The following is a 288358-nucleotide window of genomic DNA, read 5'->3' as shown; positions in this document are numbered from 1 at the left end:
TTATTACTTTAAATACTTTTCTGTATTTAATAAAATTTACTGTATAACATTGTTGCAGTTTTACTAATTTGACTTTGAAATGTTTGCATGGCATTAGTACTATTTGCTCTTTAAAAGTTTGATAGAGTTCTACCATCAGATTTTTTTTTCTGCCAATAGCTTTACGATTACCTCTGTTTCCTCTTCTGACATGGTGTTATTTAAGATACCTGAACTTCTGTTAGTTTGCACATCCTATATTTTTGAAAGTATTCCTCATATTTCTTTTGTATTCTCAATGTTGTTAGCATATAACTTTGCATAACTGGTTCTAGATATCCTTGTTATTTTTTCAAGTTATATTGTGGTGTCATATATATATGTATATGTATATGTGTAATTTTTCTGCCCTCTTCTTGTTAATCAAATGGGATAAAGGTTTAACAACTATGTAGTCCTTTCAAAGAAGCAACTTTTAGTTTTACTTTTTTTTAGATTTCTTCTATTTCTCTAATTTTTAATATATCAAATTTTGTGCTTAATATAGATTTGCTTATTTGTTGACTTTCTAGTATTTTTAAATGTATATTTAGTTCATTAATCATCTCTTTTTCTATTTTATTAATACATTTTCCTAGAGATATGTTTCCCCAGAAGACTATTCTAGATGCATGCCCAAAATTTTATTACATGACTTTATCATTATCATTTTCTTTCACATAATAATCAATATTAATAATAATAATGATAATAATGATAATAATAATAACATAATAGCTGGCATTTACATAGTATCTGCTATGAGTCAGGAACTATGCTAAGGACTTTACAAATATTATCTCATTTGACTCTCACAATAACCCTCGGTTGTAGGTACTGTTATCATGTCTATTTTACAACTGAGGAAACTGAGGCAGACTGGAGTTAAGTGACTTGCCTGTCCAAGGTCACATGACTAGTAAGCATCTGAGGCTATATTTGAATTCCAGTCTTCCTGATGCCAGGCTCAACACTATAGCCACTAATCTTTTACTCTTGTACCCTCTTATTATTTAGGATTTCATTTTAAAGTTTCAAATTGGATCTTTATCATTTATTTGAAGGGCAGGTAGGTGGTACAGTATATAGAATGCTGGGCCTGGAGTCAGGAAGACTCATCTTTCTTAGTTCAAATATGACCTCAGACATTTACTAGCTGTGTGACCATGGGCAAGTCAATTAACCCTGTTTGCGTCAGTCTCCTCCTCTGTAAAATGAGCTGGAAAAAGAAATGGCAAACCACTCAAGCATCTGCCAAGAAAACCCTAAACGGGGTAATGAAGAGTTGGACGTGACTGAAAAATGGCTGAACAATTATTTTAAATGGCTTCCAACTGATCACTATTTTTATTGTGTTATGGCCTATAAAGGATATGTTTACTCTTTATGCCATTTTACATGTCTTTGCAATATTTCTATGACCCAAGACATAGTTCATTTTTTTCCTAAAATTTCCCTGTAACACTGGAAATATACATATATGTGTGTGTGTGTGTGTGTGTGTATGTATATATATGTATATATATATATGTATGTATATATCTTTTTTTAGTAGTCCCATGTAAAAGGCTCTCAAACTATTTTACTCTAGATTTTTCCAGCAATTCTGTTCAGTTCTATACTTTTCACTTTTGTTTATCTTTCTCAAATTTTTTTTAAAACAGAGAGGCACATTGAAATCTCCTGCCATTTTTGTGTTACTGTCTATGTCTTCTTATAGCTCAGGTAATTTTTCCTTTATCTGACTTCATCATGCCCCAGGAGTCTCTTTATCTTGCAAAATCACATCAGCTCTGTAACTCATACCTCATTAGTACCTTTTACCCCTGGGCAGCAGGAGGCCTCTCCTTTACTCTGATTGGGGTGTGGAGAACAAAGAGCTTCTCCCAGAATCTCCATTTAAGGAGGGCATCCATCTCTTCATTTCCCATTAGGATGCACTCCTCTGGACTTTATTATGTCCCTTTGATGGTACCTGCCTCCTCCTAATTTTTACCTCTCATAATTAAAAATTGTTCTGGTATTACTTAAAAATCATTTATTATCAAACTGTCTTTGATGCAAGATTAGGATGCATGGAAATACTTGTTATTATTATTATTATTAATGTGTTATTCCCTACCAGACTGTAAACTCCTTAAGGGCAGGTACTACCGTTCTGCCTTTCTTTTTATCCTTAGTGTCTGGTAATAAGGGTTTATTGTGCTTAATAATGGTTTATTGACTGACTTTACGAATTTAGATAACAATGGTTTTCAGAGCATATAAATTTAATAGTAGCTTGCTGTCTGTGATTTCTTTTAGCATAAGATAGCTTTGTTAATCTCTCTCTTTTATGTATTGAATATTTGTTTTTTTCTCTGATAGTAAGATTATGTGATGTATATTAAATATTTCTCCTAACACTTCCTTTTTATTCTATTTATATCTTTGTGTTGTTGTTGCTGTTGTTTTTAATGGTTTCTTGTGGGTTTTTTCTTATCCAATGATTTTACTCATTTTTGGTTTATTGGATTGCATAATCCATTCACATTTAAAGTCATGAGAACTAGGTTTATATTTTCCTTCATATTTCCCTAATATTGTGGGAAGTTTTCCAAGTTAGGATTTTTTCTCTCTTCTGTAAATAAAGTACTGTGTCTCTTCAGTTATTTAAACTTAATGTGTTTTAAGGCAACCTTATTTCCACTTGCTCTTTTCTCCTTGCCTTCCAACCTTCCCCTCCCCTCTTTTTGTTGCCATTTTCCTAGTTGTGTAGTTTTGCTTTATAAGTTCCTTTTTCTTTCCAGATTTTATCTAGTTATTTAATTCTTCCTCTCTTTTTTCCTCTTAGTTAAGTAGTAAAGTAAAACATTCCTTCCTTTCCTTACTTTCAACATGTTTAGTGCATTTAATTTTTTTTTTTAGTTTCTGTATCTTTTTCTAAAAAAAGATTTTTTTCCTCCTCATCCTTATTTATCTTCCCACTATGTCTATTTAAATTCTCATTGCTTGGTTTGTGGACATTATATGTATTTAGCAGTCTAGTCTCTCTATTCCTCATGGAATTAAAGTTTCTAGGGTGCAATTTTAAGTTACTTTTTTTCTAAACAGTTTCTATATTGATGTCTTACAGCTCGTGCCTCCTGGCTCCCCCCCTTTTTTTTTTTGTGTTCCATTCTTAGAAATACTGTTCCTACGGGTGGTCGAAAGGATATTGCCCATTGGTAGAAATTTACTATGTCCCTGATGGTGTACTTCATTAGTGATCTTTTCCCTCCTAAGATCATTTTCCCTTATTGACCCTGAAATCTCCTTCCTGGCTTTATGTCCCCCCCGCTGCTCTGGGTGTCACTGCTAAGAGCTCTGATTCCCCTTATCTTGATGAGCCTGTGGTGTCTCTAAGCATCAAATCTTTGTGGCTATTCCCCACTATAAATTCCTCATGTCTCTTAATTCCTCATCTCTTTTCTCTTCATTGTTAGCCTTTAACTTATTAAGGAATAGCAACTATTCCCCTCTATATTCTTTCTTCACAACCCCCTTTATATTCTCTCCAATTCTATAATATAGTCCCACAAAAAAACCCCACAAAAACAAACGAAACAAAACAAAACATTGACTTACATGTTGAAAGGGTGTTGGGAGGTTTAGTCCATGATGTTTCAGGTCTGTTTCTTTGACCCCCCCTTCTATTTTCACTTTCTTCTCCTTGTATAAATCTTATGCATAAATCTCTTTATAGTATCTCTAGTTTTGTGGTTGCTGTTCTTGGTTTTGTATAGCTTTACCTGTCTTTTATCTGTTGTTTGAAGTATTTGAAAAAAACAAATTCTTCAGGTCCAGTTTTCTTTCTAGGGATGTTTTTAATGTATCTTTTTATTCAATGTCCATCTTTATTCACTAATGCTTAGTCTCAAATTTGCAAAGTATATCATGTTGGGTTGCATCCTGAGCTCCTTTGCAATTTGGAACACATTATTCCCTTCCCTTTTGTGGTTTCTGGTGGGTACAGAATAATATATGGATATTTAAGTTTCCTATTATATTTGAAGGTTATTGTCATTTGTCACTGGAAACTCCAGACTCTGCCTATCCCACCTACCATCTTTTTCCTGAAAGAACTTTTCTTTTTTGTTTTTGCTTTATGACCACCTAAAATATTGATTTACTATTGAAGGAATCTCTTTCAGTTCAAGAAATATTTATTCAATTCCTCTCCTACCCCATCTCCTGCTTTTTTTGAAGCTCCACCCCATGAAGATTTGTTCACAGATATTATCTTTGGTTTTTCTGATGACCCTTAATGAGTAGAGATGAATTAAAACTCAAGCCTTGTCTAAACCAAGAATCATGGCTTAATTTTTTCTTAACTGAATTTGCAATTTTCTTGTGTTTTATTTTATTTTTGTTTTGTTTGGCAATGGGGTTAAGTGACTTGTCCAGGATCACCCAATGTCTGAGGCCGGATTTGAACTCAGTTCCCCCTTACTCCAGGGCCAGTGCTTTATCCACTGTGCCACCTAGCTGCCCTTGTTGTGTTTTATTTGTTTGATGAGTTAGGATACTGTGTTTCACTGCATCATCATTGTAGATTTTATGTCCAATTTTTTTTGCAAAAAAGATGTTGTGACCATTATGTGAAGCTTAAAAATTGTTCTGGTATCACTTAAAAATCATTTATTATTTAACTGTCCTTGGTGGCAAGATTAGGATGTATGGAATACTTGTGAATATACTTTAAAATTGAATACTGACAATGTACATAGATGGAGAATTCTAGGGTCTTGGCTCACAATGCATGAGAGATAAATGCACATCCCTATCCACTGGTAAATACACCACTGCTCTATATACCTTTAAGCAGTGTGACAAACAGAATTATACCATGTGACAATTATGTGATGAAAGATTATAAAGCATGTTTTTTTAGGCAATTGGGATTAAGTGACTTGCCCCGGGTCATACAGCTAGTAAATGTCAAGTGTTTGGTCTAAGGCTGGAATTGAACTCAAGTCCTCCTGACTTCAGGGCCAGTGCACTATCCATTGTGCCACCTAGCTGCCCAATTTTTGGACTAAAAAAAACCAGGGTGTGACAATTATGCAGTGAAATGTAATATTAAATGACATAGTTTCACTTTTTTTGGAAAAAAATTCAATACCTCTTTTGTAGAAACTCATTTTCATTCACGATTAAACTCTCAACTTTACAGAATATTTGAAGTGAAACTGCTTTTTGTAGAAAATAATATTTTGCTATTTCCTTTGGTTTGTCTGAAAATTTCTTCAAAGTCAAGAAAGGGAGCAGCATGTTCCAATTAAAAAAATAAAACCTGGTGGAAATGGAAACGGTTTGAATCCTGCTCCTGCCAGTTATTGCCCATGTTACTTTCAGCGAGTAGAGTCATCTTTTAATGCCTCAATTTCCTTACTAATAAAATGAAATTACTAGAATAGATGGTATCTAATGTTTCATTTACCTCTAAGTCTATGGTTCTAGAAGCCTATGATCCTAAGACCAGAATGTAAATTTCTGACCCTTACTAGTTGTATGGTCGTGGATCACTTGACGTCTCCAATCAGTTTTCTCACAAGCAAAATTTAGACACTAATTGTTACCTACCTAACAGAACTGATGTGAGGCTCAAATTAGATAATCTATTAAAAGTTCTTAGCAAAGTTTAAAAAGCTATATATATGTCACTTGTCATTGTTACTTTCAGTAGTGATAATGATGATGATGATGATGATGCAGATGATGATAAATAAAAAGGTATACTAAAAAAGTTAATGGATCTAAAGGTTATCCCCCAAAGGTCTGATAGATATAAAAAGTAACATCAATCCAGCAATGATCAAACAACCCATCTGAAAGCATTATATCATCTATACCACCTTTTATAATCAATAAAAAGCTTTTGATTCAGTTCAATAACCATCACTTATTCATGTACTGAAAATACATAAAACAGACCTAAGTAGAATTAAAATGTTAGAGCATTTTATGTACACTTGAAAAACTGTTCTCTGGTTGAAACAGTCCTTCAACACATGAATTTGTAGGATTATTGATATGTGAATTTTTCAGTCTATTTAAGCACATTATGGTTCTTCTACCCTTAAACTTATTATCATCTCTCCTAAATGGAACTATGTAAGGTTTCCAAATAAAAGGGGAATCTAACCAAAATAACTCATTAATCACTTGATACATTGATGCTGTTTGGATACACCAAAAAATCCTTAACTAACAGATTTTTATCTTATGAAATCTTTCTCCAATGTTATTAAAATGTGATTTGAACAGAAGTATAAAGTTTTTAACTTATGTCAAGGAAAGAGAGACTCAAGGATTTGAATTTAAATTCAGAGGTCACATTGAACCAATTTAATTTGTTGTTAAGCAGGTTTTCATTCCTGGTCAATTCTCTGTGACCCCATTTGGGGTTTTCTTGACAGAGATACTGGAGTGGTTTGCCATTTCCTTCTACAGCCTCATTTTACATATGAGGAATTAAGTCAAACAGGGTCAAGTGACTTGTCCAGGGTCACACAGGTAGTAAGTATCTGACAACATATTTGAACTCACAGAGATAAGTCTTCCTGACTTCAGCTCCAGCAATATCTACTGTACAACCTAAGTGATGGCAATACCTAAAAATACTTTGACTCCTCCAGGCAGGATATCATAAGCATAAAGCTATTAAACAGAAAACTATTGGTGTGTTATATTGAGACCTATTTGCATCCTAAAATAAAACTTAAAGAAAAGAACACATAAAAAAATGAAAATATATCCACTATCAGTATAAATATATTGTTTACAAATTACAAAATGCACCACAACTCATCTAAGAAAACACTTGTTCAACATCAGTGAAACAGAGGGCCCCTTGCCCTAAGGCAGCTATAGAAACATTAATATTTTAATCACCAAGAAGGAGAAAGAAGATTGTGAGATATTATCATAACATATTACTTATTAATCAAAAATGTATAGAACTACTTTTGTAACAAGCAGAAATCACTACAGAAACCAATGCGAACAGATTATAAATTATATAAACCTTTGAATCTTCTAAACATACTCAAAAGATGTTACCTCTCAGTAAACAATATGAAATGGCTCAGATTCATGAATGGAATGAAAAATTCCTACATGGAGAACATCCACATGGACTCAGTCAACAATATGTTGAAAGACAAACATGGAATCCCTTCTATTTCCAATTCTTTGCCACCACAAAAAGAGCTACTATAAATACTTTAGTACAAAAGGTCATTTTCTCTTTTCTTTGACCTCTTTGGAGTTCTTTATTTTATTAAACATATTTTCACATTAGTGATGTTTTAAGTAAGATTTAGAACCAATAGGAGGAGCTACTAGAAAGAGGAAACAAAACAAAACAGAAGAAAAAAAAAAGCGAATAGAATGCTTCAATCTGCATTCAAACTCCATAGTTCTTTCTTGTATGTGGATAGAATTTTCCATCATGAGACCTCTGGAGATGTCTTAAATCCTTGCATTGCTGAGAAGGGCTAAGTCTCACAACATTAGTCATCGAACAACATGGCTGTTACTGTGTGCAATGTTCTTCCGGTTCTGCTCACTTTACTCAGGATCAGACCATACAAGCCTTTCCAGGTTTTTCTGAAGTCCATCTGCTCATCAGTTCTTATAGCACAATAGTATTCCATTACATTCATATACCACTACTTATTCAGCCATTCCCCAACTGATGGGCATCACCTCAGTTTCCAATTCTTTGCCACCACAAAAAGAGCTGCTACAAATATTTTTGTGCATGTGGGTCCTTTTACTGTTTTTATGATGTCTTTGGGATACAAACCTAGCAATGGTATTTCTGTGTCAAATGGTATGTATTTTTATAGCCCTTTGGGCATAGTTCCAAATTGCTCTCCAAAATGGTTGGATCATTTCACAACTCCACCAACAATGCATTAGTGTTCCAATTTTCCCACATCTTCTCCAACATTTATCATTTTCCTGTTTTGTCATGTTGGCCATTCTGATAGGTGTGATGTGGTAACTCAGAGTTGTTTTGATTTGCATTTCTCTAATCAATAGTGATTTAATGTATTTTTTCATATGACTATAGATGGCTTTAATTTCTTCATCTGAGAACTGCCTATTCATATCCTTTGACCATTTATCAATTGGGGAATGGCTTGTATTCTTATAAATTTTCTTAATTCTCTACATATTTGAGAAATATGGCCTTTATCAGAGACACTGGTTGTAAAAATTCTTTCCCAATTTTTACTTCCTTCTAATCTTAGTTGCATTGGCTTTGCTTGTGCAAAACTTTTCAATTTAATGTAATCAAAATTATCCATTTTGCATTTCATAACGTTTTCTGCCTACTTTTTGGTCATGAATTCTTCTGTTTTCCATAAATCTGATAGGTAAACAATTCCTTGCTCTCCCAGTTTGCTTATATATCAGCCTTTATATCTAAATCATGAACCCATTTTGACTTTATTTTGGTATATGGTGTGAGATTTGGTCTATGCCTAGTTTCTGCCATACTCTTTTCCAGTTTTCCAGCAGTTTTTTTTCAAAGTGGTTCTTATCCCAGAAGCTGGGGTCTTTGGGTTTATCAAATAGATTACTATAGTCATTGACTACTGTGTCTTGCATATTTAACCTATTCCACTGATCCACCTTATTTCTTAGCCAGTACCAAGTTTTGATGATTGCTGCTTTATAATACAATTTAAGATCTGGAATTGCTAGGCCACCTTCCCTGCATTTCTTTTCATTAGTTCCTTTGATATTCTGGACCTTTTGTTTTCCAAATGAATCTTGTTATTTTTTTCTAACTCTATAAATAATTTTTGGTAGTTTGATTGGTATGGCACTGAATAAGAAATAGCTAATTAGCTTAGGTAGGATTGTCATTTTTATTGTATTAGCTTATCATAACCATCAGCAACTAATGCTTTTCCAATTATTTAGATCTGATTTTATTTGTGTCAAAAGTGTTTTGTAATTGTGTTCATATAGTTCCTGGGTTTGTTTCAGAAGGTAGATTCCTAAATATTTTATAATGTCTACAGTAACTTTAAATGGGATTTCTCTTTCTATCTCTTGCTTGGGCTTTGTTGGTAATATATAGAAATGTTGATGATTTATGTGGGTTTATTTTGTAGCCTGAGCTTTGCCAAAGTTGTTTATAATTTCAAGTAGTTTTTTTTTACTTGATTCTCTAGGATTCTCTAAGTATATCATCATATCATCTGCAAAGAATGATAGATTTGTTTCTTCTTTGCCTATTCTAATACCTTCAATTTCTTTTTCTTCTCTTATTGTTAATGCTAATGCTTCCAGTATGATATTGAACAACAGTAGTGATAATGCACAACCTTGTTTCACCCCTGATCTTATTGGAAAAGCTTCTATCTTGTCCCCATTACGTATGATGCTATCTGAATGTTTTAGGTAGATGCTAATTAATACTTTAAGGAAGACTCCATTTATTGCTATGCCCTGTAATGTTTTCAATAGGAATGGGTGCTGTATTTTGTCAAAAGCTTTTTCTGCATCTATTGAGATGATCATGTGGCTTTCTATTAGTTTTGTTGTTAATATGATCAATTATGCTGATAGTTTTCCTAATATTGAACCAGCCCTGCATTCCTGGTATAAATCCTAACTGGTCATAGTGTATTATTCTTGTGATAAGTTGCTATAATGTATTTGCTAATATTTTATTCAAAATTTTTACATCTATATTCATTAGGGAAATTGATCTATAATTTTCTTTCTCTGTTTTGACTCTTCCCAGTTTAGATATCAGCCTATATTTGTATCATTAAAAAGAATTTGGTAAGATTCCTTCTTCACCTACTTTCCCAAATAGTCTATGTAGTATTCGAATTAATTAGTCTTTAAATGTTTGTAAATCCATCTGGCCCTGGAGATTTTCTCCTAAGGAGTTGATCAATGGCTTATTCAATTTCTTTTTCTGAGATGAGGTTATTTAAGTATTTTACTTCCTTATCTGTTAATCTGGGCAATTTATATTTTTGTAAATATGTGTCCATTTCACTAAGATTGTCAAATTTATTGGCACAGAGTTGGGCAAAATACTTCCTAATTATTATTTTAATTTCCTCTTACTTGGTGGTGGATTCACCCTTTCATTTTTGATACTGGTAATTTGGTTGTCTTCTTTCTTTTAATTAAATTAACCAAAGGTTTATATATTTTATTGGTTTTTTTTTTCATAAAACCAGCTGTTAGTTCAATAGTTTTCTTAATTTCAATTTTCTTAATTTCTCCTTTGGTTTTCAGTATTTCTAATTTGGTGTTTAACTGAGTATTTTTAATTTGTTCTTTTTCTAGCTTTTTTAGTTGTATGCCCAATTCATTCATCTCCTCTTTTTCTATTTTATTTATGTAAGCATTTACCCCATTCTACCTCTCCCTTTCTTCTTCTTCTACTATAATTCTCTCTTACCCCTTAATTTTATTTTCCAGATATCACCCTTTCATCTTCAACTCACCCTGCACCCTCTATCTATCCATCCATATCTATCTATCTATCTATCTATCTATCTATCTATCTATCTATCCATACATTAATATATATTTTTTTCTCTCCAATTACCCTAATACTGACAAAGGTCTCATGAGTTACAAATGTCATATTTCCATCTAGGAATGTAAACAGTTCAATCTTAATATGTCTCTTATGATTTCTCTTTCCTGTTTACCTCTTCATGTTCCACTTGAGTCTTGTATTTGAAAGTCAAATTTTCTATTCAGCTCTGTTCTTTTCATCAAGAATGCTTGAAAGTCATTTCACTGAATGACCATTTTTTCCCCCAAGTATTATGCTCAGTTTTGTTGGGTAGGTGATTCTTGGTTGTAATCCTATCTCCTTTGCCCTCCAGAATATTATGTTCTAAGCCCTGTGGTCCCTTAACGTAGAAGTTGCTAAATCTTGATTATCCTGATTGTGTTTCCACAGTACTTGAATTGTTTCTTTCTGACTTCTTGTAATATTTTCTCCTTGACCTGGGAACTCCTGAATTTGGCTACAATACTCCTAAGAGTTTTCCTTTGGGAATCTCTTTCAGGAGGTGATTGGTGGATTCTTTCAATTTATATTTTGCCCTCTGGTTCTAAAACATCAGGGCAGTTTTCCTTGATAATTTCTTGAAAGATGATGTCTAGGCTTTTTTTTTTTATTTTTTTGATCATAGATTTCAGATAGTCCAAAATTCTCTCTCCTGGATGCATTTTTCATGTCAGTTATTTTTCCAATGAGATATTTCACATCGTTTTCTATTTTTTCATTCTTTTGAATTTGTATTTAGTGTCTTGATTTCTCATATAGTCACTAGCTTCCATTTGCTCCATTCTAATTTTTAAGGAAGTGTTTTCTGCAGTAAGCTTTTGGGCTTCCTTTTCCATCTTGCCAATTCTGCTTTTTAGGGCACTCCTCCTCATTGGCTTTTTGGACCTCTTTTGCCATTTGGGTTAGGCTATTTTTTTAAGGTTTTATTTTCTTCTGTATCTTTTCGGGTCTCCTTTAACCAGCTGTTAACTTGTTTTTCGTTATTTTCTTGTCTCACTCTCAGGTTTTCCTCTACTTCTCTTACTTGCTTCTCAAAATCTTTTTTGAGCTGTTCCATGGCCTGGGACCAATTCATATTTTTCTTGGAAACTTTAGATGTAGGAGCTTTGACTTTGTTGTCTTCCTCTGGTTGTATGTTTTTATCTTCTTTGTCATCAAAGTAAGATTCTATGGTCTGACTCTTTTTGTGCTGCTTGCTCATGATCTCAGCCAATTAATTGAGTTATAAATTCTTTGTTAAGGCAAGGGTCTGCTTCCAGTTTGGAGAATGTACTGTCCCAACATTCAGGGGTTTTGTGCAGCTGTTTTCAGAGATACTTCTAGGGATATGAAAATTTTTAGTTCTTCCAAGGTGCTATGATCAAGGGTGAGGTGTTTACTCCTTTCTTGGCCAGTACTCAGGTCTATGAGTGACCACAAGCACTCTTTTCTGTCTTGGAACTGTGAGGAAGATTCTCTCCTGACAGCCACTACAAGCTCCACTGTGCCAGTGCTCCTCCTTGCCCCAGGACCACCACCTAGAACTGTGACCCAGATCCAAGCACAGGCAAAACAAGAAAGCCTTCTATCAGCAAAGAGATCCCTGCAATTCTGCTCTGATCAGCCACTCAATTCCCCCTTAGTCTGTGGGCCAGAAGCTCAGGAGGCAGCTGCTGCCCCAGGATTATGTTCAGGGACTTGTTCTGGGACCTGTTCTGCTCTCTCTCACCACAGACACATACTTTTCCTACTGATCTTTTAAGCTGTCTTTGGTGTTCATGGGTTGAGAAGTCTGGAAACTGCCACAGATGTCCATGATTCAGTCCTCTGAGTGCTGCTCTAGGTTTACTGAGGCCTATTTTGCCCACATGCCCATGTTGAACTGCATTCCTCTCCCTGCCTGGTGCTATAGACCTTTCTGATCAAACTTCCAGGTTGTCTTGGGATGGAAATTTGTTTCACTCTGTCTTTTTGTGGGTTCTGATGCTTTAGAATTTGTTTAAAGCCATTTCTTTATAGGTATTTGAAGGGGTCTGGGGGAAAGCTCAAGCAATTAACTACTTTTACTCTGCCATCTTGACTCCACCCCACCAGTGTTTTGCTTTTGACCTCTGACTCCCTTCATCCCACCTCCCTTCTATTAGCCCCCTCTCTTTTCTTCCCTCTTACCCTTACTACTTCTTCCCTCCCTTCTCTCCCCCATCCCTTTTCCCCCCCTTTTCCCTCCTACTGCCTATAGAGCAAGTTAGATTTATATACCTGATTATGTTATTCCCTCCTTGAGCCAAATCTGATGAGAATAAGGTTCAAACAATGTTCATCTTCCTCCCTTCTTTTCCTCTACTGTAATAAGTGTTTGTGCTTTAACATGAGGGTAATAATAATACAGTTCTCAAGAGTTACAAATGTTATCTTCCCTTGTAGGGATGTAAATAGTTTGCCTTTATTAATAACATGTTTTGTTATTTTTTTCTGTCCTGTTTTCCTTTTTATGTCTCTCTTGAGTCTTGTATTTGGAGATCAAATTTTCTGTTGAGCTCTAGTCTTTTTATCAGGAAGGTTTGGAAGTCCCCTATTTTGTTGAATATCCATCTCCTCCCCTGAAAGATCATGCTCATTTTTGCTGTGTAGTTGATCCTTCGTTGTGATCCAAGCTTCTTTGCCTTACAGAATATCATATTCTATGCCCTATGGTCTTTTAATATAGAAGCTGCAAGGTCCTATGTAGTCCTGATTGTGGTTCCATGATGTTTAAATTGTTTCTTTCTGGCTGCTTGCAGTATTTTTCTCTTTCACCTGGTAATTTTCAAATTTGGCTATAACGTTTTCAATTTGGGATCTCTTTGAGGAGGTGATTGGTAGATTCTTTGTATGGCTATTTTACCCACTGGTTCTAGGACTTCAGGACAGTTTTCCCTAATGATTTACTGAAAGATGCTGTCCAGGCACTTTTCTCCATCGTGATTCTCAGGTAGATCAATATTTTTAAATTGTCTCTCCTGGATCTATTTTCCAGGTCAGTTGTTTTACCAATGAACAATTTTACATTTTCATCTGTTTTTTCATTCTTTTGTTTCTGTTTCACTGATTCTCAATCTTTCATAGAGTCATTAGCTTCTATTTGCCCAATTCTAATTTTTAACAAATTATTTTCTTCTATTAGATTTTGTACCTCCTTCTCCACTTGGCCAATTGTATGTTTTAGGGACTTGTTTTCTTCAGTGTACTTTTTTTCCAGTTGGCCAACTGTATTTTTTAAGGACTTGTTTCCTACAGTTAATTTTTGTCCTTCTTTTTCCAAGCTATTGACTCTCTCTTGCATACCTCTCATGTCTTTTCCCATTTTTTTCTTCTACCTCTCTTATTCAACTTTTAAAATCCTTCTGGAGCTCTTCCAAGATGACTTTTTGGGCTTCAGACTAATTCATATTCCCTTTTGAGGTTGCAGATTTCGGTTTGTTGACAATATTGTCCTCTTCTGAATTTCTACCTTGATCTTCACTGTTCTCATAATAAGACTCTGTATCATATTTCTTTTTGCTCATTCTGTTTGCTTATTTCCTGCACTTTAAAAGATTGAGCTTTCCTGCTGGGGAGCAGAGGGCACTGACCCAAGCTTCTTGTGTTGGGAGCCTAGGGCCTGGTCACTGGCTGTGTGCTGGGGCCTCCAGTGTTGGCAGTTGGAGGCTGTAGGGTTCTGTCAGCTTACCTGGTATTGGACTAAAATCAGAAACACTGGAACTCTAACGATAGGATTGGGTAGTGTGGCCCCTGGAGGTTGCCTGCTCACCCGGGCCTTTCCTTCCTTTTGCTTTCTTCAGCTTCTTTCAAATGGGTGTTACAGGATGTTTCTCCACCTGGTGCCCCTTGGAGTGCTTCCCAGAGTTTTGCTTAGGCACTGGGAGACTTGTTTGCTGTAGAATGCCAAGGCTCATGGTAGTTTTTTGAGCTGGTTTCCACTGGTTCCCTGGCCCTTACTGAGACACTTGGGGGTCCTGGTGTTGGTGTTTGCCTGCTCTACCATCTGGGTTTCAGGATCTCCCCCTGGTATGCTGAGGCAGGGCTTTCTGCTAGCTTGCTGGAATACCTCCTGTTCTGTACTGCTACCTCCAGAGATTTTCCTGAGGCAATATTTTCTGGGCTTTCAGAGGTTAATAAGGGATGGTAAAAGCAGCTTACTTCTTACTCTACCGCTTGGCTCCCAGAACTTTTTGACCTTTTTGGGATACAAACCTAGCAGTGACATGGCTGGGTCAAAGGTTATGGCACAGTTTTATAGCCCTTTGAGCATAGTTCCAAATTGTTCTCCAGAATGTTTGGATGAATTCACAGTTCCACCGACAATGCATTAATGTCTCAATTTTTCCAAATTCCCTCCACTATTTGTCATTTTCTTTTTCTCTCATGTTAGAGAATCTGATAGGTGTGAAGTGGCATCTCAGAATTATTTAAATATGCATTTATCTAATCAAAGCATTTTTTCATTTAACTATTGATAGCTCTGATTTCTTCTTTGGAAACCTACCTCTTCATATCTTTTGACCATTTATGCCTTAGAGAACTGTTCTTATTTTTATAAATTGTCTCATTTCCATATATATTTGAAAAATAAGGTCTTTATCATAGAAACTTGCAGTAAAATTTTCTCCCAGTTTCCTGTTTTTCTTCTAATTTTGGTTGCATTCATTATGTTTGTTTTAATTGCATGCAATCAAAATTATCTGTTACTTCCAATCATTTTCTCCATCTTCTCTTTTCAGTTACTTTTCCATGGTCCCATAATTTACTTATGATATTACCATTTGTGTCTAAATCATTTTTTTATCCATTTTTACCTTATCTTGGTATATGATGTGGGGTGTTGGTCTATGCCTAGGTTATATGTAACTGCTTTCCAGTTTTCCCAGCAAGTTTTTGGTCAAATATTGTCAAATAGTAAGTTCTTGTCCCTGAACTTGAATCTTTGAGTTTATCAAACACAAGATTACTATGGTAACTTACTACAGTATATTGTGTTCTTAATCTATTCTGCTGATCCATGACTATTAGCCAGTATGAGATTGTTTTGATGATTACCACTCTGTAATATGCTTTAAAATTTGGAACTGCTAGACAGCCTTACTTCACATTTTTCTTTTTCATTGATTCTCTTGATATTCTTCACCTTTTGTTCTTCCAGATGAATTTTGTTACTATTTTTCTAGCTCTATAAAATAATTCTTTGGTACTTCGATTGGCATGGTTACCAAAAAGGTAAATTGACTTAGGTAAGATTTTCTTGATCTTCTTGGGAAGGCTTCATTACATATAATGCTTACTGATTTTTTTTTTTTAGAAAGATGCTACCTATAATTTGGGCAACTAGGTGGCACAGTGGCTAGGACAACAGGCCTGGAGTCAGGAAGACCTGAGTTCAAATCTGGCCTCAGACATACAACACTTAATAGCTGTGTGATCTTGGGCAAGTCACTTAACCCCATTGCCTAGCAACAACAACAATAAAGAAAACAAAAACAAAAACAAAGTTGCCTTTGCCCTCTTTTATTATTTATTTATTTTTTAATTAACAACTTTCTACCTGTTTTTGGATTTGGCTGGGGGGCATATGTGTATAACAAATGTTTCCCTCATATTCTTGATATCCCAATAGTGCCATAATAGACGTAGTGTGATTGGGGCCCTCCTCAATCCATATCGCTCTTTCTTTCCTATCCATGCCATAGAAGTTGATTGAATTCATGACTCTGCCCACTAAGAGACTAAGAAATCTGGCTGGATCACTGAAGAGGGGAGGATCTGAGAGGTAATAACAGATGTCAATATAGCAATAGAGATCCCAGGTCTCAGAATTTAGCCAGTTGTGAGGACAATTATTGGAGCACTTTGTGTAAGTGGGAGCTACTGGTTAGTTGATTAAGCATCCTTCTCTTGTTTCTCGCTGGGAAACACCTCATTATAAATTATTTCCTTTCTCCATTTGTTACTATTACTTCATCATTTGGCGCCTTTCATGCTATTTTGAGGTGGTGAAGTTTAGATGACAGACATCTTGCTCCAAGTCTTGTAACATTAGTGCCTGTCAGAGCTTCCACCTTCTTTTGATTGATTGATAAGGAATAATGTTCTCTTGATTTGTCAAGCTTTATCAAAAATACGAGTTGCAGACTAAGGTAAATGATGTGATTTAGTTATTGCTAGGTAAAAAGCTAATGTAGAATTAAAGTGAAAAAGATCAATAAGCATAATTTTCCACAAATCAACAAGTGTATCAATTTCAGTAATAGAGATATGACAGTGTTGCTAAACAAAACATAACACATGCTCAAATTCTTCTTGTGGATTTCCTAATATAAAACACCACTGTGATACGAATTTACTTTATGTGTTTTACAGTTTGGTGTATTTTACTCTTTTTTCAATTATGCATTTTGATATGCCTATAACTGTGACCACATAGCACTGGTAATTCCCATAAAAATATTTTCTAGAAGAAATATTCTTAAGCCAACCTAGTAATTACTAAAAACAAAACAAAAACCTGCCAACCCACACTTTTTATTAGCCTCTCCTGTGTTAGATAGTTAAATACTGGAAATAAAGTCCTTTATCTTCATCTTCATTTTGCATAAAGGTAGTGGGTGCTCAATGGATATTCATTGATCAATTTTTAATCCTTGATGCTTATCTTTGATATATCTCCTACCAGAATTTTGATTTCCAACCCTGGGACTCTGGTTTCTGATGGGTGAGCTTTCAGAATTAGGCCACAACACCACCACTCAGCCATTTTTTACACCATGTCATCCGTACACCAGACTTCTCATTGGAATGCAGGCTCTCACTCCTGGGACTTTGTTTGACGGGTAGGCTTTCATCTTTTCTCTCATAGAACCAGACTCCCCAATATATTTCCTGACTATATTCAAACTCTGAGCTTAATAAATGCTTGTGCATCTGTTAATAAGTAGCCATTTACAAAATTGATAATCAGTTTTACACCCATCCTTTTGGAGAGATTAATTCAAATTTCAATCTATATTTTTGAGGCAGCTGGTGGCACAGTAGATAGAGCGGTGGGCCTGGAATCAAGAACACATGATTTTAAACTCAGCCTCAGACACCTCCTGGCTCTGCGATCTTGGGCAAGTTACTTAATCTCTGTCTGCCTCAGTTTCCAATAGCACTTACCTCCCAGAGTTGTTAAGACAAACACGAGAACATATTTGTAAATACTTTGCAAATCTAAAAGCTTAAATGATAGCTACTGTTGTTGTTGTTGTTTATTTTTGCTATAACCTTCACTTAGTGCAAGGCTGCAACATTTAAATTATATAGTTTTTGCATGATTATTGCAAATTGTATAAATAATAACAAAGAAAGGGTTGATAAGCTGAGTAGCTCAGGTCTACTTGGGATTACTAGAATGGCCCCTTCCCCCTCCCCCCCACTAGTCATTCAACAACTATTTCTTAAGATCGTCTTACATTCAAAGCAGCATGATAATCAGGAGATGCAAAAATAATTAAGACATTATTTCTTCCCTCAAGCTACTGACCATTTGATTCTATCAAATAAACTTAATTAAAACAACTTTCCTGAATTTGCAATCATTAAGAAAACTACTAAATTAACTCTTTTGACAATGGGTTGACCAGCTCTTAGCTATGTGCATTGATAGCGAACACTGTTGCATCTATACGCCATGTTAACCTGTTGAAAGACCCCTCTGCTTGTTCTTCCTACATAGGAAAGCTAGGAGTGATTGGAAATGTACCGTTTTGCCAGTAGATGCATTTTGGGGGTAACTTCTAGGTGACTACCCCACAAAGCACTATGCAAACATAAAGTGCCAAATAAATTTTAAACATAATACTGATTGTCCTCATTATATCCAGACCAACTTTGGAAACTCCTCAGTTTGGAGATTCTCCTCCTGACCTTCTCTTAGATTCCCATTTCCTTTGATGGAAGTTCACGTGTCATAGAACATGGTGCTGCCTCACCAGCTTTGGCTGACTCCATGTGCTACTATTACTTACCTTTTGGTCACCCTGGGATGATGAAGCCTGATTGCTTCTGGCTGGTCTTGTATCACTCAGAGCTGAAGGACTTGGATGCATCGGGAATGGCGAAACATTCCTCTTATTGGCCACTGAGCAGGAAGTGTCATTAACTCAGTGTGCCTTTGAAAAAAAAGAGCAACCTTCCAAAATTTGCCACTTCTCTTCCTGGCTACAGATTGTGTTAGTTCTAGTCAAGTCTATTATTCTCATAAGGGTGTTGGTGAGAGAGTAAGAGAGAAGGAAGCTTCCTTTCCTTTTACTCCAGAAGAAATGGCAACGTCTGCCAAGTGAAAGCTAGAGCAGGCATACTCAGATAGTTGAGGTTGGATCTGTGCCTCTGGAACTCTCTTCTGCTCTATATTTCTTTGTTCAATCTTAGGTGAACAAAGAATGATCTTGAGATGGACATGTACAGTCCTAGAGGCAACACGTGAATAAGAGGTTGGAGATACTGAGTCCATCGGCTGAAACTGACTGGCAGCAAAAATAGTTTCAGAGAATGAATCTGAGTCCTGGCCTGGTTTGCCACAGACTGGAACTTTGCTAAGCTGAAATGTAATAATGCTGATTCAGCAGTCCCCCAAATCACTTCATGTTCTGATTTTTAAGTTTCAAAGTCCTGGGAGAGTATTACAGTTGTTATTGCTTGTGGCTTAAGTTTCTGTCAATGCATACCTATAAGACCCTTTTGTGTTTAGTACTTCTTTTATGTAGAGGAAATAAATACCTGTCCCATACCTGATTTATATCATGCTTTGAGTACTTTTATACTTTCTCCTTTGGAAGGATCTTAGGTAAACTTAAGCCAAACTTAAAACTTTAAGGAAATTTCTTCTGAGGGAATTAATGATCCAAAGAGTATGAAAAAAGAAATTAGTCCCTTTCATTACAGTCCAGTCTCCCCTCAGAGCTAAACCCGGTCAAAAAATGTATAGATCCAGAGCTGAGACTTATTGGAAGGTCAGTCAGTCAATAAACATTTATTAAGACCCTCCTATGTGCCAGACATTATGATAAGTGTTGGGGCAAAAGAAAGCTACTGCCATCAAGAAGCTTACAGCACAGTGGAGGAAAAAACCTATAAACAACTATGTATAAACAGAATATGTGTGTATGTGTGTGTGTGTGTGTGTGTGTGTGTGTGTGTGTATTTATCTATATCTATATATACGATAATCAACAGAGGCAAGCAACTAAAAGTAAAGATTGATAAAGGCTTCCCGTAGAAATTGAGATTTTAACTATGATTTGAAGAAGTGAGGAAAGTCAGGAAGCAAAGATGATTAGGCACAGTGCTCCATCCCCTTGTGGCCTACAGTGGTTCTAATTGTTAGGCACATACAAATTTAAAATGTACTAAATGTTTAAAAAAAACCCAAATATACAAAGTATCATGCAGAGAAGGAAATGTGGCACTATTTTGCACCTCAGCAAATCTCTCAACGTGAAACCAGAGGCCATACCCAAAACATATTCCTCTCATTTATTTTTGTTTCCCTTTTTACTTCCTCTCTGTTAAACATGTCACCCATGGCACCCATGGCACTCTTCTGATCTACATGCATTGCTCACTTTGCAGGTTGCCCATGTGTTTGGTAACTCTTGTCCTTGTCATTTTCTATGTAGTCACAAAGAACTCACAGAGACCTCAGGATCTTACAGCTTTGTAAGTTATCTATTTTCCTGAGGATTCAAAAGCCACTTCAGAAGGCTCATCAATTGTTTCATTGCTCTCCAAATCACTTACCTTTGAAAACTGCAACAAACATATGCTTTAACCTCTGAAGACATGACATAGCAAAGAGGCAAAATTAGCCACTTGTGGTATAGGTCTAGCGAATACATTATTACTTGAATTTACATTTTATTTTGGATCTTCAGAAAAACTGTAAAAGTTTTAAAAATGGTGAGATTTCAAAGTCTTATTTTCCTTGTGATTATTTTCTCAGAACTTCTATCTATTCATTTAATTGATTCATCCCTGTAAAGCCTTTTATCAAAATCTGTCCCCCAAAATAAGTGGGTTTTTCTTGTTGATGTTGTTTTTCATGGTTTAGTGCATTGAACAGTAGTTGAATAATTTAACAAACATTTTGATTTTTCCTCAAGTTCTGCCATGTCTTATTTCTTGTGACCCAGTATCATTTTTTAGGAAAATGATTACTTTACTTTAAAAGGTTACTTGTATACTTGGTCTTTTCTTAAGATGGAGAATTATATAAACATAGCATGTTTAGTTATTTCTTTTTCTCCACCACTAGTGTCACATTAGTAACTATGGAAGACAATGCAAACTCGGTTGTATGAATCACACCTTACATATATGGAGACTGTTCCAGGAACACACCAGTATAAAATAATGACAGATAAATCACCATTACTATTACCCACAACACTGTTCAATTTTACCACTATATAAACACCTTCTTGGCTACAGATGGTTCCTCTACTCATTGAGCATGTTGTGCTATGTTTATTTTTGGCCACAAGTGCTCTCCAATTGCATGTGATGAGTTGGGGGTGTCATTTTTATTATTCCATTGAAGATATGCAGTAGTAGGTTGCTTTCAGGACCCTGGTACATCACCTGCTGTGTACTTACATGAAATACTGAGGCTTATAGGGAAAAATCTAGGCTTCAGCAGTGGTTCAGGTCAACATGCATAACAGAAGACATCAAACAGAAGGCAGTAAAGTCCCGGTTGAGGAAGAGTTATAAACAAGGATCTATCAGATGACTCATAAGATGATTTCCTAGAATTGTAAAATGTTGGTCATGAGGGGAACAAATAGGGGTTGACATTATGTTTCTACTGAATTAGGAAACTGAATTGACTGAGGTGACTAAGATGACAGATTACACAGAGTGGTGAACAGCAACTGTCATCTGTATACCAGCTCAGGAATCATTACCAGAGATGGAGCCAAGGCAAGGGGTGTTGGGTTGTGGTTGGGAGGAGTAATGAACTCAAAAAGATGGGGTTTTATGGAAAGTCAAGGAGTCCAGGTCAAAAGTTAGAGTGACATTGGAAAAAGCAGGCTGGGGCCAGAGCAACTGTGAAATGTGGGTAGTGGGAAATCATGCTGGACTCAGAGCTAGGAAGATCTAGGTTGGGAGTTTCAAACACATTGATTTTATTAGTTTGGGCATGTTTCTCACTTTAGTCTCAATATCACAGGCAAATTTCCACAAGATCATTTTGTGAGTGGGATAGATTTCAGGGGGGGCCTGTAAACCTATATATCTGTACAGATAGAGAGATGGATAGAACTTTAAATATAACTAGCTTAATTTATAACCCTATGCATTTTATTTTATACATTTAAAAAGTTGCAGAATGGTTGGTAATCTAAATTTGTGGAGGGAATTGTCTCCTAAGAAATGTACTGAACCCATGAAATCACAGGGTTCAACAAAAAGGAAAAGAGAAAATTGTTGTCTGATAGGATTCTAGGGAGGAACCAATGACATAATGAATGTACCATGAACTAAATCTTGAAAGCTATGTATAAATGTGAACTTTAATATTAATGTTATCATTTTTATTATTGAAACAAAATGCCCCCAGTTGGGGTTTTCTGATCACTCAGTACTTTTAACCTGTTCCTCTCCATGTTTGAAAGAGTTGGTAAAGTAAGCCCAGACACCCAAAAACACATTGACTTTCACAAAAGGATGATAGTCTGAATGTTATTCTACACTGGATAGTTAGACCTTTGTGAATTATAGACCTTGTGACAATTTATAAAATAAATACAAATACAAAATAAATATAATACAATATTTTGAAGGAATGATCCTATGATTTCAATTATACAAATACTTATCAGGATAAAGAACTCTTGGCATAAAGCATATCTTCCAACATTACAGGTTATATTATGTCCAAAGTTTAGGAAGTTGCCAGAAACTCTTGATTTTAAGTGACCTATTCGTGGTCATTCAACTACAAAATATAAGAGGAAGCATAGGACTCTAATTTTTCTTGATTCCAACCCCAACATCCTATCCATTGTACCATGCTCCTCTATCATGTTAATGGGTGTAGAAGGGGAAAGGGAGAGGGGAATATAATCAGAACTGGTAGAGAACTTAGAATAAAAATAGCTCAGATTCAGAAAAATAGCTTGAATATGTTACTGGATACTTTTTAAAAATCCCCTGAAGTCAATAAATCTGAGAGCAGCACATACAATTGGCAGCTCCAAGAGCCTTAAGATCAGTTGTATAAGATTCATAAAATACAAGAGGGGAAAAAGTCATCATTCCTTCAATCTCAGAATATTTCTGCAAAGGACATCGAGCCATGATTTTATGAAATTAAAGAGTTCTATGTAATTGTGCACAAGGGCTTGGAGAATTGAAGGTAAACAGTGACAGGTCCTAGCTCCTATACTTGTTGATGATTATTAAATTCACAATAAAAAAATGAAATTTAATTTTTTTAAAAGAAAAACTATTGCAAGTTCATTCCATTTTGCTGCTGCATCTAAGAAGATAGTGTATAGTGTTTTGGCATTCTCTTTGTCTTGTTCATCTTTATATCCAAAAGTTACTAGTTATTATCAATTCAACTGATCCCTCCTCTCCATCTCCATGGCCACCAGCTTCATACAGACTTTTATACCCACTCCTGCTGCTGTCGTACTCTTAGCAGGTTCTTAGTCACACACTCCCCACTTTCCATTCATCCTTGACACTCCTACCAAACTTGCATTGCATATGCATGGACCTAGTCACAGGATTTCTGCTCAAAACCTTAAAGTGGCTCCATATTATCTTCTGATTCATGTTCAAACTTCTTTTCCTTTCTCTCGTGGTCCTCCATAATCTGTCATCATCCTAGTTTTCTACCCCTCTTTTAAAGGATTATTAGGTCACAAGTTTAGAGCTGGAAGGGACCTTAAGTTCTATTCAATCCAACCTCAACATCTTATAAATGAGGAAGATGAGTCCAAGAAAGAATAAATCACTTGCCCAAGGTTACGTAGATAGTAAGTGTCTGAGGAAGGATTTCAGGTCTCCCTGACTCCATGCTTAGGATTTTCTCCCTTTTGCCTCCTACTCAGCTCCCTATACTCTATACTCCATCTAGACTGAAGTACTTCTCCCATACTTCACCCACTCTTTCTGATTCTATGCTTTTTAAAAATGGTATTCCTAATCCTGACCCTGTTGCACTTCTATTCATTTTTTTTTTTTGGCTAGGCAATGGGGTGAAGTGACTGGGCTAGCGTCACACAGCTAATAAATGTCAAGTGTCTGAGGTTGGATTTGAACTCAGGTCCTTCTGACTCCAGGGTCAGTACTCTATCCACTGTGCCACCTAGCTGCCTGTCTGTTCATTCTTTTGGATAATCTGGGGAGTCTATGGTTCCACCTTGTTAGGGCTATATCCTATTACACAATTCATATGCTTAAGGTTTACACTGTGTCCACAACAGACATTGAAATGGAAGGTGAAATCCCTTTCAGATATAAAGAAAATACTTCATAATTAAGAAATGGTCAGATTCTTGAATAACTCAGTTGCTTATGAAAATGTCAGAAGAGGGTTTGAACTTACCCTGAGGGAACTGGGTGCCTTGGTCCCCAGACACTCATCTGCATAAAACCCCATAAGGAATCTGCCAAGTGTAATTGGCTGATTGCCATAAGAAAAATTAAATTCCCTCATTGAAGGAACTTGCTCTGAATCAGAAGGAATTATTGAATAGGTGAGGCATGATCTTTAACCTCCTACTTGAAGATGACAAATCTCAGAACTGAAATCTTGAATGAATAAAAGAAGAGGCTTCTACAAACCCTAGGCTAAGGGCTATTTCCCTTATTTAAAGTGTTCAGTAGAATTCTGCTGAAGAAACAGTAATACCCAGCTGAGTCAGGCTGAAGGTAGGGAAGACAGCAGCTCCCCATCTAATAGCAGGTCCAGGGAATGCAGTACATCAACTCATCTACCAGAGATGCCATAACCTATGAAGAGATTAGTGACCTAGCAATTAGCTTGGCCTATCTCAAGCAACCACAAGCCCAGTAACTAAGTGACCTGTCAGCCTAATCTGGCAGCAGCTGTTCAAGCATACAATGATCTGCTCATTCCAGCATGGCTACAGACCAGGAGCTAAACAAGTTGTGTGGAACAGCCAACAATAGCCATGGCCAGCAGCTAGCAACTTGTCCTGTCCATCCCAGTGGTACTCAAGCCCAGAAAGTAACCAACTCTGCATCTGAGTGACCGGGTTGATCCAGCTTTCTTGTTCAGTTGTTTTCAGTCATGTCTGACTCTTTGTGATCCCACTTAGGGTTTTCTTGGCAAAGATGCTGCATTCGTTTGTCATTTCCTTCTCTGGTTCATTTTATAGATGAGAAAACTGAGGCAAACAGGGTTAAGTGACTTGTCCAGGGTTACACAGCTAGGAAGTGTCTGAAGCCAGATTCGAACTCATGAAGATGAGTCTTCCTGACTCCAGGCCTAGCACTCTATCCATTATACCAGCTCATATCATATCTAGCCGGTCAGATGACATGCTCTGCTAAATGCAACCACATAGCAGAGTATCTTTCCCATCACTGATACCACGCTTTGCAGTGAATCTCTTAAGGAAAAGAAAATTAAGCCCCATAGCTTCAGAGCAGTGAGATTCTTTGGTCATGTATTCTCTATTTGTATACTTCAGCATCGTTCTTCTCCCCACAGATACTGTATTGGTGTGAGAGTGTATCCTGGGATTTTGGAAGGAAAGCTATAGAACTACTCTTCTTGCTATAGCATGTGAGTAAAAGCCTTTGGTAAAAACTTGACTGCCGGGGCAGCTAGGTGGTGCAGTGAATAGAGCACTGGCCCTGGATTCAGAGGATCTGAGTTCAAATGCGGCCTCAGACACACAATAACGCTTACTAGCTCTGTGACCCTGGGCAAGTCACTTAACCCCATTGCCTAACCAAAAAAAAACTTGATTGCAAGTTCAATGTTAAAGGCCCCAAAGTACAGTGGTAAGAAGACAGCATTACCCTTAAAAGCCAAATAGTAGTAGCAGCTGGGGACCCAAACTTCCAGTGCCATTAAGGGTTGGAGTGAGCCCAGAAGAGGTAATACAATATATCAGTTTGTTTTATTTTGGCCATTTTAATTTTTTTAAAAAAGTTGTCATTGTTGTAAGTCAGGATATTCCTTCTGAGACTACTCCTTCTATCAACACATATCAAGGCCATGATCTGAAGTTTTAAGTGTTAGGAAACATCAAAGTCTATGGGCATTGAAAAGCTTAGTGATTTGCTCCAGGTCACATACTTGGTACGTTAGAGAAGGTACTTCAATTCAAGTCCACCTGACTCTAAGTCTGGCTTTCTATCAACCAGACTATTCAACAGTTTTTATTTCCTTTCAGTTTTTCAGTTGGTAACATTTCATACTAAAGGATAAACTCCCAGGGCAAAGTCTTTTTTCCTAAGCTCAGTGTGGCAGCACCCATTATCTAGTACTGCTCTGCACACACACCATAGGTACTTAATATATTTGTTGAAGAACTGAATTCAACTTGGTAATTTTAGCCAGACCAATGTATTCTTAGTATGAAAGAGATGAAAAGGCCTTCATATCTTTATCTACAAAATGAGTAGACAATGAATTATCACAATTACAGAAAAGATAAAACCTGTCCTCTAAATTACTACTGGATTTCTCCTCTACAAACAGAAATTAATAGTGAATTACTCCCTTCGAGAAGGAGAATTTTCTGCCTGTCTTGTTATTGTCAAGGCCATTTTCCTCTGCCACTTTAGAAGAGGCCCAGCAGCACTCAAGGAGTGTTTTAATGGTCACTGCAAGACTGGAGGAAGTCAATTCCATTCTATTCAATTAAAGGATGATTTATTGAGAGTCGCTTATAGGTTCAGCAGCGTGCTAGAGGCTGTGACTGTGGTGGTTGGGGCAGGTTTTTTTTTTAAGAGTTTAAAATATAATCCCTTCTTCAAGGGACTTCAAGGCACAGTTTCATTGTGGGTAGTTAAGGAATATATATAAAGTATATATACAGAAACACAAACAAAATTATACATATATGCACATGCATACACACATATAATATATATCCAGATATATGTGATTTATACAGGGTATGGATGTGAATATATGTGTATATCATACATATATATGTATGTATATACCCCATACATATAAAATATTTCCTTGCATACACATATCTTTTATATATATGTACTTTGTATATATACCTTATATTCCTTATGCATATATTACACATATATATTTGCATATGTATACACATGCACACATACAGGCAACTGGATGGCACAGTAGATAGAGTGCCAGGCCTCAAGTCAGGAAGACTCATCTTCATGAGTTCAAATCTGGCCTCAAACAATAAGTAGCTGTATAACCCTAGGCAACTCACATAGCCCAGTTGGCCTCAGTTTCCTCAACTGAAAAATGAACTGGAGAAGAAAATGACAAACCACTATAGCATCTTTGCTAAGAAAACCCAAAATGGGGTCATGATGTGTCAGACACAACTGAAATGACTTAACAACAGCAACATATATATACTTACATACACATACCATATTTATATCTTATATATATATATATATGTATTATATTATATATATATATAATATATATTATATTATATATGCATATTTTACATATCCATAAATATCTTATACCTAACACAGGTACATATATAGCCATGTATATATACCATATGTATCTTACATACACAAAATTCATATATTATATATATATATATATGTATATACACAGACATATACGTATACATATACTAAAAAGATGATAGATGATAAATGAATGGTGCCGCCAACAACAAATAGTATAAAAGTTAGGGAAAGAAAGGGTAATGTGTACTACAGTGGTTGAAGAAGGGTCAACAGAAGACATGAAATGTGATCTGGGCTTTGAAAACCTGATGAAGAACTCTCTGCCCCGCTTTTGCCTCCATCTGATTTTTAAATCAGTTTAAGGTTAGAGTAGACTCATGGCCCAACAATGGAAAAGATGTCCCATTCTTTACCCTTCTGATGAAGATGAGATCTAGACCCCTTGGACTCTCCCACATGGCCAAATCTCTGGTGTTTGCCTGAGGCTATAATCTCATCAACTGGCCTTTGTGGCTATACCCAATCTCCCAATTCTGTTACTCTTAACCTAGACTAGCCCTCCCTATGGCCCCTGGCCATTTCCCACACTTAACCCTAGCTAGACTCCATTGTCCAGGTCCCAGGAGTCCTGTTCACCCCAGCTTACTGGCCACTCCCATTCAGATCTTCCTTAGACCCCCTCCTCCAGTGACCCCAAACACTTTGGCCTCTCCTAGATCTCTCCCATAGTCTTTCTGTATATAAGGTTCATCTTATCTCCATTAAGATGCTTACATTCTTATAATCTAGCCACTGCTCAGATTCTTAGAATCTAGCTAATACTTGCAGACTCCTAGATTCCTCAAGGGTCTGACAATATGATGGATCTTTAATAAACCATGTTTTTGGCAGAAAGAAGGCTTGGTCAAATCCTTTCAGGCAGGACCTGTGTGTCATGATTTTGGGGTTTCAACACCCCCTAACCTCTAAACCTCATCACTTCCTCTTTCCTCCCCTACTGTCCTACCAAAATCCAAAGAAGGTTAAGAGTTTAAAATCTCTTTCTTGCTCATTTTAATTAATAGAGATAGAGGATATGGGCAGTCAAGTCAAGAGGTGGGTGAGTTTGGTTGAGCATGGAGCTAGAAGAGTATTGTTATTCTATGCTACAGATCTTATAATCCCATAGTTGCTAGGGAGCTAGCCTCAGAATGAGGAAGAACTGGATTTATATCCTACCTTTGACACATTCTGGCTGTGTGACCCAAGGCAAATAATTCCTCAGTGCTCAAGGTTAAATTATAATTCTGTGAATTACAGAGAAAATGTTAATTTGCATTGGCAGAAGGAATTTCTTCATCTAAGAGTTCCCTGTATCAGTGAACTCACAAATCTAGTCCTTATTCCCATGCTTACCCAAAGGACAATAATGAGATATCTAGGGAGTGTGCAGTTTATTCACCAACAAGGAGTCACCCATCAGAAGTGGACAAAAGATATTATCAAAGAAATGTGAGACTTGGAAAGAGAGGTGGTTCAGTCACGTAGTTAGAGCAAGGGACAACAAATGGCCAAGCTGCATTCTGCATTGTTACCCATGAAATTTAAATGACCTATCATTCTGTGTGGACCATATGGGAGGACTTATGGGAGAACACGGACAAGAATCATGCAAGATAAGATATGAAGGAGTCATTATCTGCACCACTGGAAGAAGAACCCACATCAGTGTGCAAAGATGCACTGGAGTAGGAAAATACAGCATCATGAGGTATAATAATAATAATAATAATAATAATAATAATAATAATAATAATAATAATAATGATAATAATAAAGTTAGCATTTGTTAAGTACATACTGAAGAGGCCTAGGACTTTGGGGTGCTGCTGGGGGACAACCCAAGGTCACAGTGCCAGGCCCTACTGAAAGAATTCAACTCAAATCTTCTTCAGCCAGAGGAAAAGTTTATTAGTGATAAAACACATAGGCCAGGTAATGCCTGTGAGGACAGGTGGGAATGAGAAAGTCTGAAGCCTTTTGGGCATGAGATTCTCAGCATCTCAATGGGGGCCAGGGTAGACCTTACATACTAAAGTGATTTTGTGTAGCCAAAGGAGGGGTCTGGGAAAAGGGACTGGGTGAGAATTCTGATTGGAGTGTCTAAGAGATTGAATAGACAATGGGAATAGATAATGAACTGAAAGACATCTGAATGAGATCAAAAAGGTGGGTCAATGGTTTTCAAAGGGAAATGAGGGGCTGGGGCCTGTAGACAAAGGGGAGCCAGATTCCCTTTGGGTCAAGACCTCTGCTTGGGCCACACCTCATCACATACTAGTGCCAGACACTGTGCTAAGTACTTTACATACAATGTTTCATTTTATCCTCACAACCATTCTGGGAGGTGTGCAGTGATTTCAGTCATATTAGACTCTATGATTCCTTTTAGGGTTTTCTTGGGAAAGATACTGGAGAGGTTTGCCATTTCCTTCTCCAGCTCATTTTACAGATGAGGAAACTGAGGCAAGCAGGGTTAAGTGACTTGACTGGGGGTCACATAGCTAGTAAGTATCTGAGGCCAGGTTTGAACTCAAAGCAGAAGTGTCTTCTTGATTCCAGGCCTAGCACTTTATCCACTGCACCATCTAGTTGCCCTGAGAGGTAGGTGCTATTATTATCCTTGTTATACATTTGAGAAAACTGAAGCAGAGAGAAGTTAAATGACTTGCTTAGGGTCACAAAGCTAGGAAATATCTAAGGCCAAGGAAGGAATGATTCAGATATTTATTATACACTTGTTTCAATGCAGACAGTACTTAGAAATGTGAATTCCTCATTCTAGCAGATTTTTTTTTTCCATTCACGCCTGTATTATCAGTTGGTTTAAAACAGACTAGCAAACATAATGGCAGACAAGTGAAGCATGCTATTCTTCATGTTGAACCCTGAGCACAGTAAGATGCTAGAACAGACTAGTCAAGTCTAGCAAATTCTTCATGAAATCATCTAGCTTACTGCTGTCATGCATGCTCTGTTCTGCCCAAGTACTTTAAACCCTGTGGTTCTGCAGTTTAAAACACACATACACATACACACAGGGTAATCAAAAGAAAATAGATTATTGTCAAGATATTCATTTAATTTTGAGGTTCCAAGTATTATTTTCCTCCTGACTTTCCTCCAAGAGATCGTGTCTCTCAAGTGAATATTTCTATTAAAGCTAAAATAGAAACAGCTTTAAAAAAAAAGTTTGCTGAAATAAGCAAAATGACCTTTTCTTTTCTTGAAATTAGGGTTTTTTTTCTTATTAGTCACTGTTGTGATTTACTAATGAATGAATTCTCCAAGTAACAGGCAAATAAAAAGAATATGGCTTAGACTAAGAATAATTATTGAATTGGATTCACTTTTGTTTTTCTAATTGAACCTGTACCCTTTATATGTTTTTAACAGAAAATGGGCTTTATGAATGTCAAGAAGACTAGTACCTCTAGTGTGAGAGCTACTGAGTCATTTTAGGGTTGCTTTTTACCTTTTGTGTCCACCTGCCACCCAACTCTCACCTGTGGCTACAAGAAGTTGTAGCACATGCATCAGTCACACCCCAGTAAACTGTTTTGGCAGAAAAGCCAAACTAGGTTGAAGGTAACCAATGGGTCTCAAAATCCAAGTGAGTTAGAGTATCAATACCAAGCACATGAAGACTTCTCCCAGTGGAATCGGCAGATGTGAACAATTTATTTTTTGCAACAGCCATGAAGATCTCTGAAGCAGGCGCTTGGAGCACTTAGAGATTGGTCAGACATCAAAGATGTCAAGGTCACCTACTGCATCCAGGGCCATTATCAGTCATCTTGACTTTTATCGTGTCACTAGACTTTGACTCTGGAAGACAGAGTGAGGCCAATGATTTTGTGTAACTCTGCCTCACTTAATCCAATGTATGCATCAGTCAAAAAACATCACCCTCCACTCCATATGGACTATTTGTGCTGACTTGTGATAAGAGCCTTCTGAACTTGTCTGGGTCTCATTGGCCACAGTCAGACACACTGTACCTTGACCCCAAAATAGTGATATAATTTTGGTCCTCTTTAAGCACAAAGAACAACCAACCATAATAGAAAGTAAGATGTTTTGTACATTATTTTTTTGCAGCAGAGATGGGCAAATCTGTGTAACGGGAAACAAAGAGTTTGGAATAGATTTGAATCAATCTGATATTCAGCTATGTACTTTTCCATTTCATTATGAAAGCTATTGTTAATTAGTGTGTTACCAAGTTAGGAGGAATGATTAACCCCAAGTTTATACTGGATTCGCCTAACTCATACTGGCTTTACCATCCATACCACATTCAACAAGAGAATCATGTAACAGAAAACACGAGATGGTGACATGGAAAAATGGAGGCAGTAAGGAATATAGCATGAATGAAAGGAAGGGAAAAAGAGGAGAGGGCTTGATATAAGAATTCATAGGCTCAAGAGCTGAAAGGAATCTCATAGATTATCTAAGTGAGATTAGGTGGACTCTGAGAACCTTTACAAATACAAATTCTGTGACTGTGACTAGGAGACAAAATGAATCTAGAAAATTTAGGGAAAATTCCTGAAGGAGATGGAGGCTCTGGAGCACAGAAGGAATCTATTATGTACTATGTCAGCAAATCCATTTGTAACACTGAATATAAAATGCCCTACATAGTAGAGTAGTTTGCAAGTGGTCCTACTTTTAGAAAATTATTGTTATACTTTTCTGCTCTAAGTATAGCATATTCAGTTCAGTATCATACATTAAGCGCTTATTTTCTGAAAGAGAATGGGGGTTGGGCATAGTAAAGACTGGGACTCAGACAGCAAGATCTAGGGTCAAGTCCTGTCTCTGACACACAGTGGCTGTGCAATTTTGTGCTCTAGGTCAGGGTTAACTTTCCACACGAATAATTCCAGCTCTTGATTAGAATGCAATTAGTCACTCATGAGTTACAAAATAAAATAAATGTACTTTAAAAACAAAGGATAAAGAGGATAAAACTAAATTAAAACAAATAGTAATTCAGATAAAATGACTACTTCCTCTGCCTCCATATTTATTCACCATGAAAACCAGCCATGCTAGATCAGAAAGGCTTTCTTGAAAGGGCAGTGGGAATTTGCTAAAACCTCTGAAATCTATTGGCTGGAGGCTGGTCTTTTATGCCTTATGTTTCAAGGAAGCCAAACCAATGATGAGCCCCAGAATGTGCCCCTTTACCCATCTCCTCAAAAAGATACCAGACTAGCCTACATAAAGCAGGTGCCATATCTACAACACCCTGTTTGAATCATTTAACTTGTCATTACCCTCGGATACTTGTGAAACTATAAATTTCAGAGCAAGTGTCAGTCTGCATTGGTAGATATCGTTCCCTCACTGAATGCCTATACCAATTAAATCTCTGGTCTAGTTCCCTTCCCCCAACTGAAAAAAAAAAAACAACAATGCACTATGCATTGGTATCTCTGAAAAAGATACAAAAACAAATAAAATGTGGCCTTGTCTTCAAGAACTTATGTTCTAATAGAAGTACATAAGAGACATTCAGGAATACAAATATTCCATTTCTATGTGCTATATCAAGAAAAGATAGGTGTATGTCTCAGTATGTGCTATATATGCCTGTCTGTCTATCTGTCTATGTCTATCTGTTTCTAATTACCTTAATGTATATTTATGTAGTGGGGAATATCAGGTGTTTAGTGTAGAAGGACCCAGCTCCTGTGAGCCAAGGAAATAAGCTAAATATGCTGAGAAAAGACAGACAAAAATAATAGTTGCTTCTTCGTGTGTATATTTGTGTGTTCCCAGATATATATATATGTATACATACACACATATATGTATGTATAGATGCACATATACACACATATATCATCTACCTATACCTATACATACACACAGACATTAACATATATACACACATAATTATACTTACTATTTTGTGTAAACCATGACATTCTCACATAAAATATAAGGGGATTCATGTTCTTTGAGTAATTTTATATTTAATGATCTGAATTAACAATAAATAGGCAAAAATAGAAGAGGAATCCATGCAATCTTTAACTGTTTGGGGAGGGGAGTTTTGAGACCGGGGAGAGCAAAACAATCCTGAATACTTGGACTCTGAGATGTTGGTGTTCTTAAGTGATCAACTTATTCTCTGGTATAGCATCTTACTTTGTCTGTTAGGAGCAATGTAGAATGTCACTGCTTTTTGTAAAAGCCTAGAGAACACATTATTTTCCTCAAATTGAGGCTCTTTGACCATAAGTATTAAACAGTGCTGTCAATCTTATTTTTGTGTATAGTTCTTACTAGAGCAAAGCCTTCCACTAGCATTCCTACCTCTGTGGAAGGTGAATACCATATGTCCCTATGTTCTTGTATTTTTCTAAGTAATTTGGATATCAGTATAGCCTTAATTTTATGCATGAGGATTTACATTCTGTTTCCATTAGCCTTAATGGGAAGTCATTAACTAACTGGCACCCATGACTGGTAATTTAGAATAATCTAAACTGAGCTAGAGCATTTAAAATTTGTAAATGGTAAAAAGTCCACCACTCCTCATTTATAAACTGAGCATGCAATATATTTCCTACCCCTATTCAAAAATAAGCCTCTATAGAGGCCAAAGTATTTATGTGTTAGAAAACCTAATTTTGCATTACTAAGTGAATCAAGGTTTTTCTGACAGTTAAAAGGTCTTAGCCAGAAAATAAGATAAGTTTAGCCCTGCAATACTCAACATTATTTTATATAGAATCTCTGCTAGTTGAAACTTTTTTTCCCTCAAACATATGCAAGATAACTCTTGCTTTTCATTGTGGACAAATTTCTTATATAAATTAAATTATCCCCTTGTCACCTACTAAAGGTTGAAGTGTACAGAAAATTGTGACCAATATACATTAAAGTTAACCATTTGCCTAGACCATGGATTTTTCTTTCATTGTGTTGGAGTATTTTTTTTAATTTCACATCTTTTACGTACACAAATATTTTAAGAAAGAAAAATAGCTATTCAAATATATCAAGATTATCATGCAGAAAGGCACTTACCTCTTTTTGGGCACCTGCCAACACATACTTTTCATTAAAACCGCAATAACTTTCACTCTAATGAGGGAAGACCATAAACCAAATAAAGCTGAAATGGCTGGGGTAGTAGGGAGTTGGGGGAATAGGCAGAGAATAATGTTCTGTGGAATGGAAACCAAATTGAGCTGCTGGTGGAAAGTGGAGAATTACCTGGAAAGTTCACTACCTTCTGAGCCCTTTATAAAGGAAGGCTTTAAGAAGAGTTTATTGCTCCATCCTCAAGCCCTCCAATCAAAGGAGAGGCACCTGAAGGAGTTGAGAAAGTGTTGAGTACTGAAGCAATCAGTGTGGTGATGAGCATCAAGTGACCAGTCTATGCTGACAGAGGTACAATATTCTGTGGAGTCCAACCAAGCAGAGCTAGCTGCTGATGGAAAATGGAGAGTATTGATTTAAAAGTTTCTCTTCAGGCTGTTCTCCTGACACAACTAATACTAAAGCTGGTTCACAAAGTCACTCTGACTTCATGGCAGAAATCAAGAGGGAAGTGGCAATCTGCTAAAAGATTCAGGAGCAAAAAAGTATTCACAATTCATTAGATGACAGAGCTGACCACAAATCTTAAAGAAAGGGCAAACTTTTCATTAAGAGTATGAGATAATTAAAACATAGTTTTCCATAGCAACTGTCAGGAGCTATTAAAGTCACTTCATTGAGTGACTAATTAAGTCTCTTAATCTCTGAACTTTATAAGTAACATGAGACGGGGGTGTGTTACATAACTTCTGAGGACTCTTATAACACTAAAACTTGCAGTAATCTATTATTTACTCTGAGTCCTTTATTTTACCACCATAGAAACTGAGACTAGAGATGTTACCATAGGCATCTCCCTTCAGCAGTAGGATAGATACATCCCTGTGCTGGTCATCAATCATAGTACTTAATCTTATTAACTGACTAGATGTTAATGGGTCAACTAGTGGGGAAAATTGAAGATGACTTTGTTAAGAGAAGACCCTTTGGACCCAAAAGAGACCCTTTGAAATGAGCCAGAGTCCAACCATAGGTTACAAACCATTTATTGTCTGAGAAGAGCTTTCAAGAAGAGCAGAGACAGAGTTTCAGCTGCTCAAGGGGAGTAGAAAATGGGTGAGGTATTTAGGCTTTTGTGCAGGGAGTGAGTGTTAAGGCAGAAGATCTTTATAGACACAGTAACCAGGAAGCAGGATGTTTGAAAAGTCCCAAATCTCCCATGACTGCTCAAGATTGTTTTTGAGCCAGTCAAGGCTGGCTCTGTGGTTTCTAGCAGCTGTGGGCATTTAAAAATTCAGCGATAGTTCACTTGTAAAGGATCACTGGTATGTCAAGCAGCTTTGAACCTCAGAAACATTTCTAATTGGCTGGTTGTTGTGTAAACCCATTGTCCTATTCCCCTGTAAAGAAAGTAACATATCCAGCAGTTTAGCATAGTTGTTACAAAGCCCATGTTCACAACTTCAAGGTAACAAAACTGAATTACAAGAAGAGTGATGCTTCTTTCAACAGAAATAGGGGAATTAGGAAGGGGGGAAAGTTGAGGGGGTGGCAAAAGATAATGAGTTCTTTTTTGGACATGCTGAGTTTGAGAGGCTTACATGAGATCCAGTTAGAGTTGTCCAATAAATAATTGGTTAAGCAGAAGTAAAAATTTAAAAAAAAAAAGATAGGCTAGATATTTCAATTTGGGAATTACCTGCAAAGAGACTGAATCATGGGATTTGAAGAATTTACCAAGAGAGCAAAGAAATAGTAGAGCCCAAGACAGAAGACCCACAATTAAAGGGCAGGACAAGAATGGTAATCCAGCAAAGGAGACTGAGTAAAAGTGATGAGACAAGAGGTGGAGAAGTAAGAGAGAGAAGTGTTACAAAAACCCAAAAAAGGAGAGTGTCTAGGAGAGTGGAGAGTTAGACATTTTTAAATGTTTCAGAGAAGTCAAGGATAAGGACTGGAAGATGGCCATCAGATATGGAAATTGAGAGATTGTTATGTAATGGGGAGAGGAGCCTACAAAGAGCACCTTTAATAGCAACTCCCCACATGGAGAGCTGAGGAATCTGCTTCCAGGAGAGTCATTATGACATGGAATGGAAGTGCCTTGGAGAGACTATGGAGCAAGTGCTGGTTCATTCTTTAACTGGTTTCAGTAGTCTAAATACTTAGTGAAAATGAGGCTCTTTAAATAGCTAAAAAGGCATTCAAAATATCTATAAATCTTGGCCAAGGCCTGTGTGTGTGTGTGTGTGTGTGTGTGTGTGTGTGTGTGATTTTATCATTCCATCAGAACTCTTAGGAGATCTTGGTGACTTCTCCGCTCATGACATCTGATAAAAGACAATGTTATTAAGGGAGAGGCCTCAGGGCCTTTTCCGTCTGTGGACCTGTGAAAAGGCCTTGGTCCCCCAGTCACTGTGTTTATTATCCTGTTTTAAGAGGAGAGTGGAGTCTCCCAACTTGGTGAGTTTCAAAAAAGCTGCAGGAATCTGGAAGCTGGAGTTCAGACTGGGTTTTGCAGTTAGTCTAGCCCTAATGCTGTGAGAAGTAAGGATTGACCTTTGGGAGCAAATTTCAAGACTCAGGCCAGTGAAAGATGAAAACAGGAGTCACCTCACAGTCAAGTCACATTTGTACATAATCTTGGTGAGACCAATGTTACGTAGAAAATGAGCTAAAAGTGTGCCCCTGAGATACTGAGAAGAAAAGTTTGTACATTTGTACTTCAAGTAAATATTCCTTTATGAAAGTTAATTGATGTTAAGTGGTTAAATGGAAAGGGTCAGGTCATTGACTCCCAAGAGTGAGAAAAACACAGCCAGTGAAGGCTTAAGCTAAAGGCAGCAATAGAGAGACCCATTCCCTCAACTCTCTAGGGAGCCCTAAAAACTCTGAAGGAAAGACATAGCAAGCCTTATTCTGGGAGAATGAGTCCAGAGCATACTCATTACAGTTAGTAACCTTGAAAAGAGAAGTTTCATTTGAATGGTGAGGTTTAAAATCAGATTTCAAGTGGTTGAGAAGTGAATGTGAAGTGAGAAAAAGTAGGCAATAAATAAAACTATTACCCCACTTCAAAGGAATTTAGCTATGAAATAGTGAAAAGATACTGGATGGTAGCTTAAGGGACTACTACTATTAAATAGAATTTTTAGAATTGAAGAGACCAGGAATGTTTGTCAGCAATAGGCAAGTTCCCAGCAGACAAAGAATGAAAATTAGGGAGAGAGAAGGAATTATCGAAGAAGCTACCTCATGGAGAGGAGGTATTATCAAGGGCATAATTAATGGATAGAAGGAGAACCACCTTTTCCTTTTGAGACAAAGGTAGAGAGAATGGAACATGGTGTGAGAAATATAGTGGAAAGGAAGAAGGAATCCATGATGGATGGCATCAGGGTTATTTAGCAAAATATTTGGCAAATTTCTTTGCTGACAGGGCGGGCAAGATTGGTGGTAAAGGTGAGTGCAGGAGAGGAGCATGGAACACACAGAGGGAAAGTAGGAGAGGGAATCAATCTAGACAGAGTAAAAGGATTGTCACATAACAGTGAGGGCCCAGGCGAGATTTCATAATATCAATTTGCCATAGGAGTTGTCTGTCATTGAGTTCATATGTGTCAAGTTTTACTCCCTTGCTAGTGTCATATTGACAGAGACAGGACCAAACTCTAGCTTTTCTGAATCATTTACTACATACCACTGTCTCCCATGTGTATCCATAGAAAAAGGAGAGCTAGGGCTCAGAAGCCATACTTGAGACTCCAGCTAGGATGCCTCCTTCAGATTTAGTATTAAAAATCAAAACTACTAATGCCTGAAGATGCCTGAAACTATTCTTCTAGTTTTTGGATAATATAATAAGTTTAAATTATATATTATATATTTTAAATATTTAAATATAAATATAAATTATATATTTTTGTTGTTCAGCAATTTCATTCTTGTCCGACTCTTCATGACCCTTTTTAAGGTTTTATTCATATAAATTTATTTATTTTTATTTTTCAACGTTTACTTCCACAAGATTTTGAGTTCCAAATTTTCACCCCATCTCACCCCTCCCCCCACCCCAAGATGGCATGCATTCTGAATACCCCTTCCCCTAGTCTGCCCTCCCTTCTATCTCTCCCCTGCTTCTCTTATCCCCTTCCCCTTCTATTTTCCTGTAGGGCAAGATAGACTTCTGTACCCCATTTCCTGTATTTCTTATTTCCCAGTTGCATGTGAAAACTTTTTTTTAAACATGTGTTTTTAAAACTTTGGGTTCCAAATTTTCTCCCTTTCTCCTTCCCCACCTACCCTCATTGAAAAGGCAAGCAACTCAGTATAGGTTATACATGTGCAGTTATGCAAAACACTTCCATAGTAGACATGTTGTGAAAAACTAACTCTATTTCCCTTAATCCTATCCTGCCCCCCATTTATTCTATTCTTTCTTTTGACCCTGTCCCTCCTCAGAAGTATTTGCTTCTGATTACCCCCTTTCCCAATCTCCCCCTCTCTATCATCCCCCTGCTCTCTTGTCCCCTTCTCCCCCTATTTTCCTGTAGGGTAAGACAGATTTCCATACCCAATTGAATGTGTATGTTATTCCCTCCTTAAGCCAAATCCTATGAGAATAAGATTCACTCATTCCCTCTCACCTTCCCCTTTCCCTCCACTGTAAGAGCTTTTCTTTTTTTTTTTTTTGTGAGATAATTTACCCCATTTCTTCTCCCTTTCTTCTTCTCCTAGTATAATCTCTCTCATCCCTTAATTTTATTCTCCAGATATGACCCCTTAATCTTCAACTCACCTGTGCCTCTATCTATCTATCTATCTATCTATCTATCTATCTATCTATCTATCTACATACATATAATTTTTCCCTCCAACTACCCTAATACTGACAAAGGTCTCATGAGTTATAAATATCATCTTTCCATGCAGGAATGTAAACAGTTCAACCTTAATAAGTCTCTTATGATTTCTCTTTCCTGTTTACCTCTTCATGTTCCACTTGAGTCTGTATTTGAAAGTCAAATTTTCTATTCAGCTCTGGTCTTTTCATCAAGAATGCTTGAAAGTCCTCTATTTCACTGAATGACCATTTTTCCCCTGAAGGATTATACTCAGTTTTGCTGGGTAGGTGATTCTTGGTTGTAATCCTATCTCCTTTGCCCTCCAGAATATTATATTCCATGCCCTGCTGTCCTTTAATGTAGAAGCTGCTAAATCTTGTGTTATCCTGATTGTGTTTCCAATACTTGAATTTTTTTTCTGGCAGCTTGTAATATTTTCTCCTTGACCTGGGAACTCTGGAATTTGGCTACAATATTCCTAGGAGTTTTCCTTTGGGGATCTCTTTCAGGAGGAGATCAGTGGATTCTTTCAATTTCTATTTTGCCCTCTGGTTCTAAAATATCAGGGCAGTTTTCCTTGATAATTTCTTGAAAGATGATGTCTAGGCTCTTTTTTGATCATGGCTTTCAGATAGTCCAATAATTTTTAAATTCTCTCTCCTGGATCTATTTTCCAGGTCAGTTGTTTTTCCAATGAGATATTTCACATTGTTTTCTAATTTTTCATTCTTTTGGATTTGTTTTACAGTGTCTTGATTTCTCATAAAGTCACTAGCTTCCAATTGCTCTATTCTAATTTTTAAGGAAGTATTTTCTTCAGTAATCTTTTGGACTTCCTTTTCCATTTGGCCAATTTTTCTTTTTAGGGCATTTTCTCCTCATTGGCTTTTTGGACTTCTTTTGCCATTTGGGTTAGGCTGTTTTTTAAGGTGTTATTTTCTTCAGTAGTTTTTTGGGTCTCCTTTAGCAAGCTGTTGACTTGTTTTTCATGATTTTCTTGCATCACTCTCATTTCTCTTCCCAGTTTTTCCTCTACTTCTCTTACTTGCTTCTCAAAATCCCTTTTGAGCTCTTCCAAAGTCTCAGCCTGATCCATATCTTTCTTGGAGGCTTTGGATGTAGGAGCTTTGACTTTGTTGTCTTCTTCTGGTTGTATGTTTTGATCTTCTTTGTCACCAAAATAAGATAATATAGTCTGACTCTTTTTGCGCTGCTTGCTCACGATCCCAGCCAATTAATTGAGTTTTAAACTCTCTGTTAAGGTAAAAGTCTGCTTCCAATGTGGAGAATATACTGTCCCAAGCTTCGGAGGTTTATACAGCTGTTTTCAGAGATACTTGTAGGGACCTGTACATTTTCAGTTCTTGCAAGGTGGTATGATAAGGGGCGAAGTGTTTACTCTTTTCCTGGCCTGTGCTCTGGTCTATTAGTTGCAACAAGCACTCCTTTCTGTCCTGGAACTGTAAAGAAGGTTTTATTTTCACTGCCACTACAAGCTCCACCACACCAGCACTCCTCCTCGCCACAGGACCGCTGCCCAGAACTGTGACCTACATCCAAGCATGGGCAAGGGAAGAGATTCCTGCCTTAGCACTGGCATATAGATCCCTGAAATCCCCCTCTGATCAGCCACTCAATTCCCCCTCAGTCTGTGGGCTGGAAGCTCAGAATGCAGCCACTGCCATGGTGCCCAAGCTCTACGCTCTGTGCTCTGGAGTTGGCTCTGACCTAGCTCCTCTCTCAGCACTGCAGAAACAGACTTTTCCCACTGACCTTGTAAGTTGCCTTTGGTGTTTGTGGGTTGAAAGGTCTGGAAACTGCTACAGCTGTCCAAGATTCAGTCCTCTGAGGCCTGCTCCAGGTTCACTGCAGCCTGCGCACCCATGCCACACTGTGCTCCTCTACCTGCCCAGTGTAATATACCTTTCTGGTCAACCACCCAGTTTGTCTTGGGCTGGAAATTTGCTTCACTCTGTCTTTTTGTGGGTTCTGCTGCTTTAGAATTTTTTTAGAGCCAGTTTTTATAGGTATTTGCAGGGTTTGGGGGGAGAGCTGAAGCAAGTCACTGCTTTCACTCGGCAATCTTGGCTCTGCCTCTATTTGGCGTTTTCTTGACAAAGATACTGGAATGGTTTTCCATGTCCTTTTCCAGAATATTATATATAGATTATCTGTATAATAAATTTAGGATTATGTAGAAAACCCACAATGGCAAATAGTGCATTTTATTTTAAAAGTGCTTAGTAGATGCAAAAAATATTATTTTATGGAAATGCTATAGATAAGGAAAACACTTAATGTTAGAAATGGTGATCTTAAGTTAATTTTGGCAAGATAGCATTAGAATATACTGACTTTTATTCCTCTGTTCCTGTGTAGCTAGAGAGTAGATGAAAGGGAAATGTAAGCTTTATAACCATCATTAAAGACATTCTTACAAGGGAGAATTACAGACACAAATTCACAAAAATACATGCACACATTATATCCCAAACAGGGTTATGAAGACTTGGACAAGACTGAAACAACTGAACAACAAAAAATCTAGATACATACTGTGAAAAGCCATCTTATAGACACTCCAGAACCTACCGAATGCTTGGTAACTTGTACTCCATTATTCAACCTCTTCCACACTTCCCCAGCATTTGGCAGGGTGCTAGTTATATTTAGTTGCTCAATAAACACTTATTGAATTAATTTGAGGCAGTTCAGCTTGCTACCTTGCTGCTGGCAATTCTCCTTTCCAGTTAAGGATAGTTTCAGGAGAGGGAAGATTTCCAGCTCATCAAGTACAAGAAAGAAAGAAAAAAAGAGTCCCAACATGCAGAGGAACGTTAGACCTGAGAATAATTACTCTGGTACTTCATAGTATCATTTGTTGTGTGTAGTGTTGCAATTTTTCATTTGGAAGTACTCTAGTTTGCCTCTTTTTTGGTATGACATCTCAATTCAATTGGCACCAAATTTTCATTTGAATCCAATCTTTTATAACTCTGTACATATTTCCCCTCGTAAATTCAGTCAACCATGCCAAATCATTGCAATAGTGCTTCCCTACAGTTATAGAGATTTTCTTTTGCATGCATAATGAAGTTAATTTCAGATTGGAGTGAGGTTACTGCTAGGTCTGCCAGCTTGCTTTAAGCTAGAATGAGAAAGCATAGATATTTGATTTGTATTGATGTAATCTGTAATTTGATTATGTTCCAAACTTTCCAAAGGCTTTCAGAATGTGTTATGGAATAGATGTGGATAATTATACATTGTCTTCTACTAATAATAGGTATAGGTTCAGCACATTTTAGATATCTGCATTCAAGTGTCAGTTGACAGTATGATATTGATGTTATCAAGAAAAATGCATTTCAGGGGAAAAAAGCAAACATGACTTAGATTTCCAAAAAGTAAGATAAATGGAAAGAAATCAAGCTTATGAATTGGTTCCTTCTTGGGGAAATTTCCGACTCAGCTTTTCATCATTTCCAAGAAAAACAGAAGGAAATAAATAGAGATAAACTGGAAGGATGTACTAAAATCATTGGATCACAGATTCTAGGATGTCGAAGGCCTCTTAGAGATCATTTAGTCCAATGCTTTCATTTTATAGAGGAGGAAACTGAGATCCAGAGGTAACATCACATGAATAATTAATGCAGAGTTGAGACTTGACCAGAATCTCAGAATCCTGATTTTTAATCCATCAGTCCTTCTGGACAGTCAGAATAACGATTGGCCAACGTGTTTATTAATGAGTATCTATGTAATATCTAAGGATATGTATTATCCTTTCACCAGCTGCATTCACATATTCACTCTTTTCAAGGAACACACAATTGATCCTAGGTAAAAATAATTCAGAGAATTTTACTTTTTATCACTGTTGGTTCATTTTTTTCTTTATATCTCTCTTGTGTATCTGAGCATAGTCTGTGGCACATAAATATTTAATAAATCATACAATTACACCCTTTAGAAGTTGGAAGAGACTTCTCTAGACATCAAGTTCAAACTTTTAAGTCTAATTTTGAAGGAATCTCCACTATAATATACACGAATGGTTATATAGGCTCTGCTTGAAGACCTCTAAGAAGGGGAAATCCATCACCCTGTGAGGGAGCCAATTGAATGTTTATATGGTTCTAAATACCAAGGAAGCTATGTGGCACAGTGGATAGAGCACTAGGCCTGGAGTCAGAAAGACTAAAGTTCAAATTTGACCTCGGACTCTTATTAGATGTGAGACCCCAGGTAAGTCACTTAACCTCTGAGTGCATAAAACTTGAAAGGAAAAAGGTAAAGCACTCCAGCATCTTTAGAAAGAAAACGCCCATGAATGAGGTCATGAAGAGCTGGACATGAATGAATGCCTCAATAACAAAAACAGTTCCTAGGAAACTTTTTCTGATTTCAAGGTTCAATTTGCCTTTTGATATTCTGCAAATTTTTCCTGGTTCTGCTCTCTGGAGCCAAACAACATCGTGTCTGTAAACTTCATAAGCATGCCATATATGGCTTTATTTGAGTCAATGACAGAAATGTTAAATAGCACAAAGCCAAGCAGAGGTAGTAGGGCACTAAGATCGAAACCTCTTGTTATGTTACTATTAAACCATTAGCAACTATGTTTTAAGTCCAACCATCCAACTCATTCCTAATCAAACAAACTGTGTTATCTTCTAGTCCACATTTTTCCATTTGCTGTACAATAACATTATAAGATATCTTAAGATGTGCTTTGCCCAAATCTAGCTAACCTATATTAATAGTATGCACTTCATCTGTCAGATTTAGTAATCCTGTCAAAAAGGAAATGAGTTTATGGTGTGACCGGTGCTTGATGAAGCTCTATGAAATTGCACCTTTTCTTTCTAAATGTTCATCACCATCTATTTAATGGTCTGACAATGACCCAGGACTCAAGATCAAAGTAATTGCCCAATGTTTTGGAGACTGTTCTCCCTCTTTTGAAAATCAAGACAACATTGTCCTCTAATTTGATGACACTTCTTTCATTTCTCACAATCATAAAAATATTATTGACAGTGACTCAGCGATCACATCCTTCCCCCTCCCCCACCCCACCCTAGTATTGGAGATGCAGTTCATTTGGAACAAAAACCTTTAGATCCATTGGCAGATCATCAACTTTATTAATCTGGTCCCCTTAATTGGGTCTTCCCTCTGTAGATAACATTCATATTTCAGGATGTTCTAGTCTGTATATTCTTCACTTCCTATTATATTTTTCTTATTTCTTGTTTCTATGTGTCTCTGCCATCTATTGATAGATGGAATATGTGTTCATGTGATCATAGCTATTAATAGTTCAATAGGACTCCTCTCCCAGAAGACACATTTACACTTTGAAAGTAGCCTTCTGGAAGTATTCTATGTTACCAACAACAGCCAAAACAGTAAGAATTTCAGGAATCATATGAGATGGGAAGACTTTAAATTAGATCCAAGTCATAATACATACTAGATCAGCCTTCTTGAAATATGTAATATTTTTTGTTATTGTTGTTTAGTCATTTTTCAGTCATGTCTGACTCTTCATGACCCCATTTGGGGTTTTCTTGGCAAAGATGCTGGAGTGATTTGTCATTTCCTTCTCTAGCTCATTTTTCAGATGAGGAAACTGAGACAAACACAATTTGCTCAGAGTCACACAGATAGTTAAGTATAAGAGGCCGGATTTGAATTCAGATGTTCCAGGCATCTCAGATGACTAAAAAGCACTGAGTTAACCTCAAAGTGCTCAGTGATAGCTCTATATATTCACAACTCTTGTCACATAGAAATCCATTTTCTCTATGCCACTAAGATACAAAATAGATAAATTCATTTTCTGAAAAAAGTTTGTTTTGTTTTGTTTTTAATCAGAGGGCTATTGATCAAGGTTATTTCTGTTGTTAAATATTCAAAGGCAAAGGATTCTCAATCTGTGGTTATATGAACCTGTTTTAAAAAGTATATATTTATAAAATTGTATTTGAAAACAATTGATTCGTTTTATGAAAAAGTAACCTGATAAGGTATCCAGAAGTTTCATCAGACTGTCAAAGAAGTTCATGATACAGAAAAAGTAAAGAACTTCTACTTTAAAGTATATTTATATCATTTAATAGGAATATTTCATAGCATATTCTGTACCACAGAAGTGGCTGATAATCTTTTGAGGTTTCTTAACACTTTTGTGCAGAAAATTTTATCTAGCTGTTAGAATGGAGCTCAGAAATCACCTTCTTGTTGATGCTTGTCAGCTCTTAAACCTTAACTTTTCCATACGGAATACTAAAATGTCATCATTAGAAAGAACATCGGAGATCATCTACTCCAATCACCTTATTCTTAGGAGTAGGAAACTGAGACTAGGGTACTTGTCCAAAACCACATGGCTAGTAAGTAGAAAAATATATATGCACATATAAGATGCGGAAAAATTCAATTTGCCACATATAAATGTAAGTTACATATGTGTGTATGTGTACCTATATATGCAGATGTGTATGTATACTTTACTTTTATATATAAAACTATACCACCTTTACTTGCCCACATACGTGTGGACATATGCATATATAGAAATGTATAAATGTGAAAAAAGTTAAGGTTTGAGAGCTGGCAAGCATCAGGAAGAGGTGAAATGGAGCTATATCCTGAATACTGGAGAAAAAGTTCTGCAGGCAAGTGTAAGAAACCCCAAAGACTATTATTGACTACTTCTGTACTATAAAACATGTTACTAGATACTCTATTAAATGATAAAAAGTATTCTTTAAATCAGAAACTCTTGACTGTTTTTGTGTCCTGAACCCTTTAGTCACTAATATTTTTAAAGGCATAAAATGCCCAGGATTACAAAGAAGCCCATTATTTTCAAATACAGTTATCTGGCCTCCAAGGCTGACTCTCCATCCACTGTGCCATGATAACTGTGTTACATAATTGTCATCAGCCTTACTCCACTACATGTGGTTTTATCTTTAAAGGAGAAAGTTTAGAAAACATGGAATTATATCACTGGTCAATCCCCCTGGTTCCAGTGACTAACTCCTTCCCTTTCCCATTTCACAATTTTCTTTCCTATCTTGACTCAGCTCCCTCTTTTCCAACATCACTTCCTTCTAAACATTATCTCCCTCCCTTCTAACATCTATCCATTGGTTTCTCTCACTTTGTTTCCTCATTCTGCTGGATGGTTAAGTACTTATTTCCTCAAATGAGGGGAGAGTAGGGGGAGGAATCAACACAGTGTTTATTAAATGAATGGATGAACAAGTTAATGAATGAATAAACTAATTTAGTTTTTGGAATAAATGAACAAGGATAAAACATCACAGACTAAGGTTAAATTTATTCCTGATACTTTTGTCATTTAAACAAGTGGAAAAGGGACTGACACCCGCTGGACTGATAAGAAAACGAGGAGAAAGCAGGAGTTGGTATAGAGATATGAGAGCAGAGACAAAGAAAGGGGGTTGGGTGAAAAGGATCAAGTGCTTATTAAGCATGTTCTATGCTCCATGCATCATGCTAAGTGCTTTTTACAAATATGTCATTTGGTCCTTACAACAGCACTATGAGGTAAGTGCTAGCATGATTCCCATTTTGCAGCTGATGAAACTTAGGCAGACAGAAGTTAAATGACTTGCCCAGGGCCACACAGCTAGTTCAGTATATGAGGTCAAATTTGAACTCAGCTCTTCCTGACTCCAGGCACAGCACTCTGTGCACTATGGAGCCACCTAGTCTCAGGGAACAGAACTGATGAATTGAGTAGAAATCAAAGATATCGGTGACTTTGTTGTTCAGGTGTTTTTCAATCGTGCCTGACTCTTTGTGACCCTGTTGGGAGTTTTCTTTGCAAAGATGCTAAAGTGGTTTTCATTTCCTTCTCCAGCCCATTTTACAGATGAGGAAATGGAGGTAAACAAGGTGAAGTGACTTGCCTAGCATCACATAGCTAGTAAGTGTCTGAGGCCAGATTTGAATGCAGGAACATGAGTCATCCTGACTTCAGGCTAGGCACTCTATCCATTTGTGCCACCTAGCTGCCCCTATATTGGTGACTACAAGAAATAAATCAAGGTGATGGAATGAAGATCACAATGGCATGGGGAGGAAGGGAAACTATAAATTTGGTGGCTATAAACATTTAGGCCACCATCCAAAATGCATCAGGCCTGCAATAAGAAGAAATAGAGAGGAGAAGAAGATGGAAAGGAGAAGACAGAATGGCCACTCTACAAGCTCCAATCAGCTATTTTTAAAATAAAAAAAAAAAATCACAACAACAAAAACCTACCACCATAGCTGATCCTCACAATTTAGACCCTGAAATGAAGTGCTTGTCAGTTCCAGTTTTATAATGAAGCAGAACATATCAGATGTGCTGTTTACTAGTATTCTGCTATATTTTAAATTTAAACCTGTATATAATATTTTTAATTTTAAATATGTAGTTTTTTTCTTCTTATATAATTTGAGGTAAAAATTATCTTTGTCAAGAAAACCCCAAATAGAGGCAGAGCCAAGATGGCAGAGTGAAAGCAGTGACTTGCTTGAGCTCTCCCCCAAACCCCTCCAAATACTCATAAAAAATGGCTCTAAACAAATTCTGAAGCAGCAGAACCCACAAAAAGACAGAGTGAAACAAATTTCCAGCCCAAGACAACCTGGATGATTGATCAGAAAGGTGTATCGGACTGGGATGGGAGTGCAGCACACCGCGGCATGGGCACACAGGCAGCAGTAATCCTGGAGCAGGCCTCAGAGGACTGCATCTCGGGCAGCTGTGGCAGTTTCCAGACTCCTCAATCCATGAATGCCAAAGACAAATTAGAAGGTCAGTGGGAAAAGTCTGTTTCTGCGCTGCTGAGAGAGGAAGGCGGGGTTTCAGCTCCATTCCCCAAGAGCACGGCCCTGGGGGCGGGGAGGGGATTCCTGCCCACAGACTGAGGGGGAATCCAGTGGTTGATCAGACAAGGATTGCAGGGATCTCTTTGCCAGTGCTGAGGCAGGAATCTCTTGCTTTGCCTGTGTTTGGATCTGGGTCACAGTTCTGGGCAGCAGTGCTGGGGTGAGGAGGAGTGCTGGCATGATGGAGCTTGTAGTGATTGTGGAGAGAAGCCCCTCCTCACAGTTACAGGACAGAAAGGAGTACTTGTGGTCACAGGCCAGGAAAGGAGTAAACACATCACCCCTTATCATACCACCTTGCAATTATCTCTGAAAACAGCTACACAAACCCCTGAAGCTTGGGACAGTACACTCTCCACATTGGAAGCAGACTCTTACCTTAACAGAGAGTATAAAACTCAAGTAATTGGCTGGGATCATGAGCAAGCAGTGCAAAAAGAGTCAGACTACATTATCTTACTTTGTTGACAAAGAAGATCAAAACATACAACCAGAAGACAACAAATTCAAAGCTCCTACATCCAAAGCCTCCAAGAAAAATATGAATCGGTCTCAGGCCTTGGAAGAACTCCAAAGGGATTTTGAGAAGCAAGTAAGGGGAGTAGAGGAAAAACTGGGAAGAGATATGAGAGTGATACAAGAAAATCATGAAAAACAAGTCAACAGCTTAGTAAAGGAGACCCAAAAAAATACTGAAGATAATAACACCTTAAAAAACAGCCTAACCCAAATGGCAGAAGAGGTCCAAAAAGCCAATGAGGAGAAAAATGACCTAAAAAGAAAAATTGGCCAAATGTAGAAGGAAGTCCAAAAGATTACTGAAGAAAATACTTCCTTAAAAATTAGGATAGAACAATTGGAAGCCAGTGACTTTATGAGAAATCAAGACACTATAAAAGAAATCCAAAAGAAAGAAAAATTAGAAAACAATGTGAAATATCTCATTGGAAAAACAACTGACCTGGAAAATAGATCCAGGAGAGATAATCTAAAAATTATTGGACTATCTGAAAGCCATGATCAAAAAAAAGAGCCTAGACATCATCTTTCAAGAAATTGTCAAGGAAAACTGCCCTGATATATTAGAACCAGAGGGCAAAATAGAAATGGAAAGAATCCACATTGGGGCAGCTAGGTGGCACAGTGGATAAAGCTCTCGCCATACAGTCAGGAGGACCTGAGTTCAAATCTGACCTCAGACACTTGACACTTACTAGCTGTGTTACCTTGGGCAAGTCACTTAACCCTGATTGCCTCAGCAAAAAGCAAAAAAAAAAAAAAAGGATCCACAGATCTCCTCCTGAAAGACATCCCCAAAGGAAAACTCCTAGGAATATTATAGCCAAATTCCAGAGTTCCCAGATCAAGGAGAAAATATTACAAGCTGCCAGAAGGAAACAATTCAAGTACTGTGGAAACACAATCAGGATAACACAAGATTTAGCAGCTTCTACATTAAAGGACCGCAGGGCATAGAATATAATATTCTGGAGGGCAAAGGAGATATGATTACAACCAAAAATCACCTACCCACAAAACTGAGTATAATCCTTCATGGGAAAAAATGGTCATTTAGTGAAATAGAGGACTTTCAAACATTCCTGATGAAAAGACCATGGCTGAATAGAAAATTTGACTTTCAAATACAGACTCAAGTGGAGCATGAAGAAGTAAACAGGAAAGAGAAATCATAAGAGACTCATTAAGATTGAACTGTTTACATTCCTGCATGGAAAGATGATATTTGTAACTCTTGAGACCTTTGGCAGTATTAGGGTAGTTGAAGCAAAGAAAATTATATGTATGTATATGGATAGATAGATAGATAGATAGATAGATAGATAGATAGATAGATAGATAGATAGATAGAAGGCACAGGGTGAGTTGAAGATTAAGGGGTTATATTTGGAGAATAAAATTAAGGGATGAGAGAGGATGATACTCAGAGAAGAAGAAAGGGATAAGTAGAATGGAGTAAATTATCTCACACACACACACACACACACAAAACAGAAGAGAAAAGTCTCTTACAGTGGAGGGGAAGCAGGGGAAGGTGAGAGGGAAGGAGTGAATCTTATTCTCATAGGATTTGGCTTAAGGAGGGAATAACATACACATTCAATTGGGTATGGAAATCTGTCTTACTCTACAGGAAAATAGGGGGAGAAGGGAACGAGAGAGCAGGGGGATGATAGAGAGGAGGGCAGACTGGGAAAGGGGGTAATCAGAAGTAAATACTTCTGAGGAGGAACAGAGTCAAAAGAAAGAATAGAATAAATGGGAGGGCAGAACAGGATTAAGGGAAATAGATTTAGTTTTTCACAATATGTCTGCTATGGAAGTGTTTTGCATAACTGCACATGTATAACATATATTGAGTTGTTTGCCTTTTCAATGAGGGTGGGTGGGGAGGGAGGAAGGGAGAAGATTTGAAACCTAAAGTTTTAAAAACATATGTTTAAAAAAAATGTTTTCACATGCTACTGGGAAATAAGAAATACAGGAGATGCGGTATAGAAGTTTATCTTGCCCTACAGGAAAATAGAAGGGGAAGGGGATAAGAGAAGGGGGTAGAGATAGAAGAGAGGACAGACTAGGAGAGGGGATATTCAGAATGCATGCCATCTTGGGGGGGAGGGGTGAGATGGGGCAAAAATTTGGAACTCAAAAACTTGTGGAAGTGAATGTTGAAAACTAAAAATAAATAAATTTATATTTAAAAAAAAGACATATGGGTGTATAGGGTACTCAAGGAGGACTCTTGTGCGAGGGCTTGCTTAGTCCTTTTCAGGGTTGCTCATCCACCTTTGGTGTCTACCTGTCACCCACCTCTCACCTGTGGCTCCAAGAAGCTGTATCATGCACAGAGGCCACATCCCAGTACACACACACACACACACACACACACAAATTTAACCTTCAACACTGACTAGTTGGGAAAGTCACTTAACTTTTATTTGTCTTCTCAGTTTCCTTAACTATAAAATGGGAATAATAATAGCATGTATTTCCAGGGGTGCTATGAGCCTCAAATGAGGTAATATCCATAAACAGTGCTTCATACTTGGCACATAGTAGGCACTACATGAATGCTTATTACCTTCTGTTCTGCCTAAATGAGGGCAGAATCCAAAATCGATATTTCGGTTAAGGGTACCATCATCCTTCCAGTCATTCAGGTTCACAACTTAGGGGTCATCCTTCTCTTTTCCCTCTTCCTCAGTCCCGCAGTTAACCAATTGCCAAGTCATTTTAATTCTGCCTAACTCCACAACTTTTGGATCTTTCTCCTTCTTATCACTCACACAGATACCAATACTGGCTCAGGCCTTCTTCACCTTTTATCTGGATGACCATAACAGCCTCCTAATTGGGCTCTCTGCCTCCAGGTTCTCCTTTTTTTCTCACCCATTCTTCAGATATCTGCAAAATTGATATCCCTAAGGCGTAGGTCTGACTGTATTGTTCCTGTACTTAATTAAGAACATTCCACTGGCTCTATATTGATTCTAGGATAAAAAAAAGCCAAACTCCTCTGTAGCATTTAAAACCTTTCACAGGCTGGCTCTAACCTATTTAGACCTTAATACAGGCTCTAACTTGTATATGATGATCTCATATCATTTAACTTTCTATCACATGTTCTCTGTTGCAGCCTAAATTGTTTCTTTCACTGTTCCAGTTAAATGATACGCTAATTCCCACCTCCATGGCTTTATACAGGCAACCTTCATGCCTTGAATGCCTTTCGCCTCATCAGTGCTTCCCAGAATCCCCTAGTTTCCTTCAAATCACAATGAGGGGCCAAGGCCTATAGGACACCTAGTCACCCCACTTATTAATTTTCCCCAAATTCCTTTTAATTTATTATGTGTGTATTTATTATTTACTTCTCTCTGTATATGATGCTCCTACACACACACACACACACACACACACACACACACACACACACACACACATATAAGTTCCTTAAGGGCAGGGACACTTTCGTTTTTAAGCTTTGTACCTATAAAACCTCCACAACAGTCAAAAAGTAAAACACTACAGTATCTTTGCCAAGAAAACCCCAAATGGACAAGACTAAAAGAAGACTGAACAACAAAATCTATGATACCTATTTCTCTCCAGGCTATACTCTTGACTCTCAGACTTTCTCTACCATGTTACAGAAACCTCTTCAAACTGAAAGTTCGATCCAGCCCTGGAGTTCTTATAATGGAAGTCCCCTTCACTTGATGGCTTCTTCCTCTGATTGGCTGGTTCTTCCCAAAAAGCTTTAAGACTTAAAGACCAGGACACTCAATGTCTAGACTTGCTCTACCATATTCCTCTGCATTGTCTTCTCTCCTAAACTTTTCCAGCTTTCTTTTATGTATTATTTCCCCCCATTAAAAAGTAAGTTCCTTGAGGGCAGGATCTGTCTTCCTTTCTGCTTGTATTTGTATTCCCATACTAACTCAGTGCCAGGCAAAAATGAGATCTTCCAATAAATGTTTGTTTAGTTGAACTGAATTAAAGTCTATATCAACATATCCTAAAGTGAAGTGTAGTTAGCTAGATTAAAAAAAAAAGACAAAAGAAAAATATTGCTTATTTTAAAAATATAATCACTTTTATGATATTTTTAATATCTCTTGCTGCCTTAGTAAATCTGTTGATATACCAACAAAGGAAGTTCTGGAGTATAGAGTAAATAATTTATAGCTAAATGGCATAATTACTGGCACCCCACAAGTATACCTCAGTTGAACCCTAGGGAGTAGAATGGCTGCTGGGTAAAATCAATCTTGGGATGAGCTGGTGGCCAGAATAGAGATATTAAAGAATGTTAGTATTTGTTTTTTTGTCAGTAGATGAGCAGCTGTGCTCTAAATGGAGTGAAATTGAGCCAAAAGGATCTCAGGCAACCAGGCAAAGAGAACGTTACAGAAGCCACAGTTTATGGTGAGGAAGCCATGAATTAGACCTTTCCATGTTCTGAGTATGAGCACTTTATCTTGTTTCTAGAAATAATCCTCTATAATAAAACAGGAATAGAAAAAAAAAGACAAAAGAATTAAAAAGCATATTGGCTTTTGATAAGAAAGCATACCCAAATTTTACATTCCTATTCTGGTATTAATTTAATAGTCCAAAAAGATGTTCTTTGACATGAGACACATTTAGGAAGTTAACACTGTACAGTGATGTTCTAGTTTTATCAGCTTTTAACTAAAGTGAATTTGGCTGCATCCAAATGCTTTTATCCATCAGTAAGAACCCAGATCAATCAACATTAGACCTGAATGGTAGAGAAATCTGGGCACCACCAGTCAAAACGTGAAGTCTAATCAAATGTCTCACTCAGTGGTAACACGCAAATTGCAGCCAGAAGATGGGGGGGATATGTATATGTATATATACACACAACACACACACACACACACACACACACACACACACACACATATCCTAATGACATCAGGCAACATCTGTTAGTCAGATAGGAGCTGAACCAGAGTGATATTTTAGGCAGCCAGGTTGGAAATTTCAGCCACAATCCCCTCTAGACGTGTAGAACAGTTGATTAATTCAAAGTAGCACTTAAGTCCATAGAACATTTGAGTTGAATTACCACCTCATTATGATATTATCAGTCCATCCTTGTCTACTTGATTTAAAAGGCCTGGTACCTGAGAAAACACAAGGCTGGGCATATTCTCTGAAATACTCACACATAAGATGCTTGGCTCTGCTTCCCATGTATTTTACTGTACAGACAATTCTTGATATCTAAGGTATCAGTATTGGGTGTTTTAGGATGATGCAGGCACACTGTTCACCTTTATTCTCCTACTGCTTGTCCTCTGTCCATGTCAGTTCTCAGTAGCACTTCTTACAACTCATTAAGACACTATTATGGGGAGGCAGCTAGGTGGCTCAGTGGGTAGAGTGCCAGCTCTACAGTCAGGAGGAACTGAGCTCAAATCTGGCCTTGGACACAGAACACTAACTAGCTGTGTGTCTCTGGGCAAGTCACTTAACCCCAATTGCCTCACCACCCTCATGCCCCTGAAAAAAAGAAACTATTGTGGGGGAAAGCACCAAAACAGTGGAGAAAAGGCAGAGACTTGATGAGATCTTCCAAATTCTCCTCCAAACAACTTTAAAATAACTCCTCAGAACTAATTCTGAAGTGGGAGAACCCACAAAAGGACAGGGTGGAACAATTTTACAGCCTGAGATAACTTAGCAGGTCGGGAGGAAAGGTTTGTTGCACTAGGGCGAGAGTGGAGCATAGTCTAGCCCAGGCAATGCCAGGGCAAGGCAGTAGCAGGCTTCACTTGGTCAAGCCAGCCGTAGACATTGGGGGCAACTGAATTAGCAGCAGTAGTTTCCATAGGTCTCAGCCTACAGACTGTAAGTGGGTTTGGACACCTGCTCAGAGGATGATTATAGGTGTTCCCTTGCAAGCACTGGGCACAGGGCACAGATCTGGGTCACAGTCCTGAATTGCAGTACCAGGGTGAGAAAAATCATTGGCACACCAGAACTTGTGGCCACAAGGGAGTGGGCAATTAAATGTAACACACTGCTTCTTAGCTCATGCCACCTTGGAAGAGCTGAAAACTTACAGACCCCCAGAACTAGTGCTGAAAATAGCTTCACAAAAACCCTGAAGTTTGGGACAGTATCCTCTCCACCTTTGGAACAGAGCCCAAATTTAATATAAAGTGGCCTAGCCTTACCAAATCTCAGACTGTATTATAAAGTGGTAATCATCAGAACAATCTGATACTGGCTAAGAAACAGAGTGGTAGAACAGTGAAATACATTAGGTACATAATATATTGTACTAAATAACCATAAGAATTTAATGTTTGATAAACCCAATGATCCAAGCTTTTGGGATAAGAACTCACTATTTGACAAAAACTTCTGGGAAAAATGGAAAACACTATGGCATAAACTAAATATAGACCAATATTTCCTACCATACACCAAGATAAGGTCAAAATAGGTATATGATTTAGATATAAAGGATAATATCCTAAGCAAATTAGGGAAACATGGAATAGTTCATCTGTCAGATCTATGGACAAGAGAAGAATGTAAAACCAAGCGCAGTATAGAGAGCATTACAAAATGTAAAATAGATAGTCTTAATTATATTAAATTAAAAATGTTTTGCATAAACAAAACAATGCAACCAAAATTAGAAAGAAAGCAAAAAAACTAGGGAAATTCTTAATAAGAAAAGCTCTAATAAGGGCCTCATTTTTCAAATATATAGTTAAGTGAATCAAATCTGTAAGACTACAAGTCATTCCCCAAATGATAAAATGGTCAAAGGACTTGAACAGGTAGTTTTCAGACAAAGAAATCAAAGCTACCTATAGTCATATGAAAAAAATGCTTAAAACCACTACTGATTGAAGTATTAATTAGACAAATGAAATCTAGAGTAACTCTGAGGTACTACCTCACAACTACCAGATTGGCTAATATGACAGAAAAGGAAAATGATAAATGTTTATAAAGATTTGGGAAAACTGGGACACCAGTGCACTACTGGTAGAGTTGTGAACTGATTCAACCTTTCAGGAGAACAATTTGGAACTATGACCATAGGCTATCAAACTGTGCATATCCTTTGATTTAGCATGTCACAGAGTGACGTGAGCAGAACCAGAACATTGCACACAGTAACAGCAATATTGCACAATGACCAACAGTGACTACTGTAGCTATTTTCAGCAATATAATGATACAAGACAATCCTAAATGAATCTTGATGAAAAATACTGCCTCCAGAGAAAGAACTGATGATATCTGAATACAGACTAAAGCATACTCTTCTTTCTCTCTCTCTTTCTTTCTTTCTTTCTTTCTTTCTTTCTTTCTTTCTTTCTTTCTTTCTTTCTTTCTTTCTTTCTCTCTTTCTTTCTTTCTTTCTTTCTTTCTTTCTTTTTCTTCTTTCTTTCATTTCTTTTTCCTTCTTTCTTTCCTTCCTTCCTTCCTTCCTTCCTCTTCCTTCCTTCCTTCCTTCCTTCCTTCCTTCCTTCCTTCCTTCCTTCCTTCCTTCCTTCCTTCCTTCCTTCCTTCCTTCCTTCCTTCCTTCCTTCCTTTCCTTTCTTTCTTTCTTTCTTTCTTTCTTTCTTTCTTTCTTTCTTTCTTTCTTTCTTTCTTTCTTTCTTTCTTTTTCTTTCTTTCTCTTATTCTTTCTTATTTTATTCTCCAAAATGACCAATATAAAAATACGTTTTAAATTGTTGAACATGTATAACACATATCAGATTGCTTACTGTCTCAGGGATGGGGGAGTAATAGGATTTTGAACTCAAAACTTTAAAAAAAACCCTAATGTTAAAGATTGTTTTTACATGTAAGTGGAGAAAAAAGTGAAATACATTTTTTTAAAGTCAAGAAATAGGCTGCAAAAACAAGCAATTGGACCAGGCCTGTACAACCTGTAGTCCATCAAAGGATTTCAGGCGGCCTGTTAAAAATGTAGAGCAAAACATCCTCTTCATTTTTCCCAGTCTGCTCAAAATACTTTGGTACCTACCAGACACAGTTTGGGCAGGCTTAAATTGGACCATGGAAAGTTACTATGACAATAAGGAAGATCAAAACAAAAGTTCAGAAGAAGACTACAAAATCAAAACTGCTAATCCAAGCCTCAAAGAAAAATGTGAATTGGTCTCAGGCCAATAAGAATTCCTGGAAGAAGGGAAGCTAGGTGGTGCAATGGTTAGAGCACTGGCCCTGGAGTCAAGAGGACCTGAGTTCAAATCCAGCCTCAAACATATAACACTTACTGTGTGACCCTGGGCAAATCACTTAACCCCACTGCCTAGCCAAAAAAAAAAAAAAAGAATTCCTGGAAGAGCTCAAAAAGGATTTTAAAATACCAAATAAGAGAGGTAGAGGAAAATTTTGTAAAACAAATGATAGTGATGCAAGAAAATCATGGGGAAAAAGTCAACAGCTTTGTAAAGAAGGCACAAAAAATACTGAATAAAATAATACTTTAAAAAGCAGAACAGGCCAAATGAGACACACAAAAATTCAATGAACAGAAGCACTCCCTAAAAACAATAATTGACTAAAGGGAAAGGGAGATACAAACACTCACTGAAGAAAATAATTCCTTAAAAATTAAAATTGAGCAAGTGGAAGATAATGACTCTAGGAGACATCTAAGAAGAATAAAATGAAAAAAAGAGAATGCAAAATATTAAAGAAAATGTGAAATATGTCATTGGAGAAACAACTGATCTGGAAAATAGAACCAAGAGAGATAATTTAAAAATTATTGGACTACCTAAAAGCCACAATTCCCCACCCCCAAAAAAATAGCCTGGACATCATCTTTCAAGAAATTACAAGGAAATCTTCCCTGATATCCTCTAACCAGAGAGTAAAATAGAAATTTATCACCTCCTGAAAGAGACCTCAAAATGAAAACTTATAGGAATATTATAGCCAAATTCCAGAGCTCCCAAATCAAGGAGAAGCTATTGTAGGCAGCAGGAAAGAAACAATTTAAGCACTGTGGAACCACAGTCAGGATAAAACAAGATTTAGCAGCTTCTTCATTAAAGAATCAGAGGGCTTCAAATATGATAATCCAGAGGATAAAGGAGCTAGGATTATAACCAAAAATCATCTACCTGCAAAACTGAATGTAATTCTTTAGGGGGGAAATGGGCATTCAATGAAATAAAGGACTTTCAAGCATTCCTGGTGAAAACACCAAAGCTGAATAAAAAATCTGACTTTCAAATACAAGAATCAAGGGAAGTATAAAAAGGTAAAAAAGAAAAAAAATCACAAAGATTCAATAAGATTAAACTGTTTACATTCCTACATGGGAAGATGATATTTGTAACTTCTAAGAACTTTATCATTATTAAAGCAGTTAGAAGGAGTATACATAGATAGAGGGCATAGGTGTGAGTTGATTATGATGGACTGATATCCAAAAAAAATTGAGAGATAAAAAAGATAAAAAACAGAAAGGAAAAGAAAAAGGACCTATAGGTACAAAAATATTTACAGCAGCTCTTTTAGTGGTGGGAAGAAATTTGAAATTGGAAGGATCCCCATCAATTGAGGAATGGCTGAACAACTTGTGGTATATGATTGTGATTCAATCACAATTTCTCATGTTATGAATGTGAGTAGAATTACGAGAATGTGGTAAACAGTAATAGCAATATTCTAAGGATGACTAACTCAAAGAACTGATCAAGACAGTGGTCTAAGACAAGCTTGAAGGACTTATGATGAAAAATGCTATCCAGAGAAAGAACTGGTGGCATCTGCATACAGATCAAAGCATACTTTTTCAAACTTTCTTTATTTGTCTATTTTTTCTTTTCTTTTCTTTCTCTTTCTTTCCTTTCTTTTATCTCTTTCTTTCTTTCTTTCTTTCTTTCTTTCTTTCTTTCTTTATCTCTTTCTTTCTTTCTTTCTTTCTTTCTTTCTTTCTTTCTTCCTTTTTCTTTCTTTCTTTCTTCTTTCTTTCTTTCTTTCTTTCTTTCTTTCTTCCTTCCTTCCTTCCTTCCTTTCTTCTTTCTTCTTTCTTTCTTCTTCCTTCCTTCCTTCCTTCCTTTCTTCCTTTCTTCCTTTCTTTCTTTTTCTTTCTTTCTTTCTTTCTTTCTTTCTTTATCTCTTTCTTTCTTTCTTTCTTCCTTCCTTCCTTCCTTCCTTCCTTTCTTCCTTTCTTCCTTCCTTCCTTCCTTTCTTTCTTTCTTTCTTTCTTTCTTTCTTTCTTTCTTTCTTTCTTTCTTTCTTTCTTTCTTTCTTTCTTTCTTTCTTTTCTTTCTTTCTTCCTTTCTTCCTTTCTTTTTTTGCTCTGTGTTTTCTTTCACAAAATGATTAATACAGAAATGAGTTTTGTGTGACTGCACATGTATCACCTATATCAAATTGCTTACCTTCCCAATGAAGGGAAAGGAAAGGAAGAAAGTATATTTGGGACTCAAAATTTAAAAAAAAGAACATTAAAATTGTTTTTACATGTAATTGGTAAAAATAAAATGTTAAATAAAATCATACTGTATTTTTGTCGTTTTAGACGTCTTCATGACAGTGATCTTGGAGACTGGAAGACCTGAGTTCAAATTCTACCTCAGACACTTATTAGCTGTATGTTGCTGGGTAAGTCACTTTTCTTCTTTCATCTTTGGTTTCCTCATACATGAAATGGGCATCTACCTCACAAGGCTGCTGTGGAGATCAAATGAGACAAGAGATAAACACTTTGCAAACTTGAAAGCACTATACAAAAGCAGTAATGATGATGAGTGATTTTTCTTCTTTCACTGACTTTCAGCTGGGTTTTTCAATTTGCTAAAGGATGCTGCAAAGTAAATTATACCCAAGTGCTTGCTAAGGTGTTTGATTGGTTCATTGGTTGTTGTTCTTCATTCTCAAAGAGGACCCAAATGACATCACTATGTTTGCGTCAAGGTACAGTATGTCCAACGGTGGCGAATCAAACCAATAAGAGCTCGGAAGGCTTTACCATAGGTCAGGCACAAATAGTCTGTGTGAACGTTTGGGGTGGATTCTCTAAATGTGCACATCTCACATTTCTTTTGAGCTGCTTCAATTATGTTTTGCTCATAGTGTGTAGCACGTTCTCTGATGAGGGCATGCCATGCTGGGTGGTGCTGTGCCAGTGTCTCCCATGCCTCACCCGAGTGTTTGCTAAGGAGTTTGAACAATAGATGGGAAGGAGTCAACTATCACTCTACCTGATGTTCTTCTATGAGCCTTTGAACAGAGGAATTTTCTGAACAGCCCTGCTTGTACTCTTAAGTGAAGATTTTGTTAGAAAGACCAAGAAAAGGAAAATATTTAATAAGCTCTATACTTGAACCCTGATGCCAGACACTGTTAATGAAGCATCAAATTAGTCAAAGCAAAAACTCTTTCCAACAAGGGAAATTTTTGATTAATCACAATTAAAACCCCTGGTAGAGTGAAACCCACTAGATGAAACACAATTTGTCTAGAGATAATTTATACAGAAATCTGAGCAACATATATCCACTAGTAATAGTTATAATTTATATAGTGCTTTAAGGTTTGCAAATTGCTTTATAAATATAATTTCATTTAATTCTCACACCAACCCTGTGAGTAGATATTATTATTATCATTATCATCATCATCATCATCATCATCATCATCATTCCCATCTAACAGAAGAAGGAACTGAGCCAGAGGTTAAGTGACTTGCCCGGGGTCACACACCTAATGAGTTTCTGGATTTGAACTCAGGTCTTCCTGATTCCAAGTCTAGTGGTCTATCAATTGCGCTGCTTAGCTACCTCTTCATAATTAAGTTTGGAAGCTATTTACAGAGGAAATAAAAGAGAAACACTTTAACTTTGCTTAAAATAATTTTTTTTAAATGCTGATAGAAAGTAGGTATTAACCTTGTGTCTCTGACTTTGTGGCTTTTCACTATTTGTCAAGAAGCAACAGTTAGAACCAAACATGGAATAACTGATTGGTTTAAGATTGGAAAAGGAGGATGAGAAGGCTGCATATTGTCATCTTATTTATTTAATCAATATTCAGACTACATTATGCAAAATAGAAGACTAGACAAATCAAAAGCTGAAATTAAAGTTAGGAGAAATATCAACAATCTCAGATATGCAGAGGATACCACTGTGATGGCAGAAAGTGAATAATTATTAAGCCTCTTGATGAGGGTGAAAGAGGAAAGTGTAAAAGCTGGCTTGAAGTTTAACAGAAAAACAAACAAGCAAACAAACAAACAACCTAAGATCATGGCAATTGGTCCCATTACTTCCTGGCAAATAGAGGGAGCAGAAATGAAAGTGGTGTTAGATTTTATATTCCCAGGCTTAAAGTTCACTGTAGATAGTAGCTGCAGCCATGAATGAAAAGACACTTGCTTCTTGAAAGGTGATATAATATATGGAAAATCTGGGCAGCATAATAAAAAAGCAGAGAAATGACCTTGTTGACTATGGTCCATATAGTAAAATCTGTGGATTTTCTAGTAGTAATGTGTGTCTGTGAGAGTTGGACTTATATGGAAACCTGAGCACCACAGAATCAACACTTTTGAATTGTGGTGCTGGAGGAGACTTTGGAGAGTCCAAGAAGATCAGGTGAGTCAATACTTAAAGAAATTAATTCAGGCTATTCACTGGAAGGTCAAGTACCGAAGAAGAAGCTTAAATATGTTGGCCACATAATGAGAAAATTGAACACTTTGGAAAAGACCCTGATGTTGATTGAAGGACAAAGGGGAAAAGGGAAGCGTGGATAGATAGTATCATGGAAACAAGAACTAAAAGAAATAAAACCAAAAGCCATTTCCCAACATATGTAGTCAAAAGATATTAATAAGCAATTCTCAAAAGCAGAATTGTAAACCATTGACAATCACATAAGAGAATGACAAAAATCTCTAATAATAAGAAAAAATGCAAATCAAAACAACCTTGAGGTTTGACCTTAACTCACACCCATCAAAGTGGCAAAGATGACCAAAGATGGAAATAGTCGATGTTGGAGGAGTTGTGGAAAGACAGGCATACTGATGTGTTGCAGGTGGAGTTGTGAGTTCATATAACCATCTTGGAAAGCCATTTAGAAATATGTAAATAAGGTTACTGAAGTGTCTATGTACTTTGAGTCTACTATACCACTGCTGGGCAAATACCCAAAGGAGGTCACTGACAAAAAGAAAGATTCCATAAACAACAAAATATTGAAAGAAATAGTGTGTGTGTGTGTGTGTGTGTGTGTGTGTGTGTTAGTAAAGAATTAGACACAAAGTAGATATTCATGGATTTTGGAGTGTCTTAATAAATTGTGGAATATGTTTACAATAGAATATTACTGTACTATGAAAATTTCTGATCATGATGAACAGAAGTATAAAAATAAATATGAGCTAAGGCAATTGAAGTAATCAAAATTAAGAACACAACATACTGACTACAAACATAAACAAAAAGAACAACAACAAAATTGAAATTGAACTTTGTGAAATTATATTGACCACATTTTGCCCCCCCAAAAAAGATATGAAGACATCATTCTCCCTAGCCCCTGAGCACACACACTTTTTTGCAGGTATGTGAATCCATAAGTGTAGAGTGCTACATATAATGTCAGACATTTTTGGTGTGTGACTTTTTTGTTTTAACTATATATAATATATAATTTTATATATTATATAGTATATATTATAATAACATAGAATTATATTTTAATAAATATAATTATTATAAGGGATGGATTTCAAAGTGATATGGGAAAAAATGTTGGTGATATAAAAACATATGATATCTATAAAAATACACATTTAAAAGTTGTGCCCACAGTGTCCATTATGTGTCTATATCTTAATTATGGAGTATTCTAATATATTCTTTGTTTGAATGCCTATTTAACTTCTTTCCTTTGTGTCTCGTAGATAGAATATATTATGAAATCGGGCACAAGCTGTTTAAGGGAATTCCATGTTGCAGATGAGGGAAAAATTTTCAGTTTGGACTTAGAGCAGTGTGAAAAAGATCCATTTAGCCAAAGGCTTTTTCATTTGATCCTTGCTATTAGACGAGAACTTGGCAAGTATGAGACATGATTGAACTCTCTAATTCATTAGATGAGATCTCTCCAAGAGATTTTACATAGGGGAAAAATCAATTTCTTCCTGCTCTTTCAGGAAGGATGTTACTTGGCTCAGTGCCTTCTAGTTTTCTTCTCTAGTTACATCCAAACCTTAATGGAAAACAAATTGTAAATATAAATTGCATTAATTTCGCTCACTGTGATCCTTCTCCCCCATCCTCCACAAATCCTTGAGTGATAGGAAGATTTTTTCATTTAAAAGAAAATTACTTTAAATTTGGTCATGCTATGTAAAATAAACTTACAACACGAAAGCCTAAACTAGGTATTGCAGTATGTAAAAATAATTAATAATTTGTTCAGTGTAGGGGAAATCAGGTGGCATTGAGCCAAATATCATCCAGTGATCTTTAATATGCAAAAATGTGTGAGTTTTGCCAGGCTGGAAGTTAGTGGAAAGAATATAAACTGTAGGGTAAGAATGTATTTCTGCCTTGGTGCCTAGAGGCATGTTTCCTTTTTTATGTGGCCAAAGGAGGTTTTCCTTCCTTCTTTTCTTCTCTTTCTTTCTCTTTCTTTCTTTGTTTCTTCCTTCCTTCCTTCCTTCTTTCCTTCCTTCCTTCTTTCTCTTCCTTCCTTCCTTCCTTCCTTCCTTCCTTCCTTCCTTCCTTCCTTCCTTCCTTCCTTCCTTCCTTCCTTCCTTTCTTTCTTTCTTTCTTTCTTTCTTTCTTTCTTTCTTTCTTTCTTTCTTTCTTTCTTTCTTTCTTTCTTTCTTTCTTTCTTTCTTTCTTTCTTTCTTTCTTCTTTCTCTTTCCTTTTTCTTTCCTTCCTTCCATTCATTCTTTTTTCCTTCTTTCTTCCTTCCCTTTTTACTTCTTTTTCACAAATACTGAGCATGATTTAACTGTTCTTACTTTTAATGTGAAATTTTTGTCCTTCAACGAGTGACACAATATGCTATTAAAAGAAGGGAATCACACCGATGTTTTACATTGACATTTTCATTATGAATGAAAACAGAACATAGTTGCAATCTAATGGAAGGGTAGCTCACATATTATCATCAAAGATTAATAAAGGCAGTCTTTGTTGTATCTGGTCCTTGTAGTCAAGGAGAATATAATTTCAGGGAATACATTATGATCTCACCTTTCAATAATCACTAAGATAACTATCACTACTACTACTACTACTACTACTACTACTACTACTACTACTACTACTACTACTACTACTACTGCTGCTGCTGCTGCTGCTGCTGCTACTGCTGCTACTGCTACTGCTACTACCAGCACCACTACAAACACTAACACCATCATCAACACTTATATAATGTTTTAAGGTTTATAACACATTTTACTGATAACTCATTTTATCCTCACAACAACCCTGGAAGGTAGGTTGTTATTATTATCACAATTTTACAGATAAGGAAACTGAGGCAGATTGTGTTAAATAAGCTCCCCAGGGTCACAACTAGTAAGTATCTAAGGCAAGATTTGAATGTAGGTCTTCCTGATTCCTATGCTCTACCCACTATATTATCTTTACAGGTGGTTGGCATATAATCATTACAGGTTATATGCTAACACCTGTTACACTGTCAGGCTAGTTGTGATTCAAGCTCAGGATTAGAATGCAGGGAGCTTAGCTTACCCATGCACAATTAATATTTCTCCAGTTATTTAGGTCTAATTTTATAAAAAATATTTTATAGATGTATTCATACAATTCCTCTGTGTATGTGAATACACCTTGCAAGTATACTCCTAAATATTTTATAGATTCTGTAGTTATTTTCATTGGAATTAATTTTCTATCTCTTCCTATTGGCCTTTGTGGGTTACACACAGAAATTTTGGTGATATCCTTAATGTGTCAGCTTTTTTTTCATTTGTTTATGAGGCTCATATGCATTGTCAATTTTTGTAAAGGTCTTATACACAACTGAGAAATATGTATATTCCTTTTATTCCTACTCAGTAACCACTAAATTTTGCAAAATTCCATTCATAATCTTTTTTCTTTTTGTTTTTGTTGTTTTTTAAAGGCTAAGTCTCCCCATTTTGCTCAGTATACATGTACAAGAGGTATTCACTAGGGGCTTTGATCTCCCTACCGATAAGCATAGGAGCTTTAACTTGTTACTTTTCCTTCCTGTATTAGTTCAGCCTTCCTTAGGCAATTTCATGAGTCCCTGCTTCTGGGGGTTCACCATAATGTTGCTGAACTTACTGCAAACACCTGATCAACATAGCCCACTGCAGCTCAGAAATCCCAAGCTCAAGAGATTCTCCTCAGTATCAGCTTCCTCAATAGCTGGGACTATAGGTGCATACACTCATATAAGGTCATCTTGGTTATTTTTTTTATTAGATTAGTATAGATCTGGAAGGGAATAAACTTAATTCCCTCAATATTGTTTTACCATTTTTCCCTAGAATTAATTTCTCCTTAATTCATTTCTTCTTTAAGCCTTCAGATGTTTTATATTATATATGTATATATGTATACATGTATATGTTTATATGAGTATATGTAGTATTTATATTGATTCATGTACCTTTAAGCATAATATATTTTCCCTACTTAAATCTTTTTATCATGCGTATTTTTACTGCAACCTTATCCAAAAGCATCTTTATGCTTCTCCTGACTCCCGTATTTTTATTTCAAAACTTTGAATCAGCATTGGTATTTTCTTCAGGAATATTTAGAATTTCTCTGTTTCACTGAAGATGTTTTTTTTTTCCCTCTACAGCAGGGCTTCTTAAACTTTTTGCACTCACAACCCCTTTTTGAGTTTGGGCAGCATTCATTGGCATTGTGTGGCGTGAGGGCATATGTAATACAAAGTGTGCATGTTTTTTGCTGAGAACTAAGGCTGCATCAAAGTTGTGTGATGCAAGCACTGCCAGAAACACCTTGGATTCATTATGTGTTTGATGTTTAATTAATTTTTGCTCATTGTGCATTCAGAAACTTTTTACTGTTGCCAAATTTGATCACAACTCACAGCTGCACTATATATTATAAAGGGCTGCATTATACCCAGTTTTGCTGAGTATCCTTGCTAGTAAGTTTGTAACTTTTGCCTTTTGAAATAAAGTATTCCAAATTTTCCATCACTTTAAGTGGTATTGGTGAAATTTTGTGCAATTTTGACTGCAGTTCCTTGGTATTTGAACTTTTCCTTTCTGTCCACTAGCAGTATTTTCTCTATAGCTGAAAGCTGGTGTTTGTTTGTTTGTTTGTTTTTATTTTGTTGTTGTTGTCCCTTTAACAATGATAATTTTAGGAATTTGTCTTTGGAGATTTCTTCCAGGAAGTGACTGCCCCTTACACTTGTGGGGAATAGAGGCTGTAGCCAATGACAGAGCACCTATTTTCACTTTGCCCTAATAGTTCTACAACATCTTGGAAGTTTTCTTTCACTATTTTTTTTAATATGCTATCCAGACTTTATTTTTGTCTTAAATTTTAGGTAACAGATTAGATTAGGCTAGGCTAGGTTAAATTAGATTAGATAAGCATTTGTTAAGTATTTATTCCTGCCAAGAACTGTGCTAAGTGCAAGGTGTACAAATGGCTTGGTTTTTTAATGCCTCAAGTCAGTCAAAGGAAGAATAATCCTGAGAATGGCTTTTCTGCTCCATTAAATGCAAATGAAATAAAATAGAAATAAAACATAAAACACATGCCACTCCTGCAACAAAGAGGAAAAAGAAGTACAGAAATGTGTTCTTTTCAAAGAAATGAGATGTTGTTGAGGAGTACAGCATCATCTATAAGATATTAACAGAACCAGAAGACCTCTAATAAATTGATTACATTCTCTATGACTTATTTGTGGATAGATATGAATGATAATTACACCAAAGATAAAGGCATGGATCTGAGCATTCTACACGAGTGAAGGAAGTTGTGGATCATGATGAGATCACATATCTTTCTAAACATGAAAGTAGACAAGCAGAATCCATATGTGTCTATTTCAACTTCTGTTAGATTCATCCCTCTTATTCCACCTAGCTTTTGAGGCCTTGGAATCTAAAAACATAGTCTTGCCATGTTCCATATGATTATAAATCACATTAAGGCATATTGGATATTCAAATGAGATTTTAAAAATATCTTACCCTCTTAGTTTATATGTCCTGGTGTAAGAAACATAGAAAGAAGAATCAAGAGAATCACAGGATTAGAGGTGTAAGGGCCTTTAGAAGTCATCATGTCCTACCCCCTACTTTCGCATATGAGAAAACTGAGGCCTAAAGAGGTTAAGTTACTGATTCAGCCAAGGTTAAACAACTAGTCTGAGGCAGGATTTGAGCACAGGTCTTCTTGATTCCAGGTCCAATACTCTATTACATCACACACTTCTCTGATCTGGGGTAAATTTACTAGGTTTTTCTTATATTCTAGGTGAATTATAATATTTTAATAATTAAGTATATAAATCATTACCAGAATATCCTATAGAAGTTCTATTATTCTGAAGGCCTTAAAATTTTGTATTACCAATTTAACACAGACCACCACAGGCCCTTCTGCCTGAAAGCCATGTAGGTTAGATTTCATTTTCCTAGGGCTCTCTGATCCTCTGAAGGGAATTGGAGTGGGGAGGGCTCCAGTCTCCAATCCCCACAAGTGTAAGGGGCAGTACCCTACACCCACTAATAGTTGGGTTAGCTTTTACACAGAAGTATTTATTTCAGACCACATAAACACAAATATAAAAATTCATACCCCTCTCCCCCTCACACACACACGTGGGAAATATAATCCCTCTCCTCTTTTAAACTTCTGTCCCTGGGGAAGAGAAGCAGATTAGGTTGATAGTTTAGCTTACTTCCTGTAAGGAGTAGTCCCAGTTCCAAGTAGTTTTGAAATCGTCACTACTAGAGAATGGAATAAGGAAGTAAATATAAAGATTCCTGAGCACTTAGGAGGGTTCATTTGAAGATAGATAGGATATATTTGTACTGAACATATTTCAGTGGTTTCAGAACTTTTTTCAAGCAATGCTTAGCAGGTTGAGAGCTGGAGAAATTAAAGGAGGAGCATTACTCAGGATCAGGGACAGGCATCTTTGGTATAGCAAATCAGAATTCACTATCTCTCCCCCACAGTACTGAGCTCCTTCACAAATCCCTTGTTTTGGTAAATTGCATGTCACATTTACTTAGGCTAAATCCTCACTCATCTTTAACTCCACATCCAGTCACATTCAACCAGTTTTATAGATTCTTCCTTCCAAATTCCTTTCTTTCATTCCTTCCTTTTCATTGCCTCTACTACCAGATCAGTTCAGCTCTCATTATCTCTTGACTGCAATACTGTAATTGATACCTACCTAATTGGTCTTCAAGACAGTAGTTTCTTTTTTTCTTTTAATTTGAATTACAAACTTCTGTCAGATTAGTTTTTTTTTCCTTTCTTTCCAAAATGGAGCTATGTTCAGGTCAATCTCTTGTTTAAATGTCTTCAGTAAAAACCATTCCCTAACACATAAAGCCCTATCTTCTTAGCTTTATGCTGAAGTCCCTTAATAAACTTTTGTTGTTGTTGTAGTTCAATCATTTTCAGTTGTGTCTGATGCTTTATGATCCCATTTGGAGTTTTCTTGGCCAAGAGACTGGAGTAGTTTGCCATTCCTTCTCCAGCTCATTTTACTAATGAGGAAACTGAGGAAAACAGGGTTAAGTGACTTGCCCTGGCTCACACAACTAGTAAGTATCTGAAGCCACATTTGAACTCGGGAAGACGGCTCTCCCTGACTCCAAGCCTGGCACTCTCTCCACTATGCCACCTAGCTGCCCTAGGTAAACTAGCCATAACCACTTATTCTGGTATATCTTGACACAATCTTACTAAACTTCATGAACTTTAAGCTCCAGCCAAAAGGAACTTTCATGCCATCGTATTCTTTCCCCTCAGACCAATCCCACAACCAGGAAGACCTTCAACATCAATTCTTCCTACGGAAATTCTATATCCGTCTTTCAATATCCAAATCAAATATCATTTTCTTCAAGAACCCTAAGTCAAAAATGCTCTCTCTCTGTCTGTCTGTCTCCATCTGTCTGTCTGTCTGTCTCTCTCAGTATTTGTCTATCTGTCTTCTTCATATGGGTACTTGTGTTATGTTGCTGTGTGTAATGTCCTTAACCAGATCATAAATCCCTTAAGGGTGAAGACTATTCCTTATTCATTTTTATATCTCCCATAGTGACTACAACAATCCCTTCAATAAGGTAGATGTTCAATAATTAATTGTTGAATTAGTGAATATTTCTATCCAGAATCAGAGCGATATAGCTGCAGTTGGTTATTAACTGTTATTTTCAAATCTGTCTCTAAGACCCCCTAAATATGTTCCTGTTGAAATAACCCTGTCTTTTCTACTCCTACCCCTGATTTTCTTTCTATGTATAATTCTCTTTCTTTGGAGCTTCTCTAATTTGTTTCTTATTATACTTTTACATTATCTGTTATTTAATGAAATCTTACAGCTCAAATATTTAGTTCAGAATATTTTCATATTCATTATAAAAACTAGAGCATACTTGATTGAGCCAAGAATTACCAAAGGCAGAGTTTTGTTGAAGCATTGGAAATATATCCCTTATTAGAAAGTCCAAGGTTGTACTTAAATTCATGCAATAAATGTATTCCAATTCATCATTTAAATCAGAAAGCTTTCTTTCAATGAAAATATGTGTGATATGTAACCAAAAATCCTTTTATAAAATAAGATGCAATGGTACTTAATCATAAATGTTTACAGAACAGTCATGGTATACTAGATTTTATAGAAATCCTTTAGATTATATTTTCATTTTTTTCTAATATCAAGCTTTTACTTATTCTCCCTCCTTTCTCTTCCCTCCCAAATGAAGAAAAAAATGGAAAGAAAAGAAAAAGAAAATCTTTGTAACAAATAAGCATAGTTAAATAAAATGATTTCCCATTTTGGCCGTGCAGAAAAATTGATGTCTCATTCTGTACATTAATCCATCTCCTATCCACCATGAGCTGAAAAGCATTCTTCTTTACATGTGCTCTGAAATCATGGCTGATCATAGTGTTTTTCAGAAAGTCTTCCAGAATTGTTCATTTTTATATTATTGATGTTGATCGATTTAAAACATTTTAACAGTTATTAGGGCTGACAAATGATATTAATGTAGAAAGCATAGAGAATGCTAAATGTGTATTAGTCAATGGGTAAAAATAATTAAATGGTCTGTTACTAGGGACTCAATGAAGTCCCTCATTGGGGACCCAGGTGACACAATTCTTATAAATTACAGAGCAGAAATTTGGTATTAGGTACTCAAATGATGTTTTCTACCATACCATTCTCATTTCACACCTAGGCTGCTCTACTTTGAGACTTCTTTGACTGACTTCTTCATGCTGCTCTGGAAAACTCATTATTGGAATTATCTCACTATCCTATAAGATCCCACCCGCCTTGATACTGCATCTTATCTTTACCCTTGGCCTTTCTGTTTGGAGGATGGGGCCCTAAATTACAAACTCCATGAATTCTACTCAAGGAGAAAACTCATCTCAGATATCTCTTTTCTCACCTGGTTGCACTATTTTAAGACTTCTCTGACTGATTTCTCTATGATGCCACCATGGGTGACTTCTCCTCTCCCTGCTCCCCATTTTTGCGTGTTGCCTTCCTCCATCAGATTATAAACTCCTTGAGGCCAAGGATTTCCTTTATTTTTTTTTTCCTATTTGTATTTCCAATGCTTAGCACAGTGCCTGGCACATGGTGGGAGCTTAATAAATATTTATTGATTGATTGTCAGTCTAATGAATTCTGAGAGCTCTGTGACTATAACCAGAGGCTGTAGCACTGGAAGACTATAAAGGGAATGCTATGCACATCTGTGCATAACTACAATTTTAGAAAAAGTAAATGCAAATATTTCCTCACTATTATGTTTAAAGAATCCAGAATTGATTTTATTTTTGGTTTCACTTCTCTATCAACTCAGAAATTAAAAGTAAACGTTTACTTTCAAAATAGCATATTAATCAGTATTGCACAATTAAAAGGTTCCCTTTTGACTTCTGCCATAAAAATGTACTATTGGAAGAACTGGTAAATTGAAAAGAAATTAATAAAGCCACTTGCAGGTTTGTCTCTATTCAAGTAGGTCAATTGATAGTGAAGAAAGAGAGAAAGAAAAAGGAAGGAAGGAAGGAAAGGAGAGAGGAAGGCAGAAAGAAGGAAAAATGGAAGGAAGAAAGGTAAGAAAGAAGGAAGGAGGGAAGGAAGGAAGGAAGGAAAGATGGGAGGAAGAAAGGAAGGAAGAGAAAGAATTTTTATGCTGCTGGATCCTACACAAGAAGAACAAAGCGCACTATTCCTACATTTTACCTACCTTTAGCTAGATTTTTAAAAAAGGTCTGTCAATTTATTTTCAAACCAGCAATAACATGGCATTTATCTAACGCCATCTGTTTTTCCCCTATTAATGGGACAAATTCCAGTCTTCTAAGACTGATATTTCAGGAAGAACCATCTGAGTTCAAATTTACCTTAGATGCTAGCTGTGTGATCCTGGTAAACTCACTTAAACTTCTGTCTGACTCAGTTTTCACATTTGTAAAATTAGGTGCTTAAACACCAACCCAACCCCTCCACCCCTGGGTTGATATGAAGATAAAATGAGATAATACTTGTAAAAGTTTCAAAAATCTTACAACAATATATATGCATATGTATATATATATATTGCTCTAAGGTATGTACATATGTATACACATATGTGTATCTGATTATATGTGTATATATATACATATACTTATATACAAGCTTTTTTTCTTTTTTTCACAGACCAAGCAACATTTTGAGCTGAGGTCCATATCATTTCCAAAATCTTAGAATTTAAATTTTGTTACATTCCCCAGATGTTGTTGACTCTCTTGATATCTGTCACCCTCCAAAGAACACTTATAAAGATGTCAAAGACATTACAAGAAAAGCTCCATAAATTGTAAGGTAAGCAATTCACTCACTGTAAATGTGAAAAAAAATTATATTGAAACATAGCTTCAAAGATTGTGCTAATGGGGGAAGGCGACTGAATAAATCTTTGTTTCAGTGTCATTTCTTGATAGAGACATTCTTTTCTAAATTATCTCCCACTCTTCAGTTATCCATCAAGCATGATCTATGGATTCATGCTTTTCTCAATGTAATACGACAGTTAATACAACACAGTGTGTGAGGTAGATGAAACCGGAAGTCCATCACTTTTTTTCTGCTCTTTTTTACAAGCTGCTGCTGTCTTTCTTGTCATGAGGACTCAGAATATTTGTTAAGCATTTCCCCAAACAATGCCACATTTTTATTCAGGCAGAAGTAGTTATATATCTCATGAAGCCAATCTCAATTTTCCTTCCATATAGGTCACAAAAATAAAATAAAATGAAATTGAAAGGTTATTAAATATTTCCTTAATACATGTATTTAGATGACTTTATTTAGCATGCATTAGTAATTAGACTATGAATGAATTGTGTTCATGGGTTCTTCTCTTGACCTTTGCTTTATTGTTAACATCAGCATGAAATTTACTCTTTTAAAATGCTTTAAGACAATACTAATGTCAAATTTAAAATGCTTTGATACAAAGGTCAAATGAATTTTAAGTACTTTATTTACTTTTTAAATAATTACATTGTACTATTATTATTTCTATGATCAAAAATATGTAACCTTTTGCAGACTATAATGATCATTCTCCAGCAATACTGTTAAGATATTAAATCGGACTCATTGCTACAGGCTTAGAGTTTATTTAGGGTGCACTCATCATATTTTTAATTCAATTCCATTCAATTCAAGACATATTTATGTAATGAGGGTTAGAAAACTTGTTACAGTTTCCACATCCAAGACTGGGACCTCCAGGTTTGCCTTTTCCTTCTAATGTTGCTAAGTCAGGCTCCAGAAAATTTGTACGGCCAGCTGCCTGCTGCCTGGGACTGGATGGAACCTGAAAGAACTATATTTCTGCTAACCCAAACAGATCTCAGGTAGTTACCATTCACAAATATTTAGTCTGAAAGACAGACTCGATGCAAGTTTTTGTTGTGCTGTCTGGGCTCAAGCTATGGACTTGATTCACAAAAGAGTTGAAAGTTCCTGAGGTTATAGACTGGCTCACAAATAGAGTCTTAAATGGGACCTTATGAATAAGAAGCCAGGAATAGCTGCAACTCTTTGGAAAAGGAACGCATGGCAACATAAGCTGAGCACATCATTTCAAATCCATGGGCCGTAGTAAGTGCTTCAGAGGCAGAAACGTAGACTAGCTTGGATGCAAGATTGGAAGCATGAATTATTGAAGTAACCAGTATTCCCTCACCAACTAGTGATTTAGTTTCTGTAGGAAAAATATTTACCTATGAGTCTGTGTGTGTGTGCGTGTGAGAGAGAGAGAGAAAGAGAGAGTAAGAGAGTTCTTAGTTATCATGAATTCTAAGCATCTTTCTGTTTCTTTACTATGTCCCATGTTTCAGTTATGACTCGGTTGAAGGGGAGTTCAGTGGAATGTGGGTTTAATTTGTGAGCCTGATGATGTTCCTTTGTTAGTTCAAGTTTGGTATTAAAAATGAGATACTTGTTGAAAGAAAATTCTTCATTTGATCTTTCAACCTGATTAACCAGGTAAAACTCAGGACAAAGAGAATTAAAAGAGTTTATTATAAATACTTTAAGGTAGCAACATATTGAGGGGTTGATCATTGGGGACCAGTGATGGCTTTTGTAATGAGATAAAGCCAATTCAAATAGGTCAACATTAGCAAAAGAAGTCAGGCCCTTGCACCTCAGTTCCTCCCCAAGGTAGCAAGGACATGACAATTTGCAGGTAGAGGTACATACATCATAGGTAGGGGTGCTGGACAAAGAGTAAGTAATGCAAAGGGCTACAGACTCTGGGTCTGCATCCCCAGCAAAGCCTACCCGAAAACTGACTGACAAGCATGGCTAGGAACAATGGATCACTGAGTCAATATAACTTTCAATACACTTACAGACTATTCTGCAGTTAACAAAAGGAGGATTCCTTAAGCATAGTATAGAAAGCATATTCAACAAGTTTTGTAGCACTTAGATTTTTTTTTTTGACTAAGTAAAAAAGGCCATTATCCGCCTCTGCCTAGCCTTAATCAGTAAATGGTCATTACCTCAGTCAAACTGAGACCTGTTAAAGACCTTAGCTTAAAAAAGCGGAGGTCTAACACTGCATCCAGGGCCATCTCCATTCATCCTAATCTATATGGACCCAGATGGCTGCAGAGGAGAAAATGAGACTGGGGATCTTGCACAGCCCTCCCTCACTTAAATCCAATTCACTCACATGTCATAGCATCACCTTATTGATGTCATGGTCCTCTTCAAGAATGAAGGATGAATGACAACAGCACTTACATGTGGTTCTCCTAATCTTTACATGGAAACTCCTGAATTCTTGGGACATCCTCCAAATCTATCAGGCCAAAGGCCAAGCTCCTTATGGTTGGGCCTTTGCATGGCTTTAGATTGCCAGGAAGCCACATCAATATGGTCAGAGGTCACCAGGAAGTTGAAACAAGGGAGGCGTACCTGGAGTTTTAGCATCCTGGGCCATCAAATCCCAGGGACAGCTTTGACATTTTCAGGGAAAACAACAATAACAACAAACCAAACAAACATAGCTAGCCAAATACATGGGAGTTAGGGGGAAGGATATTGTTAGACAGTGATCTTATCACAAGGGGCTTGTGAGCTCTAAAGTGGTATAGACATGTTTTTCTTCTGTGCCATGGACCTGGAAGTAGCTAACAGGATGCCATATAAGGTGAACCTTAGGTATTTCATTTGTAAAGTGCTGAAAATGTGTAAAACAGTACTACATATAGGGGTACAAAGATAAAAAAAAATCACAGAGTATCTGCACGCCAGAAGTTTATAATTGAATATTCTCCATATTATCCCCCTCAACTTAGATCCCCCTAAACCCCACATATCACTTCAGATATTCAGCATCATTCTCCCTTCAGTGCTCTTCTATGCTTCTCCTTAAAACAAACATCTAAAAAAAAACTTAGAAAAATCACAACTGCCAAAATGTGAAACTAACTGTTTTTAGCTTAACTTTTCCAATTTATCAACCTTAAAAAAAGAATATATACCCCCAAAATGACTAGTGATTAAAGCTGAATTAGAAATAACACACATCCTTATGGAACAACATTAGAGAACTGAAATACTTAAAACCTCCCAAGCATTGTCCTTGCTCCTTCTTTTCCTCCACACTTGGTATAGGGGCTTGTGTTTCAAAGTGGGTGTGGTGTTCTCTGCCTTGTTTCCTTACCACAATAACTCAAATTGAACCCCACCCCAACACACACAAACACATACACACACTCTAGAAAATACTGATTCTGGTCAGGTATGTGAAGGAAAACAAAAGCAACTAGGAGTGTGGTTGTGACAGAATACACACCCAGTCAAACCTGGCTAGAAGGAAAGGTCCTCTCATACCCCAAGAAAAGGAGCCTATAGGCTTTACTATAGCCAGTTCTTTCCTTCATGTAGTTTACACTTTATAGGAGCACAGCTGTACCTATGCAACCCCAACTCTTAAGTTGTATAGCTACTAAATTAAAACAAAACAATAAAAAAAAAACTGGGAGTAAAAATAAAAAGATAAATCCTATTTAAAATAGTTTCAATGCATAAAATACCTGGTTTAATCTACTAATACACATTCAAGATTTATAAATAAAATTACAAGATACTCCTAACAGAACTAAAAGAAGATGGATAATCAGAAGAATACTCATTGCTCATGGACAGTTAGTGCCATTATAATAAATGATGATTATCACCTAAATTAATTATAGATTAAGAGCTATGCCCACCAAACTCATCAAGGGATTACTTTATAGAACTAGACAAAATAACAAGAAAATCTTTGAAAGGAACTGTAACCTCAAGGGAAATAGTAAAAAACAATAAAAAAAAGTCAGAGGGAGTTGTGTTTCATTATCTCTTCTTCAAACCTTAAGTGGTTTTGAACTTAACTGAGCAACTTTTTTTTTTAGTGATAATTTCATAAATATCATAGTTGAGCATACTTTTTTTTTGACTCCACTTATTGCGCTCTGTATCACTTCATACAAAATTTCCCATTTTCTATGAATTCCTTATGGTCATCATTTGTCTACACAGGAATGTTTTATTATCGTCATATACCATAAGTTTTTCAGGCATTTCCTGATTAGTAAAGCAATCACTTCCCTCTTTGCTTTTATTGATCCTCTTTGCTACCACAAAGACTATATATATAAAATAAACATATATATATATATATATATAATATATAATAATACATGTGACATGATATATCAAATACATATATATATATATATATATATATATATATATATATATATATAATATATATATATATATATATGTATGTGTGTGTGTGTATGTATATCACCTTTATTTCTCTCTCTCATTTACCTAAAGAATATACACAGAAGATCGATAAGTGAACAATTAAGGATGGTTTAGTAACTGATTTGTCTCATCTCCTTCCACAGTACAAGTGTGTCTGTCTTCCCAAAGTCTCTCTCACTTTGAATGTCACCATTTATTATCATCTTTTACATTTTCTACCCTGTGTAATGAATCTCTAGAATTGTTTTAATTTCCATTCCTTCTATTATTAATGATTTAGGGACATATTTTAATATGAGCATTTATAATTTTCAATTTTTTTCTTACAACTTTTTTCTAATCTTTTTGTGACTTATTCATTGAGGAATAGCTTTTATTACATTTTCCCTCACTCTACAGTTTCTTTTCTAATTCTTGCTTCATTGATTTTATTTGTGCAAAAGCTTTTTAAATTTTTTGTGTAGTCAAAAATGTTTATTTTGTCTCTTATGATCTCTCTAATCACTTGTTTAGCAAGGAAATTTCCCTAGTCATAGCAGTAAATTATACCTGGTTTCATTCTCTGCTAATTTTTTTTCTAATGGAATGACATTTTATATTCAGGTTACATGCTCATTTTTCACACAGTTTAAGATCTTACTCTAAACCTAATTTCTAACAAACTGTTTTCCAGCTTTCTCATCAGTAGTTTTCAAAAAGCAGGTTCTTCTCCAAGTAATTTATGTTATTGGGTTTATCAGATTACGGACTACTATTTTAATGGTGTTTTTTTTAATTTTAATTGTTCTTACTAATCTATAATCTTTTACTTTCCTTTTTTTTAAAGCCATTGATGAAATAGTTTCAATGATTAATCAACAATCATTTATTAAGCACTTTCCATCTATTAAGTACTATGCTAAGCACCAGTAATACAAAGAAAAAGTAAAAAGAGTCCCCGCCCTCAAAGATTTTACATTCTAATGGTGAGACAGCATATGATATATACAAGATAAATACAGAGTAGATAGATGACCTTAGAAGGAAAGTTGAGGAAATGGGAAAAGCCTCCCTGAGAAGTTGGTGTTTGAGTTAAGTCTTAAAAGGAGCAAAGGATTCTGAGTTGGAGGTGATGTGGCAGAATATTCAAGGCATGGAGGACAGTCAGTGCAAAAATAGAAATGGGAGATGGAATGTCACACATGAGGAGCAACAAGTAGTCCAATATGACTGAACCATGAAATGGGATTATACAAAGAAGAGTATCCTATTAAAAGATAAGAAGGGTTCCAATGAGAAAGAACTAAAAATGCTAAGCACAGGTTATATGGTGTATGAAACACTGGGCTTGGAGTCAGGAAGGTCTAAGTTTAAATCCTATTTTTAACACCTGGGTAAGTAAATTAATTAGCTTCGCTAAGCTACAATTTTTTTCACCTGTAAAATTCTATTCAATTTAATAAATATTTGTTAATTAGCACATCTACTATGTGCTGGGCACTGTGTAAGTTCTAAGGATACAAACAAAAAAAGACAATTGCTGCCCTCAAGGAGCATACAATCTAATGAGGACCTTATAATCTAATGTAAAATGAGTGATTTAGACTTAATGGCCTAAAAGGTCTCTTTGAGCTCTAATTCTACGATGCTTGCACCTGAAATCTAATATCCACTGGAATTTATTGAGTATGGGAGTGACAGTCAGACATGCATATGAGAATGAACCTTGGAAGTTTTATGGAGGACGGATTGGAGTAGGAAGACACTTGAGGCTGGGAGTCAAATTACAATGCTACTGAAGTAGTCCAGGCCAGAGGTCATTAATTCAGGCTTCTTATCTGAATTAATAAGGACCTAAAAGAAGTAGAAAAGATGAAGAAGAGGTGGCAAGAACATACAGAAGAACTATACAAGAAAGATGTTAACTTCACTGATAACCATGATGGTATGGTTACTGATCTCAGAGGCAGACATCCTGAAAACTGAAGTCATGTGGGCCTTCAAAGCATTGCTAACAGCAAGACTAGCACAGGTGACAGAATTCCACCTGAACTATTTAAAATACTGAAAGATGAGCTGCTAAAGTGCTACACTCAATTTGCCAGCAAATTCAGAAAACTCAACAGTGGCTACTAGATTGGGAAAAGATCAGCTTATGCCCCAATCCTACAGAAGAGCAATGTCAAGGAATGTCCAAATTACCAAACAGTTGTGCTCATTTCACATGCTGGCAAGGTTATGCTCAAAATTCTGCAATTAGGTTTCAGCAATATGTGAACTGAGAAATATCAGAAGAGCAGGCTGGTTTTTGCAGAGGTAGAGGAACTAGAAACCAAATTGCCAACATTCACTGGATTATGGAGAAAGTAAATTTTTTTCCAGAAAAAATTCTACTTCTGCTTCATTGACATACACTAAAGCCTTTTGCTGTGTGGATTCCAACAAAATATGGCAAGTCTTCAAAGAGATGGGAGTACTAGATCATCTTACTTGTTTTCTGTGGATTCTGTATTCAGGTCAAGAAGCAATAGTTAAAACTGAACATGGAACAACCAAGTGGTTTAATATTGAGAAAGGAGTATGAACAAGTTGTATATTGTCACCTCATTTATTTAAATATCAACAGTCTCAAATACACAGACAATATTGCTATGACGACAGAAAGTGAAGAAGTATTAGAAAGCCACTTGATGAGGGTGAAAGGAAAGTATAAAAGCTGGCTTGAATATTAATATTTTAAAAATTTAAAAAAAAAACAAGATCATGGCAACTAGTCCCATTACTTCCTGGCAAATAGAGGAAGTATAAATGGAAGCAGTGTCAGATTTATATTTTATATTCTTGGGCTCAAAGATCACTGCAGATGTTGATTGTAGTCATGAAATTAAAAGATATTTGCTTCTTGGAAGGAAAGCTATGGAAAATCTAGACAGCATCCTAAAAAGCAAAGACATCACCTTTTTGACAAAGGTCCATATAGCTAAAGCAATGGTTTTCCCACTAGTAATGTAGGGCTGTAAGAGATGGATTATAAGGAAAGTATAGTACTGCAGAATTCCAGCTTTTAAATTATTGTGGTACTAGAAGAGTCTTTTGAGAGTCTCCTGGACAGCAAGGAGATCAAATCAATCAACACTTAAATAAATTCAGACTATTCATTGGAAGGACAAATTCTGAAGCTTAAATACTTTGGCCACATAATGAGAAGAAATTGGAAAAGACCCTGATGCTGGGAAAGTGTGAAGGCAAAAGGAGGAGACTGCAGATAATGAGATGGATCAATAGTGTCATGGAAGCAATGATCATGACCTTGGACAGGCTTTGGGAGATAGTGGAGGATAGAAGGGCCTGGTGAGCTATGGTCAAGGGGGTCACAAATATTTGGACGTGAGTGAACCACTGAACAACAACACTGGATTGTGAGGAGAAGATGCTTATCAGAGATGTAGTGAAAGAAATTACAAAATTATTGTTGTTTTTATTTGGCCTTTGATCTCAAAGTAAAACATACCATCTGGAAGGTGATATCATGACTTGCAAGTAAATTTAATTTAAGTGAGACAGGACTGTGCAAAGTCACCAGTCTCACTCACTCCTCAGGAACCATCTGGATCCAGTGGTAAGATATAGATCAAGACTACAAGAGATGACCCTGGATGCAGTGGGAAACCCCCAGTCTTTTTAAGCTAAGGTCTTTCCTGGGTCCCAATTTGTCTGAGGCAATGCCCATTCAGTGATTAAGGCAAGGTAAGAAATGAGGCAAAGAATGGTTTCTTTTACCTGGTCAAAAAAAAATCAGTCTGGGAGGGAAAGACCCTCAGGGTTTCTGGCTAGAACTGAAACAGCTTCTATTTACACTCACTCTGAACTATCAGAGCCCAAACAATGACCAAATGAGGCTTGGGCTGGGACCTATTGTCGGCCAATCAATGAGAGCTAGAGTGATTTGTGTTTAAGGCATGGTCCTTAAAAAAGAAATCTAGCTGCCAACCCAGTATATCTTGTGAGATTTCAGGGATGAAAATGTATATTCCTTTGGGCAGAGCACCCACAGTCATGTAAGTGACTAGAAGGATGAAAGAGGGTTGGTTTTGGGAGGAGAAAGATAATTGTTTCTGTACTGTGCACATTCAGTTTAAGATCCCTAGGGGACACATGCAGTTTAGATGTAGGATTTTTTGAGTATGCGAGAGATTTGGGCACATATGTAGTCAGCAGAGAAAGAACCAGTAAATGAGGAAGAATTGAACATCGACATCTATATAGGGCAATGAATGGTATGGCCCCTTCACTTATATTTTTTTTCTCATCATTTCCTTTAATATTCTGGACCTTTATTTGCATCTAGATTGTTATTATTTTTGTTTATTCATAAAGTAATTTCTACAAGCATAATACCTGCAACAGAGAGGCTACATGCAGAATGGCTAATGAGTCAGTTTTAATTAGAAAGATCTGGGTCCAAGTACTTCCTTTGGTACAAACTGAGCAAGTCTCTTAATATTTCAGTGTCCAGACAACTTCCCAACATTCTAATATACAGGCCTGTAGTGACAGAAGATCTTCTTATCCAGTGCATTTTCACTGTCTGTCTCCTATCCCCGGAATACTCTGCCTCCTCCCTTTTTTTCTTTTGGCTTCCCTGGCTTCCTTCTGGTCTGAGCTAAAATGCCACCTTCTACAAAAAACAAAAACAAAAGTTTTTCTTTGATCTCTTTTAATGCTAGTGCCTTCAATCAATCAAATATTTATTAAGCACCTAGGCCCTCTGTGGAGCCCTGGGTATAGAAAAAGATAGCCCCTGCCCTCAGGGAGCTTACAATCTAGTGGGGAAGACAACAGGCAAACAAATATATACAAAACAAACTATATATAGGATAGGTAAGAAATAATTAAAAAACAGAAGACACTAGAAAGTGCAAGGGGTTGGGAAAGTCTTCCTGCAAAGATAAGATTTTGTTGTTGCTTGTCCTTCATTTTCAAAGAGGACCAATAATATCATTGGATTAAAATAAGACAGATAGCACAAAGTCATTAACTTCACTCTCTCTTCTACGACCATCAAAGTCCAGTGACAAGACAAAAGTCAGGAGGACTGTCAATGGCCCAGGATATATTGGATGACTATGGCATCTTTGATGTCTGACCAAACTCTAAGCCCTCCACACTGCCTGTTTCATGACCATTGGAACAAATTATTCTAATCTGCCCATTCTATCTGGGGAGAAGTCTTCACATGCTTGCGGTTGACATCTTCCTAACTCACCAATGGGGTTGAGGCCTTTTAGTTACTCTCAACCTGGTTTAACTGATCTACCAACACAGTTTTACTGAGGTGTGGTGAGTGGGCATGCTATAGCTTCTTTGATCTACAGTGAGAGTTGGGGGATAAAGGTGGATGAGGAGCCCTGAAAAGCTCTCAGCAAGCCCTCATAACAGAGGTGCTAGTCCTGCCTTAACACTCCATAAACCCCAAATATAAGATTTTAATTAGATCTCAAAGGAAGATAGGGAATCCAGGAGGCAGAGATGAGGTGAGAAAGGCTTCCAGGCATTTGGGACAGCCAGAGAAAGTGCCCAGAACCCAGAGATGGGGTGTCTTGTTCGTGAAATAGCTAGGAGGTCAGTGTCATTGGATCAAAGATTGTTTTTCAGGGAGTAAGGTCTAAGACAACTAGAAAAGTAGGAAGTGTTTGAACGCCAAACAAACTACACTGCACATATCTTGCAAGTATATGATTATTTCCATTTTGTTTTTCCCATTAGAATGTGAACTCCTTGAGGGCAGACACTGCTTTTGCCTTTTTTCTTTGGCATCCTTAGTGCTTATTATTCCTGACATATAATAAATTCTTAATAAGTGCTTGTTAAGTGACTGACAGGGATTCCCAAGATCAATGAAATTATAGATCTAATCCAATGAAACAAAATCAAATAGTAAATACATGTGTTTTCAAAATAATCTCTAGCCCTTATACTTTTTGTTTAAATTTAAACTCTTGGCATATGTCAATAAAGCATTCAAATCTGAAGATTTAGACTGGAACCGAGCAATTGATGACAAGCTAATACTATTAACCATCCAAGCTAAAATATGGATACTAGAAAAATCTAAACTATTAAAATATAAACAAGGTGGGGAAAAGTATAAGGGAAAATATATTTTATAAACATGAATCTACTAAAAACTATGAAACCATGATGAATCTGAAAACCAATGACAATGAATAATTGATTAGGGTCAGAAAACTAGAAGGGGACATTTGAAAAATCTATTCAGAAATGATGCAATCTGTTAAGATGAATATTTGGGAAGGCGTTCATTATATACCTTCTCAGGGAGATAAAATAGAGAAACAGCTTTCAATATTCCTTCTGCAAGAAGATAGCTGAGAGGAAACTATCTATTGATCAGTCAGTCAACAAACACTTATTAAGCCAAGCAAAGTGCTGTATGTTGGGCATACAAACACAAAGAAAAAGGAAAACAATTCCTGCTCTCTATAAGCTCATATTCTAATGAGAGAAGTAAGCATATGCAAGAAAGCTCCAAAGGGAAGTTGGGGAAAGAAGGGCCTGATAATGGAAAGATCCATTTAATAAGAGAGACGGACCACAGAGGCAGTACGTACGCTCCATTGCTTGTTAGCAATGGGACAGTGGGTAAGCTATTTAACCAGTAAAATGAGGGTAATAATAACTATATTACCTACCTGAAAATGCTCTTTTGAGAAAAGTACTTTATAAACTATTCAATTCTGGGTTAATGTGAGCTATTAATATTAGTCTAGAAAATAAAATAGGGAATTATAATAATAAGAGTTAAAATTTATTTAATACTTTAATGTTTACAGAGTGCTTTCTTTACACTTAGGCATCTACCAAAGATTAATTGAATATGGATTCAATATCACTCATGGACTTGGGGGTAGCTTACTATGTTAATGGTCCTCTGAATTATAGATTTCATACGACATAATCCCATATCTGTAACCTTGATCCACATGACTTATTTGTATTTTTAAAAAAAGGTCTACATACAGAAGTGGGTCCATTTACAAATGGTTTGGTTTCTGCTTATGTGCTTTCATATGCATGTAAGTAAATTTATGAGCCAATAAAGGCACCTGAAAATTCAAAGTTAGTTGACCATTTTCTGATGGATGGAAAAGTACACAGGCAAGCATTATTTGGAGAGATATGACAATGTTTATCATAGCTCACGGTAGTGCTAATCTGTCAGCTGCTGCTGTCTCAAGCAAATTTAGAGAACTGTAGTTAACAAGGGCACATATATCCTCATGGAGCACAGCCCTGCTAAGAAAGATGGCCTATGTCCAACTCTGGGTAGTCCAAGTGAGTCATTAAAACAGTCAGGGAAGCAGGCACTGTGACCAGATGTATTGGTCTTATCATTTGTTATTGTAAATCTGTAACAAACTCTGAGAATAGGGGAAATTGTAACCATGGTTTATGTGTTAATGTCTTGCATACCTGTTTTCCTCTATCATTTCTCAGCAAATTAATCTCAATCAAAACAAGATCATGCAGAGATACATAGATTTAGCAGGGAAGACTGCTGGAGTCAAAGGACCTGGGTTCAATGCCCAGCTTCATCACATCAATTCCATCACTTCATCACCTGTGTGACCTTGGACAACTTACTTAACCTCTTCGGGTCTCAGTTTCTTCATCTCAATCAGTCAATAAACAATTATTAAGCACCTATTATGTGCCAGGCACTGTGCTAAGTGCTGGGGATGCAAAAAGAAGCAAAATATAGTCCTTGCTGTTTAGGAGTTTGCAGCCTAATAAGGGAGATAATATGCAAACATATTTAAAAAGCAAGCTACATACAGGATATATAGGAAATATTTAACAGAGGGCAGGTCCTGGAATTATGAGGAGTTGAAGAAATCTTTCTGTAGAAGGAGAGATTTTAGTTGGGACTTAAAAGAAAATAGGAAGATCACTAGCTGGAACAGAGGAAGGAGAATATTCTGAGAATGAGGGACAGCCTGAGAAAATGCTGGAGCTGAGAGATGGAGTATCATGTTCATGGTATGGACAGGTGGCCAGTGTTACTGGATTGAAAAGTGCTGTTAGGAATAAAGTATAAGAAGACTATAAAGGTAGGAGGGGGTTAGGTTCCTAAGGGCTTTGAATGCCAAACAAGACATTTTGTATTTGCTCCTCGAGGCAATAGGGAGTAGCTGGAGTTTCTTGAGAAGGGGAGTATGTGATTGGAGTTTCCCTTTAGAAAAATCACTTCAGTGGCAGAATGAAGGATGAGTGGTGAGAGACTTAAGGCAGGCACACCCACCAACAGGCTATTTGCAATAATCCAGAGGTGTGGGGGAAAGATATAGTGAGGAATCCAGGATGACTACTAGGTTGACGCCTAAGGAATTGGGAGGATAGTATTGCCCTCTACAGTGATAGAGAAGATGAGGGGGTATTAGGGAGAAAAATAATGAATTCTATTTTGGACATATTGGGTTTAAGATATGCATTAGACATCCAGTTTGAGATGGCTGAAAGGCAATTGGATATGCAAAATTGGAGGTCAGCAGAGAGATTGAAGCAGTATAGTTAAGTTTGACAGTAGTCAATATGGAGATGGTAATGAAAAGCATGGGAGCTGATGAGATCACCAAATGAAGTAATATAAAGGAAAATGAGAAAAGGGTCCAATATAAAACCTGGAAGAATACTTACAGTCAGAGGGTTTTATCTTAAGGAAGATCTAGCACTCAGGTAGGTGGAGAACCAGGAGACAGTGGTGTGCAGAACATTTAGAAAGAAGAGTGTCAAGGAAAAGAGAGTGATCAACAGTGTCAGAATCTTCAGAGCAGTCAAAGAGAATAAGACTTAAGAAAAGGCCATTGGACTCGGCAAATAAGAGATCATTGCTAACTTCTGAGAGAGGAGGTTCGATGGAATGATAAGGCCAGATCATAAAGGGTTAAGAAAAGAGTAAGAAGAGACAAAATGGAGGCACCTATTATAGATGTTCTTTTTGAAGAGTTTAACTACAAAGGATGGAAGAGATATAGGATGTTAGCAAGGATAGAAGGATCAAGTGAGGTTTTTATTTTTTTCAGGATAAGAGAGACATGGACATGTTTGCAGATAGTAGGGAATGAGCCAGTAGACAGGGAGAGACTGAAAATAAGTGGAGTGGGATGACAGAGGGGAGAAGTCTGTTGAAGGAGACAGGATGAAATCAGATCACTTGAACAAATAGAAGAGTTAGCCTTGGTAAAAAGTAAGGCCATTTCATCATGTAAGATAGGAGTGAAGGAAGAGACAATCACAGAAGTCATCTGAATAATAGAAGATAAGGAAAAGGGGAGCAGGAGTTCATAAAGAATGGCCGTAATTTTTTTCTGTAAAATATAAAGCAGGTTCTCATCTCATCTAAGACAGGGTGAATGGGGAGGAGCTATGGTAGGCTTAAGATGCAAAGGTTTGGAAAAGCCACTGTGACAGTGGGATAGTGAGTTAATAATAGTGGTATAGTAAGATTGCCTAGCAGCAGTGAGGGCCCAATTGATGTTATGTAACATAAATTTGTGGTGGAGTCCATCAGGAAGGTTGTATGATTCTATTTTTATTTGCAGCATGTGTATAAGAATGAAAGCAGTGAATGGTGGGAATGATCCAAGGCTGAGGTTTGGCTAGATGTAATTGATGATATGATATAGGAATAAGAGAAATAGGAATAGAAAATAGCCTGGAAAAGAATGGAGGGGTCAAAGGATTAGAAGTCATGCTGTGCATGAAGAATAGGGTTTTATAAGGGAAGGCAAAGGTAGAGGTAAAAAGTCAATAGATTATGACCAGATATGGGGATTTCTGAATTCTTGAACATGGAGGTGGTATATTTGTAAGTAATGGCAAGATCAAAGGTATGACCAACTTTGTAGTTGAGGTAGGGTGGAAGAGTAGCTCATGGAAGGTTGTTAGGCTGAGGAACTGAGGGGTTAGGGTATTTGATTGAGAATCAATATGTATATTAATGTCCCCTAATATGAGGGTAGGAGTTGGAGAGGAGAGAAAAATTATAAGCCAGGACACCAAATTCATTAAGAAAAGAAGTGATGTGGGGGTGGGGAGGAAAACGGGTCTATATACACAATAGCTGCCAGGATTTTGATTTGTTGTTCAGTCGTGTCTGATTCCCCCATAAACCATAGCATATCAATAATGTCCATAGAGTTTTCCTGGCAAAGATACTGGAATGGTTTGTGGTTTCATTTTCCAATAGATTAAGGCAAACAAAGGTTAAGTGACTTGCCCACGGACACACAGCTAGTAAGTATTTGAGGCTGGATTTGAATTCAGATCTTCCCAACTCCAGGCCCTGTGCTTTATCCACTAAGCTATCTGCCTCTAAAATTTTGGCAAGTGAATTGTTACACATGCTTTAGGGGATTACAACTTCCATGGCTACCATCTGATATGAATAGCATGAATCTCAAAGAGAGGTTAGTGAGTGATAGAGGAAAGGGGAGAACCTGGAGATGACAATGGGGAGCAAGAATGATTACCCTTACTTCAACCATCAAGCTGAGGAGATCCTACAAATTGGCCAAAAAAAAAAAAAGAAAAATGGCAACAGTTAATGTTGGAGGGTTTGGGAGAAGAGATAGAGATATAGATATAGATATAGATATAGATATAGATATAGATATAGATATAGATATAGATATAGATATAGATATAGATATAGATATAGATATAGATATAGATATAGATATAGATACAGATACAGATATAGATACAGATATAGATATAGATACAGATATAGATATAGATATAGATATAGATATAGATACAGATATAGATATAGATATAGATATAGATACAGATATAGATATAGATGATATAGATATAGATATAGATATAGATATAGATATAGATATAGATATAGATATAGATAGATATAGATACAGATATAGATATAGATACAGATATAGATATAGATACAGATACAGATATAGATAGATATAGATATAGATACAGATATAGACATAGATGATATAGACATAGATGATATAGACATAGATATAGATATAGATATAGATATAGATATAGATATAGATATAGATATAGATATAGATATAGATATAGATATAGATATAGATATAGATATAGATATAAATACTAGTACATTGTTGGTACCATGAAGTGACCTAATAATTTTGGAAAGCAATTTGGAAATTATGAAAACAAAGTGACTAAAATACCCATACCCTTCGAACCAGAGACTCCATTACTGGCTTTATACCCCCAAGGAATCCATCAATAAGGGAAAAAAAAATCCCCATATATTCCAAAAATATCTATAAACTCTGTGGTTGACCAATTCAAAAACAGTTTCAGCTACTCCTGAATTCCATTTCTTAAAACAAGAACTTGAAATTTGAAGACTTTGTGAGCCCCCAATACTATGCCAACATCTACCTTCTGCTGAAGTTACACAATCTTGTCAACTAAGTTCATTACACATTTATGTGGTATTATCTCAATGATACCCCCACTGGCATGAAACTACTTTGTTTTTCTTCTCAGATTCACAATCACTGTATTTAACATCAGTGGAAATATGAATCTCTACACAGGATCTAGGAGAAGAAAAGGAAATAAGATTTAATTATCATAGATGAATCAGTTATTAATTTGCCACTCAAAAGTGTGATGTTCTATAAATATTTAGAGCACTATACTTTTCTAAAATGCTTTCAAACATACTTAAGTGACTGTATAAAAATAATTTACTAATCAAAGAGGAAATCTATATTTTTTAATAAATAGACAACTGTAGAATCCTTCTTTCTGTAAGCCAGAATTTGCATACTGTTGTGAGGAAAGAACATATAGAGTTTAAAACTTTTCCTTTTTCTGTTGATTCTTTTTTGTTGGTTCATCATTTCAGTTGGATGATTTTATTGTTCTTTCATTTCAGATATATGAAAAAATCTAAAATGAGCCCTTTATCATTTTCCTATATATAAAAAATTAAATAGAATTTTGATACAGAAGAGTTATGGCTCTAATTTCCTTTTTCATGATTTAATATACTTTATAATGAATCATTTAGGAAGGTACTACACTCACAATATTCATACATGTACAAGGAGGTCTTTGACATCTAATAAACTGTATTTGTTTTAGAAAGAGTGTCATATTGGAACTATTGAAATTGAATTTGCACTCATATCTAACTTTAATTATGAATGGAAATCTAGTTTTTTTTATTGAGGCAAAGGAAACCATCCATCATTTTACAAATTATATTGGCTCATGGTTTTTATCAAACCAAACCATTTCCCAACTATATATCATAACAGTTTGAACCTAACAATTTTTTTTTAAATAAGAAGTTTAAATGTCTGCATGGATTCAGAATAGGTTTCTTCTTCTCCACAGTTTGAATTGAGATGGTAGACTCAGGATCCTGCATCTTAATGTAGATATTTATGCTTTTTTTTTCCTGAGATATAGGCTATAACAGTGGGATGCAGGCCTGGCAGTTCTTAAAATTTTGGAAAATTTTGAGTATTAGTATAGCTACAGTAATATGTCTTTCCTAGGAAAGCCAACTTAACACAATTTGGAGAGGGGTGCTATCAAAAAATTCAATGCCAGGTACAAATATTTTTTGTCCAAAGCACTTCGTGATGATAATCCACTTATCTGTTTAACACTTAGAGGGACTATAGTTTTCATGGGTGGAAATCAGGAAGGAGAAGCCTGAGTAAGTCATGAGTTACTTAAATGGGGCTACAGTAATTACTATTTCCAATGGAAGACAGTCCTAAAATATTATTCTGAGAAGCAATTCCTTTCTGATATCTTGGTTTTAAAATTTTGTACATAATTAAGCTTCTTTGTTTCAGTATAAACAATCCTTTATCTCTTGCAGGTACACACATCTAATAGTTACAGTTATAATATTCCATTTAAGTCATTGCTCAGCCAATACTGCACATATTTAGTTCTTCTAATCATTCTTTAATCAGTCCCTCTGGTCCCTTAAATATTCTATTCTTCTTCACAGAAGAGAATTCTCTTCAGTTTGCCAATATTGGTCTGGTTGCACAAGATCAAATATACTAATTAATGTGAAACTATTACTTATTTAAAAAAAAAACTTTCACTTATAAATTTTGTTTTGGCATTGCCTAAAAATTTCCTCTGCAAAAACTTCCCCAAGTTAATATAATTTATCTTTATATCACCTACATCTGCCCTGTCAAGAGACACTTCATATAACAAATCATTTTTAAATTAAAAAAAAATAAAGAGGAAAAAAGTCAGCAAAACATATCATTATATCCAAACCTCCTCCTAATATGAACAATTCATGTAATGTTCCACTTCTGTGGACTCCCACTCCTTCACCCTTAACCTTCCAAGAAGGAGTTGGGGTAGATATCTTCTCATATTTTTGCTGCTGAATTTTTTCTGTAATTTCACAACATACATTTTAAAAATTGTGATTTTTTTTTCATTTACACGGTTTTAATCATTGTACACATTGCTTTCTTAGCTCTGTGTATTTAACTTTATATCAGTTTATATAACTCTTTCCTTGCTTCTCTATATTCATAATATTTGTTATTTTTTACAGTATAAAGTTATTCCATTATATCCACATGCCAAAATTCTTTTAGCTGTTCCCAAACTGATATGCATTTACTTGTTTCCAGCTTTTTGTTACCACAAAAAGTGCTGCTATAATATTTTGGCATATATGGGACTATTTTTTTAAATCAATGACCTCCTTGGAGATATATGCAGACCAGTGGAAATCTCTGGGTTAGTGGGTGTGAATATTTTCATTTATTTGCATAATTCTAAATTCCTTTCTAGAATTGTTGCACTAATTTCCTCTCCATCAACAGAATGCCTATCCTTCCACAACCCCTCCAGCACTAGCTGTTCTCATCTTTTATTATCATTGACAATTTTCTGGGTATAAGGTACAATCTAGTGTTTCTTTTGATTTGCATTTCTCTTATTAGTGATTCGGTGAATTCTTTGATGTGGCTATTAATAGTTTGAAATTTTTCTTTTAACTCTTTGATTATAACCTTTGACCACTTGTATATTTGAGAATATTATTATTCTTAATATCAGTTGTTTATATGTCTTTATTACCCAACTCTTGTCTAAGAAAAGCAACACAATTGTTTTTCTCATTTAACTGCTTTCTTTTGTTTCATAGATGTATTGATTTTGTTTTGTCTATATCTCTTGTTTGTTTAAGAATACATCACCTACCCACAGCTGTGAAAACTGTATATGAGTTATGTCTCTTCTAATTTTTTTAATGGTTGATCTTTAATATTTAAGTCATAGATCTATTTCAAATGTATTGTGGGATATTGTTAGCTGTTGTTTAAAGCTTAATTTCTACTAGACTACTTTATTATTAAATCTTTTTTTTAAAAGGTTGATTTCTTTATTTTGATATCACTAATCACTCCCTTCCCCTTATCACCTTGGTATTCTTATAATAAAGAATAGAAAGAAAATAAAGAAAGAACGGAAGAAGGAAAGGAAAAGGGAGGAAGGAAGGAAGGAAGGAAGGAAGGAAGGAAGGAAGGAAGGAAGGAAGGAAGGAAGGAAGGAAGGAAGGAAAGGAAGGAAGGAAGGAAGGAAGGAAGGAAGTTCACCTAAACAACACATTTCCCATTTTGCTTTTGGCTCCTGAACTACCTCGTACTTATTAATTTATTATTGCTATTATATTAATTATTTTAGTATGTACTCATATAATAGGTTCCCTCTCTGCCCTAAAGTCCTCTGCCAGAACACTAGCAAACTGGGTCAATAGACCTTCACAGTTCCATAATACCCCTGAATGCTGTTGAGAGCTAAGATGCTGTGGAGCACATAGAATTTAACTGCTCTCAAGTGAATTGATCTGGCATACTCTTAAAGGCTTGGGCAAAAACAAGTTTATGAAGAGAGTTCTAAGATTCTAGGGAAGAGTTTCTAGGTCCCTAGGGAAATTCTTTACAGATTGATTTAAGAATCCCTTATCTGTTTTTCTCTTCTTGTGGACTGCTTTTACCTGGAAGTTTCAATTTTATTTTATTTTATTTCTTTTAATTAATAAAGTACTTGTAAATCTTAACCCTTAGTATCTAAACAATGTATTGCACCAGGAATGGAATCACAGCAGGGGCAAGAATGGGGCTTGAGACCAGTTAAGAATTGTTACTAGAGAGAGAGTGGCCCAGAAGGAAGATCATATGAATATAGGCTTAGAGCTAGAAGGAATCTTAGAATTCATTTAGTTCAATTCTTAATTGAGACTTAGAGAAGATGTGACTTGCTAAGATCCCTTTTAGCTTTTTGACTGGACAATGCCAGTGTAGAAGTAAAATGTCAACTGTCTAATAAGCAGTCTGGTAAACATTGTGTTCTAACTGGGCTTAAATATAAGACTCCCAACTGATTGCATCAGTAGTAATAAGTTACTGAAATCTGCTTTAATTATTCCGTGTTCCTTATGGGAATAATCTGTCTGTTCCATACCAGATTCACATTTGTACACTGGGAATGTTGAGTTTTTTTAATTTTGTTTTGTTGTTACATCTTCTCCTCATCCTATTTGCTAGGGAAAGTGAAAGCCCTAGATTTGCCACTCTAAACCATTTTTTAATTAGCAGCTCTGTCACTAGCAGTTTTCCCTCAATAGCCAGAGTGAAGGTAAAATGCCAATAAATATATGAATTAGGGAGCTTATTTCCCATATTGAGAAATCAGGCAACCCCAAAGCAATCAATGCAGGTAAAGGTAAAATGAATATCAGGTGAAGGACACATATTGGCACCAGTCATCAGCTAGCCACTCTTTTTTGACTCACAATTTATTTGCATGTTGTCTCCCCCACAGAATCTTGAGGGTGACAATTGTTTTTGTATCCTCATAATCTAGCACCAATGCCTGACATGCGTAGAACAGGCACTGTGTTGATACACACACACATACACATACACACATGCATGCATACATATGTGTATTTATGTCTGTAGTCAGTTCTTGTTTGTTTTTTTAGCTCTGAAGTTTCTATTTTTTCTATTTTTTTCATATCTCCCTCTAATCCTCTGTGATATTGATCAAGTTTAAAAAATACTGACTTTGACAATTTTGTTTAAGATAGGTAGAAAAAAAACATGGTAACAAAAATTCTCTGGCCTCATGTAACTGTTAAAGTCAAAACATTGCTTATCACCATAATTCTCTCTTTTGATCCAGGACTAATGTAAAAATTTATACTCATATTTCAATTTGGAAGTCAGGTACATTACTTATGATGCCATTTCTTAGCCCTCCCTGCATTCCAAAAAATGTCATGGTGAACTTAGTTTTAGCAAGAGAAATAACTAAAAATACCTTTGCAACTATTTCTGCCAATTTATTTCAATATGGTGTAGTGAATAGAAGGGTGACCTGAAAGCCAAGAAGACCTGGCTTCCAATTCTTTATACATACTGGCTTGTGATAGTGGGAAAGTCAAAACTTTTCAGTTCTCTGGGTAATTCTCTAAAACTTCAAGCCACAGAGAGGTGCTGATCTGAATTGGGAGGAGTTTCTTCACCTGGAAATTCTTTGTAGCAGTGAAATCACAGGTCCAATCACTCTCTTTCTCCTTACAACTATCTATATTCGAGTACTTGAATTTACACATATAAAATCCATAACAATTTATCAGATACTTCTTTGACTCTCTTAAATTTATTTTTGTCCATTCATCCCTGCATATTTATGAATATAATTACTTTTACATTACTCACAAGCTGCTCTGTTTTTCTGTTTCTGCTCCATCCACTATGTATTATTTCATGAAGATTTTAAAAAATTTCTTTTTAGTCATCATATTTTTCAATTATATATTTCCACAAGGAAGAGACTGATGTTGAAAAAACTGATTTGGAGTTAAGAAATCAGAAAGCTCAACCCCTTATAGACTACATAGAAGACTAAATTTATATGTTGTGAGTATTTTCTTCAATAAATGGGTTAGAACCCCCTAGACATGGCGAGCAAATAAAATGTGGGAGGGGAGTGCTGAGACTGAGAAAGAGAGACAGACAGACAGACAGACAGGCATACTATATCTTACCAAAAGAAAATGATTTGTTAATGATGGATAATAGTGGGAAGTTAGAGTACAACTTGTTAGTGAAATAGTCAAAATTAGCAAGAAATTAGTAGAAAAGGGATAAAGAAGTTAAAGAGACTAAGGTCAATTATAGAAGCTGCAGCCTGAATTTGCAGCTGTTTTGACTTCATTTTCTTCTTCTGAGTTTGTGTCTTTATCTTCCTTGTCTCCACAGTAGCTTTTTATTATCACATTCTTTTTTGTCGTTTGCTCATTCTTCCACCTTATTTCTTGATTCTGTATGTTAGTTTGGGGCTCTGTTCCCAGCATGGGTGAAGGTAGTGGTGGCAGTGTCTCAAGTTTTCTTTTACTACTGTTCTTTTTTGAGTTAGTTCTGGGGATTTCAAAGTTTTCCAAGGTGCTTCCAAGGTGTTGTGATCTGGCAAGAGGTGTGGTCAACTGCTCTTCTTGTTTGGGGTCTGGTCCTCACCCAGAAAGAGCCCCTGATACCCAGGGACCAGAAGTGATACTGTTCCCCAGGGCTCTCACTCTCTCTTGACAGGAAGTCCTCCTCTCTGCCCTTAACCTATGACCCAGCAATGAGTACAGGCAAGGTATTTGCCAAATAAATTTTGGTCCTGCATCCTGTATCCCTATAGTCTTCTTTGACCAGTTGTCAAGTCCCCTTACCACTGGCTTAAAAGCCCCCAAGCCTGCTTCTTGCTTCTGTCACCACCACCTAGTCCCACCACTGGTGGATCATCCATAAAAGCTCCAAACCAGCCTCTATCCCATGTCACAGATTTCTCTTTGTGACAACCTAAATTTTCTTGGGCTAGCAGAATAACTCACTTCGACCTTTTGTTGCCTCTGCCACTCCTGAATTCAATTTGAAGGATTATTTTAAAGGTGTTTGGAGGGGAATGTGTAGAGAGCTTGGCTGAGTGCTTTCTCTATTCCACTATCTTGACGTTGCCCCCAGAAGTAGAAAAATGCTTGATTTTCAGCCTTTTAGAGTCCTGTTTTGTCATTGCATTGATAAGTCTTACTAATTTGTTTTCCTTTAAATTACTGCAGTCATTATTTTTCAGGTTGTGCTAATTTCTCTTTGTATATGCATACATGCATATACTATCTAAATTACCTATGAGAATTCTTGGATGGTAAAACTCAGTTTGTTAGTTCAGTTTGGGACCATCTCAGCACCTTATAGTTTTAGAGAGCTGTCTAGAACACTGAGAAGTTAAATGATTTGCCCAGAGGCCCACAGCCTGTATGCATCAGGGACAGGATTTGAACCCTCTACAATACTTTGCTACCACTTATAAATCCCTTGTACATCTTACATATCAGGCATTTTTGAGAGAAATTTTCTGCAAAGCTATTTTCACATTTAACTATTCCCCTTATGTTTTGCTTTTGTTAGTGTAAAATCTTTATATAAACAAAATAGTACAGGGGTTTTTTATGATAAACTTTACCCATCGTTTACTGAAGAACTGTTCCCTTACATATGATTATGTAAGGTATTCTCTTCCCATCTCTTATAATGTATTTGTTATAGGACTTTTTCTGTCTGAATCATATCATTGGTATATTATTGTGGTATGTGATAAACCTAATGTCCATTTTCTTTTTTTTTCTCATATTGTGAATTTTTACCATACAAGTTGATGTTCTTCTGCTTACAGAACACCATGCTACTATATATATATTTTTTTTTGCTTCTGGGGATTGGGTACCTAATATGTCCATTGATCAAGTTTTCAAGTTTTTAAAAAGCACCAAATAATTTTGATATATTCCTGCTTTATGGTATACTTTGAGATCTGGTGCTAAGAATCTCCCTTCCTTCTCATTTCTTTTTATTATGTCCCTTAAGACTCTTGACCCTTTGTTCTCCCAGATGCATTTTGCTGTTATTCTGTCTGGTTCAATAAAGTAAACTTCGAGTAGTTTGGCATGTAACTGAATCTATAAACTAATTTAGATAGTAGTGTTATTTTTATTGACAGCTAGGTGGCACAGTGAGTAGAGTGCTGGGCCAGGAGTCAGAAAGCCATGAATTCAAATTTAGCCTCACAGACTTAACAGCTCTGTGACCTTGGGCAAGTCACTTAACCTCTGTTTGTCTGTTTCCTCTTATGTAAAATAGGGATAATAGTAGCAGCTATCTCCCAGGATTGTTGTGAGGACCAAATGAGAGAATAATAGAAAAGCATCATTGCTATCATCAGCATAAGCATCATCATCATCATCATCATCATATTTGCATGACACAACTATTAGCAATTAATATTTCTCTATTACGTTTTGTGGGTGTATTCATATCAATCCTGTGTCTTCATAATAGATAGACTCCAAGTCACTTTATACATTGTGCAGATTTTTTAAATGGAATTTCTTTTTTTTCAATCTATTCATGTTCCTTTGTTAAGATTCAGAAAGATTGATAATTTTGGTAGGTTTATCTTCTATCATGTTACTTTACCTGTTATTAATTATTTTAATACAATTGAAACTTTAATGTTCTCTAAGTAAGCCATCATATCAGCTACAAATGGTAACAATTTTATTTTTCCTTTGCTATGGTTACTCTTTTACTTTATTTTTCTTATCTTACTGCAATAGTTAGTATGTCTAGAATTATATCAAATAATAGTGGTGACGCCGAACATTCTTGTATTACCTTGATCTTTTTGAAAAGGCCTCTGGTATTACAGATAATGTCACCTCTTTATTTTAGATAGATGCTGTTTATTACATGTAGGAGATCAAGTGGGTCTCAAGCCTCCTTGTGTGAGCTGCCTGATTGGTGAACCAATATTGCCTCTAGCAACATCTCTAAGAGGAATGCTAGCTTCAGGCCTTTTAGAGGATTCCAGAAGTGCATACTCTGACCAAGCTATGTTCTTGAAAAGTGACCTTCAAGATGTAAGTTCTGTTCCCAGCTTGGCTCCACAGGCCTTGTTTAAAATACCTTTGCATTTTCCCAAAATCATGTTTTCATATAAATTATATGTGCTTTTTACCTGCTAAAATGCTACTTTTTCCATAATGCCTTCATAGATTCTCCTTAAGTAATCAATCTTTCTGTAATAAATCCAATTTTCCTGTCACACCTTGCCTTGATTTATCACATTTTATTTTATATTCTAATTTCTTGTTGTTCACATTATAATCCCTCTCTGCAGATTCTGGGTTTCAAAAGGTTAGAGATTTCCAATTAAAATATGTATGTGTATTATATATATATATATATATATATATATATATATATATATATATATATATGTGTGTGTGTGTGTGTGTGTGTATATATATGTATATATATGTATATATATATACATATATATGTATATATATATATATACATATATATATATGTATATATATATATATATATATATATATACATATATTTGTATCTCCCATAGCTCCTAGAACAGTATAATAATGTAGTAAAAGCTTTTAAAAAATTTATCAAGTGAATAATTTGAGTCCTGGAAGATTGCTAGATTAGGAAGTTGTACTTCCAAAAATAGTAGATATTTTAGAAAACAAACTGAAGATTAATTGATGTCATACTTTCAAGATCACCTTAGTGTTTTCAGTTCTTCAGCAAATTAAATTACACATAGAAGATTATCAACGTATAAGGGAGGGAACTGTCCCTGCTACCTCAAATTAACTTAATTACAGAAGGTCCAGAATGTAATGATAAAATATGAATTAGATGATAAGAAATTTCCCTATACCAATCAAATGTGTGAACAAGTCTCTAAACAATTTGACAGTATCATAAGGTCTTGGTCATTGGATGAAAGTAATACACACTACAAAGGAAACTTTTTTTGTTTGTTATTGGCTAGGAGAATCACTAATCACTTACGTTCTTTGGATATGTATAAATATACATATATACTTATACACATATATACATGTACACACATATAAATATACATATACATACATACATGTAGATGCACACACTCAAGCCATTTAGTAGTTGAGGATCAAGCTTGGAAACATGTATTGAAGAGAGAATCCTTCACTAATACCAGAGGGAAGTAAAAGGAGTGGGAGGATATTCAGCAAAGTTTCTCTACCTCCTATTCCTCCCTCTTCCCACTCCCATTATCCATGTAGTTGGAACTATTAGAACAATAGGAGATAAAGTTTCCAGCTGTACCAAACATGCATCCAGAAAAACTGAGGACAGATGGATTCAGAAAACAGATACTGAGGGAAAGAGGCAGGTCAGCTATGTTGTCAACTATGAACTGAAGAAACTAGCAGACCCAAGAATCCCAAATAAGAAGTCTATCCAAATAGACTCCCAGGAGGAGCTATGTGAGGACCCTATTAAGACAGAGAATTTCCAAGTTATATAGTTCCTAAAAACATGAGTTACCTTTCATCAAATGTGTACCCTACACATATGCATAAATATCATTGTTATACTCCAAGCTTGAGCATACTCTTCCTGTAGATACAGTGTATTTATGGGAGATTGTGACCTAGAATTTTGGGGGAATATTTTGTAACAACTATTCATAATCTACCATCACATTGTTATTGTTTGTTCTTCATATTCAGAGAGGACTAATGACATCATGGGATGATGTATGGACTTGGCGCTTGAATTGGATTCAAGTGAGGCAGAGTTGTGGAAAATCATCCCACTTTCTCTTCTGAGTCATTGAAGTTCAATGGCAGGACAAAAGTCAGGATAACTGGTGATGGCCTAGGATGTGGTGGATGATCTTGGCATCTTCAATATCTGACCAAGCTCTAGGCATTCCACAGAGCCTATGTTTGCTGCCTTCATGACTGTTGGAACAAATTGTTCTAATCTGCCCATTCCATGGGGGGATGTTTTCTCATGCTTGGGGTAGATATCCCTCTAACTCACTGACAGGACTGAGGTCTGCCAGTTACCCTCAACCTGGTTTCACCTGTCTACTGAGGCAATTTGTGTGGTGTGGCCACTGCACATATTTCGCAGTGCCACAGGTGAGAATTGGGTGAAGGAGGACACCAAATTTTGATGAGCAGCCCTGAAAAGAGCTCAGTAAGTCCTCATACCAGGGGTCCTAGAACTCCCTCAACATCCACACACCCTAACATCACATTATACACATTTCCTAAAAAACTAATGCTATCTACTGGCATATTGTTAGTAGTATGGGTTCATGAACTATAATATTAGGAGTAGCCAGCTACTCATAGAGATTACCTCTTGAACCCAAGGTGGCAAGTACCCTCTTGGAAACAAACTTGAGATTATAACGTGGGGGAGTAACCCAATGGGGGAGACTTAAAAAAATAAATATTGAATGAATGATTGAATGTTGCAGGGAATGGGATTGAATGACACATACTATGTTGCAGACAAAGATAAATTTATTTAGCAACTGTCCTAACGGATCAAACTTCTAGACAATTATTACAGTGTGCCTTGAACTCTGAATCATTCATTCATTTATTCAACTACTACACATTAAGCACCTACTGTATATATAGAACTAAGCTACACCAATAGTGATTCAAAAGAAGTAGAAGATATGGTCGTTTCTTTTAGAATTGTAACAATCTAAACTCAGATTTTTTTTTTTTGAGTTGCAGAGACTTTACAAATCATCTACTTCAACTTCTTCATTTTATAGGTCAAGGAAGTGAGGCTCATACAAATGGAGCAACTTGACCAATATGGCCAATCTTTGAATTTTTGAATCCCAGGATTTGAAAGGCCCTCAAAAGTCTGACCAGTTCAACTTCCCTGCAGCCCCCCTCAAAGAAAAATGATGAAGATCTAGTCTTTGCTTAAAGATCTCAAGTGACAGAAAGTTCCCTATTTTATGGGGTAGTTATTTATTGATAGCTATAAAATCTTCCCATAATCCCTCTTCAACTTGACAACTCCTCAAATATTAGACTATTGCTACTCAACCGACACGTCTTTTCTTCATATTTACATCCTTAATTCTTTTCACTGACTGTTGTATAGTATGGATTGAGTACCTCCATCATTTTGGTGGATGTCCCCCCTGTGGAGCTGCTTCAGCCTTTGCATGTTCTTCTAAAACTATAACAATTACTGATACCCAGTACCAAAATCCTTATCCATTGACTTTAGCACCATTGCTCATTCTACTATACAAGAATTTGGGGAAACTGGGGCAACCTACACACATAGACCATTTTTATAGTAGATAATAGAACATAAATTTAAGAAAGAAGTTAAAATAATTAATAATTTAAATGTTAAAATGAATAGAAGAGATTCTCTAGTATCTTTTTAACCTGTTTGAACTAGGAACATTGTCACACACACACACACACACACACACTTCTCTTAATCTGATTATTTTTGTTGAATTTATTGGGAAATGTTTACAATATAGCCTATTCTAAATTTCAGTAATACTAACCCAGATCTCTATCACTCCATATTAGGCATACACATCACACTTATCTATGGATTGTCATTTTAAAATACATGCATTGTCTGTGTTGGTGCCTTGTATTTTCAGGCTGTGAACCTAGAGAGGCTGAATGCCTCCTGAAGAAGGCCTGTGAATAAGAAAACTTTCATGTAATATTTGAGAAGTTGGAAACTTACACGTTCTAACAAACACTAGTACCTTCATTCTGGGTGTGGTCCTACTGTTCAGCTACTTTGCTAAATCACTTCCTAGTTTACTTTGGTCCTGAATTCCTCTATGTTCATAATATCATAATACCTTTTAATGAGATATAAATGAGAGTATTTCCTCTTTTTCCAGTAGCTGAGGTCTCTATTTTAGCTTTCACTACTTCCAGATCACAGGATGATTATTTGTTCCCTTTCTCCTACTATGAATTGCTTTATCTTTAGAAAGTCTCTCTCTCTCTCTCTCTCTCTCTCTCTCTCTCTCTCTCTCTCTCTCTCTCTCCTTCTCCCTCTCCCTCTCCCTCTCCCTCCCCATTTCATTGTGTATATATATGTACACATATATATATGTATACATGTATAAATATATGTATATATGTATATGTATACATATATGTATATATACATATATACACACACATACACACACACGCATATATATGTATATATAATACAGCTCCTGTTGGGGCTAGAAAATCATTTGTTTTTTGTTTTATTTCACAGCATGCAGAATTGGTAGGAGCTTCTTTTGCCCCTTGAAAGAGTCTCTTTTTTGCTCTTTCATCTGATAGGATATGTTGGCCACTTGAATGATATATTCTCATATTCTTAGCTGTCCAGTTGGGATCAGTCATAGCCCTCCTCTTTCTGCTAATCTTGTGAGTCTGGGGAATCTATCAGCAATGCTACAGGCAGATTACAGCATTCCCTAGAGAGTGTAAGACTAAGAGTGCTCTCCACCTTCTTCATTATGAGTGTAGCACACACCATAGAAGCATGTGTGTGTCAAGGGAAAAATACTTTATTTCAAGTAAAATCTTGATGTCTGTCTCATGCAGTTTTCTCCAGGGTGGCTCTTTACTTTTGCTTAGAGAACTGGCCAGATGATCTAAACCTCGAAAGGCTACTAAGCCACACCTTTTTGACACTGGTATCAGTGTTTTGAGTTTATTTATATTTAGAATCATAGGATCTCAGAGTTATGAAGTCAGCTTATCCAAGCTTCTATCAAATGCATAAATCCTCACTAAAACCTATGTCCTTGGAAATCTACTGGATAGTGAACTGCTTGAATATTTCTAGGATGGTTCCTATTACTGAATTTATTAACTTCCAACACAGGCAATTAACTTTTAGCAGATATCATAATACATGAGATTGAATTCATTAAGAAAGGGTAGGTGGGCAGATGTGGAGGAAGAAATGGAGGGAGAGAAATAAGTGTGTGTGTATGTGTTTGTGTGTGTGAGCAAGTGCTCAAAAGTTATTTGGAACAAGCCCTGTGTTTCAAAAATAATTGTGTTCAGGATAAAACAAACTGCATTATTTAATTTTTCATGTCTAAATACAGTGTGACCCTAATATATTCCTGCACAACCCACATTTGGGTGTTCTTATCTGAAATTCTTTAGAAAAGTTTTCCATACATGACTAATATGGAAATATGTTTTTGCATGACTGCACATGTATAACCTATATCAAATTGCTTGGTTTCTCAATGAGAAGGGAGGGGAAAGAGGGAAGGAAAGAATTTACAACTCAAAATTTTTAAAAAATGACAAATGTTTAAAAAAGTGTTATTACATGTAATTAGGGAAAATAAAATAGTATATCAATATTAAAAAGTTGGGAAAAAAAAGAAAAGCTTTCCATATCAATGCACAGATTTTGTGTTGTCTAATACAGATACCCGAGTACCAATTTTCAAAAGCCAGAATGGACATTTCATATTTGATTCTCAGGAAAAAATTGGGGAAGGAAAGAAAGAAAATCCAAAGTAAATAGTAAATGGAAGTAGCCAACTGTATCAGGAATATTGTTTCAATTTTCCCTTGGCATTTCTTCTCCTTCCATGTCTCATTTAGTTTCATTTTGATTTCCAATGTAACTAATTTCATGAGAGGCAGTCAGGGACCATGTACACCAACACTTCACTATAAATTAGCCTCTGCTTCTACTAAATGCTCATTGTTTCTGTCAAGCACTGTGTGCAAGCTACCTGGCTTGCACAGAGGGTCAGAAAACATTAAGCTGAAATCTGAATTTCGCACAAACACATCAAAATGTGGAATGACATAGCACCCAACAGAGTCAGCTGTGATTCCAAATAACTGAACTCCAAGGGCAAAGATATCAACATCCTGAAAATAAACCAGGTAAAATCACTTTATTTACTTTGAGTCAATCCTGACTAACAAGGAGAGTATGACTCATTCAATACCTTAAACAACGAAGTGAAACAGGCCACACTTAAATCTCTCACTCCAGGTTAGCTGCTGTATTTGTGCCAACCATAAGTGCTTGACTTTCAATCACATATACTGCCCTCCCTATTCCCTTATATATGGATAGAGATATAGATGATGATATAAATGAAGACATAGATATAGATCCATAGATCTATATACACACAAAAGTTGGGACCACACATATGTAAATACGTAACACATGTATGTAACCCATGTGTGTTTGTATATGTGCACGCACATAATAAGTTGAGGAAGTAACCCATATCCATTATAATTTGTATCTATATGTATATAATCGATCATCTAAATCTAAATATAGATGATATATAGATATACATAAATATATAATATATATTATATATATATATATATATATATATACACACTTATATATTTACTTACATTTCAGAAGGCCTAGAACCCTACGATGCTCCTTATCTCCATGGACTTCATTTTTGTACCAACACTCCACCTAAGATAGATTACTTCCTAACACACATTTCCTTGAACAAACAGCATGTATCATTCTATCTTTCATCTTAACACTGGTCTGGCAGAATAACTTCAATTTTGCTCCTCTTTCCTCTACCAAGGACTGTCATACTCATACCGAGAAAATGAAACCAAAAACTGATTAATAAATAACAGAAACCTTAGGTGAGTGAGAGACAGCACACAGATGCCTTCAATAAGATCACCAAGACTGGGTAAATTGCTGTCCAAGTTACTGAACAAGCTTGACTCTGAGACTGCTTTTTAGTGCTCTTTGAATAAGTGAATTTGAATCCAAGTGGAAAATGGAAAAGATGCTATCCGGACAAAGATACCGATTTTCATAAAAAGAAAGATGGTGGTGTTTTTGTTCCAGATGGGGCTGTTGAGTTTCATTGTAATCCCTGACAAAAGTCTAGTACAAATAATTAAAAGGCTGATCTGTGAGAATTTGTGGGAAAGGCATCAGTGATCAACACAAGCGTGTTTATTTCTCAAGGACAGCTCATGAAAGACTTTGTTTCTTTTTTGACAGTGCCACTAGAGTAGTGGATCAAAGGAATTCCATTGACATAATATGATAGATTCCAGCAAGGCATTTGACAAATATCTCAGAATATCCCTGCAGGACAAGATGGAGAGATAGGAGGTAAATTATAGTACAGTTGGATAGACTTGGAGGTTTTGGAATAATCAGATCCAAATAATATTAGTTAAAGTATCCAAGTCAGGCTGGAAGACCTTTTTAATGGAATGCCAAAGGACTTTGTCTTTAGCCACTTTTTTGTCCAATATTTTTAAAAATTCAGTTTCTTAGATGAAGAAATAAATCAAACCCTTATCAGATTTTGCAGGTGAAAGGAAGCTCATAGGGATATCTAACAAATAATTTGCAAGGAGAATCTGAAATATCTCAAAAGGCTTAAAGAATGGGAGAAATATAAAAGTCTATTATTCAGTAGCAACTTGCTTAGGGTCACACATCTAGTGTATGACAGAACCAAGACTTGAATTCATGTCCTCCTCACTTTGAGGCCAGTTTACTCCATGTTACCTCTTAGTAGAAGGATATAGATTAGAATAAGTGAGGCATTTATCATTCTGTACTCCTTTCTACTTGGACCATATCTACAATACTGTGTACTATTCTAGATCCCACATTTTGAAAGTTAGTAACAAACCATATTCAAATATTTAGTAATGTGACTAGGATGATAAAAGGACTTGTTCAAGAGCCATGATCTATGATCCTTTGTTCTTAATTACCAGTGTCGAGGACTGCTGCTTTAGTTTTGTAAATAGATTTTCTTGTCCCCAGCCACTCCTCTCCTTAATTTATCCTTTATTCCACTATGAGGCTATCTTCTTTATATATTGATCCAGTCATGTCACTCCTCTCAAAGATCTTCAATTATTTACCAAATAAAATTCAAATTCCATTAGCTAGCATTCATGTTACCACCTTTTCTTTACAGTCTATTGTCGCTACTTTTTTTTCCATATACTCATGTTGAAATCTATCTGTGCTTTCCCTCAAACATAGCCTGTCATTTTCCAATTCCAAATCTTTTTTACTGGAAATATCCTTCCTCACTATCATTCCTCATCATCTGAATTCTTATTCACCTCTTAGAACTAAAATGAATATTCCATCTCTTAAATGAAGTTGTTCCTGATTTTTTTTGCCAATAATTAATTTCCATCTTGGATATCATATAGTACTTTGTTTTTCACCTAATGAAGATAGCATGTAACATTTTCTCTTTTATCAGTGTGTGTCTCTCATGACCTGCTAGCCTAGAAATTACATAAAGTCAAGGACACTTATCTAAATTGTTTTTTTCTTCAGCATGCTATATTCTGCATAGCAGATGGTTAATATTAGTTTGTTGTTATGAGTTTAAATAATTGATTTTTGTTGTGGATGATTCAGTCATGCTTGTCTAAAGAATCATATAAGTAAATAGATGCAAAGATCTTAGAGATCATTTATCCCAACCTGCTCAAATTTTAGATTAATTAAACTGAGACAAAATATTTAAAGGTACAAAAATAGTTACTGAACTGGATGTAGAAATAAACTTATTTCAAATAGAGGAGTATTTCTGAGCTCTCTTAGTTTCCCATTTCTTCATGTTCCTACTTAAATGTACTAGTGTACATTAGTTCATACCTTTCCATGAATTATAAATGATTATTTACTAAAATGCATTATGGGGGTGGAGCTAAGATGGTGAAGAAAAGGCAGGGACTTGTATGCTGAGTGCTCCCAAAGTCCCTTACAATCAACTTAAAATAATGCCTCAAAACAAATTCTGGAGTGGCAGAACCCACAAAAAAAAAAAAGGAGTGAAACAATTTTCCAACTTACCACACTATGAAGGTCAGCAGGAAAAGTATGTTACACCTCAGGGAGAGTGGAGCATAGTCCAAAGGAGGCTGTACCAGTGCAGACCTTACCCTAGCAAACCAATAGCAGGACTTAAGGGCAACTGAATCAGCTGTGCCAATGGAGGTTTCCAGAACTCTCAGACTACAGAAGTTTAAGGGAGACAGAGAGCTGTGCAAAAGGCAATTTTAGGTGTCCTTTGGCTGATACTGGGTACAGGATTCTGTTGCATTGCCCATATACAGATCTAGGTCATAGTCTTGGGTTTCAGTGTTAGGTTGCCATTCCACAACAAGGAGCACTAGAACACCAGAGTTTGTGACTGCGTAGGAGCAGGTATTCTGAACACAGTTCTAGTGTGTAAAAGAGTAGTTATGGTTGCTCACAGACCATAGCACAGGCCAGGACAGAAGTAAACATACTGCTCCTTAGATCATATCACTTTGGAAGAATTGAAAAATTGCAGATGCCCAGAATTAACTCTAAAGACAGATGAATAGCACCCCCCCCACCTTGAGAGCAGAACACAGCTTTAACACAAAGTTAAAAATCTAGAAACAAACTGGAAAAAAATGATTAAATAACAATAACAGCAAAAGAACATGACCATAGAAAATTACTATGGTGACAGGGAAGATCAAAACACAAACTCAGAAGCAAAGTTAAAACTGTTACATATGATTTGGTCTGAGGCCCAAAAATAATTTCTAGAAGAGCTCAAAAGTGATTTTAAAAATCAAGTAAGAGAGATAGAAGATAAAATGGGAAAATAAAGAAGATTAATGCAAGAAAACCCTGTAAAAAAGAAAGTTAATACCTTAGTAAAGGAGGCACAAAAATTATACTGAAGAAAATAATACCTTAAAAACAGAATACACCAAATGGTAAATGAGGTAAAAAAAAAAACAATGAAGAAAAGAACATCTTAAATAACAGAATTGGCCAAACTGGGTGTGTGTGTGGGGGCGTTATACAAATTCACTGAAGAGAAGAACTTCTTAAAAAAGCAGAATCCACCCCGTGAAAAAAAGATATACAAAAAATATACATAGAAGAAAAGAACTCTTTAAAAAGTAGAATTGACCAAATGGAAAAGGAGGTAGAAATGCTCAGTGAAGAAAATAATTCCTTAAAAATTAGAATTGGACAAGTGGAAGCCTTGGAACACTATATTTCATAGAGCAAAAGATTTGTGGTTATGGCCATGGGTAATTTACCCAGCAAAGGTAAATGCAATACTGAATGAAGAAAAAGATGGATATTTAACAAATTGAAAGACTCAGGAACTTGTGACAAAAAAAAAAGAACAAAAAACAGAACTTAATGAGAAATTTGACACAGAAAATTATAACATCCAGGAGAAATATAAGGTAAATATCATAGACTAATTATAAAGGTCTCAATAATTTCAAACTATTTACTTCTTATTTTGAAAATGTTATCAGTACTCTTATCAGTAATCATTATTTGGGTACTTTGAAAGAAAGCCTTGGACTGAGCTGTGTATTATGGGGCAATTTAAAAAAACTGCATAAGGAGAGATAAAAAAGAATAATTATCTCATGCAAATGAGTCATGAAAGGAATAATCAATACAGAATAAGCAAATGGGGGTGGAGGGTTGCTATTGTTGGAGCTTTACTCTCATCAGAAATGTGTTAAAGAGGGAACAACATATTCATCTAGAAGGGTATAAAAGCCTTCTAAAATTAGTAAGAAATAAGGGGGCAAGGGGATAGGATAAGGGAGGGACTTTTGGAAGGGTGGATAGATTAGGAATTAAAATAAGGGAAAAGATAAGGGAGAAACTCTTAGAAAGGTAGATCAAGGTGGAAGGTGGGGAGAAAGGATAAGGGTCTCTTACAAGGATGGGTAGATTAAGGAATAGGAAGGCAAGGTAGTGGGCAGAATTAAATTAGACAAGTGAGGAGGTATAAGATAAATAGAGTGAGAAGGATAGTGAGGAAAAATAGGGTGGAGGGAAATACACAAGTAATTATAACTTTGAATATGAATAGATGAATTTACCCAATAAAACAGAAACAGAATGGATTAAAAATCTGAATTCAACAACATATTGCTTTTAGGAAACACAATAAAAATGAGAGATATAAACAGATTTGGGATATAGAACTGGAGTACAATTTATTATGTAAAAGAAGAAGGGGTGGTAATAATGATCCCAGGCAAGGTTAAAGTTAAAAAAGATTTAACTGGAGGAGAGAAATAGGGAAACTATACTATGCGTCACTAATGTTGTTCAATATTGATTTAGACCATTTAAGATGGCTAGACAGTTTAAAATACCTGAGAGGGTACCTGCTGAGGCAGACACAGAAATAACATGAACATAAATATAGAACACTCTTTGTAATAATAGAGTCAGATTCAAATAATTGGAGAAATATTCATTGTTCAAAGGAAATCAATCTTAATACAATAAAAAGGACAATTTACCTTACTAATCTATTTATACAGTGCCATCCCAACCAAATTACTAAAAATTATTTTACTGAGTTAGAAAAAAAGTAACAAAATTCATTTGGAAGAACAAAGGGTAAAGAATTTCAAAGTAACTGGGGAAAAATGTAAAAGAAGGAGATTCAGCAGTACCAGACCTTAAACAATAATAGAAAGAAGTAAATATCAAAACTATCTCATACTGGCTAAGAAATAGAAAAGAAGATTAGTGGAAGAGAGTACAAATATAACACACAGCAGTAAAGGACTATAGTAACTTTGTTTTTGAAAAATGTAAAGATTTAAGTTTTTAGGATAAGAATTAAATATTTGGTAAAAAAAATGTTGGAAAAGCTGGAAAGCAGTATGGCAGGAATTGTGCACAGATCAATATAGTGCTATCCACCTCCATAGAAAGAACTAACATATAAAAAAAATGCATAGCATGGTCTTACATATATCCATATATGAGTGTATGTGTGTATGTGTATGTATGTGTATATGTATATACATATGTGTTAATATGTGTGTAGATAAACATATATAGATACGAATATTTATTATAGCCTTCTCTAGGCTGGAGAGGAGGAGGGAGAAAATGAAAAGTGCATAGCAGAAAACAAAAGAAAACCTAGAAGGAAGCACAGAAAAGCTGGGCAGTTTAGAAAACAAGATATGGTATTTATTACATAAGTTTTCTTTTTTAAAAAATTTCATTTTATCTTATTTTTTCTACTTAATATTATTTTACTTTTTCCAATTACATGTAAAGATAGTTTTCAACATTCACTTTTATAAGATTTTGAGTTCCAAATTTTTCTCCCTCACTCACTCCTCTCACCTCCCCAAGACAGCATACCATCTGATATAGGTTATACATGTACAATCATGTTAAACATTTCCACATTAGTCATGTTGTGAAAGAAGAATCAGAACAAAAGGGAAAAACCATAAGAAAGAAAAAACAAAAAAGAGAGAAAATAGTATGTGTTGATCTGCATTCATGATAGTTCTTTCTCTGGATGTGGATAGCATTTTCCATCATGAGTCTTGGAATTTCTTAGATCCTTGTATTTCAGAGAAGAGACAAATTCATCAAAATTGGTCATTGAACATGGTTGCTGTTACTGTGTACAATGTTCTCCTGGTTCTGCTTATTTCACTCAGCATCAGTTCATGCAAGCCATAGGTTTTCTTAAAATGTAAATTTATTGTTTTATGTTGAATCCTCTCTTATGTTCTGTTGTGTACATGGATATGTTCATTTTTCTTTTCTTGTTTTATATTTAAGGTTAAAAGGAATATTTTTTTAAGGCAATTGGGGTTAAGTTACTTGCCTAGGGTCACACAGCTAATAAGTGTCAAGTGTCAAGTATTTGGTCTGAGGCCGAATTTGAACTCAGGTCCTCCTGACTTCAGGGCCAGTACTCTATGCAGTGTGACACCTAGCTGTCCCAGGAATAATTTTTTTTAAATAAAAAATCATCAAGGAAAACTGCTCCAGTATCCTAGAACCAGAGGGTAAAATGGAAATGGAAAGATATCCCAAAGTGAAAACTGCCAGGAATATTATAGCCAGAGCTATAGGTCAAGGAGAAAATACTACAAGCAGCCAGCAAGAAACAAGTCAGGTATTATGGAGCCACAGTCAGGAAACAGAAGATTTGTCAGCTTTTATATTAGAGAACTGGAGGACTCAGACCATGATATTCCAGAGGACAAAGGAGCTGGGTTACAACCAAGAATCACTTACCCAGCAAAACTAAGTATAATCTTTCAGAGGGAAAAATGGATATTAATGAAATAGAGAAGTTTCAAGCATTTCTGATGAAAAGACCAGAGCTGAATATAAAATTTGACTTTCAACTGCAAGACTCAAGAGAAGCATAGAAAGGTAAACAGGAAAAAAAAATCGTAAAGGACTCAATAAGGTTAAACTACTTAAATTATTACATGGGAAGATGGTACTTGTAACTCCCAAAACTTTTTCATTGTTAGGGTAGTTAGGAATAATCATAGATAGAAGGCTTGGGTATGAATTGAATATGATGAGATGATACTGAAAAAATTAAATTGAGGGGAGAGAAAGACGAATGCACTAAGAGAAGGAAGAAGGGAGAGGCAGAATGAGGTAACTCATCATGCATAAAAGAGACACAAAAGAGATCTCACAGTGGAGCTGAAGATGAGAGAGGTGAGGCAGAGCATGAGAATCTTATTCTTATAGGAATTGGCTCAAAGAAGGCATAAGATACACACTCAAATGGGTGCAGAAATGGATCTTAGAAGGGGAAGGAAATAAGTGAAGGTGGGGGTTATAAAAGGCAGGGCAGATTGAGGGAGGTGATAGAAGCAAAACACTTTTGAGCATGGATAGGGAAAGGAAAGAGAGTAAGATAAATAGGAAGGAAATAAGATGGAGGGAAATACACAGAAATTACAACTGTGAAAAAAATATTTATATCAAATTTCTCTGAAGGCCTCATTTCTCAAATATATAGAGAAATCAGTCAAATTTATAAAAATAAGAGCCATTCCAGTTTTCAGATGAAGTAAACAAAGTTATCTAATTTTTAAAAAATGTTCTAAATCACTATTGATTAGAGAAAAACAAATGAAAATAACTCTGAGGTACCACCACACACCTATCAGATTATCTAATGTGACAGAATAGGATAATGATATTTGTTAGAGGGGATGTGGGAAAATTGAGAGACTAATGCATTATTGGTGGAGTTGTGAACTGATCCAACCATTCTGGAGTGCAATTCAGAACTATGCACAGAGAGCTATAAAGCCATGCATATCTTTTGGCCCAGCAATGCCACTACTAGTTCTGCATCCCAAAGAGATAAAAAAGAAAAAGGACTTATATGTACAAAAATATTTATAGTACCTCTTTTAGTGGTGCCAAAGAATTAGAAATTGAGAAGATTCACATCAATTTGGGAATGGATGAACAAGTTGCCATATTTGATTTTAATGGAATGGTATTGTACCATAAGAAATGATGAGCAGAATTATTTCAGGGAAAAAAAAAACATGAACTAATGCAAAATGAAATGAGCAGAACCAGGAGTACATTGTGCACAGTAATAGCAATATGGTACAATGATCAACTGTGAATGACTTAACTATTCTCAACAATACATAATCTGAGAGAATTCCAAAGGATTTATGATCAAAAAATGCTACACATCTCCAGAGAAAGAACTGATGGAGGCTGAATACTGAAGGAAGCATACTTTTTTTTTTACTTTCTGCATTTTTCTTCTTTTTTTTGGTTTCTTTCTGCACATGTTGGAAATACATTTTGCATGATTGTATCATATAACCTATATAGAATTACTTGCCATTTCAGAGAAGTAGAAAGAAAAGAAGGGAGAGAGAGAATTTGAAATTCTAAATTTTTTAAATAAAAATTAAAAACTTTTTACATATAATAAACTTTTACATATAATTGGGAGAAAATATATACATATATATTTAAATATAAAATATAAATATAAAAAATAAAAGTAAAAGATAAAATGTATTAGCATTATTGACAGGAAAAGAAAGAGTTAATGCTTTCACACTATGCACTTCTACTATTTGAGGTGACTTAGAGACCAAGGTCTACCTATGTCCTATTCCCCTTAATACTTGCTTTGGGTGACTACAATAAATGTTATTTATGACTCCATCCCCCCACAACAGCTAAAATGTGATGTCAGTATTTTAGCAAGTGATTTGATTGAGCAAAGAAATTGAATTACACATAAAAGCAATATTTTCTTTTGCCTAAACTAGAAGAGGAATGGCAAATACGTCCATGTACTTGATCAATATAAGTTGTACTTTAAAGAAAGCTTTCCCCCTCCATTAACATTAATTCATTTGAAGACCTTTTCCATTCTATCTTCTACATTCAATCTCTGACTAAATAATATTGATATAACCTTGTTACCCCTACCCAATCTTGGGAATCTCATAGTTTTATAAGATAAATCTTACCAATTCTTTATTTTTTTATGTGGGGTGGGGGGCTCTTTAGCCTGTTCCATTAGCTATTATAAGATCCTGTGGTTTCTGTTTGCTCTTTAATGTCTTTGCAGGCATTAACACTATCCATTTTAAAATATATGCTTATAAGGGTTGTGTCAGTAGAAGTTGCTCATTCAAATATCTAAATCAATTCCATGCAGGGTTGCTTAATAATCACAGGTAATTCCCTATAAAATGAATTTAACCACATGTAATACTCGATTTAACAAAGCTGCTTTCATAATCGTGAATGGTGCTTTATTAGTTTGCTTACAGTTAATTCTCTACAATGAATAATTCTTTTAAACTGATTATTTCTCTAGTGTCCGTTCTATCAGTAGTTACTGATTTTAGTCTTTGCCTTCTTAGTTAAAGAAAGGACAACCTGAACTGTTCACAAGTCTATTGTTCTGTCACCAATCAACAAATCACTTTTCAAGTCTCAGCTCTCCCCACCTGAAACAGTCCAAGTTAGCAACAAAACTGTTTACCTAAATTCAGGAATGCTATAAAGGAAAGAGATGAAGGTTTTTGACACTTTCTTCTTTCTCCTATTATATTCAGAGCTTTTTTTTTAACTTGCTAAGTAATCACAGATTGGCTGAGGAGATAATCATGGATTATGGCTGTAGGTCTGCCATTCATCTTGAAACTGAGAATGAGATTTCTTCCTGTGAATTTAATATTTATAAAAAAAAATACATAACGACAAAAGTTGTATGCCCTGTGGAATGTATTATAATTGGATTTGATCTAGATTGCCTAAAAGGTATGGCGATGAAGATTTTTAGATTGCCCTAGAGCTCATCCATTCTTTTATAAAACTGCACAAGATTTGTGTTTAAAGGTAGCACATTTTTCAGCTCATAACTTACCCTTTGGAAAATTAAGGGTACAAGGTTTTATTGTGTCACCACTTCATCCCACCCAATACACACCTTTTCTGGAAGTTTCTATTTTAGATTGTGCACATGCTAGATAATTAATGGTGCTGTAGTTTCATTTCATTGTAATTTGGTACAAAGTATCTACAAAACTACTCCCTAAATCTTGGGATCCTTAACATACTAGAAAAACGATGTTTGTGCAATTTTTTCCCATTGTGGTAAGGCATCTGATCTTCCAATTTCAACAGACTGATCACATTGTTATGAACTTAGTAATTTTTAGTAAATATTTGTTGAATTGAATTACCTAATATGAATGAGGACAAGAAAGGAAAAGAATATGGGACTAGAAAAAGAGATTAGGATTTGAAACTAGGGAAATCAGGAAGCATGGTTTTGGAACAGTTTGGATATCAATAAGTCCATGTAATTTGTATATTCTAATTTTTAGATTGTTAATAATTCCCAAATTCTTACTTTCCTCTCCTGTCAAAATGTTGTCATTTGATTGGCTAGTCTTACTCTTGTATTTCCTGTCACTCCTGCTGATCTATATAGTGTAATTAACAAAGAAATCAGTCAATCCAAAGCACCTCCTGTGCTTAGATTCTAATAGTCTGGAAAAGGGAAACTGAGGGAATTCTTTTCATTATCCAGAATTTCAAGTCCCTTACAGATACCAAAGAGATATTATAGCTCATTATTTTAAATGTTTTTTGTTTGTTTTTTTTAAGGCAATTGGGGTTAAGAGACTTGCCCAGGGTCACACAGCTAGTAAGTGTCAAGTGTTTGGTCTGAGGCCGGGTTTGAACTCAGGCTCTCCTGACTTCAGGGCCAGTGCTCATCCACTGTGCCACCTAGCTGCCCCTAAATTTTTCCTTTTCAAAATCCAGAATTTCTAGTCTCTTTCAGAAATGAGAGATTACAGAGTTAACTATTTTTTTTGGGGGGGGGGAAGGAGGCTATAATAATCACCTGTTTATATGTAGTTTGCCTACTGTCTTATTTTTTTTTCTTTCCAAATGGAAACTTAAATGTGTTCTTTAATAGAATACAGAATTCAAGCTGAACTGCTTATACAATCCTGTTTTCATTTGTGATTTTCTTTTCTCAATTTTGTGTGTGTTCCAAGAACCAACAGATTTCAGTGCAATACTATGTCACTATAATGTAATATGAGGGCAGCATGACCTAGTAGACTAAATAAAAAATACAGGTCCTTCTGACTTCTAATCTCAGCACTGACATTGACTCTTCCCATAGCCTTGAGAAAATCATTTTTCTTGAACTTTAATTTTTTTCTTCCCAAATGAATGGGTAGATTAGCCAAAGTTATGAAACTTTTAAAAAATTATTACATATTTGAATGTATTGTTCTGTTTACATTGTTTTAAAATTCTTTGAATAGCTGTTACTATCAAGAGCAAGGTAAATGATCATGAAGGTTTGGTAGAGAAAAAGTAAGGAGTACGGATACGCCCTACCCCAAAACACATGTGAAATGACCCTTTCTGCCACAAAGAGAAGGGATGCTCCCAGGATCAAAATATGTGAAGGAAATGAAAGAAGTATGTTTTTAGTTTTTTTCCAAAGAAATTATAAGGGCCCACATTTTTGCCTCATACTCTGTTATAATTTCATTTGGTTAGAAAAGAGTCAAGAGAACTTCAAGGGAAGTAGAGTCATTAATTAGAAAGGAGGACATTGGATTAGCCTTTGAGTTATTTTTTAAATGATAAATTTTGTTTTTACATAAATAACAGTTCTGAAAAAAATATGCAAACACTCCCCCAAAACTATATCTTTAAAAACAGATACACAAAACCCCTTAAAAAAAGATTGATAAGGAAGACTGATTTCCTCTTTTTTGTTTTACCAATTGTTAACAGAAGAGAAGACTAGCTTTAATTTTAATAATTTGTTGCAAACATTGTCCATTAAAATTGATCAGACCTCAGCTATTTTCTAGTGTTGTTTTTATTTATTTTTTTACTATCACTTTATACATACCTACATACATGCATACATATTTACATATGTACATACATACACACAAACAGATATATATTCTCCATTTGGTTCCACTTTCTTCTCCCTATATTTCACATTTTTTTTCATTCTTTTGATTTTGTTTGACTGATTCTTGATGTCTCATTGATTCATTAGCTTCCACTTGCCAAATTCTAATTTTTAAGGAATTATTTTCTTCATTTAGCTTTTGTACCTCCTTTTCCCTTTCGCCAATTCTACTTTTAAAGCAGCTGTTTTGTTCAGTGAAATTTTTTTTTTCCATTTGGCCAAGTCCATTTTTTTTAAGGAGTTGTTTTCTCTAGTCAATTTGTGTTTTTCTTTTCCAAGCTGCTGATTTTTTTCACTCTCATTCATGACTCTCATTTTTTTCCCCTAATTTTTCTTCTACTCCTCTAACTTGATTTTTAAAATCCTTTTTGAGCTCTTTCAAGTGGACTTTTTGCACTTGAAAACAATTCATATTTTTCTTTGAAACTTTGGATGTAGACATTTTAACATTATTGTTCTCTTCTGAGTTTATGTTTTGATCTTTCCTGTCACCATAGTAGCTTTCTTTTGTCAGGGCCCTTTTTTGGTTTTTGCTCATTTTTAAAAGTTAAGCCCTGCCCCTGGGGCATTGTCCCAAGCTTCTTGCACTGAAGGCCAGGGTTCTGGTCCAGGCTTTCTACACTGGGGCCCCTGGCACTGGAGGCTTGCCCACTGTTTTAGGATGGTTTGGCCTAGTTGCACCTGTTGTGCCCTGGGTTCTGGAGCTAGCGCCTTCTTTGCTGGGACTCACAGCTGGCTGGATAGGCCACTAGCCTGTTAAACCTAAACATAGGCCTTGATTGCTGATCTGAGCTGGACTAAGAGACTCCTGCTGGCTTCCCTGGACACCATCTGCACTGGGCTGCATTTCCCTTTTATCCAAGTGAGACAGACATTTACTGAAGTCCATCTAAGTTACCTTGGGCTGGAAAATTGTTTTACTCTATCTTTTTTGTGGATTCTGTCACTCTAAAATTCTTTTAGAGCCTGGATTTACATTGCTTCAGAGGAAAACTGAGGAGAGTTCAGGTAACTTCCTGGTTTCCCTCTGTCTTCTAAGCACCCTCCTGCATTATTTCTTATTGGAATTTCTATGCTTTTCATTTTAGTCAAATTTATGTATGTAAGTTTTTCTGTTATTACCTGTAATTGGGGTGCAAAAATATGTGCTCTTTTAGCCCTCTGAATTTTAACATCCATATCTATAAAACAGGGACAATAATACTTTTAGTAACAACTTCATAGGGTCTTTATGAAGATGAAATTCTCCAATTCTGATTCTTTTCCTCATACCATCATAGAGCTGACAGTACCAGGTTGCTGTCCTAGGCCATGTTGGTACAGTGATGAAATGTGGTTCTTGAATCAGGCTGAACAGGTTTATATAGCAGATTTTTCCTTTTGACCTTGGCTGGCTAGAGTGACCACAACTTACCAAGAACACTGGCTTGTATTTCCTATGTGATGGTCTATGTCCAATATAAGGGTGGTGATGTATTGTGTATTTTTGTATAACCTTACAAAAGTCTCTTTTCTTAGCCTATAAAGTAAAGAATAGGACATTTTCACCTGATTTAAATTTATCCCAGAAAGCTTTGGGGATGGAACTAACAACAAATGAAGCTTCGTGGAGAGGAGGAGATAATGTAAGAAGGATAGAATTAGTCTGCTAATTGTCTTGCCATCCAACTCTTCATTACCATTGTTGTTTCTTTTCTTTACCCAAACAGAATGACCTATGGGCTTCATTATCTGGAGAGAGCTATAATTATCTGCTGCATGTGGAGCTCTATGGATTATTAAGATGAATTGGAGCAATACGATTTTAAGAACCAGAGCTTCTTGATTTAACAATTTCTCAAGATTTAGAAGGAAACCAACAATTCTATAACCTCAGAAACAGGGAGGTAAAAAACCCTTTGACTAAGGTTAATCAAAACACCCATTCTATTTACCCACAGTGCTCAAAAATGCTTTCAAGTTACTCACTTATAAAATGAAGAGGCCATAGGAGTGATTCTTACACTTAGTGAACCAAAAAAGGAAACATTAAAACACTATATGAATGTGAATCACGAAGTAATGGAAAATTGACTTTGAGTTAGAAAATCTAAGCTTAAATCCCATACTAACTTGCTGTGTGACCTCTAGGCCTCAATTTCCTCAACTGTAAAGCAGGAATAATAATATCTGTGGCTCCTAATTCATAGGGTATCTGTGAGGTTGCAATGAAATAACATGAGTTAATAGTTTTACAAACATTAAAGTGCTAGAAAAATGTCAACTGTTATTCTAATCATGATGATAATAATGATGATGGCAATAACACAATACCTTCACAGCAGATGCCTGCCTTCCTCTTTGCACTGCAGAAAGTCGCCAAATACAAATTTGATCTACTTTTACTTGGCCATTTGGTTTGTTCTTTGTATGAAAACCTTTTCTCTCCTCTCCCCAGTTGTACCCTCCCCCTCATCTATTTGACCCTTTTGAAAAACTTCCTGATTCTGGTCTCTTTAAAAAACAACAACAACAGTATAGTGGAGAGTCAGGAAGACTTCCAATTTCAGACAATTTCTTAGCTATCTGACCTTCAACTTCTCTGTGTTTCAGTTTGCTCATCTGTAACACAGCATTAGACTCAATGATCTCTGTGGTCCCTTCCAGCTCTTAAACTTACACTGGTTTTTGGGGCAAATCTTCAGTTCACAATAAGGGAAGGTACTTGGAGAGAGGTTGTTTATTGAGAATTAATTATTGTGTCAAAACATGAGGTGACAATACAGTATAAAAAATTAAAATTATACGTAAGAAATCCTCAGTTGATCCTGAAGTTGAAATTCTCAAAATTCAAATAGTTGACATGTAAAGAGGGGGTGGGAGTGGGGAGGAAAAGAGAGACAGAGACAGAGGCAGAGATTGATTTTCCTAATTGTGGAAGAGACAACCAACAGGTTGAATTTATAATTCTGTTAGTACTTAACATTACAAGTATTAATAGATATGATATTTAAAATGATAGAATGGATAGCTGGAAAAGATCCTTGAAGTCATTTATTTTGTTCCTCTCCCTCTCTTATTTTGCTGATGAGGAAACTGAGGCACAGAGAAGTATCATGGCAAGGACTTTATAAATGATCTATTCCAATTCTTCTGACTTAGTTTAATAGGTAGTAAATCTGGTATTAGAACAATCCGGGCCTCCTGAGTTTCAGTAAGATACTCTTTTATAATGATAATTTTATTAATTTGTACGTTTGGATATATTTATGCATAATTTTTTTTGCCTGTGAGACAATGAAAATAACAATTTCTGAAGATCTTAAAATAAAGATCACAGAAAGTTCAGAGGAGAAGTGCATGATGGTGTAAACTGCAGTATATACGGAAAGAGAAACAATAAGAGAAAGTGAGGTGGAGGGGAAAGGGGAGATAGGGGAATGGTAAAAGTAGGGGAAAGAGGAGAAGGAGGAAGAGAGACAGGGAGGGAGAGAGGAAAGGGAAGGGGGAGGGAAGTAAAAGGGGAATGGGGAGGGGATAAGAAGGAGAATGAGGGAAAGGAAAGGGAAAGGGAAGGGAGAAGGAGAAGAGGATAGGAAAGGGAAGAGAAGAAGAAGGTGGAGAGAAAGGGAAAGGAGGGGAGGAAAGGAGCATTTATCCTGTACCTATATTGCACTAAGCACTTACAAATTATCTTATTTGAGCCTCACACCAACCTTGGGAGGCAGGTGCTATTATTATCCTTATTTTGTAGTTAAGGAACTGTGGCAGACAGATGTTAAGTGACTTGCCCAGTATCATACAGCTACTAAGTGTCTGAGACTAGATTTGAGTTCAGGTCTTTCTGACTCCAAGCCCAAGGCTCTATCCACTGTGGCCAACTAGAAAAACAGGTGTAAAAGATGTTATCAAGAAAATATACAATAGGAGAGAAGATGGCTCATATAGTGAGAAAAAAAAAAGATGCCAAGCAGACAGGGAGAGCGCTTCACTTGTATCCTTGATATTTTAGGGAAAAGGAAGTAAGACCTCCAGGCTGTTGACTTATTCCTGTGATAAACTTATGGAAAGGCACAAACAGGAGCAATACATGATGGGCCAGCATGGATGAGTTGTGATCTACATAAAATAAAAGAACATCCAGACATATGAGACATCAGACTCATGTGAGTACTTAAATACTGTATTTAATAATATAAGTCTTAGATATCTATGCGATGGGCTGTTATGTTCTATTATGATATATTCTATTATGGGAGGTATTTCCTGGGCTATAGTCTTACCCTTGTGTTATTCCATATTTGTACAGATATACTTTAAAATGTCCATGTCAGATAAAGCTGACCCACTGGATAACACATTGGATGAATGAAGATTAAAAACATCTTGAAAGACTGGAATGTTGGGCCCAGTTTTAATGTGATAAAAATACAGATATGGCTGAGTGATAATAATATGATATATTCCATACATTTATATTTGTAAGCAGTTTAAATAGCCTGCATGCCAAGTTTTTCATGAATGGTGGGAATCCTAAAACATAAATTCTTACTTTCCATTTATTTTCAATAAAAAAAGAAATTATAGATCAAGAACTAAAAGGCAAATCACCTTTGTGGTCACATAATCAAACTCTATCCTATTTTATAAATGAGAAAATTGGTCCCAGAGAAGTTACATTAATTGCCCACTTAGCAAACGTAGAGATGACATTCAAATCCAGGCCCTCATGTCAAATCCTGAACTTTTCTAATTACATTACAATTTCCTTTTCTTTGGAATATAGTCTCCATTTCCTAATCATTAGATCTCCGTTGTATCTAAATTATTCTATCTAATATATCATTTAGCCCTTAGTACTCCTCTTAGAACAACAGAAAATACTTGAGCTTTGATATGGAGGTGGGGGGAGGGGAGGATGAAATGATAAATATAATATTTTGGTCCTACTACATAATGTTTATTTTTTAGACAAGTTGAAATGTTGACTACTTCATTTAGATTAAGTGTAATGGGACCTTATGATATGACCATTTGTCCTATCTTAAACTGAGGTTTTGATCAAGAACTTAACCACTGGGGGGTGGGGGAGGGCAGAGCCAAGATGTCAGAGAAAAGGCAGAAACTTGCCTGAGCTCTCTATAGAACCCCTTAAAAAAACCCTTTAAATAATGCCCTCAAATTCTAGAGTGAGAACCCACAGAATGACAAGGTGAAATGCTTTTCCAACCCAAAACAACTTAGAAGGTCAGCAGGAAAAGTCTGTCGCACTGGGGTGAGAATAAAGCACAGTCTACTGCAGGCTGTGCCAGCACAGACCAAGCCCCAGCAAATCATGAGTAGGCCTTGGGAGTAATTGAATCAGCATCTGTAGCAGCTGCTTCTGGAATTCTCAGCCCATGGTGGTTGAACAACTGTTGAGAAGGAGACTGCAAGGTTTGTCATTGTTGCTGTTGTTTGTTTGTTTGTTTTTTACTGTCAATGGGGGGCAGGACTCTATTACTGTGCCCATACTCAGTTCTGGGTCACAGTCTTGGGTGGCAGTCTCAGGACAAGAGGAAGCAGTAGCATGTCAAAACTTGTGGGTATACTGCAGTAAAATGAGCACCCTCATCACAATTTGGGGGCAGAAAAGAGTGCTTGTGGTCACTCACAGACCAGAGCACAGACCAGGAGAGTAGTAAACACACCTCTCCTTAGATCATAACATCTTGGAAGAACTGAAAACTTACAGATCCCCAGAACTAGCTCTGAAAACAGCTGCACAAAACCCCTGAAGATTGGGACGGTGCACCTTCCACCCTGGAAGTAAAGCCCCACTTTAGCAAAGAGTTAAAGTCAAGAAATAGACTGGAAAAACTAGCAAACCACAGGAAAAAAAAATCACTATAGAAAGTTACTACGGTGACAAGGAATATCAAAACACATTCAGAAAAAGAGTGTAAAGTCAAAACTCCTACATCCAAAGCCTCAAAGAAAAACATGAATTGGTCTCAGGGCATGGAAGAGCTCAAATAGTATTTTTTTAAAAATCAAGTAAGAGAGGTAGAGGAAAAATTGGGAAGAGAAATGAAAATGATGCAAAAAAAATCATGAAAAAAAGTCAATAGGTTGGTAAAGGCAGCACACACACACACACACACACACACACACAAAATACTGAGGAAAATAACTACTTAAAAAACAGAATAGGCCAAAGGTAAAAAAGGTACAAAAATCCAATGAGGAGAAGAATGCCTTGGAAAGCAGAATGGGCTGAAAGGAAAAAAGAGGCACAAAAATCCACTGGGGGAAAAAATCCTTCCAAAGTAGAATAGGCCAAATGGAAAAGGAAGCTAAAAAAAAAATCTCACTGAAGAAAATATACATATATTTTTAAGGCAATTGGGGTTACTAGCTGTTTGTGACTCTGGACAAGTCACTTAACCCCAATTGACTAAAATGTGGGGAAATTGAGACACTAATGCACTCACTGTGGGTGGAGTTGTGAACTGATTTAAATATTATGTAGAGTAATTTGGAACTATTCCCAAATATTTGTAGCAGCTCTTTCTGGTGAGAAAGAATTGGAAATTGAGGGGATACCCATCAATTGGGAATTGGCTGAATAATTTGTGGTATATGATTGTGATGGAATACTATTGTGCTATAAGAAATGATGAGCTAGATGCTTTCAGAAAAACCTGGAGACTTACATGAACTGACGCAAAGTAAAAGCTGTACAAAGTAACAGCAACATTGTAAATAATCAACTGTGTATTACCTAGCTATTTTCAGCAATACAATGATTTAAGACAATTCTGAAGGACTTATGATGAAAAATGCTATCCATCTCCAGAAAAAGAACTTCATTTTTCTTTGGTTTTTATTGTGGCCTATGTTTTATTTTATAACATGACTAAAATGGAAATATGTTTTTCATGACTACACATGTATAACCTATATCAAATTGCTTGCCTTCTCAATGAGGAGGGTGGGAAGGCTGGGAGAGAATTTGAAACTTAATTTTAAAAATGAATATAGAAAAATGTTTTTTACATGTAATTAGGTAAAAATAAAATACTAAATTAAAAAAAAATGAACTTAACCACTGGAAAATTGGAAGCATTTCAAAGTTTTCTAACTGTACCATGACATTAATATACTATAATTATGTTCTTTTGATAAATTCAGTTTGAAAACAGTAAGAACACATCAAAATAGTCTTGATGACAGATTCTGGAATTGAAAAAAAAACCAGACCAACCTTAGTTGTAAGTATTTTCTCATTTACTATTTTGACAGGGTTACTAGACAGATAAATCAAAGGAATACTATAGACACTATATTTGGATTTCAGCACAACATTTGACAATGACTCCAATGATAAATGTGTACACAAAATGGAAAAATGTGTGTTGGATGATAGGACACTGAGTGGATGTGTAGCTTGTTTGTCAGCTATATCCAATAAATGTTAAATAATAAACAGACTAATGTCCACCTGAAAGAATTTTTGCTGGTGGCCCAATTCTAACAAGATGAATTATAGCTATACTTTTGATACTTCTGAAATCAATGATATGCGTATTACCTCAAGTAATTTAGATCACAACTCATTCATGCCTTTTCATCCTGTGTGACTTTTGTCCATTTCTTCTGATAATTCCTAAATAAGGAGCATATCTGATATGTTGGGGGCCTTGCTCAAGACACTGTCCCATGGTGTAGTTTCCAGGGAGCATGAGATTTGTCTATCAATTATCCCTCTCCCTTGCAAAATGACCAGCCAATATTCTTTTATGGTCACATATATTGTTAATAACAATAATAGATTTTTTTAAAACTTCCTGTATAAAATTTTGAGATACTGTTTTGCTACGTACACCAATCTGGCACCTCTCTGTTTTTTAGGTTTTCTCCAACTTGAATTCTTCAGAATATGACATATTTTCTGACTCAGAGCAATATAACATTACTGAAAGAATACTGGCACTTAAAAAAAAAGAAAAGAACATAGATCTTTGTTTTAGATAGAAACTTGGGGTTATTGAAACCACAAAAAATTTCATGAAGACAATCTAGTCCACTCTCTTCTTCCTATTCAGTTATGGGGCCAGTACATCATCACTGTTCAGTGTAAATTGAATATTTTGAGGCAATATATTGATATTGAAGAAGGTTCTATGGATTGTCCATCTACCTGCTTTTTTTCTAAGGGAATAGTTAGTTCAAATTATTGTAGATCATTCTAAATTTCATATACATGGCTCTGCAATGTTCTGTGGCTTAGTGCATTTATGACAACATCATGCACAAATGGCAGTATCTGAGTCACTTTCTTATCTATAGGGACTCCCTTTTTTATTTGAGATCTCTGCTAGGCAATGCCCAGGACAATAGCACACTCTTTGGGTGAGCATATTTTCCTGTTTTTTTTTTTTTTGCCTTGCTAGATATTAAAAATCCCAGGGCTGTCAAGCAAAGTTATTTTTATTGCTATATCTTTAATGGAATCATATAAATTAAATCTGTGATTCTCAGGCTTTTAAGTCTGGAATTCCATTACATTCTTAAAAATTACTGATGGCCCCTCCCCAAAGACCTTTTGTCTTTATATTTATCAATATCTATCACATTAGAAATTAAAATCATCTTAGCATTATTGTGTTATTGGTTTTTTTTTATTTTGAAGTTTTTCTTTTTTTTACTTTGAAAGGGTCTCGGGGAATCCCAGGGGTCCTTGGATCACATTTTGAGAACTATAAACATATGCAATAGAGGTACATCACTGGAGATGAGATTTAAGGTGACATGTTGCCCAAATCCTTTTCCATAGTTAACATGTTGCAATTGCATATTCACTATACTTTTAGTCAATTACATGGCTATCATTTACTCTACAATGTAATTGTCAGAAGCTTATCTATTTCCTTATTATATCTTTCAGGAATAGCAACTAGCCAGGCACTGCTAGGGTAAGGCCACAGGAGCTAGTGACTTTTGCCAATTTCAATCCTTTCTCTGACATCAAGTTTTGGCTTATGTTCAATGCTCTGGGGTACTCTGCCTTCTTAATAAGAGAATTAGGGTCCCTCCTGCTCTAGTTCTACCCAAACCTGGGATTCTTGAAGAATATTTCTATTTTGGACTCTACTGCAAGGGAACCTTCTCTCCAGGGAGAAAAAAGGTGCCCAGTATACACATATGAAACAAGTATAGAACAGGCAGTTTTATTTTTACATTGAAAGGGAAACATTAAGCAACAGAAAATTGTAGAATGATTAAAATCAATTGAGAAACTAATGTGCAAGCCTAATTGAGACATTTGCAATGGGACTGCTCGTTTTAACTACACTAAGCAAAGCCTAATCAATACCAAGTAAGCTCTTTGCTTTCTGATGGGTTTTCTTTCTGTGGATGACTTTTCAAGTCAATTCAATTTATAAATATTGATTAAGGACCTACTATATGCCAGGCATTATGCTAAGCACTGAGGATACATTTTTTTAAAGGCAGCCCCTGCCCTCAAGGAATTTATATTCTAATGGAGGAAAATAATACAAAAGGAAAACTGGAAGGGGGAACTGGACCAGGTGGTATCTGGCTCAAGGACATTTCGTTCTATGGAGTTGAAACCAAGTAGAGCAGCAGATGGAAAATGGAGTAAGTGCAAAGTCCATGACAGAAGTATTTGGGTGGAGTTTAGTGCTCCCACCTTCCAGCCCTCCAATCAGAGGGGAGAGAAAGCTGAGGGAGGTAAAAAGATGTTGAATATACATAGCTGAGGTGATGAGATCTAAGGAGATCAGTTCTTCCTGGGAGGGATATCTCATTCTGCGTAGTTGAAACCAAAGGGACAAATGGAAAGCCAGTCAGCTACTACCTTGGCTTCTGCAACTGTTACTGTTCCAAATGCTCCATTAACCCATCCTCTATTGCTCTGCTCCCTTAAATAGAGAAAAGACACAGAAGCAGCTCCATCCCATTCACAGCTCTACCTAAGAGGTTGTGTGCTCATTGAAACAAGCCTGGTGGGAGGGAAGGCTATCCCACTGCTGACTCTCCAGAGCTTAGAGAGTTAAGATCAAGGCAGACAGAAATATTTTCTTGGTCTTCAGATTTTGCCAATTAAAAAAAAAGTATAAGGCTTTTCCAAAAAAATTGATATCATTCCCCTGTACTGGATAAAAATAAATTTCTGAACACCTTCACAATTGTGTTGTTCCTAGAACAAGCCTCATCTGCACAAATTTGATCACTTGGTCTATCCAATTGCTTCCCCCTCTCTTCCTTCCCTCTCTCAGACACTATTTTTTTTTCTGTTCCCTTTTCTAATTTATTAAGTAGCACAAGGGGAATGGTGTTAAGTCCAGAAGTAGTCACTATGTTGCCACTGATGAAGATATAAATTTGTTAACAAATAAATTGAATTTTTCAATTTTTCATCCATTCATGATCCTTGTTTTGTTTTTTCCTTAAGTGGGCTTAAGATAATATGGCTTAGGTGGTTCTTTTGCCAAGCTTTCTACAAACTTCTTTTACCTTCCATGGCTTCTTTCTATATAAGAAGAGGTATTGTTCACAACTGTCCACATCATTCTCTATAAGATATTACAGATAATTTTATATTCAAAACTGGTGTTGCCTCTGTCTGATATCGCCTTCCACTTGGCAAAAATATTAAGTGTGTTTCTTTTTTTTCCTGGCTATGGCAGCTTCTAAGGTCTTATGGTCTTGTCACTGCAGTGATTAGTCTATATAAGATAAACTTATTTGGGAAATAGTAATAGTCTGTGCTGACTTTTAGTATTTCCATTTCCCACTTTTCAGCATAAACATTCAAAAGGTAAGGCTGGACTTGAGTCAGTTACATTCCATCAGTTTCTTTCTTTCCTTCCTTCCTTCCTTCCTTCCTCCTTTCTTTCTTTCTGTCTGTCTGTCTGTCTTTCTTTCTGTCTTTCTTTCTTTCTCTTCTAAAGCAAAAAGTAAGGGAATAAAAATGAAAAGATATAAGGCATATGAGGAAGATATGGCCAGACCTTGTGCCCAGCTGACACAGCCTTCCAAACCCTATGGTCAACTCCATGACCTGATAAGTCAGCAGAGTAGCTGTTTATGGAGATGAAAATTAGTAAGATTAATGTTAAAATGAGAGACCTAGTGCAGTTCATGGCACAAAGTATGCACTTAATATTATGTTTGAAAATTTGACTTATGGCAGCTTTATGCAATGGACTTAGATCCAGGAAGACATGGACTGAAATTCTGTCTCTTAGACATACTACCTCAGTGATCCTAGGCAAACCTCTCAGCTTCTCAGTGCCTGAGGCAACTCTTAGCCTATAAGTTGGATAGAACGCGTCAACATATACTGGTAGCAGTTTTCTCTTCCAAGAGACCTCTGTGCCAAATGAAAACAAAGATTGAGTCCCATAGGCTAAAAATAAAGTATTACAATTAGGTTAAAAATCATCTATATAATGCAAAATTGTAGGGATAAGGAGATATAAGTAAGTAGCTGTTCACATAAAAAAAGTACTTGGGGACTTCGATCATGAATCAGTAGTATGATGTGAGTGCCTAAATAGTTGGTATGACTTTATTCTAATAATATAAAAGTAACATAAAAATAATAACCCATATAAATATAGAGTATTAGTTAGAATTTATAATGAAGCGGATTTGGACTTTATAAAAGAAAGCATTTCATAACAATTAGAGCAGTTTGAAAATGAATTTGCTACCTGTATTATTAATGAATTACTCATGACTAAGAAAATTCAAACAGGGATAAGATGAATAAGTTAAATTATTTTTAAATATAGATAGATATGGATATAGATATGCAGTGTGTGTACATATATATAGTGCCATGTAGAACTTAAAGTGATACATAAGATATGCTAGCTGTTATTATTATTATTATTATTATTATTATTATTATTAGATAAGTATTCATTAACAATATTTTAGAAGAAATTTATAGACTAGTTTGGGGATAAGATTAGCTGACCTCTAGGGTACAGGACTCTAGTAATTTTACAAATATAAATGATTAACCAAGGATGTTTTAGGTAAGCTCCTTAAGTATTTTACAGATATATGTATTATGTATGCATAAATGTGTATATGTATACACACACACATAAATACATGTATATATGTATAGGCATCAATATCTACCTATACACATACATACACACACATATAAGTATACCCCCTAAAGTATATATAATATATATGTATAGATACATATACTGTATGTATGTATATATATATATGTATATATGTGTGTACTTATCACGTGTATTATATATATATATATATATATACATATATATATATATATATACATACATATATGTGTGTATTTATGGATGCTAAAAGTTTCTGAAATAAAAAGAAACTGAGGTACAAAGTTATAAAACATTTATGATTTATTTTGCAAAGCTAGTATTTGCATATCAAACCAGGTCATCTATCTCCTCAGACATAAGAGACAAGAGTAAGTTACAGGGCTTATTTTTATAACAGAAGAGAGGAATTTAAAAAATACATATATGTGTATGTGTGTATATACATATATGCACATATACATATAAATATACATATATGCATACATGCATACATACACATATACTTGTTTTAAACATAATTCAATTGGGCAAAGCAGGTCATCTGACAAATTAGCTTCTCTCAGGCTATCTTCACCCAAATTTGTACTGTTAGTAACATCTAGCTGTCCAAGTGAGATTACCCAGAAGTCCTCACCCTATAGGTGATATCCTTTGTAACCAGAAAGCTCATTTTAAAGGGGAATTTGTGGTTTGTGGTTAGCAGTAACTCCCTCCCCTTTCATCTTCCAAGTGCCTAGATTACATTACTCAACCTGGACTCTAGTTCAAGACAAAAAGGAGCATATCCACTAAGACAGGAAAGAGGAGCCTTTAAAAAGAGTCTTATAATCCTGTGAATATTTTATTCCTACAAAGATATGTCTTACTTCAAATTATCTGCTACTAAATGACAAAATATTATTTATTCACTAAATCTATAGGTAACCTTGACTTAAGAGGCTTTCTGTTAGTTTGGCTTAGTTGTTAGAGTTAACTTTTCCTAAAGAAAAGAGCTTAATCCTATAATCAAACTAAAAACAAATCAAAGCAATCAATACCAGCTGATTTCCTTTTCATGGAAAGGGTAAGCTTTAAGTCAGGTGAATCTAGATTCAGGCCCTATTTCTAACATACTAACAGTGTGACACTAGGCAAGTCAGATAACCTTTCTGTGTTTCAGGCAACTCCCCAAGGCTGTAAATAATACATAGACAAGCTGTTGATCTGTATTGGTGGAGATAGTATCTTCATCAAGTTTTCCTTCTACCAATGAAATTATGGGTCCAGATCTATACACATAAAAACACTTATGCATATGTAGATATGTGTATCCATATTGAACACAAATACATATATTCACTTCAATAATGATAACTTGAAAATGTCTCATATCTTCAAATAGACTGCTAGAAGGACTACCAGAGATCATACATTTCAACTATTTCATTTTATGGAGGAAGAAACTGAGACTCAGAGGAAAAAGAAGCCAAACCTTAGAATTTTGCATTCACATGTGAATATTTCTTATTTCAAAAATGCATTCAACTTACTACAAAAGGAAAATTAAAACATCATAGTATTTCAAGATATACTGGTAACATGTAGAGGAAGGAAGATGATGGGTAGGCATACTTTCAATAATGTGACAGATAAGGAAATAACTCTGTGGGTGTGTGTATATACACATATATCTTTATCAATTTCTATCTATCTATCCAAATCTATGGCTTCATTGGTATAGGGAACTCCCAGTGTGAAATTTTTTTGTATTATCCTCCACAATCTCTCTTTCCCACATGTCTAATCAATTGCCAAATCCTACCTTTTATACTTCCACAAAATCTCTCTTGTCTAGTTTCTTTTCTCCACTTATACAACCATTATCTTAGTCCAGCACTTTACCACATCTCTCTTAGATTATTGCAATGTCTTCCTAACTGTTTTCTTTGCCTCAGTTCCTCCCTCAATCCATTCATGTTGCTGCCAGACTACAGATCAGATCATTTCTTGCTCACTAAACTCTCTTTCATCTTATTATTTAGAAGGTAAAAACCAAACTACTCTATTTAAGACCCTCACAAACTGGCCTCAACCTTTCTTTCTAGGATCATTTTATGCTATTTATTCCTTTTCCCACACTTGTGATTCAGACAAACTGACCATCCTTCTGTTTGTCACATAGAATACTCCATTTCCCATCTCCCTATCTTTCACTGTTCATTTCTCCTACCTATGCAGCAACCCCTCACCCCTTGCCCCCAGGGGCATCAGTGGGCTGCAATTCCCAAACCATAGCTGATTATTCTTCTCCTCATAATTCTAAGCAGAACCCTGAGAAGTTGGGGTTGACTTCCAATGCTATTGCTTATTGGTCACTACTCACATACTCCTCACTGATTATAAGTTGACACCACTTTGCCAGCCACAATTAATAAGCTTTTAGTTGGGGACATTAGCTAAGGTAATATATGAAGAACAATTGGTATAAAATATTCCTCCCCAAGTCTGGAACATATTCTTCCAGAAGTAAATACTGAGTTCTTGAGAAAGTGGGCTCAAGCTTAGAGAGCACAGGTAGAAGGGGAATAACTGATAGCTGCTGGCCAGATGTAATTCCTTTTCTCCCTCCCTCATGAAGTTCACTTGAGATATGTGTAGCACTATGCTAGGTCATGAGGATTGGGGGCCTTTATGAAGTCTTGAAACTGCCCTTGACTATGCCCCTAAAGCTGCCTTTCCACAGCTTGTCTGATTTGACCTGTCTTGATTCTCAGCACATTTATTGTTGGTTACCAGTCCTGTTTCTCTAATGACAATCCATGGGAATGAAGAGGGGTGGGGTGCAGAATGGTGAAGGATCACTCCTATCTACTTTAATAATTTAAACACATAGTAACAGCCACAGTGAGCAATGACTAACTTTGATAGACTTATCTCTTCTTAGCAATGCAAGGATCTGAGACAACTCCAAAAGATTCATGATGGAAAATGCTGTCCACATCCAGAAAAAGAGCTATGGAGTCTGAATGCAGATTGAAGCATATTATTTGTTCTCTCTGTTTCTTCTTTCTTATGGTTTTTCCCATTGGTACTAATTCTTCTTTACAACATGACTAATGTGAATATGTTGAGCCTATATCAATTTATGTGCTGTCTTGGGGGGGAGGGGAAAAGTGGAGAGAAAATTTGGGACTCAAAATCTTAGGGAAGTGGTTGTTGAAAACTAAAAATAAATTAAAAAATTGTTAAGTAAAAAAAAGAAACGTGCATATACAGAGGTTTTTTTTCTTCCAAATTTGATAATTTAACAAAAGTAAAAAAAATAATCACCTCTTCTGATTTCCCAAGTGTTATACTATCTACTGATCTATACTTTATAGCTAATTGGTAACTTTTATACAGCACTTACTATGTGCCAGGAAGCATGTTAAGCATTTTATAATTATTTTCTTATTTAATCTTCACAAAAATCTTGGGACATAGGTGCTATTATTATTATTATCTCTATTTTACAGATGAGGAAACTGTGGTAAAATTTAAGTGATTTACCCAGGATCACACAGCTAGGAAGTTTCTGAGGCTAGATTTGAACTCAAGTCATCTTGACTCAAGGCCTGGCACTCTTTCCAATGAGCCACTACTACCTTCTTGCTTCATAGTTCGGTGCTTTCTAAATCAATAAAAAAAAATCAAAGGGATTTTTAGGACTGTACATGGCTAGCATCATTTCAGAAGTTGTTTGGCTTCCTTGAACGATGAGAGTAAAAAAAAAATCTTTGCCAAGCTAGATCTAAGTATATTTTAAACTATATTTCCAGAAGGTTGAAATGTAATTTCCTTTGGCACCCCATTTACGCTTGCTCCTGACTTCAAACTAAGTTCTGTATCATATAGAAGAGACATGCCAGGGGTGCAAAAAATAAAAAAGAATTTTGCCCAGAGAGCAATGATTTGTCAGCATTTCTCACTGAGGAATAATGCACAAGCAGTGTTAGAAAAGACATGAGCATCTTTTAAGCAGAAATGATTTGTGTGTTTTCTTGAGGCAATATCTACTTGGAGCAATGTTAACACTGACATCGATAGTTTGAAAACGACAAGAGCAGATAAATGGAGCTCAGGTGCGGCCATCGGCCAGCACTTGCCTCAGTTCATGTGAAAATGTCAGACTGACCAATAAAGGACTACAAGTTGTAAAAGAACTACCATTATTCAAAAGTCAGACCATTCATGATGATCTATGAGAGTATCAGCATCATCGAAGGGACAGAATGATTGCGATAAACCAGAGATTATGCTTTGCTAGCAATCTCTAGAACAGAGGCGATAAGAATTTCTCAATTTCATTTGGTTCAATTCAATGAATAAACAGCTCTTCTTTTTTACAACCTTTGTGTCATCTCTGGGCCTTAGTTTCATGATGTGCAAAGTGTGGAGAGCATTGAGCAGGATATACTTTAAAGCTAATTCCAGCTCTATATTTATGACCTTAAGAAATGTGTCTGCTGTGGTCAAGGCATTGTTTTAGGTGCTGGGGATACAAACATGAAATAAAACACAGACCCTAACCTCAGAAAACTTACAATCTGGATTGCTTGCTTATTTTCATACAAAGAATATATATGTATATGTATACACAAACACCCACACACACAGTCTAAGGAACCATACTACATACTGGTATATGTTGATGTACAATGTACAAATAAATAAATATAAACTCCTTGGAGAAGAAATTTTCACTTTTTGTCTTTACAACATCAGCACTGAGCACAGAGCCTAGAATGCACGAGGTGATTAACAAATGTTTATTGATTGACTAATCTTACCTGAAACCTAATAATTAACCACAAGTCAGTGTGTTGTCACTTCATGCTGGGAAGATGTCACCATCTTGCTTCCAAGTCAATCTGGCATTTCAACTTGCAAGTCTTGGGGATTTGCCATATGGAGATGAGGCTCATGATGGTGAGTAATTATAATCAAATAAGTTGTCCTTACTTTTGACTAGTACCTTATGACTGAGTTGTAGCGGACTGCTACTATAGAGTGCTGTCTTTGACTTCTTTATTCATGGACAACTCCTTATACATTTCATGAGGCAGTTAGGTGGTGCAGGGCTTCTTAAACTTTTTCTGTTCATGACCTCTTTTGGCCCAAGAAATTTTTACACAACCCAGGTATATAAAATAGGTATATAAATCAAATATTTACTGATAATAAATCATAAAGAAATTTGTTTTAAAAACAATTCTTTGGTACACATATAGTTTTACCATTTATTGAAGATGAAAGCAAATTTGAATACTAATGAGATGGATGTGCTTGTTTATTTTTACATAAAGAATTAAATCTTGGCAGAATATTTGATCCTGCAGGACATAGAGCATCTTCAATGTTTTTCAGAGTTGATCAATATCTTGATTTTATGATCAACAGTGCTGAGAATGCTACTTCACTTAAGTACATAGTCCAAAATGGCAGAAGTATGTTTAGGGCCACTTCAGAAATTATTAAAATTTTGTTCTAATCTCAAAGACAAAATTAATTTAACAATTTTGTATGTACAGTAAAAATACTGCAATTCATAACAGACAATAGTTTATTATCTGAACTGAGGTGTTTCTGGCAGTTAGTTGGTGTGGAGTGGAGTGACAACATGCTCAAAGCAAAGTGTGCATGTTGTGTGTTCAGAACCAAGGCTGCAGAGAAGTTGGGCAATGCAACATGGACATGCACTGCCAGAAACACCTCGGATTCATTATGCGTTAGATTTTGAATTTTGGTTTGGTTTTGGTTGTTGCACATTCAGAAATCTTTTACTGTTGCCAAATTTTTCCCGAGCCTCACATTCAGTTACACGACCTTGTATGGGGTCACAACCCACAGTTTAAGAAGTACTGGGTTAGAGCACTGGGTCTGGAGTCATTAGCTGTGTGACCCTGGGTAAATCACCTGTTTGCCTCAGTTTCTGCGACTATGAAAATGGGAATAATAACAGCACCTACCTCAAAAGGTTGTTGTGAGGATTAAACAGACGATATTTGTAAAGTGCTTATGACAGTATCGCTCCCCTTTCCCCTCCATACTTCTTACCCCCACTTCCCCACCCCATATTATATGCATTATATGGAAGTTCTGGTGGTCTCCAATGTGTGTTTAGAACATGTCGATTATCTGATTCTTCATTCACCAAGAGCAGGAGGATGTCAGAGGATAGTAGAAAATGTTCCTCCTACTAAATCTGGCAGATGTATGTTCCCCAGTTTTATGGCAAGAATTATTCCCATTGGACAAGTTGAAGTCACATGATTTATTAATCCTTCACTTCCCTCACTTAGATAGTAAAAATGCTGCAATACTGATATTTACCGATCACATCTGATTAACCATCCTTTCTGCCAGTTTGTGAGCTCTGAAAATCAGTTTCAAAGATTTTAAATAGTCAAGTAGGTCAGTGAAGGTCACAGTTCCTCATGAATCACTTCTTATTAACATTTCATGTAGCGTGATTAAAATTTAAAGGAGCTAACAATTATAATAAAGGACAAAAGAACTCACAGTAATAGAGCAACATTACAGACACAGTTTTGCTTCTGAACAGAATGCCCCAGTGTCCCAAAGTTCATTTATGAGCTACTTCTGTATTCTGTATCTTTTTCTGAGTGCACAGTGGGGCCAAGAAGTAGCTCACATTTGCTTCTGATAAATTGAATTTTGACTTCTTTCTGTAGGAAGAATCTAAATCTCTTTCAGGTTTCAATAATGTCCTATATTATATGGTTTGTATATCCTGATCTGTTCAAGAGGCTTTGGCTGTGTCTACAAAAGTGGGGGATTGAGGGAAAGAAATGGGAATAGAGATCACAAGTGTATATGGGATCATATCAGGAAAATGCCTGGTTTAAATGGGTGTTATAAGTTTAGAGAAGTGTTCAGTCTAAATCTTTAGTAGGATATTAAGGCTGCTAAAATAATGTGTTGGTCCTAGCTTTCACTCTCATCTTTAGGCAATGTTATTGTCAGGTTCCTTTTAGTGATAAAAATCTATACTTCAGGGCTGTGAATCGAATCAGTCAGTAAGTCAACAATATTTATTGACCTCTCTTTATGTAATTAACATTAGAGTAAATATGGAGAGGTAGTTAAAAATGAAATAAAAGTCAGGGTTCTCACCTTTAGCAATCTTGCAAATTAAGGGGAAGAGTTATGTAGAAATGTGTAAGTCTATCTTTACAGGGAAAAAAAATATATATAATAATTTAAGATATCTAAAAGGAGCAAAAGACCCAGAGTGATTGGGGTCATGCTGCAATGAGAGAAGTCAGTGGGACATTTGGACCAATGAACAATTTTGTAAGCTATATATCATTTCAAAACTGTGTAAGAATTTTGTCCCTATATGTCAGAGACATTTTTGGAGAGAAGAGGTTTGCAAAGAAGATGAGTTAAAGGCCGGATAGAAAGATTCATGACAAAGTTACATCAAAATACCTGTACTTTTAATTGTTTAAAAATCAATCATTTCCATTTGCATTAAATACCAATTTTATTGTTATTATTAGTTCATTAATTGTTTTATGTGTTGGTTTTTACTCCAGAAACACATTTAAACACTAAGACTCCAAAAACATGAGTCTTCTTACGATCGTATCACTTATAATAATACGGGTTGGGGTGGGGAGGAAGGAGAAGTTGGTCGATAATTCTTGGCCTGAAATCTCGTCAGAGTTGAGCTCTCCTAGTATAGAAACTCACCCCCACAGAGTGTGGATTAATAACTTTTCGGCAGTTTAAAAAAGTTATTGGGAAGTAAATTGTGGAAGGTCACGCAGTTAGCCTGCAGCAGAAGGAAGGCTTGAATCCAAGGCTTCCTGACTCTGAGACTAGACCCATATGCACTGCACCATGTAATCTTATTATTTGAAAACTATGATACATTTTAATGTGAAGCCTAGATAATGTTTCTCTCACTGTCAGAGAAGAAACCACTTAGCTAAATAAAGCAGAATGTGTTTAACTTGTAAGACAGGAGATAGAAGACCAATCAGTAAATGTTTATTAAACACCTACTGTGTGTTAAGCATTGTGCTAAATGTTGGGGATACAAAAAGAGGCAAAAGGCAGTCGTCATTCCCCTCCCCCCCCAAATAGTTTAGCATGTAATTGGAGAGACAACATACAAACAAATATATACAAAGGAAGCTACAGGATAAATAGAAAATAATCAACAGAGGGAAGTCACTAGAATTAAGAGGGATTGGGAAAAGCTTTCTGTAAAAGATGAGATCTTAGTTGGTACTTAAAGGAAAAGAGAGAGGTCAGTACACAGGCAGAGTTGAGGAAGGAGAACATTCTGTTGTCGAGACAGCAGGAGACACTCTGTTTTCCAGAGCTAAGACCCAGGTCGCATTCTACACCCTGAGTTGGTCATAACAACAATCCTTTGCATTCACCTTCTCAATGATCTCAGTCACATTGCCAGTTGACACTAGGCTTGGGGGGCAGCTAGAGAAAATGCCTGGAGCCAGGAGATGAAGTGTCTTGTTCCTGGAATAGCTGGGAAGCCAGTGTCACAGGATCAAGAAGTATATGGCAGGGAGCAAGGTGTGAGAAGCCTGGAAAGGTAGGAAGGGTTAGGTTATGGAGGGCTTTGAATGCCAAACAGACCGTTTTGTATGTTATCTTGGAAGCAATAAGGAGCCGCTGGAGTTTTGGAGAGGGGCAGTGCCATGATCAGGCCTGTATTTTAGGAAAATCACTGTATTGGCTGATTGGAGAAACTTGAGGAAGGCAGACCCACCAAGCGGCTAATATAGGTGTGAGGTGCTGAGGGCCTGCACTAGAAGGGTGGCAGTGTTAGAGGAGAAAAGGGGGCATATTGGAGAGTTGTTGTAAAAAAGGAATCAACGGGCCTTGGAAACAGATTGAATATGGCAGGGTTGGGTCAGGGAGAGTGAGAGATTGTGAGGAATCCAAGATGACTCCTAGGTTGTGAGCCTGAAGGACTGGGAGACAGTGGTCCCTTTGACAGTAATAAGTAAGGGGGCAGGAGAAGGTTAGTTTCTAGGAGTATAGAGAACAATTCCACTTTGGACATGTTAAATTTAAGATGTTTACTGAAAATCCAGTTTGACATATCTAAAAGATAATTGAGATTGAAGGTCAGCAGAGATGATGGGGAAGGATGGGTAGATTTGAGAATCATCAGCATAGAGGTGGTAATTAAATCCATGAGAATTGATGAGATCACCGAGTACAGTAGTGTGGAGGAAGAAGAGAAGAGGACAGGATAGGACAGAACCCTGAGGGTTGCCTATGGTTAGAGGTGGTCTGGAAGAGGATCCTGCAAAAAATAAGAAGGAGCAAAAAGACATGGCCATTTATTTGTGGCCTAAAGGTATTTTCTTCTCTATGGCTGATTAGCCTTCCTGGGCCTAGTCAGTTCTGTACAGAAGGCCTTGAGGAAATTAATATTGTGCGTATCATTTAATAATTTATTTCAACTCTGTAATACACCTTATTCCCCATTTCTGTCAAGCCCCATTTTTCAGTTAAGCTCAAAAATGTGATCTCTCCCATTCTGAATTGGCTTAAAGCTGTCGAAAGGGAATGATTTTATCATTCCCTTTCAATTAGACCCTGGGACATTTGCTTGCTAACTACTTTAACTCGGGACTTCTGTTTGCTGCCTGTAAACAAAAGCTAACTTAGACTGAGTCTCTCTCCAAAAGAAAAATTTTAGGTCCTTGTCTTTCCTTATGAAATTAGGGGTGGTTTGATTTCCTCCAAGAGGATGACTAACCAGGTGGTTCTCCTTGGGTGGTTCTGATTTTCTAGCCCAGATTACTAAAGCAGGTTCAGGCCCTTAAACAATAGTCATTCCTGAATTTTCAGAGGGGCATCAGCATCCACACCTGAAGGTCAGCCCGCCTTTCCTTGCTGTGGCCAATTGTGACATTCCCCAGCCACGCAGAACTCCTCCTTTCTTGCTTCCCTATAAAGAGGGTTTTCCCCTTCTCATCGTGTTCAGTGATTTGCCTGAGGGGACTGGTCTCACCAACTTTATTAAGAGCTATACACATCACTGTTAATGAACTGTTATCTTGCTCAGAGAAAATGTTGGCCTTTGTTGCATTTTATTCCTCACAGCCTGTACAGTATTCCCCTTCTGAGTAACCTCTGATTCAATTCCTAATTGTAACTTGGTAACCTGACTGTAACCTCCTATGCCATTTATCTCGTTCTCAGTTTGTTGTATCAGATTCACTTCAGATCTGGCTCTTTATTTGATGCTTGCTTTGAGGCTCCTTGGCTCTAGACTCTTTGGCTCAGAAGCCTAGGATCCAAGTCCCTTCCTCTGTCACTTCCAAAATAAATGTAAATTCAACTATAAGCAACTCCTATCACTTCAGGGTATCTTCCTTATCTGAATTGCCTATTGACTTATTCTAATTGAATGGAAAAAAGAAAGTTTGTTTTTTTGGAGGGGACAGAGGAAGAGAAACGATGGTTTATTTATCATTACTAGAGATTTCACTAAACATTTGATGGTACTAATCAATTGTATACCAAGCTTAGTGCTAGTATCTTCAACAGATGGACTTAAGGAGAAACTTGGGAAGACTGATCTCATTACCAGGGAGTAGTAATCATTAAAGTTAACATTTATATTGTGCTTTAAAATTTACAAAGCACTTTTATATTATATTATATTAATGTTGTTTCATTCATGTCTAACTCCATTTGGGGTTTTCTTTGGCAAAGGTATTGGAATGGTTTGCCATTTTCTTCTCCAGCTCATTTTACAAATGAAGAAACTGAGGCAAACAGGGTTAAGTGACTTGCCCAAGGTCGTATAGCAAGTAGGTGTCTGAGGCCAGATTTAAACTCAGGAAGATGAGTCTTCCTGACTCCAGGCCTGACACTTTATCCGCTGTGCAATCTAGCTGCCTTTATATTATATTATGTTATCTTATATTACCATTTGATTCATATGACAATCCTGTAAGGTAGGCTGAGAAAGACTAAGTGATTCGCTAAGAATAATATGGATAATGAAAGCTTGAGGCAGTATTCAAACTTAAGTTTCATTACAAACTCAATACTCTACCCACTTTTCCAGCAGTGACCCCATAATTCACGACATTTACAGACTTATGAGCTAAATTGTGAGGTAGAGGTCATAAATGACCTCTGAGATAGGTGTGGCATAATCAGTTTGTGGTCTACAAGTCCTGCCCTGAGTTTGATATAGCCGCTGAAAAGTCTTTTATAATAGTAGTAACAATGAAGACTTCCCAGGTGGAATAGGTAGATGAGAACAATTTTTGCAACTGCCGTGAAGACAGCTGATTCAGATGCTGCAGAGCACTTCTAACTTGGTCAGGCACTTAAGACAACAACATCCACTGCATCTCAGGACATTGCCAGTCATTCTGACTTTTGTCTTGCCACTGATCTTCAATGGCCCTTTGAGGGTGAGGTTGATGACTTTGTGCAACTCCGTATCACTCCAATCTAATTCAGTCACAAGTCAGGATATCACTCATCACATCATGATCTTATCAGTCCTCTTTGAAAATGAAGGATGAACAGCAATATAGCATTTTAAGGTTTTCCCAGTCTTCTTCAAAATGCCCCTGTGATATACTCTATGTCCATTTTACAGATAAGAAGTCTGAAGTACAAAGAAGTTTAATGGCTTTTCTAATGTCACATTTCTAGCAAATGTCAGAGCTAAAAATTAAATCCAATTTTTTGTGATGCCAAATTCAGCACTTGATCCATTACACATATTGTCTTTCATTTAAGATATGAAAAAAAACAAAAAACAAAACAGGCAGCTGGGTGGTGCACTGGATAGACCACAAGGCTTGGACTCACTAAGACTCATCTTCATGAATTCAAATCAAGCCTCAGACACTTACTAGTTAGTTATGTGACACTGGGCAAGTCACTTAACCCTGTTTGCCTGAGGTCCTCATCTGTAAAATGAACTAAAGAAAGAAATAACGAACCACTCTAGAATATTTACCAAGAAATTTCCAAATGGGGTCATGGAGATTTGGAAATGACTAAAAATTATTTAACAACAGCAACAAAAAGTCAAGAAATATGCTCAATCCCCCAAAACACTGAAACTGGTCTTGTGTAAACACACCGAGGTTGACTGAATTTTTAATTTTTTAAATGACTACAATTGTATCATGTAGTTATCCAAAATCCCTTTTTACCTAATGTTAAAATTATAATTTCTTTTCATATCCCAGGAAAATGAAGGTTGACTAAAACAAAACAACATGTTAATCCTTAGAGACACTCTGGAAATAAACATAGGTTACAGAAAATAATGAAAGGTGAATGGAGAAAATTCCATTTTCAAACAACAGTTACCAAAATATCAGCAAGCATAAAGGGATGAACTAACATGGTGTTCAGTCAAAATTATTTTGACTTTGTAAATATGGATTTTGTTTGTTTTACTCATATTTTATTCTCTCACTCTCTATGCTTGGATAAACTCTATAATCTATTTTCATTATCTTATTAGGTAATTATTACAAAGACCTGTCTTGAGTTGAAAATTTATTGTTAATGAGATCTTAATGTCACCTCACCTCCAGCACAAATCAGTAAGCAGAATTCAGAGTGGTTAACCAGGCTAAAACTATTTTTTTAGGGGTGAGTTAGCTACATAATATACTGTAAGGTTTACATGAATTCAATATTTGAGACAGTTTATAACCCTGCTGTTCACAGAATCAATATGTAATAAGATGAAAAAATTCCCATGGGAAATATTCATTCAAATGGGTATCATTTGGTAATAAATTTTTAAAGTTAAAAAAGTTTATAATATTGGATACCAGATAAATCTAGTTTTTCCTTTGCCTCTTTCCTTACTTTTATGCATTTTGATTAAGTTGCTTTAGGTATGTTTTCCCAGTAAGTTTTAAAAATATATTTTCTGTGTCTTATTTCCATATTAAATTCCATTAGGTACATATCACTAAATATGAAAAATATTGCTCTTTCATGAATATTTTCCCTTTTACCATGAAGCTGTTTTGATATTTACTTTTTGTTTTCTTCTATTTAACTTGAAGTGTTTATTTTGAAATATGTTGCTATGTAAATGTGTGTCTTATTTATTAGAAACATTTTATTAGTTTTTATGTTGTATTGATTGCCTTATAGATAATAACTGGTGTATTTTAGCTTATGTATAATAATCTAAAAATATGTGTAACATATTTGTGAGAAAAGTAAAATTATCCTTCTGCTTCAGATTTAAATGGTCTAAGGACTCAGTGGCTCAAATTCAAAATAAAACTGATGGCTTATCCCTGTTAGACTCCGTTTTATTCTTTCCATACATCTGTATTGTGTGCTCCTTAGTAGAGAATTCTCTTGTTGAAGATTAAAGAGGAGAGCATAAAAGCTGGCTTGAAACTTAGTATAAAAAAACCTAAGATCTTGGCAACTTGTCCCATCACTTCCTGGCAAATAGTGGGAGAAGAAATGGGAGCACTGTCAGATTTTATATTCTTGGGCTCAAAGACCACTGCAGATGGTGACTGCAGACATGAAATTAAAATACTTGTTCCTTGGAGGGAAACCTATGGCAAATCTGGACAGCATAGTAAAAAGCAGAGACATCACCTGCCGACAAAGGTCCTTATTGTCAAAGGTAAGATTTTTCCAGTAGCAATGTATGGCTATGAGAGTTGGACTATAAGGAAAGGTGAGTGCCACAGAATCAATGCTTTCAAACTGTGGTTCTGGAGAAGACTTTTGAGACTCCTTTGGATAGCAAAGAGGTCAAATTAATTCAGGCTATTCACTGGAAGGTCAAATACTGAAGCAGAAGTATAAATACTTTGGTCACAGAATGAGAAGGTGGAACTCATTGGAAAAGACCCTGATTTGGGGAAAAATTGAAGGCAAAAGGAAAAGGAAGAAGTAGAGGAAGAGATGGATAGGTAGTGTCAGGGAAGCAATGAACATGAACTTGGACAGACTTTGAGAGAAAGTGGAGGATAGAAGGGTGTAGGGTGTTATAGCCTATTGGGTCATGAAGAGTCAGGCATTACTGAACAAAAACAAAAGAGAATCTTTTTCCATCTCCATGCATATTAGCAGTAATATAGTAATTACTGTTGTTATTCACCCTTTGTTTTCGAAGAGGACCAATGATATCACTGGAGTCAAATAGTGGATGATGTGTATTGTCTTGATTTGTGAATGAATTGGATTTAAGTGAGGCAAAGTTGTTAGACACACTCTCTCTTCTAGAGTCATTGAAGTTCACTGGCAGGATAGAAGTCAAGATGACTGGCGATGGCCCAGTATGTAGTGGATGACCCCGGTGTATTTGATGGCTGTCTAAGCTCTAAGTGCTCCATAGTATCTGATTCAGGCGCCTTCATGGCCATTGGAACAAAATGTTTAGATCTACCTGTTCCACAAGGGAAAGTCTTCACAAGCTTAGGGCAGCACACTTCCCTAATTCACTGACGGGTTTGAGGCCTGTTGTTTACCCTCAACCTGATTTAGCCTTCCTGCCAAGATTGGTTTACTAAGGTGTGGTCATTGTGCTTCTTGGAGCCACAGGTGAGAGCGGGGTGATAGGTGGACACCAAGGTGGATTAGCAGCCCTGCAAAGGCACCAGAGGTGCTAATTCTCCCTGAACATCCCATACATCCCAATAATTTGTGTATGTGTGTGTATAAAACCTCCAGAAAATATAATTGGTACTATACTAATTGATATTATAGTTTTGTTTTTTTTTTGGTCTGGGCAAGGGTGACAATTTAGATGTGATTTCATCAGCATTCAGAAATCTTAATGTAAAAATTTCATCTACCAATTAAGACTTGCAGAAATTGGTTGTTAGGAAGTGGAAGCATTGGGCTCATAGAAATCCCAATGTAGAAATTCCCTCCACTGATGTAGTTCAGTAATTCATTTATAATTTATAATCTTAGAAAACTGGCTAGGACATTTAAATAAATAAAACCAATAAAAGGATATACAGAGTAATTGCAACAATGTAAATGGAAAGAACAAAAACAATAAAAATGAATATTACGTAATTATAATGACTAAGCTTGGTACTAGAGAAGAGAAAATGAATCTTTCTTCTTCTTTTCTTCCTTGAAGAGGTTGGAGAGTGTGTGTGAAACATAGAATGTATTTTCAACCTTGTTCAATGTATTGGTAAAGTTTTTCTGGTTTGTCTTCTTTTTTTTTTTTTAACTATGTTCAAAGGGATGACATTGGCAGGAGAGTCCTGGTAAATGTTTAACAACTGACTTTCTGGGGAAAATGTAAGTACAATATATTTTAAAGACTGATCTGTAGTAGTAACAGTTTCTCTACCAGTTTCCTCAGTCTAGACCATCAACTAAACAATAAATCAAACTTTAGTTTGTAGCATTTGCTGATTTTGGAGATGTATATCATCACACTGAAAATTTAGCAATTGACTCTCAAGTCATTTTGAGCAGACTCCACTATACTCTTGTTTATTAACTAGGTAAGTGGGGAAGGATATATTTGGAAGTTGAAGTAATGCAAAAGCAAAAAAAAAATCAATCAATATTTAAAAAAAGAAGTTTGCCTGGGACATTGCACATAAGAAGGTACAGATAGGCTATAATATGAATGAATGCAGTATCCATAACTGTGATATTATGAAGCCATTTAAATATAATTTTCTTCCAACAAATCTGAGGGCCCCTTAAAGGCTGAGAACATGTATTATATGCTTGGGGAAATAATTTCATCTCTTTAGGTCTCAATTCCTTTGCCTGTATGGGTTATACTAGATTATCACTAAGGTTTAGGGTAGATAGAAATCTTGAAATTCTATGAACCTGTATTCATTTTTTTTTTTTTGTTGACCAAATAAAATAGTGCCCTATAAAGGGTAGACAGACCAACCATAATAAACAAATGAATGAATGAAGTCAGGAACACTCACTCATTCATTCAATTTAACAAGCATTTATTAAGCAGATAGTCTATGCCAGATACCATTAAAGAACTAACTAAACTGGAGCTAAGAAAGGGTAAATGACATTGCCACAACTACATTGCACATATCAGAGCTAAGAAACAAGCCCAGGTTCCCTGAATCTCAGTCCAATGCACCATGCTGATCCTCTCATGGGGATATTACTAGGCCCACATTCCAAACCTGTCTTCATTTTACAAATAGTTCTAATAGAATAGCTAATGCTTGAGATAGAGTATCTCATTTTATCTTCCTATAACATTGTAGGGTAGTTAATGCAATTAATACAGTATGCAATTAATAGAATTAAGATTGTCATTCAACATAATTAAAATGTTTAAAAAATACAGATTTGTATTTAAATACTTAAATTCTCAAATAACTGGAAAACTAGATTATTATTCAGAATATTACAGCCCTCTATGATTACAGATATTTAAGTAATGGCTTTACTTTTCTTTACATGACAAATTAATCTGAACAATTATGAACTATATGGAATGATGGAGATATGAAAGAATTATATAATAGACATAACTCTTAAGGAGTTCACAACTGAATTGGAGAAAAGATGTATGCAAACAATTTGATATATGACAGCATCAGATAAGGTAAGGTAAGTGATTCTTTGAATGTGTGGTATCAGGGAGATGAAAGAGTCAAAGATGACGTTAGGCTGCAAGCCTGAATGATTTGGAAAGGTTGATGGCATAATTAAAACAAATAGATTCTGGAGGGGTAAGTTTTGAGGGGAAAATTAAGACTTCAAGTTTGGACATGCTGAATTTGAAGCCTTATCAAGATATAAAGGCAGTTGAAAACATGTAACTGAAACTCTGGAGAGAGATTTGGTGATCTTCTGCATGAAATGATACTTGAAGTGATGGGATCATATGAGATCATCAAAGGAGAAAGTACAGAGAGAAAAGAGAATCTTGAAGGACAAATGGGTTTGAAGGCAAAAGAAAGACAAAGATCTCCAAAGATAAAGAAAAAGATCAATCAGAGAGGTGGGAGAATCATTAGAGTGCCAAGCCATGGAAGTTAAGGGATTAGAGGTCATCAAGGAGGTCAGGTAACTACCATTTTAAATACTATAGAAAGGTTAAAGAAGATGAGAACAGAGGAAAAAGAAAGAGACTATAGGATTTTGTTACTCTTTAATGTCACATGATCTGGGGGAGAACATTTAACTCTAGCAGGATTGGCAACAGCTACATTTTAAGAGCCTAATGAATGGGTAAAAGAGCAAAGATTTGATAAGAATTTCTAACAAAATATTAATAGCCACCATCGGGGAATTCTCTTAGCCTCTTGGGAGAGGCATACTTGTGGAAGGAAGGCGAGGGATGTCCAATGACTATGGATCAAAAACAGGCAGTCAAACTATAAGTAAAGAGAATTATTAACATGCTAAGGAATCTATCCTAACTGGCAGCCAACTCAAAGCCTGGGGTACAAATTTGTTTTGTTTTGTTTTGCTTTGTTTTTATAATTTTCAAGTACTTTCAGTGTACACAACCAATTAGTAATATTCTATTTCAACTTAGAATACAAAAGTAAAGCTTTTCATGGGACAGGAGTAGAGAAAGATGGAATTAGCCAACTGGGAAAAAAGAAAAGTATTTAAAATGCAAGTAGCAGGATTTATTATCAGAATAAAAATATTCTTTGTTCAAGAGCAAGAAACAAGGGGAAGAGACCAAACCCTTTTTTTTGTGAAAAAGCAGTCTTTTTAGATAAAATTTTAGGGTCTCTCATCCAAGTATAAGAAGTAGTTGTTACAACAATGGATGAGACTATCTGCTTTTCTATATTCATGCATGGGGTGGGGGTTGAGGTGGCGCTTTCTAATATTATCCTATGAAATGGTTGGGGGACTTCTGCATTATTTGGTCCATCAAGATATATTGAATTTATTCTGAGTTCTACTTTCTCCCATACCACACTTTTAGTGGTAACAAAATAAATAAACAACAACAACTACAAACAAAAGCTGGAACAAAGATGACACTAATCAGTTGGAGAATGACTAAACAATTGGTGGACAGTAATGGAATAAAACATTGTTCTTGCATGTTAAATAGCAAATATGAGAAATTTACAGAAACATGGGAAGACTTGTATTAAGTAATGCAGAGGGGAAAAAAACCACAACAAAGAGACTAATTGACACAATGGCTATCAAAATGTGCACAATGACCCTAAAAAACAGTCACATCCCAATGAATTGAAATACTTTCATTCCTAGAAAACTAATAAGAAAATTCTTCTCAGTGGAGAAGTGTGCACTACACATATAAATGTAATATACATTCTGAAATGTGGCAGGCCTGTCACTTGGTTCTGCTTAATTTTTTTTTCTTTATTACAAAGAGGATTCAGATGGGTAGGAGGTTCTTAAAGGGAAATGCCTAGTGTAGAAACTAAAGCCAAAAATAAGTCCATAAACATAAAAAAGTTTGGCATTAAATCAAAAGAATGATATGATGATATGAAACTAATGAATGGGATGATATCTTTAAGCAGTAATAAGTAGAAGAGAATTTACTGTGTTTTGTTTCTTAGGATGGTGGCACCTGATCACATTGATAGATGAGAGAAAGAGTTTAAAATGTATGAAATATCTAGGGGAATGACTGATAGAGTAAGATTACAGGGAAAACGTGGAGGGATTAGGTCTGCTAAAGAGGAGGCTTACTTCTTCCTTTTATATTAGATAGAAGGAAGAGGAAACAGGTAAGTAAAGTGAAACATTATGTTAGAGTCTGGAGGAGTTTGTATCAGAAGAATTTAATCTCAAAATAATGGCAGGATTCAGCTACTGAGAATGAAGGAGAATCAGTGGCTAGAGAAAAGGAAGGAAGATGTAGAATACTCCTTTTTGGAAGATATGGACAGTCCATATCAGATGAATAAAACCATTACTCTGTACCCATCTGGACCTAGTTGAGAATCATGTAATGAGCATAAAACATGTAAAAATCAAATGAACCAAGATGGTCAGGAAGCAGTTGGGGAAGTGGCTGGCCATAGGATCAACACTGCATAAAGAAAAAAGTAAATCCAGAACAAAATAAGTAGCCTATAAAACAGTGGATGATTTGAAGGGCTGAATGTCATGGCAAGAGCAAAGAACAAATATTGAATAAGTGAGGGATGGGAAAACGGAGAACACCAAAATCTTTGTTGAGAGGTCAACGTTTGGAATTTTGGAGTAGTTTCAAGTAATAATGAGCATTGAGTGGCTGAAGTAGAAATGCGTAGAGAGGTCATGGAAGAACAAATATTTGTGAGGAAAGGTTGTTTAGAAGGATCATCAACATATATGGTAAAGTCTCTGGCAGGGGAAGGGAGGGAGGAAGGTTGTGAACTAGATGTGAAGTCATGAAGAAAGGTGAGAAAGTGACTAGAAAGACTCATTGATAAGAAAATAAAACAGAAAATAGTTCAATAGCTGAATGCGTTTTGTTTCAAATGAGAGATTGCATTGTGATGGTGATAGAGCACAAGGGTCTGATGGTAGTAGAGCAAGATCAATTCTACCTTCGCATCCTATGAGATTTTCAGGGTGGGAAACATGTAAGGGCAGAACAGATAAAGAGAAAAAGAATGACTATATGTAGAGGGCAACCAGAGATGTGGAGATTAGAGACTCTTCATCTCTGTGACACTGCAAAGTTGCAAAATGGCTTGTGAAAACTTAGAACACTTACATATTTTATAACCTATCTCTAAGTCTGCAGAGATATTTTTAACTGTGAATTTATTACCCAACTTCTCTGCCCCTACTCTACTAACACATATTTCCTAGATGATTTTCAGAACTGTGCACTTCTATTCCTTTTCCCCCATTAAGATGAAATGACAATGAGTAAATATTCCTGTGCCATCAGATAATACTAGATCTTTCTTTTTCTGATCTAGTAGAAAGCTCTGCTCAGTGGGGCAAATCTGACTTCTTATCAACTCTTTGTTTTTGTTTTTGTTTTTTTCCCTTCACCAGGGGACTCTCCTCTGACCGTACTGTCAAGCTCTGAATACACACTGCAGGAGTCTGTTGTTGTAATTCTTAGCTGTATGGTCAAGAGGTGAATTTAATGCTTTTTTGAGTCCCAGATCACATGCTTCTTCCCTTGCCCTCCCGTTTTTTTTGTGTGTGTTTCAATTATAATAACAAGATGGGTGTTGTGTTATCATTTATGCCTATTATATCTAGAGGTACATATTAAATTTTTCCTCTTTAGACATATCTTCATTGGTAACTTTCATTTAATTGTGTGTACTTCTAGAAACAGCAGTTTTAGTATAATCTTATAATCTTTATCCAAATTTAATTTAATTAACTTAAATTTTTATTCCTGATCTTACCACCAGAAAGCATTGCTACATTTTCCATTGGAATAACTACTAATTTATTTTTCAAGAAGATTCTGGCCAAGGAATTAATTTTAATGAATTAAATGAGCTCAAATGCCTTGCTTCAATTTTTTTTCTGCCACTGTGAAATATGAAAGAGTATTTAGTTTGAGATAATTCATTTCTTTGGAAGCCCTTCATTTGCTTCTATACTTAAATACATTTTCATCTGGAAGAGTAATACATCATAACTTTATTGTGAAGTGCTTACCAGCATTACGTAAACTATTTACAACCTAAAATCTACACTAGGAAACTGAATACAAAAATTGAAGCACTGTCCAAGTGGTGCATATGCTAATTCTCTATTCCGAATAATCCAGGCAACATTATTTAGTTTCTCTCTTGCCACATATCTTCATGAGCAACTCAAGTGGACACTTCAATATGCTGGTATAGGCATGTGCTAAAATAAAGTTCTATGATTTCAATGACTGATTAAAGTCAACAAAGATTCATTGAGTACCTTCCAGGTGCAAATCAATGCTAGACACTGAGGGAAACACAGTGATGCCCCCAATAAAACGTTATTCCAGTCCTAAAAAAAAAAAAAAAAAACAATCTCCTAAGGAGATTAGGACATGTTCACAAATAAATTTAAAAATCCAAAATAGAATGTGAATTTGAATAGAACAATAGACCCAAAAAATGTCAGGTAGATTAAAAGGAAAGAGTAGTGATCACTTGTCGTTGAGAAGATAAGAGATTTTGTATAAGGAGTGGAATTTGAACTAGGACATGAAAGGTGTGTATGCAGACACCTTTGGCCAAGGTTTCCCTCTTCATCCAGGGCCATCTCCAGTCATCCTGATTTATGTCTTGCTACTGGACCCAGATGACTCCAGAGAAGAAAATGAAGCTGGTGACTTTGCACAGCCCTCCCTCACTTAAATCCAATTCACTTGCATGTCATGGCATCACCTCCCTGATGTCATGGTTCTCTTTGAGAATGAAGGACAAACAAACTCTATGAGGGTGGAAAGGGAATTCCAGAGATTGAAACCCTTCCCAGAAAAGGCAAAGTTAGGCAAATACAGAATGAAGTAGATTGAGAAAAGAACAGTCTAATTTGCACAAAGCAGAGGACTTTTGTTTAAAGGATAATGGTGTGAGATAAAACTAAAGAGGTAGACTGGAGCCAAATCTCATAGGCTTTGTGCCGGGAGCACCTGCATCTCCGGCTGTGGTCTGATGCCAGCAGAGTGTGAAGAGAGAAAGAATCACGGGCCAGGTGAGAGCAGTGAAGAACAAACTCTGTTTATTGATCTGAGGGCTCAGGCTTATATAGTACTGGATCAAGCAATAGTAACATTATTATTCATGAAAAGTACAAATCTAATTAAGTGATTTCCTTACTTCCTTGTACCTTGTCTGTTACATTCTTTCCTGCGTCCTGTCCTGTACCCCATCCGTTTCCTCCCTTCCTGCATCCTGTTCTCAAGAGACAGAACAGGGGGGTGGTGAGCCGACATCCTGAGTTTCACAGCTGTCAGACTTAGTACAAGCTGCAGGTAAGACCCGGGCTGGCCTAAGCCCTCCAACTCCCCAAAGCCGGCCCTCTACATCTCCCCCTTTCTTCTATTCTAGCTTGAGAACGTGGGATGCACATCAGGAGAAAACTCAAGAGCAACAAGAATACTATCAGGGTACGCAATGCAACAGCAAACTCGAAATATTCTGGAAAGTGTTAAGTTGCTTGATATAGTACAACAGCTTATAAACAATATCTTGAGGATCAATACCATGCATGTTATATTTTTGGAATGCCAAGCACCCTGAAGCTTATTCAATATTTGATCAGGAATTACATTGGTAGTATTAGAAAGCAAATAGGGAGTTACACAAACAAAAGTATAGTGGTCAAGTTACAGGTTTAACCCCAAGTGGGGTAAGGCATATAAGTCCAATGTAATCATGACTCCATCATTGGAGCCATCTGAGACAGTCATCACTGCAAAAAGGACAGTCAACATCTTATTATTGGCTTTTGGTCTTCTTGGTCTCGCCTTCCTCCTTCGCTTGTCTCTCCACCAGTTTTTCCTTTGATGCTCAGGGTCTCTATCCCTCTGGTCAGTATGCTGACAGGTAGATGTTCCTCGGGAACCCAGACTGGTTCTCCTGCATGTTCTGGAAAAACACAAGCATAACCTCGACCCCAGGTTAGTAATTTTACTGGACCATCCCAATTACCCGTCTTTGGATCCTTCCACATTACTGTGACATCTGGTTGCTCATCTAACAACCTGTTCTTTTGCCCTGCAAAATGTTTTTGTGCAGTAGTACATCCCTGATCATCTAGTGTTAAAAATTTTATGGCATATATTACCTGATCCAATCTCCTTTTTAAATTTATGGTATATATTATCTGATCCAATCTCCTTCTTACCCTATTTTCTATTCCCTCTTTTTTCTGTTTATCAAGGAGGATTTTAATATCCTTGTTGCACCTTTCAACAATGGCTTGTCCAGTAGGATTGTACGGGATGCCAGTAGAGTGAGTGATATTATATTATAGGTGAGACAAAATTGTGCAAAATTCCTGCTAGTATAGGCGGGACCATTGTCAGCCTTGAGGTGTCTTGGATTGCCAAGAATATTAAAGCAAAACAAGAAATGATATCGCTTATGTCCTTCTTAAAATGTAAGTAATCCAAAGTATCTGCTTGTCTTCATATGATATTCATCTTTCCCCCACCTTTTTTTGCGCATACTCTGACACATATATTGTAATTACACTTAAAAAGCATGACTCACACATTGATATGAAATAAAGGAATTTTAGAATAAGACTCTCCCTAACATTGTGTAATTGTTCAGTAGAAAAATAGCCAACTAAATATGATTAAGTAATGTTTAGAACAGCATAAGTTTAAGTAGCTAAGAAATCAGGTATGTATAGAAATGTGTTTAAGGCTATGCTTCTTGGCAGAAAACACAGAAATAACTAAGTTTCCTATCTGTAGTTAAAAAAAAGATTCCCTAATGGTTTAATTAATAAAAATTATTTTCAACTCTGAAATGTTGTTTTAACTACTGACCAGGCTATGACAAATTTATGCTGGATTTTCTAATACAAGAGGGGAGTTAGGCAGTAGAACTCTGCAGCAAAGCAAAAGAATTTCTTTAGTTATCTACTGAATTCAAGAGGGTTTTGTTGGGCAAGGGTAAAAATCTATTTCTAAATATTCAAAGACAAATAAATGTCCCCTTTCCCACTTCACTTGTTTAATTTGCTTGCAAACCCTCAAAGAACCACCAGGACAAATGAAAGCCTAAAAATATTGCTATTAATATTCTAACAAAGTCAGAATGAATAATTTTTTAAATCAAAAAGTTCTATCAAAGATATGTTAAAAAGGACTTATGAAGTTATAGCCTTTTATATACTGTAAAATATATTAAGATTTTAGCTATATTATAACTAGTACTAAGGAGCTGATTCAGAAAATTTACAAGCTACATCTTACTGGAAATTTTAGTATACATACAGTGCATTAGACTGTGTTTAACATACAAACTGCTCATGTCAAATTTCTAAAGCAGAGAGTTTATTTACTCCTACCCTTGAAGTTTCCTCCCCACCTGATTAAGAAAACAAGTTGATTTGTTTTCTAATTATTGATATAACTTAGCTTCTTAAGTAATTTTCCTCTTTTTTGAATTCCAATGTAATTTTTAAGTTACCTAAATGGTGGTTGTAGATAAAATGATACAAGCTTTATTTTTCTAGAATTACCATAAGATAGAACTCTTGATTTACAAACTGATCTGACATGAATGGGTTGGAAAGGACATGTATCTACAAAAGCTATAAAATTAAGTATGCTATTTTAGCTCTAACTTCAATAAAACTTTTTTTTATATGTATAAGGCAAATGTCCCATTTTCTTTGATTATTAAAAAGGATCTAAAATGAAATCCCCTTAACCACTGATTTTGGTTAGTCTGCTCATCTGCCATATCGTATTTACCTTTGTTTTTTTTTTAAAAATACTGTTTGGAAATGTGATGGCTGACAAAAAATGTTAATATACAATTTTCTTTGAGACTCTTGAAAACCACAAAAATTTCTAATATCATAATGACTACAAATTCTAACATTTAATGTAAGTCATCATAATCTTTGCATGCCACAACGACACACACCTAAGGCCAACTTTTTCAGAATGTACTATAACTTGAATAAAATCAAATAGGGAGACATATATAAAATGGGAAATACAATGTAGCTTCACATCACAGCTCCTGCTTGTCCATAAGGCATTATGGAGGGAGTAATAACTTCACTTACACACTGACTTTGTAAATGTGATCAGCTGCCAATGTCCTGAATATTTATGACATGGGTCTTTTTAACAAGAACAGGACAGCAGCATGGTAACCACTTTTCTAAGTATATTTTCTATACAAAATAATTCCAAGATATAATCATTAAGTTCTCATACAGTACTATTATTTTAAACAATTATCAATAAAATAGCAAATATGTGAAAATTGCAACACCACAAAGACTGAGCACTGCCATTTCCTAGTGTATTCAATGTTGCTATTAGTACAGTCTTGGCGAGCAAAATAGTCAGCAGATTGAATCTTGGTGATAAACTTGACTGATTTCAGCTATGACTTGCAATGCAATGGTTGGACAGTACAGGTATCTTATGCAGAGATTTCAGTAGCAGAATGACACTTGGTTTGTTCTCAATAGAAATGACAAAGATGCAGTTGACAATTTAAAGAAAGACAATTTTCTTATTTGCATGCTGAAATTCTAGTTGTGTCCCCTGTATTTGAACACATTCAAATAATATTGTCTGTCTCTCTGTTCTGCTGCGGAGCTCTGCCCCATATTAGCTAACTATCTTATAGGACACTACTTAGCCGGGTGCGGCTTACTTTCTCTTTAAATCAGAGAAGCCAAAAAGCGGCAGTCTAGTTCTGAAGTTTACTTTTGCTTCTGGAGATGCTGAAAAGCTGGAGTCTTGTCTGTTCGCCTGTGCGGTTTGCTTTCCTGCCTGTGCAGTTTGCTTTCACTTTAAATCTGAGACCCCAAAAAGTGGCAGTCTCCTTCTGAAGTTCACTTTCACTTTAAGAGACCCCAATAAGGGGCAGTCTGGTTCTGATGTTCTTTCTTTAATCCAGTCTTAACCTGGTGAAAATAAAAAACTGTATAGGAAAATTATCACCCTACCTTGTTAGCGTCTTCTCTTGACCACCGGAGCTCCTTTTCTAGGGCTGTTGGCCAAACAGCCCACCTTGTCCAGGGCCACTCTGCTGGGGGAAGTCTTCCTTTCAGGTCCCTGTTCAGGTGGCCTGATGCCAGCAGAGTGTGAAGAGAGAAAGAATGATGGGCCAGGTGAGAGCAGTGAAGAGGAAACTCTGTTTATTGATCTGAGGGCTCAGGCTTGTATAGTACTGGATCAAACAATAGTAATACCAAATCTAATTAAGTGATTTCCTTACTTCCTTGTACCTTGTCTGTTACATTCTTTCCTGCATCCTGTCCTGTACCCCATCCGTTTCCTCCCTTCCTGCATCCTGTTCTCAAGAGACGGAACAGGGGGGTGGTGAGCTGACATCCTGAGTTTCACAGCTGTCAGGCTTAGTACAAACTACAGGTAAGACCCGGGCTGGCCTAAGCCCTCCAACTCCCCAAAGCCGGCCCTCTGCAGCTTTGTATGTCAAACTAAGGATTTGAACACTGAAGATTCATTGAAAGTTTATGAACCAAGGGAAATGCATATACACCTATGCATTAAGGAGAGTTAATCAGACAGCTATGGGTTTAGAATTATTGGAGGTGGGAGAGTCTGAAGGAGACAACAGCTACTTAGGAGCTATTGAAATAGTTTACCCAAGAGAAAATGAGAGTGTAACCTAGAGAAGTGGCAATGATGGATTAAGGTTATAAGAAAATGATGGATATGGGAGATATGGAAATAAAATTTATAAGACACAAAAACAATTTCAGTGTGAGGGAACTGGGAAAGGAGGAGACAAAGAAGATACCATCTCCGTAACTTTCGAAACCAAATTATTCCTTCCAGGCCACCACAGCCCTGAAAGTATAGCTTCCTCCTATTAGACTCTAAGTTCCTTGAGAAAGCTCCCTTTTTTATTTGTTTCTTCACAATGCTTACTGTAGTACTTAGCTATTGTACTTAGCACTTAGTATAGCACTTAGAACTGAACAAATTTTTTTTCTGTTTCATTCATTCATTCATGACTTTTTTTTTTTGGTTGATTATGTCCAACCCCATTTTGGGGTTTTCTTGGCAAAGATACTGGATGGTTTACCATTTCCTCTCCAGCTCACTTTTAACAGGTGAGGAAACTGAGGCAAACAGAGTTAACTTGTCCTGGGTCATGCAGATAATAGGTGTCTGAGGCTGTGGTTGAATACGGGTCCTGCTGATGCCAGGGCTGGCACTCTATCCACTGTGCTATCTAGCTGCCCTAACTGTTCTCATCATTACAACAAGTTCTCAAGCTTGGGTGACTGAGAGAAAGCTCTTGCAAAAGAAGAAAGTGAAGAGAAGAAATTGATCTTGGTGAAAATTAATTTGGGAGGATTTTGAATTTGAGGCACTGTCAGAGTGTCCATGTAAATCCACCCAGTAACAATTTGAAATGGGAGCATGGAGCTCAGGTAAGAGAAGCCATTTATATAGGAAGTCACCTATAAAGAGGTGATAGTAAAATCCGTGTGAGTGGATGAAATCCCATAAAGGAGAAATTGTAGAGACTATAGGAGAAGAAGAGAAACACAACTGAGAACAAAGGAAAAAGAGAAAGGGGCAAAAGGAAAAAGAGAAGCCAGTAAAGGAAAAAGGAAAAGAAAAGACAGGAAGAGAATCACATGACTACAATGACCCAAGAGCCAAAAGAGAAGAATTTCAAGAAGAAAAATGGCAAGGAACAAAATCAAATGCTCCAAATGTGAATAAGGACAAAAAGCATTGAGAAAAGACCAGTTCTGATTTGGAGGTTATCAATGGATGGAAAATAGTTGGTATTGAGGGCATAGTTGAAAGAGTAGTTTTATTAGAGTGGTGGAATATAAAACCAGGTTATGAGTGTTGAGGAGAGGATATTGACATAATGGAAAGATGTGAACCAATCTTTAAAAAAAAAGAGTCAGCAAAAAGGAAGAAAGGGATGGATGGAATTTAAGCTTGAAAGTTTAGAAAAATATTGGTAATTGATGAGAAGAGTAAGGATTTATATTTATATTTTGGAGAGGATAGGAAAGTCTTTATAGGTATAAAAATTTGGTAAAATTCTAATTGTATCAATTGCATCAAAATTCTCTCTAGTTGCATTGTGTACATGAGAAAGATGCAGACCCCAGTGCAGTAATTCTGTTTCATGGGTTTCATGGCCTATGAGGGCTAGTCCTTGAAGCATGCACACATATTCTTTGCCTAGTTTCAGTCTATTTCTGGCCATGATGACTCAGGGGTTGGTGCTGTGTGATGATGAAACATCTAATTGACTGTGGAACCAAAAGAAACTGATGATTCGGGAATTGCTGAGCAGATGCTGAGCATGCATACAGAAGGGATAACCTTCTCCTCTGTGTGTGTGTGTGTGTGTGTGTGTGTGTGTGTGTGTCTGTGTGTGTGTCTTCCTCCATTTCTATATCTCTCTTCTCCCTCTATCCTTGTCAGTCTCTGTGTCTCTGCGTCTGTGTCTGTCTCTGTCTTTGCCTCTCTGTCTCTGTCTTCCTGTCCTTGTCTGTCTGTCTGTGTTTCTCTCTTTTTTTGTCATCTCTGAATGGAGGAAGGTACCCAGTCACCCACACAGCCTTCCACCTGTCTTTGAATAAGCTTTGAATACATGTCTTTTCCTGGGCAGGCCTGTACTTCAAATAGGGCTACCTTTCTTTTTGTTTCCTTTCCTTATTAAACATTCATGAAATAGACATATTTAGGCAGCAACCTTATGAGTTTTGGGAAATTCAGAGGTCCCATTAGAAGTGCCAACAGAAACTTCCCCTAAAGTTCATATATTTGGAATGAAAACTATCTTATTAAATATCCCCTTCCTTCTCTCATCAACAAAATTATATCTCTTTATTCAATGAGATTCAACCAAGTCAACATCCTCTTTTAAGATAATAATAAAAACTGCAGTGTATAAGGATGCTTACGGAGAAGTCACTCATACCTCTAATCTTTTCCTAGAGCAATGTTTTAATAATGGCTAATTTTTTTTAACAAGCTGTTTATTTAATATTGTAGACTACCTCAAAAGAATTTATTTTCTTTTCAGCTTTTATCTTAGTTGCCTAGAATCTGTTTCCTAGGAGGGTATGACATTAGGAAAGAGTAGAAGGTGATTTTGCTAATATTTGTTAAAATTCTCCCAAGTACTGAATTTAAGTGATTGCTTCATGCAGAGTCCATACTGGGCTCTGGTAGTGGTGTCAAAGTCAAATAGAAATGGATCTCTATGGGCCACATGTTGACTTAAAAAGGCACAAATCAACATTATCTATGTTGCATTTTAAAAATAGTGTCAAACATTTCCTAATTACATTTTAATCTGCTTCCCCTTACATTTGGGAATTTTGCAAGGTGCTCTTCATCCTGATTAGATAATACATACTCTGTGTCTTCCTGGAATTTATGAAGTAGTAAGGCAATCATAGGACTGAAGCTTTAGATCTAGAAGGAACTTTACAGATGTGGTGGAAATACTTTACTATGTATTAATATTGTTTGAACCTAGCTTTATGTGGTTAGAAATTTTCAAACGGTAGGTCATGCTGACACAGTAACCCTCCAAGGAAGCTGAGGCCCAGAGAAGTCAGGTGATGGCTAGTATCAGCTAGATCTTAAACTAGGTCTTCCTTTTGTTCTCTCCAACTGAACCACAGTACCTGAACCTTCTAGAGAAAATAGAATGTCAGAGAGTTTTTCCTGTACAACTGAGAGAATCTGAAATATATGGAAGACAGTGTTTTAGGCATTATGGTCATGGATGATTTCAGTGCAGTGTTTTTTGTGTTTTTGTGTGTGTTTGTTTTTTTTTTTTTTTTTTAGGCAATTGGGGATTAAGTGACTTGCCCAGGGTCACACAGCTAGTAATTGTCAAGTGTTTGGTCTGAGGCTGGATTTGAACTTGACTTCAGGGCCAGTGCTCTATCCACTGTGCCACCTAGTTGCCCCTAGTACAGTGCTTTTAAAGCTTAGACTACTTTAGTATGTTTTTTGGAGTAACACAAGCTACTTTTTGGTCAGTCTTCAAATATTGACACATTCATGGAATCTCAGAGTTGTGGAAAGATTTCAGAAATAATTCAATTCAATTTCACCAGATGCTCTCCATCTTCCTCAATAAATGGTTATCTATTTTCTGCTAGAAAAACCACTAGAGTGAGGTTTTCACTTACTACTTGTACAGGGAGTTCATTCTACTTTTGGACTGCTTTAATTGTTATCTAACCTTCCTTCCTCCCTCCCTTCCTCCCTCCCTTCCTCCCTCCCTTCCTCTCTCTCTCTCTCTCTCTCTCTCTTTTTTTTGCTTTTTGGTGAGGCAATCAGGTTTAAGTGACTTGGCCAGGGTCACACAGTTAGTAAGTGTTAAGTGTCTGAGGCTAGATTTGAACTCAGGTCCTCCTAACTCCAAGGCCAGAGCTCTATTCACTGTGCTACCTAGCTGCCCCCAAGAAAGTTTTCTTTACATCAAACTCAAACCTGAAACATATAACAAATAGCAATAGCATTTAAAGGTATTGCTCCTATTTCCTCACACTGGGGCCAAGAAGAAAATATGTAACTCCCTTTCTTCATAAAAACCCTTCAAATACTAGTATAATCACACCCTACTTCCAGGCTAACCTTCCCCAGTTCAGCCAGTTTTGACAAGGCAGGGTCTTCAGATTCCTCACCATTCTGGGCACTAGATTTAGAGATGGGAGAGAACTCAGAGAACATCTAATTCAACTCCCTCATTTTTCAGATAAGGAAACTAAGACATGTTGACATTGAGTGACTTGGCCAGGGTCAAACAACTAGTTAAGTAAGACTTCCAGAGAGATTCAGTGTCCTGTGCTTACCACACCATCGAACGTACTGTGCTAGGTCCTAGGTCTGCAAAGACAAAACAAACAAAACAAAACAAAACAAACAAAAACAAAAAACAGTTCCTTTGTGTAGCTGGCACTTCACTGGGGGATATAGCATCTTCACAAATAAACATAGTAAATTTTCAGAGTTAGATAAGACTAACAATTAGGGAATTGGGGAGACTTTACACAGGAAATGACACCTGAGCCATACCTTGAAGGAAGAAAAGGATTCTGAAAGGTAGAGATGAGGAGGAAATAAATGCATGTCAGGTACCAGGGAAAACCTGTATGAATGTGCACAGACTGGGAGACTGGAGATGGAATATTGATTTCAAGAAATAGCTTGTAGCGCAGTTTAGGTGGAAGATAGAGTTCATGTAGGGAAGTAAAATGTAATAAGGGGGCTTAACTTTCAGACTGAATAGTTTGTGTTTTATCCTAGAGGCAATAGGAAACTACTAGATATTTTTGAACAAGGGAGTGACATGATTGAACTTGCACCTTAGGGAGATTATTTGGGCAGCTTTGGGGAGAATGGATTAGAGAGAGAGGAGAGGTTGGAAGGAGAGAGTCTTTCCTAAGTGCCCAGAACTGATTACAATGTTTGAAATGTGCTCTCAACAAACTGTATAGAAGGACTATTGCTTCTCTCATTTCACATGTTACATTTCTGTTAAATAAGTATAGGGTTATAACTGAATATCTGTTTAGATTAATTAAGTTCCAAGGCATAAAAATTAAATATTGTGATAATGAATGCTAATCTTTGAATAAAAAAATATAAGAATTAAAAGGCTAGTTACTTTCACAAAAGATAAAAAGTGCCAACGAATTTTTAAGAACTTATAGTTGAATAGAACAGCTCTCCTGCATTTAGCCATGACACTACCTCTCAATTCAATAAACAAGAGAAAACAAAATGGAACTAAAAAAATCTATAAAAGACATCAACCCTTCAGAATTGAGAGAGCACTCTTATTGCAAAATGTTGTTAAAGGTACAAGCTAAAATTGAAGGAAAAAATGTATCTATGCTTCCACTGCAGCCAAATCAATATTAAGAGATTTGTTCTCCTCTAGAACTCTGCTTTCGAATAGAAACAATAGAATATCTTTGGTTTCTGTTGCTGAAGGATTGACAGCTCACGTTATTTGTAAGCCAGATTTATGTTTGTGATGGTTTATCAGCTCATCAGCCCACCTCAGCTAGCCTAACAATAGGCAAGATTTGTGGCAATAGGAAAGTAGAGTAGGAAAAAAATTATCTGTCTTCTAAAATCCCATAGCACTTTGGGTATAGTTCTCTCCTGATATTTATCACATATCCTTCCTGATATTATAGTTATTTATGCAGTTTTCTACCATTCTGTAACACTAAGCAGGGTCTAACAGACTACTTTGCAAATAAATAATGCTCAACAAATATCTGTTAAATTGAACTTTATTCCATATATCCATGTTGCTCAAAGACAATTGTTATGCAGTCAATCAACAGTCAATAAGTTATTATTAAGTGTTTACTATGTGCCAGGCATTTACTGTTAAAATGGAGCCCTCCTCCTCACATTATCCCTGCTTCCAATTGTATGCTCAGTTGCCATTTCACCACATTGGCAGGCTACAAAGGAATCTTTGAGGGCAAGCTTCCAGCCATATAGGATTCATCACTAATAGTCTCATGTTTGGCTGCTGAGTTAGAAGAATTGAGGAGTTAGGGGAACTTTTAAAGAGAGGAGATGGTTTCTGGCTAATATTCTCTATGCTGCAAGTCTCAGTGGGACAAGATGTAACTCAGTGAAGGGGGGTGGAGGATGAAAGTCCTTTTTCTGCTCACCCTTTTATTATAGTTCCATTCACGTGGTAGCTGTTTTGGGGGTTCCCACTGGATAAGCTTGTCCCTGTCACGCTCTGCCCCTTTTATATGGCAATGGTGACATCACCATGGCAGAAGTATTACCTGACTTGGCAGGAGTGACATCTACCAGAGTAGTAGTGTCCGAAAGCCAAGAAAGGTCTCATATCAAAGAAAGACAACTAGAAAGAAGAGTGGCCAACTTATATGTTTTGCTGGTAAGCTGTACAGGGAGTTGATCAGACAGTATTGAATGAGATGAAATACAAAATGGCTAATTAGCATCCTTGAGGCTTGAATATTTGCCTCCCATCAGAGCATAACTTCTTGCGATAAACTGTTACTAAATTCTGTTCTAATCATTCTGTTAATGTACATTGTGATTCTTCTATGATCAGTTTTGCTTTGTATGGGGGAATAAATGACCTGTCCTCTAACTGATTTATAACATGTATTGGGTATCTCTTTTACTTTCAGTCCTTTGAGGATACCCAAGCATAAGCCAAAGGTTCTGCTCTAATTAACATCAATCCCAAGATTCTGGGGTAGGAGGTTTTATGAGCCAACGAATTTATGAACCTTGTCTTCTAATAAAAAAATCAGACTTTCCTAGAAGTGGATCAACCTATTATAGGACCATAAACTACATTTAGTTCTTTCTCTTTTGTGATAACCTTGAAGTTTATACTGAATATTCTATGACATCTTCTAATAGAACATTATATTTGTGATATCAAAGGATCTTAGATTTTTAAGGAAAGGCCTTGAAAGATATCTGGCCCACTAACAGTGCTTAAAATAAGAATATACTCGGTAGCATTGCTAACAACTGGTCATATAGATTCTATCTGAACACTTCAATTGCAAGAAAACATATGACTTCCTGAGTCAACCCTTTCTATTTAGGTAAGTGACATTTTCTTTATACTGAACCAAGATATGTCTGCTGTTCACCAACTGGACCTTTCAGGGTAAGAAAGAACATGTCTAATGCTTCCTGTGTGAGTTATTTTTGAAAACATGTTTCTGGCTACTTATGCATATAGTGCATCTTTCCAGTGATGTTCTGGTGCTATCATTTTACTTCTTCCAAAAGTTTGGTTTAAATTATTTGTAGTCATTTAACAATCTTTGGCATTTTGGGGTTTTTTTGGTCCACAAATTGAGCTTTAATGGCAGTAAACACATAGGGTCATTAAAATAATTGAAATCTGGAAAATTTAATTGAATAGGATGCCCATGCAGTTGCATGCTGTAATCTGAATAATTTTTTTTTTGCCTAATATGGAAATTTAGATCAATCTCTTATTCTCTACTACAAATTTCACTGAGGAAGATTTATGACATTTTAGAGAACAATACTATTTGTAAAATGTCATTGCAAACAAAATTAATGGTGAATTTCACTATCAGTCAGAAGTCCTGCTATTTGGAATCTGCACAGGGAATCTTCCATGACACTGATGAACAACTTAAGTGAGTACATATCTTCTTGTTTTACACCTTGATTAATGATAATACAATCACTATATTTTTGTAGTTATCTGTGTCATGGGATATTGTATAATTTTAATGTGTTTGTGAGAGATAACTGGACCATAGATTTAGAGCAAGAAGAGATCAGCTAGCCCAACCCTCTCAATTTACAAATTAGTAAATGGACATTGAATCAGGTCACATGATCTGCCTAAGACTAGACATGAAATAAATGGCAGATCCAGGATACAAACTCAGGTCTTTGGACTCCAAATCCATTCTTCTTTCCACTGCACCACAATCCCTCTCCAAACTTTTCTGAAGATAATTTCCCAGGCTATATTTTGTTCCGAGTCAAATACTTTTATAAAATCAATGTACAACAGATATAGCAGGATCTTTTATTTTCTAAGTATCCCAATCTTTTTAAATACAGTAAAGATGTTTGCTATGGAAGACACTAGTGAAAACATGCCTGTTTTAGTTACTTGCATCATTATAAAGAGCATTCTCATGATTACTTTATAGAGATGGAAAAGAAGGCACATGCATTATTTAGTTGAAGATGTCTTTGTGGATATCTTTTTTCAATTTTACTTTTTGTAAAAGTACTATTTTTATATCTTCTATTTCTTGGAATCTTGCTTCTCGTGAGAGAGATTGAAAATTGATTTCTGAGTAACTTCAAAATTGGGTCACTTAACAAAGCATCTGATTTCATCTTCTTAAGTACCTTTATCATTTCTCATTGATTCTGAAAAGCTAGAGTACAAATGTAGTAGTTTCACTTTCCTGCTATTGAAAATATATCACTACAGAAAGTTAACAAATCTGTTTGATTTTGTGTATGTTTGTTGAACCCCGTTCACTTTTATCAAGAAATGTTCCTGGGATGATCGTACTTAGTTTATACAATACCAGGGGTGTAGGACGTGTTCAGAGAAGACTAATATTTCTCGTGTGGACAACTTTCCGCCTTTGGTGTCTACCTGATTCACCCAACTCTTGCCTGTGGCACCCAACTCTCACTTATCTCATGGGCAGTAACAACATGCCAGTAAACCTTTTGGACAGGTTGAGGGTAACTGAGAGGTCTTAAACCCTTGTATAAGTTATAGGGCTTTTGTAAAGTTTTTAAAGCAATTGTAGATGCCTAATGTTCCATTAGTATTAATTTTCTTTTTTGTGTCCAGAAGCATTGAGGAAAGTATTTTCCCTTCCCCTAGGATTGGCCTTTTTTCATGGATATTTATTCATTTCATTGAAATTTAACTTTTCCATGGATATTTTAAACGAATATTTCAAATATTGGGTTATAGGGTGTGTTCAGGGAAGCCTAGTACCTCTGGTGTGATGGCTGCCACCTTTGGTGTCCACCTGTTCCTCCTAACTCTCACCTGTGCCTTCAAAAAGCTGTAGCATGCACTGCAGCCACAGCCCAGTAAACTATTTTTGTAGAAGGGCTAAACCACATATTGCAATCAAAGCTAATCTAATCAGCAAGGTCATATGCCTGACAAAAGGAGTTAACAACGGGATCCTGACAATGCAATTGCCATTTCCAGAAAGCACTATGCTACCATCATCAGTAGATATGCTCCCACCATGACAAACTCTGATGAGGCCAAAGAAAAATGTTATGAAGACCTGGAGACCATCATCATCAATGTGCCAAAAGAAAACAAGCTTATAATTCTGGATGTCTTTAGTTTTAATGCAAGAGTGAGAACAAGTTACCAGACACATCAAAGAGTCCTTGGAAGAAATAGGGTCAGAAACAGCAACAACAACCATCAGTTACTACTAAAGATTTGTCATTAACACCGTCTTCCATTTACACCATAAAACTTCATGGATGCACCCTCACAGCAAACATTGGCATCAATAGCTATGTCATTGTAAGGAGAAGAGACAGACAGGATGTGAAAGTGACAAAGGTGATGTGTGGTTCAGAGTGTTGGATTAATCCCAGAATTCCTCATTAATATGTCCACCCCCTCATTGACTGTTCCAAAATCAGGGTTGATCTCCACCTGTCAGGTGCACCCACTTTAGGTATTTAAGCATTTGATGATCTCCATGGTGTTTTGTCTATGGTCTCTGAGAGAGACCACTGCCCATTGATTTATAATTTGCTAGCCTATGGGGCAGCTAGGTGGCGCAGTGGATAGAGCACCGGCCCTGAAGTCAGGAGGACCTGAGTTCAAATCCAGCCTCAGACCAAACACTTGACACTTACTAGCTGTGTGACCCTGGGCAAGTCACTTAACCCCAATTGCCTAAAAGCAAAAAAAAAATGATAATAATTTGCTAGCCTAATTAGTGAATTGATTATTAATCATGGAGAACAGAAGAATGCATCCCCAAACAGGAGATAGAGAACATTTCGAAAAGCAAAATGGATAACTTTGATTATATTAAATTGAAAAGTTTTTGCAAAAACAAAGCCAATGCAACTAAGATTAGAAGGAAGGTAGAAAATTGGGAAAGAATTTTTACAAGCAGTCTCTCTGATAAGGGCCTCATTTCAAAAATATATGGAGAATTACGTCGATTTATAAGAATATAAGCCATTCCTCAATTGATAAATGGTCAAAGGATATCAATAAGCAGTACTCAGATGAAGAAATTAAAGCCATCTATAGTCATATGAAAAAATGCTTTAAATCACTATTGATTAGAGAAATGCAAATCAAAACAACTCTGAGGTACCACATCACACCTACCAGATTGGCCAAGATGACAAAACAAGAAAATGATAAATGTTGGAGAAGATGTGGGAAAATTGGAACACTAATGCATTGTTGGTGGAGTTGTGAACTGATCCAAGCAACCATATGGCGCCAAACTCTCTGTAGGTTTGACTTCTCCTCAACCGCTTGCCAATGTTTTATGATGCAATATTATCAACAATCTTTCATTCCCCTCCCTTGCATTGTTTTGTTGAGCAACTTGGTCTCTGCACTTGTAATAAGTTATGACAGTCCAAACAAAGGATGAATAACAACAATTACTTATATTACTGCTAATATGCATGGAGATGGAAGAATAGGTATTACCTTCGGCCATAATGTCTCTCTGCTTCCATCTTACACGTGACCCTTATCAATTCTTAGGGAGCCTATAGTAATGGAATCCTGACTAATCTCTCCAATTCCACTTTCTTCTTTCTCCAAAATATCTTTCACACTACTGCCAAAATAATCTTCCTAAGGCACATATAACTGCTCAAGTCACTTTCCTGATTTCTTGCTCTAAAATTAGTTCCTAACCTGGGATCCATTTTTTTAAAAATTCCTTTCCTTTTAATAATTGTATTTCAATATGAGCATTTTCCTTTATAATCCTATGAGAAGAGTTGTATTGGCTTGTAACCACCTTATCTTGATATCCTAAACCTTCCAAATTCTGTCTCCAAGCTGCATTTCCAGTATTATTTCACAATCCTATTCTTGGTGCAGCCTATATTTCACCCATATTCCTATTTCCCCACTTAGTCCTTGCTCCCCGCTTCTCTACCTTTTTGCATGGAATGCTTTAATATCTGAAATAGGCAGACTCTTGCCTCCCCTTTCTTCATTTGCTTACATCCTTTTCATCCTCTGAGTCCCAATTCAGGTACCACTTCCTCCACAGTGCCTTTCTTTCCTTTTTGACACACCATTGTCTCTCTTAGACCACAGTATTTGACATCTCCTACACACATAATCGTCTTTTAAATTGTACCATAGTTCTTCAAGTATACAGCTCATCCCATTATTAAATTGTAAGATCCTTGAGTCAGATACAATGTCTTGTTTCATCTTTGTATTTCCTGTACCCAGCATAATCCCTTGAACAGGCAAATAATAAATATTTACTGAATCAAATGTAATTCTGGTCTCTGAATGTTTTTAAGGGGTATTGTTAATAGACACAGATTGATAATAAAGATAACATCAATAATGTTTTTAAGGGGTATTGTTAATAGACACAGATTGATAATAAAGATAACATCAATAAAAATAACAACGCATTGTTTTAGTTCTATACTGACTCATTTCAGTAGATTGTAGAATTATTTATCTTTAATATGAATCCTTCATGTTAAGCTCCTGTCACCGCTTTATACACTACATATAATTTTCAGCAAGAATGTGAGATGTTTTGAGCATCACACACAGCAACACTACATAATGCAGTTCAGATGAAGCATCACAAACTCAATTGGCAACACCAATAACATAGACTTGCTCAACTTGCTTTGAAGGTTTCGATTTTTGCTGCCCATTACCTTACACACAAGCTGTTTGCTAGCAAAGTAAATTCAAATACAGAACAGGAAAAACTGGTAAATACAGCAAAACGAATTGCATGCTGAGTTCTTGCTTGCCTGGGATGTATACCTTTGGCCTAAATACAAGCTAGTCTAGTAGTTATGTCAGTCAGCAAAGTTGTCCAGTTAAGTCAATTAGTTTGACCTTTTTTTTTAAAAAAATTTGTGTATTTATGTATTTAATTTTAGCCTGGGTCTTCTTATCTTGCCTGAACCAGAAATGTAGAGGCTGTACAAAGGTCAGTACCAATAGAACTGATCTGCTTAGAAGTTTTAACCTATTCTAATTTTTACCACCTGGACTGGTTCACCTCTCCTACGATAGCCTCAGGGCTCCCCATACCCAGGGACTCACCATATTGATGCTGTCCTTGGTATAGACACCCAATTAGCTTTATCCTACTTCAGGTGGGCACTCCAGAATTTAAGTGATCTACTAAATAGCCTTGGATTCTTCCAGTAAAAGGAATTACAGACACGCATTCCCATGCCTGACAGGTTTGCCCTTTAAACATTTTTAAACTTTCTTATTTTAGTCAAACCACGTTGTAAGTATAGACAGAGACGCTGTTTCAATGTTAAAGAATGCTGTTTTCCCACTTTGTTTAATTTCCATACACAAATGTATTTGCTCTTTTCAACGTGGGGTGCCTGCCATTTGAAGAGACTGCAATGATAATGCTAAGGAGGATGAATGCAGTAACAAGAAAAACATACTTGTTTGAGAAGCTTTCTGACTCTATTGAAAGTAAACAAATGTTATTTAACATAGAATACAAGCATTTCCATTTTGCCACCTTATTCAGTATTAATTAGTTACATAACTTCCATGCCAAGTTATTGGTCAGAAATAATTGCCTAATCAAAGTAACTATTTTAGATATTTAGACTAATTGTCCAAGTCACAGGATCACCAAAAGCTGGATCCATTTAAGGATTCTTAATGAACAAAAGAACCATACCCAATTCACATATGATGACAAACAAAATTATGGTATCAGTTTACTAACTGCTAGGAACTTGACAACTGTAGTAGTGTGTGCATATATGTATATAAGCATGTATGTATGCATTTACATATATGTGTGTATGTATTATACACATACATTTTATACATGTATATTCATATACCATATACAATATAATTCTTTTAAACTATTATATGTGTGTATAATAACTACCATTCATGCAATGCTTTAAGATTTGCAAAGCACTTCTCAAATACTGTTGCAATTGACCCTCACAACAACCCCAAGGAGTAGGTGCTGTCATTATCCCATTTTACAGTTGAGAAAATGAAACAAATCAAGGTTAACACAGGTTCACACAGCTAGTAAGTGTCTATGGTCACATTCAAACTTAGGTCTTCCTGATTCTTGATTCAGCACTCTAACCACTGTGCCATCTAGATGCATACATATGTATATATGTGCATATCTATGCATTGAATAATAAACATATATTCTCAAATTCCTCCTTGTTTGTACAAGAAACGAATACAAGTATGGGGATGATAACTGGAACTATCCATTCATCTGTCCTAAATATGAGCCAATTAGGCCACCTAGAGTAGGGCAAAAGCTTAGAAAGACAATTACAGTTGTCTTAATGAGTACTAATTAACTGTCTCCAGTGCATATGTCCTGTTGATACCCTTAAATACAATGGCTTCCCCAGGACAGATGAATCAGACATTCCCTGTGGTAGATACAGTTCAGTCATTAAAGTTGGCACTGGAAACCATTCATTTGTTTTTGTTTAACACCTCAAACCAGTTCATTGAGAACACAGCAGAGATGTGTCCAGATTCATAAAAAGGGAGTGAATCTTATGGCAAATCAGATCTCTTTCTGTCATCATTTCTCTTTCTGGAGAAGATTTTTTTTTTCTCCACAAATCACAATTTCTACGGGCTTATTTAGAACATAAAACTCACATTGACATCCATTATTATTCTATACATTGCCTAGGCATAGAATAAATGAAACAGGATTTAAGGCATGATTTGAAGAAAATTATAGCCCCACTAAGGTTTTCAAATAGAAAATATATTAACTAGTGTAGGGAAAACGAACCCTCTCTAAACAGCAGCCGTTTTCAGTGTTACTTGGGACAGCAGTACACTTGGGCCTTATTAGCATGTTTGTCACACATTCCTCAGTACAAAAGAAATTGATTCAGGCCTTTGTTCTCTCAGCTTTTTGTACTACTATCTATGCCTTAGAAAAAAATGAATGAAAACATAGGAAAGGCAAAAGTGTTTGTCTTAACAGAGTTAAAATAGTCTTCTTGTTTAAACAAAAAAAAATCCTCATGTATGTATGACTGTGGTATTGAAATTTAATGTAAAAAAGGATTTAAGTGTAAATGTTCATTTGCTCCTAAATTCCAGGGTCATTTTGTTGAGAAGGAAACTCAACAAGGAAGGTCAATAATGAGGGTGTTTAAATTGCAGTATTATCTAATATCTAGTTTATCCATTTTGTACCTAGCTCTTCAGGAAGGAATATGAGGGAAATCTGACTGTGGGATCTCAGCTTTTATGGTACTTGTGGATGTCACTTTACTATCGGCCAGTGATCTCTACAAAGAACCTCAGCTGTCATAGGGCATCAAGGACTGACCTGTCTTCATTAGGATGTAGAGTACTCATTTCCTTGAATATCCTCATAACTGAAATCTGTGAGACATATATTACTGGGCTCTATTTCTCTTACCTACAATGAATGAACTAGAGAACATTTAAGAACATTAGGGATGCAATTCTTCTACTAATGAAAAAACTACTAATGACTCTGAAACACATAAATCACAAACTGAACCTATATGCACAATTGGTTCATCACTTTTAACTAAACCAATTAGTTAAGTCAGCGAGGAAAAAAAAATCATCAAATCTTTTTTTTTACAGAAATTTCTAGAAACTTCTAATCACCTTGAGAATAAAATACAGGCTTTTCAGCCTTCATTTACAGCCATCCATAATAGGAGAGGAGGGACTGTTATAGTGAAAAGAAAGTTGGATGTGGAGTTAGAAGATCCAGGTTCAAATCCCAGCTTTGACAGCTTTAGTTTGACCTTCATTAAGTCATTTAACATTCTCAATCAGTAAAATGAGATTAGACCAGATGATGCTGTCTATTTCAGATCTATTATTTGGCTCCACCTTATCTTTACAGTCATATTTGTACTAATACTCTTCACAGACTCTGGATACTAACTTAAATGAGCTGCTACTAGCTTTGTCCTGCACTCTCTTATTTGTGTGTGTTTGTATAAGTGATCCTGTCTTGGGGCAGGTAGGTGGCACAGTGGATAGATCACCGGCCATGAAGTCAAGAGGACCTGAGTTCAAATCCTGCCTCAGACCAAACACTTGACACTTACTAGCTGTGTGACCCTGGGCAAGTCACTTAACCCCCATTGCCTTTAAAAAAAAAAAGTGATCATCTCTCCAAGCCAGAAACACTCTCCTGTCTCACTTCTGGTTATTGAAATCCTTTCTTTAAGATGCAGGACATTTGATATAACCTCTATGAACTGAAAGTGATCTTTTCCTCTTCAAATTTACTTAGGACACATTGTATAGACCTGAAGTATCAATCTCAAATAGAAATAGATCCCTGCAAACTACTTATCTATTGACTTAGAAAATCACAAATTTATATTATCTTGGTTTCATTGTATTTTTTTTAATTTATTTTGTTAAACATTTCCTAATTGTAAATAAGCATTTATTTTGCACTGCTATGTGTCAGACACTGTGCTAAACACTCCTAACAAATATATTTTTCATTTGATCCTCACAATAACCCTGTGAGATAGGTGATATTATTATCCCCACTTTACAGCTGTGGAAACCAAAGCAGACAGAGGTGAGTGACCTACTCAGCATATACAGATAATAAGTGTCTGAGACTAGATTTGAATTCAGGTCTTCCTAACTCCAGGCCCAGTGTTTTCTTTAGGTATTGTTTTACCAGCTGCCTCTAAGGAGCAGAAAGGCCTCAGTCATTGCCCAAAACATGAAGCACCCTTCTGGGCCTGTGGATACTTGTTCCAACATTTCCCTTTCTCTCCAGTGCTTAGGCTAACCATTCCTACAGTTATGGACAGATATGATCAAGGTCACAAATTCTTCGCTCCAGGAAAGTCATGAGGAGCTATTATTTAGGTACTTAATCAGAAACTCACACATGAGGGAATTGGATCAGGAATCCCTGAAACTATCATGACTATTGCAATACCAAAGCTGCTCTCAAACCCTACTCATGTTCAAACTGCCCCTGCTGTATGTTCTACAACATCAAAGAATGAAATTGCACCCATTTCTAAAACACCAGCCATTTTATACCACGGGAGCCCGTTTTAAGAAACTTCTGGATGATTCATGCCTCCCTAAAGCAGAATTCTCCATAGTAAAGTTTCCCAAGAATCCATGCCTAAAACACTACTACCTCCTTTTCCTAACCTGGAGTATGATAAGAGAATTTCACATCCATTTATGTTTCTGAGACTATTCACAAATACTGTTTTAAGTTTTCTACAATGATAAGGAAAGAAGCTGTGTCATAGTTGCTAAAAGACTGACCTTCAACTGAGGAAGATCTGGGATTAAGTCCTGTGTTAGATACCTACTAGCTGTGTGACCATGGCTCTCAGGGCTCCCAGGGAGTTGCTGATTTGCATTATTGAAGGGGGTTTCCACACAAGGGGTTCCTATTTTGATAAAATCACAGGCCTGGATTAGAAAAAAAATCTAACCACAATCATGGGGTCAGAGATGCCACAGATGTGACAGTTATCACACAAGAGGTCTTATTCAGTTCTCCATATAGGACATTCTCCTGGCGGGTCATTCCTAGTAGCTAAGGAGAAAAAGATCTTTTGCTATTTCTTTTTTTTAAACTTTTTTAAAATTTTTTTATTTTTTGCTAGGCAATGGGGTTAAGTGACTCACCCAGGGTCACACAGCTAGTAAGTGTTATGTGTCTGAGGCCGGATCTGAACTCAGGTCCTCCTGACTTTAGGGCCAGTGCTCTATCCACTGCGCCATCTAGCTGCCCCATCTTTTGCTATTTCCTGGCACATTTTGATATGACAAATCGAGGTATTCAGATAGATTTCTTAATTGAAAAATAAGAAAATGGCAAGAAATCAAAGCTAATGCCTTCCAAAATTCATAGTTATATCAGCTACAAAGTGACTGGAGTGCAGTCCTGCCGTGTCCTCACACCCCTATGTGAAAACAGAGGAGAAAAGAGAAATAGCAACATTCAATCTTGTTAGAACATACTTGAGGTTCTTGGGGTGGAAAGAACATTTTCTTATCAAAACTCCTTGTAATATTTGGATTGAATCACTTTGATCCCATCTCCCCTGGCAAGTGAGTTGGTAGACTCTTTTTTCATAACTTTTCCATTTCATAGCTTTGAAAGGGACCCCTGAGAGAAATTTCTGCATTTCAAGACTGTGGCACCAGAGTAGTGAAATCCCTCGTTATGTGTGTTTTGAAGTTTTAGTTCAGTCTTATGATTCTATCACAGCGAAAATACTGTTAGCTAATGTTCAGGAGAAGCTGTGTATTAATATAGCCTCGGTGTTGAAACATGCCTTTCATATGTTTGACATTTTCTCCTCTTCCTTTCCTTTACTGTGCTATCAGCTTCTCGCAGAAATGTTGACTGACAGAGGAATGTCAGTGGCTGAGCAGGGACTAGGACCAAGGGAGCCTGACTCCAGGCCAGTGCTATCCAGTGGACATAATGCTTTTCATGTGTTCATTTCATTTTACAGCCATTCCAAAGAGCCAGAAACCTACTAAGAAATACATTAAAAATTTATCTTTTTTTTCTCATTTTTATGGCAAATAATAACCCAGCTTTATATTTCTTGAAAATTTTCTCTATTGTTATAAAAATAAAACTGAATAAATTTATCATGATTAATTTATTCCTAGTTTTAGTTCTCAACAATACCCTCATAATTTATAAGATAAAGCAACTGTCATTTCCCTAACAGAAATCTGTGCAACTGATGATTAAAACATCAGGAATAACTGTGCAGATCCTCGGCTTTTGATGGTGACTGGCTCTGGAAGTCATCCCAAGTATTTACACATATCTATGTTTGCCAGCATGTGACCAATACAAGATTCATTTTATTTATGTTCAACTCTGTTATCAGCAAGAATGAACAAGGAAAAAAGTAACCTTGGCAGTTTGTGATATATTGTATACCAAAGCACAGAAAACTATCCTAGTTTTACTTTAAAGAAAGATGCTACAGGACTCATGAGAGTGTTTGAAAGCTGAACTATCAGAGACCCCAGATAATCCTGTGCAATTTACTACTGGCATAATGAAAGCATCTTCATTATTATCATTACCTCACAAAATGTTATTTGTATGGCACATTAAAACTTTCAAAGAGTTTTATACACATTACTCTGAGTCCCACAACAATCTCCTGAGATAGGTATTATTATCCATATTTTATAGATGAGAAAACTGAGGTTCTGAAAGATTCAATACTTTGCCAGTGGAAGGAACATTTCACTTTCTAATTAAAAATAGGAATTGTGAGAGAATAACTATAGTATCTCTTATATAGTAGGCATTTAATAAATGATTGTTGAATTTGACTGTCCTGGAAAATACTAACAATTGTTAAATTTCGCGTTCCTCTAGGCATGGACTTAATTAAAGAGTAGGTTAATTTAAAAAGAAATAGAAATTTGGATAATTATCTGGCAAATATGTTTAGCAAGACAGTCAATCCAGGTAATTATGTTTAAAAATAAATCCATTTGGGATGTAGATAATCATTATTGGCAGTCTCTTTGCTCCAATTGGCAGTGCTTTCCTTACCTGGGAGGTAAAGTTTCAACCTTAAGAGCTTTCTCTGGAGAAAAGGCTAAGTAGAAAGCAGATGTGGCTATTTGTATGAGGCAGTTAAAAATTCAAACTTGGGTCAAATTTTGCAGATTGTGAACATGTATTAGAATCATAACGTTCTAAAGTTAAATGCAACTGTTTCCTCTTTTTGGTCACATGGTTAGGAGGTAAAATAGATTCAGGGCATCTACCAATCACTGACAGGCACTGGGTCATACTCGTTCTCAATGGATGCCAAGGTAGGCAAGGTTACAGTGATACTAAGCAGCATCACTGCACAGTTTGTATTTTTCCCAGCCTGTCCTTATATTCGTTATTGCTCATTAGCATCCAACCTTTTGTGACCCCATTTGGAGTTTTCTTGGCAGACATACTGAAGGGATTTGCTATTTCCTTCTCCAACTAATTTTATACATAAGGAAACTGAGGTAAACAGAGTTAAGTGATTTGCCCAGGGCCTTAGGTCACATTTGAATTCAGGTCTTCTTGACTCCAGGCCTGGTGCTCTATTCACTTCAGCACCTAGCTGCCCGATCCTTATGTTGCTGGAAACCAATTTATTTCCCTGGTGAAATGGAAAAGATAGAAGAATCGGGCTTGATACAAGAAAAAGAGAGAGAAGCAGAGAGGGAGAAGGGGGGGGGAAGAGAGAGAGAGAGAGAGAGAGAGAGAGAGAGAGAGAGAGAGAGAGAGAGAGAGAGAAATTTACTATTCCTTCTTTCCTTTGAGCAAAACTAACAAATGGGTTTTTTAGGTTTGAATTCTATGTGAGCAAATTCCATTAACCTTTGTGATTTGGGACATTTCTTTGGGGGAATTCTCCTTTTCATTATGATTCTCAGTGCATTTATTTGAACTGTATAATGTGCAAGAGGAGTAGAATAAGGAGGGTGATTAGGGAATGGAGATGCAGAGCAGAGCCAAGATTACTTGAAATCTATGGGAATTCCAGATTTAGATCAAGTCTTCAGGGCACAGAGCAATATGGAAACAAGGCCTTTATTTATATGATTCCTACACAACTCTAAATTATTTCTGTGAATTACAATCTCACAAAGTGCTCTTCTGTAGCCTTATGTTGGCATAGTGTTGACCCCTGTAACTCACAAGACTGTACTAGAGGAATTCAAACTCTGGCAAGCAATCTATCCAGCAGGAAAGCCTTTAAGCACAGACCTGGTAACATATTATGCTTGCTTGCCATCTGAAGACCCTCTTGGCTAAGTATGGAAAAACTCATCCTCAGCAGGCTGGCCATTAGGTGATCAAATATGGAGCCAGGGAAAACTATGAAACAGAAAATGACCCTTGACTCAATGTAGAATCTCCCTGCTGTTGCCTCTGTGGCAATGACATGATGGTAGAAAAGGGGGCAAAGGCTACAAAGAATCATACTGTTCTTAGGCTGTCTGAAAACATTAGGTGTTAATCCTTTCAATGGGCATTTTCTGTCCGAGGATCACAAGTTGATAGAGAATTGAAGAGCTTTTACACATCTTTCAATTGAATAAGAAAGCACAAATAAATTGCAGCCAAATGGAAGGGTGAATCAGGGTTGACCTTCATCTTCCCAGGAGCCAGGCCTCCACATCACTTCCAGCATTCATTTCATTGTGTCCCCACTCTAAGACCATCTCCACCATTCAAGAAAGTTGGATTCTCCCCTGGATCTCCTCCCCTCTCCAGTCCAGGCCTTTTGTCTTGTCTTCCCAGGAATTAAGGCCACCAGACCACTTCCACTTCCCATAGTTTCCTTTTTATGCCTCCATCCCCCTTCCAGTTCTCCTTTCAGTGTTGAGTCTCTGCCTATTAGAATGTATTCATCATTGATTTTGTTTACATATATGCACTTAACATGAATCTGATATGCCAATACAGTACTTAATAAATCTTTCTCATTCTGCCTCTCTTTTCCTCCCCTCTCTCTCCCCTTTCCTCTTCCCCTCTCTCTTTCACCCTTCCTTCTTCCTTCTATCTCCCTCTGCCCTCTCTTTCTCTCCCTCTCTCTCCCTTCCTCCTCCCCTTCTCTTCCTCCTTCTCCTCCTCCTGTTTCTTCTTCTTCTTCTTCTTCTTCTTCTTCTTCTTCTTCTTCTTCTCTTCTTCTTCTTCTTCTTCTCTTCTTCTTCTTCTTCTTCTTCTTCTTCTTCTTTCTCTCTCTTTTTCTCTTTTCCCTGTCTTTCTTCCCTCTCTCCCTTCCTCAGGGTATTGACCTGGAAGCTGACAAGTTAACTTTCTCACTTTTTTGAAATCTGCAAAAAATTTTGTTTTGTATTCTCTAGGTTTTTTTTTAATTTATTTATTTTTAGTTTTCAACATTTACTTCCACAAGATTTTGAGTTCCAAATTTTCACCCCATCTCACTCTTCCCACCACCCCAAGATGGCATGCATTCTGAATATCTCTTCCCTTAGTCTGCCCTCCCTTCTTTCTCTCCCCCCCTTCTCTTATCCCCTTCCCTTTCTGCTTTCCTGTAGGGCAGGGTAGATTTCTGTAGCCAATTTCCTGTATTTCTTATTTCCCAGTTGCATGTGAAAACGTTTTTTTTAAATATGTGTTTTTAAAACTTTAGGTTCCAAATTTTCGCCCTTCCTCCCTCCCCACCCACCCTCATTGAAAAGGCAAGCAACTCAATATAGGTTATACATGAGCAGTTATGCAAAACACTTCCATAGTAGTCATGTTCTGTAAAACTAACTCTATTTCCCTTAATCCTATCCTGCCCCCCTCTTTATCCTATTCTTTCTTTTGACCCTGTCCCTCCTCAGAAGTGTTTGCTTCTGATTACCCCCTTTCCCAATCTGCCCTCCTTTCTATCATTCCCCTGCTCTCTTGTTCCCTTTTCCCCTTATTTTTCTGTAGGGTAAGACAGCTTTCCATACCCAATTGAGTATATATGTTATTCCCTCCTTAAGTAAAATCCTATGAGAATGAGATTCACTCATTCCCTGTCACCTTCCCCTGTTTCTCCTCCTTTTCTTTTCTGTTTTTTGTGACATAATTTACCCCGTTCTACCTCTCCCTTTCTCCTTCTCTCAGTATAATCTTCTCTCACCCCTTACTTTTATCCTGCAGATATGACCCCTTTATCTTCAACTCAGCCCGTGCCATCTATCTATCTATTTATCTAACTATCTATCTATATCTATATGTATATATTTACATACATATAATTTTTCCCTCCAACTACCCTAATACTGACAAAGGTCTCATGAGTTATAAATATCATCTTTCCATGCAGGAATGTAAACAGTTCAACCTTAATAAGTCACTTCAGATTTCTTCTTCCTGTTTACCTCTTCATGTTCCACTTCAGTTTTGTATTTGAAAGTCAAATTTTCTATTCAGTTCTGATCTTTTCATCAAGAATGCTTGAAAATCCTCTGTTTCACTGAATGACCATTTTCCCCCCCCAGAAGAATTATACTCAGTTTTGCTGGGTAGGTGATTCTTCATTGTAATCCTGTCTCCTTTGCCCTCTGGAATATTATGTTCCATGCCCTGTGGTCCCTTAATGTAGAAGCTGCTAAATCTTGTGATTCTGATTGTGTTTCCACAGTACTTGAATTGTTTCTTTCTGGATGCATGTAATATTTTCTCCTTGACCTGGAAACTCTGCAATTTGGCTACAATATTCCTAGGAGTTTTCCTTTGGGGATCTCTTTCAGGAGGAGATTGGTGGATTCTTTCTATTTCTATTTTGCTCTCTGGTTCTAAAATATCAGGGCAGTTTTCCTTGATAATTTCTTGAAGGATGATGTCTAGGCTCTTTTTTTGATGATGGCTTTCAGATAGTCCAATAATTTTAAAATTCTCTCTCCTGGATCTATTTTCCAGGTCAGTTGTTTTTTCCAATGAGATATTTCACATTATTTTCTAATTTTTCATTCCTTTGGATTTGTTTTACAGTGTCTTGATTTCTCATAAAGTCACTAGCTTTCAATTGCTCTATTCTAATTTTTAAGGAATTATTTTATTCAGTAATCTTTTGGACTTCCTTTTCCATTTTGCCAATTTTGCTTTTTAAGGCATTCTTTTCTTCACTGGCTTTTTGGACCTCTTTTGCCATTTGGGTTAGGCTATTTTTTAAGGTGTTCAGTATTTTTTTGGGTCTCCTTTAACATCAGTCTCAGTTTTTCCTCTACTTTTCTTACTTGCTTCTCAAAATCCTGTTTGAGCTCTTCTATGGTCTGGGACCAATTCATACATTTCTTAGAATCTTTGGATGTAGGAGCTTTGGCTTTATTGTCTTCTTCTGGTTGTGTGTTTTCATCTTCTTTGTCACCAAAGTAAGATAATACAGTCTGGCTCTTTTTGTGCTGCTTGCTCATTATCCTGGCCAATTACTAGATTTATAAACTCTTTGTTAAGGTAGGAGTATGTTTCCAATGTGGAGAATGTTCTGTCCCAAGCTTCAGGGGTTTTGTGCAGCTATTTTCAGAAATACTTCTAGGGACCTGCAAATTTTCAGTTCTTCCAAGGTGATATGATCAAGGGTGAGGTGTTTACTCCTTTCCTGGCCTGTGCTCTGGTCTATAAGTGACCACAACCACTCTTTTCTGCCTTGGAACTGTGAGGAAGATTTCCTCTTCACAGCTACTATAAGCTCCATCCCAGGACTGCTACCCAGAACTGTGACCCAGATCCAAGCATAGGCAAAGCAACAGAATCCTGCAGCAGCATAGAGATACCTGCAATCACCCTCTGATCAGTCACTGGATTCCCCCTCAGTCTGTGGGCCAGAAGCTCAGGAGGCAGCTGCCCCAGGCCAGGCTTGGGAAATGGAACTGAGACCACTGTACTTCTCTCTCAGCACCACAGAAACAGATTTTTCCCACTGACCTTCTAAGTTGCCTTTGGTGTTCATGGGTTGAAAGGTCTGGAAACTGCCACAGCTGCCCGAGATTCAGTCCTCTGAGGCCAGCTCCAGGGTCACTGCAGACTGCGTACCCACGCTGTCCTGTGCTTCCCTCCCAGGCCAGTGCAACATACCTTTCTGATCAACCATCCAGGTTGTCTTGGGCTAGAAATTCGTTTCACTCTGTCTTTTTGTGGGTTCTGCTGCTTTCAAATTTGTTTAGAGCCATTTTTTAAATAGGTATTTGGAAGGGTTTGGAGAGCTCAAGCCAGTCACTCCTTTCACTCTGCCATCTTGGCTCTGTTCCCCTCCCCCCACCCCCTCCACCCCCGAACTCTGGAAATCTGCATATTTCATATGCAAACCATGTGTAACTTCATCCAGACCATTGCCCCTCAGCACTCTGTCCTGGGCTGTTTTCTCTATATACACTGTTTCTCCTGGTTATGTCATTGGCTACCATAGATTCAATTATCATCTCTATATTGATTCTCAGGTCTATTTATCCAAACTTAATCCCTCTGCTGACCTCTAGTCTCCTGTCTCTAACTACTTATCTGACTTCTCAAACTGGATATACGAAGGGCATCTTGAACTCTACAAGCCCAAAACTAAACTCATTATCTTCCCCCCAACCCCCTCCCCTCTTCTTAATATCACTACTATGTCCAGATCACAATCATCCTTTTAGTCACCTGGGCTTGTGACTTACGTATTATCCTCAACTCCTACTCTCTCTAATCTCTCATATTCAAGCTCTTGCCAAGTCTTGTCTTTTCTACCTTTGAAACATCTCTCTGCTATTTCCTTCTCACTCTCTTGACACTGCTATCATTCTAGTGTAAGGCCTCATCATCTCATCACCTGCCACAAGACTCTCCTCATTCCACTCATCCTCTACTCAACTGTCAAACTAATTTTTCTAAAGCACAGGTGATGACCATGTCACCCTGCCATTCAGTAAACTATAGTTACTCCACATTACCTCCAAAATCAAATTCATATTCCTCCATTTGGCTTTTAAAATCATTCATAATCTGACTCCTTTCTACCTTTCCAGTGTTCTTCCACCATCCTCTTCCACCAGCCCCAGGTCCTTTGGAATCAAATGACACTGGCCTCCTTGCTGTACTTTCAGCAAGGATTCCCGTCCCCCAGCCTCCAAGCATTTTTGTTGTCTGTCCCCCATGCCTTGAATATCCTCCCTCCTCACCTCCAAACCGGTTTCACTGATTCCCTTTGGATCCCAGCTAAATGTTCTTTTTACAAGAAGCTTTTCTGGAATCCCCTTAAAGCTAGTGGTTTCCTTCTAAAATTATCTCCAATTTATCACAATATCTTATTCGTATATATTTTGTACATATCTGGTTTGTATATACTCCAAATTAAACTGTGAGCTCCATGACAGCAGGGATTTTTTTTTTTGCTTTTCTTTGTATCCTTAGCACTCAGCAAGTTCCCTAGTAAATAGTAGGTGCTTAATAAATGCTTATTGACTCATTTAAAAACTATATTTTCTTAGCTCTCAAGCTCCCTGATCTCCTTATAGCTTTTGGTAGATTGGACCTGCTGCTGGTTATCTCTCTTGCCTTTGTTTCTTTGATGGTTCTCTTTCCTGGTTTTTCCCTCCAATCTTTTTGAAGGCTCTTTCTCAATCTCTTTGCTGCGTCTCATCTAACTCTTAACTCTTTAATGTAGACATTCTTCTTTTCTGTCTTCATTCTCATCAGGTGATTTCAATCATCATCTTCAGTCAAATGTTACCAAATCTTTATATCCCATGAACTCCAGTCTTAAACTACAAGGGCACGCTGGATATTTCCACCTCTCCACAATAAACATATGATACCCAGTATGTCAAGAATAGACCTCATCACTATCTTCTGCTAAACTACCCATCCTTTAAACTTCCCTATTTCTGCCAAGAGCACTATTGAACACAAGTATAACCCTTTGGAGCCATTCATCCCTAATTACTGTCCCTCACCTACCATATCAATCATTCAATCAATAAATATTTATTAACTGCCTTCCACATGCCAGATACTGTGCTAAGCATTAAGGATACAAAAAGAGGCAAAATACAGTGCTGCCCTTAAGGAGCTTACAATCTAATGGAGGGGACAAGATGTAAACAAATATATACAAAGGACTCTATGCACAGGATAAATAGGAAACAGTTAAAAGAAGGAAAGCACTGGAATTAAGAAGGGTTAGGGGAAGGTTTCCTGTGGAATTTTAGTTGGGATTTAAAGGAAGCCAGGGAGATCAGTAGCTGGAGCAGAGAAGGAGAGCATTACAGGCATGGGGGGTAGTAGGAGAAAATGCCAGAGCTGAGAGATGGAGTGTCTTGGTTTGTGGAAGAGCTAAGAAGCCAGGCCAGTGTCAGTACATTGAAGAGTAGCTGTTAGGGAATAAGGTGTAAGAAGACTGGAGAGGTATGAGGGAGTTAGGTTATAAAGGGGTCTGAAGGCCAAACAGAGCATATTCACTCAGTTTCCAAGTCTTACTATTTTAGCTATATAACATCTCTCTCATCCATTCCTTTATCTCTTCTGACATGGCAATTAACCTAGGTCATGCCCTTATTAAGCTCTTAGTTGAACTATTGCACTAGCTTCCTAGTAGGGCTCCCAGTCTCAAGTCTTGCCCTATTCTAATTTCTCTTCTTCATAACTGCCAAAGTGATTTTTCCTAAAGTATACCATATCAGTCCTTTACTAATAAACTATAGCAGCTCCCTATTACTCCCAAGAACAACTGGGAACTTCTTTAATGATATCCAAATGCATAAAATAAAATAAAATATGTAGAATTATAAAGAAACCCAATTTTAAGTAAAGTTATTAAAAAAAAATTCCAAGGACCCTGGATTAAGATAGAATGTAAGTTCCCTGAAGGCTATAATTGTTTTACTTTGACTTTTGCTTTATATATTCCTAGTGCCTGTAACATAGTTGACTCATCAATGGATCTAAGATTGAGATAAGATATCCCCAGTGTTTAGTGGTCTCTCCTTAATTCATTTAGCATTTACTTAATCTGAATACATAGGTCACAAGATAATAGCTTTGGGAGTGAAGGGACCCAGCAAAGCATAAGCTGTTTGAAGAGAATAAACTGTTCCACTTTTGTCTTCATGTTCTGAGTGACGAGCATGGCCATTGACACCTAACAGCAAATGTATTTCTAGTGAATCTACATATAAATGGTAGAATTATTATACCTATATTGGAGTAAATATATTCTTTTCCTTGGGCCTACAATGAATACAGATATCTTCAAGACAGATACCAATTATAAAAAAAAAAAAGTATTTTCTATGTGCTTTGGTTTGATGGATTTCAAGATTTTCTCTTTCCATTAATAAGCTGTTACATGGAAAAATGAATGATAATTTAGCCAATTATTTTGATTTCTCTTATTTTAAAATAAAGGAGACACTATGGCCAATTATTCTCATAGCCTGGGTTTGTTTGGGCTGAACATACTTATATAGCCCAGATACATTTGTATAAAAAGAGAACTCAACTCTCTGCTCATGTGGAAGGTGTCAAGGCAGGAGAATTGAGAAAAGTTGATAGACTGCTCAGCCACAAAAGATATATGTACTGCCCCTATCTACTCTGTACCCTTATTCAGTAGAAGTGAGGAGTGGAAAAGGAGCCCTCTAATTACGGAACTTAGACTCCTCTTTCTCACACTCCTTAAATCTTCCACCACAGATTCTTGTAGAACAAGTGCTTAAGGCGTAGGTTAGAGTGCATGTCTCTGTGTCCCGAAATTAGGGAGTAAAAAATCATCCAATATCCAATGTAACTGAGATACAAGATGGGTAATTTATTTCTACACACTCATGAGTGTGTAATAACAGAAAAAATTAAACAGGATTCAATAACTTAATTTATAAATACTGCAGTAATCTGGTGTGAGGCCAATATGTAAACTCCTTCAGAACATAAGGCAATGCAAACTACTAACTTGGTATTTTAACATTAGCTTCCACTTAGCATTATTCCTAAAATTCTACTGGTAACAAGGCCAGATTTTTGGGCCAGACCTCATCTCCATGGGAGTGCTCTTCACGACCATAGTCTCCTCAGGTTTTACTTAACTATTTTTTTCTTCATAATTACTGAGGGAGGGATCTATGAGAGTGGGGTCAATGGGTGGCTGTTGCTGGAAAGTAACTGTGGTATAAGGTAATAATAGCTAACATTTGTTTGGCTTTTTGAGGTTTTCAAAGTATTTTATATGTAGTATCTCACTTGATTCCCACAACAACCCTTTGAGGGGAATTGTTTTTACTATCTCTATTTTGTAGAAAAGTAAACTGACTATGAGAGACATTTAAGTGACTTGCCCAGGGTCATACAACAAGTAGATTTTTAAAGCAAGATTAAAACTCAGGTCTTCTTGACTTGAGTCCAGTCTTCTACCACCTGTACCACTGAGGTATAAAACACATGTTTTGGAAGGAAAAAAAAAAAAGATCACTGATTCCCCAAAGTAGCATGGTAGATAGTGCTGGGTCTGGAGTCAGGAAGACCTGAGTTCAAATTTTACCTCAAATATTTACTAGCTGTGTGATCTTGGGCAAGCCATTTAACCTCTGTTTGCCTCAGTTTCCTTATCTATAAAATGAGGATAATAATAAGCACCTACCTTATAGGGTTGTTGTAAAGAACAAATGAGATAATAATTGTAATGGGCTTAGTACAGTGTCTGGCATACAGCAAATGCTATGTAAATGTTAGCTATTATTACTACTATATGCAACAATATATTGTAACAAGACCTTTTATAGATAAAAAAAGAAAGAAAAAGAAAAGTAGAAACAAAGGTAATACTCATTGATTGGGGCATTAATAATTTATTGCTAAAACAAATTATTGTTGATGATTTTAATGGCATATTATTGTGTTGTTAAGAAATTAATATGATTAATATAGAGAAGCTTGGGAAGAGAAGAAACATTATATAAAGTGAAGTAAGCAAAGCCAGGAAAAAAAAAAAAACCTCCACCCAAATAACAATAACAATGTAAGTGAGGGGAAAAAAAAAAATTTTAAATTGAATGCCACGAAGTTCTAAAGACCAAGCTTGACCCACAGACAGGATATGAGAATACACGTCCTTTACGTACTGCAGAAGTGGTAGTGGTAGGGGAAATGGGGGATAGAGGTGATTATGGGTGTGGAAAACAACATTTAATATTAGCCTTGCCTGGCACATTGGTCAATTTTGCTGAACTGTTCATTCCCTCCCTCCTTGTTATGCTTTGTTGTAAGATGCAGTGCTTTAGGAGGGAGAAGTGAAAGAGATATATTGGGAAATATAAAAAGAAAAGATCTCAATAAAAATGTTAAAGTAACTCTGTTACAAGAGTCCACTCAACACATTCTAGTACCAAAACACTGCAAAAGATTATTACTGAAAGGATTTAAAGGGGCTTCTTTTTATGTCTCATTCAATGAGATTTATGGCCAATTTAGTTTAAAAACTTGATCTGTTACTCTTCTCCTTCTCCTTAATGTAGGAATGAAGATATAGAAGTATATTTCTTTCCTCAGAATTTGTTCATACTCAAATTAAAGACAAGTATCTGATACATACCAGATATGGCCCTCAGTACACAATTCAGTAAAAGTTTTTCTATTACCAGTTTTTCCTCTAAACCTTTCCCTAATTTTTTTTGGTTTGTAGATTAAAAAGAAAGAAAAGAAAGAAAGAAAGAGAGAAAGAAAGAGAGAAAGAAAGAGAGAGAGAGAGAAAGAAAGAAAGAAAGAAAGAAAGAAAGAAAGAAAGAAAGAAAGAAAGAAAGAAAGAAAGAAAGAGAAAGAAAGGAAGGAAGGAAGGAAGAAAGAAAGAAAGAAAGAAAGAAAGAAAGAAAGAAAGAAAGAAAGAAAGAAAGAAAGAAAGAAAGAAAGAAAGAAAGAAAGGAAAGGAAGGAAGGAAGGAAGGAAGGAAGGAAGGAAGGAAGGAAGGAAGGAAGTGCTTTTGTCATTGACTCTTCCCTTTCTGAGCAAGCAATAGAGATCCATTTACTTAATGTGCTTGAATCATATCTTGTATTAATTAAGGTAGTAAACAGCACTTTACTATGATCTTTAGGCTTCATACTGTCATCTCTGGTGCCACTTTCCAACTGAAAACTGATGTACATGACAGCTGAATACTTGTGTGATTCAATTTCTTTCTTGTCTGGTCAATAATACTCCATTTAAGTCAGGAGCCAGAGGTATGAAGAAGTGTGTAAACAAAATAACCTGCTGCAGGACTTTGGCTTCACTATCTCTCCACAACTATAACTGGAAGATTTTGTAGGGTCAGAAACAAATGGAAAGGTGTTGATGCATTTTATTTTTCTAAAGGAAATGCTAGAAAACCTAATTTGTTTTCAATGTAATTGTGCCTTTGTATCTCTCTCATCAAGGCAGCTTGGTGAATGGTGCACCTACAGACAAAAAAGACCTGAGTTCAAATCCTGAATCAGGCACATACTAGCTTTATAATCCCTGGCAAGTCACTTAATCTTTCTCTGCCTCAGTTTCTTCATCTGGAAAATGGTAATAATAATAGTATCTGCCTCCCAGGGCATTAAACATTATTATATTCCAAATCAAAGCTTACTGAAATGTGAAGGTTATGCCAAACAATTCCAGAAAAGAATAAGGAATGCCCTCCAGCCCTTTGTATGCTTAGCAGGCATATTGCTTTTTATCCAGGTCTTTCTGAAGCCTGGACACTCCTAATAACTATATTTTATGGCTTCAGTAACCTTTAGCTATTCCTGTGGAAAAGAACCAGCCTTCCCTATGAATAAAGTGAAACCTAGTCTGTTATTCATTGACATCTCTGGCCCCCTGCAGGAGGCTGTGTTTCAGCATCCCCTTAGAGAACTTTTCCTACCTCTTTAGTTTTCATTTATCCCATTTTAGAATGTGGGCATCCTGCTGACCTAAAACCACTGTCAATATCACTGAATTGAAACAAGCAGGGCTTTAATATTGGTGGACTTATTGTCCGGTAAAGTTAAATGATTGATGTTGTTATTTTGATTATCATAAATGTGATGAGAGATGATATTCAGCCCCTCAAGATTCTGAAAATGGCATCTGTGGCATGTTGACAAGTCATACGTATACCTATGTATGATATGTAATATATATATATATATATACATATATATATTATATATATATATATATATATATATATATATATATATATATACACATATATATTATATATATACACACATACACATATATTATATATGTATGTATACACACATACTATATATATATATATATATCACTGTATGTATATACTTGTGTAATAAAAGCTGGCTTGTTGAAGATTTTATCAGAATTCCCTATTAAAGTGCTATATCCACATGTTTGCAAAACCAGATGTACAGTACCAGATAGATATCTAAGGGGAATCTAGGCTATTGTATATGTTCTTCAGAATCAAGAAGACCAAAATTTGAGTCCTGCCTATATTTTTACTAGTTGTATGACCCTGCACAAATAGCTTAAACTTCTCTTAACCTCAGTTTTCTCATCTGTAAAATGGACATAATAATATCATCTCTCACTGGATCCTTATAAGGATCAAATGTTAACTTATATAAAACATTTAAAGCTCTATATAACTACCAGCTAACTAATAAAAGTAGTAACAATAGCAGCACCATTCAAACCACCTCTTATATAAGACCTTTCCTGATCACAGCTACTAATGTCTCTCTCCAGAAATTACTTTGCATTTCTGTTGTGGGTGCATGTGTATGTGTGTGTGTGTGTGTATGTATGTATGTACACACATATGTATGCATGCATGCAAATATTGTGTATATGTATGTGTACACATGTGTATGTGTGTATGTATATGTGTATGTATATATACACAGTATATGTATGTATGTACATATATATGTACATACATACATACATACATATATAGTGTGTATTTATGTACATATATATGTGCAACCCCAACACTGTCCTCTGACTTCATCATGACCTCCAGTCTCTTCCTTCTTAATTCTTCTCTAGGCCTTCACTCCTATGCTTGCTATACTCTCTTCTCTTTTCTATCATGGCAACTTAGTGGACCATTTCAACTCCATATTGCCGTCTTCTCTTGAATCCTCTGTCCCCTTGTCCTGTCACCACTCTTGTCCTGCCAAACATCAGCCTTGGATTACTATACCTATCCACTACTTTTGCTTCTATTCACATGTAGCAAAAACTCATGAAACTGTGCTGACTAGGTCCATTACAAATTTATGTTATATAATCTCAACTGTGCTTTGACTGGCAAACAATCTCTTTACACCTCTATAATCAATTCACTATCGCACTCACCATTCTAGCTTTTCCAAAACTTTTCATTTCTTCTCAAAATTCTCATAGCTCTTCTTCCTCTCCCTCCACCCCCCCCAGCCTCTTACTTAATATTTCATGGAAAATATTGAGGCTCTTCCCCCTCCTCATCTCACATCATTAAGATGACTTCTATAACTATCTCCTCCTTCACCCATCTCTCACATAAAGAGGTCATCCTACTTGTCAAGATAAATTCATAGACATGGGAAAATTATTTTGTAAAAATTTTTACATGTGGAAACATTCTCCTATCCAGAACATTGGATTAATCAGAGTTCCTTAATACACAAATTTTTTGCGGAATGTTTGACACTACTACTTGTTAGGCCAAGAATTCTATTTTAAATAACAGGGATCTTAAACTCAATAGGCATCATTGGTTGAGTTTTCCAACACTAGTAGTTCTGAAACCATTTTTAGTAGTAAAACCCACCACTTGAAGCCCAACCTTTGAAAAAAACTTTGGCAGTAAATTCTCTGAAAAATTAATTAATTTATTTATTTATTTGGCAATTGGGGTTAAGTGACTTGCCCAGGGTCACACAGCTAGTAAGTGTCAAGCACTTGGTCTGAGGCTGGATTTGAACTTAGGTCCTCCTGACTTCAGGGCCAGTGCTCTAACCACTGCACCAACTAGCTGCCACTGACATACTTTTTAAAAGACTGCCATTAATGATGTCTCATAACATCAGGCTTATGGAAAATAACTTGTATATTCAGATTAATTTTATTCTGAATTGAAGAGTGTTGCCAATGACTTACTGGGTGGGAAGGATTTATTTATTCCTGATGAGTTTGATAGTTGGGAACAATGTTGGATGTGATATAATCTTCCCCCATTAGACTGAGGGATCTTTGAAAGCAGGGAATGTATTTTTGTTTGTTTGTTTGTTTTGTTTTGTTTTTCTTTGTGTCCTCAGTGCTAAGTACAGTGCCTGACAGATAGCAGGTCTTAATAAATACTTGTGGACTTACAAACAGCATCATGTTAAATTGTTTTCTTCTTTCCTTACATAAACTAGGGGAAGATGTTTTGTTTTTATCATATTTTCACTCAAAATATTTTAAATTCAATATGTTTTGTTTCTATCTACCTTTGTAATTTTACTAGAACTATAAGATCGCTTTTTAAAAACTGTGTATCATAAATTGCACAGCTAGGCTACAGGAAGTAAACCCAAACTAGAAATGCTATTACATCTTGGTTTGTTCTGCATTTATGATTACATAATGAAACTATGAAGAGATTTATTTCTTTAACATCATCTTGGCTATTAATACTTTCACTTTCTTGTTGCTTGCAATTTTTTATAATGGCATTTGGTACAACAATGTTTTTTGTTAAACAAAATAAAACAAAAGCCTAATATAAGTAGACATCATTTATTTTACACACATTCTGTTGAAACAGACCAAAAATCGAATTATATGTCAAGCATATTCAAATATTGATTCTAGAAGCCAACTTTCACATGATCAATTTTAAGTAATTTCTGATAGTTCTCTTCATTACATGGCCTGTATTGTGTGTGACATATATAAATAGCAAAATTAATTTCTCTTTGTTTATTTTTCTCCCTATATGTATTTGTCCACCACTGCAATTTATTTTTTCCTTCAAAGAATATCTTGGACTTTTTGATAAAAAACTAGGGTTCTGCAGAATACCATCTGAGGGAGACTGAACCATACGTTCCCAATGATACTGTGTAGATGTGTTTTTCCTCAAAAAGACTTATCGACAAATTAAGTGTTTAATCAAAGAGGCATAATATACTCTGAAGGACATGGGTTACAATCAGAACACAAACTTGAGATATGTGCTATATAAGATTAGGTGTCAGTTCTAACTAGATCCAACAGTAACATGGTGACAATGATGATTAGCATTTACATAGTGACTGAAAATTTGCAAAGTTCATTATATTTATTACCTTGTTTGAATCTCAGTCTTTTCTCTTTCGTGCAGTGACTCCCAAACCTATATATCCAGCCACAGTGTCTCTCCTAAGCTCCAGTCAAGTATCACCAACTTTATAACTGAATAATCTAGAGACATCTCAAACTGAAAATGATTAAAATAAACACATTATATTTTTATCCACCCACCCACTCTCAACCCATCCCCTTACTGAGCTCCCTTATTTCTGTCAAGGACCCCATCATTGTTCTAGTCTATCAGGTTTGTAAACTTATCACAAACATTACATTCTCACTCTCCCTCACCCCACATATCCATCCAGATACCAAATCTTTCCCTTTCTAACTCCACAATATCCTTCATATCCAGTCCCTTATCTTGACTCACATAGCCACCACTTGAGTTCAGATCCTCCTCACCTATTGCAATAGTGTCATAATCATTCTCCCTGCCAAGTCTTTCCCTGCTCTAATTCATGCTCTATATAGCTACTCAAGTGTTTTTCATTAAATACGCATCTGACCATGTCCCTACCTGGCTTAATGAACTCTAAGCTAAAACAAAAACTCAGAGGGTTGACTTTCAATGTCCTTCACAACCTGGCCCCAACTTAACTTTCTACCCTTATTATGTTTGACTACCCTTCCTATACTCTATAGTCCAAAATAACCTTTTCTTTCTTTCTCACATGGCAGTCCACCTCTCACTGTCTGTACCTTTTCCATAGTCTGTCTCCCATACATGGAATCTAATGCCTACTCACTTCCATTTCTTAGACTCTCTCACTTCTTTCAGGACAGAGCTCAAATACATCCTTCAAGAAGCCTTTCTCAAAAACCCTAGTTAAATGCCTTCCTTGTCTAACTATCTACTTTGTATTCATTTTGTATTTATTCAGAGTGTATATATATGTATGTTTGTATGTAATTATGTATATATAGGTACGCATGCATGTATTTATGTGTATATGTGTGTGTATGTGTGTGTATACATGTTTTCTCCCCCAAAAGAATATAAGTTCCTTAATAACAGGGGTTGTTTAGCACACTGAATATTTTGTTGTTGTTGTTGACTTATTGTTTTCAAAACAATCCTCGACAACCCTACTAAATGTTACCACACTGTCCCCCTACTCACAAATCTTTGATGACTTCTATTGCCTTTAGGATAAAATATATTTTCTGCTCTCTACAGTCTGGGTCCCACTTACTTTTCCATTCTTATTATCCCTCTTATTTTTCCATCCTATTATCCCTCTTCTACATTCTCTATTTTTGTTAAACTGGCCTGTAAGCTCTTCCTGGTTCAAGACATTAGATCTCCCACCTCTTTGCTTTGTACAGGTGGTCTCCTGCATCAGGAATGCAATTCATTCTACATCTCCTCCTCTTGAAATCCCTCAAGACATAGATCTGATGGGGCTCTCTAGATCTTCCTCTCCCTAGTTCTTAGTGTTCTCCCATCTTGAAAGAATTTTGCATTCTTTTGCCTATAATTTACATTTATTTATATTTGCATATTGTTTCCTACAAATTCCTTGAGGGAAGGGAATGTTTTGTTTTCATCTTTGTATCCCCAGGCTTAACATAGTTCCTGTTACATAGTAAGCACCTAATAAATGTTTACTGAATTGAGTTGAATTGAATTGAACAATTCAGTGAAGTAGGTAAAGTCAATATTATTATCCCCGTTTTACAGATGAGTAAGCACTAGGTCAGATAAATTAAGTGGCTTTGACTTGCCCATACTCTCTCAATGAGTTATTGGCAGAGGTGGTATTTGAACATAGGTTTTCCTGAGTACAAGTCCAGCACTCTTTCTGATATGCTACTCTAAGATCTTTCATGTGAAATACAGAAGGCAAAAATAAATTAAAGAGTGAATTACATATCAGTTTCAATAATCTGCCTTGTTTTGGCTATGGAATTGTGACTTCTATCTGTGAGATACTTAGAAGACTTTTGATTCTCTTAATCCAAACTGTTAATATTATTTTTTGACAATACATCATAATGTGTTGATAAGCTAGCATAAGAACAACATCAGCTCATAGCTTTTAGCTCTGTATAATTCATGTAGATGTTAAACCCATGGGTGAACGTTTTTGTTCTAGATTGGTGCATTTCTTTGATTTTCTGAAAGTCATTGCCAGTTTGCAGATCACATATTCAGGACTTGAATTTTCTTCCCAAATATATGAATACATAGCCTAAGAAAAGTACATTCATACTCACCTACCCACTGTACCAATCTTTCTACAGCTTACTAATTGGTTAATTCAGCCAAATAATTGATTGTTAACTGCTTAGAAGTGGTCAATTTAGTAAAAATACACAGACTTTTCTGTAATGCTGCACAGAGTTGTCTAATCTGTAGGAATATTGCTTTCTTTACAATGAGAAAATCCAGTATCTTAACTGATAGCCAGCAAGATTCATCAGCAAAACACAATACTAGCTGTAGGTAAATCTAAGGTGAGATTCATACATCAGCAAACACACACACATACAAACACACAGGCAAATATTTCAAATTGTCACTCTAAACAGCTTTATGCATAGGTAGCACTCCATACAATATAGCTACCATGGAAAGATCAATACATTAATTAACAAATATAAGAAGAAAGTTTCTTATAACAAAATGGTGCTCAATGCAGAGGAAACTAGAATTAATTCTGCTATTCTCAGCCTTGGTTAAATGGCAGTAGTGGTGGCAGAAGAGGTAGCTGCCTTTTCAAGTACAGCACCCTCAAGAGAGAGTCAGGGCTCCTATTCTCCTGAGGGGTGGACTGAACTACTTCATGACATCATGACATCGAATAGCCCAGTTACAGAGGAGTAGAGTATGCTGCCTGGTCAGTATTATGAGTAGACTCTATCTAGTTGGAAGAGAAACAAGACAGGATAAGCAGGTATAGTGTCTGCCAAGGTTAGGCAAACTGTCTCTTCTAGAGAGAGTGAAGGGTAGCAGGAATGCCATTTTGGTGACAATTTATGTCCTTGTTGTTTGTCCTTTGTCTTTGAAGAGGACCAATGATGTCTTGACTTATGAGTGAAATGGATTTAAGAGAGGTAGAGTTGCACAGTCATCGGCCTTACTCTCTCTTCCAGAATCATCAAAATCCAGCGGCAGGACAAAAGTCATGATGATTTATGTCCTACTCTTCTCAAGATCTTATTTCAAATCTATCCTCAGGCACTTCCTTGTTTTGTGACTCTGGGAAAGTCGCTTAGCTTCTGCCTCAGTTACATTAATTGTAAAATGGGTAATGACAGCACCTATCTAGCAGGGTCCTTGTGAGGATTAAATGAAATAACATTTGTAAAGTGCTTAGCACGGTGCCTGACACATACTAAATGTTATATAAATGCTTCTTCTTCTTCTCTCTTCCCTTATATAGCTTCTACTTCTGGTAGGGAAGGTTCTGACAGCAAAGTTTTTGAGAGTGTGGTTGGGATAAATCCTATTACGACCATGTGCAAATTAATTGGGACAAAATAAAATTGTTAACTTCATTGATTTTTAGAATAAATGTCACACATTTTTACATTGAAATGTTTAATATATAATAGGGCAAACTTTTCTACAATTTGACATTACAGTCAAAATTTTAGTAATTCTTTATTATGAAATAATAATTTTCATATCTGATACAGAGTACACTTTTAACTCCTTTTATCCAAATCTAGATTTAATGATAGTTCCTAGATTTTCAATAGACTTGAGTTAGACACACATTTCCAGATCCTTAACAGCATATTTATTTTGATCTCTTGGATACACTTCTTAACTTTTTTGTGATGTATATAGCAAGGTGCAAGGCCTAGTTACAGTATTTCATCTCCATTTGGGAATGGCTGTAATTCTGGAATGATCCTGCTTCTCAGGAAGTACATTCATCAGAGTTTATCATTCCCTTTAGGAGGAAAAGAATTGCAGGCCCACAGGAGGCAAAAAGAAAAAATTCCTCACCCTTTCACCCCCAATTTTTGGAGGCTGATGTTTAACAGCCTGATAAAGATGAGACTTTACAGGCTCACCTAGACTTCTGATAATTTTTTGGTTATGACCCTCAATAAAAAAGTGAGTTTCTTTAGTAAAAGCTATCTTTTCTTAATTTTCAATACTATAGTCTTTGATCTTAACAAAACATTTTTTGTTTCCTTGTAACTATGATTAGGAGCTGCTTTTTATTGTTTTCATAGTTCTTCCAAATTTAAAAAGCCCATGCCACATTGTGGAGAAATCAGTAAAAGCCCTTCCAGCTGTCATCCTTTTAAATACCTTTGGTTGTTTGCTGGTAATTAATTAGCCTGTTTTCAAACTGTTTAAAAAGTTTGGGTATTTAAAATTTTTTCATTTGACTGCATGTTCTTTTGTGTTTTGTTTGAATGGTCACAGTTTCAATTTGGGTTTCCATGGTTCTTAAAATGTTGGACTCCGCACTAATAACTGCAATATTTCTAACAGTTTTTGAAGTGTATTCTTAAGAGCTAGAACTTTTTTCTTGTTTCTTTGGTGTAATATCCATTTTTTTCTTTCTTTCTTTCTTTTTTTTAGATGAGGCAATCGGGATTAAGTGACTTGCCCAATGTCACACTGCTAGTAAGTGTCAAGTGTCTGATCTGAGACTGGATTTGAACTCAGGTCTCCTGACTCCAGGGCTGGTACTCTATCCACTGTGCCATGTAGCTACCCCTATAATACCCATTCTTAAAAAGAAGTAAAATAAAATGGGAGAGAGACAGACAGACAGACAGACAGACACAGACAGACAGAGACAGAGAGACACAGAGGCATAGAGAGAGACAGAAAGAGAGAGGGAGAGAGAGAATCTAGTCTGCAATGGAAAGAGCATTAACTAAAGGAAGAGAAACCAGTTTAATCCAGACCTTTCTGTTCTAGGTTAGATGTTCTGATTCAAACAAGTGTTAATAGAAGTAGGAATACATGACAAAATGAAACTATATAAAAATTATAGTCTGTCCCAGCTATTTAGCCACCACTGTAGGTAGTTGAGGTATCGCCTAAAATTTTATTTTAAAAGTTTAATATGTTGTACATTGAAATATAGATCTAATCTCTCTTTATATTGTTTAATAGATAAATGTCCAACCCTCTCACATTCCTCAGCTTCCTATTAATACACTTCACCCTCACTGGATTAGAAAGGACCCAAGGAGACTCTTACATAAGCCAATTGACTTCAAGAACCAAACTTTGTTGTGGTTGCACTTTGATGAATTTGAATGGTTCAAATAGAAGCCACTTTCAAATTCTATAAACATCATTGTGTATACACACGCATGATCTTATATCCTCATAATTCATAATCACTAGAATCCATTCTATTTTGTGGATATTTTATTGGAATGGTAAAATACTCATTATAAATTTGTTATTTGGTGATCACTTTCTCCACATAGATATGTGAAGCCCTCTTTATATTAGTCTTTTTTTTAAAGCAAATGTATTTAATATTCATGTTTAAACAACAGCAACAACAGCAATGACAACAAAAAAAGCTTTGCACAAAATTCATGCCATTTTACTTGAGTAAGTAGCTATGGTACAAGATTTTTTTTATGTATAGTTTTAGTGAGCCTGCTGGCAATGTTAATAATCATGTTCTACTTCATTCAGAACTCTTAAATTTTACCAATAGTTATGAGCATTAGACAAATCAAAAGGATTCATACTAGCACTAAAAGGGAAGGAATTAGCAACTTTTCCTCATTTGTTTTTTATGACTCTCTTAACATTGCCCGTAGCAGGTATGTTGAATTTGTATTTATCTACAAAGATATTGAGCAATATTGGGTATTTAGTTGAGATAGAAGAAAAGCATTTTCTTTTGTAAAGTAATTTCTACATTATACCAAAATTCTGTTTTTGTGAAGAACTTAACACATTTGTCTTGTAAGATGTTTTAGATAAGTGTGAAGAGGCCAAAGAAAAGGCCAGTTAGTTTTAGTTATAATGATAATCAGAGACAGGGACTGCTAGGTTGAATGAATTTTACAAGCAATTAATAAGCCTGATGCTACCTCCAACCTTTTACCCCCTTCTAACTTATTTATACAAGAACTGCCAATAAGTGGCAAAACCAATTGATGTGATTCTTGTCTCCTTCTGCCCTCCTATTAAAGCACAGGACATTACAAAGCAAGGAAAAGGTCAAACGGACAGCTACTGCAAGAGAAGGGAGGGGCAGAAAAAGACTTGAGTAATAAGGAAACTGGATAACAATCCCCTAAATAGTTGAAAGAAGACTAGACTGTATTCAGGAAGTTTGACTTGTTTTAAAATTCCCTATCATGGAGTGGAGACAGTAAAAATGTATCATTAAGCATTAAAACTACTGACCAATTTGGTGAAATCAAACTAGATAGTACTAATAACTAACATTTATGGGTCACTTTAAAGTTTTTGGAGTGCTTTGTAAAAATACAATTTCATTCGAATCTGACAAAAATCCTGTGAGATGGGCAGTACTCACTTTAAAGATGAAGAAATAGAGGGGCATCAAGTGACTTATCTATAGTCAAACAATTATGAAATGTCAGAAATAGAATTTAAATTAACATCTTCTTGACTCAAAGTTCAGGAATCCATATTCTATTAATGTTATTAGTATTGTATAAACCAACAATGTATTGTGACAGTGGAAAGAGAACTGGCCTTGTATCCAGGAAACACTGGGTTCAAGGTCTTGTCTCTGAGACATACTGGTTGTGTAACCCTGGGCAAGTTTTTGAAACTGCCAGTGCTCTGGGCAAGTCTCTAACATTCTGAGTTGTAGAGAAGGTGCTAATCAGCATTGACACAGAGTTAATTACCTGTGTCAGTGAGGTCATAGGTCTAGCCCATATCCCTACAGCCAAAAACAAAACAAGCAAACAAAAAATTCAACCCAATAGTTTTAATTCATTTTTCTACTTCTTAATTGTTTATATTGTGGAGATACAGCTTACAACTGATTAAATAAAATAGTTTAATTCAAATTCAAAGTTGTAGCTTTTAGATATATTAGAAATATGTCCTGGATATATTTCTGGAAAATCAGAGATATATCCTGGAGATATATCCAGGTCACTGCCTTAGGCATGGTGGGCACTCAATAAATATGTGTTGAGTTAGTTTTTATTGATAGTTATTTAAGTAGTAGGTAGTATTGGTAGCTACTATCCTGATAATATTAAAAAGAATGGGTCAGAAGCTAGGTAGTCCCATGCTTACCTGGAAATTTGCACCTATACTGTTGGATAGAAATGCTTTGTTCTGTATGGTTCTCAAAGACTAATTCATTGCCAAGTATTTTAGAATTTTCCCTTTCAAAATGAACCCTGAGCCCCACCTCCATGATGAAATCACACCTCTTCTTGAGCTTAGTACGTTTTAGTGAACCCTAGTCGTGCAACTTTAGCATAATGGTATATGCAGAAGCAGACAAAAATACTTGGACACTGTATGGAACATTTATTCTTACTGCATATATACAGTACATAATAACTATAATGCAAATGTTAACAAAACAAAAACATCTCCCAAATGTCTTTGAGCCTGATGTACTCAGCACCAAAATGCCCCAAGGCTTAAATTAAATCTGGACCCAAGAATTATAGGAAGTGTATGGCTTAGGTTTGCTTATTTCACCTCTGCTGCTCCCCTTTAAGAAGGTAAAGGAATGCCCACTCAGTGGTTAGCTCAATATATGAAGAGACAGATTATCTGAAGAGATTTCAACATAGGACTCACAGATTGAGGATTCAGGATCTGCTGGATTTAGGAGAAGACAAGTTTGTTCTGAGTTTGATCAGTACTATCTGAGGGAGGCCTTCTGGAGAAAGGTGAGTGGACTCACTAATTAGTACTGGCAAGAGAAACTATACCACCTTCTGCAGGAAACCTTTACCAACGTCTCTTAATTTTAGAGTTTTTTCTCTTTTGATAATCTCCAATTTCTCTTTTTTATGGCTTGTTTGTATACAGTTGTTTGCATGCTGTCTGTCCCCTTACACTAGTGACATCCTAGAGAGCAGGTACTGTTTTTACCTTTCTTTGTATCCCCAGCACTTAACATATAGTTCATGGCTTATATTAGGAACTTAATGAGTGACCATACCACTGTCCTTGCTTCTGTCTCTGAAGTTGAATGTGGAAATTTCCCTAACAGTAGTGCCTCATTACTTCCTGTTTGCACTCCCTAGCCAAAGGCTTTGTGCAGCAGGGTGGAAGACGGCCAGCCTGAGAGGTATGCAATAATATGGCTTTGGGTTCATAGGATCAGGCATAAAATTAGGAAATTACCATAAAAAAAAAGTTGAGCTCAGAAGGAGCTTCCCTGTAGGAAAACAAAACAAATTAGGGGAAGAAATAAAAGAAAGAATGAAGTAAAATTCTGGGGAAATCCATAGGATTATATAAGATCTGTATGCTTTAATAAGTAGTTTTGTAAAGAAAAAATAGAAACACACACACAAAGTCTACCTCTGAAGACTTGTACATTCAATCACCAGGTAGTTTTCCTAATCAGGATCCTGACTCTATTCAGTAGGATGGACCAGAAGCTGTGACAGTTGATGGTTGCCCAGGCAGGGAGAAGAACCCTGAGTGAGAAGGGCGTAAGTGCACACTTACAGAAACTTAGCCTGTGACATCAGAGACACTGATTTAAACCACAAAGACATCACTTAAGGTGAACTGATGTAACAAGGGAAATTAGGACCCCGAGAGAAGCTTATATCAAGAATCATTTCTATTAAGGTAAAGGAGTGCTTGAGGTGCTTAGGTGGAGTGGCTAAAAGTTGGCTCTAAGAGTGGTTGGGATCAATCAACAAACATTTTTTGAGAGCCTTCTCTGCCAGGTACTATGTGAAGTGCCAGGGATGCCAAAAAAAGTTTATGCCAAAAAAGAGATAAAAGCTCTCAAGGAGCTTCCAATCTAGTAGGGGAGACAATGTGCAAACAAACATATAGGAAAATAACAGAAGGAAGGCACTAGAATTAAGAGGAGTTGGGGAATGCTTTCTGTAGCAGGTAGGATTTATTGGAGACTTAAAGGAAGGCAGGGAGGTTAGTAGTTAAAGTGGAAGAGGGAGGGCATTCCCGGCATGAGTGAAATCCAGAGAAAATGTCCTGAATTTGAAGATGGCATAAGCTGGGGGAGGAACGGCAAGGAGGCCAGTATGACTGACTCAAAGAGTATGGCGGTGGGGATTATGTAAGGTGTAAAAAGACTGGGAAGGTAAGGGTGGAGGAGAGATGAAGTTTACAGGTGATACCTAAAGGAGGATGAGGAACAAAATTATGAGAGAACTGCTAAATAGCCAGTGATAACCACGGAGTTCTAGATGCAGGCCAGAGTGTATACATCAAGAATAGGAGGGGAGTGGTCTTAGGCTTAAGGAAGAGGAAGAAAACGAGGGGAAAGTGATGCAGCTGAATTCATTAGAGTGGTGATCAGGTGAATGCTGGAGCAGAAGAGAACAGGTAGTAGAATTAGAGCTGGAAAAGACTTCGCAGTTTCTTTACAGACTAAGCAATCAAAATCTAGAACCTTCAGGTGATGTGCTCAAGGTCAGTCATACAGGGAGCAAGTGTCAAAGCTATGGTGAACCTGGGTCCTTTTGTACTAAATCTAACAGTTTCCACGCTATTCTTTGTTGCCTCTAGGATAGGAATCCTAGAATGATAGAGATATGACAATACCAGAATACAGTAAAATAACTGGGGCCATTCTAATCAAGGAGTATAGGAGGTGGGGGAGAACAAAAACACCTAGGAATTGAGGAGCAATGGGGAAGGGAGCTTACTTCATCCTCATTCATTGGAGATACTACAAATGTTGCTGTAATGCGATGTTGGGAATGTGACTTGTTATTAACAACATTATTACTATATGCCAGTTCAGGCATTTAGCAATGTCAGTGAGACTGAAATAAGACTTTGTCTTAATGGAGCACTTCTGAATACATTATCTCATTATCATCAAGAACTAAATCCCTTCTCACCAATAAAACAGAACCACTGACTCATAAATACATTTATGCCACAGGAGTCTGGTTGGTCAACTATTTACTTACAATTAGAGGGGGGAAGGGGAGTAATGAAGTTAGGAAGGAAAGAAGTAAAAAAGGAAAGAAATTAAAGGAAAGGATGAAGGGAAGAGGGAAAGAAAGGAGGGAAAGAGGAAAGAACTTAGGAAAGGAAGAAGGAAGAGAGGGAAGCAGGAAGGAAGGAAGGAAGAAAGGAAGGAAGGAAGGAAGGAAGGAAGGAAGGAAGGAAGGAAGGAAGGAAGGAAGGAAGGAAGGAAGGAAGGAAGGAAAGACTTCTAGTCTTACTGCCTGGATGTTTTTCACCAGCAAAATATTTTCTGTAAAATACATTAGAATTGCTCAGTCACTTTATTTATCCTGTCTCCCTGTTTCTTCTCCAGTAGGAGCTAATTTTATTGAGCAAGCTCAAGCTGGAATGCAAATGTTTATTAAATGCATATTCAAACCCTGCAGTCCCAGGCTGGCTGCTGCAGTGCTCACTCTTACATTGCAGTGTGGCCACCTTAGGTGCCTTTGTATTAGAAGCTGCTTTTCCCAGGGGCTGACTATAATGAAGAAGTCAATGGCCTGCAAATTACAGCGAAAATGCTCAAGCTGGTCTTGTAGATGAATGCTTTTGATTATAGTCTACAATAGGTAGGTTTCAATTTCTATATAAACAAAGAGCTGAGATTTTTGGAAAGGCTCAATATCAGCAAAAAAAAAATGCTAACATGAAGAAAAGAGACTTGTGATTTCACTCCAAACTTTAACAAATACAGGCAGGTCTGCAGTCAGCTTCTGACTGGTATCTCAGCACAGACAGGAGAACAGGGAAACAAGGAGACAAGAGGATGAAATCGAGTGCTCTTACAGATATATCCTTTTGTGCTAATGAATCTTATTAATTAGACAATGATAGGACAATCAATGGCCACAATGGGAGGCTTGTAGACTACAATAAGCCAAAACCAAATTTCTCCACCCCCTTTGTGCACTCATTATGTTTCCGGATTTTCCACATTAGACCATTGTGATTGATCACCTTTACCTTTTGTTTTAGATTACCCCATTGCCATCTGACTGCGGAGGTCTGGGGAGCCATAACTCATCAGCATGTGAGTGGAATTGTTCCAGTTGCTCTGAAAGATTCATAAAAAACAGTGTCAGCTGCACGAACTGTCAAAAACCTGGGAGAAGAGGTTAGTGACTTGAACCAATAGCAGCAAAAACAAAGCAAATGGCACCTCATCATAACAGTAAACCACCTTTCTTATTAGATTGTGGGTTAAAACCTCAGTCTATCTTCACTTATTCCTTGGGTGGATGAGGAGGAGGGCAACAGTGCCATCTAAACTAGGTGGCCCTGCTGAACTTTGTGTTGAAAAGAATCAAATATGGATTGTCAAGCAAAACAAATTGATATATTCAAAAAAAGTACATATCAGGAGCTCATGGTGTCTGAATTTTGTTTTTCATTCTACATGGAAATATTGTTATTGTTGATAAAGATAATGGTGAAAATTTTAAATAAAAAAAACCAATAGTAAGAAGAACAAATATTAGCAGCAACCAGCAATCTTGGTTCCTTATTAGCCCTCCTTTGTGGTGTAAGTAGTGTTAACAATCCAAAGCAGAGCAAAAGTGAGCTCCTTACACTTTGGAAAAAAAAAGTTAGATTTCTTTATGTAGGAGCTTTATTTTTGGTGAGTTGTTGATTTCACCCTTTGGGTATTGTTAAGAATAGTCTTCTTTCTTAGAAGTTATTTATTTATTTTTTTGGGCACAATTGGGGCTAAGTGACTTGCCAAGGGTCTTACAGGTAGTAAGTGTTGGAAGTTGGACGCGGGGGTCCAAACTTTGCTTTTTCACCACGTAAAGTTGACTTAAATAAGTCATTACCTTCTGCACTTGAGTTAAGAAACTTCCTCCTGCCTCTAGGCTCAGCCTCCACTGCTACTAAGTTTTGACTGTGTTCTCCCTCTCCCCTTCTTTGTTGTGGCATTCTGCCTAGGCCTGCCAGACCTCCTCTCCAATTCAATGTATCACTTTTTCTGTATGCTTTCCTTAGGGCCCAGATCTCTGCTAACCAGGAGCAATTTGTGTTAATATATTCATGGGGTCAGATTGTGCACATGTCTTTCCCTTTGGAGGTAAAATTTGCATTTTGGGAGTGACTTTCTACCTCACTTTTAACAAAACCCTTTCCTTAAGGCAACCTTTTGAGATAAATAGTTCGAGAGATATTTTCTCCATTTAACTACTAAGGAAACAGGTGGAGTGAATGACTGATCCAGATTTATACACTAAGTGTCTGGGTCAGGATTTGAACCTCAACCTTTTGGCTTTCTGATCTAGATGCTTTTCCACTTTATTCCTTAATGCCAACCTTTTTTAATCTCCAGAACATGAAAAGTTTTCATTTTTATCTTCAATTTTTGTTTGTTTTTGGGGGGGTGAGAGAGAGAGCAAGAAGGTATTTTGTACCAGGCTTACCTTTTGGCAACCATTCGATTATCCAGATTCTGGAACAAACTAGTAGTACGCAGGGTAAAAGAAGAAAAGCCAGTCCTAGATCAAAGTAACACTGAAGTGTGAAACTGAATATTCCCCTGGGCAGTTGGGGCAGTGGAGGCCAATCTGAAAAATTTTTAATCTCAATGTTAGGAACCATAAGCAACTTGAAAGGAAGATATTGTTGCAAAGGGGAAGTAAGTCCTATAGTTTTCAACAACAAACTCCAAAACCTGAAATAGCTTTAGAAATAAATTTATTAGGTTGTTTGGTGGAAAAGAGACAGTCAAAAAGGAGGTGTGGCTCCCTTTCTGTAGGTTCTAGGAGGTTTACATTATATAGGATTTTAACAAGGATACCAACATGTGAACCACATGCACACACTTAAGCAATTTCACTGACAGGGCAACTTGAAAGCAATGTATTTTGAGAAAGATATCAGTAAATATTCAATAAAAATTTAATAAAATTTGGAAGAAGCTAAACACAAGTTCATGTGGACCCAAAACAAGACCTGGTGAATTGACCCCCATCTATGTTTTGGTTGGATCCAGGACCTGGGGGAACCCAAAATTCCTTGTAGCTCTCTCTGGCATTCCTACAGAATTACTGAAGTCATGGGGACATTCTGGGTTCAAACACTCTCTAGTCACATAAAGTGAGATTAAAGCAGTATAGTAATTAATAAGTTTTCTGAGCAATATAATATTTTTCCACAGTCCCAATAGGCTTAAGCTAATTGAAGAGAAAGTGCCTGCCTATGTTAGAGTTACCAGATATAAAATTCCCCTTGACTAAGCTGCTAGTAGAAATCCTTTACATCTGATAACCACGATCACAGAATGCAGAAGGTGCTAGTGACATCAACAACCACCCAGCCTAACAAAATTGTCCCACTCCTTCATACCAGAATATTGATCAGCCGCTGTCTGCTTGGAGACCTTTAAGGAGGGGGAACCCAGCACCTTTCAAAGCAGGCCATTCTACTTTTGGACAGCTATAATTGGTAGTAAGTTTTTTTGTTTTTTTCTCTGACATCAAGCCCAATTTAGGTTCTTTGCAGTTTCTACCCATTGCTTATGGTTCTGCCCTTTTAAGCCAGATAAAACAAACTTAATCCCCCCTCCACACATAGCTCTTCATATACTGGAAGAACCTTATCTTGTCTTCAGTGAGTCTTCTCATCTTCAGATTAAATGTGCCTCATTGTTTCAACCAAGTAGAATGAAGTCCCAAGGTACATAAACTCCTCACACTAGGTAGGTCATGCAAAGATGTCCTCATCAGTAGCTAGAGAGTTGGACTTAAGTCAGGAAGAGTTAAGGTCAAATGTGGTCTGAACCCTTACTAACTTTGTCACCCTGGGCAAGTCACTTAACCTGTTTGTCATCATCATGTCATCATCATCATCATCATCATCAAGACAGAGGAAAGGGCAGGAGAAAAGTCTACCCTTCTATGCTTTGACGTAGTACTTCTGTGTAGCAGTACCATATCAAGGCAGAGGATGTGGTTCTGCTCGTTGTCCTCTTGGGAAGGACAGTGTTGGCCCCTATTTCTATATAAACTGGAGTTGACAATAGATCCACTGTAAATTTCCACATTGAACTTGGGGATATCACAGGATGATTAAGCCTGTTCTCATTTCATGGCCTACTCTAAATATTACCCTCCTCTCTTAGAAGCTAAACCAATGTTGACAAATTAGCAAATTCAGGAAAGGGCAATGGTGAATGATTGAACACCAGGAGTAATTGACTTATGGGGAAAGATGTAGTGCTCTGTCATGTAAGGTTTAAATCTAGGAATGGAAATTTAATGGAAGAGAAACAGACAGACAGAACCAGAGAGATCATCTTGAGCTAAAATTCACAAATACTTAAAAGTCTATGTTGTATTGGCTACTAGTTTAAAAAAAAATAGATAAGAGGAAAACAGATTTTTAAAATAACACAATTCAGTCCTTTATTGTTAGAAAACTCCTATGAGCCAATGCCAATCTAAAAGCACTGCAGGAATGCCAAAAAAAAGTCAAAACACTAGTACTGCACCAGGGTGGCAGCTGACACACATAGCAAGCCCATTTAGCACAAAGATATTGGCAAGTATACTACCTCAAACACTGAAATCAGGCAGATGCTCTCAAAGTTTCACCATCTCCAGTGGCTTCCTTTATGGACTCTAGACTGTCTGCGGCATTGTACGTATTATTACAGAACTCTAGCTACTCCTGGTTGAAAACTCATCTCATTAAACACCTGCTGTTCTTCTCCTGCACTTAACCTGTTAATCAAAACCACCACCTGGTACATATAGCTTGTATATTATGAATTGTAACTGCGTATGTAGTCTTCATGGTTTATCTTACTCCGTCAAAATACTTTGAGTCACTATTTGCAGTCTATAGAACCTAATTTAAAGATCAAAAAGTTTGCAGATTCCCTTCACAGATGTGTAAAAATAGAAGATCGGCTCTAGAAAGAAAGGGAGGGAAGAAGCACCTGCTTTGTTCCGAGCACTTTACAAATATCATCTCATTTTATCCTCACAACACTCATGTGGGGTTATTATCTCATTTTACAACTGAGGAAACTGGGGCAAAACAGAAGTTAAAGGACTTGCCCAGGGTCTCACAGTTAGTAAGTGTCTGAGGCTGGATTTAGACTCATCTTCCTGATTCCAGGCCCAGTGCTCTGTATACTTTGCCACCTAGCTGGCATATGGAGGACCTATAGAGGTTTTCCATGTATTTGACTACTTTCTGATGCAATAACTAATTATGGCATCCATTTGGTTCATAAACATATTAAATTCAAGACTGTGGGATTGCAAAAATAAAAATAAAGCAGTATCTTACTGCCATCAAGAAGCCCACCTCCTATCCTATCAGCAAATGAAAACACACCAAAATCTGAGCTAGGCACTGAAGTAGTGCCTTTGTTGTTGAGAGTCGGTTACCATATCAACAATGCCTCCACTTCCAGTGATGCCCCAGCCCTCAGGCCCATTGCCATTCATTCACCTGGCTTCAGGCCAAGACCAGAGCTTCAATTAGGTCCTCCCTTCCCTGACACCCAGCCCTTCTCTCATTCATGGTGAAAACTATCCTTGCTTAGCTGAGGCCTGTGGAGTAGCTCTCTTTGTTACAGCTGGAAACTTATATCCTCTTGGAATCTCCATGGAGAGTTAGTTGGCCTTGAAGAAAACTCTCATTCTTTGCTATAGCACCTCCTCTTTCATCCCCATCCACCTCAGTCTTGTTCCTTCTAACTGCCTATCCTGGTCTTCCTTAACCTTTTATCATGGCCTGTATATAACTGCCTTTTTGTTAACAAAACACCTTAATATTATCTTCTTGCACTCAAGGAAATCTATTGGTCTCAGAAGGTAATATATCCCTGGCTGCCCTCTCCATTCCTGGATTCCCCTTTTCTTTTTTCCTATTTCCCCTTATCCAACAAAAGGAGCCAGGCAGTCCTTGTTCCTAATTATCACTTCAGGAGCTTCTCTCCTATTATCTTCACTCATAATCCTCTTCCTTTAACATTTGGTCCACTCAGATCTATTTTTCTATTTAGATCCTGGTAGTCATTACTTGTTGGCCCCTTGGTCATCTCTCTCCTTTCTCAAGTTCAATACTTGCCCCATGATAGCTTTCTTCTCTATCTCCCCTCAACACCTTTGCTTTCATTTTCATTAGCTTTCTCCAGCCCCAAAACTTGAATCTTTTATTCATCTCAGCCACACTCAGAGATGACCACCTGTTTGATCTTGTGATCACCCACAAGTGCACCATCTCCATGATCCTGACTGCTAAAATCTCTCTCTTTAATCAAAACCTTTTATCCTCCCACCTATTCTAAATCTTTTCTGTTTCTTCATCATGAAGTCCATTCACTGTGCCCTTCCCTAGTTTCCCACTATTGCTCAAATGTCATTTTCCTCCCTTCAAAATCTCAACCCAACAACTAAGAAGTTTAGTTTCATGCAGTCTTCTACTCATAAATTCTCCTTTTCTTGTTTATCCTTTTCCACATCCCAACCCAAGGTTGTCCTATCCATCATCAGTCTTGTATATTTCTTATTACTGTGTTGTTAAACACTGCTCAAAAAAATTACACAAACATGTAGACAAGGTTTACTACAAATTGTTTTTTGTTTTAATCTTAAGTCATAATCTTAAGTGGGCCCTCAATACTACCAGGCAGCCTATTTATTTTTCTCTGAATGATGAATTACACTACTGAAGCTACTGTTCCAAACCTCACTTTCTCTTGTGGAATAAACTTTATTATATTGTTCAGAAAACCTATTAATTAGGTTTAACCTGTTAATCATTTAACCTAGCTTCATGTAGGTAGAAATTATCTAAAGCAAAGTTTAGCATAAATCATACTGACCTCAGGGACCACTGCCCCCCCCCCCACCAGGGATAGTGGAGATTGCTTTAAGGAATACCAGAACCCCATCCAATTATTATGGGTCTGCCCAGGTCTTAGGGCCAGCCGAAATGCTGATGTTTTTGACTCACCCAATAGCTTGTGTTTTGGCTTCACTCAGGTTTTATTGAATGTTTACACTTACATGCTGATGTATATCTAAGCACACTGACTAGTGCTGCAGTTTGTGTGCTTTTTACCCTCATGTGAACTCTATATGATATGAAACTTGACAGAGATTAAAGGGAGCCATGCCTTTTTCTGGCTTTCCCCTCTGCCACACCAACTTAATAAATTTTTTTCTATAAATCTTTTCAGGTTTTGAGGTTTGTTCTCAACCAACACTTTCTCAAAAAACATGTTTAAGCCTGACTCCTTTCTTCTGAACAAAGTCTCTTGCATCATATTTTAATAATAAAAAGCGGGTAATCTGAATGAGCTGCCTCTTTCCCCTATATCTTAATCCTAAATCTCAAGTTCCATAAAATCCACCCTGCCCACCCTCATTTTCCTTTTCTATTATTAGAGGAAAATGCTTATCCTTGCCAACCCCCGTCAACCTGTGTGCTCCATCCTAACTGCTGTCTGTTCTTGGAGTTTGTTCTTCAATTTTCAATTTTTGTTTATCTACCACTCCTTTTCCAAATGACAAAAGACATGCCAGTTTTTCCCCATCTGGCAAAACTAAATAGCTTACCTTGAGCATGTCATACACCCAAACTATTATATTTCCTCTCCCTTTCTTAGTGAAGCTCTTAGAAAAAGCTGTCTACACTTGTTGCTTCCATTTTCTCATCTACTTTTCAATGCTTTGTAACCTTAATTCCAACCTTACCATTTGAATGAAACTGATCTCTAAAGTTACTAAATATTTGTTAATGTCTAGAGCTAGTAGATTTGGCTCAATCCTCATTCTTCCTGATCCTTCTGGAGTTTTTGATACTCCAAGAAACTGTGCCCTCCTCCTAGGTATTCTTTTTTCCTTGAGTTTTGAGACATTGACCTCTCCTGGTTTTCCTTTTTTATGTTTTACAACTCCTTTTCAGTTCTTCTTTTCTAGATCATCATGTCCCATTGATTATTCATGGGTGTACCACGGGGTGCTGCTTTGTTTCCACTCCTCTTTCCTCTCTACATTCTTTCACTTTTAGGTCTAAATAGTTCCCATGAGGTTAATTATCATCTTTCTGCAGAAGATACTTAAATCTATAGATCCAGCCATTCTTTTTCTCCTAAGTTATTTAGTTCTCCATCACCAATGTCCTATAGGCATACCAAATTCCACAATTTGAAATGGAATTGTCTATCTTTTTTCTTAAACTTAGCCCTCTTCCCAGCTCTCCTATTTCTATCAAGGACATTACCATCCTTCCACTCATCCAGATTTACAACCTCAGCCTGATCTGTGACTACTCAGTCTCACTCCACATATCCATTCAGCTGCCAAGTCTTATCAATTCTACCTTTACAATCCACTCAATATCTCTACTGAGATGGCCACCACCCCAATTCAGGCCTTTATCACTTTTCATCAGGACCATTGCCATGACATCATAATTGATCCCTCTGCTTCTGGTTTCTTCCCTCTAAATTTATCCTCCACATGCCTGCCATATTGACATTCCTGAAGCATAACTATGGCCCCTTGAGTCCCCTGCTTGAAAAGCTTCATTGTCTTCCTGTTACTTTTTGGATAAAATAATAAAACATTTTCCCTGCATATGAAATAACAACTCCAACCATTGTCTTTGTATAAGCAACGAAATGCTATCGCCCATTTCTTCCACCTCTTGGAATCCCTAGCACCCTTCAGGATTTAGTTCAAATGTCACCTCCTGCAGGAAATCTTCCTCTTATAGTGCCTCTCCCCAAATTATTACAGCTCAAATTATTTTTTTATTCACATATCCATGCATGTGTTGTCTTCCAATTTATATACCAGAATACAATGTAAGCTCCTTAAAAAAGGAATTATTTTAATTTTATTCCTTGCATAAAGAATAGTCCAAAGACTTGCACATAGTAGAGTAAGTAATAAATCTATTAAACTGAATTTGCTTTTATTTTCCTGGAAGAAAAGAAAGAAGTTAAGAAAAAAAGTGAGTTTTTCAACCATTTAATAAATACGTGGATAGTCTAGCACTTTTCTAAGCATTGTCGAGAATTCAAGAGAAGCATAAAAATACCAGAAGAAATGCACTGATAATCAAAATGGATTCCTAAAGAACTTAAGGAATCCCCTTTTCTGGTAATCTATAAAAATAGGAATTTCAAACAAATTGGAAGATTTAAGGATTCACAGAATACTAACTTTAGATTTGGACTTGACTTGAAAGGTCATCTAATCCAAATCTCATTTTACTTAAAGTGAAGCCCAAAGCATTTATGTGACTTGTATAAGGTCACAGTTAGCCCAAACAAGATCCAAGAATAGACTCAAGTCTTCTGTTCTCATTTTCAGATCTTTTTCCCTGAGCCATATAATATCAGTAGAATGGCACATTGGACCACATGGAAATCAGGTACCACAGCTAAGGGTAATAAGTGTGACACTTCCATTTCAGTTTTTTGCATTTAGAAAAATTTTTAAAGGGAAAGCAAATGAATTCCATAACTTTTATGATACATTCTCACCCTATGTGCCTATGTCTCATGTTTCAGTAGGTACAGTGGGAAAGATGGTCACAATAGTTATTGGATGATTAAATCAGAAGTTCCTACTGGTAAAAAAAAACATGACATTTCAGATGAAATAAAGTTGAAGGCAGCAAATAGAATCAAGAAAAAAAAGGATCTTTAATAACAAAAATTCTCAAACTGAGGGTATTTTTGATGCAATGTTTAGCAAACCTATTATAATGTTTATCTACATCTATCCGAGGGAGAAAAACTTAACTAATTGCCCAAATCAACTCCTGCAAGAAACTTGAAGGTATTGATACTTGTAGATACTATATAATTTCATGAAGTCAGTCAATGAAGCCATAAATATATTGCTTGCATAAGAATCTACATTTCTTACAGCTAGCCCTTAATCATTTGACTTAGGTGCTTGCCTCATACAGTATAACTTTCTTAAACAAAGTGGTCAAAGTCTTATCGTGAAGGACATTTTAAAGTGCATTGAATGAGGTACTTGGCAAATATAATGTAGGGGAAGGAGACACCATGACCCAGAAGGACTTTTTCCATTTTTTATTTCTCTGATAACTCCCTGAGCAGATCCATGAATTCCCTGAAGCTAGGCAGGGTCAGGATAAACTATTAGCCTTTTCCTCAAACTTTGTGAAGAAATATGAACCAGCAGCTATTTCATGAAGTTGACAAACCTATAAGTATCAGGGTGAATTACTCAGAGTTGCCAAAATTGGGAATCTGCTTCTTTCACTTCTGGTGTCCTGTGTGACTTCTGATAAGTCAACAGATATTTATGTGTGCATGGGAAGCTAATATTTTATCATCTTTGTTTAGTGAATTAATTTATTTTGCAGATTCCTGAACTCTGTTCCGTCCATTACAGCTTACAAGTGTGAAATGTAACGTGAATTTATAATTCAATCACATTTGGGGGTTATTTGAGCAGAGGCTCAGTATTCACGGAAAACCCCTAAAGCAGAAGGACCATATTTGTTTACCTTACTGCAAAGACCAACACAGGGACAGAGCTAAGAGAAAACTTTAAATTTATTTTTGGGCTTGTTTTGTATACCACAGACATCTCCCAAAACATACACTTTGGCCACAAAACCCTCATAATAAAGAAAACTGCCTAATCAAAACCAGCCAATACAGCCAGTGTACCTGATTGAGCCTGCAACATTCTGCACCTGTATTCTCCCACTTTTCTCACAAAAGTAGTAAAATATGTTTCATAATTTGTTCTCTGGAACCAAGACTAGTCCCTGCATCGAATCTAAATCCAGCTGCCTTTTATTAGACATTGGAATATAGTAAATAGACAGATGGTCTTGGAACTGCAAAAACTCAGGATCAAATATCACTTCTGACACATAGTGGCTATATGACCCCAGACAAGTGACCTGATGTCTCAATGTTCAGTGCTACTATTGAAAGCCGTATGTTGCTGAAGAGGTGCTGACCTGAATTAGCAGAGAGTTGTCTCACTGGGAGTTCCCTTTATAAGTGAAATGACTGATTCAATCCCTATCCCTTTTATTTAAATTATTGTAGACACCAGATATAGTGTTCTTCTGGTTGGCTTAGTGTTAAATCATACAAGTCTTCCTATGTTTCTCTGAAGTTTTTACATTTGTAATACTACATAATTCAATATATTGAATTATATTTAGACAGAAGCTTTGTTCAACCATTATTCAATACATAGGCACTTTCCAGTTTTTTGATACCACAAAAATGATAATATGAATATCTTTGTATATATTGTACATTTCTTTCTGTCTCTGATTTTCTTAAAGGATATTCACAATAATGGGATCACTGTGTGAAAGGATATCAATTAAAAAATCAGTAAGCTTGTACTAAATGCCTATTGCTTGCCAGTCACTGTGTGAGCCTAGAGATACAAAAACCAAAAAATGAAAAAAATGCTACTCTGAAGGACATAAAGTACCTCTATACATATTTACAATTTTTACATTATAGAGAAATTTTCAAATTTCTATATTTGTGGCATATAGAGTGCTATTATATATATGTGTATATATATGTATATATACATATATACACACACACATATGTGTATATATACATATACATGTATATATATATATAATAAAAGCTTCATGAAGATGGTCCCTGATTTTACCTTTTAAGGAAATGAGAGAGCTTGAGAAGGAGATGAGGAAAATGTGTATTACAGAGCTGGATAATAACACTGAATAGGATATGGAAAGGTGTGTGAGGAAAGAGTGCAGCTTGGCTGTATCAATGTATGAGAAAGGGAGCAATATATAATAAAGCTGGAAAGGTAGGTTTGGACCAGATTGTGAATGGCTGTAAAAGTCAAAATAAGAAGTATATATTTTATTAGAGAGGCAACTGGGACTCACTGAAGTTTGTTGAATAGTATAATGATATAAATCTATGCCTAAGAAAAATAATTTCTGCAGTTATTTGGAAGATGGATTTCTTTGAGATATTTGATATTTGAGATATGAGATATTAGGAGGCCACTGCAATAACCTAGGTAAAAGATGATATAGGGCTGAACTAAGGTGATGTCTTGTGTAGAGAATAAAATAGAAGGTTTCAGAAAGAAGAGATGTTGTGGAGGTAAAATCAACAAGATTTGGTCACTAATAGCTTATGTGGGGTGAGGGAGAGTCAGGAGTCAGGAATAACTCTCAAGTGGTGGACTTGGAAGAAATGGAAGGATGTTGGTAACTTTGACTAAAATAGGCAATTTTGGTAGAGGGGTAGTGTTTGTCAAGAAAAGTAATGTTATGTTTTGGATACATTGAATTGGTGATGCCTACAGGACAGTCAGTTTGAATGGGTCAATGAGCAATTGGTGATGAGAGACTGAATCTTGTGAGAATATATAGATTTATGAGTCAAAAGCATGGAGATTATAATTGAACCTGTGGGATCTGATAAGGTCACCAAGAGAGTGTATGTTTGTTTAAAGAACAAATAGGGCCTAGGACAGAGTTTTGGGGACAGGCACAGTTAGAAAATACAATATGGCTGATGATCAAGCAAAGGAGACTATGAAGTGTGATCATACAGAAAGGAAGAAAACCAAAATCATGTCACAAAAATGGAAAGAAGAGTGAGTATTCAGAAATACAGCATGGCACATAATATCAAAAGTGACAATGAGGTAAAAAAGAACGAGCACTGAAAAAAGACCATCAAATTTGACAAATTAGAGATCAATGGTAACTGGAGAAAGCTGTTTAAGTATAGTGATGAGGTTGGATTGGAATCCAGATTACAAAAGACTGAGGAGTGAATAAGTAAAAATATGAAGTGTAGATTTTTGTTACAGTTGTTACAGATTCTTCAAAACTCCATTTGGGGTTTTCCTGGCAAAAATCTGGAGTGGTTTACCATTTCCTTCTCCAGCTCATTTTACAGATGAGGAAATTGAGGCAAGCAGGGCTAAGTGACTTGCCCAGGGTCACACAGTAAGTGTTTGAGGCCAGATTTGAACTCAGGAAGATGAGTCTTCCTGACTTCAAGTCTGGCATCTATCTACTATGCCACCTAGCTGACTCAAAGTAGAAATATATTTTTATAATTTAGATGAAAAATTGAGGAGAAATATAGCATTATAGCTTGAGAAGATGGTAAGGATGATTGAGAAGGCAATCTGATGACAAAAATGGGATAGGATATAATAAAGGTCACAGATACAGAGGTCTGCCTTGGCAAGGAGAAGATCTACTTCTTTATTTAGAGGAAAGGAGAAAAAGTGGGTCATGATGAAGAGGGGTTTTGAAATGAAGGGAAGGAAAAAAAGGAATTCAATTCAGACGTCTTGAATTTTCTTAGTAAAATAAAAGGTTGGGTCCTTATCTGAAAAAAAAAATGGAGATAAATGGGATGTAGGAAGCTTGAACAGAGAAGCAAAAGTTTGGAATAACTTTTAAGGGGTGTTAAGGAATAAAATAGGGAGAAATAAAAGGATATCCTCACTTCTCTGAGCACCTAGTTAATGATAGGTAACAAAAACTCATAGTATACACAATTAACATGATTGTATTATTTCTTCTAGCTCCATTCATCAGACTGTGAGAAGGAATAGAGGAGACAAAATAGTATGAGAAGTCTAGTGCTTTTGCTGGGGCCAAGTGTGGACAGAGCCAGGGGTGGTGACAGATTTAATAATACAAGACAGTGTAGAACTGAATTATTGAACTACAGGTTCAAGGTTGGGAAAGGAGGGAAGTAAAGTCAGAGCAGAGAATTAGTGAGTAGTACAGAGCACTGGAAGTTTCAGCAAGGACAAAGAATAGGTTTTTGGTTTGGTTTTGTTTCTTTGGTTTTTTTTTTTTAGTACTTTAGACATAGAAAGAAATGGAATCATACAAGATTTTTATCAAATAGAGAAATATCAGAATTTTTTGTTCAAGAAAGTAGAACATGTGTGGGTAATGGTGAGATAAATAATCAACCTTTTTTGTAACTTAGATAGAGGGAAGGATTAGGGTGTGGGATTTGAAAAGATTGAGGATGTGGAATTTAGGGCATTTGAGGGAGGATCAACACAAATGTTGACATGTCCTAGGACAAGGTGAGAAGTTGGGGAGGAGAGTTAGAAAAGAAATGATCAATTAGATAAAACTCAAAGAATTCCAAATTGTTTTTCCAGAATGGTTACATCAATTAATAGAATTTCCAAGGATACTTGTGTGCTTTTCTACCTACATCCACTCCAACACTGACTACTGAAATCTTTTATAATCTTTGCCAATTTGAGGGGTGTGAGGTGAAATCCCAAAGTTGTTATAATTTAAATTTCTGAACTTTTTGGAATTATTATTATGTGGTTGTTGATAATTGGGATATCTTCTTTGAACACTGTTCATATCCTTTACTTACTAATCAATTAGAGAGTAGCTCTAGGTCATATATTACTATCAATTCCTCATATATCTTGGATATCCAAATTATAACAAAGATGTTTGATGTCAACATTTTCCCATTTGACAGTTTCTCTTCATATTACAATTACATTCATGTTGTTTCATAAAAGCTTTATAATTTTATGTAATCTTAGAGGCAGTATAGAATAGTGGATAGAGAGACAACCCTGAAACAGGGAAGTTGATTTCAAGTCCTTCTGAAATATAGTGTTATAGAACTATGCATAATTTGTATAACTCTCAAAGATTATAAGTGATAGAGTGTTTACATTAGTACAGGAAGTTTCCTCACCCAAGTGTTCCCTACGCCAATGAAATCCCAAATCTAGTTCCTTTCCTCTATAATCAAAATTATGTAATTTATCTTCTGTGATATCTTCTGTTATTTGATTATGCAGTTTTCCATTTTTTCACAGTTGTAACATTTAATCTAATGTCATCTAATCCTATTTAAAAAAATACTTGAAATTCAGGCTACTTATGCATTTTTAGCTTATTATGGTTTATGGTGTAATTTGTTGGTCTAAACCTATTTTCTGCTCACATCCTTTCTAATTTTCATTGTTATGGTTTCTGCTGTTGTTTTGTTTTCTTTTTAACTAGAAGATACTGTTGAGTAGGAAGTCCTTCTCTCAGTAGTTTGTGTTGTTGGCTTTATTGATCACAGGGCTACTGTGTTCATTCACTTATGGAAAGTTTACAATCCAATTTAACTTCTCTTACCTACTATTTTTCTTTTGTATAAGTTCCCTTGAAATTCTAGATTTTTTTCATTGAAGTAAACTTTTTTTATTTTTCTCTACTTCTATTAAGTACCTCCTTGATGGTTTGATTGATATACTAAATCTGCAAATAAATTCAGGTAGCATCCTCATTTTTATTATCTTGGTGCATCCCAATCATGAACAATGAATATTACTCACGTTATTTAAGTCTTTATTTTTATAAACAGTGTTCTAAATTCTATTTCTTTAAGTCAGCAGAATGTCTTACTGGATTAATTCTGAAATATTTTATGCATTTTATAGTTATGTCTTTATAGAGATTTAAAAAGATAAATCAGTGTTCCATTCTATCAAAATCTTTTTTCTTTTGCTACAGCCATGTTTATTGCTGCTATTGTTGTTTTTTAATATGATCAACCTTGGTACTCACACGTCATCAGTACCCTTTGTCCCTCTAATTGGAGGAGTAGTGAAGAAGTCCTTCCAAAACTTCAATTTAAGGAGATCTCTTCATTTTATACCCAGCTGCACTCAGGATTTTTTCACCATCCCATTCCCTCCCACCTCAGACCTTCTCCTTTTCCATTTCCTTTTGTGGTTTCTTCATGGATTAGATTATAAACTCCTTGAAGGCAAAAATTATCTTTCTTCTTCATATTTTTATGCACACTCTTAGCACAGTGCTGAATAAAGTTTCATTGACTGAATAATTAAGTTGTTTCCCTAATATAGTCATCCTAGCACCCTGTTACAAATCCATCTAGTCATGTTAAAGTCATTTTTGGATATCTTATGGACTCTGCTAATATTGTATTTAACATATCAATTTTCCCGCATAATATCTGTCATTCTCTTTTTCTATATTATTTTTTCCTGTTTTTATAGCAGAACCATATTTGTCTGATAAAAAGAACTAAATAAATTTGTTGCAGCCTCTATTGATTACGTATATACTTGCACAATATTTTGTCTTTATTACTCTTACTGTATTTGTTATCTTTTAGTTTCCATTGCTTTCATTTCCAAGTATATTCCTCCCACTCCCTTACCTATAGAATGTCTCTTATAACTGTGCTCTGTTTGGCCTCTCTGCTTAGGTTAAATCCAGGACCCACCACTGAGGATTTACAGAAAAATCAGTACTTGGGAAGTTGGTACAAACACAAGCTTTAATCACTATGTGACACAAAAAAGGGGCGAAAATGAAACCAATAAACACATATGTACACATTGCAAAGGGAGAAAATAATAAATTATATGGCACCACAGACAGACAGAGATTTGATCTTGCATGGTATTCATGTGAGGGACACAGGTACAGTGGCAAGACCTGGGTGGGAGTACATGCTCAGAGTGGAGTCTAAGCTGGGAAATCTTATTCCTTAAATGTGGGCTTGGTTAGAAGAGGCAATCAGCACTGAGAAGAGCATTCTTCATTTTTTATTTTGGGTGAGGCAATCGGGGTTAAATGACTTGCCCAGGGTCACACAGCTAGTAAGTATCACGTTTGAACTCAGGTACTCATGACTCCAAGGCTGGAGCTCTATCCACTGAGCCACCTAGCTGCCCCTGGGAGGAGCATTCTTAATCAGACCCAGATACGGTGGGGAAATTCTCCAGGGTTGAGTGGAGGAGTTTCTTTTCTTTCTTCTTTTTTTCAGGCAATTGGGGTTAAGTGACTTGCCCGGGGTCACACAGCTAGTAAGTGTCAAGTGTTTGGTCTGAGGCTGGATTTGAACTCAGGTCCTCCTGACTTCAGGGCCGGTGCTCTATCCAGTGAGCTACCTAGCTGCCCCAACGAGTTTCTTAATTGTGGGCAAGAGCTGGGTTAGGGTCAGAGTTTGTGATGGGAGATTACTGCAGTCAGCGGGGAAATCAGTCTAACCAAGAAGTGAAGTCAAAGTTGTTTACCTGTTTGGCACAAGATCAGAGTGAATCAGGAAAGTGGAAAAGTATAGGCTATCTATTATTGCTTACATGTTTATGGCCATTAGGACCATTAATTCTAAGTGACTCCATCCTGGAATCCTATCCCTTATAACTAAAATATGTCTTTAAAAATCACAATTATTATAGACAGATATTCAAAAAGAAAATGAAAAAAAGTAGTTCAACAAAACCAAACAATACATCAACCAAGTCTGACACTGTATGCAGGACCCACATGCATAATTCCCCATTTCTGCAAAGAAACAAGGAATATTATTATTATTATTATTATTATTATTATTATTATTATCATCATCATCATCATCATCATCATCATCATCATCATCATCATAATCATAATCATCTTCATCATTATTTTCTATTTCTAATTTTGGCCATTATACATCATTGAGTTTCTTTGTGGTCGTTCTTTCCATTTACATTGGCATAGTTCTTTGGTATATCTGTCTCTCTGTCTATCTATCTACAAAATCTGTATGCATGCATACACATAAATACATACACAGGAAGGCGAAAGGAATAAGCGTTTATATAGCACTTACCATGTGCCAGGTACTATGCTAAGCCCTTGAAAAACAAACAAATACTGCCTCATTTGATCCTCATAGCAACCTTGCAAGATAGGTGCTGTTGTTATCACCATTTTACAGTTAAGGAAAAGAGAACAGAAATTTAAGATGCTTACTTGTCCAGTCACACAGCTAATAAGTGTCTGAGGCCAGATCTGAACATTTGTCTTCTTGACTCATACATACACATGTGTGTATATGTGTGTGTGCCTGTATGTATGTGTTTCTGGTTATGCTTCCTTCATTCTATACCAGTTCAGTTCATTTATCTTCTATGCTTTTCTGAATTATTCGTATGGTTTCTTATAACAATAATTTTCCATTTCATTTTGTCCCATCACTAGTTTAGCCATTCTCCAAATAATAGGCATCTAATTTGTTTCCACTTATTTGCTACTACAAAAAGTGTTGCTATGAATATTTTTTACATATATGGGACCTTTCATATTTTTTTATATCCTTGGGGTACATACCTAATGATGGGCTCTATGACTCAAAGGTCCTTGTATCTATATGTGTTTAAATGTATATCTTGTACACATTTTTTATTTCCTTATTATTTACATAATAAATAGGATTATGACTCAAAATTGTTTTTTTCTATTTATTTCTTTTGCAACTTTCCCTCTTTTAAATTTGCACGTCTCTTAAGTTTGATGTGCTTTGGCTAATATAACCCTGGTTTCCTCCCATAAACTCCATCCCTATCTCATTCGATTATTTTGATCTATTTCAAGGTTTTAAAGCTTACTTTTATTGTTAATGTCCCCCTCTGTCTTCCTTCCTCACTTCATTCTTTTTACTCTTCTCTTGCTCTTCCCTTTCATCTCTCAGTCTCTCTCTGGCTCCATTTTCTCTTATCTTTTAACCTATCCAGGAAAAAAAAAAGAGCCCCCACCCCCTCACCACTTACTCTAACTTTCCTTAACATCAATTTGTATCACTTTTTTCCAAGAAGTGTTTGAATTAGATCAAACATTTTAATCTAATTCTCTCACTTTCCCCTTTTAAGATATTCCAGAATCAAATATTCTGTTCATAAGATTTACACTTATATTTTCTTTCTTTAGTCTCTCTGTGGACCTTCATACAAAGTGGGGCTCCTGAGGAGCAAAGGGATTGTCTCTGCCTCTAACAAATCTATCTAGTAGTAGAATTACAGATCTTTCCTTCACTACCATATCCCCTTCTTATTTCAAAATTGGTCTGCTGAGGAATGTCATTCCCAGAAATTCTGTGGGTTATAAAATGGTGGGTTATAAACTCTGTGTTTGGGATGGGGGTAGGGCGCAGGGGAGATGTAGGAATGTAAGAGCATTCTCTATCCTGAATCAGGAGGACTAATTCTATTTCCAGTAGTTTTCCTCCCCAAGTGTTTATATAAACGCCAAATCATCTTCCAAATGTATCTATGTCCACCCGTTGCCCAAAATGTGACTTCCCAGCTCCCCAGGATTTAGCCGATTCTACTCAGTCAGTGAGATATAATCCTGACAAGCATGTCTTATGCTCAGAAAAGACTGTCTTCTGAAGGATCAAATAAAGTTAATAACAATATGACTACTACTCCTAATACTACTGTTACTATTAAACATTTATATAGTGCCTACTACATGCCATGCACTGTGCTAAGTGCTTTACAAACATTATCTCATTTCATCCTCTCAACAAATTTAGGGGGTAGATTTATTTTTATGGCCATCTGACAGATAAAGAAACTGAGGCAAACAGCAGTTAAATTACTTTTCCTGGTTCACACAGTTACTAAGTGTCTAAACTAAGTGTCTAAAGCCAGAGTTGAATTCAAGTCTTCCTGACTGTAGGCCCAATACTCTATCCATTGTGCCACCTAGCTGTCCTACACAGTAGATGCTTAATAAATTCCTATCTTTCTCCTTCCTGAAGTTTCCAATCACCCTGAAATCACCTTGTTATAAGGGCCTTTATTCAATTGTTTCACCTCTGCGGAAGCAAAACAGGATGCTTTTCAAACATTTTCCCTTCACAATCAGGACCCAATTTTGTCTCTCTCTGGACTTCATGCCTCCCCTTCCCCATCCCTAATCTCTCAAAATGCACAAGGCAGAACAAGAGGTAGAAATTATCTTATCCAACTCTCCTTTCAAGTTTTAGACTAGAAACAATGCTTCTGAGGTTCCCACTGGCCTTTTCCACCTTGCCTCACCTAAGAGGCTTTCCTTCGTACTCCCTATTACACTTCCTAATATGTTCAGTTGCTAATGAAAGAATGAAGGGCTTTTGACTCAGAAAAGTTAATTCCTCATTCCCTTCTCCTGTTTATTTTTTATCCCCTTATAGATCTCTGACTGTTAGGTTACTTTGCTTATAGATGTTCTCTATTTGTTCTCTTGATGACCTTCAGATAATGTTAAGCAAGGTTATGTTTATGCTTTTTTCTTTTCATTTAAAAGAAAAGATTCACTGATTTTATTAATTAGGTTTTAAATTTTTTTTGTAATTGAAATGAATTATCTTTTTTTCTATTTCCTTTAATAATTTTACAAATATAACTCTTTATTCATGTCTGCTTGCTTTTGAAGGCTTGACCTAATTTCATTCCATTTGTTGGAAGTCAGTCTTCTATGTTAATTTTTAAGCTGATCTTGAAGCCTATGTTTCCTTAGATACAAAACAATCCCCTTTGCTTTTTGGAATATCATACTATAATTTCTTTGATTTCTGAAAGCTACATAATCTTGAGCTATTACTGCTGATTTTCATTTGGTATGTTAAGGAATTTTCTTTGGATTCTTGAAATATATGTTGTTTTATATTGAAATTACAAAGTTTGATCATGTCTCTTGAGAAGTTGAACATTTATCCACTTTGTCCTATGAGATGTATTTATCTGAACTTTTCCCTCTGCTTTTAATAACTCTAGACAATTTTCATGTATGATTTCTGGATATATGATAAGGCACACTTCTATTATTTTTTATATAGTAATTACCCTGTGGAAAGTTTTCTTATTTCTTTTCATGTTAATAGTTTTATTAAAATTATTTGGTGAGTTTCTTATTTGTTTTCAGTTGGAAAAAGAGGGTTGAGCATAAAGTCAATTGCTTCCTGTTAGTTTTGTCAAAATCCCTTAAAAATTACTTCTTTGTGATATTGGATGTTTTGTGATTTAAACTGAAACCAGCCACATGATTCAGGCAAAAACAATGTGATGTTAAAAGAAAAGAAGGGTTTGGATTGGAGAAGGAAGATACCATCCAAAATGATCTGATTCATTAGATACGTGTACAACCATCTATCCCCTAATTTCTTAAGAGATGTCTTCCTTTGATGGAAACCCTATGGCACAGCAACAACAGAGTAGTTTCTTAAAATTAGTTCAGAATGCAGAGAAAGGTCTTGTGGATTTACTTGGTGACTGCATGTACTCCCAAACAGTCTATGATAAAATTATATATTTCCCAAGTGATAGCAACAGATATTCAACAAGCTCATGTGTTCACTCCCATTCGGTTTTGAAAAAGGACAAACTATGCCTCTCCATCATAGTATATATGGTTGAGGCCTTCTCAGCCATGCTAATGGTTATAAGCTGATAAATGGAGAAGAACAAGAAGTTGAAGGAATTAGCAATGACAATGAGGAAACAAAACTTTCACTTTGCATATAATATGATGGTATATTTAAAGAATCCTAAAAAATCAACTAAAAACTAGTTGAAAAAATTAACAACTTCAGCAAAATTGTGGGATATAAAATAAATCCATATACATCATCAGCATTTCCATATATTACTAACACAGTCCAGCAGGGAGAGTCAGAAAAAAGAAATTCCATTTAAAATAATTGCTTTGTTGTTGTTCATTCATTTCAGTTATGTCTGACTATTCCTGACACCATTTTGGGGTTTTCTTGGCAAGGATACTGGAGTGGTCTTCCATTTCCTTCTTCAACTCATTTTACAGATGAGGAAACTGAAGCAAACAGGCTTAAGTGACTTGTCCAGGGTTACACAGGTGGTAAATGTCTAAGGCCAGATTTGAACTCAGGAAAATGAGTCTTCCTGATTCTAAGTTCTAGGCACTGTGCCACTTAGCTACCTCTGAAATAACTGCAGATAGTATAAAATACTTAGCAGTCTGCCTACCAAGACAAACCCAGGAACTGTATGAAATTACCAAACACTTTTCACACAAATAAGGTCAGATCTAAACAAATGAAGACAATATAATAAAATGACAATTCTACCTAAATTAATTTATTCAGTGACATACCAATCAAATTGCCAAAAAACATTTTATTGAGCTAGAAAAAATAACAAAATTAATCTAGAAAAACAGAAGGTCAAGAATGATGAAGGAAGCTGATGAAAAAAAATGTGAAGGAATGTGGCCTAGCAATACGTGAAGGAAGGTGGCTTAGCAGTACCAGATCTCAAACTGTATTCAAAAGCACTAATCATCAACACAATCTGGTACTGGCTAAGAAAGGAATGGTGGATCAGTGGAATATATTAGGTACAGGATACACAGCAGTAAATGGCCACAGTAATCTAGTATTTGATAAGCCCAATGATCTAAGCTTTTAGGACAAGAATTTACTATTTGACCAAAATTTCTGTGAAAATTAGAAAGCAGTTTGGCAGATATTAGGTGCAGACCAACATCTCACACTGTATACCAAGATAAGGTCAAAATTGGGTACATGCTTTAGACATAAAGTTAGTATAAGCAAATGGGGAGCATGGAATATTTTACCTGTCAGATGTATGGATAAGGGAGAGTTTATGACCAAACAAGAGACAGAGAGCAATACATGATGTAAAGTGGATACTTGTGATTATATTAAATTTAAAAGAGTTTGCACAAACAAAACCACTGTAGCCAAGATTAGAAGGAAAGCAGGAAACCAGGGGAAAAATTACAGCAAGTTTCTCTGACAAGGCTTCCTTTCTAAAATATGCAGACAAATCAGTCAAATGTGTAAGAACACAAGTCATTTTCCATTTGCTAAATAGTCAAAGGACATGAACAGGCAGTTTTCAGAAGAAAAAATAAAAACTCGAACCTATCTCTAGTTAAATGAAAAATGTTTTAAATTACTCCTAAATAGAGAAAAGCAAATTATGTCAGATTAACTGACATGATAGAAGGAAAATGATAAATGTGGAAAACTGAGGCACTAATGTACTTGCCACAATATGGTAAGTCCTCAGAGAAATAGGAGTACCAGATCATCTTACCTGTTTCATGAGGAACCTGAATGTGGGTCAAGAAGCAACAGTCAGAACAGAACTTGGAACAACTGATTGTTTTAAGACTGGGAAAGGGTGAATATTGTCACCTTACTTATTTACCTTATATGCAGAGTACATCATTTGAAATGTCTGGATGAACAAATCAATAGCCAGAATTAAGGTTGCCAGTAGAAATGCCAATAATTTTAGATATGCGGATTATACCACTCTGATAGCGAAGAAGAATTAAGAAGCCTCTTGATGGGAGTGAAAGAAAAGAATATAAAAGCTGGCTTGAAGCTTAACATTAAAAAATAAATAAATAAAATAAACCCCAAACCTAGATTATGGCAACTGGTCCCATTTGTTTCCTGGAAAACAGAGGGAGAAGAAATGGAAGCAGTGTCAGATTTTATATTCTTGGACTCAAAGATCACTGCAGATGGCTCCTTGGAAGGAAAGCTACAGCAAATAAGGACAGCATACTATGAAGCAGCAATATCATCTTGCCAATAAAGGTCTCTATACTCAAAGTTATGCTTTTTTCCATAAATAATGTATTGCTATGAGACCTGAATTATAAAAAAAAAAAAGTTGAGCACACAGAATTGACACTTTTGAATTGTAGTGCTAGAGAAGACTTTTGAGAGTCCTTTGGACAGCAAAGAGATCAAATTAGTCAATACTTCAAAAAATTAATTCAGGATATTTACTGGAAGATCAAATACTGAGCTGAAGCTTAAATGCTTTGACCACATAATAAGAAGACAAGACTCAGAGAAAAGATTCTAATGTTGGGAAAGATTGAAGACAAAAGGAGAAAGGACAGCAGAAGAAGGGATGGATAGAAAGTGTCAAGGAAGCGATGAACATGACCTTTGACAGATTTTGGGAGATGATGAAGGATAGAAGGACTTGCTGTGGTATAGTCCCAGTGGTCACAAAGAGTTGGACGTCACCGAACAACAACAACAAAAAATCATTGTTGGTGAAGTTGTGAACTGATCCAACCATTCTGGAGTGTAATTTGCAACTATGCCCAAAGGGTTATAAACCTGTGCATACCCTTTGACCCACTTATTGGTATAGGTCTGTAACCCAAAGTAATCAAAGAAAAAGGAAACTAACTTATTTGTACAAAAATATTTATAGCGGCCCTTTTTGTGGTGGGAAAGAATTGGAAATTAAAGGGAAGCCTATTAGCTGGGGATTGGCTGAACAAGTTGTGGTATATGATTGTGATGGAATACTACTGTGCTATTGAAAATGACAAGCAGAATTGTTTCAGAAAAACCTAGGAAGATATATGTGAACTGATGCAAAGTGATGTGAGCAAAACCACAGGAACATAGTACACATAACAGCAATATTGTACAATTATCAACTCTGAATGACTTAGTTATTCCTGGAAATATAATGATCCAAGACAATTCTGAAGGACTTATTCTGAATAACGCTATCCATCTCCAGAGAAAGAACTGATGGAGCCTGAATGCAGATAAAAGCACATTTTTTTTCTTCATTTTTCTTAAGAGGTTTTTTTTTTGGTCTGTTTTCTTTTGCCACATGGCTAATATGGAAATATGTTTTGTGTGACTGCTCATCTATAGCAAGTTGCTTTCCTTTTCAGTAAGGGGGGAGGGCAGAGAAGGAGGTAGAGAATTTGGGACTTGAAATTTAAAAATATTGTTTACATATAATTGAGAAAAAAGTAAACTAAAATAAGTCAATATATGATATCTCAGAATGAATTTATTAGAATTATTCAGAGGATGAATATTAAGAATCACCTGCTAAAATTAGAAGGTCCAATGAAGAATTTAACCATTATTGCCTCAGATGTATCTCTCAGATGGGAGATTTGGGATGAGATCTAAGATAAGTCTTAGGAACCATTCCAAAGGAATGTATGGGATGGTAGTGAGTGCTGTATTGTAGGTTGTGTGTGCCTACATGGGTCTGTCTAGATGTGACTTATAGAGAGGCAAGAATAAATATTTCCAGCATCTTCTCCTTCCACCTTTCTCTAAGGTACACAAGATTTGATTCCTGCCAAGATGGAAAGTGGAAGGTTGAAGCCAAAGATGAGACCTCAGTTGGAGTGGTACAAGGTTAGAATTATAACTATCTGTTCCTTTAATTATTTTTATAGGAAAAATAGTTTTTAGGTTCAAGCTATATTCCTGATCAGTATTCCTTAATGTAGGAGGATGGACTGAAAGCACATACGTGCATGTTTGTACATATATGCATGTGCATACATGTACACATACGTCTGCATATATGCACACACATGTGTCATATGTTACACAATGCATGTTGTATATATGTATGCACACAAATGCACATGTTTTGTGTGTACACATATATGTATATAGACATAAATTTTATTTATATATATATATATATAGTAGCTTTACATCTATGTCTGTATCTACATCTGTGTGTGTTTGTATGTGTAGCTTGACTCCCCACCAAACATCTGTTCCACAATGAACACAAATAGCAAATAGCAAAGAAACCCTTTTCTCCAATTTGATAGCAAAACAAAAATCAGGGAAAGTGTATATATGAGAATATATACAATATATACACAAGACAATATACTGTGTTAATGAGTTCATTGAGAGTATAATAATTCAGCTTAAGAAAGAGGGAGGAAAAATTCTCAGAAGCCTCTAGTATAGCAAGCTGGGGATGGGGATGTGATAGAGATTGACAGCTTCTCTATATGTAGGTTTCTTTTGTGTGTGTGTGTGTGTGTGTGTGTGTGTGTGTGTGTGTGTGTTTATTTATATAACTGGTATCATTCTAGCATATTGTGGTGTCAGCTCCAATTGTTACCATGCAGCAATCCCATTTTCCCAGTAGTTTCTGCAAATGAAAATAATTATTCCTTAGTATTTCTTAAATATGGATTATGAAACACTAGTCTTCAATATGAGAGGCAGTAAAGTGTAGTGGGTAGATAGCCATCCTCGAGGTCAGGAAGATCCAGGTTCAAGCCCTACTCCTGACACACAATGTTTATATAACTGCTGTTTAACTTTTCAATGTCCCAGGCAGTTTCTGAGACTATTACTGAAGGACAGGTGCTATGTCTCCCTTGGTAGGGGCAATTTCCTCACTGGGAATTTTCTATAACAATGAAATAACAAGTACAAATTAAAGAATGATTCTTTTCTACATGTTACATTCTCTATCTTGGTTCTCCATCTTGGGTTCCAAATTTTCTCCCTTCCTCCCTCCCCACCCACCCTCATTGAAAAGGCAAGCAACTCAATACAGGCCATACATGTGCAGTTATGCAAAACACTTCCTTAGTAGACGTGTTGTGAAAAACTATTTCCCTTAATCCTATCCTGCCCCCCCATTTATTCTGTTCTTTCTTTTGACCCTGTCCCTCCTCAGAAGCATTTGCTTCTGATTACCCCCTTTCCCAATCTGCCCTCCTCTCTATCATCCCCCTGCTCTCTTGTCCCCTTCTCCCCCTATTTTCCTGTAGGGTAAGACAGATTTCCATACCCAATTGAATGTGTGTTATTCCCTCCTTAAGCCAGATCTGATGAGAATAAGATTCACTCATTTCCTCTCATCTTCCCCTGTTTCCACTCCACCGTAAGAGCCTTTTCTTTTCTGTTTTTTTGTGAGATAATTTACCCTGTTCTACATCTGCCTTTCTTCTTCTCCTAGTATAATGCTCTCTCATCCCTTAATTTTATTCTCCAGATATGACCCCTTAAACTTCAACTCACCTTATGCCCTCTATCTATCTATCTATCTATACATACATACATATAATTTTTTTCCTCCAACTACCCTAATACTGACAAAGGTCTCATGAGTTATAAATATCATCTTTCCATGCAGGAATGTAAACAGTTTAGCCTTAATAACTCTTTTATGATTTCTCTTTCCTGTTTACCTCTTCATGTTCCACTTGAGTCTGTACTTGAAAGTCAAATTTTCTATTCAGCTCTGGTTTTTTCATCAAGAATGCTTGAAAGTCCTCTATTTCACTGAATAACCATTTTTTCCCCTGAAGGATTATACTCAATTTTGTTGGGTAGATTCTTGGTTGTAATCCTATCTCCTTTGCCCTCTGGAATATTATATTGCATGCCCTCCAGTCCCTTAATGTAGAAGTTGCTAAATCTTGTGTTATCTTGATTGTGTTTCCACAATACTTGGAAAAAAAAATTTCTGTCTGCTTGCAATATTTTCTCCTTGACCTGGGAACTCTGGAATTTGGCTACAATATTCATAGGAATTTTCCTTTGGGGATCTCTTTCAGAAGGAGATCGGTGCATTCTTTCAATTTCTATTTTGCCCTCTGGTTCTAAAATATCAGGGCAGTTTTCCTTGATGATTTCTTGAAAGATGTTGTCTAGGCTCTTTCTTTGATCATGGCTTTCAGATAGTCCAATAAATTTTAAATTATTTCTCCTGGATCTATTTTCCAGGTCAGTTGTTTTTCTAATGAGATATTTCACATTGTTTTTGAATTTTTCATTCTTTTGGATTTGTTTTACAGTGGCTTGATTTCTCATAAAGTCACTAGTTTCCAATTGCTCTATTCTAATTTTTAAGGAAGTATTTTCTTCAGTAGTCTTTTGGACTTCCTTTTCCATTTGGCCAATTTTTCTTTTTAGGGCATTTTTCTCCTCATTGGCTTTTTGGACCTCTTTTGCCATTTGAGTTAGGCTATTTTTTAAGGTGTTATTTTCTTCAGTATTTTTTGGGGTCTCCTTTAGCAAGCTGTTGACTTGTTTTTCATGATTTTCTTGCATCACTCTCATTTCTCTTCCCAGTTTTTCCTCTACTTCCCCTACTTGCTTATTAAAATCCCTTTTGAGCTCTTCCAAGTCCTGGGACTGAGTCATATTTTTCTTGGAGGCTTTGGATGTAGGAGCTTTGACTTTGTTGTCTTCTTCTGGTTGTATATTTTGATCTTCTTTGTCATCAACATAAGACAGTATAGTCTGACTCTTTTTGCACTGCTTGTTCATGATCCCGGCCAATTACTTGAGTTTTAACCTCTTTGTTAAGGTTAAGAGTCTGCTTCCAATGTGGAGAGTGTACTGTCCCAAGCTTTGGGGGTTTATACAGCTCTTTTCAGAGATACTTGTAGGGACCTGTAAATTTTCAGTTCTTCCAAGGTGATATGATAAGGGGTGAGGTGTTTACTCCTTTCCTGGCCTGTGACCACAAGTACTCCTTTCTGTCCTGGAACTGTGAGGAGGATTTTCTCTATACAGCCACTACAAGCTCCCCCACACCAGCACTCCTCCTCACCCCAGGACCTCCACCCAGAACTGTGACCCAGATCCAAGCATGGCCAAAGCAAGAGATTCCTGCCTCAGCACTGGCAAAGAGATCCCTGCAGTCCCCCTATGATCAGTCACTGATTCCCCCTCAGTCTGTGGGCCAGAAGCTCAGGAGGGCAGCGGCACCCCAGGGCCGCACTCTTGGGGAATGGAGCTGAGACCCTGCGTTCCTCTCTCAGCACCGACAGAAACAGACTTTTCCCACTGACCTTCTAAGTTGTCTTTGACATTCCTGGGTTTAGGAGTCTGGAAGCCACCACAGCTGCCCGAGATTCAGTCCTCTGAAGCCTGCTCTAGGCTCGCTGAGGCCTGCACTGTGCTCCTCTCCCTGCCCTTTCTGATCAACCATCCAGGTTGTCTTGGGCTAGAAATTTGTTTCACTCTGTCTTTTTGTGGGTTCTGCTGCTTTAGAATTTGTTTAGAACCATTTTTATGAGTATTTGGAGGGGTTTAGGGGAGACCTCAAGCAAGTCACTGCTTTTACTCTGCCATCTTGGCTGCGCCCTCCTATATGTAGGCTTCTTTCCAGAGTTTTTCTCCCTACAGAGACCTGAAGAAAAGTTGGAATGGTGTGCCTTTTCTCTCAGTGCTGGAAGCCACAGGTGCTCAGACCTCTCTTTTCTCTAGCTCTTACAGACTCTGCCCCTCTTGCAAACATGGGACATTGAGTAATCAAACCCCACCAATGAAGAGAGTTTCATACAATTGACCCTTTAAGCCATGGGTCACAAAAGTATATTAACAATAATAATAACTAACATTTATCTGGGACTTTAATGTTTGAAAGTACTTTATATCTATGATGTCTGGTTTGTTAATTAGAAAAAAATAGCATTAGTTACCTTGAATTTACTTGGTATATTGCTTTAGAAGAGCCCTTTCTGTTCTCTTTTCTCCTCATAACAGTTTCTTAATGCACCAATGGAATAATTGATATTCTCATTTCACAGATGAAAAAACTGGGCCTTATAATTATCTTTGCCCCCAAACCCTCACCTGCCTCTTACAGATTTCCCTATTACTGTTGAGGTTCCACCACCATCCTTCCCCAGTCACTCAAAACTAAACTTAGTCATCATTGTCAACTCCACTTTCTTTCACCCTCATATCTGCTGGAGGGTCTCTCAATTTTACCTTCAAAAATGTTTCTCCTATACACCTAATTCTCTCCTCTTACACTCCTACCACCCTGGTACAGGGCTTCAACTCCTTGACTCTGCCTATTTCAATAGCCTATTGCTTGGTTTCCATGGGACAAGTGTCTCTCCATTCCAATTCATCCTCTAATCAGCTATTAAAGTGATCTTTCCAAAGCACAGACAGGTCTGATCACTTCAACCTCCCTATCAATAAACTCCTATCACCTCTGATGGGGTGCTCAGGCCCCAGCCCTAAGATCATGTCTCTGGAAGCCTCCCAATTTCTTAGGAGGCCCCTGTCCTGTGAGAAAATTTTCTCCTGTTAATTTTTCTTATCAAGACAGATGGGTACCTGGCCCAAATATCTTTGTCCCTGGCTGGTGCAAAGACTCTCTCTGTTAGCACCAGATCCCTAAGGTCCATTCCTCTAACAATTCCCTTAATGTCTGTTATACTCCCTACACTTTCCCATCCATAACTCCCAAAGACACCTGGACCTAATTAGATGTTGCCTAATTAGTATCCCTGGTATTCTTTCACATGCCCCTTTTCTATATAAACCCCAGCACCATCTTCAGTCTCTTGAAGTTTCCCTTAAGGATCCATGCCCATTTTTGCTAAAGCATTACAATAAATGTTTTGGCACATGACTAAGAGAAGGCTTGAAGGTCTGAATTCATTCCAAGTGACCTGCCTTGTCATTCTCAGGGTCCCAGCACCTCAAAACCTCTTCACCTCCAGGATCAAATATAAAATTCTCTGTTTCATGCTCAAAGTCCTTCATAAACTCCCCCACATCTACCTTCCCAGTCTTATTACACCTTACTTACCCCTCCTTCCCTCTTCATATACTCTTCAATCCAGTGACATGGGCCTCCTCCCTGAACATAGTCCATCTCCAGACTACTGTATTTTCACTGGCTTTCTCCATGGCTGGAACACTCTCCCTACTTATTTTTTTGCCTCCGGCTTTCCTGGATTCCTTCAAATGCCAGGTTAAATTCCACCTTCTACAAGAATCTTTTCCCAATCTTTCTTAACTCTAGTCCTCCCTTCTGTTCGTTATTTCTAATTTAACCTGCAAATAACTTGTTTTACATAGTTGTTCCCATAGTCATTGGCATATTGTTTCCCCACTATGAGCTCCTTGATAGTTGAGACTGTTTTTGTTTGTTTGTCTGTTTTGGTTTGTTTTCCCCAAAGTCCTCTGTATTCCTAGCACTTAGCACAGTACCTAGAAAATTATAAGCATTGAACACATTTTTACTGACTGGCTGATTGACTGATAGGCATCTTACAAACTCATCACTAAAATTTTATCCTATTAGTTTAAATCCATGTAATTCCAAATCAATATGCAATAATTTTAAAAAATTATATGGCTAGGCAGAACAACTATGAATTGATATATGAATATCAATATCTAGAAATATGTGTATATATAAATATAAACTACACACAAATACATACATACATGTGTGTATGTCCCTGGTTAATACAGGACTTTCCCAAGCTAATATCTGGTTGAAATAATACACTTTACACTTGAGTGAGTTCCATATTATTGGCTTTGAGTCATATAGAAGTTTTCTGCCTAAGGACTTAACTATTGATTTTTTTCCTAATGATTCTGTATTGTGATTGTTTCTGATGCTGTGCTGTGTGTACACATAAGCTATACATATATACATACATAATACATATCTGTGTATATGTATGAACATATACATACATATATGTATGGTGTATGTATATACATATTATATATTTATATAGGCTTTATTAATATGTAATTTCTATTACTTATGTTTTAATCACCAATTCATCCCACATAGGGTGTATAGTACCACAAATGGAGACATTTTTATTTAAGAAGTAGCACTTCTCCATATGAAAATAAGAGATAGTGTGTCACCATGTTATAAGTATGATAGGTAGGTCTCTGTAGTAAGAAGGACTGTTCAAATGAAAAAGAGAATGCAAATTAAGGTGCTTCCCATTTAAAATATCTCCTAGTATAACCTGGGGTATAAAAAGCCAGGGAGATTTGGAAAAAGTAAAATAAAATATCTACTGGCAAAAAAGTATCAGTGAAGCTTGCTAGATGTGTTAAACATAACCTTCAGAGTAAAAAGAGTTTGTTCTTTATTATCCAGTAGTGAAGAAACTCTTGAGTGCTTATAACACCTGACAATAAAGCTCCAGGATGTAGTTAGAGGCCAGCAACATACATATTTGCATAGTTCCAGTGATCTGAAAGTCTATTAATGCCCAAGGACTCACTCATCTTATCACTTCTTTTGTGTCAGGAATAATATTTCCCATGAGTCAACCAGGTTAGTCCACATTGGCAGGCCCTTTTTAATCGAAGGTTTGGGTCCCTGTCATGGTGTTAATAGTCCCTTAGAAGGGATTCCGGCCCCTATCTTTGCCTTCTTTCTGTTGTTCTGTGATTCCATGCTGCCAAAAAAACTAATGCTATTACTTGAAAAGAAGAGATATAAGAGATATGTTCTCATGTGTGTGTGTGTGTGTGTGTGTGTGTGTGTGTGTGTGTGTGTGTGTGTGTATGTGAGAGTACAATGTGTAGTTTCTGAAAAAAAAAAGTCCCCAGCTTATCTCTAGAGTTTTGGAAAAAAACTGGACTGAATTTTCTTGTCAGCAAGTAAACTAGGATGACCCTAACAATAAATATAAATATATAACTTTGTAAAAGCATATGTTAATTCCTTATAAATTTAGACTAGCATCAAGGGGTGTGTGTGTGTGTGTGTGTGTGTGTGCGTGCATGTGCGCATGCGCATGAGCGCATGTGTGTGTTCTTCCTTCCTGTATCTAATTTGCTATCTTTTCTACATTGGGCAAAACTTTCTGAATTTTAATTCTTCATCTGTAAAATGAAGCAGGGATAAATTAGATGATCTCCAAAGGCTGTTTCAACTCTAAATTTTATAAGTTGATGACCAATACACACCTATCATTTTTATTATGTGAACAACATGCACTAGTTATTTTGTAGTAATGGTTAACAGTGACAGAGCAACTAAGATAAATGTTGTTTAGAGAAATAGTATATGAAAAACCAAAAGTCATAAAAAATCAGTCTATATATTATGATAATCATAGAGTTAATTAGATCTTTATAGATTTATGAATGCTTTCTTTTCCTTAGTAGCTGAGTTCTTTGAATTTTATTTTTGAAGAATTTAGAGGGATCATTTCCTTAACTATCTACTTGAGTTTTCAGGGTAGACTTTGTGAAACAGTAGATGTAACATTGGCTTGTTGAAAAGACCAGGGTTCAAATCCTGCTTCAAATAGTTAATTTCTATGTACCCCTGGACAAGTGATTCAAACTATATCTTAGTTTCTTCATAGGTAAAATGAAGGGATTGGCCTCAAAGGTTTCTACATTCCTTTCTGATTCTAAATCTAAGATCCGATATTTATAGTGTCTTATTAGACACACCATTTTTACTGAATTACCATCCCTTTTGCTCAAGTTAACAATTTATATTCTCACTTTTCCCCCTTATACAACTGACTGGTATGAAATGGTCTGAAATTCAACTGATTATTTTGAAGTAATGTAAACTCAGCCTTCTTTCATCCACATCTTTCCTCAAACTAAGTGAAGACAGTATTATCAGCAGTTGCAGCAACTGGGTGATGAACATCCTCCAGAGGAGTCTGATGAACAATAAAGGCAGAATTAATTTTTTTAAAAAAGTATGAATCTACTGTAGCAAATTATTAGCATGATATATACGTGTATGTTTATACATATGTACATATAGTTATTGTTATCATTATAACCCAAATCAATCTTTTCATACAATAAAGACAAAACCATTCTGAGTATTCTTTCAGCAGAAGACTATGACTTTTCGGCATTCTTCCTCCAAGAACATTTAAGACTATTCTAAAGTGCACAAGTTCGATAAGACTTCTTGAGCTTAATTATGTGTGAACTGATCTCAGAAGAGGACATGAATCTTGGTGGCATAGTTGAGAATAAAAAGGGAAGTAAACAAATGCTCAATTCAGCAGAAAGTCAATAGTCGTTAAAAGAAATTTGAATGGAATTTTTAAAATACACAGTCATCCAAATAGCTATGTGTGTTGCCTATTCAACATCTTCATAAAAAATCAAAGCATAATTCCCCTCTTTATAAAAATAAAACACAATCTTAAATCAGATAGGTCTTGTTCCATTTCAACCTTAAGTGATTACAACAGTTGAAATCCACTTCTTCTTTTAATAACATGTCCTTCCAAATAATTTAGATAGGTTTGAATGCTAAGTGTTATTACAGTGTAGTCTCAAACTCATCCCAATCTAAATTTAATAGATAATCTGCCCCCCTCATTCTCGTCCCAACCAAAATGACCAAAGTTACACTGAGCAAAGCAAACAGCAAATGCACCCAAGCTGGCTTAACAGCTGTCTGCTGCTAGGAGGAAAGGCAGGCAGCTCACCAATTCCCTTGACATACATATGAGGCAGTTGCTGTGATGGAGGCCGCTTCTGTCTTTGCTGAGGTTAACAGCAATCATAGAACATTTTTTGGTTCGTTTACTCAGAGTGTCGATTAACACAGAATTCGATGCCAGACCAGCATTACAATCAACACGGGGCAATCAGACACTAGCATTCTCAATGATGTGCTTCTGGTAAAGGCTGTCTCGAAATTCCTTCTGGAGTACTGCATACATTACTTCACTTGGTTTAGTTAGAAAACCTAAACTTTTTTGACATATGGGCCTCACAGTGGTTACTGATTGAGGCCCTGAGACACAGCTGTGACAGCAATGATATTCGCTGTTGCTACTGCTAACACACTGTGTTCCTCAGACTCCTTACTTTCTATGTGAATATATTTTGGAGCTATTCTAATACTTTTAATAGGTAAGGCTTTTTTTTTTAATAGATTTCGAAATTCTTTCCAAGAGATTACTGACATCTTCATGACAACTCTGTCAAGTAGACATAGCCAATCCAATTATTTCCATTTTATGGATAAGGAAACAAATTCGGAGTTGTGATTTGCCCAAAGACACACAAGTAATATGATTGTATATGTTAGCATTCTGAAGCAACTTTCTCATACTATAATTTTCATAGCAATAGTCACCCTACATTGGAAAGGAAGTTTCCTCATCAGATATTCCTATACTAATGAAATCCCAGGTCCTATCCAAATAAACATACACATTAATATGGAGAGGGGGAGGAGTGGGAAGGAAGGAAAAAGAAAGACAGAGAGAGACAGAGACAGAGAGACACAAAGAGGAGACAGAGAGAGAGACAAAGACAAAGTCCACATTTATAGAGAACCTTCTTGTTTGAAAAACACTTTATATAAATTGTCTCATTTAATATTCATTACAACCATGTGAATAAGCTCCTTTATTATCACCACCAAAAGAGGAAACTGAGGCTGAGAAAAGTTACGGGATTTATCAGGTTTGTGTATAGTAATTAAGTGTTTAAGATAAGATTTTAACCTAGATCTTTCTGACTCCAAATCCATTGCTTAGTGGTGGAGCCAAGATAACAACTAGGATCTTTGACTCTTAGACTATTAATTTTTCATTCATTCATGTATGTCATTGAGCATATTACCTTTTTCACCATCTAAGCAAGATGTCCCCTTTAAGCCACGTTAGCCAGGGGAAGGAATTCAGAGACAGGTGTCTATTCTTTCTACTGAAGGCTACTTGTGAATAACTTCGCTGCAGGGACCATGGCTGCCCCCAGGAATTATATTGGCTGCTTGTCATCTTTAGTCCTATTTTGGCAGCCTCCACTGGGATATACAAATTATCTTGCAGTTTAACTCCAATCCTTTCCCTTGGTTCTTTTCAACAACAAAAACAATCTTCCCCTTTGTTGAGTCTAAGAAAACAATTTCCTAAACTTCCTGATAATTGAACTTGTCCGATTTTGTTTCCAGACCCTGGCTCTATAACTAATCTACTCTAGAGACCTTCCTCCTTCTCCAAACTTTTCTCTAAGCAAAGTGTTGCCACCATCTTACTGTGTCAGCAAACCCTTATAACTACTACTCACTCTGGTCTCCTTGCTGGTTTAATATTTCCCTAGAGGTTTCTTCCTCCACTAGTATTTTCTTCTACAAGGTAAAGCTTTTTTTTTTTTTAATAGGGGCTCTTCTGTCACAACAAGGAAATGTGGGGTTGGAAAGTGACTTACTAATTAAGAATTATCTTTAGATTAGAGATTGCAAAGCTGGTCATATAGAATATACGCTGAATTTGTAGTTGAATAACAGGTTTTTATTGTTCTTCAGTAGAAAATAAATTTGGAAAATCCCTCTTGGGGTTGCCCTCCCCCACCCAGCAAACTCCATCATAATAATGTAAGAAGTTTGACTTTAACTTCTTAAATTTTTGCCACTATAGGATTACTTTCTGTTCAAAGATCCAGGAAAACAGTTTCCATAATATGTTATCAACAGAAACTTTAAAAAAAATGTGTGATGCCTGAATATAACCTTCATATGATCAAGTTTAAACAAGTATCATCTGATGGTGCCAAGAAAAGCCCAGTGAGTCAGCATATCTATCACTCTATATAGCTCTGGGTGGGCTGGCAGCAATCTGTAGCAGAAGGACGCTTCTAAAGGCTTAGAGAGCTTTGATACCAAAGGCCTAGAATGGAAACTGATTTCACAGACACAGCTCACATAGCTGCATACCATCAACAATAACAAATTAATCCTTTGATCACTGGTGGGAGTAAAGACTGAGGTTTCTAAGATTGAATCTGTACTGTGGATTTTGTTTTTATTTCTTTTACAAAAGGTAAGGAAAATTTTCATCAAATTCTTTTTGTAAAAGAAGATTTTTCCTCCTCTTTTATTCTTCTAGTATTAGAAAGATGATAACAATATAGTGGCTAGGGGCCCTGCCTATGAGTGAGAGTTGAAGTAATATTTCTGATAAATATAGCTATGTGACCTTGTGTAAGTCACTTAAGATATTAACACCTTTCAGTTGGCACCAAGATTAATAAGGTATAAACAAATGGTACATCTGGAATAATAGATGAAACATATTAACCAGAAGTTTCCTACAGCAATGATATCACAAATCTAGCTCTGTCATCAGCTTGCCAAAATAATAATAATAACCATAATAATAACAACAGTAATAATAATCTGATGTAGGAAAAACATGTTTTAAAAAGTCTTTAAAATTCATCGGTGTGATACAGAAGTAAAATAATGAGACCGATTTTTAGTAACACTTGTGAAATCAGTCTCAGATATTTTATAATTACATTCTGCCTGGCTAAATCTACTCTGAATTTATATATTGGAAATTCTATTTAATTGCTATGACACAAAGTAGCAAATATATGAGAAAGAAATAGCTTTTTTCAGATAATATTATAATTAATATAAATGACTGATTCTAAATGCTGTATTACTAAATAATTTGTGTTTAAAGGCAACAGTAATCAAACCAGAGGTAGGAAAAAGTAGAAAAGGAATTGTAGGAGAGCAACACCACAGAGGAATTAATGCTGAATTTACAGTGACTTAAATAGTGAGGAAGTAGCATAAGAAGGTAGTCAGAAGAGTCAGGACAGATTAGGAACTATCACAAAACTAATTCAGGAAAAGAATTAGGCCTTATGAAAGAGAAGCATCTGTCCAGCAGCTGAGGACAGGTTGGTGGCAATGCTGGGTTGGTCAATGGCATCCCCATGTGTCATTGCTTTCACTGCAATGAAGGGACAAAAGTAGTGGTGAGAGTAGTATTTAAGTCTGGTCAATTATTCAGAAGATAAGGTAAAATCAGTTATTTCCTCACTAATCTCTTAAACTTACTCTATAAGGATTTTTGTTTTCCTCTAAAAATGTTATGGAACCCATATGCTATATTAGTTTTTTTAGTCATAAATGTATATCTAATTGGCAAAATTCAGCCCACTAATTTAAAAAAATACTGGAAAAATAATGAGTTTTAATTTAGTGGTTAATTTAAAACTCCAGGAAATACTGATGATGTCACTGAGCAATAAAAACCAAAGGTTACATTCTGCTCTATCTAAGATATGGCTTTTATTTGGGCACAGATGAATAAAGCAAAGAGAACATCTGCACTTGGAACTACTCCTCCTTCCAGTATCACCAACTGAGAGAATAAAAATGTGTATTTTAAGTACTGTACTTAAGTATTCCACCATCTGGAAAAATTCCAGCTCAATAAAAATGAGATTACTTTATCTAATCATGGAATCACTTAGAGGATTTATCTAAGGCTATGCTCAAACTCACACATACATACATATGCGTGCATGTGCACAATAAGGTAGAGAGTTAAAACAATTTTCTGATAATTCAAGCCAAAAAAGAATGCCTCAATTGTATGGAAATTTCAGATAAAATATTATTCTGGTTCTAATTAACCTGATAGTTGCCTCAACTCACCAGTTCACTTTGCATATCAAGTATACATCCACCACTATATGCACGCGCGCACGTGTGTGTGTGTGTGTGTGTGTGTGTGTGTGTGTGTAATATGTAGAGGGAGAGACAGAGTCAAAAGAAAGATATTACATGAGGACTTCTACAGTATAATAGTTATATGGCAAATCGGAGAAACACATTTCAAATTTATTTTATCATTCAGATTGCAAAGTGGTCTGAACCTCTTAACAAGTTGGTAGGGATGCCAATATGTCTCTGGGCCTTGAGAATATTCTCTTCTATGCCACTGTGTCTGAGAAAGTGACAAGGAATGAGTGGGTATGCATTATAGAACAATGGGTGGATGAAAGACATATTTAGGTTTGATGTTTGAATTTTCTAATAATCAGAGTTGTTCAAAAGCGGAATAAACTCTCTTTGAAGGTAGTGAGCTTCATCTGACTGTCTTCAAGCAGGTGACCACTTGTCAGCTTTATTAGCAAGGGTATTCCTGTTTCATGGAAGGGTTATACTAAATGGCTTCCAAGGTCACGTGGCTTGCTGCCATGTTCCTAACTGCTCTCTCTTATCTCCTACCCATACATCACACAGGTGCCAAATTGATATTTTATTTCTTTTGGTGAGGCAATTGGAGTTAAGTGATTTGCCCAGAGTCACACAGCTAGTGAGTGTTATGTGTCTGAGATAAAATTTGAACTCAGGTGCTCCTGACTCCAGGGCCAGTGCTCTATCCACCGCACCACTTAACTGCTCCCAAAAATGATATTTCTAAAGGACATTTCAGACCATATCACTCCCATTTTACTGGAGTTTTAGTGAATCCCTCTAGCCACTAGAATAAAATGCAAACCCCTCTGTCCTCCATTTCAAGAGCATTACAGCCTGGCTTTAACAAACCTTCCTATTCTTTTTGAGCATTATCATCCTTAAAACTCACTACATTTTAGCTAAATATATTTCCTTGCTATTGTAGCTAGGTGGCACAGTGACTGCAGTGTGGCGCTTAGAGTCAGGAAGACTCATGTTCCTGAGTTCAAATCTTGCCTCAGACAGATAGTGGCTGTGTGGCAGCTAGTGGAACTTTGGATAAAGCACTGGACTGTTGAAAACCTGAGTTCAAATTTAGCCTCAGGCACTTTCTAGCTGTGTGACCCTGAGCATGTCACTTAACTTCTGTTTACCTCAGTTTCCTCAACTGCACAATGTGGATAATAATAGTGCCTACCTCCCAGGATTGTCGGAAGGATCAAATAATTGAGATAATAATTGTAAAGTGCTTGGCACACATTCCCCAATTGATAAGTGGTCAAAGGATATGAACAGACAGTTCTCAGATGAAGAAATTAAAGCCATCTATAGTCGTATGAAAAAATGCTCTAAATCGTTATTGATTAGAGAAATGCAAATCAAAACAACTCTGAGGTACCACATCACACCTATCAGATTGCCCAACATGACAAAACAGGAAAATGATAAATGTTGGAGAAGATGTGGGAAAATTAGAATACTAATACATTGTTGGTGGAGTTGTGAAATGATCCAACCACTTTGGAGAACAATTTGGAACTATGCCCAAAGGGCTACATACCCTTTGATCCAGCAATAGCACTTCTAGGGCTATATCCCAAAGAGATCAAACAAATGGGAAAAGGACCCACATGTACAAAAATATTCATAGCAGTTCTTTTTGTGGTGGCAAAGAATTGGAAATTGAGAGGATGCCCATCAATTGGGGAATGGCTGAGCAAGTTGTGGTATATGAATGTAATGGAATACTATTGTGCTATAAGAAACGTTGAACAGGCTGACTTCAGAAAAACCTGGAAAGACTTATATGGTCTGATGCTGAGTGAAATGAGCAGAACCAAGAGGACTTTGTACACAATAACAGCCATATTATGCGGTGACTAGTATTCTCAGCATTACGAGGATCTAAGACATCTCCAGAGGCCTCAGCATGGAAAATGCTGTCCACATCCAAAGAAAGAACTATGGAAGTTGAATTGCTATCACTTATTTTTACCTTCTGTTGAGTTTTGTTTCCTCTTTCTGATGGTTCCTCCTATTGGTTTTAATTTTTACTTACAACTTCACTAATGTGAAAATATGTTTAATGGGTATGTAAATGTAAAGCCTATATCAGATTGTGCTCCGTCTTGGGGAGGGTGAGGGGGAGGAAGGGGGAGAAAAATTTTCAACTTAAAAGCATGTGGAAGTGATTGTTGATAAATCAAAGTAAATTAATAAAATTAAAAAGAAAAGAAAATACAAAAAAAAGTGCTTGGCATAGTACCTGGAACATAGTAGTGTTATATAAATATGAGTTGTTATTATTATTATTATTATTATATGCTTGTGGAACTTTTGATTTTAACATCATATAAATAGGGAAACTAAGCTTAAGAGAGAGCAAGTGACTTGCCCAACGTCACCAAACCAGTAAATGACAATAATAACTAAACTCTGACTCAGATCTTCCTACTCCCAATGCAGTATTCTTTTCCCCTCACTACATTTTATTGCTTCTCACACTATTAATAGAATAGAATAATATTCTTTCATACTAACAATCAAGAAAAAAAGTAAGAAACAAAAGCAATCTCCTTCATCTACATGTGCACTGAGCCAAAAGACTAGGAAAGACGTGGAAGGATGCCACAATAGGGAAGCCAGAAAGAGCTCAGGTGAGTGTGGAAGTCACACTCCTCAGAGATCCAGTAGCCACAGCAGGAGGCGTTCCCTGGGTGCCAATATGAAGAGGCTTTGTGGGAAGCTGGAGACCAGTGTGATCTCCAATGTCCTAATGGAGTCTGGCAGGGCCAGAGCAGGGGGCAGTACCCATTCCCAATTAAGAATCATGCCAGGAGTGGAAGGCAGAGACTAGCAAAGGCCAAAATCCAAAGTAGACCATCACCAGGTGATAGAAACAGAAGCTAGTGATTAGGACAGATGGTAAGGAATTGTATTATACAAATAATAATAATAATTCAAGTTTTATTCCATCTTTACAACATCCATGACCTTATTTCTAGTTTTTCCTATCATTACCTTTCACTTGGTGGTTGTTTGAATCAAAGGACATATGTGCAAAATCTTTTGTAAACTTTGAAGAACTACATAAATATGAGTTATTATTAGCAAGCATTATTTATCTGTTATTCTTTTCCATTGGTTACAGAAAGGCAAAAAGTAACCCTTCCCAGTTTAAGAAGGAAATATTATTTTTAATCAAGGACAGATTTATAATAGGGGTAAGACTCAAACAAAACACCTTTCTGTTTTCTTCACTTTTGTAAGTCAAAATCTTACACTATATTTTCATTGCATGCTCTGTAAGTCATGAGTCCAGAGATTTTTTTTAAACAAGGAAAAACAAACAAGCAAACAAAAAAGCTCATCTATTTAAGTAGATTTTTCTAAATGCTCATAGCATTAGTCCTAAACTTAGAAGCCTACAAAAACAAAATGAAAATAATGCTCATAAATATTAATGTTATCTGTTATCTCTCAACATCATCTTAATTTCAATCTGTTGTTATAGCTGGAATTGAATGGTTCAGAAAGAATTACTTTTTGTGGTTATGGTATGTGGATTCAGCACTAGAAGTGAATCCCCACTGAAGTCTTCCTCAAATCTGTATGGAGGTATGGAGGTATGGAGGTGACCCTGAATCACTGTGTGGAGATGACCCTGAATTCCTAAAGATCATGTCTGTGGAACATAATCTCTGGCACTTTATGATAACCTGTGGAAACTTAGAGTTCATTCTGAGAAATTATCTAATCCCCCTAAGTTGAGAGGCTCATCACTAGACTACTGTCCATTCTTTTCTGACCAGAGCAACTCATGACAGTGTGTTGAGGGGCTGAGATCCATGTGAATGAAAGGAGCATCCACATTGATGAAGTGATTAATAGAAAACTTTGAGTTAAGTGAATTAAATTCATAGGATCATAAAGTTCAACCTCGTCATTTCACAGGTGAGGAAACTGAGTCCCATAGAGGTAGAAGGCCTTTCCCAAGACATAGTCCTCTAATTTCAAAAACAACCTTCTTTTCAATTATTAAATAAATGAATAAAACATTTACTAAGTACTCACTGTGTACAAAGCACTGTCTTCAGCTCCAATGATACAAACAGAAAAGTAAGACAGTCTCTGTTCTCAAGGAGGTCATATTTTAATGGGGGAGGTGACACATATGGCAGGTTTTAGCTTTGTTTTCCTTCTCCATCATCAGATAGCTTTTAATAATGGTATACATTCTCAATCCTTAATCATCTCCATTTTATAAGTGTTCTTTACCTAGCGTGATACATGATCAGGAATGTGAGAGAGAGAGAGAGAGAGAGAGAGAGAGTGTGTGTGTGTGTGTGTGTGTGTGTGTGTGTGTATGTGTGTGAAATATGGAGAAGACCACAATATTTTGATCATTTCAATAATCCCTTAAGAAAAAATGGTATGCAGAAGAAATTATGAAGCCATTAAACTGGAAATATAAAACTTATGGTAGGATGTACATCAGATTTGGAATTATTTTTTGGGATTATTTGGAATTATATTTGGAATTATTGCTTTGAAGCAAATTTCCCAACATTTTTCACTGGCCTCAGCCCTCCCAGAGAAGAAAGACATAGTAACATTGTATTATTACTTCCTACCCAACTTGTATAATGCCTTATTTTGTTCAATGACTGATTATCTGTAAGGTTAGTTCACTATATTATCATACAACTAATGTGAATGAATGTTATAAAAAATCACATGTTATCTTCATTACTGAAATTCTTTAATTTCCCAAATATTTCTTCTAATATCTTCAATTCTTACTAAAATATTCTACATTTTACTTTTACCAAAGTATCAGAAGAGACAGAAGAGTCATAGAAAGCATACTTCAATGCCATCATTTTTGAGAAGTGGGGGAAACTGAAGCCAAACAAATTCACTTGCTCCAGATCACAGAAGTAGTGCATAGATCTAGCCATCAGACTCAAAAGTCCCAATTCAAAATTTCCTGTTTCCCACCCCCACCCCCTCTGAACTGACTAGATAACCTTAAGCATTAAATATATACAACATTTTTTTAGTTTGGGAAAGAAAAAACACTGGACTTGGATCATGATTCTAGTTTTAGTTTTATTACTCACTAGAAGAATACCTTTCGGTAAGGAATGTTGCCTCTCCGAGTCAAATTTTCATCATCATATGTAAAATGAGGAGGTTCACTTCAATTCAACAGATATTTAAAACAGGTTACCATTGGGCATTTCAGCTTAAAATGACAACATGAAAGGTTCCAGAAAAGCACAGTTCTAAAGCCTGTGTAAACTCTACCAAGTATCTTGAAAAGGATTGTCAGTAGACAAACAAACAAGAAACAGAAGCAGTCTCCTTCATCCTAATGTAATCGGAAACAAAAGACTGGGGAGAAGCAGTGGAAGGTTGCAACAACAGGGAAGTCAGAAGGAGTTCAGGTAAACATGGGAGCCACACATTCCTCAGAGAACTAGTAGCCACAGTAGGAGACAGGGCCTGCAAGTCAGCTTGAAGAGGCTATGAGGGAAGCTGGAGTCCAATGTGATCTCCAACATCCTAATGGACTCTGGAAGGGTCAGACCAGGGAACAGAACCTACTCCCAATTGAGAATCATGCCAGGAGAAGAAGATCGTAAAGGCCAGATTCCAAAGCAGACCATTACCAGGTGACTGAGACAGAAGCTAGAAATTAGGACAGATGGTAAGGCATTGTATTATACAAATGACCCCATTCAGATCATTAGTGCCAATGACACACAGAATACAGAGGAGAAAAAGACAAACACAGTCTACTAAACCCATCTGAGAGTACCAGAGGGGACTGGCTCAAGCACAACATCTCAATCTAAGAGACTGAAAATACAAGCAAAGAAAAGAAAACAACAAACAAAATGAAATATTTATGTATATGTGTGTGTATAATACATGCATATGTATTATATACATTATACATAAATACATACACATTATACAACATACACATGCATATTATATGTATATACACATGTGTTTACATATACATATACTTTCAGAAATAAATCAAGAAGAAGATAGTAATCCCACAACACTTAAAAGTAGTGCTCTGGGTGGGAGAGGGAGAGGGGAGGAAGGAGGGATAGGGGAATGTCTTGTTTATAAAATCTATATGAGTGGCTTGAAGAAATAAGACAAAATATAAAAAAAAATTAAATTAGAAATTAAATGTGAATTTGGGAGGGAAAATTGAAAAGAAAATTAATAGCTCAGAACAGAAGGTAGAAAACTGTACCCAACTGGACTGTTTGAAAAATTGATTGGAGTAAATAGAACTCATTTACTCCATAGAGATAACAAGAAATATTAGAACAAAGCCAATATACAAATATAAGCAGAAAGATACACCCTATCTTCTATTTAGCTCACATCCTAATGAAGGAAGACAGCACATAAAAGGAAGCCCAAAAGTTTGGGTGGGGCGGTGGGGTGTTAAGGGAATATTGACGAAACAGAGATAAAGGTACCCAGCTCAGTGGCATGGTAGAGAAAGTTCAGAGAGTCAGGAGTGCAGCCCAGAATCAAGGGAAGGTACGGTTGGCCTGGTCATCTTACTTAAAATGGAGATGGGCCAATGCATCAATGATTAGGAGGGAAGCAGAAAACTGGGAAAAAAAATTTACAACTAGTGTAGTATCTCTGATAAAGGCCTCATTTCTAAAATATAAAGAGAACTAAGTCAAATTTATAAGAATACAAGTCATTCCCCAATTGATAAATGGCCAAAGTATATGAACAGGCAGTTCTCATAGGAAGAAACCAAAGCTATCTATAGTCATATGAAAAAATGTTCTAAATCACTATTGATTAGAGAAATGCAAATCAAAATGACTCTGAGGTACCACATCACACCTATCAGATTGGCTAACATGACAAACAGGACAATGATAAATATTGGATAAAATGTGGGAAAATTGGTACACTAATACATTGTTGGTGGAGTTGTGAAATAATCCAACCATTTTGAAGAGCAATTTGGGGCCATGCCCACAGGGCTATAACATTGTACATACCCTTTGACCCAGCGATACCACTTCTAGGTATGTATCCCAAAGAGATAATAAAAATGGGAAAAGGACCCACATGCAGAAAAATATGTATAGCAGCTCTTTTTGTGGTGGCAAAGAATTGGAAATTGAGGGGATGCCCATCAACTGAGGAATGGCTGAACAATTTATCTTACATGAATGTAATGGAACATTATTGTGATGTAAGAAATGATGAGCAGGCAGACTTCAAAAAAACTTGGAAAGACTTACATGAACTGATGTAGAGTGAAATGAGCAGAACCAGGAGAACATTGTACACTGTTAACAGCCACATTATGGGATGACTGACTTTGATAGACTTGGCTCTTCACAGCAACTCAGGAATCTAAGACAACTTCAAAGGATTCATGACAGAAATTGCTATCCACACCCAGAGAAAGAGATTCAGAGTCTGAATGCTGATGGAAGCATACTATTTGCTCTCCTTTTCTTTTGTGGTGTTGTTTTATTGGTTCACTTTTGTGGCTCCTCCTATAAGTTCTAATTGTTTTTTACGTCATGACTAATGGGAAAATATGCTTAACATGAATGTATATGTATACAGGATTGTATGCCATCTCAGGGTGGAGGGGAGGAAGAGGGAGAAATTTACCACTCAAAATTTTATGGAAGTGAATGTTGAAAACTAAAAATAAATATTTTTTGTAAATGGAGATAGGAAGAACTAGCAAATCAGAGGGAGAGGCTGTGGTAGAGGAGGGAGGAATGAAGTATATTGGGAGGGAGCGAACTTCCAATGTGAAGTTTTTGTGGCATGGAAGAGAATATTCAAAGTAAGAAGTACAGCCTGGAAAGAAATGAAGATGACCAAACAGAAAATCTGAACAGTGTATTTTGATAAATAACAAAGGAAAACTGTCCAGAACTATTGGAACAAGAAAATAATAATAACTAAAATTTATATAGCACTTATGTTCCATACACTGTGCTAAGTGCTTGACTATTATTTCATTTGATCCTAACAACAACCCTGGGAGGTAGGTCCTTTTATTATCCCCTTTTTACAGATGAGGAAAGTGAGGCAAACAGAGGTTAAGTGACTTGTCCAGGGTCACACTTCAGTGCCTGAAGTCACATTTGAATTTTGTGTCTCCAGGCCCAGTGCTCTATGTACTGTGCCACCCAGCAGCCCAACAAAAAGAACCCTGGGAGAGAGGTGAAATATATCTGGCCCTCAGGCTATGGGGGGCCAGAGTAGTTACTATTACAGAAATATGTGAAGAAGCACCATTTCCCAAAATGGCCAAAGGATACAAACTGATAATTCTTTTTTCTTCCTTTTTTTTTTTTTGGTGAAGCAATTGGGGTTAAGTAACTTATGCAGAGTCACACAGCTAGCGAGCGTTATGTGTCTGAGTCTGGATTTGAACTCAGGTCCTCCTGACTCCAGGGCCAGAGCTGTCTGTATACACTGTGCTACCTAGCTGCCCCTGAACTGATAATTCTCAAAAGAACAAATACAAGCTATCAAAATCATATCACTCAGTCAACAATCCCTTTTCTTTTGAAAATGTTCTAAATCACTAACATCAAGAGAAGTAAAAATTAAAATAACCCTGAGGTTCCACTTCATACTCATCAGATAGGCAAAGAGAATAAGAAAAAAGTAATTGTTATAGGGGATGTGGGAGGAAAGACATAATAATGTGTCTTTAGCCATATAGGACAAGGACATAAAAGAAAAAGGGAAAGGGCTCATAAGTTCAAATACATATTTATAGCAGCACATTTTTGCTGCAGGAGAGAATTAGAAACAAGGTGAATGTCCATTAACTGGGAACTAGTTTAACAATTATGGTATATGAATATAAAGATGAAAAGAATGAATTCAGACAAACCTGAAAGGTATTGTATGAACTGATGTTTAGTGAATCAGGAGATCAATTTGTTCAATGACTACCACATTGTAAAGGAAAAAAAAACTACCGTAAAATACTTAAGAATTATGATCAATGCAGTGGCCAATCACAATTGCAAAATAATGATGATGAATTATGCTTCCTTCCTCTTGGCAGAGAAATGATGGATTAGTGGTACAGATTGAGACATAATTCAGACACGGTCAATGTGTGGATTTGTTTCGCATGATTATTGTTATTGTTACAGAGGAAGGCTTGCTGGGGGAAAGAGAAAGGAAATTTAGGAGAGTGGTAGTAATACCAATGAGGAAGAGACATAAAAATGGTGAATCATTACCTTATATCAGTGAATTATAAAAAAAAAAGGTAGAGTAGAAGGATATTCAGAAGGGTACACATAAAGCAGTATTGGAACTACTATGTTAGTTTCAAAAGATTTTTTAAAGCAATTAGTACACAGTCAAGATCAGCACTTCTTATGCATTTTCTTTTCTTCTTTGCATATGGAAATGCTTATATTTTTCATGGTTGTCAAGTTTATATTTATTAAAGGCCTGTCATGTGTAGAGGTAGCATTAAAATTCACCTGTGAAGGCAGCTGGAGATTTTGAGAGGCAGACAGAGGTGATAAGTATATGGAGAAGACACTGAGAAAAGAAATGGAATATTCTATAAGTGGAACTGAAAATAGGACAGTTTGGCTGGATTATAGAGTTCACTTAGGAGAGTCACGTGTAAGAAACCTAGAATTATAGGATGGAGCTGACTATGTAAGGCTTTAAATGTCAGGGGAATTTGTATTTTATCCTAGGGGCAATAGGGAGCCACTATAGCTTACTGAGGAGGGGGAGGTAACATGCTTAGACCTTGACAAACATGAAAAAGCATAAGCACTTCCATATGAACACAAAAACATTGCATATGAAGTGCTGAATCTCCACCAACTACTAATTGAGTTTTAGAAAAAAGAAACAAAAACCAAAAACTTATTTAGACCTATACTTGAGGAATTTCACTTTGACAGCTCTGGGGAGATATGGATGTATTAGTCAATAGATCTACTTACTATAAGCTCAGATGTACAGCATTAACCTGAAGTGTTGCTCCATAAAAGTAGTTAGCCATAATAATATTATATAATTTAATTTCTGCGTTATCCATGGACAAAGTTACTCCATTTATTTTGGGCCTGATGCCTTTATGTCTACTGTGATGCCCAATTTAAAAATATTAATCTCAAGTCTTTGAATATAATAATCCAATCACTTTCAATTTCAAGTGACAGAAGCCTGTCTGTGATGATCCTATGGTGTTATATGTATTTTCTTGGCACAGCCCTACTATATAATGATCAATTTATTTTCACATAAAGTTACTCAGGGAACAGAAGTACTCCAAATCATCTACATGAAACATGGTACCTTTGCTTAAATGGACACAGTGAGTTGAATAGTTGACCTTTATTTCAGATTTTCTAAAAATCTGTTAGATGTTGTTTCATCATTTTGAACCCCATCATCCATAAAATACTTTCTACTTTCTGCTGCTTGTGTAGAAACAACTATGGAATAACAGCATAGAAAAACATTTTAAATAGCAATGAGGCATATATTGATTTATGCTAGCTCTCTCTTTTTTAATTCTTACATATAACCTCTTTGTACTTCAGTTTCTTCTTGTGTAAAATGAAGCAGATGGACTAATAACACATATAATAAGTCTTCAAAATTGTTTTATACATAGCCACATGTTGAAGATGGTAGTATGAGAATTAGTCCCACTTTAGTGAAGAGCCACCTAGGCTAAGCTTAAATGACTTAGGGTCATAAAACTAATAAGAATTGGAGACAAGATTTAAATTTATGTTTTCTGACTTTAAGACCATAAACTTTTCTCAACAGTTCCCCTCCAGTTCTTAATTCTGTGACTTGTTCATGAGTCCAAAAATGATTGCTTTCTTTCTTTCTTTCTTTCTTTCTTCTTTCTTTCTTTCTTTCTTTCTTTCTTTCTTTCTTTCTTTCTTTCTTTCGTCAATCAAGAGAGCATTGCTTTAATCTAATGTTCTGCTGAGGTTTTGAAGCAGTTAAGAAGGAAGCACAGCTCTAATGTAATTTAAGATCTAACTCATTTTTATTCTACCTTCATATTGAACTAGCTCATGGCCCTTTGACCCATTATTATTTAATTTGTTTGTTTCATGGCCTTCGGGGATAAAAGATGCTTAACTAATTCCATACCTATCATGCCTTTGCCTAGTCAGTAGGCACAGACATTTTGGCCTTTTTGTTAATACAACTTATTTTGTAAATCTTTTCAGTCTGCTTATTTAATTTCTTTTTGTTTTTGCCCTTGACCTCTTTTTTTGTGTGTGCAAAATTCTTGCTGCCTTTAGTGTATATAAGTATTAGAAAGAAATAGCAAGTCAGTCATTGTTGTGTATAATTAAAAAAAATAAATTTCTACAAGAAATTTCAATGTGATAGAGTAGATAGTGAAAACAGTTATAATATTAGTTTTTCTTCTTTGGACATTTTGAACCAAAGGTCACAAGTAAAATGAGTTTTAGAATCTCAAATTTCTCCTCATTGAAAACAAGATATCAGGAATCTGGAAGCTTCTGTTCGAGAAAAAGCTAGTAATATCTTTAATGTAGTTACACTGGAAGACTTAGGAGAATTATACTCCTCATCATTCTGAATAGAATAAGAGCTTGGTAATGCAAATTAAAACAACTCTGAGGTACTACCACACACCTATCAGATTTGCTAATATGAAAGATCTGGGAAGGGATGCAGGAAAATTGATAACTAATGCACTGTTGCAGAATTGTGAACTAATTCAACCATTCTAGACAACATTTTGGAACTATGCCTAAAGAGCTATAAAACCATGAGTACCCTTTGATTCGGCAATCTCACTATTATGTCTGTATCCTAAAAGAAGTAAAAAAAAACAAAGAGGAAAAGGACCTATATGTACAAAAATATTTATAGCAGCTCTTTTTTTTGTGGCAAAGAATTAGAAATTGAGGGGATGTCCATCAGTTGGGGAATGGCTAAAGAAGTGGTAGTATATGACTGCAATGGAATACTATTGCACTATATGAAATAAGCAGGATGCACTCAGAAAAATCTGGAAAAACTTACATGAACTGATGCAAAGTGAAATGAGCAGAAGCAGCAGAATACTGTACCTATACAATGATCAACTGTGAATGACTTAACTGTTCTCAGCAATATAGTGATCCAAGACAATTTCAAAGGCCTTATGATGAACAATGCCATCTATCTCCAGAGAAAGAACTTATGGAGTCTGAATGCAGATTAAAACACACTTTTTTGTAACTTTCTTTTTCTTTCTTTTTTTTCTCCATCTTCTTCAAATATGGAATTTGAAAGAGAAAATAAGAGTTTTGTTTATCTGCTATTTTTAGAGAAAAGAAGATGCTAAGTATTCAAATGTTCTCATTTAACTAGATTGTATTCAGGGAATTTTGCAATGCTTTTAAAAATCCAAAAGTGCTCCCTTGAAACAGAACACTGAATTCTTAAGACTAGTCACCTGTTGTATGTCTATGAATTATGAAGATCTCTAGGCACCGAACAAATAAAACTATGGTAGATTTAAAAATTATTGGAGCACTATGGTGGATCTGATTAGGCATCAGGTTGTTAAAGATGCACAACAAATGAAATATGGCCCAGGAAATGAATGATGGGAAAAGGAGTCAAAATAATAATATATGGAGAGTGAGGATTAACAGATAATCAGCTCTAGTGCTTAACCAATAGTCAATAAATGCTGAAAGACCTGTATGGAGTGATCCAATCCATTGAGCTGATCCTCTATGGGGGATATATAAGATTGTATCAGTAGGAATTGCATAGGATCAGACGGCATGGATCCTTTGGCATCTATGCCATTTCATGGAGTACTCATATCAGTGAAACTGGATTCACTGAAGTATTTAAGAATTTGTCTTAATGTCATAACAAACGATGTCCTTATAAATTCCCTCCCCTTTTCTCCTATAAGTGAATGAAAGGTCAATGGGTCATAAGCAGAAAACATTTTTTTTTTTAACAAAAGACTTATGAGGCAGAATTCTATCTCTCAAGCCTAAATAGGGAAAAAAAAAAGTGTGGATACAGATGCACCCAGTGAGCAGAGAGGAGACACACTTCCAGGTGAGGCAAGGTTGTCTGGGGGACATAACAAAATGATTGAAGTCCTTACATATAAAGGCAGAATATAAAGTGGAAAGGAAGATCATGATGTAAGTACTACTTAACTCCTCTAGGAAGAAGGAAAAATGCCAGAGGGTCAGGCAAATAACTGTCACTAGGACCTGGATTAGGTCTTCTAAGGTGGAGGGAGAAAACCAAAAAAGTTCTGAGTGATAGCTATGAAGGGAGGGTCTAGAAGTTGTACTGAGAAGCAAGGAGTATCACTATTATTTCTCTTCCTGACCCTGGTTCAATATACGCAGATAGGAATTCAGCCATCTAGCATTTATTAAGCACCTATCATGTCAGGTGGGTACCTACGTGACACAGAGGATAGAATGTGGGGGGCAAAATCAAGAAGGCTCATCTTCTTGAATTCAAATCTGGTCTCAGACAGTTACTAGATCTGTGACCTTGGGAAAGTCACTTAACCCTGTTTGCCTCAGCTCCTCATCTATAAAATAAGCTGGAGAAGGAAATGGCAAACTACTCCAGTATCTTTGCCAAGAAAACCCCAAATGTGGTCATTGAAGAGTCTGACGTGACTGAAAACAACTCAACAACAACATTGGGCACTTCGTTAAAGTTGGTGAGGTAGGGAATTAGAAAGTGGATAACACATAGTACCCGGGAATATGGTCAGAGATACACTCTGTGTGTGTGTGTGTGTGTGTGTGTGTGTGTGTGTGTGTATGAAAGAGGAAGTAATGGGGAAGAGGGATTTCTTTGTTTCTTTCCCTATAAGAATTATGAGATGAAAGAAGTCTGAGATGATGGAAAGTTTCTTTTGACAGAATGGATGTTCCAGAAGGAAGGGAAGGGTAAAGAAAAATAGTCTGGAGAGACAGGGCTGAGGTAGATGAGAATGAGGGACCAGGGAGTCAGAGAAAGACAATGGAGTTTTCTCTGACATAGCCTATGATTTTAAACCATAAGGAAGCAAACAAGAGAAAGGTATATGATAACATAGACCAGCGGATTTTTTTCTCTGACATAGCCTATGATTTTAAACCATAAGGAAGCAAACAAGAGAAAGGTATATGATAACATAGACCAGCGGATTTTTGACCTTTCCTATTCTCACTTCCACAAATGAATTTGTTCTAGGTGCAAAAAAGATGTACAGTATATGATCCCTGTTCCCAAGTATAGTTGGAAAGATGACAAGCATTTCAAATGAGTTAATAAAGCCAGTTGTTACAGGGGTAATCATAGGATCATCAATGTAAAACTCAAAGGGATCTTAGAGCCCACTGAGTCCAATATTTTCATTTTACAGAGGAAGGGAGATGTAGTGACTTAGCCAGAGTCACACAGCTAATAAATGTCTAAGGCAACATTTGAATTCAGATCTTCCTAATTCCAGGCCTGTTACTCTATCCAAGAATCAGAGATATATCTGAATGACTAGGAAATTTTAAGTCTGAGTGACCTAAAGAATGTTGATTACACTGACAGAAAACTGTCAGAAGAACATGACTCTGAAGTGAAGTTTGTTCATTCAAACCCTTCATAAGCTGGTTTTATTTTCATCTGGCATTATCTAGATATCACTCTGATTCCAAAAGTTGTGCACTCGATTTGGATAGTCACATCAGCTATTGTCCTTTTGATGTCTTCACTTCTCTTTGGGGATATATTTGAAATAGCTACTTTTCTTCCATGCATAGTCTATAATCACACATTCTTGGAAAGGATAGATATAGATTGCTCTTAATGGGGTTTGAGCGTGAAAGTAATTTTACTTAAATCCGTTTAGTCATATTCTTCCAAATAAGTTATTTTCTCCTCTAGTTTTTACAGAGTTTAGGATGGTGGCTTTTTTTGATCAACTTTTTATTTTATTCAGAAATGTATAATTGCGGTGAAGCAACGATGGTGGAGTACAGATCAGGACCCAGATGAACTCTCCCTAATATTTCGCTCCAAAAACTTTAAATAACACCTCAAATCAGGTTTTGGAGCAACAGGGCCAACAAAAGTCTAAGTCTGAGGCAAACAAGGTTAAGTGATTTGCCCAGTCTAAGATAACTTAGGAAGTTTGTAGTATAACACTGGGGTATTATAGACTAAAGGTTATAAAACTCCATACTCTTTGATACAGCAATCCTACTACTAGGTCTGTATCTCAAAGAGATCAAAGAAAAGGAAAAGAACCTACGTCTACAAAAATATTTACAGCAGCTCTTTTAGTGGGGGGAAAGGATAGGCAATTGAGGGGATGTCCATCAATTAAGGAATGCTAAATAAGTTGTGGAATATGATTATGGCTGAGTATTATTATGCTAAGAAATGAAGAGGGGGATGGTTTTTACAAAGATATCGCAAGACCTACAAAAATTGATGCAAAGTGAAGTGAGAAGAACAGGGAGATCATTGTGCATTGTAGTAACAATGTTGTAATGATGACCAATTGTAAAAGATTTAACTATTATGATCAATACAATGATCCAATTCAGTTCCAAAGGACTCATGAGGAAAAACTGCAATACACCTTAAAAGAAAGAACTGATGAATTGTGAGTGCAAACTGAAGCATGATTTTCTTGCTTTCTTTATTGTTTTTTTTGTTGTTTTTTTACTTTTTTGTGATATGGGATATATTTGCTAGTATGGAAATATGTTTTGCATGTTTCACATGTATAATTGATATATTGTTTGCTTTCTCAGTGGGTGGAAGAGGGCTATGAGAGAGGAAGAAAATCTGAAACTCAAAATTAAAAAGGAAAAGAATGTTAAAATAAATTTTTCTAATGAAAGAAAACAAATTATCCTTACAATACTGCCATGGCAAGTTGCAAGTTAAAAATGGGTTGGAAATTGCAGAACAACTATCCTAATGACAGAGAATCAGGGCCTCCCAAGGGAAAAGTATGCATATGTGCACATTTCTGTTGAACATGAACTTCTCAGGTTGACTATTGCTTTAAGGAGCAGGTTTAAATCTCTAATTCCACGCAAACTTCTGTTCATTTTAAAGCTAACAATATTCTACAGCTTTGCTACTGCCCACATTGGTCATATTTGCTAGAGCCTAATGTTCTGTGCATTGCTCATAGGCAGTTTCACTCCATTACTCTTAATGGAACTAATTCTGTCTTGTCTGCATTAGTAAACAAGTATATCTTAAATAAGGAGACATTTCTTCTAATTCTATCCCAATAGTGGATTAGACGCATGCAACGGGAAACTGGATCTATACTAGAGGAAGAATTTGGTGATTTAAAAAAAAAAACTATGTATGCTACACAAAGGGGTCAGCTAAGTGGAGCCGTGGATAGCGGGGCCTGGAGTCAGGAAGACTCCTCTCCCAGAGTTCAAATCTGGCCTCGGACACTTACTAACTGTGTGACTCTGGGCAAATCACTTAACCTTGTTTGCCTCAGATTCTTCGTTTGTAAAATGAGCCAGAGAAGGACATGGCAAACCACTCCACCATCTTTGCCAAGAAAACCCTAAATGGGGTCACAAAGAGTCATACACAACTGAAATGACTGAACAACAACAACATGCTACATTGAATGAATGTTATAGACTAGAAAAGAAAAAAATATATTACATACATATATATACATATATATATGTGTGTGTGTGTGTGTGTGTGTGTGTGTGTGTGTGTGTGTGTGTGTGTATGTATGTACTTTTTAGCAGCTTTTTAGCCAGTTGCATCCTCAAGTCTTTTGGAGTGCCAATACTTCTCGATTTTTTGTCATTAGTCTTTAGCATGCCTGCAAAGGTGCACCCCCAAATAATTAAAGAATAATGTTCTTAATGGGGAATATCATAATATAAACTATGGGAAAATTCTTAGGATAGTAATAACATATCAATCCATTAAAAATTAAAGTACTTAGCACAAACTCCAGAAGAATCATAAATTCAACAACATATAAATCTAATGGTTTCTATGTAATAAAAATAGAATTATTAACAGTAATCCTATATATAGAGAGAGTACACATTTTGTTTAATGAAGATTGCAGTAGATAGCCCCCTTTCCATCCACACACTTTTTGACTTCTCTGCAGCCACTACTGACTCATCTTCTTATCCTGGGTACTTTCACCTCTCAGAATGTTTATGACTCTACTTTGTCTTGTTTCTCCCCCTAACTGTCTGACTGCTCCTTAATATGAGAAGTGCCCATTAACTGTTGGTTAACCCTTCTTCTCTTTTCTCTCTATATTCTCTTACATGATGCTATTACTGACTTCCATGGGTTTAATTACAACTTCCAGCAGATGATTCACAGTTGTATCTATCCAGTCCTAATATCTCTCTTGATTTAGCATTCTGCATTACTGCCTATTGGACTTTTCAAAAATTGGATATATGTCCACTAGGTATCTCAAATTCAACATATCTAAAACACAATTCATCTTTCCCCACAAAACCCACTCCCCTCTTCTAAACTCCACCATTACCGTTGACGGAAGCCCTCTCCTTCCAATCAGCTAGTTTTATAATATTACTATCATATCCAACTCTTCTCTCTCCCTCAATCTGCATCTTTAGTTTCCTTAACCTACAATTTCTTCCTCTACAACATCTCTTATATGTATTCTCTTCTCTGAACAGTCATCACCTTAGTTCAGGCACTCACAGTCTCTCACCTGAACCATTATAATAGACACTAAAGGGATCTTCTTCCTCAAGTTTTTTTTTTTTTCCCCACTAGAATCCATCTTTCACACAGCTGTCAAAGTGAATTTTTTAAAGTCTGGGTCTCATCATGTCACCACCACCATCATCTCCCTCTTTCTCACCAAATAAAAACCTAAGTCTCTGTTCCCTCTAGTATCCAATAAAAACTTGCCTGTCTCTTTGTAACCTGGACTTCTTTTATATTTGTAGTCTTTTAACATGTTATTCCCCTCGACACACTCAAGCATTTTGACCCACTTGCTTTTGACCATATATAGTGTTCTACTTCTCAGCTGGTGGTCTCCCAGGTTTGGAATGCTCTCCCTCCTCACTTCAGACTCTTGGAAGCCCTGGTTTCTTTGTTTCTTTCAACATTAAACACAAGAACCAATTCCTCCAGGAGGCATTTCCCAGGTCCCCAGAGCTATAATTCCTTTCCCTTATCTTCTAAATAGGGGTGTGTGTCTGTGTGTGTGTGTGTGTGTGTGTGTGTGTGTATTGCTGTTGTTGTTGAATCATTTTCAGTTGTGTCCAACTCTTTGTTACCCCATTTGGGGTTTTCTTGGCAAAGATATTAGGGTGATTTGCCTTTCCTTCTCCAAGTCATTTTACAGATGAGGAAACTGACACAAAGAAGGTTAAGTGACTTGCCCAGGGTCACACAGCTAATAAGTGTCTGAGGTCAGATCTGAACTCAGGATGATGAGTCTTCCTGACCCCAGGCCAGGCACTCTATCCACTGTGACACCTAGCTTCCTTATATGCATATCTATCTATCTATCTATCTATCTATCTATCTATCTATATACACATACACATACAAACATATAGTCAGGCAAAGCACATATGTATGAGTATACATGTATAAATATGTGTGCATATGCAAACACATGTACACATAAATATAATTTGTCCTCAGACACTTACTTGCTACATGACCCAGAGGAAGTCACTTTACCCTGTTTGTTTTCTCATCTGCAAAATGAGCTGGAGAAGGAAATGGCAAACCACTCCAGTATCTTTGCCCAGAAGACCTCAAATGGGGTTACAGGTATAACTGAAGAATGACTCAAATATATGTCTATATGTATGTTAATACTCATACCCATGTGCTCACATTGTATGTATATGCATGCATTTATGTACATGTGTATACATACATACATATATACCTATCCCTCTCTTGTTGAAGAGAGAAGAGGGAAGAACATCAGAGAAGCCATACTACAGAGAACAGGTTGAGCCTTTGTTCCTTTACTAAACTGAAAAGAAGAGTTTGAGAAAAGCTGAAGATTTTTTCCTGTGTGGAACGAGAAAAGTATGGGAGCAGTGTTTGTAGCCCACTGCCTGCTCTGTAAGCCAACAGACAAGAAAGACAGCCCATAAGATCTAATAGTAAAACACTAGCAGCTCTTCTACTTCTAATCAAAATGGGTCACATGCTGGTTTATATATCCCCTCAGTTCATTGCCTACCTGGATCAATACATATTCACAGAAACACTGTCACAAGAAGTCAATTTTTGGGAAAAAAAGTGTGGGGGGGCGGGGGAGAAAGTCTTACCCCATTATCACCCCCAGCCCACTTTTGAGCTTTTGCTCTGACAACAGTAATAAAATCAATACTATCTTTCCTAGAAAAAGCACATCAATCAATAACTCTATGACTTCAGGCCCAGATCATCAATTGCCTATTGGAGATTTCAAAGTGAATGTCCCAGAAACATCTTAAACTCAAGGTGTCTAAAACTGAACTCATTATCATTCTCACTAACCTCTCCCCTTTTAAATTCCCCTATTTCTGCTTGAAGGAACTACTATCTTTACAATCTTAGGTTTGTCATCTCAGCATTATCCTGTAATTATCACTTTTGCTTACCTTACATATCTAGTCAGTGGCCAAATCTTGCGATTTTTACCTTCACAACAACTCTCTAATCTAACCCTTTCTCTTTATTCACATGGCTACTGCTTAGGTAAAGCCCTCATCACCTCACCCCTAAATTATTGCAACAGACTCCTAATTGATCTCTTTACCTCAAATTTCTCATTATGTCAATCCACCCTACTCAACACTGCCAAAATAATTTTTAAGCATAGATCTGACAGTGTGACTTCTCTCCCCACTACTTTATCTATTTTCTCTAGGATAAAACATGAAATTATTTGTTTAACTTTTAAAGACCTTCACAACTGGCCTTGACATATTTTTTCCAGCCTCATTGGGCATTACTGCTTCTTCCACATTCTTAAGTTCAGACAATCTGGCCCTATTGGGTACACAGAGCCCTGGCAACCAGATACCACATATCTACTACAATTTTTATTACCCTTGAAGCCACCAACCACTTCAATCATCTCTACCCTACCTGGGTCAGTTGAGAAAATTTCTTCTGAATCAATCAGAGGTATGAATTAGTTATGAACAGGATTCAGGCATCTCTTTTTAATCAATCCATCAATCAAGTGCATTAGACTGTACGTCCTTGCAAGTCATTGGATGTAATGGCTGTTTGGGAGGCATGTTTGAATTGGCTAAAGAAACTCTGATCATGTTCTGTGAGTTTTGGTCATGCACTGTGGACTTACCATGCCCTTAGATGACCAAGAATTAGAACATTTTGGAAGTCCAGAATATTCTGCATCTGGCATCCTAAAGGAGAGAGTCCCTGAGAGGAAATTACATGGGGGAGAGGGAAGAAACTTCTGTCCCCCCAATCCTACTTCCCATTCTCTTGATCTGTAGATGATCTTGGGAACTTCAGAACTTAAGAATATTTGAACTTCTCATCACTGTCCTAGCAGCATCCCTAGGAGAGCAGTAGCTTGTGTCAGTGTCTATACAAAAGCCTAGGACAAACCTGACACATTGAGAAAAGGCAGTCAAGACTTTGCAAGGAGGAGCCTAGCTGAAAGGCTACACCATGCCTAAGAAGGACTTTGTTGATTACTTCACAAAGGGGAGAAAACATTTCTAGCACTGAGATCTGGGAGTTACCCTTTTGTTACATGTGCTCCCTAAGGGTAAGCCCACTTTCACTTTGATGGGCAAGTGTGTCACAGACTTAAAAAGAAGCAAACAGAATACTCAATGAGGGGGAGAAGGGGCAAGGAGGATAGGAGCTGATCATCACAATGAAAGTACAGTAGCTGGTGATTTCTTTTCTGACTGCAGGGACCAGGAAGGCTTTCCTCTTTAGATATTGAGAGGGGCAGCTCACTGGTATTTTCCCCTTGGTGTAGCAGTTAGAGGGAAGGAGGAAAGGAAAAAAAATGTTTCCGTCGAGTTATCTGACATAATACAGTCTAGATGGAGTCTATAATGATACACTCTACTACAAATGGCATCTAAGTGGTCATCTGTCTCCATAATCTATCTGGATGCAGGTTCTGGGGAAAAACAAAACAAAACAAAACACAAACACTTCATAGATCTCCATAGCCTTCCCTCTCATCCTCTTTCCAAAAATATCCATGAAATAATCCCAACTAGCATGACTTTACATGTACAATTGATATTAAATTGCTTATCTTCTCCAGGAAAGGGATGAAGAGGGAGAGAGGGAGAGAATTTGGAACTCAAAATTTTAAAGATTGAATGTTAAATTATTTTTACAGATAACTGAAAAATACTTAATGAAACAAATAAACATAGATTGAAGGGAAAAAAAAAAAAAGAAATAGTCCTAGTCACATGTATGTACTTATATAGACTGTGAATATTTTCCAAAAAAAATGTTGATGTGCATCCTGGGACAGCTGTGACACCTAAATGCCAAACCAAACCAAAGGGATTGTCACTAGAACCCAATATACACAACCTCAAGAGTCAAAATTCTCACTCTCTTAAATTTCCAAGTCCTCCAGAAAGCCACATCCAAAGTAACCTACAGATTTCCAAAAAAAAAAAAAACATTTTCTCAAGTTGCTGGATGTACACACATACACACACATACATATATATATATATACATATATCTATACACACATGCACACACACACACACACATGAACAACTTTCAAAACTTAGCTCAAAATTTACATTTCCTTAGCTTCCACACAATCCTGTCTTTCTCTAAATTCTCTACCTTTCATTTTCACACTAGTAACATACTGCCACTCTCCAAATTAATTCAACAACTGCTCCAGATTCCATTAAAAACTCCTAAGGGTCAATTTCCTAGTGTTGATGAACGCAGATGGTCCTTTAAACTCCAAGCTATAAATATATTTGTTTCAAGTAGAGCTGTGTCTTTGTCACACAATTTTCTATTTTCCCAAAAGGTTCTCAACTCTAATTCTGAGATTTTACACACACACACACACACACACACACACACACACACACACACACACACACACACACACACACCCCTTTTAGCTTACTGACGTTAGGTGAGGCTTAATTTCAGTATCCTATTTAGATTTGAAGTTGAGATGAAATGAAGAAATCAGAGGTCATTGACAAGTTAACAAAAGGAGGTTTATTTTGACCTAAAAAAGAAAGGACATACAACAAAGACACAGGGACACAACTTCTCCACTTACACATCCATATAGAAGCATGTATGGTCAGTAGGTCAAGAAAAGCTTTTAAAATGTTGTTTGCATAACAGTTTTATTGCTATATAAATCAAATGGTTTATAAAGTGTTTTCTTCACCACAAATCTTGTGAGTTAGATAATGCAAGTATTACCATCTCCATTTTACAGAAAAGAAACTAAGACTCTGTGAGGTAAATGAGATGTATATGATTACCCAATGAGTAAATGGTAGAGACACTATTCAAACCCAGGTCTCTGAATTCTAAGTCCATTCAGTGTTGCATTTTACCACAGTAGTGCTGCTCAGGGCTAAAATTACAGAAACTCTGAGAGTCTTCCCCTCTCAAATTGGTATCTTTGTGATAGTAAACTGTGATAGCTTTTGTTTCAATTCTTACTTAATCTTTAGTCATTAGCTATGCTACGTTAAGGCTGAAAAGGCAGAATTCCAGCCAAGAGAACAGAGCTCTATCTTCTCAAATATTTGGATGTCTCTGGTAGTGAAGAGGCATGGTGAACAGAGTATTAGACTTGGAGTCAGAAAGAAGAAAATTCAAATCCTGCCTCAGACACTAGCTGTGTGAACCTGGACAAAGTAATTATTGCCTCAGCTTCAGTTTCTTTGCTTGTAAAAGGGCTATAATAATTGCACCTACCTAATATCCTTCTTTTAAGGACTAAATTAGATAACAATTGTTAGATAAATCTCAACTATCATTGGTCTATGAAATGCTAGTTTGCATGTTAACTACCATGTACAAAACCTGTCTACTTCCTTTCAGTTTCTGATAGTATAGAGCCTCTTGGTACATTCCTCCATCAGGTTGTCAGGGTGTGGTTTCCTTATTTGATCTGAAGTTTCTGAATTTTCAGTCTGTCAGGCACACCCAAATTCAAATGTGCAATGTGCCTTCAAATGTAAATTATTTTCAGATCCCACATTTCATTCTCTTATTCTGCCTCTACCCCTCATTATTTTATTCTGTCGTTTTTCAGTCGTGTCCTGCAATTTGTGACCCCATTTGGGTTTTTCTTGGCAAAGATAATAGAGTGGTTTTGCCATTTCCTTCCCTAGCCCATTTTACAGATGAGGAAACTAAGAGAAACAGATTAAGTGACTTGCCCAGAGTCACTCAGCTAGTGAGTATCTGAGGCCATATTTGAATTCATGAAAAAGTATTTCTGACCCCAGGCCCAGCACTCTATCCACTGTGACATGTTGCTGTCCCACTCACTGTTACCATGTATTAACAAACACATAGTATTGTGCATTCACATGTGGTTTTGTCAGCTCTACATATATACAGAATGGCACTATATTTCTCCAGTATTGTCAGAGAACGAGTCATTTCACAAAAGTGAATTGCTCAGATTACTGAAACTTACTTCTTTAATCATCACTTTTTTAAAAAGTAGACTTGATTTTTTGCCCAGTGACTTAGGTCATTATGATTAATATCAGTTACTTTATGGTGCTTTAATACAGTGATGCCCTTGCGCACTGACATTATGTTTCACTGACCTCTGCATTGGTATCCTCCCTTTGTAGGCAGCAATGACATCAAACTGCTAGCAAAATGCCTTGTTGTTTCTAATTTATTGACTTATTTAGACCACAAATGTTTGGCAGGGCTGAAGGACTTTAGAGCCTTCATGTCTCTCTTTAGGAGCAAAGTGCTTTTAATTTATTATGGATCTTTTTGATGTTCAGAGATTTGCCCTGGTTTCAACTAATTCACAGTTGGGATCTGAGGTATGCAACACAAGACCCTGCATTTTGGTCTGGTCATTCATATGTAATGCAATCTATAGTCTTTTCAGCTTTGTAACAGATTTGTATTTATTATTTTTGTAGTGTTTTGTCAGTCCAATATTAAACATTTTAGGCATTGAAGCTTTTACTTCTTAGAGTGGCATAGAATAGCAGATACATCACCAGGCTTAAAACCAGGAAACTTGAGCTTGAATTTTGCCTTCAATATTTAAAAGTTCTGTGATTATGGCCAAGTCATTTCAACTGTCAGAACTTTAGCTTTCTCATTGCTAAAATAAGGATAGCAATGTTCAAATTACTGATCTCACAAGGTTGTTGTGATATGATGACATAGAATTTAAAAAAAAGCTTTGTAGACAAAATTAATCAAGATAAATTAAGAGAAACTACAGAATGGGAAAATATTTGCATCAAATATTACTGATAAAAGAGTGCTATACAAGTTAAAGGGGGATATCTTGATGGCTTAGTGGATAAAGTTCTGGGCCTGGAGTAAGGAATACCTAAGTTTGACCTCAGACATTTACTAGCTATGTGACCCTGGGCAAGTCACTTAACTTTTGTTTGCCCAATCTACTGGAGGAGGAAATGTCAAACCACTCCAATATCTTTGCCAAGAAAACCCCATGGACAGTATGGTCCACAGAGTCATGAAGAGCTGGACGTGACTGAATGACAAAAATACAAGATATATACTGAATTGAAACCACCACACAAAAACAGTCATTCTCTGATAGGTAAGTAGTAAAAGGATATGAATGAACACTTTTCCAAAGAAGAATTTCAAATCAATCAACTGCTATTTATGGCCTTTTAAAATTGTTTTGATGTATAACTTGGGATTATGCAGTAAAAGTCACTAAATTCTCCATAACCTTTGTTTCATTTATCCCAATATTGGAAATATAATCCAAGGAGGTCTAACATGGAGGTAAAATATATACTAAAATATTCATAGCATCACTGTGTGTGTGTGTGTGTGTGTGTGTGTGTGTGTGTGTGTTAAAAACAAACAAACAAAAACCCCAAAAACCCTTAAAACAAATTAGGTGTCTAGCAATTGGAGAATAGTTGACTAAACTGTGGCATATGAATATAATAAAACATTATTGTAATATAAGAACTGTTCAGTTTGAGGAACTCTGAGAAACATGAGGAAACATATGAAAGAATGCACAGTGGAATAAGCAGAATTAAGAGAACAATAAACACAATGATTATTTCAAGACACCATTCTTGGTCCAGGAGAAACAATAAAGAAACACACCTCCCTTCTCTCAGGATAGAGTCAGACGACTGTGGGTTGGGAATATAGTATACACTGTCATAAGACAACTGCTTCATTCACTCCTTCACTTATTTTTCAACAAATATTAAGAATTTTCAGTATGCCAGACACTAAGACAAAAACAAAATAATCTATGTCCTGTCACAAAGCAGCTTACCATCTATTGGATGGGGTTGTAAATTGGATGTGGGATTAAAAAGTTAAATAAAAACACATATGTTCAAATTAAATGGAGAGTAATCTGGAGAAGGGGCACTAACAAGGTTGGTTGAGGGGGAGAGATGACCAGGTTAGGCTTCCTGTAGGACATAACATCTTTAAAGGAAGCTGCATACTCTTTGAGGTGAGAATGGGAAAGGGAAATGTATTCATGGAAAAGGGTGGTGGAATGTTGTGTGAGAAGAGCAAATAGACCAGTTCAGCTAGAAGGTAAAGTGTTGGAAGGAAGGTAAAGTGTAGACAAAGTAGTTGGTGAAAAGCTTTAGATGCCAAATGAAGGAGTTTTTATTTTAGCCTAGAGGCAATTAGAAGCTCCTGGAGCTTCCTGATATGATCAGAACTGTGATTTAGGAATATCAAATTTTGACAGATATAAAATTAAATGCTATATCTTTTTTTTTTTTTGCTTTTTGGTGAGGCAATCAGGGTTAAGTGACTTGCCCAGTGTCACACAGCTAGTAAGTGTTAAGTGTCTGAGGCTGAATTTGAACTTGGGTCCTCCTGATTCCAAGGCCTGAGCTCTCTTCACTACACCACCTAGCTGCCCCTTATCTTTTTTTTTTTTAAAGAAAGGATCTAATCAGAGGGTAAGAGGGTCAAGTTTAAGGAGAAATCATGTTAATCTTAAAGCAAACTATAATAAAAATTTATTTTAAAAATAATATCAGTAGAGACACCATCATATGCTTTTCCAAAATCTGTATCCATAGTATTACTGTGGTCTATCAATTTAGTTACTCTGTCAAATAAGGAAATAAGCTTAGTCAGGCAATGCCTATTCTTGATGAAGGTATACTAGCTTCTTTGTGAAAATTGTTTTATTTTATAATATCCATTAATTATTCTTTGATTTAATGTGCACTAGAATTTTCCGAGGTATCAAAATCAAGTTCATTGACCTGCAATTGGTAGATTCCATTATCTTCCCTTTTAAGAAAATAGAGACAAGTTCTTCTGATATCTCTACTGTTTTCCAATACCTTTCAGAGATTTTTGACACAGGCTCAGCAGCAATATATGCCAAAGGATTAATCTAGTGGGCTCCTTATTTAGTTGCATGTAAAATTCTGGGAAATATGCATTTTCGAAGTTCACTTTTTCTTTCCTGGACGCAAGGCTATTTCAGTCTACGGCCATTACCAAAAGTGGAATGGGAAGCCTTGGAAGGTGGTATATTTCCCTGTAATAGAAGGTTTTGAATCAAAAAATAGATAGATGATCGCTTACTTAGGTGCAGAGAGGACTCTTGTTCCCCTACTGGTTGGAATAACAACCTGGGCCTATGAGGTCCCTTCAACTTCTAAGATTTCATGATTCTCTGACTCGGGTGGAAGGCATAGATTCTGTGACTTCAACTTTGAGGCTGAAGACTTCAGTCTTTATGTAGACCACAGTTTGAACTTTTCCAGTTTTCTTTGTAATTCGATGCTGACATAAAAGTAGAATTCAGTCCAACACCTTCCAACAGCACACTTCTATGTTTTTCGATACATAAATTACTTTCCCATCTTTCTTTCTTTTTTTTTTTTTCTCCTGGGCTAGATTTGTGATTTCATCCAGGGACGGAACTCCTTCCACAGATGCAGCTTAGCAACTTATCTGTGGCTTAAGGTCTTGGAAAGTTGCCTAGGACACTGAGATTCGAAATTTATTCTCCTAAGGTTTCACATCTAGTATGTGCTCTGAGGCAGAACTCAACCCAGGTCTAACTTGCTCCTAAGCAGCTTCTGTAACTGAGACTGCCTCTTTTCCTTAACAATACTGCAGCCCTCCTACGCAGCAAATTGCGAAGGTTGGGGTCATCCTTCCTGCAGGCATCAGTCTGTCTGCACCGGTGCCTCAGCCAAAGACCCCGGATGCGTCGAAACTCATGGGGTCCCCGCGGCGCTTCCGAACCCCAGCGCGAGGCGCCTCGGCAGCCCCCGCCCCCTCTTTGCCCAGCCAACGCCAACGCCAACGCCAAAGTCCAAGCCAGCGCCGCCACGTCCCCCTCCCTCCCCAACTCCCCCTGACATGGACACCAGCAAGCTCCGGGCTTTTGTGAAATTATGTCAACAAGACCCTGCCCGACTATACAGCGAGGAGCTGCGCTTCCTGAGGGAGTGGGTGGAGAGCTTGGGTGGGAGGATACCCCCCACTCCAAGAAAGATCAGATCAGAGGAAAGATTCAAGGGAGGGGAGGCAGAAAGAAGGAAATGGGAGGAATCCAACAGAAGAGAAGACATCGAAACTGAGGAAAGTGATCTAGAACTTGATAATGAAGGAGTGATTGAAGACTACATGGACGGCCCTCAGGAAATGGGAGATGCAACTGCAGAGGTAACGGATGAGATGATCGATCAGTCCAACGAGATGAAGGTGAAAGGCCTCGATGCCCTACATAATGGTGAATACCAGAAAGCCCTTGAACTATTCACAGAGGCCATCAAATTGAATCCTTGGTTGGCTATTTTATATACCCTAAGGGCCAGTATCTTTATTGAATTGCAGAAGCCAAATGCTGCCATCAGAGATTGTAGCAAGGCAATTGAGCTGAACCCCCATTCAGCTGAACCTTACAAATGGAGAGGAAAAGCACACAGACTTCTGGGCCACTGGGAGGAGGCAGGCCAGGATCTGTCCTTGTCTTGTAAACTGAAATTTGATGAAGATGCCAATGCTGTGCTTAAGGATATTCAACCAAGGCTCCAGAGGATTCAAGAACATCGGCGAAAAAAAGAGCTCCGCCAGAAGAAATGTGAGCAGAAACGTGAAGAGAGAAAGTACAGAGAAAGGATGGAAAGAATGAGGAAGGCTCGAGAGGAGTATGAGAAAGCCAAAAAAGAGGAAGAAGATAGGAGAAAGGCAGCTCACTTGGCCCCTTTCCATTTTTTTCTTGGAGAACTTCCTAGAATGAGAAGGAGAATGCGTACTATACCTGGGAAATCAGTGCTCAATGAAATTCTTAGTGACCCAGAAATCCTTGCCGCTATGCAAGATGCAGAAGTCATGCAGGCATTCCAGGATGTGGCCCGGTATCCAGAAACTATGGGCAGGTATAAGAACAACTCAAAGGTTATGAATTTCTTCAGCAAACTGTCAAACAAATTTGGAGGGTATGAGGACGACGTGACAGGTGAAGATCTGGAGCCCGATGAGAAATTCGATGAAATTCCCAGTGAAGATAGCTTTGAGGTTGTGGATCCATCTAATGAGAATGATCGCTGGCTCCCAGGACAGCACTTTGACGATTATCTCAGCAACTATGAACGAAGACGTTTGAGGAAAGGGAGGAGTCAGGTCTTGGAGGTTGTATCTAGTGAAGAAGAAGTGCGCAACAGGCGGCTGCCCTTTTATAAGGATTTGGAAGAGCTCAGTGATGAACAGTAAGGTGGGACGTGAGGCCTAACAACAAATACTAAAGAAAAAACCCCCAAAACAAAAAAGAAACCAAACAACAAAAAATAACCCCAGACTGGTGCCATATCACTCCTGTACAGTGGACTGCTGACATACACCAAACGCAGATCCTGCTGTCAGTAACTATATCATATGGCCCCCCCTCCTTTAAATGATAGTTCCTGCTCTTTCCTCCCAAGTTCCATTGTGTATTGCTCCTTACTTCACAAGCTATTTAGGAGCTTTATAAGCGTACTTTGCGTAAACAATGGGATTTATAAATATATATTTATTTCTTTTTGAACAAAATGTGACTGAAAAAATCATGACTTCCTACTAAGCATCCAATTTCCACATTATTTGGAAACAACTTTCTGAATTTCAAATGTTTGCCTTTTGAATCCAAGGAACATATTTGTTTTCCTCTTTAGAGTACCAGGCATATAACTTATGCAAAATAGTCTTGGACTATCTAGGGAGAAAGAATGAATTACCATTCCTAACCTTCTTGATCAAAATGAAAAGTCAGACTACATACATATACTTGTTTGCGAGTCACTGGAGAAAATCTCTGTTGATCTAGCTTAATTTGTAAGGTATATTCTTAAAAGAGCAGAAGTTATTGATGATGTCTGATAGGATTCCAGTCAGGAACTGGGGCCAAAGACATGTTCTGCATTGGGCTTTGGGAGTAGACAGCTCATTCCTCATTGAATGTCAAAGGGCAGCAATTCACTGAGGGCAGCTCCCGGTGATAATGTTCATTTGACCCAAACAGCAACACTGAGGTTCATCTTTCCATTTGCTTTTTGTTTTGTTTTGTTTTCTGGGGGATGTTTGTGCATTAGAGATTTCTGTTGAAGGTAAAAAGTGTCTGCAAAATGTGTTAGTCCATATTAGATGGTGATAATGCAGTGGCTGCATTCATAAGGAAGGAAAGGCTTTGCTCTGTGAAGTACTCTAAATCTCTTAATCTCTCTAACATGGATATGTTTACTTAGTGTCCCTTACCTATGGGATACAGTTGTACTTCTTGCTTAAGATGATACCTTTGGTACCAGGGGGAAAAAATGGACTATCACACAATTGTAAAATGAAAATTGGATATCCTTTTTTCAGTCATATCAATTTCAATAAAGTAAAAGCTGACTGGTTACTTCAATATTATTGGTTGTACTGGATCCTTGTGGGGACATATCTACCCACAAAAGCACAGACTTAAAATATATAATCATGTTATTGATAGAAGTCTGCTATGGTAGATAATTTCAGATATGGTAGAATTTCAGATAACTGTTCATAATTAGATAATATGCTAATAATCAACACTTCTACTGCATCAGCAGGTCACAATACAGCAAGGCTAACACACAGGGCTTCATCCCTCCATAAGGCTAAGCTTGGTAAATTGGGCAGTTATGATTGTTCAGGAGTAAAAGGCTGGGCCGAACGACTGTGGATGAACAAATGTCCATTCTAATAGGATGGAGGAGAGGGAGCTTGAAATAGGATTTCTCTGGCTCTGACTCCGAGAAATTAAAATAAAGGATGGTGGTAGAGTTAATCCATTGGGTTAGCATAGTAATGGAAGAAGAGTCTTTTCCATTAGATAAGGCAGGCTGGTTAATTAAGTTTATGGACAGGAAATATCTGTGGATAGGAGGAATTAGAAAAGCAGAAATGATAGGTATCTGTAAAAGTAGAGGCTGGCATTAGATGATCTCTGAGATAGTTACTCCACCATCTTCTTGTCACCATCAGCAAAAGCATGGATATCCCTAGTCCACTTTCATCATATAGACGAGTCGGGTTTAGAAGGGGAAACAGATTTTTGAAGATTGTCTCTTTCATTATGAGGAGATGCCAGAAGATAGTGGGCAAAAGGACTAGACCTGTCCACAATTTGTTTGGTTTCTTGTCAAAATGATCTAGGGGGAAAAAAAATAACACTTAGAATGAGGTTTGCTTCTAAACCCAGATGTTATTCAGTGCTTACCTTTGTTGGTAAAGTAAGGTTATACATAATAGATTTTCATTTCTCTTATTTGCAAATATCTGTAAGTTTGGAGACAAAGTTCTATACAGGATACTTCTCATGATACACAAGGCCACCATAACTTGAATATATCAAAACCATCTTCTATTACTTAGAGACAGTATGAACTCCCCAGAAATTGTATTGTACAAATTTCATTTTAAAAATGAACCTATTATAATAAGACAAATCACCTGAAAAGAAATGAGAGAAGAACTGAGTCTAGCTTCCATCTCATCAGTAGGAAAGTAGATATGTCAAGTGTTTTGTGCTTTCCTTTTAAATGAGAATTGAAAAAGAGCAAAATGAAAAGAATAAAAACAGTGTTTCTGCCAATTATTGTCATAATCTCGAGCAGACAAAGAAACTCCATGCACATTGCATTTGCCATGACTGGAATTTTTTTTTTGAAGAGGATGTTTTTGTAAAAATTTGCTTCTTTGGCTTTATTTAAAAAAATATGATTTAAAGAAGAAATAGGAAATAGCTCATGACCTTCAGACTTATTGCGTATTTTCAACATTCTGGGAGCACATTTTACTTTTAATTAGGGCTCCTTTAATAATGGAAATAATCTAATCTATGTCACAATTGACAGTGCTACTATGTAAGTGATATTTTGCATTGACAACATCCTGTAGTGTAGGGATTCTAAATATTAGTTATATATATGCGTGTATGTGTGTGTGAGAGAGATGTGTATATGTAATTGTCAAACATGTTCATGCATGTCCATGTAGATACATGAACAATATGCATGTATGTATACATGTCTACATGTATAATATATGCTCTTTATATATAAACTTAAGTTTAAATATAGATATCTACATATTTGTTAATATACAATTATAGCTATTTTATATACTCAAGTTTGTATAACATATAAATATATGTTTATATATCTAAATAAAATATTTTATGTTTCTCATATCCAGTATTTAGAACTCCAGCACTACAAGATGTCTTCGGTGCAAAACATCACTTACAAAGTAATATTGTCAGATATAATATAAATATTTAAATGTAAATATAAGCATAATGCAAACATATTATAGATAGCTCTCTATGGTATATAAACTTGAGTTTGTGTATTTACTTAACTATATAACTAGCATATAATATCTTCTAGATAATATACAATATAAATTAACATATAAACATATAAGGACCTGATGTTTTGAACCCCTACATTATAGGATGTTATCAGTGCAAAACATCACTTGTATGGTAACACTATTAGTTGTATTGCAAATATGGTATATATAATACTATAGATATCTATAGAGAGATAGTATATATGTATATATATGATTAGATATATTACAGTGTGCATATACACACATATACAATACATGTACATACATACTGCATTTCAATACAATTAGTTTAATTTGTAATCTTATTTTTTTCATAAATTTAAAATTATCATTCTTTGAATCTATGTAAGGGTCCATGGGCTTCACCAGATTGTCAAAGGTGGGGGTGGGGTGTCAAATAACCAAAAGAGGTGAATAACTGCCAGGAAAATGATTTGTCTGTAATGTTGGAGTCATAGGCTCCTGCTTGATGCATAAGATACCACTTCGCAAGGCTTTCCACTTCTTTTACTTTTGTGGCCCCCATTCAAATGAACTGAGAACTTCAATATCTTGCAAATGTTCTCTGTTTTCCAGCTGTGTCCTTATCAACTTCCTTTACAATTACATAAGTTCACAAGGCTCAGAAGATGAACCTTTATTTTGTGGCAAGAGGAAACCACTAGCGCTCCCATCAGATCCCAAAGGAAATAACTATCAGTAAGCAAACCTCCCTAGGGGCTTGAATAACATCAGACACATACATGGTCCACATAGAAAATATTCCCTCTGTTTCTCTCTTATGTGACTTCTCATATTATATCTTCAACTGAGGTCTTTCATATTCCCAAGATTCCCTTTCAAGGTTCTTCTGGATATCAGTATAATGTGACTCAAGTCTACAACTCTTTAGTAGATAGCACTGGTCATCGTTGGCTACATACAATCATGGAACCTCTTTTAAATGCTCATCTCAGTGTCAAAATCCATCTCAACCATTCTCAAAAGGACTCTGTCTTTTTTTTCCCCATCTGCTTTCTGCTTACAATGAGAGCACTCAGGAATCTTATGCCACACAGGTGACACTTAATCTCAAAGGTAGGAGGAAAACTCCTTGTGCTCTTTTGTCTGAACTAGAAACTGTGGGACTCCATGGCTTTGGCTGCAGCTCCAGTGTAACAATACTCTTAAAGAATCCTTCCAGGCAATGCTCCCATGCTCTAACTTTTAGATAGCTTCTCTTTGATGGGATTATGGGTGAGAAAGAGGAGGCAGTCTTCTGTGAAAGTCTTGTAAGGCTTCCTCCTCAACACCCCTACCAGCTGGTTCTTGTTGTCCACCCATGATGATGGATTGGCTCCTTCCTCAGCCTTTTCCCTCCTCTCAGCCTCCCCATGTCTCTGTCTGGAATTTTCTTTCAGAAATGTAAGTTACAGAATATGTAGCAATCTATATTGTAAGAAGGATTTTCCTCATCAGTTCCCTATTCAGTTAGCCAATAAATATTTATTAAACACCTACTATGTGACAGTCATTGTGCTAAGCCAGGAAAACAAAGGCAAAAGACAATCCCTGCTCTCTCAGAGCTCACAATGTAATGAGGAAAGACAAAATACAAAAAGGAATATGAAGGGGGAGGAGATAGAGAAGTAGGTGGGAAAGTGTGATAAAGTTGAGAGAAACACATCCAGGTAGGAAATTAAGAGTGGGTGGTCCAGGTGATCTTTTTAAAAATGGAGGTTCTGAGAGGATCCCTATAATCTCTGTCCTCACTCTAGTCAGAGGAAGGAAGGTCCCTGAGGCAGGGGGAACTAAGGAAGTATATGTTCTAGAGTCGATGTGATCTTACAGGATGATGAGGTTCCTCAGAGCTTGATGAAGTGCATAGCAGGGTGGGAAATGAATATACCAAAGTATCCACTGTTTCAGTGAAATCATAGGTCCAGCTTCTAATCTATAGATACATAAAAACACACATGGACAAGCTACATTTTTCATTCAATTTGATATGATATTCTAGACTGGGTGGTGTTAAAGTCATAGACTCCTTTGGCAATCTGATAACACCTATGGATCCCTTCTCTGAATAATGTTTTTAAATGTATAAGATAAAATATATAGAATTACAAAGGAAACCAAATATATTGAAATATACTTATTGAGCTGTATTTTTAAAAGTTCATGACCCCAGATTAAGAACCCCTATGTAGAAAATATGCAGTCTTCATTGACTTGTTTTTTCCTCTGAGAACAATTAGGTTAAACTCTTTTGAGGGATTAGAAATCTTATTAAGAAGACTCTGCATTGTCTCCTCTTTGGGAAAATTAGCATAGTGGAATTTAAAAATAAAAGTACCAATAAGACCTTGTAATCTATGGGAATGAAATAAATCTTCAAGTCAAATTCTTCACTGGATCTCCTCCAGGACAATGGCAAATAACTTTGGTGAGCATATAAACTTTTTTAAGGCAAAAGTCAATAAAAAATTGATGAAAAATATGGGAAATGGATAAAAAGAAAAGATATTGATTCTAATTGTTGCCATTCTTAAAGTAATTTAATTAATATTAAATAGTTGTACAATGAAGAGGAAAAAGGACCTCAGAGACTATCTCAGACCATATCATTTAAAGACATGTCATTGAAGAATGTTGATGGTATCTTAGAGTAAAAATTACTTTGCAAAATATTACAGAGGGGGAGAGTAAAACTTCACCAGCGATATCAAGTCACAAAACAAAAAGGTTTAGAAGAGAAAATGAACCTTGGATCAAACAACAAACATTTATTAAGCACTGAATATGTTCCAGGCACTGAACTAATCTCTGGAAATCAAAAAGGAGAAACAAAACCAGCCTTTAACCTCAAGAAATTTACATTTTAATGATATAAATGACTAAATCATAAAGCACTTCAGAGACAGAGAATATACTGTCCAGAGACGTTCAATAACATACGCAAGCTTCAAATGAAAGAATAGAAAAGTGATGCATAATTGGATTTAATTATCTAGAACTGTGATCATTAGCAAATTCATGCTTAAGATTCCTATACAAAGGATAGTTTGAAACAACTTCTTTTTGCATTAGGTCTTGGAGCTAATGTGTAGCTAATAAAGCCAATAGGGTAAGATAGTCGTGTCATAAGGCAGGAAAATATGAGCATCTCAAAAGAAATACAGAAAACCATGTTTATAGGTAGTCAGTGATTGAACAGTGAATAGCACAATGAATAGTCATGGAAAATTGCCTTTTACAATGGAAGTTAGTGAAAGGCACCTCCAAAAGGTATGGCAAAGGAAGACATATTGCACTTCAAGTGAGTTATGTTTTTGTTTCTGTTAGTATCAAATAATATATATCTATGTATGCATATAACGCATACTTTTCTCCATGTTAGATTACAAGGTGAAAATATTGGAGGAATCTCTACTCCTTGGGTTATCAGAGAATGAAGACTTCTTGAAAAATGGAGGAAATGCTTTAAGGAGGATCTGATGGAGTAGTGAAGATTGCAAACCTATGTTAGGAAGTTAGAAGAGAGAAGAGTGTGATGCGGAGAAAGAAGGAAGAAAGAATGGTTATTCTATACATAGCTAATAAGTATAATACTGTTCTCAGGGTGGAGGCAGGGGGAAAAAAGGGTATCTGGGACATCTTAGAAGGAAGTGGCTTCTTGTGCTCCAAGAAATGATGATAGGGGTTTATAGGTCCAAATGTATGATATTGTTTCAGGAGCTATCAGAGGAACAAGTAATTATTAGTAGAGTTTGATTTCCTAAAGATGGTTACCAAGGAGGATATCTGTCAACCTGATACAAACACTAGAAGGATTTGCTGTCTTCTTGTGAAACTTGTTGAAGACATAATAGAGAGCTTTGCAAAACTTGCTAGGACTAATGGACATTCCCTGTCTTGATTGATGTGATGGATATGATATCTCTTTAAGGAAACTAGAAAGCATGGAGAAGAATGGCAAAGTTCTGGGTAAAAAACAAAAGATGGGGTCACATGAACAACAAATAAGATGAGGGATAAGACATTTTCTCCAGTCATGATTTCTCAAACCTCTCCAAAATAGGAATCATGCACGTGATATAATTTCAACTATTTCCATGATCTTGGGCACCAAGAATACAAAATAAAAATTCGATAAACAGCAGAGAAAGCCAATAATCCCTAACCTCTAAAGCACTCACAAAGTAGCCCCTTTTCCTGTGCCCACTACACTCTCAGCAGCAAAGCTGTGTGCTTGCAAAGGAAATCAAGTGCCAGATCTCTGCCCAGTACCAGAGATCCAAACTACAAAGGGGCAGAAATTGTTCAGGCTTCAATAACAGCAGCATGACACTTCTCCATGCTACAAAAAGCTTGGCCCAAGAGCAGAGGAACAGGGGGAACTGGGTCATGACACATGTTGGGTTTGTTTCTTCTCCCAATAGAATAAGTATCCACATACCAGTGTAAGGGGTAATATATTATTACAATTACATTGGTGAGTGGCTATCCAAGTATACCCACTGAAGCCTAACATTACACTAAAAATGACCATGTGATAGGCAGCTAGGTGACTCAATAGATAGAGCACTGAGGCGGGAGTCAGGAAGACCTGAGTTCAAATCTTACCTCCCACATTTATTAGCTGAGTGACCCTGTCTTAATCCACTGGAGAAAAAAATGACAAACCACTCCAGTATCTTTGCCGAGAAAACCCCACTGACAGGATGGTCCATGGGGTCAAGAAGAGTTGGACATGACTGAATGTCAATGATATAGGTAGTTCTAGCATAATCTCCCTCATTTTACTGATGAACAGCTGAAACTCAGAAAAATGGAGTAGATTGATAATAATGTAGGTAGAAATTGGTTGATCCAAGACTTGAATTCATGTGCCAATTCCTAACCACTGTAGTTCTTGTTGCAGTGCAAGCACTGTCCAAAACTACATGTGTCAATGTCACTCCGTTGCTTTTTTCCACCTCTATATCTTTGAGGCTATCCAGCGCAGACTTCTTCCACAAATATAGCAGGAAGAACTTTTCAGACTCCATGAAAAATAAACAAAAAGGAGTCATTCAGATTTAGAGGAAAGAATACTAGACTTAAAACTGAAAGAACTGGATTGATGTTCTGTCTCTGCCACTTGTTAGCTATAGGATCACTCATTCTGAGTTTCAGTTTCCTTAGCTGTAGATAATGTGGTGTTTGTGTGTATGTGTGTGTGTGTGTGTGTGTGTATTTTAATCTTACATCACTGGGTGGTAGTGATAATTGAATGGAAAGACATAACAAAAGCCTTTCATTAGCCAAAAATATTATTGTTATACAAAAGAGTATGCCATATACCCTCTGGACTAATGCAGAAAAAGCAGGTGATGGGTGATGAAAACAGATTATATTTATTCAATAATTCCATTGACACAGCATGGGTAAATCATCATCGTCATCATCATCATCATCATCATCATCATCATCATCATCATCATCATCATGTGCTCTGGTAAGCACCTAATAAATGATAGTGTATTGGTAGCATTCTTTACTATGTCTCTAGAGAAGTGCAGTGACTTGGAGTTAAGACGCAGCGGCCATAAGATTATAGGTCTAGAGCTGCTAGGCACTTTGAAATACGTCTAGTCCAACAACTTCATTATACAGATAAGGAAACAGAGGCACAGATAGCTTAATTGACTTGGTCAAGGTCATATGGTATGCATCAGAGAGGGGATTGGAACCCATGTTTTATTATTCAAGAGTCAGGATTTTTTTTTTTTACTGTGGGAATAATAACAGCACTTAGTTCACAAGGTTGTTGTGAGGATCAGAGGAGATAATATTTATAAAAAATGTATCAAAATGCCTGGCACTTAGTAGGAGTTTAATAAGCATTTGTCCTTTTCCTCCTTTCTATAGCAAGCTGCCTCTCATATGTACTGGTTTTAGTCCCTTCTGTACCACTAACTAGTTGTGGGTAATCTTGAGCAAATTACTTTGTTGTTTTCAGAGGCCATTTTCCTCATCTGTAAAATACAAGATTTGGACTAGATGACATCAAAGGTTGATTTGAGAGGAAAAAAAAATAATTTTACATATTAAAAATGATTAATGCCAGGAAAACAATAAACCCAATACTTTCAACCAATGATAAAAGAACCTAAGGTTTAACATTTTTAATCCTTTTTTAAAAAAATTATATAAGAAATTATTATATTTGTGTTTATGACCCACATGGAGTTCTAGGCCACGAACACAAAGATATCAAGAAATTAAATGCCATGTCAGACTCATACTGTAATCCATTATAGTATTATTCTACCTCCACCTATGGCAGTTTATGTAGGACAGGACTGTCACTGAAACCTTTTCCTGCCTGTCAGAACTCCTGAAAGAATTAATCTTTCAAAAATATACAATTCAGCAATTTAACAACTGCTTGTATATTTTGTACAAAACATTTCTTCTACAGGTCATGAGTCTGTTTCAGTTAACAACTCCTTGAAATAGGTGTCCCTCTTCCTGATGAATATCAGAATTGACCATCCATTTGGGGTTAGCATATTTTTTTTTTGATACTTAATGAACAAAATAGTCAAAAATATAGAAAAAAGAAGCAAACCATATGGCTACTGGCAAAACTTTTTGCTCAATCTGAACACTCACGAAGATAGTATAGTTAGTATCTGAGTGAAAATTTGAAACAGAGGGGAAAAAATGGTACCAGGACCTAAAGAGAGCCTAGGCTCTCCCATTAACTACTTGTGTGACAAATCTCTTAACCTCTTTGGATATGAGTGTCTTCATCTGTCAAATGACAATAATAATATCTGATCTGTACCTCTCAATGAGCAGAAGAAAACTGTAACAAATTAGTCGATCAAAAAGCATTTAAGAGCTTACCATTATCTTGGCATGCCTCTAAGTTCTGGTGATCTATAGAGAAACAAAAATAGGTGTCCCTGATCTCAAAGAGTTTCATTGTATAGGGGGAGACACTTTGTTAATAACTATGTACATACAAGATACATACATTGTAAATGGAAAGTAGTCTTAGAGAAAAAGAGACTGGGGGTAGGGAGAACCATTCTGTAGATGGTGGAATTTGCCAGATAAATTAAGAGTCCGAGGGGAGGAACAATAATATTCTAGGCATGGGAGGCCTCTAGTACAAATTCACAGTCAGAAGATGGAGTGCCAAGTATAAGAAAGAGCAATTAGGCCAGTATAACTGAAACATAAGTTCTGGGAGGAAAATAAAGTATGTGAAGACTAGAAAGGTAGAAAGGTCCGAAGTTGTGAAGAGCTATTCAAATTTATCACCCAACTAAGATTGTGATGGCCATTTTCTATTAACGCTCAGAACGTTCTACTTCCTTTCTCCATGAATTCAGTGCTTGGCTCATAATCCTTATCTCTACCACAACTGATGACCTCATACTTGGCAACTTAAACATACATGTTGTCTCAGCTACCCTAACTTCTCAGTTCTTCAGTCTACTCAATTCCCACTCCACATCAGGGACACACAGAAATGGCTGTTTGTTGCCATTACCAAATGGCCAACTTCTATGACCTTGAACTTTTAAATTCCTTTATCTAGTCATAATCTTTTAAAACTCCATCTTTCCATATGCCTTATATCTTAATCACTGTTTTTTTGTCCTCACTATGACCTCACTTTTTCCTATCCTTCTTTCCTGGGCCATCATCCTTACACTGGTTAAACTCATTTTCCTTCACTATATTGACCCCCTGGTGAACCTGTTTAAATCTCACTCCTCTCTACATTCAGATTTTTTGTTCTGTAACCAATAACTTGTTGCAAAATCTCAATTTTGCATCACTCCCACTATCCTGCTTCATTCCTATTCATATCCTGCGAAAGGAACAGGAAAAAAGAAATCAGATTTGTGCTGATAAACTATTTTCATTGTCAGCTTAATATTTCTTCTCTAACTACTATAACTGGCCAAGCAATTGACAAATTTAATTCCTTGGACCTTTTATAAGACACTTGAATATTTTCATTATTCTCTTTTTCTTTCACATTTTGACTCTCTTAGATTCTGTGACATTGCTTGAGCTATGAAAGTGTTTTCAATCAGAAAGTAATTTCTTCTAATTTAGGAAAGCATACCTAGCCACAACATAATTTTCTCTTACTCATATTTTAAGTATCCTGACTCAGATTCTTACTTAGCTCGGTGACTCTGGGCAAGTTACTTAACTCTCAGCCCTAGTTTGGACATCTGGATATGGGAGTAATAATAACATTCCATTGAATTGTGAGAATCAAATATAATAGTACATATAAAGCGCTTTACAAACCTTGTAGGGTAATATAAATACTACCTATCATCATTATCATCACTTACTATTTGCTCTGGAAAGCATTTAATAAGTGATAATGTTTGATTAATCAATATCTTATATTTGACAGGCCCCCAAATTAAATATATTTTAAATATGATAATATAATTAAGTGAAGTTATTATGTTCTTAGCTTTCAACAACATACAAACCAGAAACTTCTACAAATAACCTCTAGAACCTCAATTATAAATATAAACAATCCCAAACTTTCATTCATTTCACATTCTTTCTAATAGTTTTCAATAGTCTGTTCAACTTCAACATGAACTCATTTGTAAAAAGATGAGTCAATTTTGCTTTGTAGAATTAGTACAGTGGGGTCAGGTGTGGGGAGAGGGACAGTATGATGGTCAGCCTCAGTTCTAAGGTCCTAAGTAAAACTATATTTGGAATTCCTTACATTCAAACCTACCTTCTGAACCTGGAAGTTATGCTTCACTTTCTTAATTTAGCAATGCACTATTCAATGATAAAATGAAATGCCAAGTATTAAAAAACAAAGAACTCCAAGCCAATGGTAGCAAAGTAGTGCTGATCTTCTACAGATGCTGAGAGGGTTATCAAAAGTCTCTCATAGCCACTGCCATGTCTGTGGAGCTTCAAAGGTTGCAAAGCCTTTTCCTCATGACCACCTTCTAAATGAAGCATTATTATTCCCAGGTGATGAATGGATGATGTGGCCATCATCACACAGCAACTGAGAATCCAAGATTTATACTCAATTTTAGTGATTCTAGGTCTAGTACTTTGGCTATTTTGCCATGAGGCCTCTCAGCCTACTAAATTATGTAGCTGTGGTATATGTCTACCTTTGCTAACAGGTATATTACAATCACCCACCTGCCATACATCAGGTCAACAAGAGAAGCAGTCTTATCAACATTAAGCACTACACTCTGTAATTCAATTCACCTGGGCTGGATATAAAATACCAAAGAAATGTTTGAGTAATAGACAAGTGGAAGTGGTGTGGCTACAAGTACTACAAGTACTTTGGTCAGAAGAAATGCTATATGAATATATATTCAATCATTATTTTAGTCTATTGTGATGAGTAACAATTACAGGCAGATTAAGTTTGTATAAACTGTAAGTTTTAGGGGATAAAGGTGTTATAGGTAGCTATGTGATGCAGTGGGTGGAGCAATGGGCCTGGAGTTAGGAAGACCTAAGTTCAAGTCCAGCCTCAGACATTTAGTAGCTATGTGACCCTGGAAAAATCACTTCACTTCTGTGTGCCTAGGTTTTCTCATCTGTGAAATGGGGATAATAATAGCATCTACCTCCAATTGTTCTTGTGAGGATCAAATGAAATAAAGATTATAAAGTGCTTTGCACAGTGCCTGGCACATAGTAAGCCACAAAGTAATATATGTTAGTCATTATAATTATAAGGGCAATTAGGTGGCAAAGTGGATAGAACACTGGGCTTGGAGTTAGAAAGACTTCACGTGTTCAGATCTGGTCTCAGGTACTTATTACCTGTGTGACCTGGGACAGATCACTTAACCTTGTCCTTCATCTGTGAAATGAGCTGGAGAGAGAAATGACGAACGAGTCCAGTATTCTGTCCAAGAAAATGGGGGCACAAAGAGTTGGACGCAACTGAAAAATGACAACTCATAATTATGCAACTTATTAGGAGAGAAGTTTTGTCATGCACAGTGACACACACTTCCAGTTAGGCCCAGTCATATATAAGCTAAGTAGACTAATTTTCACATTTTGAGATTTGAGAGATTCTAAGAAGTTATTCAGGTTTCCAAACCTATTCCTCACTATCAATAACATTTTAAATGTAAGCACTTAAATATATGCCCTTATTAAATATATTCCTTCAAATATATGCCCTTATTAAAATATTAATAACTTTTAGTAATGTCTTTGAGTGCAAATAAGTTTATCACAATATAAGTTTACAAATCTACTTTAGCCATGAAATACCTTTGTTCTTCAAAGATGCTAAAAAGATCCATAAATATAAAGTGCCTAGATCAAGTCGAGGCCATTTAAGATGGGTATGCTAGCCTAGGCCAGAGTTATAACCTCAGACAGAAACAGTATTTGCAATTAAACTATAAGGCATAGGTCAGGGTTTCAGGCTTGCCATCTCCTCCTCCTCTTCAAACTCCTTTGTCTTCTTTGTTTTTTATTTTTTTGAGAAATCTGTGGAGGTCATGGAAGTCAGGAGCAAATGCATTGAAAAGTAGGAGTGAAGTGAGTACTAGTTCTATTGTCAGGATCTGAGTGTACATCCTGCTTTTGAAGCATATTACCTTTGTGACATTGACAAATCACTAAAACTCCTGGACCTCAGCTTGCTCATCAGTAAAATGAGAGGATTGAACTACATGACTTTGGAGGTTCCTTCCAACTCTAAATCTGTGAATCGGTGATCTTATGATTCTATTCCTCCTTGTAGAAGTATGGTATGGCTCTTCCCCAAGCTATGCTTTCTTATCATGGATACCTATCCAGGTGGGCCTGGGTGGAAGTCAGAGATATAGTGCTCTTTCATGTTGCTGAGGAGATGTGGAAACTAGTGATGGGTACTAGCTAGTCAGAAGAGACATTCCTTAGAAGTTTCCTCCTTGACCTTCACAGAATTAACCCTTAGACTGGAATGAGTAAGTCGGTCCCCACATTCTGAGGGAAAAGAACAGATGCTACAAATTTCTGTGCCTGTATCTGAGAGCATGGCTTGGGCATGAGCACTACAAATGAGTGAGATGGCACAAAGCCCCAGCAGGTAGGTGGTATTGTTGCTGAGAGACGCAGAAGGATACAGGCAGAAAGAGAGAGAGAAAGAGAAAGAGAGAGAGAGAGAAGGAGAGGGAGAGAGAGAGAGAGAAGGAGAGGGAGAGAGAGAGAGAGAGAGAGAGAGAGAGAGAGAGAGAGAGAGAGAGAGAGAGAGAGAGAGAGAGAGTTTTATAATTATAATTGCTGGGACATTTCCTGGCATGGGGACTGAGAAATGAAGAAATGAGAGTTCTTTATTCATATTATTTTATAGCTTCCCAGAGCAAAAAGAAAAAAATATATGAACCCATATAGTTCTAGACAAATGAGTAAACAGTTTTGCTGAGGGGCAGAGTATGACTAGCTGGAACTGGTATAGCAGATAGAGCTTTGCCCACTTCTTATTTCTAGCTTCTTTCCCATTAACAACTATCGTCTGGCCTCACTTCCACAGGGTAAGGCTGGCTATATCAACACTCAGAGGTCTAGAGATACCCTGAGGGGATTGGCTCTTTTCTCTAATGCCATTTGCTTAAGACTCCATCAGTTTTGTTTCTCCACACTGGTATCTGTACTAGTTCCCAGCAATTAGTCCTTCAATTTCATTTAACCACTCAACATCAGTTATCTTTTAAAGGAGAGTATTTACTTTAAAGATATAGCAACAACAAAAGTAGAAATATTGCCTACCACCACCATCAGGGAAAACTCTTCGCTATCCCACCTTGGTCTCTGGGAAGAGTGGTTTCTGTTAGTTTTGTGGGAATAATAAACAACTTTAGCAAAGTTGAAGGATATAAAATAAACCCACATAAATTATTGGCATTTTTATAGATTACCAACAGAGCCCAACAGCAAGAGATAGAAAGAGAACTTCCATTTAAAGTTACTGTAGACGTCAGAAAATATTTTGGTGTCTGTCTCTCTGTCTGAAACAAATCCAGGAACTGTATGAACACAATTACAAAACACTTTTCACACAAATAAAGTCAGATCTAAATAATTAGAAAAACATCAATTGCTCATGGGTAGGCTGAGCTAATATAATGAAAATGACAATTCTCCCTAAGATAATTTACTTAATCAGTGCCATACCGAACAAACTACCAAAGTTACTTTATAGAGCTAGAAAAAATAATAACAACATTTATTTGGAAAAACAAAAGGTCCAGAATATCAAGGGAATTGATGAAAAGAAGTCCTAGGGAAGGTGGCCTAGACATAGCAGATCTTAAATTGTGTTATAAAGCATCAATCATCAAAATTACTTGGTACTGGTGAAGAATTAAAGTGGTAAATCAGTGGAATAGGTTAGGTAGACAAGATAGAGTAGTCAATGACTGTAGTTATCTACTATTTGATAAACCCAAAGACCCTAGCTTCTGGGATAAGAACTCACTATTTTGACAAAAACTTGTGTGAAAACTGGAAAAGAGTATGGCTGAAACTAGGCAAAATCTTACACCATATGCAAAAATAAAGTCAATAAGGGCATATAATTTAGATATAACGGCTAATAAAATAAGCATACTTGGAGAGCAAGGAATAGTTTACCTGTCAGATTTACAGAGAACAGAAGAATTTATGACCAAACAAGAGATAGAGAGCATTATGAAATGCAAAATGGATAATTTTGATTACATTAAATTGAAAAGTTTTTACGCAAACAAAGCCAATGCAACCAAGATTAGGAGGGAAGCAGAAAACTGGGAAAGAATTTTTGCAACCAGTATCTCTGATAAAAGCCTCATTTCGAAACTATATAGAGAACAAAGTCAAATTTATAAGAATACAAGTCATTCCTCAATTGATGAATGGTGAAAGAATATGAACAGGAAGTTTTTAGATGAAGAAATTAAAGCTATCTATAGTCACATGAAAAAATGCTCTAAATCACTCTTGGTTAGAGAAATGCAAATCAGAATGTTTCTGAGGTATCACATCACGCCTATCAGATTGCCCAACGTGACAAAACAGGAAAATGATAAATGCTGGAGAATATGTGGGAAAATTGGAGCACTAATGCATTGTTGGTGGAGTTGTGAACTGTTCCAACTATTTTGTAGAGCAATTCAGCTCTATGCACAAAGGGCTATAAAAATGTACATACCCTTTGACCCAGGAATAGCACTTCTAGGGCTGTATCCCAAAGAGATCATAAAAATGGGAAAAGGACTCAAATGTATAAAAATATTTAGAATTGTAGAATTGTAAAGAATCATAAATTGACAGGATGCTCATCAATTGGGGAATGGCTGAGCAAGTTGTGGTATATGAATGCAATGGAATACTATTGTGCTATAAGAAATGATGAGCAGGTGAACTTCAGAAAAAAACCCAGAAGACTTGTATGGACTGATGCTGAGTGAAATGAGCAGGACCAGAAGAATGATGTACACAGTAACAGCCATGTTGTGTGATGACTGACTTTGATAGACTTGTCTCTTTACAGCAATGCAAGGATCTAAGACATTTCCAAATCTCATGACAAAAAATGCTATGCATATCCATAGAAAGAACTATGGAATTTGAATACAGATCAAAGCACACTATTTGCTCCTTCTTTTTTTTCTATTGTATATTATTTTTTCTTTCTTGTGGTTCCTGCTATTGGTTCTAATTCTTCTTTACAACATGACTAATGTGAAAATCTTAAACAGATTTTTCCTGTTCCTTTCTGCAGGATATGAATAGAAATGAAGCAGGATAGTGGGAGTAATGCAAAGTTGAGATTTTTTAACAAGCTACTGGTTATAGAACAAGAGATCTGAATGTTGAGAAGAGTGAGATTTAAACAGGTTCACCAGAAGATCAATATAGTGAAAGAAAATGAGTTTAACCAGTGTAGGGATGATGGCCCAGGAAAGAAGGATAGGAAAAAGTGAGGTCATAGTGAGGACAAAAAAACAGTGATTAGGATATAAGGCATATGGAAAGATGGAGTTTTAAAAGATTATGACTAGATAAAGGAATTTAAAAGTTCAGGGTCATAGAAGTGGAACACTATTTGGTAATGGCAAGATAAAAAATACAGCCATTTCTATGTGTCCCTGATGTGGAATGGGAATTGAGTAGACTGAGGAACTGAGCAGTTAGGGTAGCTGAGACAACAGGTATGTTTAAGTTGCCAAGTATGAAGTCATCAGTTGTGGTGGAGATAAGGATTATGAGCCAGGCACTGAATTCATGGAGAAAGGAAGTAGAATGTTCTGGGGGTCAATAGAAATTGGCCATCAGGATTTTAATTGGGTGATAAATTTGGATAGCTCTTCACAACTTAGGACCTTTCTACCTTTCTGGTCTATATCAGATCATGCACTGTTTTGGGGAGGGAGAGGGAGCAAATTTGAAACATAAAAGCTTATGGAAGTGAATGTTGAAAATGTAAATTAATTAAAAATATTTCTTTGAAGAAAACTATCATAGTATGTGCTCTGAAAAATATAGGAAGAATTTATGATTTCTTCAGTTCAGGAGATTCTCTCCATAACTGCAACTGTTTATTCATCTAAAACAACCTGCTTGTAAATTAATAGCTGCACCCTAGTGTTTGCTTGAGGCTGAGAGATCATGTATCCAGGATCACACGACAAGTATTAAAGATAGAATTTGTCTTTCTGACACTAAGCCCAGTACTCTAGGCAGTGGACCACTGTGATTAGAAAATAAACATGGAAAATAATTAAAGAAACAAAAACAACAACAAAACAACCTGCATATAAATTTTCATTTAATTTTTTTCCATGGTGTCTTTCCACTTAAAGGTATTTCGTTCAATTTTAAAATAACATTATAATTTTTGTTACTTTTATTGATATCTTATTCTTCAGCCTTCTTATTGTATGTCATCTTCATTGTCCCTCACCACATTGATAAATAAGAGTATGATTGTAGCATACATTTAGGCTTACTACAAACCACATTTTGAGGAAAAGAAATTAAAAGCTATATTGGGAGTAATAAAATATGTTTTTCTTAACAATGGAAAGCTTGAAATTTCACTTTTAAAAGTATTTTTGTTGTTTTAATTGGATTCATTGTAATATAATGTGACACCCTTTTCTGTACTAGGAAAGTGAAATAGAAAGATATCTGTCCTCTTTAAAATCTGAGCAAAATCTACTGGGGTCAATGAATGTAAAATGGCTTATGAATTCCAAGGATCATTACCTGAAATGTCTTCCTGAAATACATCTTGTGAAAGATGTGAGATGTCTAAGGTGTAACGGTCTGGCCTCAAGTTCTATTAGACAACTGAGATAGCCATTAGGTACAATGGTACTTTAGGGACCAATAAAAGTGGAAAGCAAAATAGCCCCATAGACTCCTTGTGTTGCTGCCTATTTCCCTTCTCTACAGAAAGAGTATTCAAAGTATGAGTTTTTAAGAGAAATTTTGCTAATTTGGGCCTCACTTTACATATTTATAAAGAAGTTAGACTAAATAACTTCCAGCTGGAAATCTATGATATATTCAAAAATTAAACTAGACATTTTGTTGTCAATATAACTTACTTCTGACACTTTCTTTTAATACTTCTGTTTGGTGAAATTTCCACAGTGATAGCTATGGAACAAATGATCTATTTTAGTTATATTTTATTTAAAAAGAGCAACCTATATGTTCTGCATGAGAGAAACGATGATACATTTCCATCAGGAGAAAAAAAAAAGAATAGTTTTGAACATGCTACATTCCTATCCATGTCAAATTGGAGCATATCTGACCCATTTTCCTTTTGTCGTACTATTGAAAGCATGAGACACCTACTCCTTGAAACTACAGTGAATGATTTTTGAAAAAAAAACAAAACATTTTTTCTTAGATTCTCCTCATCCACAACCTTAGACAATATTATGAGTTCTGGCCCAGTGCTGTAGTTTAACAGTATTATTGAATATACATTAATGAAGGATGGGTACACATTCTTCCTCACATTATCACCATGAAGGATGGCTTACACCCCAGAAACTGAGATGCATGTACTGCAGACTTTCAGGGGATTGTACCTACTTTATATCCACTATGTCACTGATGTTACCAAGCCTGCCTTGAAACATGAATGTTCTTAATTTTTCCTGATGTCAGATATAATGAGACAGAATTTGGCACAATGGGTCTGAAATAAAAAAGCCTGGGTTATAATCATGGCTCTGCCACTTGCTTCTTGTAAAACCATGAGTAAGTCACTTAAGCTCTCTGATACACCCTTCCCTCTCTGCATTTATAATCCAAAGCAAAGTTGATATAAAATGGCCAAGGATACTATTTTTTAATTGTCATAGCAACCAGGGTGGTCTGAGGGAAAGCCAAGGAACAGGAGAATATCCCCTTTTGATCCCAGCACAAGTAGTTTATTTCTCCCCCACTACATCTAAAGAGGATACTTTGTGAGGCCCTTTTATTGATAAGCACTGTGGTAAATGTGTAATTATAATCTGTAGGAGTAAAATTCTCAAAAGCTTTTTGTATTCTCCAAGCAAAACCCTCCCCCACCGGCCCCAGGTAAGTGGTGATTAGGGAAAAGGACATTCATGTTCCATAATTTCAGGTCAATGGACTTGAAGATCAATAATATTTAGATTATTTCCACATTGTATCGTCAAGCTCACTACTACTTTGTAGAGCCTTCATTCATATAGACTCTCACTTTTACTGCTTTTAAAAATTTTGTTTCATTTTTTTCTTCCTCTACATTGGTACATTCCAAATCTCTCATTCTTTGTTTCAAAAAATCTATTGTTTATGGGAAGTGCTTCTGTCTTTTGTTCTAAACTCTTTAGTGTTTAATTAGATTTACTGATTTCTTCCTTGATAGCTACAATTTCTGAACTGTCTTCTTTGATGTTTTTGTTTTATTCTCTGATTGTTCTTCTGTATCATTCTGGAGATTCTTAGTGGTACCATTATTGTTTCAAGAGTCTTGTATAATTTGTTATACTTCCCTCCTCTCCCTAAGGGAGTTTTGATTCCTTTTGCTTAGTTGCAAAATACTTATCCATTGAGATGGCTTTTCTTTTCAAGTAATTGTTCATTCCTCTTCTTTAACCAATTTTTGTCTTTATCACTTATTCTGATGATATTGTGATATATGGCAGCTAGGTGATAAAATGCATAGAGAGTTGGAACTGGAGTCAGAAAGATCTAAGTTCAAATTTGGCCTCAGACACTTACTAGCTGTATGCCTCAGGGCAAATCACTTTAACCTCAGGTTGTCTTAGTTTCCGTATCTGTAAAATGAAGATAATAATAGTACCTACCTCCCAGGATTGTGTTCTTCCCTCAGTACTTACTGCCTATTCATTCTGTTAGTTGCTTTCTTTTTTTTTTTCATCTTACACCACTAGGGTTGGAAAAAAAATCTGTCTCTCAGTGGATCAGGAAAACCAGTTGATACAGGGAGACTCCAAGTGACCACTGTATTTCAAATCAAGTCAAGTTTATAAGCATTTATTAAGCCCTTACTACATGCTGCAGGCACTGTACTAAGCAACGGAAATATAAGGAGAGACAATTCCTGCTCTCAAGTTGCTTACATTCCAATGGGAGAAAATAACACATAAAAGGGAGCTAAAAAGGAAGGAGTTTTAGGGACACTGGCTAGGTGTTAGTGGGGAAGGTACACAGCAAGGGGGAGTGGTAAAATAAATCCTATGAGGAGAAATCCAAATCAACAATGCAGCCAGGAAAGGAATGGAGATATGCTTGGCCTGGGTCTTCTCCTTAAATTGGAGGCTCTTGAAGGAATCACCCAATCAGAGAGAGAGAACATAGGAAGTAGGGACCTACCAATGGGAATAGTCCAGGGAATGAACAAGAGCTTCCAGACTGAAGAGAATTCTATGGCATGGCAGAGAAAGTCCTATGGAAATGAGACAGCAGTGTAGCAGAGAGAGAAACGAAGACGAGTTTCTTCCAACTTTGTTTGCCACTCCTGCTTTTTGGGTGATTTACTCTATTCTCTGCAAATAAATTTGTTCAGACTGACTTCACAGCTAGTCATGGAGGAGTTTGCATAGGGTACCCTTGGACACTTTGGAGAGGGGTGCTTTGGAAAGCCTTTGCACATAGATTTCTACCTTCATTTTATTCCTTCTACTGGCTTCATGTGTTATCTTCAGTCAAATTAAATAGCTTTAACCCGCACGATATTTCTGTTTTCCTCTCTTCTCCAGTTTCTTGTCTCCTGGTCTCCACAGGACCCCAAGCCTCTTTTCTTCATTCCATGCCTTGGAAAGAGTACAATATAAAGACCTCAACCTGATCTGGGAACAAGGTGACTCTAGTATACTGCTAAGAGTATAAATATGAAAACATGCACCTAAATTCATGAGAACTATGAAGGTCAGGTGGCAGGGCCTGTGTGCAAGATGTGAGAGGTGGAGGGAAGCAAGGACAGGCAAAGTGCAAGAAATGATGGTCTGTTAAGTTAGTCATAAGTTATTATTTTTTTTCCTGTAAAAATTGGTGGATTCTCTTATTTTTCTTCTTGTCAATCGTTAGTTTTCTGCTTTGGGACTCTTCTTTGGTATTCACAGATGTTAAGTGGCACAGGAGGTAAGAACAATGTACTTGAAATCAGGATATATCTAAGTTCAAATCCTGCCCCAGACACTAACTAGCTGTTTGACCCTGGATAGGTCATTTAAACACTTTCTGCCTTGGTCCCTTTAACTGTAAAATGAGGATAATAATAGTAACTACCTCCCAGAGTTGTTGTAAGCATAAGAGATAATATTTGTACAACATTTTGCAAACCTTGAAGTACTATCTAAATCTAATATTTTTAGAATTCAGCATCATCATTTTGTGTGTTCTGGCAGGAAATGCTTAATGCTTACTTCAGGATTCCCTTCAGGTATTTTTCAACAATGTTCTTTAATTACAATTGTAATAGTACCTCGGGTACCAGCTTGACTCAGTCACAGATTACATTCCCTGGGAGAATAACCCACAGTTAAAATAATCAGCTGGCATTTACTCCTAAATTTATAGCTTACGAGCCTCCACTAGCATGTTTACCTTTTCTCTAATCATCCAGAGGACATAATTTCCGAAAGTAAAGACATTTATTGAAATGGCATAGTAAGAGCAGTAGCAACAAAATATTTGGCTCATAAAACTGGGGTATACTCCCCTACAATTGTGAGAAGAGTAGACACACAAAGGACATATGAAGAAAAACTTCATATACATCTAGAGTAAGAACTGATAAATAGAAGTATGTACAGAATAATTTTACATACATATACCTATTTGTGTCTAATGAGAATCATCTCTAGGTCTGGGTTGGGGGGAAAGAAGAAAAAAAGAGAAATCTACTTAATAACTTTATTATATATTTGAAAGGAATAGTAGGTTGCACATAATAGATTTGCAGTTTCATGTGAAATTATCTTTTTTTTATACTGGGTTATAGAAATGATTGTTTTATTCCATAAATTAAAAATAAAATACAATAATAAAAGAGTTTGTAAGTGACTAGGCACATGCATAGGTATCTATATGGCCAAGGCAATATAGTCTCCTGACACTTCAGGCCTCCCCGCCATGTCTGCTTGTGATGCACTTTTCTTCTGGGTGAATTGTTCCTCTGGACCTCATGAATCTGCTGCTTGGCTGGGTCATAGTCTCTGCTTCAGGTTTCTTATAAACTGGTCTAGAGCTCTCCAACACACATTTCAACAGAACCAGAAGTCACACCCAAGGAGCTAAGGCTGTCAGATGTATCTTGTCCTAATTGGGAACTTAGCTCCAGGCATTGGATTTGAAAACCCTTTTGCTGGCTCTATTCAATTCAGACCTATCACTGAACTCTTGCTTTGAGCTTCTCTGCTGTAAGAAGCAAAATCTAATCCCTAATCACCCTCCCTCCCCCACTACATAGTAATAAAAGAAAAGGTTGATTTAGTTAAGTGTAAGAGTCTATCAGCTAAGTTGACAATTTTTTTTCACTATGTCTTTTCTCTCTCTCATTTCTTTTAAATTGCTCACACATGCACAAAATTATTAGTAATGTAATCCCCAAACTAGTCTTTATAAGCCTACAGTTACCTTTAATTTTGAACCATCACAGTCAGAGAATTGTCAGAGCAATATGACTTTCTGAACACAATTTGAGCACCGGGCCCCATGGTGCTTGTAGCAGTGACACTATATCAAGCAGGCTGATAATAAAATATCCTTTTAATAAGAAGAGATTGAAACAAGAAACCCTAGTGCTTATTCCCTTTTGATTCTTAGATAACATCTACCAGATTCCAATTATCCCCTTGCAGATAAACCTGACCAGTTCAATGCAAAGGACAATGAGGAGAGTCATAGACCAGGAGACTTAAATGACAGGCTGTATTAAGAAAGAATGAATCTTTTTGTTAAGTGGTTTTTAGATGAAGACTTATAGGTGCCAACTATTTTAGGAAATGTTTGGTCTTTATTCTCCTTGGAGAAAAATTTTATTTTTTATCTCATATATATATAGATATATATCTGTATTTTTTGGGGGAGAAGAGGAGTAATACATTAATTTTTAATAAATTAAAAAGTGAATTCTAACATAATTATCAATTTAAAATAAAATACCAATACTATGCCAGTTAGTTTTTGATATTAGTTGTGATTTTAAAAATCTTATTAGGTTGAGTCTGTGAAAAATTTATTACAATGAATAAGTTACTGGTATTGAACTACAAGTCAAGTGACCTGAATTCTAGATCCAAGTTTGCTACTAATTATATTTGCCCATCATTTAGACTTTCTAGAATTTCCTAATCTATAAAATGATGTGCTGAATGAGATGATCTGTAAGGCCAATGGAGGGGATGAGTACCAGTCCCTTTGTGTCTTTAAGACTCTTTCTTTCTCTGATGATTTCTCATAAAATTACAAAATAGGGCTTTGCTCTTTATCAGCAAAAAATACATCTCTCTTTTGAAATTAGACTTTTTTAATTGTGACACCATTTTCTTTCCACTTGCAACATGATCAAAAACAATTTGCATAAAAGAGAAATTTCTTTTTAAATTAAACTTAATCATTACCACTAATTTATTTAATTAATTATGATACAATTATGCAGTATAATAAGTAGTTAATACAATTATTAATGTAAATATGAATTATAAATGTTTATATAAACATAACATGTCATTACTAATTTAATTAATTAAAGAGGTTTTGAACATTTTTTATGTAACATGGAGCCTTTTGTCAATCTGATGAAGCTTCTATGTCT

The 288358-nt window shown here is 36.4% G+C and overlaps 1 protein-coding gene across 1 annotated transcript; it reads left to right on the top strand.

Annotated features, from left to right (window-relative positions):
- The first annotated feature begins 262458 nt into the window (after positions 1 to 262458).
- LOC110222819 (putative protein FAM10A4) lies at positions 262459 to 264197 on the top strand. The gene has a single exon (XM_021008012.2). It carries the CDS (start codon positions 262537 to 262539, stop codon positions 263890 to 263892), a length of 1356 nt encoding a protein of 451 aa, XP_020863671.1. The 5' UTR covers positions 262459 to 262536; the 3' UTR covers positions 263893 to 264197.
- Positions 264198 to 288358: the final 24161 nt, after the last annotated feature.

This window comes from Phascolarctos cinereus, unplaced genomic scaffold (genome assembly GCF_003287225.1).
Source record: "Phascolarctos cinereus isolate Bilbo 61053 unplaced genomic scaffold, phaCin_HiC Scaffold_4;HRSCAF=312, whole genome shotgun sequence".
Lineage (NCBI taxonomy): Eukaryota > Metazoa > Chordata > Mammalia > Diprotodontia > Phascolarctidae > Phascolarctos > Phascolarctos cinereus.
Note: the sequence above shows the minus strand (reverse complement) of the source record. Positions and strands in the feature narration are given on the sequence as shown.

What these genes read in the sequence shown, in the direction of transcription:
- LOC110222819 (XM_021008012.2), top strand. Translation starts at nt 262,537, where the DNA reads ATGGACACCAGCAAGCTCCGGGCTTTTGTGAAATTATGTCAACAAGAC.